The following is a 288,358-nucleotide window of genomic DNA, read 5'->3' as shown; positions in this document are numbered from 1 at the left end:
AACACAGTTGTTAAGTGAACCTGGCTTCCCATTGGCTTTGCTTGTGTCAAGTTCACAAAAGTCAATCACGTGACCCCAGGACACTGCAACCATCATAAATATGAGTCAGTTGCCAAGTGTCTGAATTTTGATCATATGACCATGGGGATGCTGCAATTTTCGTACGTGTGAAAAATGGTTATGTCACTTTTTTTTAGTGCCATTACAGTTTTGAATGGTCACTAAGTGAAGTGTTGTATGTTGAGGACTACCTGTACTCCTTCCTCCTCCTCATTTCTCCACAAAAATAACTCTATGGGGTGGATTGGCCTGAGAGAGACTGAAGATTATCCTTCCACCTTTCATGCCTAAGGCAATACTAGAACTCACAGCCTCTTAGTTTCTAGCCTAAACCAAACTGACTCTTGGTGATACTGATAGAATGTGCTGTAAAGCTATCACTTTTCCTGAAAATTTGGGACTGTAGGTTGATTTTTTTTGGTCAAAATTTATATTTGTGTCAAAGAACTCTTCTCTAAGAAACTGAATTAAAACATTCCAGAAAATAAAACCTCCTTATAACTTTTAAATCACTGAAAAAGAATGCTTTCCATGATTTCCGCCCCAGAGGCAATCTTAATTAAACAAAAACAGTACTGGAATGTAATACTGGAAATAGCAAGGAGAAGCTTCTCATTTGTTCTTCAAAGGACAAATTCTCAAATGCAAAATTTATCTGCTTTGCATTACAGATTTGATGATTGGCAAATCATCTTTCTTCCTATTTTAATTATTTTTTATACAAACTTCTTGTAATTAGCTGAATCATTTTATTCCTATTTACTTATCACCAAAAATTTCACTTCTGGAATTTGTGAAGAATTTACTGATTGTTTCATAGGGAATGTGAAATCACCAACCCCTTTTCTTATTTTAGTGTCTTTTCAAAAGGAACAAAATTTGTTTATTTTTCTGGCTTAAAATAGCTGGTCCCATATTATCTTCCAACAGGCTCTGAAATTTTGGTTTTAAGATTTTGTGGCTTTTGGACAGTGAAGTAGCATTTACAGTTTCTGTTCAAGCAACATATATAAATAATCTAAGAAAATATATCTACATATTTTCAATGTTCTGTGATTCAGATCCCCACAACAATGTAATATATTCCCAATATACTGATTTTCCTTCCCTGATTCCACTGACTCTGTTACTTGCTTTTCAAGCCCATGCTCAGAAAAGATCGAACTGCCCTTTTAAAATTAAGACAATTTTGACATTTTTCTTAACAATATAATTCTTCACAGGATTGTTGGGATTTTTCTTTTGTTTCATTTTGCTATTCTTATAATTGGCTTATAAAGAGGTAGGAGAGAAAATTAGTAAATTCACATTTTAAGGCAAAATGAGCATTTATATTTACTAATCTATAGACAGATTAATGCCCAGTAATTGAGACCCACAATTTTCCCATTTTTAAAATTCAGTTCCTAACTGAAAAGATGCATGTGAAAATGTCATTGAATGGGAAAAAATGTGAATAAAAATGTAAGCATTTTAGACAAATACACTGTAACGTTTTTTTTATTATTCTACATATTTATATTATAAATGAAGCTTCATAAAGTCACATATTATTGCACAATAGTATTAAACAAGTGAGATAATAAAATTATAACCAAAGCAAAATATAACCTGATCAATTCCTCTGTTTCCAAAATATTGTGATAGTGGAATAACTGATAACAGCTTGCTATTTGGCTGGAAGTCACTGGAGCTATTGGCAGCAAAGGCTGGCTGGATAATATTGCCCTGTAAAAAAAATGAAATAGAAAGGGGTAAACAACTGCAATTCAGTAAAAAGAACATGAAATGCAGGGGACTTTTAAAAGGAATAAGAAAAAACACCATGAAAACTTTAACTATTTGCACTATTTCAAAGGTCTCGCAACTATGTGCATTTGAAAGCACATATATACATAAACACAGTATCATTACAATATTTTCTTGGGAGCAGGCAAGAATTACAAGCCATAATGTTTAAGGAATGATGTAAAAAGAAGAAAAGTAAATACGTTTAAATTTAGTTTATACCAATACCACTCATTGTACCTCTCTATACCTTTCAGTCCTTGCAAATCTTTCTTGTTTCTATCATGTCCATATGCCACTTCATATTTTGCTTTTGATTCTTTAAACTTCTCAACTCTCTTTTCTTCAAATATTCCATCAGTTCCATCAAGGTTCCTTGTATTCTCTTCCCCTCGAACCTATTCACTTTGTTCATTTTCTCTATAAGATAGAAGTATCCTCTTTCTGTGATGATGACTGACTTCAGTATATTCAGTCCACATTAATTCAGCATCCATTTATTCTTTAGCTTATTTCTGGTTCTACCTCACACACTTGTGGTAGAAGAGGGAATCATACAATTTTCAGATTCTTTTCAAATACATTCTGGATATCTCCTTTAATATAAATATATAAATCATACTGAGGGTTGATATTAAATTCTCCACTATTTTTATTTCTAGCCTTTTCATGTCTCTCTTCCTGTTTTTGCCTGTCTTTGGCTTTTTTTCATAGTTAACTATTTTGATGTTTGCTAATGTTTAATAAAAAAACATCATTTTTGCCAGTTGAACTGAGATGTGTGCTTACTCAAACTTTAATACAGGAATTTACTGGGAGTTGAAAATTGAACTTGAAGTTACCCACAGTAATTTTCCATCATTCTTGACATACTGAATGCTCACTTCCATGTAACAGAATGAGAAAAAGTTCACTCTTGCACAAAACAATTTTTGCTTTTTTTCAACAAAGATTAATTCTCAAGATTCTATATTGCTTTTGTTTACAGATTTTTAAGTCTTAAAAATTCTCCATCTGTTTTTCACATTTAATCAAAGTACACAAATACATTTTTTGCCAATCATTAATTCCAATATTCTTGTCAAACCTAAGGTTTTTAGTTTTTGATCCATTAATTTTAAGATCCATATTTTAGATACTTGTTGCATCAAATAGCCTCAGTAAGCCATGCTGTAAATTATTTCAACTTTTGGTTAATAGGATGGCATCACCCATATACATAATGATACACCCCTTCACAATCCCAGCACCACGAATGTTTCTTAGGAATAACTGAATGATTGATCATGTGCACTCAAGTTGTTTTTGACTAATGGTGACAAAATATATTTTCTCCATGATAATCTATCCCTAACCAGTTTTCTTGAGTCTCCCAATGGTGCATTCAACACCACTGTTACTCAGCCTTATGGATAAATGTATTCATAACAACATTTATCCATGTATATCCTGGACAATCAAGGGAACATAACAAAACTTTGTTTTGTCCTCTATTGTTGAACCATTACTAAACATAGCTTTTATTTATATATACATTTCACTTCTCTTCACTCTTATCACATTTGGTGATCAACCTTAAACCTTAGATATTACATAATTCCATAATTGTTCTGGATAGCAAGATGGGCAGCATATAAATTTAATTAATAAATAATTCCACAATTCCATAACATTCCATAATGCACGGCTATTCATCCTATAATATACCTTCTGTAAATCAAGAACAGAATGATAAATGTAGCCCTTGACTTATGATGCAGCTGGGGCCAGAACAAACATTGTAATTATTATTTTTTCCTTCCTAAGATTGACATCTTTTCCTGAGATGACTGGTGTATTCCAAAGGTTGCTACTCTTAGGCTGGGAGTTGCAACTCTGTGACCTTTGTTTTCTCCAAAGAGACAAAAAGGTAAATGTGAGGCCACATAGAAGCACCACTTAGTCTTGTTGGAGTGACAGAAAAGCTTAGATGAAAAACAGATGTCACAAATCCTGTCTTTTGATCTCTTTTAATGAGGAAAGTATCAGTATGGTTATCAATGGTTAATTGATTTGGTAGCAATAAACACTCTGAACTTTTGCAGCACTGAATTGTAACTTTCCTAATTTCTGGCCAAGAACTATGCTGATTGAGGCCCATGGGACTTGTAGCCCCAAACAATGGTAACGAGTTCTTAACCCTGGACATGAGTTATTTTTCCACAGGCTGATCTCAGGCACTGCAGCATCCATAGGCAATGAGTAAAATGTCCTACACTCAGTTGATGGAAACAGCAAGAACTACAGACACCTTTGGTTATAACCCTTGTGATTGTAACGTAGCCATTTAAGTAGATACCAATTGTTATTATCCAAAAAACAGGGTGTTTAATAAACTTCAATTAATAGAGTGGAAATATTGCATGAAAACAAAATAATGTATAAAGACTTATAAAAAAAATGATTGAAAAGAAAGAAAATAAAAAGTCTTGTTATGATTGCTGTAAATCGAGCATTAGCCTTGGCTACTGTGCATTTCCTAGAGGATCTCATCAGAAGGAAAGGGTTTAAAGAACTAAACCCAACACTGTAGGTTCAGTTCATACAGTAGAGGAAGGAGGTATATCATTAAGATGAATATATTTTCCACAGCAGTATTTGAACCAGTTTCTTCTTTCACTGGACTTTAACAGCCTAGAAGCTCCTTTTATCCTTTGCTCCGTTGCTTAAAGTGTCCTCTGGAAAATGAACAATATCAGCAAACTATAAAGTAATTTGCATGGCCACTGTCCCAAACTGATTTTTAGTGTAATATGTACATTCATCCTATAGAATTAGCTCTTTTCTTTCAGCTCAAGCTTTATCATGATCTAAAGTGGCAATATAATAGAAGGATTAGTACTGTGATGGCATGTGTGCCGGAAGTGGCATGCAGAGCCACTTCTGCCAGCACACAAGAGGTCGCCCGGAAGAGCTCCACTGCGCATGTGCATGTGCTGCCCACCCAACAGCTGATTGTCAGGTATCTGGTGTGCATGCGCAGGGGGGTGGGGGACCCGCACACATTGCCTTCTGGGTGCTGGCATGTGAGCATGTGCGCACAAGCGCGCACACAATTTTTTGGCATGGGAGCTGAAAAAGGTTAGCCACCACTGGATTAGTATAAGGAGGAAAAAGAACTTTCTCTCCCAATTCATTTCTTCCATTTTATTGCAGCCTCTAATTAACCCAAACATGCACCAGGAATGGCTGTGGGGGATTTAATGCTATGTTGCTGGTCTTTACAATTATTTTCTCATTCCCTTTTAGAAGCTAAGTCGAAAATGGCTGTATTTCCAGACAGGATTTGGCAATGGAATAAGGCAGCTGTTCAGAAACTTCCCAAACCACAGCAAATGGAACTGATGGAGTTAAAGTGTTTAGCCTTATGGTTGTGAGTCATGCTGAGCCACAACAAGCTTAAGGGAAACTACCTACAATTTTAGAAGAATTTAGCTCACTGTGAGAGGTTTACTGTTAGGATGATAACAGTGTTGATAATATGTTGCCCATAAATTTGATCTATCAGCTTTGTGAATCTCAATTTGCAGGAAATTTTTTTGAGAACATCTTCTTCCTGCCTGTGAGAGTACAACAATCAGAAATTCAAATAGAAGCAGCTGCTGGAGTACTTGAAATAACAGGAGGGCCATTCATATCTTTCTTGAGATAGTCATGTCAATACAAGTTGAATGTTTTGAAAATGACTTTTTAGCATGTGGCTTATAAATGGAAAGATGACAATTCTCCCTGGTAAGTGAAGTTCAAAAAAGGTGAGCTTACTTAGTTTTAAATTCATAATCAATGGAGACATTTAGCTGAAAATAAAAGGGATTTCAGAGTTGAAGGCAAGGGCAGTGCAGATTTAAATGTCTTCCTTTCCCACAGGCTCACTTAAATGCCGGTTCTTCTTGTTCTTTTGACCAATTACAGTAGAGATTATCTGATTTTTTTTTTTGTGTGACTTTTTGGATTTAGTTGTTGGTAGTCTTTTGCCCTAATACTTTTTAAAAAAAAAAGATCACTGTGATTTAATAATTTAAAGATTTGTGGTAATTTCTAATTAATTCTGATGAAAGGAGATACATTTTCTACTAAAGTTTGATTAGATTATTTTTCATCTCTCTTTTAGTATCCAAGGCATATCTTTTCTAGCTGCTACCTACATATCTGCCAGATTATAAATCCGTGTGGCTGGAATTTCTCTCTCCCCCGCTCTTAGCAGCTATAGCATTAAAAAAGGCATTTTGTTTCTTATAGAATTCTGTAGGTTAAAATTATTATTTATTTGATTGATTTAATTTTGCATCTTGCCACAATCAGGAAAACTCTAAAAAAATGCGAAGTAGTTGTTCTGGCTTCTTAGAAACTGTTTGAAATTGTTTTTTCTGTGTCTCTTGTTCCAGGTATTTAAGAACATTTTCCGGTAAAATGCCTGATTTTAATATAATTAACATATCAATTTATTGGGAACAAACTCATTGGAAACTCTGGATCTTTCATTCTGGGTAGACATCCATAGAACTGGAGTAAATATGAATAACATATTTAAATGTTATGTTTAAAATGAAACACTATTTAAAATTAAATGTGCATATTTATGTAAATCCCACTCAAATCATTTTTATTCACTACTATGATATTTTTAAGAAAAAATACTTTTTTATGTTCAGGATAATGATGTGATGTTGATAATGATTTAGCCAGATTCCAATAAAACCAAAGTGCCTGTATCTAAGCAATGTTATCAGAATGGATGTGTCTGCTGAAATTATTCTTGATTAACTTGGGTAAAAAAAAATCCACTGAAAATGACATGAAACATTTTTTCCAAATAAACATATTTATTATTAGAGACAATTTCAGCCCAAAACAATTGCTCAGTTTAAGATTGTAGATTGTTTAGTCTTACAATACAAACACATGTGACATCTATAAGCAGGCTCTTTTATTTAGCAAATTAAGTAGAACATTAAGAAACTTTTTTATAATAACAAAAAACAGAATTGATCAACTGTTAATCATTTGATTTTTTTTTCTAGACAAATCATGAAAGCAGTCATGGTTAAAAGCAAGCCAAAACACAACTGGCTGAAGGTGGAATTGCGTATGCAGGATTTGTTCTTGGCCTCTGTTGTTGATAACTTATATTATTGTCTATATTTTTATGGTTATAACATATTATTTAAACACTTTATGCCAATTCAATTGCACTTTTGAAATTGGCTCCAGGGGCTTCAAGACATAATTGGGAAGGCATCAGGGCCTCAATATTGCTCAATTAACATTTCACAAGTAGAGCCCAGTTCCATAAATGCCTAAGTAGAATTTTCTTCTTTTTAAATTCTATCATCAACAATCTTAAGTAATAACTACATTATTCAGTTTTATTATAGTGATGACTAATGACTTGTTGCATTCCAACTTCTATGCAATTTTGCAAGAGATGCCAATGAATATAATTCATAAAGTGGCCTAGGCTGCCCTTTCCAGGTTAATGTGCAGATTAGAACATGAGTATTTTTCCTACATCATTTATCTCTAAATAACCTCCTCAACCTAAAATTAACTTTAAAAGATCTGAATAGCAGGATGAAAAGTTATAGACTGCAGATTTGGGGAAAACTAGGTCCAAAAGCAAAGTAAAATAAAATTGTTTATTAAAGTGGAAGTTGTAATGCATCTTTTTAATTGCAAGAAAATGTGGAAATATGAGAAAACAAATGTTTGACTGCATGTGAAACCAGTGTAGGCTAGTCTTTGCCCCTTGGATAATACAAAGAATTTTGCACTAAACTTGTGCAAGTTGGCCCTGTTTTGTCTTGCTTTTGCACCATAGCAACAATAGTTCTTCCCAGTAATATGCTTCACCTCACTTTGAGCCTCTTCTCTGACTGATAAGCAAGAGACTTCAACTGACCTGAAGTATATCAGATTTGCTTTGAAAGCAAGGAGCTGAGTTGCTTCATAAAGCAATTTCAAAAGAGTCTGCATTCATAATTGAGAATCCTTCTAAATTTTATCTACTGGTTATTCCTCAAAGAACCTACTTAACAATATAAACAGGAGAACCACTAGATGTCAGTATAGAGAAAAATGTTATTTGAGAATGGAAACTTATATACAATTGTTACAAAAGTGAAGACATGAACAGAATAGATTTTTTATCCAGTGAGAACACAAGAACATTAGCGCTACCATCCTTAATGCAGATCCTTTCAGTTGATCTGTCTTCTTCTGGTTGTTTTCAGCCAATTAAGATAGGATTAAATGTTCTTGGCTAAATGGAATTTTATTTTGAATTCTATTTTGCAACTGAATATTGTAAAATGAAGTCTAACTAATATTTACTAAAAAAAAAGACTACACTAACAAATAAAGAAGCTCCTTGGATGCAATCCTCAGTATACAATGAACTACATTTGGGAACAAATAAAGAAGTAATTCATTGATTTACACCTTAAGATCCTAGCCAGATTTTAGCATATTCAGTGCAGATTGATACTGGTTGCTACTATCCCACTACTTACTGCAGATAAGCAAAGGACAGATGGTAGATAGCAAGTTTTCACAATACATCATCAATGTATGTTTAGTGCAATTATCCATATTGGGTTGAATTGAGTTTCTGCTTACCCCAAGCCTGCTTTGGCAGATACCTGGTAAGAAGGCAATAATGACTTCAATCTTCATTTTCATTTGTTGCACGGATGAAAAGACTCCATCCTTCCTGTCTCTTTCCCATCCTCTCAACTCTGCCACAGATACAGATGGTTATGATATGAAAGAGAGCTCATAATGCAGTTCAGTATACTGGAGTTAATCCCCATCAATTATTTTACATTTGAATGGAAACAATATGTGTAATGAATGCTTAATATATTACCTTCTTAAAATTGTTTTGCATTTCCTTGTTGATAGTTTTAGCTGCCAAACTATCTCTTCCATTGCTATTATATCTGCTTGGTTTCTGTTCTATGTTTAGGCATATGTGTTTCAAGCCTGGGAACTCTGCAAAATTGTGTTTGCAATACAAGTGTGAGGCACAAATGCAATTGGAGAGTGATCACTTGTGTGGTAGAAAAATGCACAGCTGATCATGAAAAACTTCCAAAATGCAATATTTGGAAATATCTTAAGTTTTCTTCTGTGTGATGGGTTAAGAAATGCTGTGAAAGCTAATCAGCAAGAAAAGGAAATGAACTGACAACAGCATGTCCATGGTTATATACAGTATAATTATGAGATAAGCAAATAAGAAGATGGAGCATCAGAATTTGTTCTCTGGAAGCATATAATGATCAGTCAGATCAGCAGTATGAGCTCAGCCCTTCTTTAATAAATGAGCTGCTCAGATTGCCATGCCAGCCACATTATACACCTAAATACTGAAAATGCTCTGGAATTTCTATACTCTGTGATCTTCACTGAATTGGTTGGCAATTGTAGCATTGAATGATAAAGAAGTTTTCATCAAGCAAAAGAAACAAATATTAGCAGAGGGAATACTCTGCTAAAAATAAATCTATAATACATGCTGCCAAATCACAGAAATATTCTATTCTGCCATAACACAGAGACCAAGACCTGAAGAGTGCAGGTATCTGGAATACTGAAGTAGCTGAAGATCATAGTAGTTTCCTTTGAGTTCAGTGAAGCTTTTTAATGAGTAATATGTGTAGAGTTACAGCATTGTTGCTTTATGGAAACCTCAAACACATTTACACAGGAAAAAAGAGAGAAAGTGGAAAAACATAATTTGAACTGTGGGCCATCGATGCTTCATTTTAGAATCTTTCTCCAATGTCATAACTTAAGGCAGAATGGAGCACCCATTGGATGGCTAAGATCATACTTAATTCTTTTTGCAGGTTAAGGAACATAACCTAGATTAGAGCTATAATGTAAGGTGGGATTGAGTTCTTGGAAGAAGTTTGTGAGTTTTTTTAACTTGCTATGTAACTTAAAAGTACAACAAGACATACTGTATGTAGCAGCAAAATCATTAGCTAAATCTCATTGTCACAAGGCACATCTAAAGGTCCAAAGTGATAATTAAAACACACTCCAATTTTTAATCCTTTCTTTATCCAAACTACCTATAAAATAGTACAAGCTGTTGCATTTCTTCAGTTTTAACCTTGGCCAGTACAGTTACACCAGCTAATGCATCCTGCTCTATGTATCAACTGGAAAAGCATTTCTCATTCCCTTCAGGTAAGGCAATACGTTAAAAGTTCATATATGAATATTGTTTTTTCTCCAATTTTCAGTTCCAGTCAATAGGTATGAATATGTGTGCCAAGCTACCCTAATTATATTCCTATCTATTGCAGGAGGAGAACTGTTAGTCCAAGGTAGCAAAAAGATCCTTAACATGGCAACATCTTCATGGCTGACCTGGAATAATAATATTTGAGATTGATGGAAGTGAATTCATCAAATTCTATCATAATGTCAACAACTTCCACCCTATTATTAACATCAGCCTTGTTCTATCTATTGAACAAGTCCACATTCTTGATGTCACAGTAAAGCTGCACAGGGGCACATAAAGACCACATCATACAGGAAACCTACAGATTGCCATGCATACCTACCTGTTTTCAACTTCCCCCAGAACAACCACACAATCTATCTTCTATCATAAAGTTCTACACTACAGTTGCAAGTGTTCTGATCCTCTTGGCAGAGATGCTCAACTGATGTAATTAAGCTCAAGGCAATCCCAGTGTAGTACTCAAGCTAAAGTGTGGGATGCTCCAAATAAAAGAAAGGGCATGGAGACTATCAATGGCATACTGATAATCTGAAGTTGAAGATTCAGATTCCGACCCCCCCCTACAGGATTAGTAACATTAGTCTTATTTAACACTTATCTCTTACAAAGGCATTAGAGCAGAAACTAAGTACATCTGAAGTGCTTGTAGATTTCTATTACCTTTGGACTATGTTCGGGTCAAAAAGCTTATGTTACAAACATTGAACAACATCAAACACCAGTTGGAAGTCAGTTTTTTCCTTAGAACTGCAGAAGTGCATGCCACATGCAGCCTCCTGGAACCTGCTGGAATCCTTTCTGGATTTCTGGAACCCTTTCTTCCTCTAGATTCCTTTCCTCTAGATTCTCTAGAGAGCTAGGTAGAACACCCTCTATCTTTACTATAATTTAGCAAATATACCAGTGTTCTGCTATCTCAGTGCATTTGTCCCTGTGACTGTGGGGAAATTGAAAATATCCCATAGCTAGCTCCTAATCACATCTTCCTTTCTCTTTCCCCCGCTTTCTTTTCCAGAAATCTTCTCTGTTGTTTCTTAACTCCAATGTGGTATTTGATACTAATTATCAGCACATGTACAGCTTTCCTTCATCCCACGAGAATCAAAACTAATCTGCAATCTCAGTTCTTTATCAGCAAAGCAAATACAAACTTTTGGGAGAGTGACTGAAGAGCCAGTGATAATAAGCTATGATTGAAGTCAGGCTGCTCAGACTCAGCCACAAATTCCTAAATGGACTTATTCATCTTTGCTACAAAATCTTCAAGTGCATTGTGAAATTAAATATTGCCCAATTTTACTATTTAAGACAATATCTAATGTCATTCTTAATGTTAAGAATGTTAAGGTAAACCATGTTCAGACTTAAGACACTGTATGACTACCAATTAATATGTAGATTTGTGAAATGGTTTGAACATCTGAAGCCTTCTCTAACCTTGTTCACTGTATTAACCAGGGACTCAAGTTCCAAAACCTCTGAAGGCATGAAATTCCTATATGGAAAAAGCAAACTAACAAGAATTAGAAGAACTACTCCCTTACAAATAACCAGAAAATACTTCTCAAGTTTATCAAACGAGACACTACACTAAAAACTTTTCAAAGAAAAACAAGGGCTTTGGGTTTTTTTTTAAACAAAAAACAAAATTGTCACCTACAAGCATTATACGTCTTTGCCACCGTTTTGTTTGTCCTAGTTAAAGATGATATGCATTGATATTACAGTAGCTTAACTTTTATATTCATGCCCACATTGGCTACTAGCCAATACAATATGTTGCATCTGAAATTAACTATATTCTTAGATTCTTAGTCACCACACTTCTTTGGTCAGGAATGTCAGATAAATACTATCATATCTGTAGAGCTGCTAAGAGGACAGCTGTAATATCTGCTTAGATATCTCATTCTATCCACCCACCCACAGGAGCCCTCATCTGTATAAGCCACAAGTTAATATGCAGCAAGAAGTCATGGCAGCTTGGCTTTTTTTTTTATTCACCAGGAAAAACAAGCTCTATTGGCAGCTGAAAAGAACGTTTCCCAGGGGACCAATTATTCTATTTTTCACTGAACAAACTGCAGCAGTTGGCTGCCAACTCTCTTGGGAGCAACTCCATTGGGCTTCAGTAACAGGGGCCAGCCTAATACTCAAGACACAAGTTGTTCTTCATGTCAAAACTGCTGTTAATGACACAATTAACTAACTGGGGACTCACAGTGAAGCTCTTAATTAGGTAAACATTGCTCTGTGAGAAATGATTGCCTGCCTTTAAGCATCCTGGAACATGTCAAGTTTGTTACAAGGTGACACCTTGGTGTGGAAATAAAATTTGTTCTCTTTAAGGTCAAATTGAGAAGCTAAAACTGCAAGCCATTCTAGACAATTTTTAAGTGAAAACAAATAAAAGATCAGAGACAGTATTTTCTATCATGAGTTATGTTAGGAAGAAGAAAGGGGGATGGAGGGAGAATTGCTGAGGTAATTTCTAACTTTTATTAAGCTTGAGGAAAGAAATATATTAGCTAACAATTTCATGGATAGGGCCAACCTAGATGGAGACAGTATACTACATGTAAGGCATTCATTCATACCACATTACCTCACTTCCTTCTGGTGAACTTCTGGTTCTCTCTGCTTACATTGCATTTATTTTATGTTGTCTGCAGCTCATTTCCTCCCACATCTGCCCACTATTACTTTTCATGAAGCCAAGTCCAACTAAGCACGTGTTTATACAGAAGCGAGATCCCCCATGCACATTTCTGGGCTCTGAGAAACTATACCAAGAAACAGGCAAAGCTTCTAAGATTTTCACCTGATCCATCTTCAGAGACTGAACATGAATCTTATCAGACAGTTTCCATAGAACCCATCAGTTGTTTCCTGGAGAGGGTTAAGGGATTTACTTCTCCTTGTCTCCAACATTTAAAGTCTCATTACCAGAATGGTGACCCAACCCAGATTGCTCAGAGCAGCTATACTACATTTCTTAGGATTATAAAGGGAGACAAGATAGAATTGCCTATTAGCATTATTTGTATTTATATTGTATTTGTAATTCTAGGATGAGGGGCGCAGTGGTGCAGTGGCTCAGTGGCTAAGAAGCTGAGCTTCTCAGAAAGATCGGCAGTTTGGCAGTTCGAATCCCTAGCACAGCGTAATGGAGTAGGCTCCTGTTACTTGTCCCAGCTTCTGCCAACCTATCAGTTCAAAAGCATGTAAAAATGCAAGTGGAAAAACAGGGACCACTTTGGTGGGAAGGTAACAGTGTTCTGTGTGCCTTCTGTGTTTAGTCATGCCGGCCACATGACCACGGAGACATCTTCGGACATGGAGATGAGCACCATCCCTAGAGCCAAAAATAACTAACACGTATGTGTGAGGGGAACCTTTACCTTTAATTCTAGGATACAATTTTTCCCTCGTTACAACTTTGTTAAGTGACTAAGAGAGACTTGGCCAAACGTTTCATGACTAGATGGGGATTTCTACCTGCCTTTGCCATGTCCATTCCAACATCCATCTAATTAAACCAACTTCACCAGTATATCATACACTTATCAATAGGTCACAGCTCCTTGAGTAATTAGGCTACACTAAGCCATGTGATTGGTTTAAAATGTATAAGTCTAATCACGGTAGTTTGTAACCAAGATTTTGACAAAGCATGTTGCAGAAACTGCAACTGTAATTTATAGCTTAGTATGATGTGTGAAGCCAATCTGTACAACTCCATTTAGCAACAGGCTTGGGCAATAAATGAAGCCATTCCTTTGTAGGTTTTTCCCCCAATTGGGCTGACAGTAACTCAGACTTTATCTCAAGAATGACTTAGTAGTTACATTTAGTGCAAAATGAAGCAGCCCAGCTGTTAGTGGGATAATAATTGTTATAGCAGCATTTTCCCCCCGAAAGGGTTTTTGCCACACCAAATACTGTACTTTCTTTTAAACTGAAGAAGGGATAAATTCAGAGGTGGTATTCATCAGTTTCTGACCAGTTCTGGAAAATTGGTAGCTGAAATTTTGAGTAGTTTGGAGAACCGGCAAATACCATTTCTTACTGGAAATTTTACAGTATCCTTTCCCTGCCACGCCCACAGAACTGGTAGTAAAAAAAAAATTGAATCCCACCATTGGATAAATTTCATAAATAATCAGTCAAAAGTGGTGCAAAATAATGTGATATCTTTCATTAGACCATATTTCTTTGATGATGGAACATGGAAGAATTCTAAAAGAAGAATTTCAAAACTTGCTCAATAACTGTCAGAGCAATTTAAATAATTTAAATAAATATTTCCTTTAAGAAATTAGTTGCTTTCTACAACAGAATCAGCCAATATTCCAAAGGTGCTCTATAAACAGCCGCTATGTAATGACTATGTTAAATGCAGTCATATCAGAAGCAATTTAGTGATAACAGTTATGTAAATGAATGGGCCCCTCAAAAATTATTTAGAAGGTATGTTTCAAAACTGAAAACTATTGCAAAAACTGAAAGCAATGGACTAATTCAGCCATTTCTTTTCTTCTGTTTAATCTTGTCCAATTTTTGGAAACTACCCAGACAAGTGCCTACAGTTTCCTTAGCAAGATTAGCATAACCTTAGCATAATTTTTCATGTTGTCTTTCATAGGCCTGAAAGAGTGTGACTGGTCCAAGGACACCCAGTGATTTTGTGCCTAAGGCAGGACTAGAACTCATGGTGTTCTGGTTTTTAGCCTGAAACCTAAACCTTTACACCAAACTGGCTTTCAGATCAGCCATATTATAAAGCCAAAAGAAGATAAGGAACTTTCAAATATATGGTAGCTGTGAAAATATATCTTTTTCTAGGAATAGGCTAAAAGATATTGGATATGGGGAAAATATTAAATTCTTCTTCCACACCATGATCTGATCTAAATCACCCTCACTACCAAGGCTGATTTCTGAGAGTAAAAGAGGTATCAGGAAGAGGACACGGCTAGTCTAGAGCAAAGAAAGACTAGGGGTGACATGATAGCAGTATTCCAATATTTGAGGGGCTGCCACAAAGAAGAGGGAGTCAACCTATTTTCCAAAGCACCAGAAGGCAAGACAAGAAGAAATGGATGGAAGCAGAGGTGGTATTCAGCAGTTCCTGACCAGTTCTGGAGAACAGGTAGCGGAAATTTTGAGTAGTTCAGAGAACTGTCAAATGCCATCTCTGACTGGAGATTTTACAGTATTCTTGCCCTGTCATGCCCACCAAGCCATGCCCACAGACCCGGTAGTAAAACAATTTGAATCCCACTACTGGGTGGAAGCTAATCCAGGGGTGGGATTCAAATTTTGTAACAATCGGTTCTGTGGGCATGGCTTCATTTGTGGGCATGGCTTGATGGTCATGTGACCGGGTGGGCATGGCTTGGTGGCCATGTTACTGGGTGGGTGTGGTCAGGTGACCATGTGACTGGCAAACCAAGTGGTCCTCGCTTAATGGCTGGTTGCTTAGCAAGTGTTCTAATTTATGACTGATCTCCCCAGAGCGACTTGACCTGTTTTTGGAGTTTTGACAGTCATGCACACACACAGACACAGACACAGACACAGACACACACACACACACAGACACAGACATAGACACATAGACACATAGACACAGACACAGACACACATACACACACTCCCTTCTAACCCTACTATTCCTTGATTCTGTAAGGATCTCCTGCTGGAGCAGGGTGTTGGACTAGATGACCTCCAAGATCCTTTGCAGGCTAGCCCTAGATTGCTGTGCTGCTTCAAAGAGTCTTCTTAAGCCAGGGTTTGTGCCCTTCCTTCCTCTCCTTTTTTTTCTCTCCCTCCCTCCTTCCTTCCATGTATTTATCTATCCATTCATATATCTCATTCACTTTCTCCTCTCTCCCTCTCTCCCTTTCTTTTTCTTTCTTTCTTTCTTTCTTTCTTTCTTTCTTTCTTTCTTTCTTTCTTTCTTTCTTTCTTTCTTTCTTTCTTTCTTTCTTCTTCTTCTTCTTCTTCTTCTTCTTCTTCTTCTTCTTCTTCTTCTTCTTCTTCTTCTTCTTCTTTTCTCTCTCTCTCTCTCTCTCTCTCTCTCTCTCTCACACACACACACACACACACACACACACACACACACCTGGTCTGGGATGAACCAAATGATCCTGCAAGCTCCAGATAGCAGCAGGTGACAGAAAAAGGAAGAAGGGGAGAGGCATGTGGTGGTAGCGGGGCCATGGAGCCCCCCCAAACCCTCTCAAAGTATGATACCTCTGTGGGGGGGGGGTGGCAGCAAAATGAAAGGAAGCGGGCAGAGGCAGCAGAGGTGCTGTGGCAATGGCGCTTCTTACGGGAGGCCACCACATGGTAGGGAGAGCTGGGAGAACACCATGTGGCAGCCTAGCCAGCCCGCCGAGCCCAGGGATGAGGGGGCACATAGACAGGCTGGGCGAGGCCCGGGAAGCCCCAAAGGTGGCCGCAGGAGGCCTGAGGAGCCCCAGAGGTGGCTGTGGGAGGCCCGGGGGCAGTGGGGGATGGGCTAGCATGACTTCCAGGTTACCTGTGAGCAGACAGGATCTGTTTCCCGAAGGGAGGGACCAGAGACTTGCAACCTTTTCGCTCTGCCTCAGCAAAAGACAGGCAGCAATGGCTGGCCTGGTGGGCAGGCAAAAACAGTCTGCAGGCATGTCGTGCATGCGCATGATGGGGACTAATTGGGCAGGGAGCGGAGAAGCAGTCAGAGGGGGCGGGGCCAGCCAGAGTTCCGATTTACCGGTTCTCTGAACTACTGGGAACCATAACAACCAGTTTATAGAACTGGGCCGAACCAGTAGAATCCCACCCCTGAACTAATCAAAGAGAGAAGCAACCTAGAATTAAGGAGACTAACTATGAGAACAATTAACTTGTGGAAAGGATTGCATTCAGAACTTGTAGATCAATAAATCAGTATAGAGCTGGAAGGGATCTTGGAGGTTTTCTAGTCCAACCTTTTATCAAGCAGGAGACTCTATACCATTTCAGACAGATGGCTGTCCATTTTTTCTTGCGAGATGATTCTACCTTGACTTTATTTGTATCTTGCTCATTTCCCTAACTTTTAATCTTATGGCTAATATTTATTATTCTAATATTTTATTGTTCTATTTCAGGGGTATCAAATTCAGTCCTGTCGTGGGCCATGTCGATATTTTGTTTGCTCTTGGGGGGTGGGGTAGGCATGGCCTGGTTATTGTGGCCAAATAGGTGGGTGTGGCTGAGGCCGGAGCTGGAGCAGCGAGGGCCGGTCTCTCACTGTCTCTAGGATGGCCCGCGGACCAACTCCATGGCATATCACAGGCCTGTGGTATGACCACATGTTTGACACCCCTGTTCTATACTGTTGCTTTTACTCTTTTGTAAGCCACCTACAGTCCCTTTTGGGAGAGATGGGCAGCATATAAATTTAATAAATAATAAAATATGGTAGAAGAAATAAGATCACAACATGGAGAATACTATGCTGGTGAAACTGTAGAAAAGAGACCGTCTGCCTGCACAGTTTTTAAATCTCTTCCTCTGAAAGCTTTGTGAGCATAAATGAACACGCTGGGAAGAAATACTGGTGCTATCCCAAATTTTCCCTCCTGAGGTGATATTACCTTCCCACTTCCCAATAATTATATAAAGCACATGAACAATATATCAGTACAATAGGATGCTCTGCCAAATAACTGCCTTCCTCTAACAATCAACCTCTAACACCTGCTTTTTATTACCTGATGAAATTGGCATAGTATTTATATTCTTTTTGATATCTCCTTCCCTTATAAAGATCATTGGAAGAATATCCCATTGTCTTATCAGTTTAGGGAATAAGACTGTCTACAACAATCAGAAAAAAAAGAGGTAAAAATGTGTGAATTCTGTTCCGAGGTCAGTCTTCAGGGGAATTACTGGACATTATTTTCCTCAGAAGCATACATATATGTTATACAATATACAATAAACCTTCCTGTAAAATCCATTATGAAGGCTAGGCAAAGAAAATTGCATAGGGGCATCATAATGAAAATTAAGCACTCTATGTCTGACCTTTTTTGTTTTTTCCACTCTTTCTTGCCGTCCTGAATACAATGTAAGATCAAAATCTGCTGAAAAAAGAACTTTAGGAGACATGATTCAGCTACCCACTGCAAATCAAAACAACAAGACTGACTTGGTTCTAAAAACATTATCCTCTGCTTCAACAGGTTCTTCTGCTTTTTTCTGCTTCCTGCTTTCATCTGTATTTCCAGAAGCGTGTAAAATTTCTCTAGAGTCATCCAGAAGCAATAAGATTGCTTTTCATCATTCAGTATCCTTGGCTCAGTAAGAGGGCACACATTTTCTGAACGAAAAGTCCCAAGTTCAAGAGGCTTCTGAAATTCTGGAGAATTAATGTTGATAATAATGATAATTTCTATTATCCCAAAGGTGCTTTTTCAAGAGGAAAATGAACTTTGTTTTTCTTTGAAGACATTTTGCTTGCCATCCAATAAGCTTCTTCAGCTCTGATTGGATGGTAGGAAATGGAAGGATTTATATTTATTGCAGATAGCTGGTCGTTTGCATATTTTTAGAGAGTTGTTGTGGCCATTTGGAGGTTTATCTGTGTCATCAGGGTCACCTGAGTAGTGAAAATGGGTGTAGAGCCTTCTTGGAACTGCTCTTACCCTTACTTTTCCTCTATGTACTGTGGACATTTATTTAGACGCTGGTTAAAAAATACATCCAAAATATCAGTAGTGCTCAGAAAAAGTTCAAATGACACCTTTCAACTTATAACTCAGGCATGTTGAAAGGTAGCAAGGCCCTCCATTCCTGACACCACTCACACACTTTGCCAAAAGTCTGTCCCATCAGACCTTACTTAAGTGATTGTTGGTAGTTTTCCCTGCTGGTGAGTAACTCTGAAAGGGAGGGGAAATGACGCCAGAGAAATTCACTAACTGCTACAATTAAACTGTCCCAAAGGAACATTCTTAAACCTTGTTAGAGAAGCAAATTAGAGCCTGACTGTTGGGGAGTATAAATTATGCTGGCATATTTTTCTTCCGATTCAAAGAATGGAAAAATGCACATTAGTATGACTGTGAATAAGATTGTTCATATATACGTGCACAACACAATAAATGGCATGGAAATATATCCCTTAAGGATGCATATTCCTTACTACTCTTTGTAGGGAATGTCGTTAACATGGGTTAGTAGTGCTTTGTAAGGTAGCAGGAGAAGAGGCAAGATTAATTTCTTTCCCTTCAAACAGCTCCTGAAGATCATTGGAGGAAGAGGCAAATGCATCCCAACAGGTCACCAGATTCATTTGTTAATGCAGAAAGGCTCACACCCCGACCTTCCTGGTATATAATGACTTAGTATGCACCCACCTTCTGAAACTTTCACCAACTTTTAGCCTGGGCATTCTAAGAAAATGTGGATTCAATTTACTGATAACATATTAATACTGTTAAATATGGACTAAGAAAAGCAGTTGAGAGAAAATTATAGAATTGAAGACAGCTGAAGTACCTCATGTATTTCACACTTGTTGGAGGTACGACTCAAATGGACCCATTCTTTAGCACCTCATGATATACTGACCATAAGGAGCCAGTGGTGTGATTAGAGTGTTAACATCTGTACAAAGTATGGACTAAATCCTCTCAAATCTAGATGGGAGATTCCACAGAGGGTTGTAGAAAACAAGAGTGCTAAGTCCTGTGAGACTTCCAGATCCAGACAGATAGGCAGGTATTGTCAGTCATTGTAATAGTAGACAAAGACCACATGACAGCAGTAGCAACAGATGTAACAGTCTTAAGGGACAGCAACTTCAAGAAAGAATATGAGAAGCTGGAGAAGTACCAAGACCTGAAAGAGGAACTAGAAAGTATATGGACAGTAAAGGCCGAAATGGTGTCAGTGGTAGAAGCATTCAGGGCTGTGACTCCTAAGCTGGGAAAGTGGCTCCCAGGAACATTATCAGAGCTCTTTGTCTAGAAGAGTGTGGTGATGATGCAGATGAACTTTCTTTCTCATTCAAGAAGTTCCCCAGTCTTTCTTGTAGCGGGAAAATACCCTAATGCAGACTAAATGCCAACAACAAGCTTTTAGATATATTGGCTGAACATTTAAATAATGAAATATGTGTTTCTATGAATAACTCCCTTGAGAAAGTCCACATCAGCATGAATTTCCATCTTTCACAGGAGTTCAGCTTCAAGCCTAATAATTTCTCACACCCACGTCAGCTTTGTGGGAAATCACTACTTCTGATATGATTTTAGTGAAAATGATGGGAACTCCATCTCCCTGAACTTGCCAGTGCTTGTGACTAATGCCTGACTCCTGTCTGGTCTCTTGCCTTTTAGATATTAAATCACACACACATTCTAGAAAACAGTATCTGCTATTAATAAGAACCAGGAAGTTCTTTTACCAAGAATAGAGGTGGAAGATGTACTTGCTCTATAAAGCCTGCCTGAAACACCCACTCAACCCAGATGCAGCCTATCTAAAGCTAACATCACAGCAGTGGCTATTTGCCCAGAAAGAACATCAACAGCTTCAGAGTGGAAGGAAGCTGGAAGACATCTACAGATATCTTGCCAAAGTGCCTTGGAGGTACTGTCCAGTATTGTCATCATTATTCACTACATATATATATATATAGTATGTATGTATGTATGTATGTATGTATGTATATATATTTAATATATATATAGTATATATATATATTTAAAAAATTGTTAAAAATTGTTAAAGCCCTTATAGATGATAGACATCTACCTATCTGAAAAAAATGTCCTGAAATACTTATCTTACTTTGAAAAAAAGTTTGTTCCACCTCCTGTAGTCCAAATGGGTTGCTAACAGCTCTAATTAAAACCCAGCTCTTCCAGCACATGCAATGCAACACATGGATTAAATTAAATACAGGAAGAAGAATTCTTCCTTGCCATTAATTCAATGCCAAAAACAGTACATTAAATTTGAATGGTTTCGATTTTGTTACTTTAAACTTGTTCCAGTAAGTTAAGCTCAGTATACGGATTTGGTACAGGAATGTAAAAGGATAACTGAACCTTAAAAGAGAGAGAACTTCTGGCACTCAGCTGAATCAAAAGAAAGAATTTGCTGACCTCTACCCACACCAAAATCTGCTGCATTTAGTTTCATATTATATTTTCTGCAACCCATTCTAGAATTTTGAATATAATTACATTTATTTAAAACAAATACATTATATGTGCCTTCATCTGTTCATTTGAAGGCCTATGAAATCAGAAAAAAATCCTCAAAATAGGTTTACACTGGAAAAATATGTTTGTGAAAATAGATAGAAATCTTGAGGTAAATAACGTATTTGAGAATTGTGACATATTTAAAAGGGCATTTAGATGCTAAGCAGATTAGCTAGATAAAAAAATGCCTAGAATTAAAATGCCTCCCTCAAAAAATCTCCTTGAACTCCTGTGACTATGAATCAATTTCATTTAAACCTAATTTGTTCATATTGAGAACTTCAAAGCAGAAGACAGCTGAAGACAATTGATTTGTCATGTTATCTTGAAATGATTAAAATAGTCTGAAGCACTGATATTTTGAAAACTTCATGTTTGCAGAACAAGATCAAAAGGACATAACTTGCATTAGGCCAAGAGTTCTGTCTCGGACAAAACAAATTTAAGAATATCCCATAAATTAAGACCTATATCAACCTAAGAACAGAATTTAAAAAATGAGAGGAAAGAAAACAAAATTCTTATCTTCAAGGGATTTTACACATAGACTAATTAAACAAAAGTCAAGCAGATCTATCACAATTGTTTTGCATTGCTTAAAAGGTTGATCTTTTAAAACCAACAGACTGAAAAGACCACATTTGGATCATGCATGCTATATGAAGGACCATAAAGCAGGAATGGGCAAGGCAGAGAAATAAATGGGGGAGAGAAAAAAAGACATTTGATTTAATTTAATTTGGTCTTAGCCTGGCATTGTACTGTGTACAATGGTATGGTGATTTTGGACCTTTTCCCCCAATCCCATTACATGTCATGTATGGAAAGAGACAAGAATGCTTTTAAGCCAAGTTGGAATATACAGCAGCTTATTTGAACACTAGTTGTGGTGGTGTTCTGTGCATTCCCTTATTTTTAGCTACTGATGTGAACTAAGATGGCCACTAACAATGGGGTAATTTTGTTCTGGTTCTTTATAAGCCTATCTTAAGCATTTGTTTACAATATTTCATTTAAAACTTTTATATCAGACATTCCCTTAAATGGGATTGTCCAAGAAAGAATTAAAAACTGAGTATCCTTCAGTTGTGAGTAAACCATGTTGTGGTGTCATTCTGTAATAATAGGTTATACTCATAACTAAAACTGCAGTTTCCACAAAATCTTTAAAAATGCAGCCAAATCAGGACAAGTACCAGCACTGAATCATAAATGGCCTGAGACAGAAAAAAATGATCACAGCTGAATCCAATCAAATTTGAACCAAAACACTAGCTGGTTGATGATTTTCAAGCATAATTTAATCATCATTATTTCTTTGAGATCCGGACATTTTATGGCACACATAAACTCATAAGACTATAGCTTCTGCAACAAATCATGCTAAAGGGATATTACTTTCAATAGTTAGAGAGGCAAAATATCTGTAAGACAGCTGAGCATGAACATCTCAAATGCAGTCATTACATTGGAAGGCTAAATAAGCATGTTAACTGAGGAAAAGTAAAAATGCCTTTAATTCAGTAAAACCTATTTCCTAATAAACATACTTAGGATTATTGCCTAAATGTGTATTTCTGGGTTGATCAACTACTATACATTCCTAACCAGAAAGGTGATACAAGAAATATAAAATGATGATATCCAATATGATATAGTGATCAAGATTAAGGAGGCTCATCAGATGGTTCTCTGAGACAATTCTGTTGATCCAACATCTAAATGAATATATATTCCGAAGAGGAAAATGCTTTATATGCTATCTTGAGGTGATGAAGAAAATGCATAAAGATATAAATGGACGAATATAAAGGGAATCTGCCACAAATTCTCTTTGGAACAAGCCTGTCAGTTTTTCCCTGAAGGAATCCTATAAAGTTTAATACAATTATCAAATGAAGAACATGTTCCATGAGCATTCCTGGATGCACCAGAGAAAGAAAGGAAAGCCCTTATGGAAAGTGCTAGAACTCTTGCAAGTGCAAAAATTAACCAGAATAAATCCTCCAATAAATTCATACTAAAAATGCAAACGTAATATACCCTATTTAATATGAAAAGTTCAACTTCAGATTTTGGTGAAATTTAAAATATTTATGAATAATGAGAAAATATTTTCCCTTCCCCCCCAAGTCTATACTTTTCTTGAGGTAGGCATGTTCCTTTATTGTTTTTAATTTCACTGGTTGAAAATATGTGGGATGTATTTTGATGTTGATACTAGTTTTTAAAGTAATTTAAAATAAGGGCTTATTTAAACATCATATACAAAGTAGAAAATACCTCAATATTCTTCCTGTTCCATAGGGAAATACATTATGTGGTTTGGAGAAAAACACCTAACAGTCTCTTTTCTGTTGTTTGTAAGATAAACAAATCAGTCTTTTCAGTTGATATTGCTGTCACATGTATTCAGTTATAAGTCAGTTTTATCCAATTTCAAATCCAAAGATTTTTCTAACTGAACTGCATTAATTTTGTACACAATTTTCTCCATAAAATGCACACATAGGCAGATTTTTTTGCACAATATATTCTAATTAAACCTTCCACAATGTATACATATTTTTACTCATATTTAGGTAAGATATTTGAGCTAAAATTGCACTGGAGCTGTCCTTTAAGAATTATAAATCAAATAGCAATCAAACTAAAATATCTCCCCTTGTTCGTTGTTTGCTTTTGATGTGCTTCATTTTCAACTGATTCTTACCACTGAACTTTAGCTGATCTTTAAATAGGTAAATCAAACTATACAACAGCTAGAGTAATGGTGAGGGCAGTTGCAATCCTTACTGTATGTTAACAGGAATTCTTCAGGCATAAATATGAAAGACAGAGCACGAACTGAGATGAATACGAGTAGGCTGGAACTGATTAGCATAACTAAATGCAGAGTGCAAGATGTCTTTTGCCAGTTGAAGAGAATAGGAAAAGCAAAGTCTTCTGGCATGGAATACTGTAGAAAAACATCAAACAAGAGTAACTGAATACTGTGTCAGCCCCAAGCCTTAATAGAGAAAGTGAGAGATTTATAATACCATGAGGTCTCCCCCCACCTCTCTCTTTCTCTCCCCTCCCCTCTGGTCCCCTTCTTCAGTCTGTTCCTTGAACTCAAAAAACAAACAAGCAAAGCATATTGTAAAATGCAACACATTTGCAGGGTAATCTTAGTTTTACTGAAAAAGATTGTTTCCAAATATGAGCTTTATATTTTTCTAGGCAATAGGCTTGACTGAGTTAAAGATGTCAATATTGAAATCATAGTCCTGAGCAAAGTTAACTTTGGCATAAGTTCCATCAGACTCATCAATGGGAATTAAACACTCCATCAAACTATGTATGGATTTATTAAACAAGCATAGGAATCTGGGACAAACCTCAGTGATGTAAAAATATGTGCCTTAATATCAGAACACAAATCTTGGCCTTTCATATTTGTCTTTCAATATTAGATACCTATGAGAAGTGTAAGAACCAAACCTACCTATTGTATTGCACAATAGATGGAATCACTTACTGGCACTCACTTCTAAGTCAAATTAGACATAGTGAATCCAATTGCATCTTCCCAAACCAAGCTTCGCGTAAACCTCAATTGAGTTATATGGGCTAAAATACAAAATCCAAGATAAGATGTTCATAGAAAATTATACTAAATATTATTTTCAGTCAGGCTTTATTAGATTAGAAATCTCTTCTTATATTAAATATTTACACGGTCTCATTACATTTAACTATATGACCCAATTATCTATCCCCTTGTTCTATTGAAATATATGTAGTGAATTCATTATTGAGGACTATGAATATATATTCATAGTTATTCTCTTCTCAGATATATATTTCCTTCCCTTTTGTCTTTATCAGTAATATCTACACAAAGAACCTTCTAATAAATCTTTTCTTCCTAAGAAACCCTAGGAATGTTCATAACTGCAGAAGTTCTGTTGCATTGTGTCCGCTAACACAAGTTTCTTCAGAATAGCACTGTTAAGCTGTAGAAGAAACATGTAAAAGAAAGAGCAGAAATGATACAGATCTTAGCTGTTAAATACAATTAAATAAAAATAAAAATCACCATTGACTCCAAACTAACATTCCATAGAGGCTGCAACTTTACTTGGCCAACTAGAGTCTTAGAAAATAGTTGTAAATTTAGTGGACTGTCAGGTTGACATCTAAACAAATAATTCACAGAATTATAGAAGTATGAGATTAATTAAGCAGACATGGAAAACTTTACGATTTCTCATTGTACTTGAAATGTGTTTTGGATTTCTTTACACTTCCTGATGTGTGTCTTTCATGTGTCAAAAATATTTTTGCTTGAAATTTTAACAAAATGTAGCTTTTGATTTTTAATGTAGAATGAAGTTGAACTTCTATGTTGTTTCTCTATCACTAAACATTCAAAATAGATTCCTAGATTATGCAAAATCAATAGGAAATTATTATAGTAAATAGTAATTTAACGGGCCGTTCTGTTAAACAAAGATTGATTCCAATGGATAGATTGGAAGAAAAGTCTTGAAAAGTTCCCTACATTTTAAATTACTTTCCATGCAGAAAATACGATTTCAAGGGTCGATGTATGGTGTATATATGATATCACTATAGTGCCAGCTTGATAAATAATTATTATACTGTTGTATATACCTTCCTGGTTCTTATCAGAAGTTTCTGACCATTAGTGCTATTTCAGTCAACTATTATTTTGCCAGAAAAACCAAGGTGTGATGATTCTTTGCTATTACATATTGTCATTACATTATTACGTTGATGTACAGGTATATTTTTGAATACATTCAGTATACAAATATGTATTTATTCCATCCATGGATCCTATATGTTACTATAACAATCTCATTTTCATTTATTATTGAAAAGTAAACAATTGATTTTTATCAATTATCATTGATAAGTAGAATAGTTGTTGTCTACCTGAGTATGTTTGTTTATAGGCAGAGCTGATTGCCAAATCACAGCACTAACTTGGCACTATGCAGATTATTTTGTAAAAAACTGTGACATTTTTATATGTTACTGTTATAACATTCTGCCAGTATTGCTACTAATGTTATTGGTGGCACTTATTGAGCAAAGCTTAATTTAATAGCCTTTTCTCTGTCCTTTACCCACTGTTTTTTCCTGGTAGACTAAAGCTCAGTCTCAGCACCTTCCTGACAGATTAACTAATTGTAGGATTGATTGAAAAGTTGTCCCTTCAATGTTATATGCCACTAATAAATATAGTACTGACATATCAGAATCTCTGATGTGCTTAGCGTCTGAGTTTCACTTAGCTGGCTAAAGTTACTATGAGAAAAGATTGCTATTGTTGTTATAGTTTGTGAAATGGAAGCCTGCAATGAATACTCTTCAATGCATGTTAAACAATGTGCCATGACTGAATTGTTAATTCCAAAGGAGTCTGTCCAATTGAAATTCATCAAAATTAAGCAGACTTTTGAAGTGAAAAAAGGAACATTTGTTACAATATGATGACACTAGGCCTAATATGAGCCACACAAAAGGCAAGTTGGATATTGCTGTCTTATTCCATCTGCCACATAGTCCAGACTTGACACCATGAAATTTTCATTTTTTTTCCCCAAAATCAGGAAATATTTTGCTGAGTATCTCCAGTGAACACAGTGGAAAAGGACCTAATGGAAAAGTGAGAATTCTTTCATGAGACTTAGAAAAAATTGTACATCATTGAGACAACTTGTAGATAATAGTGATGAATGTAGGAGGTAAAACCCTGTGATAAAACTAATTCCAATAATAATATTTCTGTTTCATTTATTAAAATATCTACATATGAACTTAAGTTATGGGAGTGGGGACATGGCTTTTCTTTTAAAGCTCCTACTTATGAGGCAAGTGTGGATTTAGATTCAGAAAATAGACTATGTCCTTTATCTTTCTGTATTAAAGTGATTCTTGTAGTTGCCTGATATAATTTTTCAAAAATTCTGAATAATAGGGCATTAAAAGTGTACACAGAAAGACATCCTTTATCAGCAACTTAAAGCCTAAACATATCCACTGTGCACAAGTGAATTCAGATTGTACAGTTAACTATTTGGAGGAAAGAAAAGTGTCCATAAAGGCTTCCTGGCCTGGCAAGATATGTGGTGAGAATTTACTATCTGTAGGAAAAGTAAGGAGTACAAAATGACAGTGCAAAGTTTGTGACTTACTGTGCATATTTGTGAATGATTATCTGGATAAAAGTACAAACTTAAGGGGTTTGCATTGTGATATTATATGAGACAACTGCAGATGGTTAGGGACACATTTTTTCTCAAAGTGATGCGAAAGACTCAGGATTATTGGAGTGAATGCCAGTACATCTGGAAGACATAGAACTGAAAAGTCTAAAGTGAAGGCTGCAGCCACATTGTCATTTGTCAGTAATAACTATTTGTCAGAAGTTTTACTAGCCTTTTGCAGCCAATCACAAATGGGGTTAAATACAGATTATATGCTTCAAACATACAGCACTCCACTTGTTTGCCTTTCTCATGATTGTAATTGCCTTATAATTTTAAAGCAATCATTCATTGGCAGAACGACAGAATATTTTAAAAATAAAGGATACAAATCTGAATAAGCTGTTAATGAAGATCCAATTTGTGATGGCATAACAGTGAGATAGTAGGGTTCTTTCCCTGCAATCCATGTTCATGGGCTACTTGTTTGTTATAGCATTAGGTTACTAATTGTGTCAATAGCATGTTATGTCCACACATAAATCCACACCCCAAAAAAGCTTTTGATCAGATCTAAAATTTCTTTTATCAGAAGCCTGAAGGAAGAACCATGCCAAGGCAAAGTAGAAAGTTTTATCCTGGGGAATGTTGATGAAAACTGTCAAAAACCGAAGTTGAAAAAAATATTGGCAAATTGGCCATATATTTATTTAGTATATGGCATATCATACAGATTAATATAACACGATAAAATATAAATGTTTTAAAAATCTACATTCAAATATCAACGTTTAAGCCATTTAACCGTTGAAGCACAGCATTGTTTATATGAAAAAAATCATATACTGAACGGGTATATGGCCTCAGCTTATAGCCAATCATGATGTGATCTATAGTTCGATGTGAATCCCCACAGTAACACTGAAGGGAGGATACTATACCCCATTTATGTAGTGAGTCCCAGCCAACACTGTGTGAGGTGCAGTGAGGTCCAGTGTTGTTGCCTTTTTTGTGAGGTCATTTATGTTTTCCTATGTCTAGAGGTTCAGCAACCCGTTTGGCTTTCCATTAGGAATTGATGTTAAAATTGTTGAGCAGATGTTGTGCAAGTGCCAGTGGGGCCTTCCTGGATTTGAGTCTTCTGGCTAATAAATGAGGAAGGTCAGCATGCACCAGTAGGAGTGAATTGTTCATAATTTTTCTGTATTCTTTCACGAATGTATCTTATCTTTGTAAAGCTGGTGCTGCTATATGGCTCAGAACAGGAAAGCAAGTCAGAGTGGATTTAATACATCCTCTTATAATCCTCATGGTATTGGGCACAATTGCTTATAATTCAGGGTTTGGATTTAATGGCAATCATTCAACAATGACAAAGGATACTATTTAGAAACATCTTTCCAAGCCTTCCCAAAGGAATTCTGAATTCAGAATCACAGAATGTGAGCAGTGGTAGGTTTCAAAAAGTTTTCCTACCGGTTTGGTGTGAGCGTATGATTTGCATTGCCATGTCTATTCAAACAGTTCCCATGGGCTGACCTGTTACCATGTCTATTCCAGCTCATAATTACTTATATACTGACAATCCTCCCTTTATGACTGGAATAGACAGAAAACTGAATAACTCAATGTTCTTCTTCAATGGCTTGGTCTGCCAGATTGTCTTCTGAAGAACAGGGAAGTGAGATAATTAATTTACATTTGATGGCTTTCCTGACATTACAATATTTAATGTCCACATACTTGCTTCTATTCTTTACTTTGTTAATTGTTACCATTTTAATGTGAACAGCATTATCCTCATACACTGTTACTGTATCATTTACCTTTATGCTTAAATCCTGTAACAGCTGTACATACCAAGTTACTTCTGAACAAAGTTCAGATAGAGCTACATATTCTGCCTCTGCAGTAGAAATGGCTACAGTCATTTGTTTTCTGGACTTCCAACCAATTAAAGCCCCTCCAAATATCACAATACCAGAATTAGACTTTCTGGTTTTTAAATCATTGGCATAATCACTGTCAACTTAACATTTCAGTTTCAATTCTTCAGATACCTATATTTGAAGACCCAAGTTCACAGTTCCCTTCAAATACCTGGGAATCCTTTTTATACACATCCAATGCAATTTCATTGGTGCAGCAGTAAAGCAATTTAGGATGCTTACTGCACAAGCTATGTCTGATCTGGACCACTGTGACAGATATAACAAACTCCTTATTGCTGACTGATATATCTCTTGATCACAGACTTCACTTTTGTCCTCACCCAAACTATTATAAAAATCTGTGTCATAGATGTTGGAGCATAATTATAATATTTCATGTTGTATCTTTCCAACAGTTGTTCAATTTTCATTCTTTGACTGAGAACATAACCACCTTTCTCAGTTTTTTGTATATCTACACCAAGATAATTTTGTATTTCACCTAAGTTTTTTATTTCAATTTGTTTCTCTAATTGGTTAGTAAACCCCTTTTTCTGTGACACATCTTTTGCGATAAAACAAAGATCATCCACAAATGCTAACAGTTGACAATCCTCACCTTGTAATTTTCCAGTATATATGCAACCATCAGCTTTGCAACTTTTGAACCCAAGACCCTTCAATGCAGTATCTAGACAGACATTCCAATTCTTGACTGAATGCTTAGCCCATAAATGGCCTTGTTCAATTTATATACAGTGTTAGACTTTTCACTTTCATACCCTGGTGCTTGAACCATGTAAATTTCTTCCTCTAACTCTGCATTGAGGAATGCTGTGGTTATATCAAAATGCCAAATTTTATGGCCACATGCCACTGTCAATGCCAGTGCTAACCTTATATTTTCACTCTTCACCATTGGCACGAATACCTCATCATAGTGCATGCTTTTCTTCTGTGAAAAACCTTGTGCTACTACTCTTGCCTTGTATTGTACCAGTGGTGGGATTCAAATTTTTTTACTACTGGTTCTGTGGGTGTGGCTTGGTGGGCATGGTAGGGGAAGGATACTGTAAAATCTCCAGTCAGAAGTGGTATTTGCCGGTTCTCCGAACTACTCAAAATTTCCGCTACCGGTTCTCCAGAACTGGCCAGAATCTGCTGAATACCACCTCTGTATTGTACCTCATTACTGGGTAGTACTTTCTTTTTGTACACCCACTTACATCCTACAACTTTGCAACCCTGTGGCAAAGTCCATAGATGTGAACATTTTATATTCACCCATGGATTTCAATTCTTTGTCCATGGCTTCTTTCCACTTTACTTGTTCAATTCTGGGTAATACCAGTACTTCTTTATAGTTTCTTGGCTCATACTACATTGCACACCTTAACTTTACTAGCAGAATACCTGTCAGGTGGAATCCCCTTGTTCTGACCTGCATGGCATTGTCTGCTCTTCTGTGTCAACCCTTTCTTGCTTCATACCTGAGTCATCTTCTGACTCCTTTATTTGTGCTTTTTTAGTTTCTCCTCCCTGAATGCTGACACCATCAATAAGTGAGTTACTGTCACTAAGTGGATCACTGTCACTAGTGGATCGTTCCAAAAATCAGTTCTGTTCCAATTTTGCTCTGCAAAGCTTGCAGACCTTGAAATCACTCTTGCTTCCATCGCTAAAGCAATAGCTCTTTGAGCCAGGCTCATAGCCTGTAAACCTGAGCTTTCTAACCTTTGGTTGTCTCTTCTAATTGCCTTTGGAATATGCACCCATGCATTGCTTCCAAACACCTTTAAATGTGCCAGAGATTTTCTCCCATATAGCACTGTATATTGAATTATCATTAGTTGAGAAACTCCACAGGCTATTGATTAAATAATTAGCAGTCAACATAGCTTCACCCCAATAATACCTGCTCAGACCAGAATCCTCCAACAGTGAGTCCTTCATTTGTAAAACACCATTCCACCTCTCAGCTACACCATTCTTGGCTGCTGTGTACGGATTTGTGCATCTGTATTTTTTTTCTAACTGTCCCAACCACTGTTGAAAACTTGCTGACATGAATTCTGAATCTCTGTCAATTTTCAACTGACATACCTGTTGTTTATATATCTTTTCCATGAAGCTTACCCATTGCTTAAATTTCTACTTTACTCTTCAGTAAATAACAGAACCCAAATGACCAATGCATATATCAGCTCTAGAGCTCTTGTTGTCTGCCTTGTGTTACTTTTGCTTACTGGGAATGCCTTGGACTTTGATTATTTACATACTTCACAGTACAAGTATGCCTTGCACCCCTTTAAGTTTCTACTTCTGCATCTTTTGCAAAACTCTGAAGCTGGCATGGCTACGCTTTCTATGCAAGAGATGAATACATGAATCATGTTGTGCCACATTTCCAAATGTTTGGGCACATTGAACCTCTTGTCCCTGCAACACATAAAGATTATCCTGCTTTATGGCCTGTGCACATATATTCACATTTCTCTTTATGATACATTTTCCATTTACAAATGTGGTCTCAAACCCTTTTTTGTCTAAACTAGAGACACGCAATAAATTATGCTCCATTTCAGGCACACACAATATATTGCTAAACTTTTTTTTTAATTTTTATTTGAGTTTTCACAAAGAGAAAAAAATACAAATAAAACATCTTTTTTGGAAGTAGGGTAATCCCGGGTTACATTTCTTCGTACGAACACAAATTCAGGTTCATGCTCATTTTTATATTCTATTCCATATCTTATTACTATTTTACATTTTCTGCATAGCTTCTCCCCTCTTTTAATTTTCTCAATTTTATTTTAATTATCTCATTTCAATTCAAATCATCGTATTTATATTTTTTGTCTGTCCTGTTTCAATTATCTATTATCTTTTCTCATTAAACAAAATTTCTCCTGCAGTTACTGATTGGAGTATGACGCCTTTATATCTTTTAAGTTTATCCATTTAACTCTTATTTAGGCTTCAATATATACCCTAAAGTTATAACATTCAATATAATACATAACTTCCATTCGGATTCTGCTTGGTATTCTTAAAATACACACTGTATTCTTAAAAAAAGAAAAAATTATAAATGTATATAATTAAAACAACATTCAATTCCAATTCAATTCTATCATTAATATTAATATTCATTAAAGCCTTAACATCTTTAACATTACTTTTCAATTAAATATCATACTTCTATGGGAACAATTATAAGATTTCCATAGTTAATCCCACTCTTCACATATATTTTATAAAACATTAACTAATTAAAATGTTCCCGTTCCTTCCTAATTCAATTTTCTCATTTATTTTATTTCACTTATTTTATTCACAAACATTTCACTAAATTACACTAACTATTTTATCCCTCATTTTAATCATATGTTGTTTCCAATTTTCTAAAGTTATTTCTATTACTAATATAACAATACAATCTTATGTACCTTTACAGAATCCCTTTTTCAGTTAGATTTTCACCCATTATCTCTAAATAGGTCCTGTTTCTCTATATCTTGCTCCGGTCCTTTGTAACTTCTTTTCCTTTCCTTCTTCCCTCTCTTCTTCTCTCTCCCTTTTTACCCCCTTGTCTCTCTACCTCTATTTCTCTCTTCTGTATTCCCCTTTTCTGTTGCTTTCCAGTATTATACTTATTTTTCGAATTAATTTTCTTTTCTTTGGTTGTTTTTTTTAAGTCTTAAATTCTCCATTCTCTTTCTCCCCTTTCCTTTTTCTTCCACACATAAAATTGCTTGTTCATTAAAGATAGGTTCTTCTTTGTCCCAGTCTTCTTGTTTTGCAGTCTTTTCTTATTGTTTCTCATAGTTCCAAATCTCCATTTCTAAGAATTGAAAAATGAAGCCAAAAGAACCCTTCCCTTCTTGTGCATCTTCTTTGTACTATTTAAGTTCCATTTTCAATTCATTCAGAAGTGGTGCCATTGTATAAATTTTTAAACAACTGCCCAATTGATTTTAGTCATTCAAATATAATAACCAAGAATCCAAAGATCAGCAAATAATCCAAACACATGCAAGCTGTTTCTTTTTTGCTCTTTTTTTTCACTTTCTCTTCCTGGGGTTACTATTTAGTTGCAAAGTTTCAGTTAAAATGTATCTTTTAGAAGTCTTGTTGAAGTTTTACTGTAGATTCTTTTTAATTCCAGGCAGTCTCCTCCCTCTTCCAGATCCTGCCCTTATTCTTTTTCTCTCCCTTCCTGCTTATGAAAAAGAAAAATTTTAATGTCCAGAAATCTTTATTATCCCTTTGGCATTTTGTTTTATTTTCAGCTTAATTGCCTATTGATGTCAAAGTGGATTTTTCCGATTTCTTATTTAAGTCTCTTAGTTGTCAGTATAGGGAAGGAGAGAGAAGGGAAAAAAGCCAAACCTTTCCCTTTTCACTTTCCTTCACTGCTTCCGACTCTTCTTTGGGAGCGATATTATTTTTTGTAAGTTTAAATTCCAGGGTACCTTAGTTGTTGCTTTTACAATTTAACCTGGTGAGCCAAAACTTTCACTTCTTATCTTCCTCCTGCACATTCTTTTCCAGTCGAGTTCTCCTTTGTGATGGCCATTTCTGACCACCGCTGCAACCGCCTTCGGGAAAGGGAGTAATGGCCAGCTGAGGAGGAGAGATGTCCTCAACCCTGCTGGCGGTCTCCCCTCTCTTCAACACCTCTACGGGTTGGCTTAGCCCTGAAACCAGCTGGCTTGGGGCGCTCCAGCAGTGACTCCAGACAGAAACCATGCATGATCGCGGATTTCTGTCTGTCGCCAAAGCCCTTCAAACCGGAAATCCAATATATTGCTAAACTTTTTGTTCAGACATGGAATCACCACACTGCCCTTTCCAGTGACTTTAGCCTCCTGGCCATTTGCCAAGGCCACTGCATCATCTCCAGGTGGATCCATTATGAAAAACAATTTAGAATTATTAACAACTAGCCCCACTCTCTATTAACCATTTGTCCCTGCTATTAGAATAGCAAACTTTTGCAACAGCAGCCTGTCCATGTGTTGTCCTTTTTCTTTGCAAACAGTCTTTCTTCAAATGAGTCTTATCACCACAGATGAAACACTGCTGTTCTGTTGCTTTCTTTGTAGAAAAACTTTGCTGGGCTGTTATCTGATCTCTGCAGACATCTTGTCTGTTGCTTTTCTTTCTCTGCTCCTTGGGCCCCCACTTCAGGAATTTCTCCTAGTAGCTTTTTTCTAAAATGGGGTTTGTTTTCTTCTGAAAACAAACAGGTTTTAACAGCTTCTATTCTTAAGTCTGCATGTGCAACAAATGCTGCTCCACACTCACTTGTGGCTGCAGCCTGGCTCTATACAACTGTTTTGATAATTGCACAATATTGCATGCTGATGCACTCACATGCACACTTCTCAATTTCAGCCAAACCTCATTTGAAGTCTTCAAGTCAGCTACATTCAAAAATTGTTCATCTTCTAAACTTAAGATGATGTAGGCCAGTGCCTTACCATGCTGCCTCTGATCAGCTGCTACTAATGGTAACAGATAACAGATAATTAGAGTTGGGCGGGACCTTGTAGGTCATCTAGTCCAACCCCCCACCCAAGCAGGAGACCCTACATCACTTCTGACAAACGGCAGTCCAATCTCTTCTTGAAAGTCTCGAGTGATGACGCTCCCACAACTTCTGAGGGCAAGCTGTTCCATTGGTTGATTGTTCTTACTGTCAGAAAGTTTCTCCTTATTTCAAGTTAAATCTCTCCTTGTTCAGTTTCCATCCATTATTCCTTGTCTGGCCTACAAGCACTTTAGAAAATAGCTTGACCCTTCCTCTCCGTGGCAGCCCTGGGGTGGATTAACAACAATAGCCCAGAGCTCCTTAGCCTTCAGGAAACATTCCAATTTTGCAGCCCAAATAATATAATTCTTCTGTCCCAAACGAAGCAGAGAGCTGTCTTTGAATTCAACAGCCATCCTGCAATCTTTCTCTGTCTTGTTCTCTTTTATTATAACATAGGCAGTCCTTCATCTTAATTACAGTTCAGTCTTACTGTGTGCTCTGGACCCATAATCTGTCAGAATTTGCAGCACATCTGACCAGCACACAAGTAAATAATTCTGCAGGATTCATCCAGATAAGAAACTTCTTTATATACAGTACCATGCAGCAGAAGCCAGCATACAAAATCAGGAACACAGAACCAATATTCATAGAAGCAAGTCGTTACAGAGTAGAGAGATACAAAGACGAGAAATATAGAGGCAAAAGTTACAGAGGCAAGAGTTACAGAGGGCAAAATTACAGAGGACAAACCAACTCTTTTATACAGTCCAGCAAGTCTAAGCCATACCAAGACTCCAAACTGTCTCTTATGGCTCCATACAAATACCATGTTTCAATTTCCAATGGCTGATCTGTTACCATGTCTATTCAAACAGTTCCCATTGGCTGACCTGTTACCATGTTTATTCCAGCTCTTAATTACTTATATACTGACATTATTCATGACAGATTTAATATACCTTATCTTTTTGGAGTAATTTTTGTCTTTTATACATTTTCTGATGGTTTGTTGCAATGTTTTCATTCATGTTTTTAAATATGATTCAATTCCAAGTCTTTTCTAACTAAGAAATAAAATATTCATCTCTAATTAACATGATCCCAAACATTATTTTCATGCATGTAAGTTGTAAATATAATTACCCCGGTTTATTTTAATTTTTTTATTACCTTTCTATAGTATTAGTTATCTGGGAGTACAAAATGGCAGATATTTGGTGATATTTATTTTATCTTCAGAACATCAACTTTATGAGGCATATTGAATTAAGAGATAGTGATTAATCCTAAATCATTTAATAATCCTGTGTGTACACCACACTTAATAGGTGTGATGGTTTGACATTTCATGTTAGCAGGGAAAATAGATTCATTTAATACTCCTAATTCTGATTGTGCCATCACTGATTTATATTTTGTTTTCAGCAGAATAACTTTTTTTTTTTTTTAAATGGAAGAAGATGTTAGATGTTACAAATAAAAAAGATGGCTAAGGGACAGCTAACTTATTTATCCTGATTTGCAGAGGGAAATTAGATCAGCTATATCATGTTTCTCCAAATGATCAAAAGTTGGAATCAATTTGAAGGGAACTTACTTGATATTTAGAGATGAAATTTCAATTAAAAATTTGTTTTGACTGAATCACCTTCAAATCAGATTTCTAAATCAAATATTCACATAGTCATTCATGATTTGAAGTCAGCGCAAGAGTATCTCATATAATTTCTATAAAAGGATAATTCATAATAAGTAATATGCATGTCTATGGACATTCTCAGTAACCCAGATCATGTTTGTCCCAAAGGTGCTTTCCCCCCCCCCCAGAACTGAAGAAGCTTCTTGGATGAGAAGCAAAATGTCTTCAAACAAAAACAAAGTCCAATTGTCATTTGAAAAAGCACCTTTTGGACAAGTAATATGCACAAAACAAATCCATTCTTTGTTTTTCTTGCCTATTCTCTCTTCTCTCTCTTAACACAAACCCATTTTCTCCTTACTGTCAAATGTTAGATTGTGAACTCCTTGTGGCAGGACCCTATCTTTTTCCTTATGTTTCAAAGTGTCATAGTCATCTCCAAACAAAGAAAGGGTACCACTTTTAAATCAAAGTTTAAAGTTCAGCTCATTAATTTGGCTTGTTTCCCATTTCTCATTATGGATTAATCAACTCCAGAAACACTAATACTTAATTTAATGAAGTAAGTCTAGCACAAGGCTGCTGTCATTTTGATGCTGTTAAATGATCTGGCTATATATGAGATTAGTATTCTAGGATAAGTTAACATTCCTTTAAAGTAATCCTGCATGCAATAAAGAAAGTTACTGATATGTAAGTATGGCTTAGATATTTGTGTACTGTGATATTAATGCAGCTCTCTTATTTAATGCATGCAGTGTCCTTATACATGCCACAGTTTGGGTTTTCATAGGTTTAAACCAATCCTATTTCTTAGGGCCAGCAGGATGGAAATTTATTTATTAAATATTTATTTATATTAAAAGACTTTTATGGCTTCTCATCTTACATAGGTTAACTCTAGGTGGCTCCCAACTACAACAATAAAAGGAAATGAAAGGCAAAATATAAAGAAATCACTTCTGATCTTCTTTACAGTAATTATAGCAGTCAAATTTTAGCTTCTCTAAATTTACATAATAGCTCCCTTTTTCCATAACCTACCCTTTCTAATTATCAAACCCATAAATCACAAATTTTCAACTAAAAGTTCATAAAAAGTTCCCAGTTTCTAACAAATGTAGTTATTGTCTTTTCTCTAATTAAACAGTCAGTTTTGCCATTTTGGTAAAAATTGTCAACTTCATCAACCATCCCTCCAACTGTATATATTTGAGAGTCTTTTCATCTTTGTGCATATAATTATCTTGTTGTGGTTATCAAGTCAAAAAAAGTCATCTATAAGTCTTTTCTATCTCTTTGTCCATCAGTGCCATTAAGTAAAGCTCTGGTTTCAGCTGAATAAATTCCTTTTAAATTCCTTGTATTACTGTATGTATTTGAACCCTAAAATTTGCAGACTTTTTTTCCAAGTAAATAAGCTCCAATAAAAAGATATTTCTTTAATAATCATCCATCCTGTTTCCTGATTTTTAGAAGGAAATTGAATGTTGAATGTTTACACATATATATGGGATTACACCTAAGCACATTTAGTGTGACTTACATCAAAATCAACATGGATAGGAGTGTTAATTGTCATTCTATTTTGCATTGTACTTTAGACCTCTGCTTGAACTATTGCTATTTAAAACTATGATTTGGTTTAAACAAAATGCACTCTTCTCTTGTTTTCTGCTGTCATTATTGTCTGCAATATGAATGAATGAATGAATGATACTTTGAAATTCAGAAGATTGCACTACCAACATAAACAGAAAAATAATAGGTTGCAGAGCACTTTGTCTCACAAGTTATAGGCAGCAATACAAAACTACATGGAAACTTTCTTCCCAAGGATGTCTTTATTTAAGCTGAGATACATGATACAGCCAATCCTAAAACTTCAAAGAATTGATAAGAATATACTATAAATTATGTAAATCTATTCCAAAGTGCCAAAACATCCTGTGTTAATACTAGACCATTATGTTTACAACCAGAGAAAGTGTTGATTAAAGCAACTTTTCCTAATATTGTGATCTCTGTATGAACACCTAGGACAAAGGCCATGCAAATGAAGGATTCTGGTAGTTTCAGCATTACTGGATGATTGAGGAAGCTACAGGTAGGTAATGGCCCCCTTCACCCTATTGCTTATCACTAAAGCTAGTTCTAAGCAGAGGTAGGATTCACACTTTTTTTATCACTGGTTCTATGGGCCTGGCTTGGTGGGTGCCCTTTGTGTGTAAATGCATGTTTTGCATGCAGGTGCGCAAAACACGTGCTTTGTGCGCATGCAGAGGGTTTGCTCCTGACCTTCTCCTGCAATCCTGCACTCTCCCTGTGTCTTCAACAGCTGATGTGTGGCAATCCACTGTGCTGCACAAAGCAGTTGAGCTTCAAAACCAGGAAATAAAGGTCAGTATAGAGCCAGGGTGGGTGGGCTGGTCCAGCAGCTGATAGTTGGAGCAAACCGGTTTGCTCACAGATGATCTTTGGAGCTACCGGTTCAGCCAAGAATTGGTGACTCTCAACCCAAGTCTTCAAGCATCCAGACAACTTTGCAGCCACTCTATCCATAGTTCAACAGCATGATTTCTTTCCATAGTAATGAAAAGTATAAAGTAAATCTAAAATAATTTCAAAAATACTTTTTTTTGAAACCAAACATTTTGATTAAAAGATCCAAAAAATTCCATCTCCACCTTTGTATACACTACGGTCCCATCCACTTTTCTCAAAAACTTTAATTCATACTCCACCTGAAGGTTATGGTCCAAGGAAGGAATAAAGGACTGTTGAGAGGAATCATTTGCAACAAAATTATGTTTACTTGGTCTTCAATTGCTTTTGATGACAGATGCACTTAACAAAGACTGGGAAGAATATTAAGTGGCTACAAGGCTCTGTTTGAAATCTACAGTGAAAGAAATAAACTACTCAGTGAAGTAAAGTTATCCTATTTCACTGTTTGACAGTTCTTGCTGTCAAGAAAGTCTTCCTATTGCCTAATCTGTATCTACATCCTTTTAATTTCATCTCATTAGTTCTAGTCCAGGGGTTGGCAACCTTAAACACTCAAAGAGCCATTGGAATCCATTTCCCACAGAAAAGAAAACATCGGGAGCCACAAAACCCTTCATGTGCCTGATTATTTCCTGAGCAGCCACATAACTAGTATATGTAGTTGAATTATATGCTCTGTTTTCTTCTCAACATTTTCATTTCTTGGATTTACCCATGGTTGGTCTACCAGGAGTCAAAAAGCTCAATAAATCATGTGCCAGCAGGTGTCACACACATTGGCAGTTGTAATGCATATTTTGAGTGGCAGGGAGCTGCAGCAGAGGGATGAGAGAGCACATGCAGCTCCAGAGCTGTTCTAGTCTTAAACTCTGAAAGAATAGCATTAGCACTTAGACATATATACCACTTCACAGTGCTTTACAACCCTCTCAAAGCGGTTTACAGAGTCAGCATATTGCCCTCAAGAAGGATGGAAGGTTGAGCCAACCTTGAGCCAAACAGGATCGAACTGTTGGCAGTCAGCAGAGTTAGTCTGCAATACTGCATTCTAACTATTGCTTCATAATGGCTCACAAGTGAGAATCATTGTGAAACCCCAATGTGACAGCCTTTCAAAAATTTGAAAGGCTCTCTCAACCTTTTCTTCTGCAAATTAAAGATACTTAAGATTCCTTTAACTGTTCCTCATAGGATTTGACTTCGAGTCACCATCCCAACCTCTCCAGACTGGTTCCACTTTTTTGATGTCTTCTTCTACTGGAATGTGTGGACCCGAACACAATACTTCAAGTGAGACCTGGACAAGGCAGAATACAGCATGATAATTACTTAATTAGATCTCTTCCAAATGTTTCTATATACATTTCCCAAGGGTGTTTTCTTGAGTATTAGTTAAAAAATGGCAAGAATCTAGAATGATTCACCTATTTATTTTCAAGATTTGATTTCAGCAAATGATTCACACAACAGTTTTGTGCAGCACATTGTCCTCTCCTTTAAGTTTTAGCACGACCTTGTGTCATTTTCCAATAAAACCAATGTTGTTAGTGCCTAGTATTGGATGCCTAAATTTCTTTTGAAATACCAAGTAGTTCATTAAAATTAACTGATAAGAATCCCCCAAGACTCTCCTATCCCCACTCTGAACAATGAAAGTTTCAAAATTACTTCAGCCTGTGAAGTGCAATACTGTAATTTCCCAAAGGCATACTATCCTGAACTCTTCACTGTTTCCATCTTTTAATACAAAGATATGCAGTTAGTCATGCTAGAGTAAATCTTATACAAATGTACAAATGTACAAATGATACATACTGCCAGTTGACTTTTTACACTGGGGTGATCCCAGTGGGCTTAATGGACATACAGTTTACAGCCTTCTGCTAAAATTAGTTTTGTATTAGCTGCTTGTATCTAAGTTCAGGAAAAGGAGGCACTACGCCACTATGGTGCAGGGATTAAACTATCAGGTGAATTAAGAAACCCCAGGTTCAAGTCCTTATGCAACCCTGGAACTCACTGAGTGATTTGGAAAAGTGAACATCTCTCAGTCCAGTATATACTATGGTTGTGGTCTGAGGAAAAAAATAGGATAAAACACCCATATAAGGTAAGAATTAAATATAATAAGGAAATAAATAACTGACTAATGAAACCCACTGGAAGATCCTGTGATGTGCTCTGAAGACTCATAACCTGAAGACTGAGCCACTGACGTACATATAATATGATAAGCAAGGAATTTATTATTTTATTATTTTTATTGCATTGACAATTATTTTGATTAGCAGAAAAATCAGGCGCTGCTGACAAATTTAGTTGCCAGAGGCTCCAAATTAGAATTGCATGAAGAGATGAGTGTTGATTTTTCTTTTTCTGCTGCACCCATTTCCATTTCTTCTCCATACCTTGAATTGAGCATCTGCTATGCAGGCTGAGTTGATTTTGTCAATTCTCCAAAGAGTTCAGAATCCTGGAAAGTTGTTGTAGAAGTTATCCACTTCCACGAGTGTCTTCATCAAATGAAGCAAGGAGCATTGCAGCTCCATGTTACATTATACAAGCTTGCCCTTTTCATATGTGTGCACATTGACACAATATGTGTAAAACAGGATGGTACTAGTGTCACAAAATTGCAATGCTGCTTCATTTTGCCTTGAATGAAACTTGCAGATGCCTTTGTGCCCTTTTAATTTGTGAAAGTTGTGGAGAGAGAGAGTAGGTGAAAATAAGATAGATAGAAAAGGAGGAAGCTACTGAGTGGAGTGCTATGTATCTACTTCATCTTGACTATAAAGGCATCAGCTTTCTTGTTATAAAGTTGCAAAGCCTTTGGATACCTTGAAGTGGACTCCATGGCTATAAGTAAGAAACAAGCTTTGAAAACTAAGGTGTCCTGTGTTGAGGTAATTCCCCGTTAGGAGAATGAGCGCATACAGGGAGACGTATTTGAGAGTAGTGTTTGAATAATACACACACAGCACACAGATACACTGTACAGTAAATGTATGTTTTTACTTCCAGAAACTTTTAAGCAAAGTTCAAACACAGTCCAAAGTCATTCACAGGTAAGGCAGTCAATTTTCAGTCCAGGGATAATCCAATAACAAAGTCCAGTGTCAAAAACGTCCAGTGTCAAAAGTTCAGTAACAGACTTACATCAAATCCATGAATAACAGTCAATTAGGAGGAACAACAATACTCTCCAACAGAAGGAAAAACAGAGACTCACTGAGACTAAGACTAAGACTAAACAACCCAGGTTTCTGGCTCCATTTTATGGTCGTTTGAGAAACCACATCCAATTACAGTTTTTTACATTTTCTTAAAGAGACAGTATTAAAATGTTTATCCTGGTTTATATATTTCCAACCCAAATAGCTGTTAGGTGACTTATATTCCTAACATCCTGACTAAAGGTTCTCCTGAAACAATTTTGGCTTTCTCTGCCTCTAGGGATAGAACAAATACATGCTGTACAGCTGGATATTCATTGCTTAATGAAATGAATTTGGTGCTTACTTTTCATCTTGAGCTAATCATGGGTACCTGGCTTAGCTGTGGCAAATGCACAAATTTTAGTATTTCATTTTTAGTTTCCTGACAAATTATAAGTCTAGGGTCTATCATCAACATTTTCTATCTAGAATTGGAGGCTATCACAGTTGGTTTCTTCTTAATTTGTTCTGGCAAAGGCCAATATGCCTGTAGGCCAGTCTGAATATGTTTCCTTCTGATAAACCTTATATAGCATTGTTGTCTCCAGCAAAATTGAACAGCTACCAGCTCATTTTCTGACACTTATAAATTACTTTCTCTTTCAGAAGAACTTTCATGTCATTTTGTGGCCTGTTCACTGCAATCCTGGAAGTCATGTCACACTACTATAAACATATCTTTGTGCTTAATATAAACAATAGAAACATCATATTCATGTAGTTGTAAGAACATAATTTGAAATCAGGCAGAAGAAAATGTTCAGGGATAATACAAGGAGGGAATAGTTTTGGGTATTAGAGACTCTAAAACAGCTATTTAAAATTGTCCATCCACTCGCCATATAAGAATAAACCATGAAATTCAGTGGCTTACAAAACAACAAATGATTGATTTTTGTAAAGTGTAGCACTTGTCACTTGTTTAGCCTAGTGATGATCTGAACACAAATGATTCTCCATCTCGGAAACTTTTAGATTTAGATGGCTCCTAGATTAGTTTTCAAATTTTTCTAGCTCATAGGAAACTGTTTATCAGCTATTATGAAAATCATGCTCATCCAACCATAGGTCAGAAAATGTTCTCCCCCATTACAGTGCAGTACTGGTATTACAGTATAACTCATGCTTTTCTTTCTTTATGTACTAATCATATAGAAAAATGCAGCTGTTTATCTGTAGACATACAATTGTTTAGGGATCACAAAGTTGGAATGCCTGCACATAGTGTGTTCATAGATATTATCCACAGGGAAAGATTGCAAGAATTGAACTTTTGTCTCATTGTGTTCTAAAACTCTGCCCAGCTGTGGCCAACAAGGGCACCTAATTTTTAACAAGATGACCATTAATAATTATTAACAAGCAATCTCATTTGTGAAAGAATGGTCTCATCATGTAATAGTTCTAATTTAGAGTTCTGTTGCTACTGTTTCAGAAACCAAAACAACAAAAATGCTGGATAGCAATGGGTTGTTTCAAACTAGATTAATTTTAAGGTAGAATCTGTCAATATATATAATCCTGCTGAATTATTTACTTGTGTGATGGTTGGATTGCTGCAAACTCTGACACAATCATTAGTATAGAAAGTTAGTTTAAAAGACTTCTCTATGAGTGACTAAGATTGGTCTATCTCATTATATTGTCTCAGTCTGAAAACAAGCCTTTAGCACAGGGGTGTCAAACACAAGGCCCATGGGCTGGATTCGGCCTTCAATGTGGTCAGATCCAGCCCATGGGGCCATCTTGGAAAATGTAAGGGGTCGGCCACGTGCTTCAGCCCAGTATACTCAATGTGAAGAGGAAACATTGGGCCAGCATGGCTTCGGCCCAGTCTACCAATGTGAAGAGGAAACATGCCAGCAGTTTTGGGGAGTGGCATCAAGCTGGCTATGCCCACCCAGTTGGGCACACCTAGTCGGCCACACCCACCCAGCCCCCCAAGGTCAATCATAGCTCTGATGCACGCGGCCCTCAATGAAATTGAGTGTGACATTGCTGCTTTAGCACTTGCCAAAAATACAGAGTGTTCCTCTAAGGCTTATCATACATTCGAATCAATGTATAAAAATTTACAGTTGTTCCAGTGTGCTTCATTTTTTCACTGGTGAATTGATTCCACCAAAACCCAACAGGCAATCAACTTTTATTATGAATGTTGGAATTCATATTTGTAACAATATTGATTATAGCACACAAGGGTGACTGTACAGGAACCAGTTAGGCTGGATCATTCCTGAGCCAGTCTGCAATCAGTCAAGGTGAATTTAATACAACATGCTTGTGATCCTGCAGTTAAGCTAAATTTTCCACAATTCATACAAATGGATATAATCTGAATGTTCATACAGGAAATATTTTGGGACAGGTGATCAAAAAACATTGCTGATCAGGTCTGGTTCCATCCAAAATGTTTGTGGGCTATTAACTCACTAATTAACTATGAGCAGAGCAAAAAGGGTCTCAATCATAGTTATAGAAAAAAAAAATAACAAGGAGAAGGAAAAATTATCATATTCTGTTGTATTTAATCAAAATAATGGATAACGAGTTTCTTTCAGGGCGGGGAATCAGACATTATTCCCCCACATATATAGGGAACTGGTCAAAAAACTATTGTACATGAAACATAGTCCCAATAATCTAAAATGTATCGAGACTACGGATTACATTTTCAATCAGCACGACCAATTTCCTAGCTGAGAATTGTAGGAGTTTGTTGACTAGATATGAAAAGTATCTAGACAAGATGTGAAATGATGCATGGACATTGGAAATGTGGTATTACTTTAAATAAATGAGTAATAACTTGTTTGCTATGTAGAATATATAAATAAGCAGAGACATAATATAGCTTTTTGATTATTTGCATATGTATATAGAATGATTAGTAGCTAATATTTAACTAACAGTACAATTTAGAATCATTTCAAAATTAACTTAAATCCTAGGTTGCAGTCCTAGGTTGCATTAACAGAGGGATAGAATCAAAGTCATATGAAATGCTAATATCACTTTATAATGCCTCAGTAAGATAAACCTCCCAAGTGCTTCAATGATCCTCAAAAAGATGCAAATAATAATGTCTGCAAGGAATATAAATTGTTTCATTCCCCACCATTGAGTCAGAGCTGAAGAAGCTTCTTGGATGAGAAAGTAAAACGTGTTCAAAGAAAAAACAAGAAAATTCAGTTGCCTCCTGAAGAAACACCTTTGAGACAATCATGACCTGCATGACTGAGAATCTCTACAGCCTTCCAATAAATCATTTTACCAAGGGGTGGGCTTCAACAATAGCACCTGGTTCTCTACCCAATTGCTGGGTGGGTGTTGCCATGGTGGGTGTGGCCTAGTCAGCCTCCTGCACCATGGTGGGGGGGCATTTTCACTCTCCCCAGGCTCTGGAGGCTTTCCTTGAGCCTTTGAGAGGGCGAAAATGGCCTCCCGCAGGCTCCAGAGGCCCTCTGGAGGCTGGAAATGGGCCCATTTCCAGCCTTCCAGAGCCTCAGGGAGGCCCGGTTTTCACCCTCCCCGGCCCTCTGGATGGGCCCTGCACTTACCTGGCATCCAAACGGGCCATGTGGGGACTCCTAGGAGCAGCAGACTGGGTGGGTGGGGCCAGCCAGGGGTGGGATTTGCTGGTTCACCAAACCAGCCATAAAACAACTACAGGTTCGCCCAAAACGGGGAGAACCGGTAGCAGCCCAATCCTGATTTTACCCAATTGAACTGCCTGGTTCCTGATTTCCCTGACACTTGATGGGAGATTCATTTTCAAGAAAGAAATCCGTTCCTTGTAGTACAATATTTTTCAATCAAATTAATGAAAATGAAACAACTTTTCTAAAAGAAAGCTGAGGTTAAGGCTAGAAACCATGAGTCCATGAGTCCAGCACAAAGCTAGCTGAGTGACATTGGGCCAGTCACTTTCTCTCTCTACCCTAGGAAGGACAAAATGGCAAACCACTTCTAAAAAACTTGTCAAGAAAACTGCAGGGACTTCTCCAGGCGATCTCTGAGAACTGGATATGATTAAACAAAAGAAAAAAAATCTTTAGCATTATGGGATAAATACAGAGTTGGTAGTTTGTATAGCGTCTAAGTTTAACTTTTTAAAAATCAAATGAACAATTTCTCAAGCAAAAATTGGTTAGTTTTGTTATGCAAATTCTTCTGGATAGCAGTGTTTAATGACTTATCCCTTCTTGTTGAAATCAAAATATGATTAAATTAATTTAGTCATTAATTTCTGTAAAGAAAAAGTGAGGATGTCAAATAGTGCACGATTAAAAGCTACCCACACCTTCTCTAAACTGTTATTATTCCAGAGAAGCCCTTGAATTGGTTCAAAAAATGTCCATAACTAATCTGTTAAATCCTGATGTAGGCAGAATAATCTTAACCATTTGCCCCTACCTGCTTAGCCCCATTTTTTTTTCTTCTTAAAAATTGGCGAGAGAGCGAGAAAGAAGCCCCGGAGGTTTGGGCACTGTTATTTTTTCTTAGTCCAGCTTTATATTGAATAAACCCATCCAAATCTTTTTGCAGGGAAGAGCATAGTAACTAAGGGAATTTGCAGGATCAGTGAGAGAAAAGTGTGCTCTAGTTAAGATATTTTAATGAAGTACCATATAAATCCTTTATTTGATAATAAATATATCCATCTCAGTAATATCCCTCAGAGGGATCCTTTTTTCTTTTTTTACAAAGGTTGCATATATGGGTCTGTGATTTAAGAAAAGCTACCTATATTCTCCACATTAATAATATGCTGCCTCTGACTTCTTCATTTGTTCTGACAGATTAAAATCTTTGGCAGTAGGCTCCCATTCTGGTTTAACGAGGGACTTCATTAATAAGATTCAGTCATGTAATTGAGAAGGAGAGTGAAATATTTCGAAAAATCTCCAAGCTGCTTTAATGTAGGTTTTTTATTTCTTCTGTGTTACTAGAAATTGAGAGAAGCTAGATTCCAAAGTCTATAAATTATTAGCATCCTAAACTTTAATATCCTTCTATTATTCTTCGGGGTTTTATTCTCGGAGAATTTTAAAGAAAAAAGTGAAGAAAGAAACATATTTTTAGTAAAACACTGTGGGAAGTTTAAATGGTTTTTCTGTCTAGTAAAAACAGGATTTAGATGTAATGATGCTTAGACTAGATCCAGGGATCAATGAAATAATCCTGGAATGCTGAGAAAATCTTGCACAATGGGAAAGTCACTCCAGGTGATTTTAGATGCCTGCAAAAAATTCCTCTAATCAGAGTCCTAATCAAACTCCTGCAATCCTGGACAAATATAATATCCCCTCACAGTGGCATGGTGGAAAGTGGGGTTGGTGTAAAAAAGGGACAATGGCAATTGCAGCAATACAGTCAGAGCCCTACCGCTTTTGTGTGTATTTTGCAGGTATCTTGTAGAACACATTTTTTATTTACCACATTATTATTTTTGTCCATTATGTTGATATGCATATAGTGGATGTTGTAACTGCTGTGTATTGCATACCTTGGGAGCTATCAAGACTCATTTGATCACTTTAGGTTCAATAAGTAAAAAAATGGCTAAGTCTTTGATTGCATTGCCATGAGCACCATGTGGACATTTTAAACCTCTCCCCCTAGACATTAGTGTTTCTTCATCCCACTCCCCACAGAAAAGAACTATTGCTGCCTTTCCCACCCACCATTCATCCCCTTTACCCTTCAAGCAATATTTTTAATATATATGTATTACGTTTTATCAACAGGAATAAATGCAAAAAAGAGAAAACAGAAAAACATAGCAATATTCTATGTTTACTTTATTTATATTTGTCAGTCATTTGGAGTAAAAAAAAAAAGACCATTTATAACTGTGTGAAGCTGCCAGGCTATTAAAACCATCATTCCACTTGAAAGTTAAGGAAGTGGAATAATTTCATGCCAACAAGAGATTTTTGCAATATTTTAAACCAGTGTTACCTGATACTGGTATGCATGTGTTACACAAAATGTAAACAAGTTGCAGAACCTAAAATTATTGGAAGAATATTTTCACACCACCATCTTTGTCCGTTAAATCTTTGTCTAGATTTACCAAATTCAGTTCCTTAAAAAGCAGCCTATTGCTTTGTAATCCAGTAGAAGAGACAGAAGTAAGACAACTTTTGCCTATTTCACACTTGCTAAAACTTAAGCAGGTTTAGATAGACATAAAATGTATTTAAATGCGTATTTCAGATCATATGGATGAACTAAATCTGTAAGCCACTGCACATAAATACTGGACTTATCTGTAAAAACAGCTGTCATTTATAAGTTGAACAACACAAGAAACATTACTAAAACTATTACAACTTCTTAAAATAGTATTTTATTTGGATTTATTTTAGTAACTATGCCCTTAATTATTTTTAGACCCCATTATACTGGTACTTATTATTTTTCTCTTATAAAGATATACATATAGACAGATGTAATGCTTCTTTTATTCAATATCTTATTTGTATCTGATCTTAGGGCTATAATAAAGAGTTTTGAATTTGAAAAATGGAATTAAACTGAATTAAACTGAAAGTCATCTTTTTTAGCATTTTAGAGTGAAAAAAGCTATAGATAATTTTTAAATTCTTAAGCGTTTCCAAATAATACTATTTTCCAGATTGCTCATAATGTCCTAATATATGAAATAGGACAATACCCCACTTATTCAGTTTTTTCTTTTCAGTTCAGAAATCAATGATCTCTTTTACAATGTATAGTTATAGACATTTTATTTAAAAACCAAGAGTCCAAAATAAATAAGCAGGGTTTTTTATATTGTTTTTTTGCTCAAGTCTCTGAAAATATATACAATAAAGTAGCTATACTGGCAGAAAATAGTGAGAAAAATACAATTACATGGACATGCACTTAATTATGATAGTAATAAATTTACAGCACTGAACAGATATAAATAAAAAGAAAGAAAATGGATTGTATATCTCAAACTTTACTGTTTAAAGTCAATTGAAGGAGGAAATGAACCACTCCATTGATGCCACAGGATGTAAATGCACAGATTAAAGAAGCTGCTTGTTGTTTTTCATGTAGAGATTTATGAAGTTTAATATATGTTACAGTTTTAAAAGAATTGCCATTAGTGTTAGATCGGGTACAAAAGAGACATGAGACCAGTGCACTTCAAGCTCTTTATTTTATGTTAAGACCTGTACAAGATCTTGGAGCCACGGCAGCCCTTCATATAGGGATTGCTCGCGGCTTGTTGGCCAATGACAGGACTTTGAATCTCCCGCAATCGGCTCGGCCAATCGCGGTTGATTCTTAGGAAGCCAATCACGGACGTTCAGTAGACCAATCGGGATGCGGTCCGTGTGGACCAATCAGATTTCAGCTTTTGGAGTATGTTAACATAGAACAATTATCATACCAGAGGCAAGTCCCTATTTCACATGTTGCTGAGGAAATGGAGGAAGCCAAAGGATAATCACTTAGTCAAGAGCCCTAAGGAAAAGACATATTTTGTATTTCCAGCAGAGTTACCATTTTGTTGCTGGAGAAATTATCCACAACCTGGTCCTTCAGATCTTCTTATCAAATACCTATTGCCACTGTAATTGAGTTTATCTACCTCACTGCTGCTCATGCTTCTTCTCTTTCCTTGCAGCTTAATAGACTTCTGCAGAGAGCTATTTCTTCACACAATGTGTCCTAAGTGTAATAATTTGACTCAACTAAGAACTTCAATAGAACATCACAGGGTAAACCACATGATTTTGATTTTGAGTTAAGTTATGGAAATTGTTTAGGTTCACCTGGCTGTTTGGGGTCATATCATTCTGACACTGCAAAGCAAAAGCAAGCTGTGAAATCATAAGCACAGGTGCGGTCATATGATTTTTTCCATTTTCACTTAACAACTGATTTCTTGGCTCCAATTTTGGTTGCTAAAGGAGGATTAACTCTATGAAGTTGTCAACGCAGTTGATTTTAACACATTACAGTTGTTATTTGGCAAGGTACTTTAACCTGTCTCACTCTAGTCTCCATCTGCATAAGAATTTGGTTCTTTCCCAAATCTTCCACTCTATTCCTCATCCCAGTTAAAATCCTATGTAGATTTAGCCATTCTGTTTTAACTCATGATGTGAGTTGTAACTCATGAATGGTTATGCCTTTTAATAAACCTTATTAGTCTGTATCATGCCCCTGGTGGAGACGGATTCTGAGGAAGAAGAGGATCAGCCAACAGGGAGTGGAAGTGTGGCTCCAGAGGTGGTGGAGGAGGCTGGGGAAGAGCAGTCAGAGGAGGACCCAGGTCCATCCCTATCCATCCTAGGGAGGAGAGGATCAGGGTAAAATGTGGTCTACTTCAGAGGAGAGGGCCATGATCCTCTTCATGGGTTGCAGGTGTAAGATTTGCATAAGAGTTTGGACCTGCATACTAACAGACGCTGGAGACAAATTAGTGTTTTATTCCTAAAGAAGGTTTATCTTGGTTGGTGTTCTTCCAACGGACTGTACCTGGTTGTCTTCCTGAAGTTGGCAATTATCTATCCTGGTCTGTCATGGAACTTTATTCAGCGCAGTTTGCTTTTGTTTTTTGCTTCGTTATCGGCTCTTTGAATTTGAACTATGTTTCTTTCCTTTGAAATGTTATTTTGAAAATAGTTTACTCCTCTATTGTGAACAATTAAACAGTGAAGCCAAATTGAAGGCATTAAAGGACTTTTAGTTACGTTTTGGGTCTTGTTACATTTCTGATATACTCTGGGTCATCACAGCCTGGAAACATACTACCAAGCAGATGCCCTCTGGCTTCTGCTATTTGGCTATTATAGACTAACACAACTCTCCTCTTGCAGCATTTGCTTAAAGATGGGAAGCACATCTTTTAAAATATGAGTTATTCTGATTGGAATATTATAACTGGTTTAGTGAAGTATTGAATGTTCCTCCAGTTTTTCTGAACTACAGTTTTCATTCTCTCTTACCATAGGCCATTCTGCCCTGGAATTATTTAAGCAATATCTGGTCTACAGAACTGTACTAGAGAGAGGGAGAGAATTCTGCCTCATCACCAATTCCAAACATGTTTCAGTTTGAGTGCAGTTACTTTTTGAAAGGCAGAAGACCACAATTTTTTCCTTTACTTGTAGGCAGTAAACCATTGCAGTATGCCCAGCAACATTGTGAGAAATAACTATTCAAATTATAATAAAATTACTTATTTTCATTCCTATAGAAAACCTACCTTCCCCAACATTCAAAGTTTATTCTGTTAGTTTATACAAATCAGTAATTTCTTGTGATGGAAATATTTCCATATAGATGTAGCAAAACAAAAAAAACAAAAAAAAACAGAAGACCAAACACATCACCAACTATCCTGTTCTTTAGTTCTAAACAAGCTGTCTATAATCAGGAAGGTTGACCCAGAATGCCGGGGCAAGACATAAAAGCATTATATTTTCACTGGCAAATGTTCTTTGTGGCTGAATTCCCATTTAGCCTAAACAAAGTCACGCACAAGATGCTACAGAACATTCAGACTAAAGACAGTTTCTTTTTAAAAAAATATATAGTGATCTTCATCCTCAATGGGAAAAAGCCATCGGCAATCTTGGGAATAATTATTAGCAGAGCCAGTCATTCATTTTCAAAGGCTGCCCTTCTGCCAACTACAGCTGTTGGCTAACTCAGTGGCTGAGACAGAGAAAGCAGAGTACGTCTACCCCCAGTGGTTTGTTTTTATTTTATTGTTTTTATTTCCACTGATTCAGACGCTGTTTATTTTTATTGCTTGTGGGCCAGATAGTTTATTCAATTTTCACTGTCTCAGGTCAGACATGACAACTAAGTTTTTAACATTTGGTTTTGTGGATTGAATACAAAGACTATGTAGACACATTTTCCCTTTCCCTTTATCTTAATGCAGCGGTTCTCTTTTTAAAATTTGTAAGCAGTGGTTTAAACTCAGAATGCAATCTGGTTTATACATCAGGATAATCATTTAACACTTCATTTAAGTGCATGAGAAGTAAAATGCAGAAGAAATAAATATTAGGCCATAAATAAATCCTTAAATTTCTGGGACATCAGAAAAGTTAGACATGAACTCCTACACTTTGGAATTGCATGTAGCTGTTGTCCAAATGATGTAACAAGATTTGATAATAAAGTCTCTCCTTTGATTCTTCTATGCTATTACCACTTCTTGCAGATGGTAATAGCATAGAAGTAATAGCATAGAAGTAATAGAAGAAGTATTACCATCTTGCAGATGGTAATAGCATAGATGAGTACAAAATAATCTTAGGTACTTCAGAGGTGAGACAGAACATAATCTTCCAAAATATAACTCCTAATAATTGTGTTAAAGAAAAATTAAGGGTGAGAGTGAGAAAATTTTATGATTATTCAATATTTAATATAAGAAGTAAAAACTCTGAGGAGTTTTTTTAAAAAAGATATGAAAAATATCCATGCACACTGACAGTCTAAAACAAGGTAAATTTATTTTATAAAAGATTGTGGATAATGAGCATTTATTGAAAAGGGGTTTTCTGAGAAACTCAAATACAGAATGGAAGTTTTAATTTAGCATGCTCTTTTTAATCATTGGAATTATTATATTAAGCATTGTTACATTAGAATATTTAAAACATATGCCACTTTTTGTGGTATAAAAAATGATAGGGACCAGGAAAATATGAATTGGCATGGAAATGTAATTAGTAGTTCAGGGGCTCTCATTCTTTACCCATCAAATTCAAGATGTGCTGATGTGATAATATTTGCATTAGAGTGAGATATGCAAATATTAGCAAATTTAATACTCTTTATCTTCCATACATAGAAATAATTAACATGGAATTTATTTATTTAAGTCTCTAAAAACCTTTCACAACCTGATGTTCTCAGAAAACATTCGATTATGACCCTCCATTCTATTTAGATGGTAATCGCAAAACATATAGTTCAATAGGTACACTGGATATCTAGCTGGAAAAGAGTGTCTTCAAGAAGATAATCTAATCCAATGAACCTATCATTGAAAAGAAGAACTATACTAATTTTGATTATTCAGTATAGAATACCTGAGAAACTTCCTTTCCTTTCCTCCTTGCCTTGCGTCTTTCGCCTTTTCCTTTCCTTCCCTTTCCTTCCTTTGGCCTACTCTGTTTTTTTCTTTTCACTTTTTTCACTTACTTAGACTGACATAACTTTTGAACTTAAGATACTTCTTAGAATACAAAGAATTATTATATGAAAGTAAACTATTACATTTTTAAACCAAATGGTCTTACATTTAATGTTATCAAGACATAATTAATGAAGTTCATTTCCAGCTAATGAACCCAGTTTTAAAAAATTCATTATTTCTAGAATAATAGTGGTAAAATGATTCTTCAGAATCAATAGATTTCTGAATAAATGCATTAACAACCAGAGAAAGAAGGAAAATATAACATAACCACAATTCACATTATTCAGTTTGGCTTTAGGCTTCAATTATATATACACGCTTATATAGAATTATGTCTCCTGAAGTCAGCAGCATATTTCTGTAAATACTTATTTACTTATTTATTTAACTAAATTATTTATAGATTGTGCATCTCTCTACGGTGATTCTGGGGGCCATAAAAGTTATAAAGAACAATTTAAAAATGACTGTACTTTATTTAATCTTTAAAAAAAAGCTATTATAATGTTGGTCCTTGAAGATTAACCCTGTGCAAAGCTGTCAGTGGCATTTCATTCTGATAAACATTTTGAATAAATCATCACTAATACGTTGCTTCATGATCTCTGTTTTTGATTTGCCTGTTCAGATTGCCTTCTCCAGCAGCTCCAATAGTTGAGTTTGTATGCCTTTGCTGCCTGTTTTTAAAGAAGCCTGTGCTACAGCTTCCAATAAATGACTAGATACTGTAAATGGATATTTCTGTATCTTTGTAATGCATATTCTTAACTTGTCTAGTTAATGGAGGTGTGGAAGAGCCTTTGAGGCAATATAGAGCAATTCAAATGAGGAGAATTACATCTCACGGCATTGATTAAAGATATCTTGATGTTATAAAGCACCTTGCTGGGGCTAAAGCTCAGATGCCCTGAACTAATGATAACAATATAGCAAGAAGGATTTTCCTTTTATTGTGGTGCATTTCACATTGCTTTGGAAATTATCTTAACATTCTCAGCTATAGCCATATTAATATGGAATGTGGGGCCAAAGACATTTTGAAACAAAGGAACAGATTCAGTGCCATGTGCAGGAAGACAGTAAAACTAGCTTGAAGAAAAGGGAGGTATGCAATTTCCTCTCTTATGATAGGAAAAGGACCAACAGATTGCCTCCTTGAAGCAGATGCCTTGATCAGCCTTATGGTAAGGTGGTCTAAATGAATTCATATCAGATAAGACTATTAATAAATATTCATTTTGATTACTTTCGATGTTGGAGGTTATATTCTTCTGAAACCTAATTGCTCTGGAGCACCGAGGTGGTGGTTAGTTGCTATGATTTTGTCCTACTTGCAGTCTTTCTCTAGATGGAAATTTAATACTGGATTATCCCAAATAGGCTTTTTTCTAAAGGCAATTGGACTTTTTTTGTCTTGAAGATGTTTCGCTTCTCATCCAAGAAGCTTCTTCAGTTCTGACTGAATTGAGTACTGAAGAACTGAGAATTGCCAGAAGCTTCTTGGCTGAGAAGCAAAACATCTTCAAAGAAAGATAAAGAAAATCCAGTTGTTTTTTGAAAAAAGCACCTTTGGGACAACCATAACCGGGATGACTGAGAATCTCCATAGACATTAATGCTAGACTAGATAAATCTGGATCTTCTCCAGCAAACTTTATATATATATATATGTGAAAGTATTATATTATAATCTTGAGACTTTGTTTTAAAAAACTCTTTAAGGTTTTTTCATTATTTATGCACAATAGCAGCCAAGGACTTGACAGATTATGGGAAAAATTGCATGAGACATGTCAAAAAAATTCAAGAATGGCTTGCATCATCTCCACGAGTATGGAGAAAAAAGCAGCCCAACTGTTGCTCTGCACGTAGTATAGTTACACTTTGGCATATGACTAAGTTGAAAAGTATTACAGTAGAAATGTCTCCAATTCAACATATATTCAGTTATTTTTATCTAGATCCAAAACTGGTAGGATTGGAAAGGATCCTGCTGCATGTTATTTCATTTATTTGATCATTGATTCTCCTTAGTTTTTTGATAACTTTAACCTTCATATTACTAATATATTTCTTTATAAAGTTGGTAGGTTACTTGATGCATTTTAAGACAACCAAAATTTTTATAGCTACCCATCTCACAAAACATATGGCTCTGGCTGGCATGCAACAAAATTAAAACAAATTAAGAAATACCTAAGAGAATTATGATTATTATTTAAAAAAAACTATAAAAACTATAAAAACAAAGCTAATAGATGAAGCAATAGATGAAGGGATGTTAATAATGGTAATGGAGCCACCATGATAGTTTGTCATTCCCCAATAGTCCCCAGACCTGCTGGCATAATCAAGTCCTGAAGGACTTTCAGAAGTAATAGATAGGGAAGATCCCTCAGCTGTAACAGACAGAAGCAAAAAAATAAATAAATCACCCTTTTGGAGTACTTGTATCTGATAACAAGGTGGATTTCATTTCATGATGCTGCAATACACATTTGACAATTTGTTCTCCTGATGGTGCCCTTACCTATGGTGTTCTGGATATTCCCAAACTGAAGTATTTAAGGCTTTTGGTTTTTAAAACAATATACAGAGAGTCAATTACAGTGACGCAATTCTGAAGATATATGCCATGCACTGCCACTGTCATGTTCTTTCATGTATGTGGCATTAATGTGAATGTCACACCCACACATTCATATCACATTGTACCAACTAAAATATGACTTTTGTTGTTTTAGATTTAACATTTTAGGTAAGTTCATCCAATTATGGTTTGTCCAATCAACCATGATTCAAAAACCATGATGCATGAACTACATTGGCTTGCAGTAGGCTTGTGGGTACAATTCAAAATGCTAGCTGTTACCCTTAAAGTCTTACATGGCATGGGGTGATGTTACTTTTGACCAATAGTTTTTGCTGGTCCTACCAGATCTGATTAAGTGGTTTTGTTCCACCTCCTTTCTGTGAGGCAATGTCACCTGATAAGGTCTAGTAAGCAGACTTTTTAGGTCATGGTACATCTACCATAAAGATCTAGTTCTTCCCCAATATATTATAAGGACTTACTTTTTCCTCAGATTTTGAGGCCAGGCTGTTAATTTGGGAAATTAAATTATCTTTAAATGAGAAGGTCAACCTGAATTTGTGTTGTTAATGTTTTTTTTTATTTTACAAAAATAAAGATGTATTTATTTTATGTTCATTACTACATTGGATAAATGAACAGCCTTATAAATTTGAAGGATCATCATCATCATCTGGATACTTCCAAGCCATGAATAAGATTGGAGTTGGATTCTGATATTCAATAATATTTAAAAAAAAACAGTCCTTGGGGTGTGCCAAAGACCAAGTATATTTAAAGCAGCTTTTGGCATTCTGTCTAATGTATGAGAAATGACAGGAACGTTTTGAATGATAAATATTCAGAATAATAGTTTGGGGAGGAATAAATCAATCCCTCATTCCATTTATTCTGCTCACTAGGTCTCTGTAATAGTATATTGGTAGCAGCTGCTTCTACTGTTGACTCATAATGGGGAAAAAACCAACGAACAAACCTGTTTCTTCAAAGTTGAAGTTGTCAAATAAGTGCAATAATTGGGTACTTTTTTAGTGAAATAAGGTCTGTGGTGGTATAAACACTTTTTAAGACATATGAACACAAAATCTTGAAATTATTTGGTCTGAGATTTCAGTTATTTGTACAGCCTAAACTTTAAATAATTGAAAACAGAGATGGCCCCTAGGGACATATGAAAGATTGTCATATTAGCTACTTTTGAACTATGGCTTAGGTTTATAATTGGAGAAAAAAGGAACAAAATGAGATGTTGAACTGGAAATGCACATCTGTGAAAGTGCAGGAAAAAGATATGTTTCATAACTTCAAACTAGAAATGTTTTCTATAATATTCTCATTTAGAATTGTCTCTTCCAACAAAAATATGGTGGAGTCATGGTCAGGCAATTCAGATTTTGTCAGAGGTTGTAACTCCTTCCTTCCTTTTCTCCCTGGCTAATAGAATATTATTGAGGAAATAGGGCAGGCATTTGCAGTAACGTTTGCTAAAAGTAATTCTGGGAAGCTATTTTGAGTATTTGCTTGTGAACAACTCACAACAACAAAATTCTATATGCTTCCATGGAAGTTCAGTTTTAGCAGTGGAAACCACAAAATGTGGGAGGTGGGAAACAGTATGCAGCACATGGGACAGAAGTTGGCCTCTCCTGCCAATAATAGAAATTAGCAAAAGTTTCTCTGCCATTAACAATGAGATAGATTTGCAAGTTAATTCTTCAAAATTATATTGACAAAGTATGATATTGCTAAAATAATAGGTACAGTCTTGAGTAGGTGTTGCTGTTTTATTAAAGTTGAGCTTCATTTATTGTTTCTGCTTCAGTACTACTTATTTAAAAATATACCATCCGGATCTGACTCCTCATTAATGAATATTCAGTGATTCTAGTATGACTGAGACAGGCACCTAAAAATCTATCGCTAATATTTACTATTAATGAGCTGGGCTCATGGCAGAGTTAAATTTGCAGAAGCCACAAAAATTCACTTCTAAAAAAAAGAAAATAGCTGCAACTCTTTGAAACAGAATGAATTCCTAACTGCAATACTTTGTAGACATAACATCAGGAAAATCTCCAAGAGATTACTATCAAGCAAATACTGAGATCTATAGTATATAGAAACCATACTCTGATTTAGATCCAAAATACCCTTAATTATACTGATCTGTTCATAGGGAACTTAATTTGTGTTTTTACATACACACACCACATGCCCATTTTCTCTTTCCTTGAACGGAAAAGGAAAATAATTATTATAACCTGCATCATATGCTGAGCCACCTAAAATAATACAGGTACTTGATTGTTATAGAGACTATGAAATCCTTGGCCAATCAGGTGAGGAACTTTCAGTACTGATATTGTATTTCCTTGAAACAACAACCAATCCATGGTTTTCAAGCAGCAGCAGCAGCAGCTCAAACAAAGAGAATATTAAGCAGAACAAAAGATGAGGTGGAAATATAATTATCTGTTGTGAGCTCAGTACTAGGTAAAGGCATTCAGTGCTGGAAGACCAATACATAAAAGTGAAATAGCCTTGAGAAACATTTCAATGACTGCATCGTTTTGATCAGCTGATGTCTTTTTTGGAGACACAATCAGAAAGTCCCATAAGAAAAATTATAGGGCTACCACATCTGGTTGGAAAAAAAAAGGGTGATTGCTAGATGGCAGCAAAGAAAGATGGATTTATTTTTATTTATTTATTTAATCAACTCATATGGATGCCAAACATGCAAAATGTGACTCCAGTGGATAACTCAATTTTTGCAGCCCAGATATGGTAGCCCTAGATTAACAATCCCCTTTCTTTTAAACCAGAGGCAGCATGCTCATCTGGAACTAAATCTCAAATGAGCAATATTTTGACATTCACAGATTGTGACTATATTTGGCAAATGTTTAATGGGCTAAAATATTCACAAGAGTAAGGGAAATCTTTTAGATTTCATACTGAATTAGTGAAAGGGCATATGGAATAATGATTAAATAAGTTAAAAGATGGCATGACAATCACTTCTTTGTTTATTAATGGTGCCTTTTCTTCTTTACTATTTGTAATTGGTGTTCAAACCACAGAGAGTGGCATAAACTACCACAAGAAAGATTTGTATTAGAAAACCAAATTCTTTGATCGGTATCTTCTTCTGAATAAGATGAAAATAAATTCTGCCAGGTTATAGAGGATTCCCTTCATATTTGATCTGGCCCAATAAAAAGCACAGTGTAGTGAGATTGATTATAATAAATAACATATTTATTTGGCACTTAAGCATCCAAAGATACGTGTGCATACATGATTGCAGTACTGCTTACAAATTAACATTTCAAGGCTATGCCAGTCTTTGATTTATCAAGATTCATTTGTTTTTAAACTCTTTTTATAAAGGTGCACTTGAACAATCTACTTTATCTTCTTTTGATTTTGCACTGCGGAGAGGAAAAAAACTGTTCCTCACCTGCTTAGCTTTTTCGAAAAGTGATCCTCAAGTTAGAGGATGCCCTAAACATCCTCTTTCAGCAAAAGACTAATAGCAAGGCTTAAATTACTATTGAATAAGCAGCAATAAAATATCTATGAAAATAACTAGTAGTTCCAGAAACCACAAGCAACAAGGCAGAGTTGTCCTTAATCAGCAAAGAACATTTGTGGAGCTAGCGCTGTGAGTCAGGCACAGTCTCTTTCTGTCTCCTCTGAATCTAAGGGAGGGCAGGTGGTGTGGGAAGTGTGTGGCTCAGAATATTGTTAGGTTGACATCATTGAAACCATGTGATTTTCAAAGACCAATTGCAGCAGGCTCTGGAAAGGGGAACAGTTAAATTTCTAATATTGGTTGTGTGAAACACTTCTTTGGGCCTCATAAACAACCACAGAACCACAAGTTGGGTACAGAGGCAGTCACACAACAGTGGGTCCGGGATATTGGTCAGCAGGCAGGGCGAATCATTTTGACTGCAAACCACAAGAGTTTCATAGAGTGGTAAGCATCATGAAACCACAAGTGATCTGCTATTTCTTTCTCCCTTTCTTTCTCTGACTCTTTTTTTTCCTTACAAAACAGTTTCAGGGTTTGTGTGAAAGAAACTGAATTTATGTGCTTTGCAGACAAAAAGATGCAAAGTGCATTGACAGACAAGAAGTTGCTTATAATGGCCATTCTTGATTTTTTACTTCCTAAGGTGAAGGAAATAATATACCAGTCTCTTATAAAAGAGAGAATAAGTTTTTAAAGAGGAAACCATGGCTTCAAACAGCATATTTGAGTCATTTCCTTCTTACCAACAGTGCTTCGTGCGAGGTAAGTGTCACTCAAACTTTTAAATATATTTTTGACTCATACATCTTTAAGAAAATGCATGTTTGCACTTTTCAGAAGCTCTTAGTAGTGCATTTTCTCATGATTATCTTTTTCGATTTTAACACAATCTGAAATTGTAAATGGTTTAATATCTTTTCTGCTCCTATTGAGCAACTTTATTGGAGGATTTGTTTCAGTTCAAGTTACCAGCACAAAGTAATCACTGTCCTGTTTTGTAAATGTGGCTTTTATAAATCATAGAAACTGCATGCAACAGCAGAAGCACAAAAGCAGGAGAGGAGTGTTTAGCAGTTCTGGCAGAGACTGGGTTTGGAACAGCTGCCATTAAAATTGCCAAAATAGATTTATTTTAAGCATAGTTGATAAACACTAATATAACCCTGAGTAAAGAGTAAAACTGAGTGTCAAGCTGGTTGCGTATACTGTTTTTTCTATTTAATGCATCGGTCCAAACTGGAAGAAGCTTACAAATAACCATTACTGTATGAGTGACCTAGAATTAAATTCCCAGACTTACTTTTGAATTAATGTAATATATCATCAGGCTAATCAGCTGTTCTCTTTTAGAAAGACGTTTCCAGGAATGCATAACCCAAGGAAATACTTTATGGTAGTTCAGATCCCTAAACAGGAGATGTAGACAAGCATAGAGAAAGGTGTAGGAGGACTTAACTGAGATAACTTATTTAGAAGATCTTCCCTAAATATGTTGGACTGCAATGCCCAAACTCTCAGGCAACACTACTGCTGCTATCTTTGATAGGCGGAATTGCTCAATACATCTGGATGATTACAGATTGGAGAAAATTGACTTAAAGTCTGAAGCAGAAATGCTCTGGAAATATTCTTGTAGGAAACTTGAGATTTTCCTCAGGAGTATATGATCAGGATTTAACTTGTCCTCCAAGGCATGTAATGGATAAGGAATAAAACAAGACCTTTCTTAATTAATACATGCTTGCTATGTTCATAAGGTGTTGGATGGAAGGGAAAATATTCCAGACTCTTCTATTTGTATGAGTGTCTATATCAGCAACTTATTGGTATTAATTATCATTTTAACGAGGAAGGAAAAATCACACTTTTCTCAAAACAAGCCACCGTACTGCTGTTTCATGAATAGATTGAAAACCAGAATGAATATTTAAGCACATATAATTAAGCACATATAATTGTGCTCAATTATAAAAGTTTCAAGCAAAGTTTTATTGGCATTAGCAGAGAGTTTAGTTGACTTGAATCACTATGAATCATATGAGTCACATATTTTGAGGCAGTAGGGAATGTCTCTTAGTAAGAACAAGACAGAAATGGAGTGAGAAATCCCTAAATCTTCCCCAACTCACATCCCCTGAATTGCTAACTCGGAAAGGAAGCAATATTAGTAGAATAACAAGCATCTTCCTGTATACAGTTGGTTTTAGTTTTGGGGTTGGTTTTTTTTTGACCATCCAAATGTTTGTTTTATTTTTATCTACAGAAAGGGAATGGCTTATTGAGAAAATTTTATTTTTATAGAATGTAATAAAGATGGAAACGGTACTTCTTTAGTTGACATGGCAATATAGAGTCTCCAGAGATCTAACAGCGAGGCCCATAAATGAGGAAATGTATGGAAAGGGATTTTGGAAGAATATGATTAGAACTATAACTCTGCATTAGGATATATTTTTTTCTCAAAAACTTAAGCCTTCTCTGCATTTTTATTATAATAAACCTAAGTATATCTCTAGTTTCTTAGTCACAGCTTTCCTAGTTTTCACTTGCCAAGCAATTTAAGAGGATAAATTGGGGACATAGGCACAATGTGAAAAATGAAGGACATTAGATTTGGGTTAAAAAATCAATTTCATTTTAATTACAAGGATTAACTCATCCTGCCCTCAAATGAAGAAGCCACTTCAATGGGGACTGAGCAGATCTTAATTCCAGAACCACAGCTATAAATTTTATCCTATTTAGCATATGTATCAAGGGGAAAATTTAACTGAAGTGACATTTTCAGTAGATAATGTTCTGTAAATACCGTTTTTTCCTATTAATACAGAGCTTAATTATAGGAGACCTGAAAACCTTTAAAAGGTTTCTCTTTCTGTGAGTCTGCTTCCTTCTTTCACTGAGCTTAGGACGATTCTAAATGAGTTGACCTGACAAGTACCTAGGTTACAATGCAAGAAAAATAATCATTCCCTTGGTCAAATTGTTCTCACCCCCATTTCTCAGTAGTGTTTATACAGGCTGGTCATTAGAAATGTCCAAAATAGTTTGGTTATTTTTCCCGCCAAAATTTATTACACTTTCTTTCTTAAGTGAAATTATAGCCTAATGGGTGGGAAAAAAACAAGTTATTTTCTGTTGTAGATTTTACTTTATCAGACCATGCAGTCCTCTTGGACGGAAATCCATTATTCTTTTGTAGTGTAATACCCTCTGAAAATTTGAAAAAAAAAAGAGTGGGAAAACAAACATTGGTTCCACCCTCAGTGAGAACTGACAGGATCACAAAGCTTGCCATATTAATTGAATGTGGTACACCACAAAGGATATGACCCGTTTTCTATCACACCACACCAGGTTCTCCCTTACTCTACTAGGTAATTAACAGATTCTGCTGAACCTTTTTTGCTCTTTTTTGGAAGCCTAGACTAGTCAGATCTTTGCGTATATATGTATGCATGTACTCACATATAATTATGCATTTAGCAATTCTGTTTCATATACTAATTCAAAGCTATAAATTTCTAGAAATCTAAGGCATAATATATAACTTTCATTTAAAGTAAACTTCCACTGTAAATAAAGAAGCTTACATACAGCCTATTCAGTACAGATTGCAGTTTTAAAGCTTGATTACTTCTCCCTTTCTTATTAATGCCACTATTAGGAACTTTTTAGTTCTTTTTAGAACTAAATATTTAGAACTTTTTAGAAAAATACATTGTCATAACTAGGGGGTCTTATTATGTAGTTCTTTCTCATTAATAGAATGTGCAAGTGTTAAGGTTTGCTAAATTATGAGCAGATTATTTATGATAGATAGGCCATAAACTTTGATTTTGTCTATGAACTATTCAGTAGATGACCTGGAAGTACATGATGTAGCAGTTGTTAAGATCAAGATACTGTTTTATGTTCACAATGCAAAAATGTATGGGGAACTCCATATTTGGAACCCTGAATTCAATGGAAGCGAAATTACACAACTATTTACAGCTATACTACATAATGACAAAGTTAGGTGGAAGAACAAAAACAGAAAACAGATAGAAGTTAATTGCTGTAATTTCCTGCAAAAAAGAAGAAGCTTTTTCCCCAGCAGAAACAGTATTGAAATACTATAAATACACCACTGAAACTAAAAGTAACAGAACTAATATCTTAGCAACAAACCATAGTAACAACAGTTAATAAAACAACATCCTATTAAAGTTTCACTATGTCCTAGTTACTGTCCAACAGTTATTTTTTTAAGAATCAGTAACATTTTGACTTTTATCTATTATAAGTATAGATTGAAGAGCATTTGTGGGTCAGAATACTACTTTCCTCTAATGAAAATGTTATGGCTATGTTATATCCATGTTAAATTATAGGATTCCTGTGATAATTGGAACTGCCAGAATGTTTGCTAATTCTGATTAGATTTATGACAAAATATCCACAAATATTTTTGTGGAAAGGAGGTAGGAGGGGTGATACAATTGCATCACATTATATTCCTATGGTCAACTCTATCAAAAAATGATGAGTTTGTTTTTGACAAACTCAGATGGGCTCCTGTCATGTAATGTATTCTTTCTAAATATTCGGAAAATGACTTCTTAATAACCTGTTCCAGAACTTTTCCAGTATCAATGTTCAGTTGATTGGTCTATAGTTACAGGGATGGGAACAGCTCTTGCCCTTTCATTTGTTGGCAGGTGACAGGAGAAGAATATAGCACAGATATAAGCTTCTTGTTAATTTAAATTTCTAAAAAAGCATAAAATTGATATAAAATAAAGCAAGGTGCCAATCTCTAATATCTTTATTTCCAAGAATTCTTACAGGACATATAGAGCCATCATAGACACTCCTAGAAAATAAAAATTATAGTGGCTGAAATCTACTGCTATATCTGGAAGACAAAAATCACACTGAATTTAGTGATCATTTTGAAGACTTAAAAGAGATGGCAGGGAATCTTCTCAGCTGTTATTTTCTTAGTACATGAGTCTTCCATAAGTCCCATTTAATGAATATAAAAAGTCATCATGGCAGCCATTTTGTGAGAATACCTACAACATACTCTTAACATTTCAAAGATGGCCACTGCTCCTTGATTTAAGAATTCTGTGAGAACAAATGAAATCATTTGACGTTAAAGATATTTTTTTTTCTTACACTTCCATCTTGCATGTTTGTTCAAAAGGTTTCATAGAATATACCTCAACAAAGCAATAACATTATCATGTTCTAAAAGTTAAGATAAATTAAAATATAATGGTACCTTTTCTTGTTACACATACTGAAATCCATCCTAGAAATTCATTCCTATAAATGTGAGTCACTCAGTGAGTTTTCTAAGTATGCAATGTCCAGATCACTCATAGCAACATTTGTCTACAGAATATTTAGTCAGTAATGGTGTTCAATGTCCTCCAAAATCCCCACAGCACACATTATAAAGACCTTCCCAATTCTATTGTTACCAGAGGTGACTCATGTGTAATTCACCACATAGAATTCTATCTTAATACAACTTTCTCAATTATCTTGAAAATCCTAGAAATATAAAGCTGAAGATTTAGCCATATCCTTTTTCCTTAATCTGTTATGTTACCATTCTACTCTTCCTATAATTAGAATACTTCTTCAGCCTAAAACTTTCTCTGAGTGCTATGATAGAAAGATAGAATCATAAATAAGAAAAGTACCATATTTATTTATTTTGCTGAAAATTACAATGCTTACAAATAGATAACCTGGTACTATCAAATGAAATATATTGTAGAACTGTTATGTTTTTCAGCTTGACCAATTTGGTTCAGTGTTATTTTGCGGTAACAAAGATATAGAATAAATAAAGAGAAAATACAAATGGGAAGATAACTCCTCAAACCTATATAAAATCTTATGAATGTAGCCGGGACGACCTTTTATTTGAACAAAAACTAATGCTTTCTTAGATATCCCTAATTTATTAATTATCATACTTTCAGTCTGGTTATATATTTAAAGATTTTTAATATAAACACAAAAGAGAATTGCAAAAAATGAATTATATTTACCACAATATTTGCCATATTAACCCTCTCTGTATAATCTCATATTATTATTTGTGAGTACTTTGATATGCTACAATTTGGTTTGTAAACATTGAGGACTAAATCATTCCTGGTATTTTACCAATTTGACCAATACTCTAGATTATTCCTGAATATTGCTGAATTATTACTGGCTAACTTTACAAACAATATTTCTTCAAGGAATGCTTCTTTACTGTTTAAGTTAATGTAATCATCAATAACTGGCATCAGTCAATGGAAGAGGCAGTTAAATTCCCCCAAAGCCTGGCTCTATGGATCATATCAAGGGCTGCCTTAGGTCAATAAATTAGATGTGGATTAATGTATTTTTCACCTAAATTGGGAAGGATAAAACAGCGATCAAAGGCCAAATGTCCCTCCTTGCAGTTTATTTCTCTGCCAAGATTATGTCTTGCATTGTATGTAATCTGTGTGTTGTAGAGCGGCGGAATAACCTGAGGCAAACATGGAGTGAACTTCAGCTTTTACTTTATTGAAACAACAAAGGGTTGTTGTGGCTGCTGCGCTACCAAGGCAGCCAGCTGGCGGACAACAGCTGATGCTGTTTGACAGCTCCCTTTTATAGCCAGCTGTCAATCGGCATCAGCCAATAGGAGCGGTCCGTGTTCCCGCTGGAAACACGGACCGGAGTGAAGACTTTGGCTTAGTCTTTTCCGAACGCCACACTGTGTTTTTCCCATACAAGTGCCTACCATACACTTGCTAACTTCACTCAACAAACTTGTGGGATGCAAGTTAGCTGGATCTTTCCTGCATCTTCTTTGATGCATTGAAATAGTGATAGATCTATTCCAGTTTATCAGACTCTGTAATGTGGAGTCTGTGTTCGTGAACAAGGGAGGCCAGACTGGGACCCACAATTCCATGTTTGTCTTAGCATCGTCTAAGATCAAATTGCCTCCAACTGCCTTACTTTTCTTCAGATGTGGAATTAGCTTGGTTACCTGAAATACTGATTGAAATTTGTAACCCTTTAGTCTCCATAATCCTGCAAGACAATTTTATATCTCATAGTTGTCTGGCATCCACACAGATTTCTAGTAATATTAGCAAACTTCCAGAATGCTGAATCCTGATACAGCCTGGTACAAATGGAAGCTAGGGCCTTTGACACTGAGCCACAAAGAAAAGTAAAACCCCACCAGTGTTCAGAGAAGATCTGATTGGGAAGCCATTGTCCTACTTGAAGTGGTTGGCAAACATTTTCTGCCCATCTTACAGGTTTACTCTTGACTGTTAAAAAGTAGATTTAACATTCCTGATGGAATAAAAAACAGTATCTTGTCTGCCTTCATGCTATCATTTATATAATTTGGTGAGTTGACTTCCTAACTCTTCTCCTGTTTTCATGCCATTTGCAAGGAAAAAACTGTTCTCCTGTTCTTAGCTTACAGGTGTACAGATAGTTCTAGAAAAGTTTCTAGATTTACTGCAATGACTAGCATTGTTGAATACTTTAACTGTATAGCAGGAATTTTATGTATGCAGCTTTGTAAATGTCTTGGCATATATAATTTTATTATTGTCTGAAATGTTTGTTTGATCTGGTCTTTGTAAATTTCTGTTCCTAATTTATATAAAATCTGAAAATTCAGGAATGCTGTTGAACTCACTTTAGAAACACCAGAATGAATATTAGGAAATAAATGGCACATCACAGACCATTCTGGAAGCCTGTGTAAGAGAGTAAGTACTTTATCAAATCTCTCAGACAAAAAAGCCACTATAAGATAATAAACATCAAAAATGAAATAACAGACCTTTTCAGGAAAACAGTAGCGGAATATTAGAGAAAGTAAATCTACAAGAGAACCTCATGAAAGGCCTAGCATATTTGAAAATGAGTGATTAGTTAAAGCAGCCAAATCCAGGAAAAGAGTTACTGAAACTGGATGAAAAACCAAAATTAAACAATGAGTTCATTTGATCATTCAAGCAGAAAATCTTCTTTCTTAAGCCTTAATGCCTCTGAGGGCATCAATTTCCAAAATAAAACTTTATAATTTTATTTGCTAAAAATCCCATAATGGTAAAATGAATTTTCTTGAGATTTTGCATAGAAATGTTATGAGATATTATGAAAATATCACAAGATGTTGACAGTCTTACATATAATTTAATACAATTTCCACAAGTTTTTATAAAAGTTGGTTACATCCGCTGAAATGCTGGACTTCTTATATTCCAGAAAGGGAAATGAATTTTTCACTTAGGCTGGTCCTCAGAGTCCAAAAAATGTTGCTAATCCCTGATCTACTACTGTTAATATTCTAAAAATAAAAAGAAAGGGTTTTTTTTCCCTTAAGAGATAAAATCACCTTTAGGAAAAGCCTGCATTTGCTGAGATGATATATGGGTCTATCATTTTATTGCTTTTAAGTACAGGTCATTTTCTATTACTTAAGATAGATATAAGCAACCTGATGTCCTGTGACTCATTTAGATCTAAATTGTACAATCCCGACTATGGTGCCAGGGATTCAGGAGAGCTGAATGTTGTCCACACCTGCCTTTCAATTTTTATATAGCTTCAATAATGGGCTCCATTAACCAAACGGCACTGCAAAATTGATTTAGGTAAGAATTTATGTACAGTAGGCAATTAATGTCATTTCCAATCTTAGGTCCGAATCCAGATAACTTGGATACTCTGCACCCTGCTTTTCTTCAGTTTTGTCTGACTTTTGGTTTCCTCAGGATCTGTGATCCTCCAGAGCCATTGTTTTTCTTTACTGCTTATCTATTTCTGTGTTTCTATTGCAAATATACACAGATTGAGTGTTGTATTGGATGTTGAAGAGCATATTGAAACTGTACTCTGAAACAGTCTGGACTGCTTTGTTTCTCATTTTGCTTGACACAGTATATATCTTCAAAAAATGACTGAGTTATTTGTCATCACTACGTAGATAGAATCCATACATGGGAAGTAGGACAGCATATTGCAGGCCATGGAACACACCCAACCAACGGTGTCATATGAAGCTCCTAAGCTGCATATTTAAACGCCTGTGGTTGATGGCATTCGGTTGTCTTTGAATGGCCATCTACCACAAATGTATTGTTTTCATTCTGCTTTGCTTGAAATCATTAGTAAGACACTTATAAGTACTTCTGACCTGCTTTGTTAAGGGATTTATAGTTGGAGTTGAAAATGACATTAAACTGTGATGTGCAAATACAAATTTGTCCAATTGAATTCTCCTTCCATCCTATCACCAGGCAGGTTTTAAAGAAGCAACTAGATCTTTTTACTCATGGGAACTGAACAATATTATACAAAGGAAATTAAGTTTAAAATAATATCTGCATGATATAGAATGTCTGCTAAGGCAGAAAATCACCTGCAAATATTGAATATACTGAGGATACTGCATATATTGAGAATGTATCCATTGTTCAGCTTGTAGTGACTATTACACGTCATGAAAGGGAGTTTATCTGAAACATAACTACATGTTTCATAGAAACTGGAGAGACAATTTTTTTAAAATCCCACTGGTCTCAAACAAAGAATAATACTGATTTATCTTTGAATTTCCCGCTTAAGTTCTAACACTTTCTTGGTAATTTTAAGTATAGGTATATTGGTCCTAAAATGCCTATAGGACAAAGTTCAATAGCTCTAGCTAATACTTTCATAATTTTAGTTGTCTTTACTTGTAAAACATAAGCCAGTTTTTCTTTTGGTCTTTTGATCATAGCAGAAAGTAAAAACATATAGCCACATGAGCCTTTCCATATTTGTCTTTACATTTTTTAAAAAGAGAATTGCCCACTTGTTGCAGCATATTTTAAAGCTGGAAGTGTAAATCCTGCAAGGTGCAAAAAATGCAACTTTTATCCATAATGAAAATATATTGCTGTTCTAAAACATGGCCATCATATGTCTTGATCACACTTTAGATCTATTTATAATTTACATCTTCATTCATGCAAACAGGACTGGCATTGTGATATGTTCCATTAACAGTACTTTCCTTTCAATAAAATATGGTGATGATTCTAACTGTTCAAAACTTTATTTATAGTGTAATTGTCTCTCCAATTACTTGGATAGTGAGTGTTGCTCAGAGTGGATATTTAAAATCATATGAAGGTACCAGTCTGTCTGAAAGAACTCTTGGGTTTGTAATGATATGCAGTGCTCACTCATTAAAAAAAAGCTGTGCAGGTGTTAACTTTTTACCCTCAGAGATTCAAATGAGGGCCACTCACTGGCTACTGATGCTAAATGATGATTAGGAAAAGACAAGGATGATGAGTAAATACTTTGCTTAAGTTATTTACATCAGAAGTAGGCAGGTTGATGGAGTCCAGGTTTTTTGTATTAAAGCTCCAACCATCCCTTAGCTGGGGATGATAGAAGTGGATGTTTGAAAGAAATGGGTTTCCTCCTTCCTTTTACAGCATCCTTGTAAAGGAAATAAATGACGTTGATGATGGAACTCTACACCAGAGGTGTTAAACTCAAGGCCCAGGGTGTAGATCTGGCTTGCGGGTGCTTAGATCTGGCCCGGAGGACTGCCCTGCAGTGGTGGGATTCACATTTTTTTTATTACCAGTTCTGTCGAAGTGGTTTGGTGGGCACGGCAAGGGAAGGATACTGTAAAATCTCCAGTCAGAGGTGGTATTTGCCGGTTTTCCGAACTCCTCAAAATTTCCACTACCGGTTCTCCAGAACTGGTCAGAACCTGCTGAATACCACCTCTGCTGCCCTGGAAATAGTGAAGGACTGCCCCATGGTGCTTCTGCCAGTGAAAACAGCTCAATTTTTGCTGGCAGAGGGTTGCAGGAAGCCATCGCAGCCGAAAACGGGAGCCCATTTTCGCTGGCAGAGCACTTGGCTGCCACAGGCACTCCCAAACATGCTGGCCACTCCCACCCTGGCCACTCCCACTCCAGCCATGTCAAATACAATCCTGATGCGGTCCTCAATGAAATCGAGTTTAAGAAGAATTTTTTTTTATTTGTTTATTTAACAAATTCCTAGAGCCACCCATCTATCCAAGAAACTCTGGATGGGACCCCCCAAAAAACACAATCTAACTTTACTTTGTTGGAAAGTAAACATATACTACAACATGCAATGATAGACATTTTGCATAAGGCCTACCTGTTCTCAGTTGAAAAAAATCTGGATGATGACTAGATAACAGCAAAGTAATACTGAACATTCCAACATTGCATTTCTTCAGTGTTTCCCATCAATTCCATATTTATTTCATATATTTATTTCATTCAGGTTATCCAAGTAATGTTGGTAATCAATAAAGAATTGTCTTTGCAAAACTCTATTAACTGTATTACTAGGTTTTATTAGGTCCAAGCCAAATTTTCTGATTTCATGTTCCTCCATTTTCCCAATGATTCGCTCATTCTGATGATTCATTTGTAGTATTATATCTTTTCTAGATGTCACATTTAGCACATGTTGCAATTTGCTATAGAATTTCTGTGTCTCTTATAATACTGCATTTGTAATTGATGCATTCATTTGCACAACACTGAGGCACATTGGATGTATCGATTGTTTACATTTATTGAGCTAGAGCTTATTTAGAAGTTATTTAGGAATACCTGTTTTACTGTCATTACGCTCTATTCCTTTATACGGCCTGAGTAGTTTATCATATCTGTACTCTAATAGCCCATTGTGATGCACATTAAGTTCATTTATCCCTAATACTTACAGTACATTTCTGCTTTCATTTCAAATTTTCTTTACTGATTATCACACATCATATTCTAAATGTAACACAGAAAATTCTTTCAATACAATACTGTTAGTGAATAGACTTTCTTGCAGCTTGATCTCCTCGTGTCTTTTTTTTTCCAGATTCATGCTTAAATACTCAGTGCTGTTTTTCAATAGCTAGAAGACTGTCTATGACCTGGTGATCTCATAAACTAAAACACCTTGATTTTTCATGGTGGAAGGATTAAGGTGCTGACCTAAAAATCAAGAAATTTGAGTTCTAGTCCCATCTTAAGCATGAAATTCAGTGGGGTGACTTTGGGTCACTCACTCTCTTTCAACCCAACTCAACTCACAGAGGCTATTCTTCCTTTTTTTAGAGGAGGAAGGAGTATTAGGTATGTTCACTGCCTCAAGTTATTTATACAGTAATAAAGGCAGGATAAAAATCAAATAAATCATAATGGTTCAAACAAAGAAAACCAAACTGAACTAAACCATAATATGACTAGGTTTAATGTATGAACACAGCAATTGAGAAGTCAGACAGAAATTTGTATGGAGGCAAACCAGAGGAAAATTTTGGATAAAGTACGCAGTGATCCATCCACTGCATGAAATAACATGCCCGTCTGAAACATAAATTTACACCTATCTCTCCATTAATCTTGGGGACAATAATTCTATTAGAATCAGGTGTCACTCAGTGTTTTGCCATTCCAAGTATTGCAATCATACAGTTATTAAATGGTGGATCATATTTCCAGTTGCTTCTTTCAATGAAGAAATCATATATATGATACAGCTTATGTTCTGCATGCAAAGAATCTGCATTTCAGGCTCTGATTTTTTTGGAGATTCGGAACAGTTTCTGGCAGCCATAGCTGATAAAGGCAGAACAATCTGATGTTCTCTGTTGACTTATAACTTCCATCAGAGGCTGGTAGCAAGGTAGTAAGGCCAATGACAAGGGCCATGGAAGCTGAAGTTAAAACGCTGGTCAGAGCTTGTGTAGATATTATGGGTATTCATACAAGTCACATGAATAAAATACATAAACCAATAAATATATTTGAAAGGCAGCATTTCCTACCTCTCGCATACATACCCTCCCATTTGTGACTGTATGACTGTAACATTGTTGCTTGTATCCTTACAATTTATATTGACTGTTTCCTAGTATTATTTATTTGCTTATTGTACCCTGTGACTATCATTAAGTGTTGTACCTTATGATTCTTGACTCTTGACGAATGTATCTTTTCTTTTATGTACACTGAGAGCATTTGTACCAAGACAAATTCCTTCTGTGTCCAATCACACTTGGCCAATAAAGAATTCTATTTTATTCTATACAGTAAATGGGAACTGGTAGCTTCCTATAATCTGTGGTCATATCTCAGCTACTGTTAAAGGCTTGCTTGCTTATTTCTAAAACCTGAACAAGTTGGGTTGCCTGACTGTTTTTGTTTTATTGCTGTACATTAAAAAGAGAAAATCCACCTTAAAGATTTTGGTAAAAATTGTCTATCTCTGATTTGGCCTTTTGTGACTACTTATGATTGAGCAACCACTTAACAGGCCACTTTAACTAGTACTCTCTTATGTATATTAATAATACTGTACCTATTTCTGTGGTCTCTGAATGGTCCCTAAGGGAGGACATGATACAGAGCAGGCTAGAAAAAAAAATGTTGATTTCAAAGGCTTTTTTGTTTATTCTTCTAAAAGGCACAAAGCTTATGGCTGTTTTACTTCACACACCTGCATGAGGTTGAAAAGAGGAACATAAACACTCTACATTACCTAATTGCCTTTGTTAATAAAATTTACCACCCTTTCCCCCTTAATCTTGTGTTGGTTTCCTTCCACCCCTTTTTGGCACAAGCTATTAAATTCAAATTCCCTTGTATAAACTGCTGATCATGTTCCTGTCAGCCTGCTGACTTGAAGTCTTTTTATAACACCCTTATTATATTTGTCTTCATTCTTTCTTTCACTGAATCCCTCTGTTTCCTTCTTACCAATAAAACCATCTTCTGTCATAGGACTTTTCTCATCTGTGTCCAACAGCTTCTGAACGCATATTTCCAGGGGCTACCCTAATCTGAGATCAGTTTAAAAGAAGGTATTCTGTGCTTTTCTTATCTTCAGACACTTTCACCTTGCTATTTCAGCATCAGAAAACCATCAACCATTTATCCTGGTGAAATTAGGAAATGCAATAGATTCATGCTTCAAATGGTTTGTGTGCAAAGAATACAATTTTAAAACCAGAGAACAGCTGCTACTGGGGTTTTCCTCTTTCTGTTGTGAAAAAAAAAAGCATTAATCTGATCATCTGGTGTCTGTTCTTGTTTTTGGTGTATGCTATGTTGATTACTGATCATTGTTACAGTGTTCTGGAGATTTACATGTGGTTTTGGAATGTTCAGTGTTACTAGGGATGTGGTTAGAAGCAAGTACATTTAAAGGATTGTTCATTTATTAGAATTATTTCCTACCTTTCATTCAAGAGCTCAAGGTAGCACACATGGCAAATGGTGATGGGATTCAAAAAAATTTTATTACCGATTCTGTGGGCGTGGCAGGGGAAGGATACTGCAAAATCTCCAGTCAAAGGTGGTATTTACCGGTTCTCTGAACTACTCAAAATTTCTACTACCGGTTCTCCAGAACTGGTCAGAACCTGCTGGATACCACCTTTACATGGAATTCATATTATGCATTTTATTGTGCCTTATGAGAGTACAATATGAATGTATGATTTCCGCCCCCCTCCCCCCCCCCCGCTTCTGAACATGGTTTCTTACTGATTTGACAATGATTAGAATGCAAATGATTAGAATTCAAAGCTTTTCTTTAGGGCTACATAATTTAGAAAATCTCTACATTTCCAGTTAGCACATACCACATATAACAAGATGCAAAAATAACAAATAAGATTGATTTGAAATTAAGAACATTCTTGATCACTGGATAGAGCTGGGCTCTTAGGGGATTTTTGTCATATTCTCTGCCTATCATAGTATTTTTTATTCATTATCTCATATTTTTCTTATCAATACTGCACTGTATATTTGATAATATATTTGTCTAAAACTGCACTTCTTCAAATGAAAGACACCATCTGCTTTTGGAAGCGATTCTTCTGAAAATGAGTATGTTCATTAACATGCAGCAAAAGCATGTCTTCCTCCTATTCCGCTCACAATCTCATAGACTGTGTTCAAACACTTGTTTGCTTCTCTGACTTAAGTTTTTCATTCAAAAATGTGCCAACTTAATTTCTGGCAATTTTGTGCATGGTAAGAGATGTGTATTGTTTTATGTATACCGGCTATGGTCACTTTCTATACACTGAATTAAACCTGAATCAGTTTGGCTTTAATCACAACTATTTGAAAGATGTGGTATTAATTGCATAATTGATTTACTTAGGGTAAGATTACCATAAATATAAATGCAAAAGTGAAGCTTTCATGGGCTTTAGCTTGACTGGATCTTTAGTCTATTTTTTTTTTAATTAGTAACTTGCTTTGCAGTTTGTTGGACATGCAAAAACCAGCCTCTGCTGTTTTGTCAAGAAAATTACCAGAGCCAGATGAATAAGACCAAGAAACAGAATCCTATACAAGCTTGAGTCTTGATGTCTGGGTTCATATTTTGTTTTCAGTGCTCAGATGTTTAAAGAGGAGCCCTTTTAGTCATACATAAATGTTTATTTGTACATTGGAAAATAGATTGCTGAATTTGAGAGTATCATTACTCTGACTATCTAAACTGGATCTCATTCTGACAGTGCAAACCCAGATTCTTCCTAATAAAATCCTACATGGAGTCAGTTCAGGATGGCTGCATGACTGGGGATGTCTGTTTCTGTGCAGAAAAACCAAGGAGACGCAATTATGTTTTTCTAATTTAGGCTAATGGTAATTTTTGACCATTCTTTTTAAAAGAGCACTGCAAACAAGTTTTTTTCTCCTCTACTCTTAATAGATAGGTGAATGGGCTATTTCATTGCATTTTAAATTTGTTTGCTGCTTAGCATTTTTTTTTGCAATCAAGAATCAATTGAGTGTGAGGTGGAGCTGCACTGCCTTTTTCTTGGGGTGGGGGGGTGGAGGGCAAAGTTTTAGGGAAGCAGACACCTTAAGTCAAGCATCCTGTTCAGTGAAAAACAAGTGTCAGTTAGAGCAAGCTTGTAAGAGTGAGAAAACCGCAGCCTTCTGAGCTGAGCTGATAACAGACCTCGGCAGCTTTTGCAGAAGTTCCGTCCCTACAAATACTGATGAAAATGTGCTTCATTGTCACTGGTTCTTTCCTGTTTCATGTTTTTAGCCTGCTATTTCATGCTGTTAAGTTCTGCAATGCTTTTTTCAGTTATGCTCTCATCCATCATGTTCATAACCTACATTTTGACTCATCTATCAGTTGCTCTTCACATGCCATTTCAAAAAGACCAGCATTTCTTCAGACCTAGTTTTGCTTTCCATTCTTCTAAAATAAAATGCATATTGATCAATAATGCTATAATGTTTTTTAGATTCCCATTCTCTTGTTGCCTTCACCATCTGAAACCTGTCAGTGTTGTTATTATAGAAACAGAATTCCTTTTTTAGAGGCTCTGTTTTCTGTTGGGATTGGGAGGGGATGCCATAAAGATCTATAGCAGTTGATATGATTACTTAAGAAAATTAGTGTGTACTTTGAATGGTGCTTCTGCAAAACATAGAAAAGTTTTGCATTAATTTGGTTTCTTTCATCTGAATATGAAGAATAATTTGATTCCTCTAGTAAACCTTTCGATTTTAAAAACATCTTTAAAAAGTTATATTTATCCAGCTTTCCTTTTCATGCACAACTATCTTTTTTATATGCACAAGCACCCTTCCTTTAGTTTCACTGCACGGGAAGCTCAAATCACATGGACAGGAAGATCATAATAATATTACCTACACCTCTTTGGCCAGGATCAAATCAGAAGGATTTACACCAGTGGCTCACCCATATGGTTTCAGCTTCCAATCCTGACTGCAGCACAAACAGAAGGAAAAAGGTATCTCAGTATTGTAACTCCTCAAAAGAGTTTATAATGACCATGGAACAGGCACCACCATCCAAAAGGTTCTCCCTTTGGAACATCTTTCTAAGTAGGAGTGATTGGGACCAAATTTATCTTTTCAGCAAAGATCTTTTTTATTTGCTCAAATTTTTTAGTATATTTTTACTGCTGTTTTAATAAATGACTTTAAAATCTTGGCTGACTCTGCTTTTAATAATTGCTTTTACTGTTCTTTTTTAAAGTATATTTAGAATATGTTCAGATACATGATTATTTTTGTTTAGCATGTCTTAACCTTCTGCTTAAAGAGAACTGGATTTGAAAACTAGTATATAAATCAATGATAAAAAAGTAAAATAGAACTAATTTATGATTCCATTAAACTGTGTATGTTTTAACCATGGGTTATTGAATAAATTATAGTTGCTATTTCTGGACAATACAGGAAACCATAAACCATGGTATAAATTCCAATAGCCACAATCTGACACTAGGCTAAGCCAAAACCATACAAATGACAATATGGTTTTTCCTATATGTGAGCCCATCTGCATGTTATCTGCAGTATTACAGTAATACGCTGGTAGTCAACTGCTTCAAAACTCGGTCGAACTTTTTACTTGATGCATTTTGATGCAAAGATTTATAACTGCAAAATTAATTCATTCTATATATATGTGTGTGCCTCTTAAATGAGACATGTAATGAAGAGAAGGGGTTTGTCCCTTCAGTGGTGTGCCAATAGACGCAAAATTTAAACAACACAATAAGTTACAAACATACTTTTTCTTCTCATTTTGGAAAGGCAAGATTTAGAAGACACTATTTGGCTGTAGAAGATCCAACCTGTTAATGATGCAACAGAATCTATATCAGCCCCAGAATTCAATTATAGCATAGTGAGGAAGATAATGAAATACAGAATCATTAAAAAAAACCTATATCAGAAAGTTGATTGGGCTAGTTTCTTTGCTGGCAGACATAATCAGAGTTTATATTACATACAGGTAGTACTCAGTTTATGGCAACTGGGACCATGGTGCTTAGTGACAGCAATCCTGACAGTTCCTGTTGCCATTGTTAACCAAGGACCTCACATGACTGTGACTTCTGACTTCCTGCTGGCTTTTCCATTGACTTTGCTTGTAGAAATCAGGGGACATTAGAAAACATGCTCATATGACTGCAACTTATTATGATGTCATAATTGTAAGCTGAGCACTGAGCACTTGGATCACAATTGCAAGACTGCAGAGACATTGTAAAGGCCTGAAATATGACAGTTTGTCATAAGTACCATTTTTTCAATGTCATCATAACTTTGAATGTTCATTGAATGAATGGTTGTAACTCGAGGACTAGCTGTAACTTAACCAGGAATATCAGAAATGAAGGAATAAAAAAAAACAGTTTTATGATCTTTTTTTGAAATAACTTGACCATTGTCCTACTTGGGCCAGTGAGCTACAATACAAAAAGACAACAGAAAGGCTATCAGTATTATTAATGTATCTAACATTTTATATCCTTACCTCACATCCCCTAATTTTGACACAGATATTTACTAGTGATACTTCATATAACTGTGCTGTTGCCTTCTTCCCAGTTCATGGTTCAGGTAACTTAAAAATCAACAGCATACGAATTTTAAACATTTTGTTTTCCTTCTCCCAACACAATTGTTGCTTTGAATATAATCTAGAGTGCTTCTAGGTGTGCCATTTCAATGGGACAGGAATATTCCCATCTCCTATTAGCCACCTTAGGCTACTAAGAGATTTCTGTTCCCCTCCAGTTACAAGGCACTGCTACCAGTGCTATTTCTGGAGATATGGCCTTTGCTGGTCTATCATTTCCATATAGCTTGTTAGGTGTTCTGCAGATTACTTTGATATGCAGGTTTAGTACTCTGTTGAAAGAGCCCAGACCTGTGTTTCTTTAAAAAGTACCAGCCTGCTAGTACTTGTACTGCAAAAAAGAGAGATGCTCCCGCTATACATTTTAAAACTGACTGAATTAAAATAAAACCTTCAACATTTTTTTTGAGATCTTGGTTTCTTCTAATTCTCCCTTTATGTGTGCTGAAAAGGAAGTGATACCTTCAGGTAGAGAAACAGAAACATGGTTGTTCTGTAATAGTTCTGACAGTGGCAATTGTATGCATGGATTCGTTCATTCATTCTCATTTCACTTTTTCCTGTATGATCTGATGGCAGAGAGTTTCTTCATATTGGGCATTTGATAAGATGCAGAAAACAGAAATATCCAAACTCCAGAGCAGGGAATTGAATGAGAATGAAGAAAATTTTTGCCTTGAGTAAGGGAATGACTGGGCATCACCATCTTTCTATTCTCAGGAGAATGTCTTCTGTCAGTTTCCTCATAGATTGTCAACCTTGGAATAAAGGATTATATCTTCTTTTGCTTTTTGTCCAAACTGAGAGAGAGATTGCAGATGAAGGGAAGGAAAATGGTAACTAAGGATAAAGGAAACAGCAATTGGCAAGCAGCTATGGAGAAGGGTTCTAAATTGATTCTTATCCAAGTTGTCCCCGCGGTCGCTAGAAAACTCACGCTGGCTGCCCCATGGTTGGAATTCCCTTTCAGGCCAAGCATTGTGCATTTCTAACCATTGTTTATTCTTCATAATCTTCTAGTCCTCTTTTTCTCTCTCTCTTGCTTCACCATCTAAACTATTCTAATGATTCTGGCCATCTCCTCCTCAACAATGGAGAAAGCACCAAGGAAAAACCGAGCAAGCAACTGGAGAGATTCCTCTTGCAGGACTCTGTACCCCCTCCTTCATTCTTATGATTAGGAAGCTGGTCTGGTTTTGTACAAAGCTTTCAAAATAGGGTTAGATTTATATTCACAAATATCTAGAATAACTGGATGACCATTTGGTTAAATAGTACAAATGATGCCAGTCTTTAGAAATTTTTAGACATTTTTGGCTATGAAATAAAAATGCTGCTGATTTGTGTGTTTGGTGATTTATAAATACAGTGGGTCATACTTCTAACAGACTGATCAAAAATATGTTTTTATTTTTATTTTCCAAAAATATTTATTTCATGTCTCATTAGTTATTGGCTGCCATCAGATTTGTAACATCTTTATTTGAGTTCTTCATCCAAGAACTCACATTCTTACAGCTTATTTTAATAGAAGGGAAAATTAGACTTTTTTCCCTGCACAGATATTTACTTAAGCATTACTTAGCTTATTAATTAGAACACTACTCTAAAATGGAATAAATTACTGCCAGTTTTACAATGCTTTTCAGCAGGAAAAAAGACACTGTACATCCGTGCAACTTCTAAAAATGAGAGGGGATGTTTAAGAAAAATTTCCAACAGTTACTTTCGAACTGAATAAGTTCCTTGATGTCTGACATTGGTTGGTATCACAGTTTGTTTTTTTTGAGGGGAGGGCTGCTGGAAGCAATTTAGATAACACAGATAAGTAATGTGCTTTTTGTAAGATGGCATGCTCTAGAACAGTTTTTGTTGAGTCCCCTGATTATTTTCAAATTGTAGATCCTATCAACCAAACTAGCATGACCAATGCCTACCATTCCAAAATTTCTATAATTTCCACTCAATAATTGAAGGAGTCAAAAAAACACAAAAATGTATTTTATTATATATTTTGGATATATGGATGTATACTGGGTACCTAAAACAGAGAATGGCTACAAGAAGAATATGGGTGCTTTTTTCCCTCATGGTAAAGATTGACATGTTTAAGTGGATCCACAGTTATGACTACTACAATACATCCTTATCAACAATCTAAACATTAAATGGGGATATTTTTTCAAATGTATGTTAGAGCAGTTTTTTATCAGTTTAAATAGAGTCTGAAAGTGAACATTCTCAGCAGTTACCAGAATTTCAATGCTGGAAAATTGTTTTCTGAGCAGTCATGCCCAGATGTACTTAAAGGTAAAAGCTTTCTTCTTCAACAGATATGAAGTAGGGAGGAATGCATGTATGGGTTTCTTTGAAGTATTTCTTGAAAAAAAGATAAGCAGCAGCTACAAAACTAGACTGAAAATGTTTGCATATCTCACAGCTTGGTTAACTGAACTGCTAAGTGTGTCAACCTAACACCATGACAACAGGTGTGCAAGGATCAGAATATATATCATTATAGGTTTTGTCCTAGCTCTCCATCACCTAATTTGACACAGTTTACTGGATGGGCTTCTCTTATTTGTATTAAGCCCTGGTGGAATTTATCTGGTTTTGGCATAGCATCTCAAAGATATGTACTTTGTAAATCATCATGTGAAAACTAGACATAGCACTTATCTTCTATTTCAGAGAAGAACTCTTGCCTTATAATAGAGAAAATCCCAAGATGATATGAGGGGCATGTGGATAAAAACTTACCTGACTCGAATTCTCAATTCAATTTGATTTAAACCTTCAAGCTAATGTGGAAACTTAAGCAAATCTGATTCAGATACTGGAACAGATTCGAGAGATAAACATGTGCATAGACAAAAACTTGTCACATTCCTGACTTAATTCAGAATTGTCCACTTTGATAATGGTTTACACTCTTTTAGAGACTCAGTTTAGAAATTTGAATTGAATTAATACATCTGAATTTCCCCATTTCTTGGGGATAAGTTCAGGTATTTAGACTGTGAGAAGATTTAAGCTAAAATTCTATAGCTAATTGTAAGTGTAGAATTTAGTAGTATTTATTTCTGAATATGAATATCTTTGTTTTTGGCACCTAGACCCTGATATCCAGTTTTCTGTCTAAAAATTACTTTGTCTAAAACTGTAAGAAAAAAAATCCATTCTATGACAATATTTTAAAATGTTAAAACCCCTGACTATATTTTAAAATGAAAACATTTGGATCCATTTCTGAAATATATTTAGTAGCATTTGTAGCAATGTATACTAATCTATATATTAATCCAATCTTATGGGTACTCAAGAAGCAAATATATTTGAATTTCTATACATTGTATGCTGTTCATCTAAAATATTCCTAAGAGACCACTGGCTTACAGCACAATTTTGCAAATAAGCATAAGTAGGAAATAAACCATTGCTTTTAAATCTCATATTAAATCGGAGGAATTAAGCCTACAGATCATTTTCATTCTAGCTGTGCACACAAAAACCTCCAATTCAAATTTTGGACTTTATCAATGACCACCTTAATCCATCAGCACCTGCCAGAGGACACCCAATAACCTGCTCTTTAACTGGTAGAATATATAAAAGCAAGGTTGTAATATTTCTCATATTACAAGCCAGCTGCTAGCAAACATCCATTCTGTTTCAGAAATAATTGGTTCTGATCTCTTTTGTGACTAGTTATATGTACTTCAAGCTAATATTACCTTTAATGGACTTGCTAGTTTGTTAACATACTGAGAACAAGTCTAAATTTTGGTTCCAAATATATATTTTTATAAAAACAGTAAGTGAAAATCTTACTTAAATTATGCATAGGATTTCATCTCTGCTCATTTTTTTCTTTTTTACTTAATAATGACAATTATTATGTGATTTGGTATTTTGCAGAAGGTAGCAAGTTTTCGCTATTTCTACTTATGACAATTGAGCCCAAAATTTATGTTGCTAAACAAGACAGCTAATTTTACCCCAGTTTATGACCTTTCTTGCCATAATTATTGTGAATCAGTGAAGTTAAGTTAGTAATATGGTTGTTAAGTGAATCGTTGATTTTGTTTGTCAAATGGTGATCACATGACCTCAGGATATCGCAACTGTCATACATACATGTCAGTTGCCGGTGTCTGAATTTTGATCATGTGATCATGAAGATGCTGCAATGGTTGTAAGTATGAAAAACGGTCATAAGTCACTTTTTTCACTGCCTTTTTTCAGTAACTTTGAATGAATGATTGTAAGTCGAGGACTAGTGCAAAAATTCCCTCTTTAATAATACTATAACACTAGCTTCCTCTGTGCACTGAAGGCAAATATCCCATGCTCACTAGAACTGGGAATCTTGTTCTCTGTGAGACTTTCACAGTCAAATCTCCTGTTAAAACTAGAGCAGTGAGAACCCTAGATTAAGTTCCACAAAGCTGTTATGGGGCATAAAAGCAAAGCCTGCCTATGATGTTTTGCTTCAGAAACAAGATGGCATGGCTCCCATTCTGAATACCAAAGTTGAATTTGCTGGCAGTCAAGTCTTTCTTCCACAATTGCAAGGGGATATCATCCTCCACAAAATCTGAAAGCAGCAGTCTGGCTTAAATCATGCCGGAAAGGCCCCATGACTCTTTTCATGCATTTCTGTTGCATGAAGTAACTATCTTCTTCCACCTAATTTGTAGAATTAGCTCTGGGAAAGGAAACCCTTGAAATAAGCATAGATTCTTTCCCCCTGATTGTCCACATAATAATTGCAGTGTTTGCATTTATTTTAATGGACCAGGGCCACAGAGTATAAGGATCTAAGTAAATTCTTTTGATCTAGTTTTTGTTATTAATGCTTGTGTTAGCCAATAGAAATGTGTTTCTTTGCTGGACTAGTGCAGAAACAAATTCCAACAGAAATCTAGGATAAGTTTTTAATTCAAAAGATGTTTTTTTAATTCAGTTTATTGAAGTCTGCATGAACCGTTTTCATTATAGCTACAAAATGCACAAAGCAGACACTGTTGTCATAATAATCTTGAACACTTCTAACAGTTCTCTGATATGCTGATTGTTGAATAAACCCTTGTTCCAGATAAGTTCATATCTTCTTGAACATTTTCATTTTAATATATTTATTTTTCAAATAAGAACCTTCATGAAACCAAATTAGATCTCATTCATGCAATTTCATATAATTAAAAATATTCATATCACATTTCCATTTGATGCTCTTTAAATTCTTCAGGGAAAACATTAAAACCACAGAAAATTGCCTGTCACCAAAATCCACATGGTTGCTTTCTTAGCAGAAGCTATACATCTGCTCCTCAATTATAATCTCATTGATCAATGGTCTTTTTTATTATTCTTGTTCATGTTTGATGTCCTTACATACTGAAATTTTATCTTGCTGTCCAAGCCTACTCCGATCAACACCATCAATTATCAAGGAATAATCTCTGTGGTCAAATCCACACTACAGTAGGACTTTTCAGACTAAACTTCCTGGCCATGTGTAATGTAACTTAATGATACCATTAGTGCTTGTTAACCAAAGTAACCAAGGTGCAGTGTTTATCGCTTACTATTCTTGATGTAGTAACAAGCAGTACTTCGGATGCAAGTTCTAGAGAAGTAACCAATTTCTTCTTGGAATTGGTAAATAGGTTACCTGGCTATGTAAAGACAGTAGTAGGCCGCAAAGGCTTTAGGAATGAGGAAATCACCCAATAAATTTTGGTAACATATGAGGGATCTGACTGATTTCTGTTTCATGATAGAACCCTTGGCTACTCAGGTATACTTTTGCTTCATTTGCCTTAACCTGTGAATGGACAAAAGCTGCATGCAGTTCCACTAGGCCTTCTGCTGGAACTCCCAAGACCCTGAAAGGTTTTGCCAAAGTAACACACGTTTAATATATTATTATTACTACATTAAACTAAATATCTTACTTTAATATACAAAAATTAAAGTATGAAATAATATACAATCAATGATATGTTAAACATCTGATTGTATTATTTTAGAGCTGATATTATGCTCTGCCAAGCCAATTCACATTATACTTGTGCAGTGCATCCCTTGGCTGCCAAAATCTCCTGAAATACAATTCCCAGGTACTTAAAAATTGCTTAAAATTGCTATTCCACAGATTCATATATAAAGAAATTACTTGACGAACTGATCAGCCAAACCACAGTAATTCATGATTGAAATGATAAATCACTTTTAGTTTATCCAATTATGTGACTACAAATATTCTATTTAGAGATTGTTTGTGTTGTATCAGTCGATCGATCACAAAGAGACGCGAGGCAGTGACTAGTTTAAAGCTCTTTTTATTTCAAGTTGAATCTGGCCGCCAGCTGAGTATGCGGCGGCTTATATTGAACTGGTGCCGGGCGCCGCAGCCGATGACAGCTGTTCGAATCACCCGCGATCGGCTCGGCCAATCGCGGTTGCTCCGTAATGGCCAATCAGTGCCGCGCACTCAACCAATCCGGTTGCTGTGCGTTTAGCCAATCAGAAGTGCAGGTTTCCAAGAATGCAAATGTACATACAGAACAGTTTGGTTTCCATTTTTTCTGGAGAGTATGAGGTTGACACTCTCTTGCAAATGGTGGTAGCTCTGTGCTCCTGATGCGAATTCTTTCACCAAGGTTCTCCCATATGGGAGAGAGTTTATAAGCAGTCTGACATGATGGGCACCCTGCTGTCAATACAGATGGCAGCTTCATAATGACCAGGAGAAACTTTATGGAGATTCGCGCAGTGGTTAGAGTGCAGTATTGCAGTTTACTTCTGCTGACTGCCGGCTACCGGCGATTTGGCCATTCAAATCTCACCAGGCTCAAGGTTGACTCAGCCTTCCATTCTTCTGAGATGGGTAAAATGAGGACCCAAAATTGTTGGGGGCCATATGCTGACTCTCTAAGCCACTTAGAGAGGGCTGTAAACCACATAAAACAATATATAAGTCTAAGTGCTAAGTGTTAAGTTTTGCTGCAGCATACAATAAATGTATTCTGAGGAAGTCAAAGAAATACCAATAAAATGGAAATAAAATATCATAATTCCCATTTTACATATGGGAAAGAAATACAGTGAATTTGAACAGCTTGCATAAATTAAGTTTGTATCAAAGCAGAGACTGTAATTTGGAAAAGATTGATGCAACTGATTTGATGACAGAGCAGTCCCAAAATGTATGTTTTTCTTAGTTTGTAGATTAAAGCAAAGGAGGAAAGACCTAGATGTTTTCTCTGGGTGGCTTTTTGCCAAAATTCTCAGGGACTATTTTTTCCAAAAATCTGGAAGTCTAGTATTTTCATCTCCTCATATTTTCATAGTCTTGTGGAAATTCAGTATAAAAATTACATGTAGTCATCCAAGCTTTTTCTGCCAAGCAGGATAGTTTCCTACTGTGTGTTCTCAATTGTGTTATCCTGTCTAGTTTTAAATGAGTCAGCCACTGGGGCTTCCCACCATCTCCCGGTGGAGATTGCTCTATAGCCTAAGTAGATTGCTGGGTTAGCAAATATTCTTAAAATTCATCTAAATGTTCCTTTGCTTCTGTCTCATCCATATTTCCTGTTCCAAACAGACAACATTTGTGTGCTGGGGATGAAGCAGCTGGAAAAGCTGGTAAAAAAACATAAAAAAAATAAAGAACTGTATGATTTCCCTACTGTTTCCTAATTGTGATCTATCTGGCAGCTGGGGAAGTTACAGTGAGACTTATTTCCATTTGTTTTTCACTTAAACCAGTGTGGCCTTCAGGGAAAGCATCAGCTCTGTTAGTAGTAGCTGGAAATGGTACTCACAGCCTTAATACTTTGATCAAATAATTTAGCAGTTCTAACAGGTAAAGACATTATTTCTTTTTAGCTCTTTAATTCTGTGGAACTAGTGTTGTTGCAATGAACTGTCTTGGATGCAAAGCACCACTTTGCAATGAAAACATGCAAACCCTCTTTGCACTCCCCACCCCCACCCCCATTTAGTGTCTAGGCCTGGGAACACTTCAACATTTACAATGCCCTATCACTGATAGACTAGCAAGAAGGAAGTGAGGACAGAGAGAGATATTTGTATCTTCTCCATCTCCTTTCTGGCTGAGTTGACTGTTTTTTCTATTGTTGAAATGAGAAGGAATAAATTCTCAACTCATTCAAGTTGAAAATAAGAAGGCTGCATTTAGAGTTGTCAAATTCTCCTAATTCACTCCATGTGCACAATACATTTCTTTTTAAGACTTTCCAGTTTTAGGGTTCCTTGGCATTTGTAAGATTCATGCCTAGACATTGGTGGGTAATTTCTGTAGTTATTCCCTCACCACCATCTAGTCCAGGGGAGTGAAATTCAATTTCATTGAGGGCTGCTTCAGGCTTGTGGTTTACCTTGGGGGCTGGGTAGGTATGGCTGGGGTTGGCAGGGTCAGCTCGACATCACTCATGGCCAGGGGCCCTTGTGGTGGCAGGTTGGGGCTGGGGGGATCCATTATCTTCAGCAGGGCAAGCCCCAAACCCTTGTCCACCAGAGGAGCCATCCCTCTCAGGACATGTGGAGGACCCCCAGATGATGGTGCAGGCTTCCCAGAGCCCTGAGCAGTGGACAGCAAGTGCCCAGCCATGCCCAGCCTTCTCCAATGGGCCACCAATCTGTGCTTACCTCAGCAAGCGTGCGAGGGCTGGCCTCTTGTGTGAAAGGAAGTGCTCAGAACACAGTCCCCAGGGATGCCGGGCCCCATGCACACTCACTGCTTCCTGTGAGCATGCCCAGGGGGCGGGTTCGAGGCAGTGCTACAGATCTAAGGCTGGCTGTGGTCCTGCCCGGATGGACACCACCAAGTTGCAGATCAGCACCCAGTCGGCCTTCACTGTTTCCAGGAATGGTCCTGCGGGCTGGACTAACCACCTCGTGGGTCAGATGTGGCCCGCTGGCCTTGAATTTGATACTCCTGATCTAGTCTGAATTCTTCCTTCATCTTCAAAGAGAGAAATATAATTATATTTGGGGTGCATGAGGTTATACATTAATTGTTACAATGTTTTGACATACAACTTTTCTTTGACCTGATTCCAGATGGGAAATTATTTTGTTTAAGCATCAGTGTTCACTTTCAAGTTAAAAAGTAGAATAAATTAATAAACAAATACCAATGCTTAATTCTATGGGTTTCTTCCTTTTACATTTGATAAGCGCATAGGCATTTATGTGTATAAACAAATACAGGGCTAAATGAGGATTTATACATGACAGAATCTTGTATTAGCTCACATAATCTCTCAAAAGATGAATTCTCAAGAAAACTTCAAATGAACTATTTTATACTTAGATATTGAAGTGCTTCTTATTTTTTAAATAATTCAGTCGAATATGAAAGCCACGTTGAGTTTTCAGATGCAAGGCAGATCTGCTCTTTCTTTTTGGCCCATCACCAGTGAGGGCCAATCACTATTTCCTGAATACATGAATGGATGATGGATGTTCTCCACCCACTCCCAGACCATTGCAAATGCATCATACACCCTTGTTTTCCAACTTAAATTCAAAATTTCTATCTTCTGAGCTAAGCCTTCCGGTCTTCCAATTAATACAAGAGCCCAAGAAGTCACTGAACTATCCTTAACCATAGAAACTCGTACTTCTTCAAAGGGTCTCCCAGGGGACACTCTTTCAGTGTCTGCCCAGATTGGGTGAAACAAGTTCCCTTTAATTTTCCACTCCCCTTGAAAAACTTCCTTCCCGTTTCGTTCTGTTTTTTAAACATCTTTATCTGTCAATATAAGAACATTGCTATTTTGTTTCTATGAACCTGAATTCTTGCTTGCTGCAGTGACTTATCCTACAGAAGAACAAAAGAACAACCTGTTCTCTATTGATTTGGTTATATATATCATCATGGTACAAAAGACCTATTTAGAGGAAGGAGAAGTGAAGGAATCATTGTAGGCATACATCTCGGCAAGAAAAGGAAAGGCACAAGACTAGTGATAAGGCAACAACCCTTGAAAGGAAAAGGCAGATATTGATAGACTAGTCCACAGTGGCCAGCCTGCAAAGCGTACCTTCCTTGTATGGACAAGAAGGTGAAAACAGAGGAATGACCAATCAAGCTTTGTGGTGGCTAAAGCACCAGCCTAACCCCATTGCCAGTCCACTGCAATCTGGACTGGAATTTCTGAAGTTGGCTAAGAAACAGAAGGGAAGAGCACAGGAGACAAACAGCTTAACCAAGCAGTGCAGAATTGCCCACCATCTTTTTTTTCCAAACCTTCACAGACGTTCTATTCCAAAACCAAATGAAGAAAGGATTGGAACTTCCTTCTTCATTTTTATTTGTTGCTTCTTAGCAGGTAGCAGCAATACTTTGCTCATTATCTGAGTACAGAAACCAACAGGATCATGCTTGGTTAGTAATGGGATAAGAGTTGGCTGAAGACTAAAGCAGATAATGGCAAACCATTTCCATATAGTTTATACCATTGCCAGGATAGCTGCTTGGGCAAGTTGCTACAAACTGAGTTTGACTTTATTTTATTGTTTATTTTTTGTGATCTTTATTTTTTTTATGATTTTCAGTCTGTTTTTATTATTGTTCTATTAGGCAGAATGATGAAATATAAAGATTTAAATCTGTTTGACTAAACCTTAATGCAGCTCATACCGTGAGATAACAGTACAGAAGGAACTTCACGTTCCTGCTTTTTTTCCCTCCCTTTATACCTTCTAAAAGTTCATTGAGTAACATGAAAGATAAGCAGAAAGGTGGAAAGAAATTGGAAATCTCCAAATATGTCGGCCTTCCTTCTCTTCCATTCAAAGAGAACATCTCTTTGGTCCAAGGACCAAGCCCGTAGGCAAATCTGGCTCCAGCATTGGTATGTAACTTAACTATTTGTAAATACTTCTAAAACATGTTTTCCTATTCGTAATAAAAATGAACGTTAAAAAAGCCTGACCACCTATATTTTGTAGGCTTGATTTCATTTCATTTCTCTTGTAAAATATCTTTCATTTGGCTTTAAACATTTAATTCTACCCCTATTTTAACAACAGATTTATTTATTTTTCAAAGTATGTTGTCATTTGTGGTTTTACAAGTATTAGCTGCCTTAGCATTTGGATAGAAAAGTAGGATATAAATTGAATAAATAGCAAATAGACATTATTTATATAGGCCTTATGTATATAAATAAGTCATCCCTATCCTATATCCTATCTTTAAATTCTTCCATGCTAAGATCCAGCAAATGCATGTAAGCACATTCAACATATTCAGTTTTCTCTCTTTTCCCCCTTTGCTGTATGTGGTATAATAGAAATTATGCAAAATATCCTCTCAAATCAATCCTCCCAGGAAGTGTTTGCCAGTAACAAAAAAGCATATTACATTATTCTGGTGTAGCTTGTGAAAGCAAATAGTGTTGTGGCCCCCTGGCAGCTAGTGGAGCTGGCAGCAGAGTCGGACAGTGAATAGGTTGGGGAGGAACATGGGCGAGTCATGGAGTCTGAGAAAAGCTCGGACGAGGGCTCTGCGCCAGAGGCAGAGGTGGGGCCAGGGCAGTCTGACAGTTATCAGCTGCCTTCAGAGTTGGACAACAGTGAGGTGTGAGAGCAGCTGGAGCTGGTTCCCAGCCTGCACATCTGCAGAGCTGCCAAACAAAAAGAACAATTACAAACTAAGGGTCGACGTGAGAGTAAAGCCACAGGTGGACGGTGAATGGCCCCTCCCATAGGGTTTAAAAGAGGAGAGGGGGCTTTTGCAGGAAACAATTCATTTGTAGCAGCAGTGTGAAGATCTGTCTGTGCATCTCAGAGACTCTGTGCTGAGTCCTTCCTTGTCAGCACTGTGTTTGAAAATATTTACTTGGCAGCTCTCCAAGCTAGATAAGGTCTGTGCTCCTAATTACACCCTTGATAGACTGTTTGCCAGGCTTTGGCTGAATGTGAATGCAAGAAATTCACCTTCATTTAATAAAAGGAGTTTTGCCAGGACAAAGAGTCTGCTTAGTGTTTTGGGGGGAAGCCTAGGTCAGAATAAATACATACTGGGTGTTTAAATGTAGTAGAGATGGCCTAATAATTCTTCTGAAGGGCAGAAGCTAGTTTGCTTGGATTTTTTCTTTGACCGAGGGATAGAACCAAAAATGTGCTTTGAAGAATAAAATGGTCAGTTGTTTTGAGTCATAAACTGAGTCACACAGACCCCTAATGGCATTTCCAGGACTACTGACAAGCTGCTGCTCTTAAAAGACCGTTAAAATCTTTCTGAAGAAATAATTTCTGAAAGAATTCCAAAGAGTTGAATAATGTTTGGCGCAAAATGCTGCCAAAATACACACATCATCTCCTGAGGGAGGATTTTTGCAAGCCTTTGTGTTTATCTGCCACATGATGGTGGTAACAGTGAGCTGTCATCACGGTGAGAATCCCAAGTTATCAAAGGCAAGAGAAAGAGGGAAGATATCAGCAAGAGTGCTTCAGAATACACCACAAAAAGTATACCAGGTATCAGGAGTGACGTTCCTATCGTATTCAGTTATCCACAGGAATGCAAGCAAAAAACCATGAATCCTTTAACATTCTCTGGGAATTGCCTTTCACACATTACAGGGATTTTTTTTTTAATAACAAGGGAAATGCACTTAACAGCCTTCATGGGTAAAAAGTAGACATTCATACACTGCTACATAGATGCTTAATGAGAATTTTCTTCCAGTTATTTGTTTCCAATATCTAGAATAATAATAAAATACATGCATATAATCGATGTTTACATTGTGTGTGCCAAATTTCACTTAATGTGGTACCCTCTAGATATGCCAGACTCCAAATTCCATAATGATGTGAGGGAGAGTTTACTGCTAAATTCTCTGTTGCTGTGTAATGGGAATGTCATGCATTGAATAATAGTAATAATAATAATAATAATAATAATAATAATTATTATTATTATTATTATTATTATTATTATTATTATTATTCACAAAAAATGAAAGTGTACACAGCAAACAAGATAACTATGCTGGGTTTCATATCACAAATCACTAGTTGAACACATGATGATGATGATGATGATGATGATGATTGGTCGCAGGGTCAGCCAGATGTTTAGACTGGATTTGGCATTTTTATCTACCTATTGAGTTCTTCCCAAGAACCTGGATGTTGTTGTTTGACGGTGTTGGAGGTATTATGGCAGGGTGTAAGCTGTTCCAAGTAAAGCTGCCTTTTGCAATGAAATGATGGTGATTTTGTATTGAATTCCCATTTCACTCAAATTGAGCAGAATCTTTACATATACATTTTTTAAAAATATATCAGTGCCATACAGTATACTCTCCACCTTTTCTTCCCCTTCTGGTTAATCGTGACTGATTTTTGGAGACTGCCTGGACAAGTCCCTAATGTTTCCTTGGTAAGCTTTTTCAGAAGTAGTTTTCCACTGCCTCTTTCCTAGGTATGAGAGAAAGTGACTAGTCCAAGATCACACAGCTGGTTTTGTTCCGAAAGTGGGACTAGAATTCATAGTCTCCTGGTTTCTAGCCTCGTGTCTTAACCACTACACCCAACTGGCTCTCATATGCTCCTTACTAAACCTGTACAATTCACCAACGTCTTCAAATTCATTGTTCAAAGATGGCAGAATTTAATTGGAATCTGAGATTCAAGAATTCAAGGCAATAAGATTTGAAACAAAGTAATTCAAATGTTAGTTCAGTAAAAGATTCAGCTACAAAGAATAAGATACTTGCAGCTAGAATGCACAGAGATCCCTACCCATCATGGGGGAATGCTGGTGAAATTGACAGTTTTTGCCGAGATGGCTGTGCTAATTTCTTTTACTAGAAAAAAAAATCTACTGGATGTCAGCGTTCCAAAGAAACTCCTCATATCCATTCAACACTCAGTGACAAAGTCCATCCAAGTAAGAATTTATTAAAGTCATGTTGGCACATCTGGGAAAACCCAAATCTGAAACTTCCAGTTTTCCCATCCTCAAGTGAAACACAAAGATCCATCCCCTGCACCCATCAGTTCATCACATGGCCCAATCAAACTTCGTTCAAACAGAAACCACTTCTTCATTCAACCCCCTCCAGGTGCAGGATGACCCATCCTTGACATTTGATAAGAATGTTGTTTAGTCTAAATTATTACTCACCAAGAATTCCTCCCTCCCAAATTCCCAGGCACTAACTGTGGCAGACTTGAAGCTGCTACAAAACTTTTATGGCTAATAACATATGGCTTCCATAGCTGATACTGGAAACCTCTTATCGATTATTTAGTAAAAAAGAAAAAAATGAATTTGTAATTTATGGCTTTGATGATTAGACAGAATAGATTATAGAAAGAATATATGTAATTAAAGTCTTATGAGGCAATTTTAGAGAATGGGGACAATGTAATTGTACTTATAACTTATGAAGAATATTGGAAGCCACTTCTTTGTATCTTTTTTCTTTCTTTTCTATTTTCTATATTTTTCTTTTCTTGCATTTTTTGCTTTCCTTCTTTTTCTTTTTACTTGCTTACTTTATACTAGACTGTATTATTTTTAAAAGTTTCTTATTTTTAAAAAAAGTTTCAATAAGAATCATACACAAAGACAAACATCTTTCCTTCCTTCTTTATAGATGAAAATCAGATAAATAATAAACATAAATAGCCTAATATTGTTTATACAGAATACAATGCACTGTAGCAAAATATAGCCTATGTGATATTCAATAATCTAACAGCAAAATCATTAACTAAGGACTACTCAAAAAATAAATCTTCATTTTTTTCACTTGTGTTCCAAAATAAGATGTATATCAAATTCTAGAAGAAGAGTTAAAGATCCCCAATGGAAAATACTTAAAGAGGTGATAAATTTCATTGAGCAACTACTCAAATTGGCATCAACAAACCGACCACGCCTTCCAATAGCATCTATATAAATAAGGGAAACTAGCACGGCTGGAAACATCCATGTGGGGGGGGGGAGAATGGTCAAGGAGGAGCACATTATGAAACCAGTGTTGTGCCACACATGTACAAAAGGGGAAACTTATGTCACTATGCCATGGTTATCATTTTAATCAAGGCCTTAGTCTGTGCAGATGCGCCTACCCATTAACAATAGCAGTAGCGCTTAGACTTATATACTGCTTCACAATTCTTTACAGCCCTCTCTAAGAGGTTTACAAAGTCAGTATGTTGCCCCCAACAATCTGGGTCCTCGTTTTACCACCTCAGAAGGATGGAAAGCTGAGTCAGCCTTGAGCCAATGGCACTTAAACTCCTGGAGTGAGCAGAGAGAGCAGTGAGTTAGCCCTGCAGTACTGCATTCTAACCACTGTTTCACCATGGCTCTTGTTAGTTAGTTAGTTAGTTAGCTAATATCCCATCTTTATTATATTTATAAATAAGGTGGCAAACACACTTATAATCCTTCCTTCTCCTCTTTCCCCTACAACAACAGCCCCCTGAGATGGGTTGAGCTAAGAGAGAATGACTGGCCCAAAGTCACCGAGCTGTTTTTATGCCTAAGGCAGGACTAAAACTCACAGTCTCCCGTTTTGGGCATTGCTAAGTGTATGTGTGTAAATCTTGTTTTTGGTGTGTTTTCATAGGTTTAAAGAATTATGAATTCAAAAATAAATCATGAATTGCTTATTTTCAACTAAAGCAGTTTACATTTTTGTTACCTACCTCTTTAAAAAAAAATCTAAAATGGAATCTGTTCTTACATTTTGGATGAAAATGCAGCATATAAATTTATTGATATAACTAAAAGTATGTACAGATTTGCAGCCTAATTATACATTTTAAAAATATTAAAAAGAAGATATTTAAAAATCTATGACTTAGTATAAAACTGAAATAATGGTTCAAAAGACATGAACTAGAAATAGAAGAATCAATCCACATCTATTCTTTGCATCATCCTTGTTAGGGAGGGAGGGAGTTAGAGAGCAGTTGTAGACTATTGTAAACATACTAAAACCAGTATTGGATTTCTTCAGGACCCAACACAAGGGACATCTGAGGAAGACAAGAATTTGCTGTATTATTCTTAGCAATAGCTGTCTACTTATTTTGGCACAGGATTGTATCAAAGAAGAATAAACCACACACACTGAGACAGACTGTTATAAAATTCATTAGTTCCCTGAGAGATTACATTTTCAGAAGTGATCATATTACAAGTCTGCCTGACAAGCATGAACCCATGTAGAAATAAAAGAAACACAACTTTTAGGCTGTAAATATGCGTAATAACCGCCTAGAATAATCAAGACATTGCTTGTTCTTTTTGGAAGGTGAGTTAGACACTCAGGTGTGCTTCAGCAAAGAAATGACCTTAACAGATGCAGAGACAATCTTATGGGCTGTTACATGCAGAGTATCCATGAGAGAGCCTCATTTTTGTCCCAAAACATACAGGAGAACTAGACTCCTCTGTCCATTATTTGAGAGTCAGACCCAGTGACAACAATGAGCTTTAGAGTACAAGAGGATAGACAATTTTATAAAATTTGAGATCTATTCTATCAATGGTTAGACAATAAAATATAGTAATGAAATATGTAGATTCTTAGAAAATAATAAATATATAAAGATGTATTCTTTTCTTATATCTACAAAATGATTTTAGGATAGATTTGGGATGATAATATGAACCGTTATAAAACAAATTAAGTAAAATATGATTATTTTGTAAAACATGAATGAATAAAAGTATAGTCAAATGATTGATTAATAATTATATTAATGTATTTAATATTTGATTGAAAATATGAGAATATATACAATGTAATTGTAATTGAAGACTATGAAATGGAAGCACAAAACAATTTGTAAACCAACTGGCACACTGTATGTATATATATGGAAGATGGATTGATGTTTTTATGTTTTGTTTGTTCATGTTTGTTTTAAAAACCAATAAAAATTTAAAACAACAACAACAATGAGCTGTACCAGTGAAGCCACAGATAATTTCACTGTATACACTCCAAACTAAATAGGCAAGAAGCTAATCTCTAAACGACTGGGACCTTTCTTAAAACTAAAATGGTAACTCAAGCATATGAAAGTAGGAGGTGCGGGGGGAGGTGAGACCCCAAGACTGCAGATGGCTAAATCCTGCCCCCTGGTGCACAAGAGAAGATAGGCACAGAAGAAAGACAGCTCTGTTTCTGGCTAATTTTGCCAGGCAAGCATGCTTCTTGGCTGGAAGATCCTTCCAATTCCTGAAAGAATAAAAAAATGTACCTCTGATTTGTTGAAAAGGACACCAAATTCACTGTTGGTTAAGCAAAAAGACAGAAATGGTGAAGAATAGGAGAATGACAAATAGAAGACACTCTTGACTGGTTCGTTATAAAATTCTGCGCAAGAGAGGGAAATGGTGCCATCGGTAACTTGTCTAGAATCACCATATTGTCATCCGTCTTTCAGTAAGTGAAAAGTTAGGGCCACCATATATGTTTGCAAAGATCAGGATGATCAGTGTAGAGTAGGAAAGAGAGTTTTCTTTAACATTTTGGTAGCTTTATGAAAGAGGCACACTTTCTTGACCGTTCTGTTATGGGTTTAGATTGATGCTGAGGGAATCTTTTGAATTAGGCCTGATTATATGTACAGCAAAGCCACTGCTTCTTAATCAAAGTATTTGTACTTATGCATAAATCAATGACACCATATATTGTCACTGCTTCACAACTTAAAAAGAGAGAGATGAATAATTTGTTCAGAGAATGAGTAGTTCTTCTCCTTCATATTTTCACATGATGAAAATGCAAATCACAACTGAGTTATGTGAAAGTATAATATCATGTTGGCAGAACAGTGCAAAAATGAGCTAAGATTCTCAATAATGATAGCTTCTTATTATCTCACTCTCTGCCTCATTCTGACTCATTATCTACTGATGATTTCACTACAAACTGTCTGGCAGCTCCAAGATTCAGACATTTGCTCTCTATATACATATGCACATTTAAATTTTGGAGATTTGTGTTAATGTATATTAATTTGGACCTCAGTTAGACAACCCAGGGCTACATTAGTCAATATACTTTTATTGCAGAACTCTCCTGGAACTCTCTCAGACCTCATCACTGTGCTATGTTAAAATGCAGGCCCTTAAAATAATCTTTAGGCTTAATACTTTAAAAATAATCAAAAAATAAAGGACATCTCCCAAGGACCATCAAAAATCTAGATGAAAACAGAAAAGTGTCTGTAAGGAAGGAAATACTGGTAGCTCCTACGCATTTGTATCATTACACCACACATGGATCTTTCCTATCCCAGTATGTATAAATCTAGATCTTTCTCAGGTACAGAAGTGATCTCTTATTTCAAGTTTAATAATTTTAGCATGTGAAACAAGAGTTTATTTTATGATAGTTTAATATCAAACATCCTCTAAATCAAGGGTCTTCAAACTTGGCAAGTTTAAGACTTGTGGACTTCAACTCCCAGAATTCCTGAGCTAACATGACTGGAGGAGGAATTCTGGGAGTTGAAGTCCACAAGTCTTAAAACTGTCAAGTTTAAAGAGCCCCTGCTCTAAATCTTTAAAGGACATGAAAGATAAAAGATAATTCAATGTAGAGAAAAGTAAAGTCCTACACTTAGGCAAGAAAAACCAAAAGTACACATATAGACTGGGTGAAACCAGGCTCAATAGCAGTAGCTGTGAGAGGGATCTTGGAGTCAATATGAGCCAGCAGTGTGCAGCAGCAGCCAAATAAGCTCATGTAATCCTAAATTGTATTAACAGAGGGATACAATCAAGATCAAGGGAAGTACTAATACCACTCTATAAAGCCTTAGTAAGACCACATCTAGAGTACTGCATCCAGTTTTGTTCACCCCATTATAAAAAAGATGTTGATACTCCAGAAAAAGCACAGAGAAGAGCAACCAGGATGATTAGAGGACTGGAGGCTAAAACATACAATGAACAGTTGCAGGAACTGGGCTTGGCTAGTCTAGTAAAGAGAAGGACCAGGGGAGACATGATAGAGGTCTTCCAATATTTGAGGGGCTGCCACAGGGAGGAAGGGGTCAAGCTATTTTCTAAAGTGCCTATAGGCCAGACAAGGAATAATGGATGGAAACTGAACAAGGAGAGATTTAACCTGGAAATAAGGATAAACTTTCTGACAGTGAGAACAATCAACCAATGGAACAGCTTGCCCTCGGAAGTTGTGGGGGCGCCATCACTTGAGACTTTCAAGAAGAGATTGGACTGCCATTTGTCAGAAATGGTGTAGAGTCTCCCACTTGGGTGGGGGGTTGGACTAGATAACCTACAAGGTTCCTTCCAACTCTGATTATCTGTTGTTTGTTATCTGTTAATTGTCTTGTCTGTTCTCTGACATGATTTCTCCATATGAACTAGCTTTTGATATCTTTGCTTTAGAGTTCCTATTCAATAAGATGGAAGGTAATTTTCTTGAGGGGATGTATATATGAGTCTGTATATCTAAAAGTATACGCATTTTGCAAGATAATTAATGGCAAAATAATTGACCATGTTGAGTTTGATAATTGACTAAACTGACCATGTTAGGTAGTTTTTAAAGAAACATAAGCCATTTTTATTTATTGATCTATCCATAAATGGTCATCTTCATGTCTATAAAAAGGATCTAATCAGAGGCAATTTGTTATAAACAACAGATTTTATATTACAATACATGGTAATGCAATGAAGACACTTGAAGACAAGTGTTCCAACTGAAATTCTCAAAAATGGTTGTTTTGAGGCTATCAAGTTATATATTTTGAGAATGAGCCAAAAGAATGTAAAATTCCAAAGAAGCTTTTACAAGTTTCACTTCTAAAAATCTTTTAAAAGCGTGTTTCCTTAACAATTGGTTTGGATATAATGAAATTTATAGTACTGGTAGCCTTTGCAATAGGGAAATTTGTATCAAATTTCCAACATCTAGATTGAAGACAGTATAATGAAGGCACTGATGCAATAAGAAAAGATTGTACAATATTGTACAATAGAAAATATTGTGAATTGCGAGGAATTGAGGTAACTAACTAGCTACTGTACTATACTATTATTCATCACTCAAATACACTAACATATTTCCAACAGAAGAGAATATACAAAACTCAGGGTTGGACTGTGGAGCCTTTGCTACTCTCTAAACATGGTTGTTTGCAGATGTTTCATTAGCCAACTACGTAACATCATCAATATGGGACTTGTTCCCTATTTATATGCAGTAGCTTGCCTGTCAGTTTTTGTGGGGGTATAAGATTTTGTCCTTGGTAGTTCCTTGGTAGGAACTACCAATAGACTTGGTAGGGTACTGTTTTCTGCTTGATTGTTTGCCTGATGTTCACACCTATTGATCTGAGTGTTGGCTGCTGGAAAGGATGTGTTCTTGCTTCCTTCTTAGCTTTTTTATTGTCTCTTTTAAATGGTAAATATGATTTATTTCTATGTGTTTATTGCCGGCTGATTAGTGAAATTTTCAGGAACCTCTTAGAATTTTTGGATTAAGCTTGGTCCAGAATACTCAGTTTCCCAGTTGAAAGCATGCTTGTCCAGGTGTTGTAAGAGTAAGGAGTTTTCATTGTGTCTTCTGACCACTACCGTAGCTGATATTCATGGATGTGCTCTGCTAGTCTTCTGCTGGTCTATCCTATATAGTGGCTGTTAAAGACCTTATACTGTAGTAGATGAGTTCTGTTTTTTTCTTTTTAAGCTGTTGGGTCTCTAAATTTACTTAAGATATTTTGGAGGGTTTTAATTGGTTTGGGAGTTAGGATAATGAGTGTGGCTACAATCATCTGCTGATTGTTTCTGAGATATTTCTGATATACAGTATCGTATATCATTGCTTATATTGTTGTGCTATAGTAGTTAAGTGCTCCGGTACTTTTTGATAAAGATGTTGTATAGGTGATCTGTTTCCTTTTTCTGGTGTTCTGGTTTGCTGCAGTGTATTTGTACTCATCTAACACAGCTACTCCTATGGTAGGTTAGGTGTTACTTTGATAATAAAGCTCTTGGTTAGTACAGTATATAGGTTGTTTTCTATAGATTTGCATTTCTAATTTGTGGTTGTTTCTCTGTTGATAGGGATATGCAACAAGGATAGTATGTATGTTTTCTTCTTCCCTTTTGAATTTTATTTCTTTGAGGATGTTATTAATTATTTCACGTGTCTCCTCTTGTACTTTTTTATATGAAGTTCTCAGCTACATACTGGAGCCATACTTTTGGTTGCATTTGTGAAGTGCTATGGTTTCTAGGTGCAGCATTATGGTCTCCTTTAAATCCTAAGAGTGGTGATCCCATGGGTGTTTCTATGATTGGTTGGTATATTTTTCCATCAGACTGAAAGTAGGTAGTGAGGCAGAAAATAATGAGGATCATGATCTTGGGTATTTTGATCTTAATGTATTCGGCTAAGCCAGGTGTGTTGTGTAGTACTGCTATCATGAATTCTTTCATTAGTTCTGGATCTATGAATGTAAAAGAATATTGTGACATCAAATGAAATCATAAATTCATACAATAGTATTCTTTTATGCAGCATACTGGAATTTCAAAGAAGCATCAGAACTTATAGCAGCCTATAATTTGTTTGGAACAAATTCAGATCTTTTCTTCTACCATGAATAAACAAAAATATGTTCTGAATTGCTCCATTTCGCTTCACAATCTGGTTTCAGCCCGAATGTTGCATATATCTAAAATAAATGTATTAAAGAATGAATTGATAAAATTCGCTAGTTTAGATCACTTAAGAAGAAATTTAAGTTGATTTTTTATGCATGTATCTGCCCATAAATGGTCATCTCGCTGGCTACAGAGAATGCCCCAATCAGAAGCAGAATATTTTTTTTAGAATACAGAATAACAGAGGACCTTGGAAGGGTTTTCTAGTCCAACCCTCTCCCAAAAAATGAGATCCTATACCTTTATGGACAAGTGGCTGTCCTTAAAAACCTCTAGTGATGGAGCATCCGCAGTTTCTGGAGATAAGCCATTCCACTGATTAATTGTTCTCGCTGTCAGGAAATTTCTCCTTAATTCTAAGTTAGTTTCACACAGCAGTTGCTGCATAGTAACAGTGGTTGAAGAACAGTATTTTCAACTCTTTCCGTTCCTGAAACATTTAAGTAGAGATTGTTGTAAAATTGTACTGGATTAGATCTTTGGTGTGATTGTGTTATATTCTTCTTATTTTGTTTTTGAGGTGCTACTTTCTGTTGAAGATGTCAGTTACAGAGTTTGTGGGTTGTGTCATCTATGCTGTTATTCAAAGGCTAGAACAGCAACTGGCCATATGTGTGACTAAAATAATGTACGGCACTTGAAACTTTAGGGCACTGGCTCCTCACCCATGATGGGATGTGCCAATGCAGTGCAGTGACACTAAAAAACCATCCTATTATCATCCTTATGATGAGACAAATGGACTTGGTCTAAGTAGCAAAGTTTTAGTGCCTGAAGCAAAGGATGGGATCAAAACCTATTCTTTATATGTAATACTAAATAAGTTGGCATTTGTAATTTGCTTCAGTGTTAACAGTGAGATGGAATCATCTATTGTGCCAAGAGCAGCCAGATAAGTATAAAGACCTCAAATCAGACTGAGTGCAACTCTGTCTCCCAGTCAAAGATTTTAGGACTAAAGACTAAAAGCACTCCCACCTGAGGTATTTTACTTGATATCAGCCCTTATTGGCCGAATACTGGCCTTCCATTTTATGCCTGTCGTGTGATTTAGTGATTAGGGCACTGGGCAAGCAGCAAAGACGTGCAGCTTTAAATCCACATACCAAATTCATTTGTATTTTGTATGGTTTGAACAAATATATAGTATGAATCCTCAATTGCCTCTATTGGAGAATACAGTACCAGCTGTTAGACTATGAGACACAGTTTGGATGCTAAAATTGTGTAGACATGGATTATGTTGCTCCTGTGTTTAAGATTAATAGAAAAACATCTTTTTTTCATAGACAGTTCTAAAACACCAGACTGCTATTCCCACACCCAACTTTTAAAGCAGCTGTCTTTAAATAAAAGCATCTCTGAAAGTGATATATTAACTTACGAGCATATTCAAAATTTTCATTGATATATTGCATATCTAGGCTCCGTTGAGCCAACAGGATATGAAGACTGGATTGTATGTTTTTATAAGACAATTTTCCATGATCCTTCTCCCTCCTTCCAACTTTTTGCTGAATCTTGATGTGGGAGATCCCTTGATTTCAGAGAGATCATTTTAAATTCTGGTTAAATTCTCCAGGCCTGCATATACTACAGAAAGAAAACGAATATACTAAGTAATAATTTTATACAATCACCCAAGTAAATGGTACAGTCTGCCCAAAACACTGATCCTATGCTAGCTAGCATCCTCTCCAGTGCTACCTCATCTATAAAAGAAAAGTTGGATAGAGGTGAAAATCTAAAGGTGACCATATGAAAACAGCTTCTTCAAGAGAGTGCACAACTACATCCTTCAAGGCAGGGAACATCACATCCTTCCTCAAAAAAGCATTCAGCTCCGAGTGTTCCACATACACCCACACATACACACTGGGGCCCCAAGAGCCAGGAAGTGTATGAATCTAGTCTGCAGGTGGTGGAATTGTATTCATCAGCTTATTTCACATATTCAAAAGAAGTTCACATTGAAATACAAGATACCTCAGTCAGGTTTCTGTTCTTTGCCCAATTGGTAACCAACTGGTTTTATTTCATCCACCAAAAGCTCTGCAAATTCCTGTGGTGTTTTACCTCACCCTTTATTTCCCTAAAAGATTCCAGGCCAATATGAAGAGAGCTGAAGGGCAGGAAGACACGAACACAATAAGCAAAGAGAATTGATGCTTTGCCTCTCTTAGCACTACTGAGTGCAATCCTTCTTTATTGCATGAGTAAATAAGTAAATGAAATCTCAGCCTTAAATACCAGTAAATCTCAATGGATTTGCTCCAACTATAGAAAAAGAACATATGTAAAAAAAGCGTGCTTATTTATTAAGGGCACAACCTAGTCCCACTGGACTTTCATTACCTCTGTTTTCTCTGTTTCTTCCTATGAGAAAATTCCAGCATTATGGCCATTACAGGAAATGGGAGGTCTGCTTAGATTTTAAAGATTCTGATCCACTCCTCTTTCTCAATCTGCATGAAGCAAGTTACTCCTGATTGAACAGGAACATGGGGCTTCATACACAGTCCATTCATTACCTGGCTGTAAATAGGGGTAGAAAACTCTGCAGGTTGCTCCATTACTACTTTTCCTAAAGAACACTTCATTATGGTCTGTTTTTGCATTTGTTTCTAAATTTAAGGAAAAAGGAACATAGTCCATGAGAATATTAATATGCATTTTAGTGCTCATTTCTTCTAATATCCTCAATTTTGTATGCAAACTTTTTAAAATGGGATTTTCCAAAATATAATACATTTTTGTGCATGCTTCTCTATAAAAATGTATTTTTCCCTTTTTTGAGATGCTAACCAAATTGCAAAACTCTGACAAGAGTGTTGCCCTTTCCCTTCTGCTTCTCCTATTCCTGAACCAACCATAATTCCTATTACTTTAACATACTGTACGGTGAAGGTCACAGGTTCTTCAGTTTTGCCTCAGAGAACATAAATACTTCCCCACAGAAACAAAAAATGGCTGCGTGGCTGGGAAATATTATAACAGGAGAGGGTTTTTTAAAATTGCAGATTGATACTATATTCACACTTCCCAAATTATCGTAGGCATAAATGTATTTATATTTATGAATATTTCTGCAATGTAAGCTATATATGTCTTCTATATTATTGATATGTTGGGAATCGCGGACAATGAATAGAATAGATGTCTACAAGATAAATGCCAGATGCCAGCCAAGATCTCCAGTGGTCCTATTATTAAAAGCAGTTTTGATTCTAAAGTGTTTCCTGTGGTCCCACTGGTGCACACATTTCCATTTTATTCACAGAAGTTAACTCAGTGCTTCCATGAAAGTAGCTTTTGGCCCTAAACCAAAGGTTTACTCTCTGAATTTTCCTCAGCTGATTTACCAAGGATTGGATTTTTCCTCCCTCTTTTCTTCTACATGCCTCTTTGGGGCAGGGTGTCAGGAAACAGCAGCTGTCTTTGGAACTAAGAATCAGAATGCATGCTGACTTCATTAGCTACACACTTCAGAGAGGCCGAATTTCTACATTCCCCTCCCTGGTCAGCACAATACACTTTCCATGTCATTGTCCAGGTCTTCCTTGGTAACTTGTTAAACACTCATGTTCCCACAAAGGCACACATTTCTATTCTAAAGTAGACTAAACTGAAATCTATTTTTAAAAAAATAGGGAGTGATTCACTGAAAAGGGATCTGGCTGTGTCTGACCTGGACTTTTCACAGCCATATGTAGCTGTGGTAGGACACTGGAGACATTGGAGGAGCAGAGACCTGGTCAAATGTGCTAGTTCTTCACAGCTGTAGTTCAAAGGCAAAACTAGATGTAGGGTAAAGATGATATACAGTAGATTGTGATCTTTTTGGTGCTATTGCTTTTATGAGTATTTGGCTGTTTTGTCTTTTTTTCTGCTTTGGAGATGACTTTTGTAAGAAAGTAAATGAGTTTTATTTATACCTCAGGCTGTGAAGTCAAGTTATTATTTGCTGTATATATTCAACATATACTCCAAAAGATTTAAATCTGCTTTGACTCAGACTATCTAGTCAGGTTTGGGTTAATATTATCATATTAATGTAATAGAAGCATGAACATTTTGATTATTTTTATATTCTAGTTAAAATAATTTAAACTGTATTGTACAGTTATACAACACTCAAAACTGATCTGGAAAAGTGTTTAAGGAATCCACAATTTAAAATTAATGCAACTTTTCAAGCACCTTTTTCTAAAAAATATTTTAAGAGCACGTGCAGCCTTCCAGAACAGTGTAGTATAGTAGCAATTCTTTAATAGGTTTATCCTACCCTGAAACAGATGCTATGCCCTGTGCCTAAGACACCAGAGGTATCATTGTCTCTTCTGTTTTGAAGAGTACAATTTAAGGCACTATTATACAATTGATCAAAAGAAGAACATCATTTAATAGCTGCTTTGATATACGTAGATCATAGCTATTCTGGAAACTCAAGCATCGGCTTTTTTTATAAAAAAAAGTGTAAAGAAATGAATGAGAGAAGGAAACAGAATAGAAAAAAGAGCAGGAAAAGAAAAAGAAAAAAAACAGTCAAGATGAAATAAGTTAAAAGAGAAAGGATGTACATTGTGAAATAAGGAGGTCTATTGTGCTGATAATTCCAAATTTTACATTTTTTTTTTTAGTTTGACTTTCAATCTAAACTTTTATTAGAATGTAAAACTAAGAGAGTTCTATTCATTTGTCTGTTCTCTGGCATGAAATAATCTCATCCTATATCTTTACTTGCTTTTTTGCTGTTTGTTTGCTAAAAGGGAAATCCTTGCTATAGGGGAGCCTAGATTTCTGCCAGTCAAGGGGAAAATATTCCCGTTGGAACACTGGTGTGTTGGCTGAGATGAGAACATCTGACTGAAACAAAATGCTATTTTGGATAGCAGCCTCCTTCTTGATCATTTAGTAGTTATGCTTTCCAGAATAGATATACAAATGTTCTTTATATTTTCTTGGTGACTCACAGTTAGGAGCTTGACAACTGTAACATCCATGACATCCATGCATCTAAGACAGTAGGGCTATCATTTTTATCATCTTATGGCTCAAAAGCATTGGCCAATTTTATAATTGTACTTCAAAATCTATTTTAAAATACTGTTTCCTTAGCCTGAGACCATTCATCAAAACAATTGATAACCGATGAATAGATTACTGCCTCTAGACTTCACTTAACAGGAAAAAAATAGCTATAGAGAAGCTGAAAGCATTCTACCAAAACCAAATCATTGCCAAAGCTGTTGAGAATGATGCAGACAGACAAGTGAAATTGTGCTATGCCGTGGATTGAAGACCAACGCTGGAGTCTATTCTGAATTCCATCCATGATGCGAGTCTTTTTCTTACCCCCTTTTAAGGGATGGATTGTTTTTTTGTTTTAATCCAGTCTTATTATAGTAATACCTTTTCCTTGGATTCAGAAGTATAAGAAAAAGAACTGAGGTAGCTGCCCCTGAAACAATATGTATTGAATTTAATAATACTCTAAATTAATACATTTAGGAATATTAAACCAAAGCAGAATGATAATGGGACAATCCCATATTATATGGGATTGTCCCATTATCATTCTGTTTTGGTTTAATATTCCTAATTGTATTAATATTATATGATGCCTTCCATTGTTTTACATGTTACATTTGTGGGATAAGTTGACAGCCAACCTGTTAAATAATTGTTTGAAATGTTCAGTAAGCATGAAAAAATCTTGATGAATCAATCTTAAGATCATAAGAAACAGGCTTCATAATGCTTAACCATTGATTTTTTTTATATAGTGTATTCCAACTTTTCATTCAATTATTTTGCAAGTTATTGATATCCATATTAACCTATGAATTACAATAATCCCCTAGAAATGTAAGTGAATTTTTCACACTGGGATAATTCCAAAGTGAAAATTTATCATGTGAAGTTATTTATCATAGGTATAAAGATTAAAAAATGTACTTTTGGTCCAAACATTATTTACCATTGGAAATACAATCAAATCTTGACTGAAAAAGAAAAAGCTTCTGCTATAGTTTCTAATTATTCCTGTAACAATTTTTGGATTCGTTCACTTGAATTATATAAAGAAATGGAAGTCAGAATGTATGCCCAACAATAAAGCTAAAAATTAGAAAAGCTAAACCCTAATATTATATAGCAATTATAATTAGGCAAAATCAAATCTAGGTCATACATCTCTTTACAAACCTATCAATCTGTTTAAACAGGGGGTCCTTTTAAGTACATATATGAATGTATTTTAATATATGTGCTTGCAGAGAGGCTACAGCCACTGATAATCTAGAGAGAGAAGGGGCTGAGAGGCAAGTTTTTTCTTTCCTGTACGCTTCAGGCTTTCCAGATCTCTTGATATCCAGAAAATCTGACCATTGAAAATTCTGGTTTTCCAGTGGGAATTTAGGAACAGAAATGTGAGCAGCTAGAGGTATTTGGGACATGTGATTATTTGTTGCGATGTTATATGATGCTATACTTTGTGTCTATAAAGTGGTACTGTTGAAATTATTTCATGATATATATTTATGGCTTTGGTTGATTTTGTAGCTATGGTACTTTTGATACAGTGCTTTCTATTTTTATGCTTGTAACCTTCTTAGGAGTTGAAATGATTATGATGATATCAAAACATTTGCATTTATTTATTGCATCTTTCTATTGCCATCCACTACAATCCATATAGTAATAAAAACATTGCATCAGTATAATACAAAAATAACTCATTATAAAATCAGAGGTTCATATTGAAATAAGAAAGATCCTCCATAATCCCAAATTATGATTATAACTAAATTATAATTTATTTGCCAAATTTTTACTAAATATTTTGTAGCAAAATCAATGAAATGCAAGCTATACAGTCTGGTATTGTTAGCTGTCTTTCAGTTCTTCATGTTTTTTTTATTTATGATTTCTGTTCAGCTGAGAACTCAGACAAAAACGTCATTGTAGGCAGAACATTAACACTAACCTTTTGAATTGCCTTTATTTGTATTTTATCTGAAAAGTTATGACAAATATTTCTTTATGTTTTCCTTTTCTCAATTTGCTTTAATTGATAATTGTACCATAAATCCTGACTCTCTTCCATGAAAATTGCCACTGATGAGTTTTCCCTCTCTTTCCCTTCCTCCTTTTCTTCCCTTCCCCCTTCTCTTCAGTTAACAAATTACACCATATGTAATGTAAAACATACTAAGTTAGAAGCATGGCTCCTTCTTCTGAATCCTGGCATTCAGGAGAGTCACTGAAAGATATCATATGGTCTCCTGGCAAAAGTACAAAGTGGTTCTTGCTGTTTGATCTCCTGTCTTAAGTTTAAATGCAAAATCTGATAATTGAGTCAGGCAGGAGAAGAAACTGACTAATAAAGCTCTTTTCATTTCCTTTTCCTATATGTCCTTGTTTCATGTTTTTCTTTTTCTTTTTTATCTTTTCCTGCTTGGATGATCTTGATGAGCAGTAGTAAGTTCATAGTTAAAAGTTGAAAGTTTAACCTTGCTTTAAAAGCACTGTCTCTTTCTAAAATTCCTACTTTGCTCCTTTCATATGAGTGTTTTGGAGGGCTTCCATTCTATTATCATCATATTCTATTTTGTTTTTCTGAGTGGAAATAGAGTTTGGAAAAGCTTGTATTTAAATATTGGTTGAATCCTAATAATTCCCAGAGACACAAAACAATCATCCTTGAAACAGTAGAAAAGCAAAGCATTTTTTTACACAAAGGAAATAGCATTGTGGTTAGTGTGAGTAGTACATATTGACATTATTTATTTAGTGTCTGTTCAAGATGAAAATGGAAATGTGCTATCCCTAACCCAGAACTTTTGACTTCATTGGTGGCTAATATAATTTAGTAATGAAAAGGTGTTAGACTAATACTAATACCAAGAGTCAGGACTTAAATTTTTATTTACCCATAAAGCTTAGTAAATACTTTTGGACCAGAACAAACTATTACAGAGCAATAATTTGAAGTGGTGAACATATAAAGAACCAATTGGAGGTAAAACAAGTTACAATTAAACCAATTATAAATACTTAATTTTGCAACCATATTGTCCCAAAAAAAATTCAGCAAAATCCTAGAGTGATTGCTGTTCTTGTCACACATTTTCAACCTAATTTCCCCATCCATAAAATAAATGTGGTCTGCCTTGTGTGTATGTGGATGAAATGAATGAAAATATAAAATATCTAATTCACATATTAGTATGATAAAATATGGGGTCTGATGTAACAAAATCAAATTTACAAAGGTAATATGGAATTTGAACAAGAAATGCTTGTTTAGGCTTTCCTTTGATAACTCCAGAAATATGCTGTATTTTCATCAGACAAGCTCAACTGTAAACAATTAAATAAATACAAAAGATAGAACTTCAAAAGGCATATGAGATAAACGAAAAACTGAATTATCCTTTTCAGACAAGGCAGATTCTTAACAGACCACAATTTTATACATATTGACTCAGAAGAATATCCTGTTAAGCTCATCAAGCTTGCTTCCATGGAAGCATATATAGTTAGACTTAGCTCCACTGATAGCGAGCAATGACTTTTAACAATAATCCATGTATTGTTCCTGTGCTGGACCAAAAAAAGAAAAGAAAAAGAAAAAAATGACTATATGACCTTTTTCATCATCAACTTCATGATTTAAATGAGGTAATTCATAAATGTCCTAAAATATTGACAGACTTTTTCCCCTTGAGCTGTTATATTCAAATGTTTAATCAGAATACAATTTTCAAATATTCAGAAAAAGCATGAGTTAACTAAGAAAATGGAAGTGTGTGCCCCGGCTGATTGACAATACTATATACTCCATCTCTCATTTATTTAGTCTAAAACAGCTCTTTAAAAATCTTGGCTGTGGTACTGATGTATATAATTCTGGGTGGCAACTGAAGGAGACACATCATTTCTAGCGTGATTGTATGCTAAATAACATAGAAAAAGTCAACAAAGCAGCTTATTGTTGGGCAGAAGTAACTCAATGGTAGAAATAGAATTAATCATTAAAGTCCTTGATGTGGTATACCGACATACAAGGAAATGTATTGTGATTCCTGACTTGTAAGAACAATCTGTTTTATTCCATTTTAAGTGCTTTATTATTGCTTAGTTAACAGCACTCTTGAATATTAGTTGTACTTTTAGAAGCTCTAGAACCAAGAACAATAAACTATTAATACTGTAAAAAAGATACAAGTGACAAGGGAAGATGTTCTCTAACCACCTATTTTCTATCTCTGATGGCTATTTTCCAGACAACTTGAAACAATATATGGTTAACACCATATTGTAAAGGGTGAACTGTCAATAAACGTTTAATGTCCCTTCATATAAATCAGAGCTGAGGCCAAATTTAGCCTTAGTCATCCCCACATCAGTTTAATTATAGCTGCAATTTATTTTGGAACTTCCACACATGTAACATTTTAGGCATTAAAATTAGGAAATAGCTAATGGCTTGCAGGCCATTGGAATTGGGCAGCCAGTAAAAGTAAATAAATGAATTACATTCCTCTCAAAGGTAAATCATACATTTATTATGTCTTATGGTAAAGGGAAATTAATTTAATTTCATGTGAAAATTGATTAATAAAATATTTGAAAAAAAGAGCAAAAATTGCCAGGTCTGCCTCTCCTGTGTATATAATGTACACTAATATAAAAGCATATTAAATATTAGGATTGTGTATACTTCAAAAATATGATGGAAGAAACCATATAAAACTCATACACGGAGTCTTTTCCTCTGATTCATTAAGAAAATTTTACTTTTTGTATGAGCCTGAATAAAACATACCATTACTTTAAGAACTGCAATGATTTTAATTAGTAAATTGTTTAAATTCAAAAAGTATTTCTTTTCAGTAGTCAAATATAAAATCATGCTCTCACTTATTATAACCATAAAACTATAGAGTTTATTTATTTGATTGTGATATTGCTTGACTCAAGCCAGCATTATTATTCTGATATTTAAGTTTTGGAGTATATGGTCACCATTTCACCATGTTACCCAGTTTCATATCCCAATTAAAAATACATATATATGAACTTAAGGATAGAAATGTATCCTTCTATATGCTTTATCGGAAAATGGGAGGACTGGACTAGCATTGCAATATCTGGAAGTAAAAAAACCCAAACAAACAGGACAACATTATATGACAATAAAGAGTTAGCATTTTCTTTACTTTAGATACAGTATTCTTAATGCCAAGATTATGTACCCAGATACTGTAGTCCTAAAAAAAAGTCTGAAACCTGAAATCCAGGGTAGCTGTCATTGTCAATCAGAGTTGTACAGTCTAGGGGATTTTCAGATGAGTTGGAGCACAAATGCTGTAACTTCCAGAAAAAACAGCCAGTCTGCGTATTGCCAGTGAATTATGGTACTTGCAGGTAACATAACTAAAAGTCCTGGTACAGATAATGTGAAGCTAGATTCTGAATAGATACATTAAAAATGTAGAAGTTATTTAGTCCATTTAATCAACAATGTTACTTTATTCTGGCCCTATCTATTTTAAATCCTATAACAAATAACTCAAGTTCTTTGACAACTGTATTTACTTTGGCTGAATATGGTAAAATTCACTCATAGCATCTTAGATTCAACCTGATGCTCATTATAATAAGTCTGGCCATAATTCAAGTTGACTGTGGTGGTCAGAAGGAGGTTTTTCAGTCATCAACCAATTGAGAAAGTGACCAGCACGCTGTATTATATGAGTAAAATGGCCTAATAGGGCAATAAAATTAAAGTTTCATCACTTGGAAACTGAGGAACTCAAAATAGGAAAGTAACTTCTTTAAAGTTACATTACCTTTAGTTTTCTTCTTATGCAGTGATTTGGGTCAGTTGTTCTCCTTTAACCCAACCCACCTTACAGCGTGGTTGTTGTAGAGAAAACAGGAGAGTGAGGGAATATTATATATTAGCAAATACATCTAATAAAATAGGAGAGGGAAGCAAATTGAAGGCAAGGACTGGATAGAACATAAAAATCCTGACTACACAAAAAGTGGAAGAAACTGCCTACAACTATAGTTTTAATCTCAGAACACATTATTTTAGTTTGGTTGAGTTAGTCACCATTCTGCTGACATTTCAAAAAAAGAAAATGCCCTGTAACTTTTCACTGAAATATGTTTTTATGTTGTGTAGCATATTAGCAGCGGAGAAAGGCAGCAGAAGAAAAGTATGTTTCTTCAGTGCCAACTATATGTGAACAAAAATGATTTTGACAGTTTGCAAAATTGAAATACTCTTGACTTCTCAGTTATTAAAGAAAAACAACCAAATGTTCCCAGTAGTTCCTTAACGCAATTACTTGATTAGAAAAAAGCATTTCATTTCCTAACCGCTACAGCAATAAGCAATATAACTGTCAATAACTCTGCAGTTGAGCTTTGGATCTGGTGGCCAGCATCTGACCACATCTTTACATAGTCATTAATGCACTTCTATCTGCACTTAAAAATGCATCCAGAAAAGCCTTCAGAACCTTAAGGGATTTTGCTGGTGCACCACTGACCTTTTCTTTCATTGGCTTCCAGAGTGTTTATCTCTTTTCCTGAACATGCAGTATATCATAACATTTTCTTTCAAGCCTATATCAAGGCTGATTTTTCTCCAAATTTTATTTAATATCCAATGGCTGACAATGGCCCATGAAATAAATTCTCTTCATAAGACCCAACCCAAAATTTAGCAATAGTTTGATTCATGGGACTAATTGGTGTCATACAGAAAAAGGCACAATCCATAGCCTCAGATACAGGAGATGAAACATAGATTTTTGCTGAACATTAAGATGCATTTCTGAACAATTCAACAGTGGGACCACCTGTCTAGACAAACCATTAGAGCTTCACTTCACTAGATGTATTTGCTTAAGTTGAACAAATCTATATTAGGGTATATAGAAGATTTGGAATCTTGAATTGAGCATGGATTGGATTCAGTCTCCTAAATGGCTTTTTCAAAAATAACACACAAAGATCTATGATCACTATGTTTTTTTAAAAAAATTGGAATTTTCTCCATATGCTCTGAGACTATTTCTAAAACTAGAAAAGAATAGTGCAATCAAAATTCAGAAAGCCATTTTATATGAAATACATTCACAACATTCACACTAACAGTGGATGTGCTAAATTAATAAAAAAAAATAGAATTTATTCTATAGAATATATTGAGGTGATTTTTAATTTATTGAAGTTGACAATATAATGAAGATGGGATAATAATGTACTTTTATTCCCCATAAGACCTTATGAAAAGAGGATTGGGATTTTATCTGCCAACTATATTACTTTTATTATTATTTTTATTATTAACACTACTATTACTGTTAATCTTCTCACCACTCCTTATCACCCATCCCCTCCCACTTGACTGTTTCCTAGTATGATTTGATTGTTGATTGTACCCTATGACTATCATTAAGTGCTGTATGTTATGATTCTTGATCCTTAACAAATGTACCTTTTCTTTATGTACACTGAGAGTATTTACACCAAGACAAATTCCTTGTGTATCCAATCACACTTGGCCAATAAAGTATTCTATTCTATTCTATTCTATTCTATTCTATTCTCCATTCAAAATTCTGTTTATACAAAAACCTAAGGACAATCCCATGAAAAGCAAAGATACACAATTATTGAGATTCCTTTCTTTATGGGTGGTATATTTAGGACCACATTTTAATAAACTAGTGTAGTCAAGGCAAACAATCAAAATGAACATAATTGAAATTTAGTTTTTTTAATGCATAATAAGATTATATCTGTGGCTTAGACTTGTGGGTAGTGCACTTTTGATTGCTTTGTTTCATAAAATAATATGTTTGTTACAGTCCATTAAAAGGAGCCATAAAGCTGAGAGCTAAACTTCTTATAATAACTGGTTAGTCACTAACTGGAAAAAATGGGCAGCACAGATCATCTAAATGCATGGAGCCTTAGTATATGGAAGATGAAGATGTATCTATTAAATATCTAAACATTTGCAAAAGAGTAATATAAATGATAATAAGGTACTGGTTAAATCCAAACTAATATTTGAATTAGAAAATTAATATTCATCGAAGTAACTCAAAAATAGTGGAAAAAAGCTTCAGAGAACTTAAACAGGAATTAAGGGAGGGAGGGAGGGAGGGAGTCCAGTGCACTAAATTGAGATTTCAAGAAGTTAACCATGCATTAGGAACCAAAGCTGCATAACTGGATCACACCAAAGTTAATCCAGACGTCTCCCCATAGATGACTGGTTTGCAGGCTACATGCACCCTGCTGAATTCCACATTTGCCAATACTGAATGCCTTGAATATGAGTAGGATCAGGAAGCCTTTGACAGGTAAATTGATCCTGTTTCCACTCTTCACCAGGCTCCTGCAACTAACCCCTTCCACCCCGACAATCCAGCTTGAAACCACATGATTCCAGTTTAGCTATTTAGCTACCAACTTTTGTTTATATAATTTTGGGTTCCTTTGAGGAAGATGGTTAGGGTTAAAAAAATGCTATTTTTGCCCAGATGCTCCTGCTTCTATTTCCACCCTTAAAAATAATAAAAGCCACTTTCCTTTCTAACAAAGGCACCGTGTCAGCAGAAATCCTGCTATGCCCTCTGAAAAACCACTGATAAATACTATTAATTTTGTGTTTTCTTGATGTGTTGCAATTATAATTCCCATGATTTCCAACTAACTGTCAATAGATAACCCAACTCTACTGCATGTTGTCAATGGTGGCTTAGCAAATTTCATCTATCAAACTGATTTCCATATATTAACTCTGTATATCTGCCTTCCTAATTTGGTGCCCTTCATATATGTTAGCCATATTGTCTGGAGTTTATGGGAATTGAATCTAAACCATCAGAAGAGGATTAGATTACTAAAGGCTGATTTACACAATTTCATTGTACACATCATCCAGCTTTTCATACATTCTATTCTGCTACAATACACATAGGCCAAAAAATGGGAATATTTTTTTCTAATGACCTGTAAAATAATGAATTTGAATATTTTGTTAGTCCTTTGACAATTCAAGTTTTTCTTTGAACAAAGATGTCAGTCACAAAGTTTGATTGTAGTCTTTTTCTCAGCAGACAATGCTCTTGTGAAGTCTGCAGCAATAAATAAAAAAGCAGATATAATGATGCAATTTATTATAATAAAAGTTAAACATTTAAGATTACTCTCAAGACTATATTGAATGAATGAATAAATGATATAAATTTAATAAGCCATTTCATGAGTACTATAATCCACCACTTACAAAGCATTAAAACAAATAGACTTTCAAACTATTATAAATAGAACATTCCCTAAAAATTTATAGTTCTGGGGAAAATACTTCTGGGGAAGGATCTGATTACCAATTGAATTGATTTAGTACATGTCAGCGATTACGGCCTCCACAATTATTTTAAAGCATAGGCAGATATACATGAGTGAAATTAGATATAAATAAATATATTTTAAAACTTAGTAAGTAGGACAAACTGAATTTTAAAGAAATGAGAAACAGAATAAATAGTATAGTTCCCCATTTCTTTTTTCTAGTCACACATGTCTGTTTAGGGAATGAGGGGGGGTGGGAAAGGCTTCTAGCCTTAGGAAAATGTAGTAAAGTTCAAAAAATAATAGAGAAAAACTGGATTCCATTTGTGAACCGTTTCAACCTTTCCTTTGGCTATCTCATTGCCCCAGCTCAGTCATAGCAGTGCAATTTTCAATTACATTCAAGTTTGAGATGATGTATGAATTCAAGAGGCAACAGCACTGAGTGAATATTCACCCTTGCAATATACTCAAGCTCAAATATTTTAACAAAACATATTTGCATGTGTATTTATTCCCTTAAAGTAACTATACATTGTACATATCTCATTTAGCTTTTAAAGGCCAGCCTTTCACTACTTTTAGCTTACTATTTTTCTACCTTGGGGGAAGAGAAAATTAGTGCTGACAGGTGCAGTAAAGAGAGGGGCTAACCATGGCATTATTTCCTCTTAGACATTAACAGCATCTGGTCTATGGATTTGCTTGAATAGTATGCAGAAAGCTTTGAAGTGCCCTTATATGTGATGCCACAGCTTTAAATTTTGGATTAGAGATACAATAAGCGTATGCGTGAAGCACCTACCTTTTTATCATGTACACAGACACAAGCGGAGAGAGAGAGATCATCTAACACATGGCAACGACCTACCACAGATTTAATGAGCCATTCCAGAAGTGAAATAAAACTTGTTTGTTTACTGCTACAAAGCATCTATTAGATGGATTAATGAAACCAGTATTGCTTCTGGAAGCCCAGCTGGCAATCTTCAACATAATTCCTGAAAGGACTAGATCAGTGAGCATGCATGTGCATGCCTGGACTGGTAACTTCAGCAGCCATTGGATCAAAATGATGATCTACCCCTTCTATTTTCATAGACAATCACATTTAAGTTACTGTTTTAATAAATCAATAAGGCAAATGGAAATCTGAAATACCTAGGCTTTACATTAAATTTTCTTACCATATCAATGTATTAATGTCATCCATTAGTGACTATGCACTTGTTATATTTAACATGTTACTTTTATTAGGATGTAAGGCATGTGTGCAAATATTTTCTGCATTTTTCTCTTCACTTACACTTAATAAAAGTTCTCTTAAAACTACTTAGAGGGGCAATCAATGTACATTAAATATTGGTAAATAAGCTCTTAAGATAATAGGGGGAAATCACCCCCATACTAATTTCTTTGTACAAGTGAATGTCTAATGAGAACTAGGTAGCTTGGTGTTTATTTCAACAGATTCTATAATTCTGGTTCTGGCAGAAAGAGTAATTGATTTAACTTTTTACTTCAAAAAAATATACTGCTCTGAGATTGTTCTACTTTGTCTTGTGTGGAGCTGAGCTACAAAAGAGGGAAAAACATCTGTCTAAAACTGGTCCATCTATGTAATTGGAAGGGCACTACATTAGGAAGAAAACATATTCCCTTTAATAACCCAGTATTTAATTAGGTTAAATAAAAGGAACAAAGAAGAAAAATAAATAAACTGGAAATTTTACATTAAAAAATCTAACTGAATATCTGAACCAGCCTTTGAAGTTAGTGAAAGGGGATTAAATGTCCACATAAAGAATTGGCTTGGTAGTCTGTACTTTTTCCTCTCATTTTCACTGCACGTTGACAATTGGTTTTCAAACATTCAAAACATCCATTTTCTAAACAGAAGTTTTTAAAGAAATACTTCAAAGAGGACAATATTTCAGTGCAAAATCTGAAGCTATCTACGGGGTTCAAATTTCTGTGTGTTTCGCAATGACAAAATATTAGTTTGTGTAAACCTGAATGGCTACTATATTTTTTTCTTCTCTATAAAAGTGTATATTGACAACGAGTTTCCCCATATCACTGTCCTAAAACAGCAGGCCACAAACAGTTCACTTCCTAACAACGTTTTTTAAGTTCCTGGAAGAAGTTAACTAACCAACAGTCCTGAAATGGAATAGAAATTTCTTATGAAATATTTGCTTTTATTTATATATCTCTGTCTATTTGTCACATCCTCCATAAGGAAGTTCCTTGGAGAGAGGAAATAATAATGCTTACTAATTTTATAGTACTTCTTTTGTTGTTGTTGAAATGAAGTCCAAAAATGAAAGTGTATGTAAGAGTATAAATCCAATTAGTTGAATAGTTCTAGTAAAACACAATTTAAGTGTAAAGTCAAGGGTTTCTTTAAAATTGCTATCTAAAGCATCATCTCAATAGTTCAGATAGTATTGGGAGTGAAAAGGGAAAGAATAGCAGCTCAGTGATAAAAAAAAAAAAGTTTGGATCCCAAAGGCTATGTCCATGGCACTTTTCAACTCAGAAAGAACTTGAGAATCAGGATTAAAAAGAGAAGCCTATTTGAGGACTAAAAGAGCTGCAGTAACTGAGGAAGACAGAAGACAGTTAGATTTGCCAGTGACCCAAACCCAACTCATGATAATAAATATACCTATAAAAGTGGGAGGATAGTGTTCTGCTTATAGATCTTGGTTAGAAAAATGAAAAATACTTTGTGTTTTGGAACAATTACAGTATTTCTATGTAACTCCAGACCCTTTTGTTTATTTCTTTGTTTTAGACCATGCCTATATTGCCTAATAAGTTATGGCACTTCTATCAGAATGGTAAAAAGATAAAATTGTACATTGTCCTTGGAATTTGATTTTTGTATGCAGTGTGTTGTGAACTATTTTATGAGATGTTGACTGAGCAGACTTTGGAGAAGAGAACTTACTTGGCTGGGTCTTCCCCAGCCTGCAAATTGTGGTTGTTTGAAGACACATTGTTACTCATCTGTTCTGTTTTCTTGTTGATAAAGGTATCAAAAAACAGAGCATGTGTTACATATGTTGCTTTGAATTCCTAAATGAAATCATATACAAATCTAACAAATAAATATACTAGGCAGGTAGCCTTTCCTTGACTCTTCAATTCCAATTTGATTGATTGATTGTTTGTTTATTAAATTTATATGCCACTCATCTCACCTAGAGGCAATTTAGTCTGTTTACAGCAAAGTAAAAAACAAGATAAACATTAAAATATTAATAAATTTTAACATCAAAATTAACAGAGATGACAAGGAAGGGGGCCAGGGTGGAGGTAGAATCTTCTCTCATACTTCCATCGGAGACCCAGGTTTTAAGACCCTACAAAAGGCCAAGAGGATGGGTACATAATTCATCTCAAGCAGTTTGATGTTACAGAGGGCAGGAACTATGGCAGGAAAGGATTTTTCTCCTGGGCCCCACCTGATGGAATTCTTTTGTTGGCATAGATTATTATTGAAGCTCATTTTTAAGATTAGTTAAAGGTTTAAGATGGCAGGGAACTTATCAGTAGGAGCTTCATGAATTTTAACATGTTTTTGCCCGACTCCTAAGCTATTCAAAATCCTCCAAGAAAAAGAGTTATACCTTACATTTTGAGAATCTCCATGTTAGAACATTCCTTAAAGGACTTTACAGAACCTTGTTTAAACTAAAATTGCCAGATAAATTGAAATCCAAAACTCATTTACAATTAAAACATATCAATAAAATAATTGTATTTGTTACTTCAGTGGATTAAGGCTTTTTCCATGCTTTCTACTGTTTCAGTTGTCAAGATGCATTGCAAGATGCAGACAATAATTTTAAACAAGAGCATCTATTTACATTTCACATATAAAGATAAAAATCTAGTCATTCGGTAATTGAATCAAAGTAAAAGTTTGTGTCAATCTAATAAATTTAAATAAGGCTTGATGTTTCTGTTTCAAGTATTGCAAAATGCTGCTGTGATGTAGGCTGAGTGTGACATCTGTTTGGTTTTTGATTGGCTGCATGTGGTAGATTTTTCTCTCTATAAGAAACTGTAGAACATCATGTGACTGGCAATATGATTCATGAACACCCACATAGAACATTTAGGTGGCCTCCTGTTATATTTTAAAGTTTTCCATTTTGTTGGTATTGCAAGAAATAACTTTGTGAAATATGATAAGATTTTGTACAGTGTCTGGATTGTGAATCAGTATTATGTTTTACATATCAATGAGAACATGTGATTTGCATTACTGCATTGCAACAATACTCAGACTGAAACCTAATTTTTAGACAGAAGTCCAATAAATTAGGTGTTTTACATTTAGGTCATAATGAATATGTATGGTTCACCTGAACTGCGGGATGTGATTATAAACAACCCAAAGCCCTCCCTCCATTTAGCAGTTTTCTGCATCTTCTTTTTATGAGAAAATTACCACTGCTATTCAATTAAGCATAGAATGTGACTTGCTTGCTTCAACAATGTATTCTATGCCCCTATATTCAGAATGAAATCACTATCACTGATAATAAAGGAGGTAAGAAATATTTAACCTGATATCCACATGTTATTTAAGAAAGGCTAATTTCAAATCAGTGTCAGTGTAATAATCAATCAAACAGTTAGGAAGATTGCCTAAAGACTGCAGAAAACTTCAAAATACCCTCTGAAAACAAGTGCATCTATCAGGTACATTGGGGCAGGCCAATCAAAAGGGCCCTTGCTCCCCATGGAGGTAGATTCCAACATTAACATAGCTGTGATCCAGCATTGGCCAGAAGATGCTTCCCAACAACTTCAGGATTGTTTTGAGAAGACAAATTGGGATATTTTTTACGACCCTGACCAGTGGTGGGATTCAAATTTTTTTACTACCGGTTCTGTGGGTGTGGCATGGGAAGGATACTGTAAAATCTCCAGTCAGATGTGGTATTTGCCGGTTCTCCAAACTACTCAAAATTTCCACTACCGGTTCCCCAGAACTGGTCAGAATCTGCTGAATACCACCTCTGACCCTGACTTAGAGGAGCACACTGCAGCTGTTCTGTGCTATATCAAATACTACACAGTTACTATCACTGTGGATAAACCTATTAGAATCTATCCCAGCCAGAAGCCTGGATGACCAAGGAAGTCCAGTGCTTCTTGCGTGACAGGACCAAGGCCTTTAAGTCCAGTGATGGGGCAAGAATCAGATGATATCACCAAAGTTCACAATATCATAAGCAACTCAAATGCTGTACAACAAACATCTCTCCTGAAGATATAATTGAAATAACCAGAGATGGCCCTGAGTTCAAATACAGTGACGGCTTGGTGGCCTCAAGGTTTTGTAGAGTTGTTTGCAAAAATGAGTCCAGCAAACATGTATTCATTCATACAATAAACACCATTGCAAAAACCAATCCCAACCATAATAAACTTCGCTCAAGACCAGACTTATCCATACTGCAAAGAATCCGCTCCTGTGAACTCTGCACAGAACTCAAAAAATATCTAGACAATGGAGAGAAGGACCTGTGCATTGTACCAGGACCTGCTAATTGTACCAAGAGTAAGTCACACAACCCACAACTCCGCATCCAACCCTACCTCATCCAATCCACCACCACTCAAAACTAGGCACGCACGCCCCTAACTACCTCTATTCCAACTATAACTGGCCTTAAATGCAAGCTACTCAATGCAAGAAGCCTTGTAAATAAAATACCTAAAGTTCTCCTCTTACTAAATTCGACATCATATTTGTCTGTGAAACATGGCTCAAAACATCTCTCCCTGACTCCATTACCACAGTAAGAGACTATCATGTTTACCGATCAAATCCGCAGAGGAGGTGGTGTTGCTATCTTCTATAAATCTGTAGAGGAGGTGGTGTTGCTATCTTCTATAAAAAGTCCTGACATCTAAAAAACATCCAAGTTACCCAGGAGCTTGCTCTTCCTGAGACCATCGTTTGTGAACTGTCCTTAAATATCACATTTCGGTTCTTACTATGTTACAGAGCCCCTGATTATGACATACAACATGTAAACAAGTTAAATTCACTACTAACATGGGCAGCATCCTACCCACATGCTTTTATCTTTCTTGGTGACTTCAATCTACCTCATATTAACTGGACCCTAAATGAATGTAAAACTGGACCCATACATGCAACCTTCTACAATGCTGTAACAAACCTGGGACTGGGACAACTAGTAACCAACAATACTAGACTTAACAACTGCCTCGATCTCATCTTCTGCAATAGTTTGAATTAAATTTATGGAATACAAATTAAAGAACCTTTTTCCAACAGTGACCACAACATGACTGACTTTTGTCTCAACATATGTCCACACAAAAATCATCATAATGATGGGATCCCCAATTATAACTTCAAAAAAGGCAACTATGATCTTATAGACAACGATCTCTCATCCCTTGATTGGCAATTTCTATTCACTGGATGCAATATTGTTGAAGACCATTACAACATATTTTTACTTGAAGTCAAAAGAGTCATCAAACTATATGTACCAATAACAACTCCCAAAATCAGAAAAAACAAATTATCCATAACAATAAGGAAACTTCAATTCAAACAGAAATCACTTTGGTAGAAAAACAAATCTGGTCACGTTGCCACTTCAAAAGCTGATATAAAAATTTATGCCACCAGATAAAGACTGAATGCACCAATTATCACATTAAACAAGAGGAAAACCTTCTACGCACCAATTCCACCTGCGCTTTCTACAATTTTGTAAACAACAAACTAAAAGACTCAAGGTCCATCTCACCCCTGAAAGGATCTAATGGTAAAGACTGCAATGATGACGCCATTAAAGCCAACATCTTTAACACATTCTTCGGCTCAGTATTTGTAAACAGCAGTGGATCATGTCCAGTATTTCCTAGTCGAACCACAGACAACTACAATGATCTAATACATATCAATTTTACAGAACACAATGTTGAAAAAGCACTACACAATCTAAAACCATCTCTATCTATTGGACCAGATGGAATATGTGCCTACGTCTTAAAAAAGCTACCCACTGCCATAGCCGAACCTCTAAGCATAATCTTTGAAAAATCTTTCAGGATCAGCTCCTTGCCAAACCTATGGTCACAAGCCACAGTCATCCCCATCTTCAAAAAGGGAGACCCTAGCCTAGTTGAAAATTACAGACCAATCTCTTTATGCTGCGTCACCTGTAAAATCATGGAATCAATTATTAACCAATCCATTATCCTCCACTTAGAGACAAACAACCTACTCTCTAATAAATAATTTGGTTTCAGAAAAAAACTATCCTGTAATCTGCAACTCTTACACTGCAAAAACATATGGACTACTACACAACTCGATCAGGGCAAAGCAATAGATGCAATTTACATAGACTTCTGTAAAGCCTTTGATTGAGTGGTACACAACAAACTACTCCTAAAACTAAAACCTTATGGTATCTCTGGACACCTACATAACTGGATAGAAACATTCCTATTAAACAGACAACAAATGGTCAAAATTGGGAGTGTCCTATCAGATTCTGTACCTGTCAACAGTGGTGTCCCCCAAGGCAGTGTTCTGGGACCAACTCTCTTCATACTCTACATGAATGACCTCTGTGATCATATTAAGAGCAATTGTGTTCTCTTCGCTGCTGATGTAAAGCTATTCAATACCACTGACAATACTGCTATCCTTCAAAAAGGCCTCAACTATGTATCAGAATGGTCAAACAAATAGCAACTTCAAATCTCAACAAATAAATGCTTTGTCTTACATATTGGCAAAAAAAAATCAGAAAATAAAATACAAGCTGAATAGTCAAGACCTTGTTTATGATCCAAACTCTGTCAAGGATCTTGGAGTACTCATCTCTAATGATCTAAGTGCTAGAGCCCACTGTAACTACATAGCCAAAAAGGCATTAAGAATTGTTAACCTAATTCTGTGTTGCTTTTTCTCTGGTAATATCACACTAATAACTAGAGCATACAAAACTTTTGCTAGAGCAATACTTGAATACAGCTTATCAGTCTGGAACCCACATTATGTATCTGATATTAATACAGTTGAGAAAGTCCAGAAATATTTCACAAGAAGAGTTCTCCATTCCTCTACTCATTGCAGAATACCTTATGCCACAAGACTTGAAATTCTAGACCTAGAAAACCTAGAACTACGCTGCCTTCAGTCCGATCTAAGTATAAGACATAAAATTATATATTGCAATGTCTTACCTGTCAATGAATACTTCAGCTTCAGTCATAACAACACAAGAGCACACAATAGATACAAACTCAAGGTAAACCACACCAAACTTGATTGCAGGAAATATGACTTCAGCAACAGAGTGGTCAATGTCTGGAATACTCTACCTGACTGTGGTTTCTTCCCCAAAGCCCAAAAACTTTAACGTTAGACTGTCTACTATTGCCCTCACCCCTTTCCTAAGAGGTCTGTAGAGGGTGTGCATAAGTACACCAATGTGCCTACCGTCTCTGTCCTATTGTTTCTTTTATTTTTCTTATACTGTATGTATCCATTTCATGTATTCATAACTATGTTTATACTTATTATCTTATAATCGCTTGACAATTTAAAAAAAGATAATGTTGCCAGAGCTAGTCTGAAGAAAGGTATTCGGAAGGCCAAGACTGATTATAAGAGGAAGATTGAGGATATTTTTTATAGTAATAACTTAAGACAGATGTGGTGGGGGATTCAACAAATTACCAACCATCAACCGACCAATGTCATTCCTGCTGAGAGGAATGCTTAATTGGCAGAGGAGCTGAATCAGTTCTTTGCTCACTTTGAGACAGCTAAAATATAGCCACCATCCCTTTGTAGCCCCCACCTCATTGTGGAGGAACAGGAGGTGAGAAGCATTTTGAGGGCTGCGAACCCTAGAAAGGCTACAGGTCCTGGTGGTATCTCTGGCTGAGTGCTTAAAGACTGTGCTGATCAGTTGGCTGGAGTCTTTATCCCAGTCCACTATTCCATCTTGTTTGAAGGCTTCCACCATTGTTCCACTACCAAAGAAGTTCCCTATCAATAACCTCAATGATTACAAACCAATGGCACTCACTTCTATCATCATGAGGTGTTTTGAGAAATTGGTCTGTTGGCACATCATTTCTGGTCTTTCTCATACATTTGATAAACACCAGTTTGCATACAGAACAAATAGATCTACAGAGGATGCTATAGCTATCACTCTTCACACTGCTCTGGCTCATTTGGAACAGCGAGCGGGGGGGAGGGAGAGTATGTGAGAATTTTGTATATTTTAGCTTTGCATTTAACACAATTCTTCCACATAGACTAGTGTCTAAACGTATGGATCTTGGGTTTTCTTATTCAATCTGCCTTTAGATTATGGATTTCCTGTCTGGCTGCTCTCAGAGGGTCAGATTAGGTAATCATATCTCTTCAGCCCTTATTCTTAACACTGGTATACCACAGGGTTGTGTGTTGAGTCCCTTACTTTATGTGCATGACTGCATTCCCAGTCACGCTAGCAATACTATAACTAAATTTGCAGATGATACAATAGTGGTGGGACTCATCTCCGGGGGGTGGGGGGGTGAGGTGGACTGGTTGCTTTCATGGTGTGGAGACAATAACTTGGTCCTTAACACCAATAAGACCAAGGAGTTAATAGTGGACTATAGAAGCAATAGATCAGACATCCAGCCCTTGCTTATCAGTGGGGAGCAAGTGGCCAGTTTTAAGTTTCTGAGTGTTATCGTAAACTTGACCGGGGGCACTCACATTGCAGCACTGGTCAAAAGGGCCCATTAGAGATTATACTACCTGAGACTTCTCAAGAAACAACAACTGAATGAAAAACTGCTGGTGACCTACTGCTGCATCATAGAGAGCATTTTAACTGACTGCACCTCTGTATGGTTTGCCAATTGCACAGTGGCAGATAGGAAAGCACTTCAGAGGGTTAACATCATTGCCCAGAGGATCATTGGTTGCCTTCTCCCCTCTTTGAAGAGCTTTATAGTTCCCGCTGTCTGAAGAAAGTTCAAAACATTCTTAAAGATCCATCTCATCCTGGGCACCCTTTTTAAAAATTATTACCATCTGGCAGATGGTACAGGACAATAAAAACAAGGACAAATAGGCTGAAAAACAGCTTTTATCCCAGGGCAATAGCTGTACTGAATTCTACTGTATAGTGCAATATTAATGCAATATTGGGTTTTCAGTTCATTTGTGAATAAAATGTGAAGGATGTATGTTTGTGTTTTATTTTTATAGTTAAAAATAATGTACAATGAAGGTGGCATTTAATTTAGTTGTATGAGGTGCAATGACAATAAAGAAAACTAAACTAAACATTGGGGAAGGGATAAAGCTGTGCAGCCGGGAGGATATATAACACTGAGAGAGCAAGCCATGAAGCTCAGCCTCATTAATAAGGGGTCACATCTGGTTAACTGTGGCAGTATTTCTGGTCATCGGCAGATAATGGTCTCCCATACCATGAACCTTCAGCTGATGCAACTACCAAAATCCAGATGGAATACTCATGGTCACCCATTAGGTCATGGTGGTACAGATAAACTCTGTCTTCTCATCAGAATCAAATTTTGAATAAGAGTAGATTTATTACAGGATGACTGGCATCAGCTGGAGGCTATGGCTCCATTTGTGGATGATTTTATTAGGAAGTATTAATAATGATACCAATATTTCCTGTGCAGACATTGAGGGCAGAATCTGGCATTGACTTCCTTCAATATTTCTTCTAGGGACACATTATTACTGACAAATAACTGTTTTTAAATTGGATGATGTAACATCTATGACTGAGAAGTGTTATTATCCAAGAGACTTATATATTTGGGTGGTCTTACATCAGTATTGATCTATTATTTTCTAGACTGGCATCAGTCTGTCTTGTTTATTTGAGTGGTACTGTGAGGGTTCTTTTTTCCCCCAAGGACTGAGTGCCCACAACATAGCAAATCTATAGACAATAATTTATTGCAGCACACATTTTCCCCAACAATAGACAACTACAAGTCCATGTCTTTAATATTCAGTTGTTTATACTTGGTCTGTTAACACACAATTCAAACCAAAGTTTTAAAGTCGATAAAGTACAGGTCCTCCTCGACTTACAACACAATTGAGCCCAAAATTTGTTGTTAAGGGAGATGTTTGTTAAGTGAGTGTTGGCTCATTTTATGATCTTTCTTGACACAATTGTTAAGTAAATCACTGCAGTTGTTAAGTTAACAACATGGTTGTTAAGCGAATCTGGCTTCCCCATTGACTTTGCTTGTCAAAATATGCAAAATATGATTGTGTAACCTTGGGACACAGCAATGGTCATAAGTATGAACAATTGCCAAGCACCTGAATTTTGATCACATGATGCTGTAGAGATTGTAACTGTGAAAAATACTCATAAGTCACTTTTTTCAATGTTGTAACTTTGAATAAATGATAATAACGATAATAATAAATGATAATAAATGAACTAAATGAACTGGTGTAAATCAAGGACTACCTGTAGCATACAACCTTTGCCTTTTCCCAAAAGTTCCTGCATTAGCTGGGGTGAGATGCTGTTTCAGTGTGATTTTTCAGTGTTTCAGTGAGATGCTCCTTTTCAGGTTACTACCGAGTTGCCAGAAAAATACCAAGGTTCAGGCAGGACTCCCATCATGCTGCTCACCATTAAAACCATCCATATCTTGTTGCTATCCCCTTTCTTCCTGTATTACTGCCACTCTGCCTTACCATTTGTAACCTAAGAGCCCAAGTGGGATGACACCGTCTCTGGATGTCAGCATGTCCTTGAAAACTCAAGGGTGTGGCTCATTTGTCACAGGCAGCTGAAACCCTGGCTTGGATGCTTGTGAGAAAAGTTGTGAGTTAATGAATGAATGTATGTATGAGGGGAATACAGTGAGAGGCATTTCTACCTTGCTGCAACTACTATTCCCAACCTCACTCCCTCACAGGTACTGCAGTCGAAAAAGCATTGTAGATTTTTGTTGTACAAGTCAATCTGGCATATCTAAATAGATACTACCTTATCCATAATAAGGTTTAGCTGTAATGGGCTCTGGTGTAGTTCAGTTTCTTTCCTGGTGATGAATGGAATGGCTGTGCATCCCTAACTCCATTTATTCTCTTAGCAAATTATCTTGGCACTATTAGATTACTAGAGACTATATTCTGCAAATAAAGCTAGATTATGCACAAGAATGTTGTGCCAAATGTAGATGAAGGTTTCTTACAAAGTCTACCATAGGTCTTTTAAGAAAATACAAGACAATTTTCACTTTCTTATTCCTCACCTCAAGCCTTATCACATTTTAATATGACCTGCTCTTTCCTGGGAAATAAGGAAGGAAGTCATGCCCACTTTATAGCCCTGACATTCAAATTCCAGTTGCATCAAAAACTATGACATATAGAGGACTTGTTTCCCCAGCATACTCTTCTGAATCTCATTAATTGTTCATCTGTGCATCATATTCTGAAGTCCACCTCCCAATTTGAACATACTCACTTGATTGTCTTTAACAAGGACAATTATTTTCTCCCCCCATATCCCAGCAATTTCCATATGCAAACTGGTTTGCATTTTGTCACATGGTGTCAAAATGAGGGAAATTATTTCAAGGATACACAATACACACACATGACCACAGATTTGGGGATAGATGAAGCTTTTTATACAGAAGTTGCTGAACCTTTTCTACAACAGAATAATCTATAAATAATTCTTTTGTGTTTTTTCAGAATGATATTCCTAAGGTTTGTGATACTTAAAACAGAGTTGTTTGAGACAAGCAAGCAGGGTTTGGGGCCAGTACATCATTCTGATATTAAATCTGTCTTTAAGCACTGCTGCATTAGTCCAGATTCTATTTCCATTTACAATCATGAACATCTGTGCCACAGGAGACAAGTTTGCTACCATGCACTACTGTTAGATTTTGTGCCAGCAATTTCCATTGCTTCATGTGGTTTGCATTTTGTTCTTTAAACAGTTAGCCATGTTTTTGGTTTCTCTTCCAGAAAAGTTTAAATTTAGCAAAGATAAGCGTTAATAGAGAACATATTAAGGAAATGGGAGAACTCCTTCTTAGAAAGTATGCTAGGTAAATATCATATATTTATAAATAAACAAGCAGAGCCTCTCTCTCTCTCTCTCTCTTTCTCTCCCTCTCTCTCTCTCTCTGCATGTGTGTGTGTGTGTGTGTACACACATTTATTCTGACTGAAGATGAACCAAGACTAAATATTACATAAATCAAAGAGGCAAACCCTTTTAAGCATATCCGCATTTCAATAGCACTGCCTGGCTTCCATTAAAGTAATTCAAAATCTTTCCATAGATAGGATATACAGATAAAGTAACAAATGTAGAATTAATATAAGCTTTCATAACTTAAGCCATACTGTAACCAGCCAGTCATAATTCTGTTTCCTATTCTAATGGACAAGAGCTTCATATTTCTGGATACAGTCCAATTTCTCTCAAAACTCTGCTAATTCTGCCATTGATTTCAGTTAAAGATGACCTGCATATTTCTTTTCTTCATTTCTCTGAACAACCAGTGTATTGCTATTGCTATGTATCACTCTCATGATTGTCATGGTTAAAAAAAGAGTGTCACATTCATGTCATCAGGGCGGCATCACGTGACTTATTGGGCCTTTTTTCCCCTACACTAAACCAGGCATGGGTGCATCCAGCCCATGGGCCGGGAGTTTGACAATACTGGTTTAGAAAAATATGAAAAAATATAGATTTATTTGTATCAGAATAGCAAGCCAGCATCTTAAGCTTTATCCCACCTTTTATGAGCATACAACACAATTAACTGAAAAATACTACATCCTGGAAACACATAGAATGTAAGATTTGAAAGACACTTTGGCAACCATCTACTCCAATCTCTGCCCAGAACAAGAAGTGACCACTATAAACATTGTGCATTAGACATCAGTTCTAATACTTTGTTTTTTAAAAAAAATGGCTTCTCTTTGTTTTTTGTTGCTATTAATGCTTGATTTTTAAAATACCTAATTCAAAACAAATCATCTTCAGATTCACCTTTGAATCTTGAATATGATCTTACGAAGACATGCCTTTACACCAAAATTTGAACCTTATGAGCCTCAGATGTTGATAAGGAAGACAAGAGACATTCCAGAAATATATTGTAATATTAACTTGTAATCCATTAAATCAAAAGTTTCATGTAGTGGCTCCCTCCAATAACACACCTGCCTGTTTTGGACTAAAAAGATATGTTAAACATCTTAGAAGAAATACTATTTTACTTGTTTAATTGCACAGATCTCAGTTAAAGTCAGAGAATCAAAAAATTAAATAACAAAAAACTAATTCTGCATTCTTGAGAAGAGAGGCCTGAAACAATATTGTAATGAAGAAAAACTGAGTTTAAGAGGTAGAGGAAAATCCAAAATTGGGAAACAACCATAAACTAAAAGCAGGCTGAAAATAGCTAGTTGAAAGGTTGGTATCTAATTAGAGGCTAAAATGTTTGGTGTGTCAAAATGTATAAACCAAAACTAAGATGGAAACACCTCTTTATTCTTTGCCCAATGTGCCACCCCAAAAAATCTTTACCTAAAATAACTTCTAGCAGTTATTTAAAATGTTGATGAAAAATACAAATATAAAAACAACACAAGGTACATACTATATGTTCTACTTTTGTTGTTGTTTTGTTGTACTCCTGTTGTTTTTCCCTTTTAAAATACAGTAATAATTTATAAACTACAGTAGAACCTCTGGTCATGACCACAATTCATTCCATAACTTTGGTTACAACCCGAACCTAATTTTGGAAATTTTGCGCTTACAAAAAATGGCAGGGAAGGGGAAATCAGCCATGGGGGAAAAATGTGATTTTTTTTTTTTTTTTATGGGAACCTGATTTGATCATGGTCAGAAGCGTTCATGACCAGAGGTTCTACTGTATATTCCAAAAATGCTTTGAGTACAGCAAAATCAGTTTATATTTCATATCAGGTAGTTTTCTTAATTTTCATGCAAGAACTAGACAACTAGACTTTAATGATAATTCTTTCAACTATTGCAGTATAGCTCAGGAAAGATGGATTTACATTTGCCTAAGTTTCATGACACTATAGATACCTATTATAAAATTTTGAGATTTGCATAGGTGTATGGAGTACATATGTTTCTTTGCAAATAACAAGATCCACATATGTGTGTATGGAATTGTAATAACCATTTGCTATTATTATATGAATCTACAAACACTGGAGTGCTTTGTTTTACTAAAAAACAGAAGTTAAGCGGTTACCCGTAACTGACAGTATTTCATAGAATAGCTTCATTGGATTTGTTGTTTGAAAATCAACTCTGTTTGGAAACACTTGTTCCTGTGTTTAGATGCAAGTTGAACTTAAGAAAGAAAGGAGTGGATACAAATGGAATAGATATAAATCAGACAACATATAAATCAGAAAGGCATATCTATCTCATTCAAATCAGTGAACCCTTTTCACTTCAATAGGTGGTGGGAGCAAATTTTTCCACTTGACAGAAATAGTAATTATTGAACTATAGTGAATAGGCTCACATAAAACATTCTTTCTTCCTTTCCTTCTCATGCATGTATGCATCAATTGAACATCAGAAACAACTCTGCCACACAGTCCTTTCAGTGTGCCGTTTCCTAGTTGTACAGAATTTTTTTGTTATTTGAGAATAAAATTCATATAAGAACAATTCAAGAACAGACCATAGACAGGACTGAGCATATGTTGCAGGTCACATGCAGATTCGAGGTACCTGCTTTAGAAATTTGTTTTTAAAAAGAAACATTAACATGGGAATGGTAGGATATATTCATGCATTCATTCAACTTCAGTAATAGCAAATGTATTAAATGTTTTTTTTTTAAATCCCTGGTAAAAAAAATAATGAAACACGATTTTAAAATACTTTTTACATGGCAATAAATTGGTGACAGTTATAATTTTTTTCCTAAGCTAAACATCTTTGAGGATAGCAAACTTTTCTTATAAAAACATATTATTCCGATGGCATTTTATAAGACTTCTTCTCTTCTTCTTCTTCATTATCATCAAAGTGAGGCTTAAGTAATAATGTATAATGATTGATACATTATTCTAAGTGATGCTAGGATAGAAAAAATATGACCATAACTTATGCCTTCAAAATTAGGGATATAAATTACTGGTGCTATTTATATTTAATGTTTTGACTAATTTATTCCATAAATTTTAATTTTAAAACTTATTACATCTTAGAGGAAACATGATAAAAAGTAATAATATAATTCAATGGTGCTAAAAGTATTTTTATCAATGAATTCTGACAATTCACTTGTAACTTAACTTTAAATTTGTCCTTGGAAACAATTTGACACTCATTATGCCTATTATTTCTGTGAAAAATATATTGTATATGTTGCATAATAATTGCAATGAATAATACTAGAATACACATTTGCTGAAAGCCACCGCACAATTCTTTGAGGTTTACCTTACACAAAAAAGCGTTTTGTCAGAAGCTGATCTGGTTACTTGCAGCACTAGTGTTGTTTTTATTACAATTTCTTCAATAGACCTTAACTTTTCTTTTAAAGATAAAAATAAAAGTATATACTCATCTAATGAGAGTTATCAATATCTATCCCTCCATCAATAATCTATATTACCCTATTTTCTAAGTATTTTTAATTGCAAATATATTCTTGTTACCCCTTGTCACCCTTGCAGAATCCCCCTTTTAATTCGTCAACCATTATCTCTGAAAAAACAATTTCTTTTCATCATTTTACTATTTCTGTGTTTCTTCATTTCCTGCACCTGTTTCTTACTGCCTCTCCTCCCCCTCTTTTTCCGATATCTTTTCTCATTCCAGTTTATATCCCTCTCTTTCTTGATATCTTCCTTTCCCCTTTTCTGCCGTGCCTTTCTAATTTCACAGGTATTCCCCTTTTTAATTATCTTCTTATATCTCAACTTTTTAGCCTTCCTTCTTTCCCCTTGTCTTTGTAGTGTTCCTTGTGTTAATTGTCTATTTAAAATGGTTTCTCCTTGAGTCGACTCCTACTCCTCTGAAGTTCTTTCTTCTTGTTCTTCAATCGCCCTTTCCATTTCTTCTAACACAGAGCAAAGTAATTTGCCTCTTTCCTGTAGTAATTCTCTCATATTTTTAAGTTCCATTCTTAATTCCCAAAGAGATATCATCATTACACACTCTTATATTTTATAATCGTTGAAGTCCACAAAAACACTTTTACTTTCTTTCTTTCTTCTTCAAGTTTTCTAAAGACTCTCAATTGTTCCAACCCAGGGTCTATACCAAAAACATCAATCAATCCCACAGGCAGTCTTTCCTTGCTTCTTTCTTTATTCTAGTTCAGCTTTCACTTTCTAAAATTCTTACTTTGTTTCAATATTTCTTTAACATTATATCAACATAAGTTCATACAGAAACAGGATGATCCTTTTGTTTGAGTTTAAGTTATTTATCAGAAGATGGCACTCTCCGTTATACAAAGTCTTCACCTTTTTCCCCTATTTTATTATTTAGGGTTTTTCGAACCTCAATATTCCAGCACAATCCAGTCTCCAATTTATAAATTCCATTATTATTATTTTTTGACAATCTTAAGTCCAGCTTTATTTTATGCCTTTTTATTGCCAAGATACTTTAGTCCAATTTAATTAAGTCTTTAGTTCCAGCTTCTTCCTATCCCGGTTCGAAGCCTCGCTTAGCTGTCAAAATTATTTTCTTATTTTTTCCTGTCCCTTTGTATTTCCGCTGCTCATTTTTCTTTTCTTAAAAGCTCAATGTTGCCTTAATCCTGGGGTACTTTTGTTTAGTTGTTTCGCCCAATTGTCCCAGCTCAGATGTTATCCACCTCTTTCTTCACTCCTGCACAAATTTTAGTCCAGCTGAGTCCTCCTCTTCGGGGTGACCATTTTGGACCACCGCTTCAGTCATCTTCGGGGGAAAAAAGACCAAGCCCAGGAGGGGAGATGCGGCTCCCCTAAACCTGGCTTGTGGCTTTCCCTTACTCCACCATCCCTCCAAGGCAGCTTCAGCCCCTAATCGCAATGATCGGGGAGCATAGATAAAAGAGCATGGACCATAGCCGCGGACAATCGCAATCTACGTTCCATCAGCAAGGAAGGCTCAACCTGGAAGTCCACAGCACTAGTGTTGTAAGCAGTAAGTCACTGACAAGATGGAGGGAAAACAATGTAACAGAAAATGAAAATTGGGTGGAGTAATAATTTTCAGTATAGGTGTTTTGATCTAGAGGAGGGGTATCAAACTGGCGGCTGCAGGCCAGATGAGTCACATGCAGGCCATGCCCACCCCCGCTCCATGAAGGGAGGGAAATCACAAAACATCACATGACCGCAATATGATGCTGCAAGTTTGAAACAGAATTGTTCTATTCAGTTCCATTCTGTTCCATACGATCTTAAATGGAGTCCAAGCATTCTTCAAAAGAGAAAAGAAGGTATTTTTGTGGCATTGCTATTGCGTACCTGTGTAAACACACAAACAAATACACATAAACACACAGAGGGTAATGAGATGGCTTTTGATCCTGACAGCTGCCTGTCAAATTGGTTTATGTTTGCTTCCACAGTGCTTCCAGTTGTAGCCAATGTAAGAGAAACTGTGTTAGTAACTAAACTGAAAAATCCCATTTAACGATGGATCATATATCTGACACCGCACTCCAAGCATGGGCCTCCTGCCTCTTTTCAATAGTTGTGTCAGAAAATCAATCAGTGACCAGCAAAATCTTGAGATTTTTCTCTCATCTGCAACTGGCATGAATAATTCATTGCTGCTCTTCTTTTTTCAGGATATCTCCTATTTTTAACCTAAATACTTCACAAAATATACAGTTACTGAAGTTGTTAGGAGTCTCTGGTTACACTTCTGCTAACGCTTAAATATGGCAAGATAACATATCTTGGAATGTAACGCTTTGTAACAGCCCAAGCTTAAAAGGAGGACAAGTGAATAATCTTGATTTATTATGTATTTTATATTCAACCTACTTCTTTCTTGCTCTGTTTGCCTCTAATATAGTTTAAGAAAGCTAGAGATAAATTATTACGATTGTTATTAAGACCAGAATTTCTGGTAGGAAAAAGTAGTTCAAAGGCACAGGGAAAAAAACCAAATAAGTAATTATGCCAGAAATGCCTCTGAGTTTAATAAGTTTTTATTTCCTGACAAATATCTTAAACATGTAGACTTTTGCAATGGCTTAGATTGGCTTATCAGCAACTCATGCAAATTACTAGGTGCTTTCTTTCTCTCTCATCCCCCACTTCCCTTTCTCTGGAAAAAGTCCTAGTGTGTCTAAGAACCAGTTGTCATATTTAGAATATATCCGATACCTGAATTTTGGATTAGATTTATGTCTTCAATGGCGTAAATTGTAAGATTTTAAATTATCCCCATGTGTGAGAATGAGAGTAGCATTTTAGTGACAGAATATCTCTCAGATAGCTAAGAACATATAGTGATAGCTAGCTACAAGTATATGTTGTTATGATCGACATGTCATCATTTCCGATAAGCAAATACAGACACCTAGACAGAGTCAACTCTGTCCCATGCATGTTGCTTTATTTATTAGTCAATTTCAGATGCTTTTATGCTGCTTCAATCAATAAAGGAAGTTTACAAATGCCAGGATATAAAATAAAATAATAACAGCAATAACAACAATATAAGTGACCATCATTATGCTGTTTATTTAATAAAGTGCAGTCATATATTATACTACACCATAACTTGTGCTTTAAAATCTATAATTAATAGAGGAACTAGATAACTGAACATGTTAAGTGCAAAGCAAACAAGACATAATTTAGTGCAATTAATGAACTCAGTTTATGATTTACTACCCTTATGTTAGCTAAAGTGTTCTCCAGATTTTGAAAGATAGTTGTCAGTAAATTAAAATTTCAACATGAAACCCACTTTTTCCAAAGTGTATAAGCTATAACTGAAAGCCTATATTCATTGTTTCATTGTGAAGAGAAAGAGCAAGAATCTCCAGACAGAAGTGCAATGGTAAGAGGGCTAGCAAATTGGTCAGTGTGCAGCAGCCATTCACTACTCAAATGAAAGTTTCCTCAATTGCCAGTGACAATTAAATGAACCAATCAGATGCTGCCTTTGATAATATTAACAAAGTACCACATAGTTCAAGGAATAAAATATTCCACAAATATAGGTCTATCTTCCAAAGATCCTAGATATGCACCTCCATCCCAGACAGATGCAATGTAATACTTAAGTTCCATGTTACCTCTGGGGAACTCTTAATAGTCTGCTACTCTAAGCTTCACAGAATTAGAGACTCTGAACAAGATCTTGGTTCTCAATGTTATCTTTTTTTAATTCAAAGCTTTCCATACTATCATTAAGTGTTCCATATTGATAAGATCCCATGGGAATTTACCAGAGAGAGGAGAGAGAGAAAAATTAGTCTTTCTCAATAGTAGCTTGTGTCTTGTGTTTGTTGAAAAATTAATACTGTCCTGAATATTTGTTATACTGAATGTGAATATTTACAACACACAATAAATAGCAGTGTAGTCTAATAAAAACAAATGCTGTCAAGGAGGTTGGACAATTTTGGGTAACAATAGGTGGAGCAGCCTACCTTCACAGGTGAGTGCCATGAATTGCTGGTTTGAATAGTGAGGTGCTCAGCAGTCAGTGAGAGAAGACTGACCGAGCAGTGAGCAAATGTAATCAGAAATTGAAAAGGATTCTTGATTGTCCATTGGTGCCGAGTGCTAGACAGAAGCACCATGGTCAGCAGGGCTTCCTCATTTGAACTATATGTGTGAAGTGAGGGGCCACAGGCTCAAAACATGGATTGCTATGGCTAGGTGAGTGGAGGAGGGCTGTGAAGGGATGAAGCAGGCAATAAAGTCATGGTAATGACAGGTAAAGAAAAATATGATAGGAGATGGGCTGTTCATGGGTAATGAACCACAGATATCTTGTTTCTGTGGCATGTTCCGTTCTCAACCCCAGGCCCCAAATGTCAGGCTTTCAAGGTCCTGGGCTGTCAGCTGTTGCTGAAAACACTAGATCAGTAATAAAGTCACCTTGATCCAAGACTTAATTGTCAAAGAAAAGGCTGTTCTGGTTTCCAGGTCTGACACAAGCCAAAACCCAGGGAAGGAGGGGTTGGGATAGCAGTGATAATCTGAGATATTTGAGAGGTATCCCGAGGCCTTACTCCACAGATTGCTGGTTGCAAGATGTTGTTTCTTAAGTTGGCCCCCAGGAAGGAGCAGCGCTTCCTGTCTTATTAAAGCTGTGCAGGAGGTGGTTCAGGATTTGGTCTGGATGGTAGTTCATTTCTCAGAGGGAGTAGTCCCACCGCTCTTAAAGAGTTGTTTGTACTCTCCCTCCTCAAAGGACTGTCACTTGAACTAAGCTGACAGCCAACCAAGAGAAGGTCTGTAGGTATTTGGACCTTCTGGAGATAAGGTTCTTTCATTTGTAGTGTGGATGAGGTGCCACTACCCCTGACAGATCTGATGTGCAATGTGGGGTTCCTCCTAGATTCACAGCTCACAGCTCCTGTTTGTGGCAGCTGTGGCTGGGAGAGCCTTTGCACTCCTCCAAGTAGCGTGCCGGTTTGTTCTCATTCCTGCATTGGGAGGCCAATGCCCTTGTAATCTTCCACTTAGATTACTGTAATGTCTTCTACATGAAGCTATCCTTGAAGACCAACTTCAACTGGTGCCAAATATAGCTCTGTGGGTAATAAATTGTGCCAGTTACACATCACATATAACACCACTACTGTGTCAACTACACTAGTTGCTGGTATGTTTTCAGGTGTCATTGAAGGTTGTCTGTCACTTTTAAAGCCCTACATAGCTTGGGACCAGGTTACCCGAGGGAACATCATTTTCCAAGAGTTTCTACCCATCCTATCCAACAGATAGAGCATCCTGCAGATCCCATCAGCCAAAGAGTGTTGACTGGTGGGAACTAGAACATAGAATCTTTCTGCTGTAGTCCCTGCCTTATAATATTCATCTCTCAGAAAGTAGAATGGTTTTAACCCTGTTGACTTCTTGCAAAACTTTAAAAACCTGACTGTGTGTTTGGGCCTGGGGCTCAGAATCTGTTAAGGCCTCTGTTACTTGGCTTTACTATTAGTTGATTAATCATCACATAGTTCGTGTCTATTTAGTTTGTGGGTGTTTTTGTTATTTTATTGTTTTTATATTGTTTTAATTGTTTTATGATTTTAGAATTGTAAGCTTTCTTGAATCATTTGGTTGAATTGGGCAGCTATAGAAATTGAGCACATAAACAAACAAACAAACATCTTTAACATTTCCTTCCTTTGAGAGGTGAATATTTTTAGAGTTGTTAATATTCAACTCCTGAACTGAGTGTGAAACATTCTGTCGATGGCCAAATCACAACTTCATGTCAGTGCAATACATTTTTAACTGATATGTCAGAAAATCAATTAATTACTTTTAAGTAGCAGTTAAGAGTATCTACACAATACAAGCACCTGAATTATTAAAGAAGGGAAGGTCGAGTTTTCTCCCTAACTGAAACCTTGCCCTGGAAGAGAGTGCAAAATATTGGTTCTGCCCTGGAGCCTATTCAACATTACTGGACAGGCTACAGGGGTAGGAAAAGAAGCAAAGGGGACTGCACTGAACTGAAGGCATGTGGCACGGAGGAGACAAAGACATGACTTGCATTCAAATCTCTCACAAAGTTTAGAGGGAAAACTTTTCTCTGCCAAAAATCAAATACATAAATAGTCAACAAACCTGTCATTCAGGAGGGTTATCAGGAGTGATAATACTTTTCACTCAGAACTTTCCAGTTAAATCGTGGGATCTTAATCCATAAACAGCTAAATGCATTATATCAAAAATTAAGTATTCTTTTCCCCAGGGCTTGGTCTGCAAAGTGTTCTATTACAATGAGAAAGTAAGGCTGCAGTACAAGAAAAAGAAAATGTTCACTACAGGGATTCCGTGCTCAAGTCTTTTCAGTCATGCCTGCGTTCTCTGGCAGAACAATCCCCCTAATGCCAGAGGATCCTCAATCCTAGTGAAATGATCAGTGAAATTTCTATGCAGTTAACCCAACACCCTTAAATTTATGGACCATAAATCTTCCTAACCTCAAGAAATGAGGAAAACATTAAGAATTTCAATCTAAATTTAATCCCATTGTTTTAAAATTATTATGAGATTTCTCCTAGAGGTTTGTCAATATTTGTCATAAAAGATTTTCGGCTCCAAATTACTCATATTTTGCATGAAAACAATGAATGGAAAGCAGCACTGACACCAGGGACTTCTGGTGCAGAGATTGGGGATTTATAACACCACCAGTGCTGTGCTGATATACCAGCAATGCAGGCAAGCTTTATATTGTCAGAGCAATGGTGTTGATTCTGTCTTACCCATCTGGCACTTAGGAGGAATAAGACCTGTTCATGTAGCAACTGCCTCAGTCAGGAACTGTTTGCAGTTATAATAACAGTGATGAAAAAGTGACTTTGCTGCTAATCCTGGCCTTTACAACTTCACTGTCAATGAGCAAAGAAAAACTGAAGAAAGATCATAAGCACAGTCACAGTTTCTCTTTGCAAAATGCTTTGCTTAATGACTGAGCTGCCAGTCCCAATTGTAGTCACTGACTAAATGTAGCTCCATGGTGGCATTTGATTGATAAATTATCCATCCTACATATCCCTAGTCAATTGCTTTTGTGATCACGGAGTCCTCCAAGACCAATAGACATTCAGTGAAAAAAATTGCTGATAATAATCAGAAAAATATTTTCTTTAAAGAAAATTTAAATGTCCCTAAACTAGTGTTAGCTGTCATTGAGATAGGCTCAAACCTTGGTAACTGGGTGCCCATTTAAGCACAGTGTATTTTTAATGCATCAATTCTGAACAAATTTTTCACTTTTTTGTGCAATTATTTTATTTGTTTTGTTGTTTTTAAATATTTTCTTTTGGGGTTTTTTGTGTTTTTTCCTAAAACTGTTTAAAATAAATAAATTTTATATGAAATAAAGTATGTACAATTAAAACCAATTCTGAAGAAAACCAAACTCCAACATTCATATTTTTGAAAAATTCTTTAATTTTTTTTACACTGCTATGACTTCTGCCATGTCTGTAGCTGTTGAAGGCCACCTGTATTTATAAAAGATACTACTTTTGAATGAAAGAAAAGTTGTTTTGCCTTGTTATGAAATTGCATATGTTGAGAAGAACATGCTTTCATTTATATTTGGTACCTGATGAAGTTAGCTGCAATGATAAAAAAATTGGGGCATCATACCTGCTTGTTTGGAAAGTTAACAAAACAAGGGATAACATGAACCCATAACATTTGCAGCTATCTTTTTGATTATACAATCTAATAGTTTTCAAACTTTGATGCTTTAATTTTTTTTGTTAGGTAAATCTTCTATTGATGTATCCTTTCTATAGTCCTTACCAATGGTGGAAATATTTAACTTTTGCTTTTAACAACTTGAATCAAATCCATCTTGACTGAACATGAAATATGTAGAAGAAAATTGTGTCCTGTGTCCAAACAAAATTAGCATTCTCTTTTCTGCCAGTTCTGATAAAGCAGAGGTTGTTTGTTCATTATTTAAATTCTAGCTCATTCTCTATCACTATAAGCAGCAATACACTATAAATTTCTTATCTGTTTATAACTATTCCTTAAAATGAGCAACATTGGCAAGATTCTCACAAAGTATTCAGAGATCATTCTATCAGTGGGATTGCTGTATTCTTACTAGAAGCTTCCTTTATGAAAAGAAAATATAGATTGGATAATCATGACCAGTGCTATCTAGTTAATCACAAATATTCCCAAAACTTTTTTATAGGAAAGAAAAAAACAATTTTAATGGATAAAACAAAGAAAAAGCATGAAGTCTTATAAAAAAAAAAATCTAAATTCCAAGTTCCAAATTCAAGAACATGGCCTGCCAAGACATCAAAAAGATAAGACTATTCTCCTGAGGAAGGCTTTATCTAGCCTTTACCAGATGGGTTATTACAGTACCTTCACTGAAACAGTGTCTGAAAAGCCCAGGAAACATCTTGTTGTGTAGTTGCAAAAGCTTTTGCCTAAAGCCTCGATAACTCTTTTGGTTACAGTTAATAACATTGCAACAGAGCATTAGGCAATATTTCTCAAGATAGTGAAGAACGTGTGATACAATGCATGCCAACTTCTTCCCCTTTATCTTCTCTGGGAATCTGAATAGTATTTCTTTCAAATTAGTCTAAAATAATAATAAAAAAGATATTTTAAAAAAAAACAAATATAAACTTCAAGAAGGTAAAATACAGTTTCTTTATCAGATAATGTAACAACCGATAAACAGAAATTGGTCTCCCTTTTTCTATAACATTTGATAGTTTTTTTAAAAAATGTTGAGGCAAAATGTAATCACCCTTGCTATCCCACCCAAAAAAGCAAAATAAAATATTCTGAAATACATTATTATCTTTGAATCATTGCCATTATTATTATTTTTTTCAGAAAAAAATAACTAATATAATGTAGAATTTTTGTTAATAAGGAGAGTATTTAATACTGCAATAGATGATAATTTAACATTTAAGGGACATAGTTAATATTAATGTTCAAATGACTGAACAGTTGTATACCTTGAAACATATATATGATTTACTTTCTGCATGTTGTTCTAGCGTAGAAGTACTTATAGTTAAACAAATTATACATATGTGTGCATGTATATGTACATGTTTGTAAAACCAGAGCTTTCATAATCCCTCAAAACTGATTTGTATAAATTACACTTTAAGGTACGGTATTGTCTCAATTTATCCATAGCACTAATGAAGGATCAGAATCCACAAGTTTTTCAAAACAAAACAGAGCCACTATGAAATATTTTTATCTTAAATTAAATTAGTTTAAAATGTTTACTGTTAATTATCTTCTGTTTAACTGAAATGTGCAATTGAGATATGCCCTCAGTCATGATAACCTGGTTTATATGATTGCAAATCTATTACTAAAGGAAACACAGTCCTACTTTCTGTAAGATGTTACTTATTCAAAGAGAGTTCTCAGATAAAAGTAGGTAAACTATATTTTTCCCTTTTTTTTTCCACCTGCCAAAGTGGACATTCTCTCCATCAACTCTTTAACTTTAATTGGCTGGTTAAAAAAAATCATTTAAGTAACTAAATAAAAATAGCTAGTCTAAATGCCTGAGGCAAAAGAAGAAGAAGCGAAGTCTCTTGTGAGTTTGGTCAATGAAAAGCAACACAGTAAGCATGAGTGCTTGTCATTTTTCAATTTGCTTGGGCTAAATAAGAATCTCTTGGGTAGAACAAAAGTGAAGAGGAACAGAAGGAGACCTATGCTCTTTATTTAGTTTCTCCTGGTCGTTTGCTGTTCCTGGATGCTCTCTTGGTTTTTCTCCCATTGATTCTGACCATGAACCAGGGACAGATGGTCATGTCATCACCCTTATCCTGGGCCATGTACCTGATGAGGAGAAACAGAGCAATGGCTGGCATATTGGGTAAAGGCTCATTTCTTTTCTTAGTCAAAGAGATGGGTTTGACTGTAGAACTGTCTGTTCTGCTATTTAGTACAGGGAATGGGAATAGTTTGGTCTAGGGACAGCTCATTAAGAAAATTACTAAAGAAAATATAGTTCGTATTTATTAGCAATTGGAATGTTAAAAAAAAGATTCAGGAGTCATTCATTTCTATTTGCATTTAAATAAACTTCTAAACAGTGCTTCTGAAGGTTTTTTTTTTAATATATTGTTCCCATTCCAATTACTGATTTGACTTGTTTTTCTGTGACTGAATCTGGCACTGCCATCCTAATATGTTTGCTATTAAAATCATCCATCAATCACATATTAATACATATTATGCTATGCTAAAAATTAGATTGGTGCTTTTGAAGCCAAAGAGTGGTATTAGATGTCACTGAAGTAATGGAATAGATTTTTTAAAAATCCAGTTTGCTTTATAGAGCTGTTTCTGCACATAATGTAATGTTACTGCATATACATTAATAGTTATTTAAATATATATTGAGTTATATATTCAATATATTCAAAATCAATAAATGCTAATAATATTCTAAAAGTGAAGCTTTAATTTTGAATAGCTTTTTTTTTAATTACATAGATTTCTTGTGGATCAAAACGTAAGAATTCTAGACCGCAAAAGGTCCATTTGACACATTCCAGACAAAACTGAAATTGTGATGAATGATTGTTTAATGTATAAAACCACTGAGGACTGAGGGTGATTTTTTTTTTTTGCTTTGTTGATCTCTTTGTGATTCCAAGTTTTGTTTTTCAGACTATATTCTGAAACCCCTTTCATTCACATTTTAAACCATGTAAACAAAATGAATTTCACCTAGAAAAAAACCCTAACCTCTTAAAATGTAAGTGGCTCCATTGTACACTCACAGACTATAGCAGTGGAGAAAAAGAGACACTTTCAAAACACAAGTATGGTCACTGTTTTGTTACCATATTTATTGCATTCTGTAGTGAACTACAGAATGTAAAAAACTATGCCATGTATATAATCAATTCACATTCCTATTTATTTTAAAGGCTGTTTGAATGTTTACGTTTTCAATTTGGTAACTATTATGTGTTGCTCAGTATAGAATTCAAGTAAGTTTAAAATGCAGCTAAAATTATAAACAATATTCATGGCATGATATCTGCAACATAATAAACTAAATGAATTTGGACTGTTTGTAATTTATCTCTCTTAGGTAAACATACAGCAATAGGATCAAAATAACTTATTTATAATGTTTTCATTTTCAGCCATTTTCATTTTGCTAGTAATGAATGGTGTTTACCAATGACAGCAAGTAAATCCCAATATAGTGAATCATTTGTGAATTTGAACTCTCCATATGAATGACATTCAGAGCACATCCCAGATCAAATTCATACAACCATTTCTTTTTCTTTTGATTGAGGTGTGTGTGTGTGTGTGTGTGTTTGTGTGTGTGTAAAGTCTATAGAATGAATCTAAAATCAGATGCCCTCGTGTTTGTACTGCAAGATGGTTCTCACATAGTTACTTTAAGGAAGCATTTTACTTCTTCATAATTGTAGTGCAACTTCTGAGGAAGTTCACTAAACAGCAGAAAGAATGACAGATGGAATTCGGATATTTGGATGAATTTTATGCTTGAGTTTCCTGAACTTTCCTGAAGTACCGTACTTTCATGAACTTGCATGGCACTTAGTGCTCCAAATTTGTTTTATATTAAAACAAATGTTTTAATATGATGTGATTGAAGATGGTTTATTCAAAGTAGCAAATATCTGGACCATTCAAGGCAAAATTCTGAATTGTCCCCCTCAGGGAGCAATCACTTGATTGAGTCTGTTTTGCTATTTTGTAAAATTTTAACTGAGCCAATTAAACCATGGATATGCTACTTGTTTAAGGACAAAAGAAACACATAGCTTTTATAATTAAAAACAGTTAATATCACTCTTCTTAGTAATTTTCCTTTTGTGATACATTCATTATTCAATAGCAACTTTGCAAGATCTTTAGAAACCACTCTTAAAGCTTAGTCAGGTGTTCTTTAGTTTCCAAATAATAAAGGTAATAATGCTCTGATGCTTTTTTGTTGGTGTTAGTTTGCTTGTTGGGAGATTTGGTAGTGTTTTTTAGGTATGTGTTGTGTGGTAAATAATGTCTGTAGATGTATATGCAGAAAAGAAGTATTACATAAAATTATGTTGACCCTTCATCTGGCAACAGAAAATATCTATCAATTTTGGGAAGTAAATGTACCAAATGATAAGAAGATACAAAGGCTCATCTAAACCTCCTTCAAAGTCTTTCACTTCCTTCTAGAAATGGTGATGCGATATCTCATTCATAGGAGACTCTCTATCTCTTCCTTCACACTCATGCAGACAGATTGTAGTTTTGACAGATGGGGGAAGAAGATTAGATATAAATATTGCAATTCCAGCTCTATCAAAGTCAGGAAAGAATTGATATGGATTTAAGTGAAACCAGGTTGAAAACAGAATTCGCATCACTGATATAGATTTGGATTCAAGCCACGCTAGTTCCATTCATTTCAAGTTAATATGAAAGTAAATCCTTCTGATTTAATTGATTTATAATTCTGATGGCCAGTGCTGAATATTAAAAACTCTTGTGGAGAATCTAAATAACTTAGAGATTCCAAAAAGCTGTTCTGGTAGATATCTGACAATAAGGAATTCAGTATTGTGCATATTTACAGTCTTTAAGGTCTCTAAGATTGCTATAACAAAATCAAACATTTGGATAAATGAACTGTACACTAAACTTATGAGACATTGAACTACAAAATAATTTTCCTATCCTGAATTTAAAAACAACTTTTCAAAAGTTAACTGTAGTGTTCTTGTAACATATAAAGTTTTGAAATTAAATTTTACACAATGCACATATTATCTGAAGATAGTACTTCCTCCTCCATCACTAAGACATTTGTGTTTGACATTGATTGACTGACTGAGTGATTATGTGCCATTAAGTTGGAGTTGACTCTTAGAGATCACGTTGATAAATTGTCTCCATGATTATCTGTCCCTAACTTTGTCTTTTGGGTCTTCCAACAGTGCACTGATCACCATTGTAATTTAGCTCATCCAATTGTGTTTAACATACTGTGTGTTTGTGTGTGTATTTGTGTTTGTGTGCATCCCCGCACACATTTCTGAGTCAGTTTTTGACTTCTGGTGACTGCTTGGACTAGTCCCTGCAGTTTTCTTGGCAAGATTTTTCAGACATGGTCTGCTATTGCTTCCTTTCTAGGGCTCAGAGAGAGGGATTGGCCTAAGGTCACCCAGCTAAGTTAATATCATAGTCAGGAGTAGAATAGGATCTTCTGGTTTCTAGTCTAATGCTTTAAACTTTACACAAAACTGACTATCCTTAATATACCTAGCATATATTCATTTTTCATGGATGATTTTATGTGCGAAGTAAGATTAGTCAAATCACTCACTAAGGAATCTCATGTTACATAACTATAATTCAATTGCATTAATTCAATACAATTCATTTATTTGTAACTTTATCAAACAAAATCAGTATTGGTATAGTTCAGCCAAACAATTGTAGCACCTACTGAAAATTCAAGTTTATAAAACAAAATGAAGTTATTCCTCATCACTATTTTCTAATATTTTCAATTCTCAACATCACCATCTTGATAAATTGCACATTCTGTTCTTCTTCTGCATCTTGTTGTAGGAAAAGTTCTGTTGCCAAAGAGGTGATGTTGAACAACAGAGCTGAATGCCTATTAAAAAAACCCAACAAGAATTCCAAAGGGATTGCATTCTTTGCTGCAAGTAGATAGTAGTGGAAAATAAAATAATAAGATTCACTTGCAACTCTAACCTTTAACTCTTGCTGTGAAAAGTGATTATTGGTGTTGATTCATAGTTAATAGGTAATTGTATTTCAGAAATTCTTAGCCAATATTTTAGTAAACATCTTGCAGAGGGCTTTTAGGCCTCATATAGGCAAAATATTGCTCAGTCTGAACATCTTTGGAAAATTTTATGTCTCTTTATGGCATTGTTTTTTTAAAAAATATAACAAATCATATTACATATATAGAAGTCCAAAATGCAAAAGATGCCTTTGTCTCTTTTTAACAAGGTACAAGCAAGGTACATGTAAATCCATGCAGAACTGATGCATAATCAGCAGTGTGGTGGCTGTTAGCATTCCGCAACAAAACTATTAATCTGGATCAGTCTGCAGGTGAAGAAAACTCCTATCACCTCTCTACCACAAAACCACCTGTGGTTCACTTTCTGAACATGACTCTTTTTCAAAACCATGTGACATTTTAGGTTGTACAAATAGAACTCTGTTTCAACTAGAGCAATCACATTCACTGCTCATTCAATTCCATTGATCAGGAATGTGTCACAAGTAAAGGGATGGTTCTGTATTACGAGAAAATATGCCCTCAACATATAATAGGTGGCTTAGTGGCCATTCAAAGTTTTAACAGCACTGAAAAAAGTGACTAATGACCATTTTTCACACTTAAGACCATTACAGCACCCCCATGGTTGCGTGATCAAAATTTGGCCACTTGGCAACTTACTTATATTTATGATGCTTGCGGTGTCCCAGGGTCATATGATCCCCTTTTGCAAACTTCTGACAAGAAAAGTCAATGGGGAAGCCAGATTCACTTCACTTAACTTAGTTACTAACTGTAATGATTCACTTAACAACAGTGGCAGAAAAGGTCGTAAAAAGGGGCAAAACATATGTAACAAATGTCTCACTTAACACCAGAAATATTGGACTCAATATTGGTTGTAAATTGAGGACTAACTGTAATCTATAACAAATCAATTTATTTAAAAGTAAAAAAAGGATGATTTGAAACAGAGGAATATGATGGAAGAGAGAATACTATTAACTGTTTTGGCTAATTTTTATTAAAACAATTCCTTTCTTTTATATTTAATCTTGCACTTTTCTGAAACTGTTTGGTTTGCTTAGTTAAGTTATGCATGTAACATGTAATCTGCATATATCACATCTAATTTGTATTTACATGAGAGAACAGCTTCTTTTGAAAGCGTTGTGTTTTACAGCAGGTGAACATACAATCTGTTCATATTCTGTATGGGAAATGTATCACAAATGTACAGTCTCACTGGATGTGCATTGATCATATTAGGCCAATTTTTTTTATTATTTAAGAAGGAACTGTGAGCATTGCAATGAACCAATGCAACGAATATCTGAAATTGAATTTGGAGTATGTTGTTAACTGAAGATGTGTTTTTGCTCTCTGCTTCCATTTTTTTGCAGTATGAGGACTTCACTGTCATGTTCCAATCATAATATAATTCCATAGTTATGTTGTATGTTATATAGTTCCTTGGACAATGTTGCGCAATTGCAGTGAAGCTGCAGGATCAAAAAGGAGAAAAAGATTTTGAAAGTAGCCATAAAAGATGAACAGCTCATTGATCCAAATGGTGTAATCTTTTAAGATTGTAGTTTTCAGTCTACATGCTGACTTTCTCTGTCTTTTGCGGACATCATTCTGAGTCGTATTTTAGAATAAATATGACACAGTTGGAATGGGAAATCATGTGAGTTCATATACAGTAGTAATGCTGGGGGAGAAAAATACTTTCATCCTTATTGCATTTCTCACTGAAATCCTAGCCCGTTTGAGGGAGCAATTGTTTTTGGTATTCAGAAAACAAGGTCTTCTTCCTCCTAGTGAACATGATTGACAAAATAAAGCTATAGATGGATATTATCCATTAGCATTCCCCAGACTGGTAACAAGACTGGACTGAAGTTCCCATAATTCCCAGACAATCCTATTGTCCCACAGTGGCTGGAAATGAGAGCTGCAATCTGAATGGAGCAGGTTGGGGAGGGGGCAGATAGATGCACAGATGTTAGTATCTCCACAGCCATGGCTGGAGATGTATTGGTTTATTGCTTTTACCAAAATAAGCAAAAATAAAAATAAATCCCAAACTATTCAATACCACATGCCTTCTAATGGCATCCAAGCACACACCGTACAGTACTGGCATGCCATAACAGAGGCTTCTGTTACATCCATGTCTTAATTCCCCCTACCCCTTTGCAATATGTCCTGGTTTAAAAGTCATTTGTTGATTTCTCAAATTTCCTAAGGTTTTGCTTAACAACATTACCTAAAAGCTAGATGCTTTGCATCCCAGTAATCTTCTGTGACAGAAACATGCTGTAAATAGCAAAGAGATTTTAACTGAGAAAGAAAGAAAGAAAGAAAGAAAGAAAGAAAGAAAGAAAGAAAGTCATCATAATACGCTTGTTTAAATTAACTGGAATTTGATTTTGCCTTTTAAAAAAAACAAAGAAAAAGGGAAAGTGCTAGAGAACTCACAGATGAAAGTAGCAATTCTTTCACGAAAAGAATTTGGTTGGTTTTGCTTCTAAAACTGTTTGCATGGCTTGCCCGTCAATCATCAGCTTTATTTTGTCAATCATTTTTGCTTTGGAAAGTGTACCAATTCCATTGTGTGTTTGGAATAAGTTTTTTGTTTAATCATTTCCTGCGTCCTCACCCCGCACTCATTTTACCTCTCGCATTTTTATCCTTGGGAGGAGGGTTTGTACAGGTGGAGGTCGGGGGTGTCCTTCCCGTTGCTTCTGCTTGAAATGCTAGGTGGGATTAATTAAAAATGAGATAAATATCTAACATCCTCCATAGAATTGCTATAGATCTTTCGGTTGTTTTTTTTTTCCTTCACGGCTTCGTTTCCATGCGTCGCCGCAAACGGCACCATATCTCTGCGTATGGAGAACCTGGTAAACGGGGATAACCGTCCCCTGCGAAATCCCGGAAGGTCCGACGCCTTGCTGGCCGCTGCAGTTGCAAGGGGAGTCCGGCCGCCGGCCTCCTATTTGTAAGCTCCCCAGTGCGTTTCTGAGCGCAACTGCATTCCTTGAAAAACTCGGCACGTGGCTCGAAGTTTCAGTGGGGCTTGCCTCCAAATAAAACGCTCAGCGGGCAAGTCGAAGCCGTCGCCTTTGCCCTTAAAGACAGCTGTCCATGTCATGCCAATGCGACGGAAAGGACAAGCGTAGACATCAAGTTTCGCAACTCCAGAGTTTCCCCCGCTTTTCTTTTTGGGGCGCTTGTTGGTGGATGTGGTGGGAAGGCGCTCGCCTGTGGAATCAGCCAGGGGTTTATGACGTCACTTTCCCCTTCGCCTAAGGTGATATTGTCTTTCCAAAAAAAAAAAAGACTATAGTATAGAGGATTTTCTCCGTCTAGGCAATCAAATGAATTTCGATTCACCCAGATCTCCGTGAGGGGAAGAGAGACCACGCAGAATCGGAAGGGAGAATGTGGGGTCGTTTAGTTTAACATGGAACGGAAGTTGCCCTCGGAAGTTGTGGGGGCGCCATCAGTTGAGACCTTCAAGAAGAGATTGGACTGCCATTTGTCAGAAATGGTGTGGGGCACAGGTCTCAACCTTGGCAACTTTAAGACTTGTGGACTTCAACTCCCAGAGTTCCTCAGCCAGCTGGCTGAGGAACTCTGGGAGTTGAAGTCCACAAGTCTTAAAGTTGCAAGGTTGAGACCCTGGTGTAGGGTCTCCCGCTGGGGGGTGGTCTAGATGACCTACAAGGTCCCTTCCAACTCTGATTATCTGTTATCTGTTCACCCCCTCTTCAGGGCAGGGTTAGTCAACACCAAGATTTTGTGGTCCCTTTTATACTTCTGGATGAAGTTCATGGCCTGTAAGATGTGATGTACAATGTGCCGCGCCTCAATAACGTGGCCTTCCTGGTGTCGCAAAGCGCTGCTTTGCGAAGTGATTTCTTGGCCGCGTCGCGCTAACTTCTCAGCCTTGGAGAGCCGGAGGTTTGAAGGCGCCTCTTGAAAAAACCCCTGGAGTTGCGCCTGAGTAAACAACTCCGGATCGCGCCCCTTCCATTTCCTCTCGGCACTTTCCACGGCGTCGGCCCCAAAAGCGTGGCCTCCCATTTCTCGGGCACCCGTCGGAAACCTAAGTTGGGTGATTCGACGGGCGGCTGCCAACGAGGGTGGGATTTTGATTTGACTTTGGAACCCAGGAAGGAACAAAAAAAAAAAAGGTCAAAACAGAAGAACAACAGAGAAACGTTGACTAACTGTCGGCGGCTTTAGGATTAGAAGAGAGGAACGATTTGTTAGGCTTTTGACCGACTTTTATTTTATATGAATTTCAAGGGATTGAGGGTTGCTTTAAATTTAAACTATACGTCGCCGTTTAGGTTTGCAAGCGGGTTAAACGCCGCGGTTTAGGGAGAAGGGGGTCCTTCCCGAGAGAGACTCCCTTCTACATAAAAATGCCTGCCACCGAGGCTGGAGGGAAAGCCGAATAACGTCGAAACGCCAAAGACCGAGGCGCGGTTCTCTGAAAAGAGAAAAATGTAGGCGCGCTTTACTACAAAGTAGTGTTGCCGCGCTAAACACCCGGGGAATGGGGGACCATTCAGTTGGAAGCGGGAATATAAGCACCCCTGGAACCTGAGATCATAAAGGTCTAGGGTTCTGCCTTCCCCCCGCCCCCAAAAAACCCTATCAGAATCTTTTCCTTTTCCTTCTAAAGCCGTCTGCCGACCTTCAAGGTTAAAAGCGAAAAGCTCCAAAACTATAGAGGTCGTTTCGGGGATGGGGTGAAATTTGCCCCCTTCGCTATCCCCTTCCCGTCCCTCCCGCGCATCCCTCCTTCAGTGAGGCGCTTCCAGCCAGGATAACTTCTCAGGGGTGGGGCAAATGATGTGTGTTAAATTTGGATGCGGAAACTCCTCGATCAACCAGAAGTGAATTACACCGAAATATGTACACTGCAGCAATTTGCGGCTCAGTGACCAAGCGAAAGTAATTTTGAAGGCTACCAATTTCAGGGATTTCGGGGTTCACAGAGCCCCTCGCGGGAAAGCCCCATTTTGCGCTCCGACGGCTTGGCGGCCTGAATTGTTGAGCTGCCGAATTTCCTGGTGGAATCATTTGAGTCTCAACCGGCCTCTCTTTGATTTTAGGCAACTTAGGCCCCTAGAAGCCCACATATCCATCCCTGGGCGCTGAGAACCAAGCGCACCTTCGGAGCCCGAGCTGCTTTCGCGGGCTTGTCAGCTTCCTGATCCTTCAACGTGGCCCGTTGCATTAGGGACTCTCGGCTCTTCTCTCTTTGTCAGACCGCCGAAGAACGACACAGTCTAAAAGTCCTACCTGGCCAAAAAAATACACTTCAAAGGGAACCATTGCCGAATCTGAAATCGAATTTTACGAAGATGGGCCGATCTTAAGTAGGTTTTTTTTTTTTTAATGTTCATCTGTTATCGTCCGGGGGTGCCATTCATGAACTTGCTAGGGATCTTGCTCCCCACTCTTCCTCCCCACCCCGCAACTTAACGGAGATAATCTGTTTCACCTCCTCATCTCCCAGGACTCTGAAGAAGGGCTTGGGTCTTAGTAAGAGTTGGCTTAGGAGTCGCGACTGAAATGCAACTGACTTTTCCAAGGCCTGTGCATAGAATAAACCAAGTTGCTCTTCAAATGCGTTAGACTACACAGCCTCTACCAAGTGGGAGGAGGAGGATGGGAATTGTAGCCAAACGCATCCGGAGTGTAACAGCTGGAGAAAAGTGGATTATGTGAAAAAACAAAAAAACACCCACATTGGGATTGACAGGTTCTGCTTTGCGGTGTGAACCATTGTGGTTTATAAATTGTGATTCATGGTTTAGCACGATAGGGGTTTGGTAAACATGGTTTGTGGCTTTGTACAACCTTATGCAAGTTGTAACAACTGTGGTTTATTCAGCGAAGCAGAACTGGGGGCATCGCGGCTTTGTATCGCCTGATTCTCTGGGATTCCCGCGGATTCTCTTGAGAAGCCAGACCGAAGCGCTCCCGGGGCCCGCCCAGCCTTGCCCTCTGGCCCTGACGCGCGCTTGGGATGTGAGGACGCCTCGTGGCTTCTTTTGAATGCCCCACAGGGCAGGGCGACACCGGCCTTTGCACCAATCCCAGCCGCTCTCCGAGGACAGGGACGATTTCTTTGAAGTGCTTAATGGCTTCAATCAGTCGGCTGAGCAAGACGAGCCGTTCGGCTCTGAGCTAAAGTCACCAGCGAAGCGACTTCCATGCTCGCCCAAAGGAAAACCGTTAACCCTCCACCGCCTCCGTCCGAGCGTCACAGGCCCCGCTCGGCTGCCGTGCGCACTTTCAGCCCCACGCTCGTTTTTTAGAGAGTACCCGGGCCCGGGGCTGCGCTCTTCTTTTCCCCTTGTGCTCAGGGAGAAAGTCGGGTCCATCCCGCTTGAGACCTTGGTCCCGCCCTAAGGCTGACGGCCTGATTCCATCGGGTGACCGCTTTTTTTTTTCAGGCGCCGTTCCTTTAAGAGCTCCTCTTCTTTGCAACGTTTGTCAACACAAAAAGGGAATGAAAAATTGAGTCTCTCCAGATTCGATCCCGCCGTTAATCTCTCGGATTAGTTTGTGCTGCCAAGGGGGTTCTGCCGGGTGAATCAGCCAGCATTGTTGTGCTCTGCTTGTTTTAACTGCTGCAGAGGTGGATGTAAAGAGTTTACGCGGAGGCGGGAGAGTTGCTTTTGCTAGAGAGCGCGCCCTGGAAATCCCAGAATAAAATCAGGGCCAGGCCGTGCAGTCTCTCTCTGCTGAGATTAGCGCCTCTTTGTACCCATTAAATCCACGCCGATGCAGGCAAGGATCTCCAGGGGATCCCAAACAGGTGGGATGGTCCCCTTCTCCCAGACCACCCCACAATTGTTTTTAAGGGCCCATCCCGCTTCGTCTCCGCCAGGGAAGGTCAAAGGCTTCGAGCCCCCTCTGGCGTCCACTCCGGGTGCCTGCAGAACGAGAGGCTCTCCGAGTCCGAGGCATTCAAAGCCGCCTTTGGCTTGAGGTTTCCGGACCCATTGCTCAACCCAACTGTGGGCAGCTACAGAAACCAAGAAATAACAAGCTTGGGGGGGTGGGGGGGAGGCGCTTCCTCTTTGAGATTGCACCAGACTATCTCCCTCCTCCCTGCCCCCACACCAGACTTCTGTGGTTTCTTCCATGTTGCAGATTTATGCAACGGGTTTTTGCTAAACTAACGTTCCTTCTTTATTCTCTTGGGAAACAGTTTCCCGTCTTCCATGCACGCCTTTCCTCCATGGTCCCCCAGGAATTAAAAGAAAGAAGGGCTTTTGCAAGCTTTCCTTTCTTCGGTTAGCCATTGCACACCTACCCACCCCAAAGGGTCTGTTTATATCTTCAGTCCTGCCTTTCATAAAATGAACAGAAAAAGTCTTATTATTTCTCATTGCCAATATGTCATTATCTTGTAGAGTATGAAATGTCAGTATAACAATACTCTAAAAGGAGGGGGCGGGGTTATTCTAAATAAATTGTATAACTTTTGCAATGGGCTGAAATTGCCTTCAACCACTTTTACTTAATTACTTACTCACTCTTCTCTGGATCTGGCACATTAGGCACTGCCTTGCCTTGCTTCAGAAAGGTAGTCAAATGAGAAAGGAGGGGTGACATTTTGAGTGTCCAAATTAGTGGTGGTTTCCCAAAAAAGTTAATTTGTTGCAGTATAAATAGAGCCACAGGATCAGAGTAAAATGTACAGTACGTTATAGTATAAGCCTTAGTAGCGTCAGCCAATAGAGTTGGGCAGCCAATAAATTTAAATTAATAATAAAAATAGCTGTTGCAGTACTTTGTAGACTGATATAAAGTGGCAAGAAATCGGTTTCAACAGAACATCTCCCCCAGACTCCATCAACTTTTGCAGGATTGTGTTTCCCTTGTTCCCTTTCCTTGTTAATCGTCTGTAAAAATGATTATGCTATTATTCATTGAATGACTTCATTCATTTATGAAATAAAATAGTTTCTGTTTTATGTAAATGCTGCCCCCATTGAGCGTCACATTACTGGTTAGTGATTGCTTACCTTGGATACACCATGAGTCATTTGGAGAGTATGTCAAATCTAGCAGAATTTGCCATAAAAGAAGTAAGAGGAACAAAAGTAATTGTGCTGTCTTTACCAACTCAATGCCTTCCACATGTGGGCTACAACTCTGATCATCCATTTATACAGCAGCAGATTTTAAAACATAATGTTGATTGATGAGGGCTGTAGTAGGCTCTAATCCATGTATTTTTGCAAAAAAAAAAAAAGGAAGTGCTAACCTGCCTACTTTTGTAATTTGCCCTTAGCATCCCTTATTTTAATGAAAAATGTCCTCAATCAAATTTCTAGCATTTACACAAGCGATTAGCAGCTATGTGCATATATGTACTTTTAGATGAGACATAGTGGTGGTGCAGTGGTTAGAATGCAGTACTGCAGGCTAATTCTACTGACTGCCAACTGCTAGCAGTTCAGCAGTTCAATTCTCACCAGCTCCAGGTTGACTCAGCCTTCCATCCTTCCAAGGTGGGTAAAATGAGGACCCAAATTGTTGGGGGCAATATGCTGACTCTGTAAACCCATTTAGAGAGGGCTGTAAAGCACTGTGAAGTGGTATATAAGTCTAAGTGTTATTGCTATTTGTTTGGAACTATGTATTAACATACATAGGCCTTATAGTACTATTCATTAGTCCTATAAACAAAAGAAGTAGAGTGATATTGTATATCTTTACAACATTAATAATTCTAATAATACTTTAGACAGTTAACATACTGTAATTCCAGATCCTTCTAATTTAGGATTCCAGAATTGATTCAAAATATTATTGAATATATAATATCCACACATCATTTGTGCAATTATTTGTATGGAAAATCATTTTCTTACTCTTTTCGTTTAGAGAGTTTTGTGCTATATGTGTGTCTGTGAGTTTTGTATTGTCATCCTTGCAACAACCTGGCACATTTTCATATAGTACAGTGAGATAAAATGTTAAATTAATTAATACATGCCATGTTTAGCTCCTGCATACCAGGTTTTGAAGGATCATTTTATATGAAGTCAAAATAGACATCTTCTTGAATCCCCTTAGCCTAGCCCTAGATTATGTAACCAACATCAACTAAAGTACATTCACCCAAGACAACAGACATTTTGAATTCACATAATGTTAAGAGCCTCCTGTGTTCATGGCATGGGGAGAGTAGCAGAAAAATGATACCATGAACACTTTTATTGTTGAAGATTTTTCCCTTTAATATGTTGTGAGAACCACATTCTTGTGAAATGGAGGTTAGACTGAAGGATGGTGGTGAATTTGATCAGTGAGGAAATCAGAATATTAGTAGAATATAAGCTCTACCTGGATGTGCTTTTAAAAAGATGATAGATAGATAGATAGATAGATAGATAGATAGATAGATAGATAGATAGATAGATAGATAGATAGATAGATAGATAGATTGATTTGATCCTGTGTTCAATTGGCTATAAACTCTCCCTGTTGTATGATATCAGGACATAAGACAAATAGAAATCCAAGGATTCGGTAATGTACCCTCTAGCATACTACAGAAATAAACCAACCCGCCTCTAAAAGACTAGGACACTCATTTGGTTGAACCAAAAAGTTGGTTATTGCAATATGTCTGTCATTCTTGCCATCTGGAAGTCCCCACTCTAATTATTATCTGTCAAGAAAAACCTTAAATAGATGTAAACTCGTAAAACTATAGAATCAAACAATGTGAAACTGCTAGGCTACAGGACAAATAAAATAAATAAGACAAATTTTGAAGGAATGTAATCCTGCTTATTGGGAAACCTGGATTCACATTCTGAGCTATTTTTGGAAATATCCTGCATTTCTCAGCTCCACAAGTTGCTGTGTACATTGTTATCCTTCATCTTTCACTCACAGCTAGAAACTAGTGTGGTAGCCTTATGTACTTTAAGGTACAGAAGAGAGGAATATCCTAGGAAACCAGATATTTCTTTTCCTAAAACTAAGCTCAATTCAGGAGCTCTTATTGTATATTTTGGTTCTCAATGTTCTAAAAAGGGAGAACTGGAAACCATATGACTTTCTGTTCTGGGCCAAAAGTTTTTGGAATGAGGCCTGACTTTCTGAAGAACCAAGAACCATGATCTTTATAACTGAGCCAGGACATGTCTCAGTGATTACAGACTCTGATCAAATTTTTGCAAGATACTTTGTATGCGTCCAAAAGAACACAGAATGGAGTGAGTGACCTACCATTTGAACAAATGGAACAGCCAGACAGTTGCATTAAAATACTGTCCTTGAGCATTGAGAAAAGTATGTTGGTGTGAAATTTGCTGCATGGCTTTGCCGTGTTCTACTCCCAGGCAAATCAAGGAAAGCAACTGGTAAATTTTCATGAGTTTATTTTTCCATCTACCATACATCATCTGAAGCAATAAAACAACCACCCATCATTCTGCCTTTCCTTGGGTTGGGTAAGTATAAGAGAAGGCCTAGCCACTGGTCACAGATCATAGAAGATGCGCTCTGGGGCTACTTCTGAACATGGCTTTAATGCTCTTCTAAAACACTGAAGCCATTCTCCAAAGTAGCCAGGATGACAAAATTTGGACGACATAGGATGAAATGTGAAGGTTCAATCCATAGTGAGCAAGGGAATGGCATTGCCGGCAGCAAATCCAGATCAGCCCCAAAGACCAAGAATCCAAAATAGAATGGTCACAATAAGTATTTTCCTTTCCAAGCAGAGTAATAAAAATAGTAAAAAAGCAGAACTAGATCCTTTGTTGCAGGAACAGCAGGAAACTTGTACCAATGGTGACAGAATCAACAACACAGTTGGTAAAACTGAGCTCTTTTTTATTAGAATCAACCAATGCAGCACACAGGACAAGCAATCTTCAAGAAAGCTTTGCTTTGCTTCTTTTAATAAAGAGCTAGTACTTTTTCAAAAGAGATATAAACTCTTGTTTGTAAAAAGTCCATGTAAGATCTGAAAAAGGCACTGGAAAGTACCAATCAAGCATTAAATGGGCAGATGTCTCTGAGAAAACCAGTTCCCTAGTATATCTCCTACATCCCAAGCTAAAATCATCACTGGGAGCAGATTTCTGTCAACAGGAATTCTGTAGATCTTAGTATGATTTCATCAGCAGTAAGATTGTTGATGAAATATACTATATTATATCTGTGTCAAAAATGTGCCAGGAGAAGAGGAAAAGCATTAACTTTAACATTGGATCAGCTATGTGCAACTTTAAGATGTGTCAACTGTGGTCAGGAGATGAGATATATGTCACCAAGACATGACATTCTTTTAAAAGTAGTAGGACACATTCATATTATAGTCAGGAAAATTTGAGGATGAGCCTGTAATCTACAGAGATGTGAGGCTTTGATTTAAAAAAAGATGCAAAATGGGAATTTGCATCTTTAATAGGATCTGAAATGAGAAGAAATGCAGGTACATTTTTTAGCTCTCATGTACATAGGAAGACTGAGGTTCCCCCATCTTAAAAATCTTGCTATTACTTGTAGGAACTGCATAGCAGGAAGAAATACAGTCGGTGAATATCTCTTCCACAAACATCATACACTCTACCTTTATGCTGTGCAGTGTCACACATAAATTTCCTTGGTTTTTATATAGGTGATGAAACCAAAATAAAATGGCTTGGGAAGATGGGAAGAGAAAAGTCACCCTCTTCATGGAGCGGGCTTTCTCTTCACTTTTTGCCATCTGATGCTCCTGTGTATGGAGAAAAGGGCTTGCAAGCTTTCTTAACACATATCTATGGCATAAATACAACAGCTGTCCATTTGCTGGCAGCCAGGCACACACTTCCTTCTGACTCTTAGCTCTGGCAATTATGGGGAACGAAGCAGCTTAGTCGCGGGTGGACCTGGCCTGTAGCTCCACTTAGAGAGCCTCTGAGGAGATTCTTCACGACCGTCGACTCTGAGGGGATCTGCCTTGGGCGGTGCGCGCTTGTTCGTCAAATCGTTCAAATGACTCGGGCTCCTTAAGTGCTACTTTCGCGACCTTTTACTGATCCCTGGAGGACCCGTGCACTGGGGGCGCGGGGGAAGGGAGGAATGCGCGCGCCCTTCTCCACCCCACCTCTGCCGCTCGCCCGCCTTTCACCGCAGCCCCGACACAAGCACAGCCGCCACCACACACGCTTTTTGGTCTAAGCCTCCCGGTTGGCCGCGGCGTCCCATTGAGACGCGGGGCCTGTTTGGGGCTTTTACAGTAGCTTTCGCGGCGGCGCATGAGCCAATTCCAGGAGCCCCGCGGCTTGGAGCCGCGCCCTGATTAATACCGGAAAGCGTTCTGATTGGGTGGCGCCCTCCCCTATGCAAAAGAGCTGAGGGAATGACATTCCTCTGGACTCTCTTACTGTAACAGCAACTTCATTTCCAGTCATCTCCATTCATAGGGCCAGAAGGCGCGAGGGAGAGAGAGGGGGAGGAGGGGGAGCCAGGCTTTCTTCAGATCAGCATGAGCAAACAAACAGTGCCTCGCAGAAGGTCACACACAGCTGGCAGAGAGGCTGGCCTGTACGGGAAGCAGACCTCGGGAAAGCTTGCCGTTGGAGTTTGGTGAACGCGCGAACCCCTTTTCTGCGTTGGGAGCGCGACTTCTGCCGGGAGGAAGCTCCGGTGTTTGGCCAATTCGTACTTCGGGGAGACTTGTTTTGCTTTTTTGCGGGGGTGGGACGGCGTCTTGTTTTGTCTGGCCACCGCGCGTGCTGCTAGCCCTGCTTGAGAGAAGGAACAGACCTGGACCGCTCAGCCTGGAGTTCACGTCCAATTGAAGTGAAGTGAAAGGAGAGCGCGCGAAGGGAGGACTGAGACATGAGGGGAAAACCAACGGCGGTCCCGAAAGCAGAGCTCCACCTGCTTGTGGTTAAACCATAGCCGAGAAGCCGGCCCCTGTGGGTGAATTGGAGGAATATTACTTCAGATATTTTCCTCCACAGTTGGCAGTGACTCACGCAGCGGCCACAGAGTGTTGGGTGACTTCTAAAATTGCTGCGAACATTAACCACAGAAAGAACCCACAAGCCAACCAGCGACTCCAACCAAAAGGGTTTCTTTCTCTCTCTCTCTCTCTCTCTCTCTTCCTCCCCTCCGGGCGCGTTTCAGATTGTTGGCACACTGACATCTCAGGACTTGTACAAGTCTCTTTTGAATTGAGACAGCCTAAGTAATTTAGTCAAAGCGTTGCGAAACCGGGACAGGAAGACTTCAGAGCAACGCGAGGCAAACTACTCACACGGGGGTTCAAGGCTGCTTTGGCTGGTGGGGAAAGGACGTTGCTGGAGAACATTAATGGCGTTCTGTTGTGTTTAAATTCTCCATAGAGTCAGCTGTAAATATTTGATGAAGTACACTATATAATGCTGTGATAGCCGGTTGACCTTTGAAAACCTCAGCTCGCGTCCTCTGCAGCCTGTTTCCCCAGTTTCTTTTAAACCGCTTTTCTCCCCCATCCACGTGTGCGACAAGAGACTTGATGCGTTGATCGGAATTCTTAGACAGCCTTTAGGAGCAGCGGGAGGGGAAGACTATGAACTTCGAAAAATAATAGGAAATTAACTACTGAAAAGTCTAGGTCCTTCCCTCCTTTTGTGTGTGTGTGTGTGTGTGTGTGTGTGTGTGCGTGCGTGGTGGGGGTTGTTTCAGACATTTCCTCCGCTCAAAACGTTTCTCAGTGTGTGGGATTTCAGAAGAACCTTTGATTTTAATAACACTGGTAATTCCCCGAGGGGGTGGAAAGCAGAGAAACTTGTCCAAATCTATAAGGCCGTTTTTCATTTTTAAAGAGCACACATAGACTTCCAGAGAAGAGCAACCTAAAACTGGATGCTTGGGTTAATTCTGGCAGGACCAGGAGCCCGGGCGTTCCCCTGCTCTGTCCAACTAGTCCAAATTCGCTCCTGGAGTGGCTTCGCTTCGTTTGCCCCTTCTGCACCGGGACCCTAAGCCTCTTTCTTTTTATGTTGGTCTCCCGAGAACCGCCGGCTGAAGAGTTGCGCTCGTATCGCTTTATCCGAAACTCTCTGAGGACCTTTTTCACTCAAAAGGCTTGTTGTGATGCGTATCCCCGTAGATACCAGCACCAGCCGCCGCTTCACGCCGCCCTCCACCACTCTGAGCCCGGGCAAGATGAGCGACGCGCTGCCGCTGGTCGGCCAAGAGAACGGCAACAGCGCCCTGGTGGGGAAACTGAGAAACGCAGATCGCAGCATGGTGGATGTCTTAGCCGATCATCCGGGAGAACTGGTCCGCACCGACAGCCCCAACTTCCTCTGCTCTGTCCTGCCGACCCATTGGAGGTGCAACAAGACTCTGCCGATCGCTTTCAAGGTAGGAAGGTGGGGGACAAGGACCTGGGGAGGGGGGAGAGACACTACGCAAGTATAACTGCGGAATCATATTGGGGGAAACGATTTTTCTGTCACCCTTTGCAGCGGACAGCCAATCTCCCAATTCATTCGGGAAGATATAATACTGAAGGAGGATTCCAAATAAATCCTCAATAACTTCAGGGCTGCAGCCATGCCATTGTTGAGTACTTAATCACAAGTAAGATCTACTGATAACAATGGCACTTATTCGTACAGCTGTCATTAGTTTTGCAAGCTAAAAGTGCAAGTTGCTGTTCTGAGTTTCACCACTGATTTCTAGTCATTTGTGCTCTATGCCAAACATTTGTAATTTGGACTAGGATTTGAGAGGGTAAGAAATGGCAGAAAAAAGAATTAGTCAACTCTTCTGATTTCTTTCAATAGGTCTTATTTTCAAGGAATCAGTTCCTTTTCATGTATGTAGAAAAGTGTTCTGGAAATTGATGGGATTTACCAACAAATGTGTAAGCATTCTCATCCAGAAAAACAATTCCAAGAATATTTTGTGAAATAAATTCTACTTCTTCCTATGGGAAATAAACTTTGCAATTTTACAGCACAACCTTATGCATTTTTCAGAATAATCCCCAGTTTTGACTGTACTTTAAGGTACATGAGGTTCAAACTATATTGAGAATATGCTGCCAACACAACAGGGCCACTTCCATGCACAGGCTTGTATTACAATTTCATACAGTGCCATTATAATCTGCATCAACACTAGATTTTATTTTACCGCTTTGAAATATATACTAGACTGATCCAGTGTATTGTAAAGCATTTTTTTTAATTACATAAGGCAGCAGCGTATACTCTGAACTTTAACTCTTCATAGTCAACACCATCTTTGTAGCCTTATGAAGATGCACTTTTGCCCAAGTACACAAGTGCCAGGAGGGATGCTAGGAAAGACCATTTAGTTTTGTATTAAGATCAAGCATCCCAACAATCAGCATGCCTTCAAGAGACCATGGCAATTGGCCAGTGGAGGATTACAGTTTTCTTTTTACCTAACCTTGATTGATTCAATCCAAACAACCTGATCTTGAGACCATAACTATTGTATCCAAAGCAGACAATATTTAAAGCAATCACTGGATGCAGTGGGGTTTCTTGCTATATCAGTACTCTCAGGGATAACAATCAGCCACCAGCTCAACAAGAGAGATCAAAAGATTTCATGCCAAGATATTCTTGAAAAGCAGGTGATGGCATACATCTTGGGAAATATTTCAAAGGAAGGTGGATCAGATCAAAAGATTTCATGCCAGGTCAAAAGGTTTCCCTACCCCTTCTCCAGCTGACAGTGACAACAAAATGAATTACAACCAGTATCTCCAACTCCAAGACTGTTAAACAGAAGAACTGGGATCTATAACTGATTGTCATATCTCTTTCATCTTAATATCTATGACATATGTGCAAATGGAGTAGTAACTGCAACAGAGTTGCCACATGCCCTTTGTGTATCTCAATTCCAGATAGACTTGTGGGATCTAAAAGCAGATTAGATTTCCTGTGATCAATGTAAAGACTATTGAATGAATTAAAATTTCTGAGTCTTAATTAGAAGTTCCTTACAAAGTAATTTTCAAAAGCTAAATGAAATGGGTTTTCTAAATGTGTTAACAATTTTTGAATTATGGTAAGCAGTATTAACTCCTTTTATTTCATTTATCAAAACGTTAATCTCCATGTTCAAAAAATCAGAGTAAGAGAGAAAAGTTCACTTTAAAAGTACTGTGCCTCTATAGTTGCACTTCATTAACAACTCAGCCTACGACTTTAGCTACATCAACTTGGATAAAGCAAAATATTCATAATGACACTAATTAAAAAATTAGTGCTTGAACTGCAAAATTATAGGCTTTTGATTGATATTAGGATCCAATTCCACCAAAGGGACAAGTCTAGATTTTTTTCTGCATCTTGAATTTGTAACGAACAAACAAAACAATTAACGCCCACCCCTTCCAATTACTCATCTAAAAAAAATATCTGAGAATTTTATCCCAAAGCTGGGGAGTGTCTAGTATTTGCAATTTGGCTAAAACTAAGATTTCTCGTAGCGGAAGCCGCACTTCCCTAAAGCAATTAATAATTCCGCGGTGCAGGGACCTTGCTTTGTTCCTTTTCCTTCGACGAGTAGGGCGTGATCTAAACTTTAAATTGAGGCGACCCAGAAGGCACGTTCTAGGATTCAGAAATAAATGCTCGTCTATATTGACAAACGAGCTTCTAGGTGAAGGAACGAAAAGGGAAATACTGTATGAGTTACAATTCAAAAAGAGTTACCCATAGCGTTTTAATTCTGAAACCTGCAAGTCCACTTGGATCTCACATAAGCTCTCACCGATCTCCCAGCGGCTACTAGTACACGTGTCTAATCAGTGACCCACCAAGGCGATAAACAGAACCTTGTCAGGCGAGTTAAGGCTGTTAATAAATCCAACGTGCCTGGACAAATCCTGCGAAGGGGCATCTCAAAAGAAAAAATGTATCAGAAAAGCGCCCTAGCTTTCTCCTAAAATAACCTTCGCAGTCGCTCGGTATTCTTCATTTCTGGAGGGTTGCTCTGGGGCTATGATTTCTCGGCCTCCTCCTGAAAAGCGGAAGTGCGAGTCTAACAACGAGAAACGTGCCCAGATCCGGTATACTTTGACTTAAAAACCTCCCGCCAATCATTTCATGGACTCGCACCTGTTGATAAGTAACAACTTTCACTCGCACGAGTCTTTCCCCATCCCTGTCCTTTAGTAAAGGAAGACCCCGGCTTCTTGCTTTTTGGTTTAATCTTTGATTTTTGTTTTTCTCAATTACTTGGCACCGGGCGCACCCCGTAATCAAGGCCTGCGCCTTGTTTGCCTCTTCTCCTATTCCCACTTGTGCCCTCACACATTTCTAGAGCGTGAACTTTTCCTGCCACCGTGCTTGTACTCGTACTGAATTGCACTTGGAAAAGAACAAGCGCTACTGCAGCCCGTTAATTGGCCGGGAAGCGTCTTCTTCCACCTTCCCCGCTGTTATTTTTCTTTTGAAATGTCTTGGGTGGATTAATTATTTCAGTTGTCTAAAAAAAGTCTTCCCCACTGTTCCGCGTCGGTTGTTCGTGCAGTTATTCCTTCGCCTTTTGAGCGGGAACCGTTTAAGGATCGCGGGCTAGCGTACAAGATAGAATGGGGTCCGAATAATTGCAACATGTGCAAACTATGCCCCCAAATCTTGCTAGGACGGATTTAACCGCAGGGCTAAGGGCAGAATGCTGGGCGGTCTTTTTTCTGGCAGTCCCACACGCGATCTCTTTAAATTCTTGCTCTGCACCTAGAGGGTAGCAAGTCCTGCTTATCTTAGACCGAAGCGTCTTGATTTGTCTTCATTAAGAAATGCAAGTCACTGTCTCCGAAAACTGCTTGTTTTCCCTTTTTACCACCAGTGCAATCTTAGCGGCGATTAAAAGTGCAGCCGTGAAGAAGCTACTTGGTTGGAAGGCCGCGGTGTAGTTGTCAGATGGTTCACAAAATATTTCCATTCCGAGAGGCTCTTAACAGGCAAGGATCACTCCCCCACCCATCACCTTTGGCTATGCTTCAATTTTTTCACTTCCCTACCGGCTGACAGCCGCCAGAATATGCTTCCTCTTTTATCTTCAAATTTGAGCACAGCTCTTAAATAATCACCATATTTTGGCTGGAATGCCTGCCTGATTTTTTTTTTTAAGCAGTAGCTAAGGTGAGAAACAAGGAAATGTTCAATTCCATTTCTTCAGGATTTTTGTACTCGGATCAGCTGTCCTGTAAGATTCAGCATCAAATCATTTTGATTATTGTTTCTCACTGCACCTGTTATTATCTTTAACAGTAACTCCTTCATAGACTCGTAACCAAATCCCTTAGCAAAATTGAGTCGACGGGGAATTATTAGAAATATTTGAATAATATAGGGAAGAAGTTAGTGATGTGAAATTATTAATTCAAAAGCTTGGATCTATAAGAGTTTGCTTTTTGCCAGTGTTTTGTAAAACATTTCACAATCTAAAATAAATTCACAATCTATTATTTGTAGAAATTTTCTTTCAAAATCAAATGTTCATTTAGTACTGCTTTTATTAGAATTAATGACTAATGATAAATGTTTTCTGGTATTATTTACTTGATTTGATAACCATGAAGTATCTCACAAAATTACTTTGCCTTAAATATCTTAAAAGGAGAACTTACTATTCCAATTAGTAGGTTTTAATAGTAAAGTTGCTTTAAACATCTGATATTCCATCCAGTTTGCATAAAAACCATTTTTGTAAACTCAGCAATTCAATCTCCAGTCAGCAAGTTCTAGCTTATCTGTTTAGACTGTTTTATAATGTAAATGTTTGTGTTCTTTGACTCTTTTACAAGCTTTAATTACCAGTCACATTCTCCTGGGCCTACAGATTTTTTTCTATTGTTTTTGCTAGGGCCTTACTAGAATTTTTTCACCATGGAATAAACATGGTGAATTTAACAAATATGCTCAGTACTTTAAAGGCAGAAATATTTTTGAGGTTTTTTAGAACTACAACATGAATATTAAGAAACATGCACAGAATTAATATTTTCTAGAATATTTCCATTTATTGTAAGTATTGTGTTGAATTTTCTTAGTTTAACTGTTTTTCATCACTGAAAATATAAAATACTGTATCTTGAGGAATACTCCTGAAAAACCCAGTGTCGAGTTGTCTAATATACCTTGAATTCTTTATGCTAGAAATATCTAAAAGCTTCAGCGAGAAAAGCTCCAAATCTAATAATAGCTACAATAATTTATTAAATATTGCAGGCCCTATTTGCAAAAGAAAGCCCAGGGCCATACAGGTTGGCAACATGTGGAAGAGGCCATCATCCTGCAGTGGATAGGCAATGGCTAAAATGATGATGATGAATTTATTAAATATATATGCTGCCTGACTCCCAGCCACTCTGTGCAACTTACAGATATTTTTGCATACTTGGATCACTCAGAAGATTTTGAATATTTAATATTTATTATATGAGCATGATGATGGAAAGAAACTTTAGATAATGAATTAAGTTGTAGGTAGCATGATTTTTTTTCATTTCTGTACATTTAACCTTAGAATGACTGAGTTTACACACTTGATTCAGGCACAGTTGACAAAAATTATAATATCCTTAGATAACCTTTAATCCTAAATAGTACTTTTCATTTATTCCAACAAAAATGGTCATTTTTATTACTATACAGATTCTATCATTTTGGAATTTGTCTTGGAATTTGTCCGACATTATTTCCCCCTTAAAACATTTGTCTGCTTTTTGAATTTTACATGAATATTTTATTATTCCGAATATGTTAAAAAGAAAGACAAAAGGGTAGTAGCGGGTGAATGTGAAAAAATAAATTGTGGTTTCAGTTGATGCAGGAAGAGAAAATATTTCTAAAACTGTTCTGAATCTGTAGGAGTCATCTACAATTAATAAATTATGGTTGTCCCATAGTCAACTAGATGTTTAGACTCCATTTGGCATTTTTGTCCACCTATTGATTCCTTCCCAAGAACCCAGAATAGGCAGGTGTTGTTGTTCAATAATATTAAAGGTATTGTCCCAGGATGTAAGCTATTCCATTGATTAGTAGTGATTTTGTCAATACTAATGGTGTTCAAGTAGTGCTTTAGGTGTTTTCGGATTGCCACCCAAGGCGCCTATTACTACTGAAGCTATCTTTGGTTTCTTTTGCCACTTCTGTTTGAAGGTCTTTGTGTTTTGTGATTTCCAATGTCTTGGTTCTAATTATTTATGTTGTACTAAATTACACTGATTTTGAATGAACTTCAGTTCAGTGCAATTGGTCCTAATCCAGGAGAAATATAAATGGGGAAAAAGTGAATAAACCAAACTATTACCGGTAGCACTTAGTGCTCATGTACAACTGTAATAAAGTTAAGCTCTCAGAAGTAACAGTGGGATAATAGAACACTCTGAAAGAAAAAAAAACAGTGACAAAAGTAAAAACTAAAGTTCAGCATAATGGCAGGATACCATAGGATAAATTACAAAAGAACTGGCTATGTAAGTTTAATAATAAGATGGTCATTGTTATAGCAAGTTATGCATATGACTATTTATAATCAAACATAAATGAAAATGCAAACTTTCTCTAACCCATATAGAGGAAATATAGAGTGAAGCCATCAGAGCTACAATTTGATTAAAAAAATTTCATTAATATATTATGTAAGCTAGCATTTTATGTAAGCAATCTCCTTATGACAACTCACTACAGTTTTGATGTGATATATGTACTGCATTGTTAATAGTAAAATAGTAAATAGTATTTAATAGTTAATAGTAAAAATCTTTAAGGTTGTTATTGCTCTTGCCTTATAGAACAGGGTAATATGCTTTTCAAGATTCTCATAAAATCGGATTAGGATTTTTAAACCATGGATAGGTGGATATGTCTTAGAGTATGACTCATTCCCAACAATAAACCATGATGGTTGGAATTATATATCATGCTTAGGGAAAAGCAAACAAAACGTTAAATGATAGTATTGTGTGAGCACCTAGCTTTTATTCAGTTTGGAAATGGATCAGAATGATTTGCAGAATTGTTTCAGAAGATCCACATATAGTGATAAAACATGTATGGGGAATAAAATGAATGTCTGAATGTGGTGAAGTGGCAGTTCTGATTTTAATTTATGATCCTGCCTGGAAACATTTGGAAGTTCCTTTGATTATTAGTCAGGAAACAAAAGGAAAAATACAGTAGTGTTATCTTCTTTGCATCTGTCAATGTTCAAAGCCAATTTCATTTATATGAATGTGGGCTTCATCTTGCTTAGAAGAAATTAATTGAAAATCTGGGATTTTATTCTATATGTACTTCAGATGTGATTCCAACTCAGTAATTACATAGTAAGGATACTTATTTATTTGAAACAATTTGTTTAAATTAATTTATATAAATGGAGACTACACAATAAGGATGCTTCCTTTCTTGAGCTATATCCAGTATGCAGTACTATCTGCTGAATCTTTAAACAATAATATATAACAATAATAATAACATTGGTTGTAGCTCCAAATCCTTTCAGGATGGAGCTTTGAGTAATTTGAATGGTTTTCTTTCTTACTGGTTTTATACATTGTCCAACCATTTATGTGCAGCATTTGTACATAACTTGTTAGTGTATATTTTTTTGTTGGTCTCATTGAAATCAGTGTATGTATGAGATCCCTTTTATCATTGCAGAATCGTAACATTGGGATTACTGTACTTTTTCCATTCTGCTAAATTAGCATATGCATTTGCTGTTTATTTTTAATAAACAACATTTATTTCTGTAGTAGAATGAATTACGTTTTAGTCTAGAGTGCCATGGAAATCTGTGGCTGGGCTCCCACGCTATACTAAGCAGTTACGTTATTTGTTGGTTTTTGACTTTGCGATGTACAGACCCACCAATTATGACTTAAGTATGAAATGAGCTATTTGACTGATTCAACGAACTGGTATAAAAATTAACTCATTGTGAATATAATCATGAAGTGTTAGCCATAATTTAAATCACATTTCACTTGGCCCTAAATCGACTTTGCTTAGTTGAATTCTCCTGCATCTCTATATATTTATTTTGTACAAAGTAGTTCTAATCCCAATTCATTTTCATTTTTTAACAGTTTATATACTCAAATTATTCAAAAGTATTTTTTTTTCATTTACTTGTTTAGGTGGTCGCATTAGGAGATGTCCCTGATGGGACTTTGGTTACAGTTATGGCTGGAAATGATGAAAACTACTCTGCAGAACTCAGAAATGCTACTGCTGCCATGAAGAATCAAGTAGCAAGATTCAACGATTTAAGATTTGTCGGAAGAAGTGGAAGAGGTATGAAGTTTTTTTATAGTTTTAAAATAAAATATTAGCTTTGAAAAATATTTAGACCCTCTATTCATAGAGCCCTTTGTTGCAGGTGTCAAGTCGCTTGATTTTTTTTTTTTTATCATTTCTCTTCAGTACAATTTTATTTGAGGATTTCAGCATGTATGAGGCTGATAGAATTATTGCAGATTAATGTAGCATATTCCTCATTTCCACATTTAAAAAATATATACAGTATCTATGCAACAAAGGTGATTAGCCAGAATACATAATAAAAGTTTGGTAGTTAAAATATGATGATAAATAAAAATATCATATCTGAATAGTTGAATTGAGTTGGTCAGTGCTTCTGACCTCCATAAGTGTTTTAGAACATCTAACACGGATCATAGCAAGCACCTGGTCTTGGGAAAACATAAAAGTTGCTTTAAAATGTTGCAGGTGAGGGCTATATACACATTTACACATTGCTGCATATTCTGGAACAAGTTCTGGAGTTCAAATTTATTCAAAAATCTGACAACATATTTGTTAACACAAAATTGTATATATTAATATTATTTACCTTTAAATAGAGAACATCTTGTAATCAGTTTGTTTACATTAATTATTTTGAAGGTCTCAACAATAATTTAGTATGCTTTTGAAGGATCATCTCATCCCACTGGGATTGCCCCCCCCCCCCATGCCGTCAGAGGAAGCATGCTGCAGATTCATTGGCTGCGGGATCTAGCAGAGGAGCCTTCTCTTTCATCCCTTTGGAACATCTTGCCCCTCCAGAGGGAGGTTGCCTGAGCTTCGGCAAGAGCTTAAAGACCTGGCTCTGCCAGTTGGCTTGTGCCTCTAATGGAGGGGTTTCACATGGGTGGTTGAGATACATTAATAACCGATCCCAGTTCCCCCTTTCTCAATTTACTCTCTTACTCCCCATTTTTTAATTGGGGCTCAGTAATTGGAATTTTATTTTATTGATGTCTTTTAGATTTTGTATATTTTTATGTTTTCAGATTTTAAGATGTCCAGAGTTACCCTCTGGTAAGCTGGGCAGCTAATAAATTTTACAAATAAATGAATACATTTTATTTTATTATTATAGATGCATCTGAGTCATTCCAAAGTTATAGGGATGAAAGTGTATATAATGGCAGACTTATCTAACTTATCTAGCATATGTTGACTTAGATATGTTTTCGTTGATTTCCGTGGATCCTGTTTCCAAGTACACATACAAGATTAATGCACAATCTTGGGCCTGGATTCAGATTTAGAAAAAAATAATTGAACAAATGGAGCTTGCTTTAGTAATCATTAACTTGTTTCAGTCAATCTCGCCTAGCTAAAACAATGCCCAGTTATTACCCTTTTATTTTATATAATTTATATTTATTTATATTATTTTGTGTCTGTGTATGTATGTACAAAAGGAATAAATTAACAATGTAGGTTTCCTCTGTGATAAATCATTGGGCTGCTATATTTTTTGAAAAAAGTGACATTTGAGTAGCTTACAAAGTAGTTTTTAAGTTATTCTTGTTTATTGTATATTTGGAATTAATACGTTGATTGAAATTGGTTTGATTCATTTTAAATATAATCTAGCTTTCTGTGGCTATTTTATTTTTTAATGCCTTTTTCCCTATGTACAATGTTTTTATTACTATAAATTATGTCCATAGTTGAATTGGGACAGTCTGAATGTGTTTAATAAATGAATCAGTTAGGCAATCAAGACAGCTCCCCTTCTCAATGTGCAAATCCAAGTAAAGTATGTGTGACAGATGTCTATCTAGGTTCTACTTGAACACATTCAATGAGGTCCGCCACTTTTTGAGGTAATTGGTTCCAATATCGAAACTTTGTTACAAGGTTACACCCAACATTCAGTAGAGTTTTTTCTTATAACCACTACACATTCTCTTGGACAAGTTTACACATACAACTAACTATAGTAACAATTCTTATATTCAATCTGGAGCAGAGGTAGTATTCAACTGATCCACTTGTCCCGGTCGCTCTCCTAGCTTTCCCTACCACATGGTGGCCGTGGCGCAGCTCAGGCGGCGGTCTCAAGGCTGCTGCACATGCGCACTGCGTGTGCAGCTGCTACACATGCAGTGCGCATTTGCAGCAGCCCCAGGACATCCGTCTGTCTGCCCGCTCTCATTTTCTTCCTTCACCCAGTGGACGCACCTCTTCCAGCCTGGCCTGGCCTGGCCCAGCCAGCCAGCAGTTGGGTGGCGGATGTCCTGGGGCTTCTCGTCCCCCCCCCTTGTTGCAAAATGCCTGCAGCTGCTGCATGCTTTTTTCGGTGCAGCTGCAGTCTAGCAACCACACCAAAAAAAGCACACCCTGTTCTATGCACCAGCTGCTCAAAATTGCTGGGCCAGGCACATAGAACAGGGAGTATTTTTTTCAGTGCGGCTGCTGGACTTCAGGTGGAGGGGTGGAATGGGTGGGGGTGGGCGACCAGGGAGCATGACTCTTTGCCTCCCTCATTGCCCCTTTGCCTGCTACCCCTTCCCTCTCCTGCCCACAGCCCCTTCGTTGGACCTGGAACAATTGCCTCTAGTTAGTCCTGCCATGCCCGCCTGGTCGCACCCGTGTCGGCAACAGGCATCGTCATTTTGAAGTTGAGGGAGAAGTTGGGGAAGCAGGTGGAGGGTCCTGCAGTGGTCGGCACAGGAGCGCTGCTGAGAAGTGGGGAAGTGGCCTTCTAGTGGTCCAACCCGGTGTTCAGGCTGGTGGGCCATGGGAAGTCAGAGCACCGACCAAGGGAAAGGGGGATTGCCGGGGGGAGCCACTTTCTCCATGCCGAATTGGGACCATTTGGGGTAGTCCTAGGAATTGGGTGAGTCGAGCCACAGCTCTTTGCCTTCTTAGCTCAGGGAATGGCTGTTTTCTTCAGGAGGAGGATTGCAGAGGGGGGAGGTCTACCTGAGCGACTCTTCTGGTATCTTTGTTGGGTTATTTGGACACTTACAAGCGACCGCAACTAATGGCACTACCGTCGCACGTCAGCCCAGGCCTCACCCTGTGGCTCCGTAAAGCCAGCAGGTGAACCCTGAGTGCAATGCTTACTCGGATCTTGGCCACTCCAGGCCATCAAAACCCCTCAGGCTGACCTCAAAGCCCCTTGGGCCAGCTAAGCCGGGATCTGCTGTTACCAGGCTTCTACTCGCCCATGCTTGGTCATCACCTCTTCACCTTGCCTGAAGTGGCTGGTCCTGCCCCTCACCCTCCCCTCCCTCGCCTGGCCTGAGAAGATAAGGATGATGGTGGGGGATAGTGAAGGGGCCAGGTCCCTATCTTCCCCTCTCTCTCCCCTTCTCTCTCTCTCTCTTTCTCTGTGTCTGTGTGTGTGTCTCAAGGCTGTGGCTGGGCCAAGCCAGCAAGCTTTCCTTAGTGCTCTTCACTACTTCTTTCATTTCTTCTTTTTGGAATCCAGACAGGCTGAACAACGATTGCCAGCCATGGTGGAAGTGTCCCTTCAGATGGCCCTTCTCCTCCTCTTCCTCCTCCTCTGACTGGCAGCTGTGGTGGGACGGGGGGGTGCACACGTGAAGGGAGACACTCCTCAAGCAAGGACCAAAGCACAGCAAAACCAGGTGTGGGGCAGGCGCCGCTCATTTGAGGAGCGAGTGTCTCCCCGCGCGAGTGCACCTTCCCGAACCCGCCATGACCAGCAGTCGCGAGAGGAGGAGGAGGAGGAGGAGAAAGGTCGTCCAAAGGGATGCTTCCACCACGGCTGGCAATCATTATTCAGCCAGTCTGGATTCCAAAAAGAAGAAATGAAAGAAGTAGTGAAGAGCTCCAAGGAAAGCTTGCTGGCTTGGCCCAGCCACGGCTTTGAGACACACACACACACAGAGAGAGAGAGAGACAGAGAGACAGAGAGTGGGGGAGAGAGCGGGGAAGATAGGGAAGGGACAGAGAGAGAGACAGAGAGAGATACGGGGGGGGGGGTAGAGCCATAGAGAGAGACATACAGAAAGGGGAGGGAAAGAGAGAGAAAAAGAGAGGGAAAGAGAGAAAAAGAGGGAATGAGAGAGGAAGAGAGAAAGAAAGAGACAAGAAAGAAAAGAAAGACAAAAGAGAAAGGAAGAAAAGAGAAAGGAAGCAAAAGGAAGAAAAGGGATAGACAAAGAAAGGGAGGGAGGAAAGAAAGGAAGGGACAAAGAAAGAAAAAGAAAGAGAGGGAGGGAGGGAGGAGAAAGTGAATGAGATATATGGATGGATAGATAAATACATGGAGGGAGGGAGAGGGGAAAAAAGGAGAGGAAGGAAGGAAGGAAACCCTGGCTTCAGAAGACTCTTTGAAGCAACACAGCAATCTAGGGCTGGAAGGGATCTTGGAGGTCATCTTCTAGTCCAAACCCTGCTCCTGCAGGCGATCCTTACAGAAACATAGAATAGCAGGGTTAGAAGGGAGGGAGTCTGTGTGTGTGTGTGTGTGTGTGTGTGTGTGTGTGTCAGGTGGGTCTCCTAGCTTTAGAAGGAGGAAGGGAAAGGGACAGAAAGAAAGAAAGAGAGGGAGGGAGGGAGGGAGAGAAAGAGGGAGGGGGGGAAGGAGCAAGAAAGAAAAAGGGAGAGAAAGAAAGAAAGAGGAAGGGAGGGAAAGAAAAAAGAGAGAAAGAAAGAAAGAAAGAGAGGGAGAGAGGAGAAAGTAAATGAGATATATGAATGGATAGATAAATACATGGAAGGGGAGGGAGGGAGGGAGAAAAAAGAGAGAGGAAGGAAGGACACAAACCGTGGCTTCAGAAGACTCTTTGAAGCAACACAGCAATCTAGGGATGGCCTGCAAGGGATCTTGGAGGTCATCTAGTCCAACCCCCTCCTCCAGCAGGAGATACTTACAGAATCATAGAATAGCAGGGTTAGAAGTGTATATGTGTGTGTGTGTGTTTGTATGGCTGTGAAAACTCCAAAAATAGGTCAAGTAGCTCTGGGGAGATCAGTCATAAATTAGAACACTTGCTAAGCAACTGGCCATTAAGTGAGGACCACTTGTATTTGGTTTTACAGTCACATGGCCACCAAGCCACGCCCACCCAGTCACATGACCACCAAGCCATGCCCACCAAACGAGCCACGCCCACAGAACCAATAGTAAAAAAATTTGAATCCCACCACTGATCTGGAGGATATGCAAACCCAGACATTATCACATAATGTTATATATCAACTTTGGTTCCGTGTAGTGGAAAAGCAAGTATACAGCCCACCCAATGTATAGTAATATAAAATCAGTTTTGACAGCCTATCCCATATTAAGAACAAATTTCTCATAAAATCAGTGACAAAATCAAGTCACTGATATTCAAGTAACAAATATTTTATGTTCAATATGTACAGTAATGGTAGAAACCCAGTTTGATATAGTAGTCCGTGTGTGGGATTTAGGCCAGCATATTCTCAGGAAGCGGCAAACCAATTCTGAAAATGTTGCCAAGAAACTGCATGGGTGTATTTGTATAGTTACCAGGTTTTATAGTCGACTTGTAGATACAGGTAGTCCCTGACATATGACCACAATTGAAACCAAAATGTGTTAAATGAGTTTTGTCCCATTTTATGACCTTTCTTGCCACAGTTGTTAAATGAATCTTTGCAGTTGTTAAATTAGTTACATGGTTGTTAAGTGAATCTGGCTTCCCCATTGACTTTGTTTGTCAGAAGGTCGCAAATGGTGATCATATGACCCTGGGACACTGAAGCCATCATAAATATGAACAAGTTACCAAGCATCTGAATTTTATTATATCACCATGGGGATGTTCCAATGGTTGTAACTGTGAAAAATGGTTATATGTCACTAAATGAACTGTTGTAAGTTGAGGACTACCTGTACTGCTTCTGTCTCAATTGACAAACATTTTGTGGTTGAATGCATCACTTTTATCTCAGACTAGATAAACCAGAACTGCATACATGACCAAAAGGAAAAAAAGGAAAAATATAGCTAACAAATATAAGTTTCGAGACTAGATAGCTAGATTATTCATGCTTCTTGCTAATGAAGCTCATTCTATCACATTGAGATTAGCCCTCTGAGTTTCTACAGCTGAGTTTTTCAAGAGGTTTCATTTTGTATACATTTTCTCAATTTTTTTTTTCAAAAATGCACTAGTTGCTTTTTACCTTGATATGCAGAAGCAGAGGGCTTTTAAATCTGGCTGCTTTCGTGAGATAATTGCTGGGGGAAAATTTCTGCAATTGCTACTGTAGTACTGTACTGTAATAATAATAGGGTAAAGCAGACAAAATTGTATCCATTTACTGAAAACACGAGTGATGCTGTAATGCATAAAAGGATCAGTCATTAAACATATTTAGTTGTTATATGAAAGGCTGCACTTTGTCAGTAAATGGAATTCTTATTATGTTTCAGAGTATTTAGAAAACATTTTGAAGATTTAAATGTAGAGCTGGCTAAGTGTTTGAGAAGCTAATAAAAGTAGACTTGTGCCTTGATAGTTGATTCTGCATGTTAAACTAGAAACCATAGACTGTACTGTTGCTAACTTCAGAATGCCAACCAATAGCACCTGCTCAGATGAAAATAAAAAAAATATTTTCCTAATTCATTTCAATAACTCTTATACTGATTGCTTAAGTACAAAAGCATGCATTCAAATAAAGATTGACTGTACTTATCAACAGAAGTTTAAAGAAAGGATAATCTTGGGGAACAGTTCATTATTACTATTCAGTTTAAAAGTCTAATTTCCATGGACGTTACCAATTTTGACTGAGTAATATATACTTTTGTTTATTCATACAGTTCTGAACTGTTTCCCAAAGGTGTGGTTGTTTGCATTAGACTGCATGGTTTCTGGTATTCTTTTATTGCATTGGCTTAAAGTGTCAAAACCAGGTAGCTGCAACAAAGGTCACAAAACTTGAAAATTAACTCCTGGTAGAAACGTATGATGCTTCTTTAAACATAAAGCTAATACTTAAAAAGTGGTAATATGAATAAATCGTATTAAGTACATGATCCAAAATGTGACCAAGAACAATTATGCTTGATTTGTAATAGAAAATGACTAGTTTGGTGCTGTGGTATTATTTTTATATTAGATATTCTCTGTTATTGTTTTTCCAATGTCTGCTTTAAAGGCAATAATTTTCATGCAGTAGACCTGTCACCTGAATTTTTCTTAGAGATTGTGAATATTCCCTTTTTTATGTATCAACATGGAATGGAGTTATTCAATTTGTTTTAAATTGCTTTCTACATAAAATTCCATACATAGAGGTGCTGCTGGCATGCAAGCTGTCCTTGTGTATGTGTGTGTGTATGTATATATGTATGTATGTATGAAATATTTTAGCTGTGCCAAAGTACACTGAATCAGTATTATAAACATTTTTTTTTTACTTTGCTAGTGGCATCTTCCTTCATATGGTGCCCCCCGGGGGTGTACAATTTACACAAAGGGTTGCGACAGTCCTGCTGTTCATTAGTATGTGTCTCATTAGCAATTTCATGAAAGCTTAAACGTATGTTATTTCCTTCTCAGAGGTATATACATACAGAATATATATACAGGTATATACATACATACATACAGAATAATGTAGCTATATGTTGCATCCAATTGGATTGCTAACGTATGTTTGTTTCAAATTAGGATTTGAAGCAAATGTGTTATTGTGTCACACTCACAGTGTCAGTCTCTCTTTTTTCCAAAGGAAGAATTGTCTATAACTTGTTATAGCAAAGTACAGAAGAAAAACCTGTAACATTTTAAAGGCTAATGCATTTATTATCATGTTCTTGTGTATCCCTCTCTACTTATCTTTTGCCCTAACTTTACTTACCAGATGCAAGGTTTCATTTAACATTATTTATTCCACTAAAGCAACAGTGGACATAAAACAAAGGGCATCTGCAGTTCTACAATCCATTGCAGCTACTGGCCTAATTTCAAAGCCCTGCGCAAAATATCAGTCCATAAATGACCTCTCTCTCATCAGTGAAAAAGACAATAGAGAGGCCTTTATTTGGGGTTCAGCTCCTGTCCACATGTAGCCTCCAACAGGATTACCTCAGGGGATGTAACAAAAGAAGTTCCCTATGTTTAAAGTTCTTCGATGTAAGTATAATTGGTTGTAGGATTACAGATATAATGTTTTGGATGGCCACCCTGTAATCTGGAAATCTGGCTCTTGTTTCATTCTATTTATCCTTTCATATTTTAGAAGTACTTCTATTCTCTATTAAATTTAAGAGATGAAAATAGACCCCTGGAATGAGATGCTATAAGTGACAATCTTGTCTTGGATTCTAGAACAACACAGCTCTTCATAGAAACTGACAGGAGCAGTTCTCATCTTTTCAGCCCAGTAGTAATGAAACCTGCCTTTCTAACTCATATTGTAGTTATTGTTCCTAAGACCCTAAATATTAACTGCTAAGTCAATACTGTTGATTTCAACTGAAGTTACCTTTAGATAGAGGTGCTTTCAATTTTAGTTGTCATGTTCTTTGAAAAGCTTGAAAGTCTAAATACCTCTGTTGGATTAGCTTTGAAAACTAAAAGTATCTTTTATAACTCAACATAGAAATATCTAGAAATAATTTTAGGTGAATGGAGTAGAGTGCTGAATACCTGTGAATAAGGCGGCAGCTTTAACAGTATAGAAGATTTTCAAGAGTAAGAAAAGGAAAATTATAGATATATCTAGTTTACACCAAAACCATTCAGTGCCTTTTTCCATGCTTTTTTATTCTTACAAGCACGCTTGTTTTGATCATATCCATATATGGCTTTTTTACACTTCTCACTTCAATCTTTTTTATCAACTTCATCCAAAACACCTTGGTGTTCTCGTTCTTCTCAACCACACACTCCCTTGAACAATTTGTTCTGTAATTTAATGTTCATTCAACATTTTATGTCACTAAATCATTTTAATTCACAGTACGTCTTTAGTGCTGGTCACTTGGGTTTACATTCAATTTGCTTTCATTCAGTATCCATTCATTCTTTACTCTGTCTTATCTTGTTTTATCTCATACATTACTTGAATATCCCAGTCCACCCATATCTAGCTTGCTTTTGTTTTTCTAAGTATACAGGTGAAACTCAAAAAATTAGAATATCGTGCAAAAGTTCATTTATTTCAGTAATGCAACTTAAAAGGTGAACCTAATATATGAGATAGACTCATTACATGCAAAGCAAGATAGTTCAAGCTGTGATTTGTCATAATTGAGATGATTATGGCTTACAGATCATGAAAACCCCAAATCCACAATCTCAGAAAATTAGCATATTGTGAAAATGTTCAATATTCTAGGCTCAAAGTGTCCCACTTTAATCAGATAATTAAGCCATAACACCTGCAAAGGGTTCCTGACCCTTTAAATGGTCTCTCAGTCTGGTTCAGTAGGAAGCACAATCATGGGAAAGACTGCTGACCTGACAGTTGTGCAGAAAACTATCATTGACACCCTCCATAAGGAGGGAAAGCCTCAAAAGGCAAAAGAAGTTGGATGTTCCCAAAGTGCCGTGTCAAAGCACATTAATAGAAAGTTATGTGGAAGGGAAAAGTGCGGAAGAAAAAGGTGCACAAGCAACAGGGATGACTGCAGCCTGGAGAGGATTGTCAGAAAAAGGCCATTCAAAAGTGTTGGGGACTTTCACAAGGAGTGGACTGAGGCTGGAGTCAGTGCATCAAGAGCCACCACACACAGACGGATCCTGGACATGGGCTTCAAATGTCGTATTCCTCTTGTCAAGCCACTCCTGAACAACAAACAAGGTCAGAAGTGTCTTACCTGGGCTAAAGAAAAACAGACCTGGTCTGTTGCTCAGTGGTCCAAAGTCCTCTTTTCTGATGAGAGCAACTTTTGCATCTCATTTGGAAACCAAGGACCCAGAGTCTGGAGGAAGAATGGAGAGGCACACACTGCAAGATGCTTGAAGTCCAATGTGAAGTTTCCACAGTCTGTGTTGATTTGGGGAGCCATGTCATCTGCTGGTGTTGGTCCACTGTGCTTCATTAAGTCCAGGGTCAACACAGCCGTCTATCAGAAGATTTTGGAGCACTTCATGTTTCCTTCCGCAGACGAGCTTTATGGGGATGCTGACTTCATTTTCCAGCAGGATTTGGCACCTGCCCACACTGCCAAAAGCACCAAAACCTGGTTCAATGACCGTGGGATTACTGTGCTTGATTGGCCAGCAAACTCGCCGGACCTGAACCCGATAGAGAATCTATGGGGCATTGCCAAGAGAAAGATGAGAGACATGAGACCGAACAATGCAGAAGAGCTGAAGGCCGCTATTGAAGCATCCTGGTCTTTCATAACACCTCAGCAGTGCCACAGGCTGATAGCTTCCATGCCATGTCGCATTGAGGCAGTAGTTGCTGCAAAAGGGGCCCAAACCAAGTACTGAGTACATATGCCTGCTTACACTTTTCAAAGGTCCGATATTGTTCTATGTACAATCCTTGTTTTATTGATTGCATGTAATATTCTAATTTTCTGAGATTGTGGATTTGGGGTTTTCATGATCTGTAAGCCATAATCATCTCAATTATGACAAATCACAGCTTGAACTATCTTGCTTTGCATGTAATGAGTCATCTCATATATTAGGTTCATCTTTTAAGTTGCATTACTGAAATAAATGAACTTTTGCACGGTATTCTAATTTTTCGAGTTTCACCTGTATAACAAAGTGGGCGGAAACACAGTTAAAGTACAGCCATTTTCACTCCTACCCACAAAAACATTGAGTATTCTTGCAGAAACATACCAATCATCACTTTTGTTCCAGCATTTGAACTTTTTAAAAATCTCTTCATATATTTTCCCATCTTTAGTAACTTTTCAGTAATTATCTCCTTGTTCTAATTTTTTTATGCTATTTTTGTAGGAATATGTTGCAATTCAGATCCAAAGTGGAAAATATTCTGTGGAGGGCACAGGCACCCCTGTTTCGCCTCTTAGTACATATTTAAAGAAATTAGACCCTTTCCTGGCTCACATGAAAGGGAGTCATTGTATGCTATTGTTAATTCCTTAACTCAAACTGTATTTTTCTGGGAGCATCCAACTATTCTGTTAAACTAGAAAAAGACATGGTTTCTTTAAGGAGATACCAACAATTACAGGAAGTATATCTTCTCTAAAGCCTAACCCTCACAAAGCATCCTTTTTTTAGTAATCTGAATTGCTGTGCTCTTTACATTTACTGTATGTATACCCTCCAATTATTTACTTGATTTTCATTGTCAAAATAGTTACCTTGACCATCAATACTTTCTATTTCTATTTTATTTTATTTTATTATTTTATTTATTAAATGTATAGGCTATCCATTTTACCTGAAGGTAACTCAGGGCAGAGTTACTTATTGTTGCGTTGTACAGTCTGCTTTACATTTACTGTTAACAACTTAGCATGTCTACACACACACACACACACACACACACACACACATACACACACATACACATTCATATCCCCAGTAATCATGCCTTTAAAATTATTGCAAGCATCTATAAGTGAAATTAAAATGAAACGTAATCTCTATATTATCTAATTACCTGTGTATTATACCCTGATTATTATGATTAGTAACTCCAGTCTAAAGGAAAGTTGTAGAATGTGAACTAAATGCCTGTTTGGAATAGAAAACATTTTATTTTATTTCCTTGTAGCATAATTCAAAGATGTGATATGCCTGGCTTTAGGTAATTAATATTGTGGATTTTAGCTTTTGAAGCTTGTGAGTTCATGTTAAGAGAAAGGGAATAAATGTTCATATTCCCACTATAATTTTGGGAGAAAGGGTCAATCACTAGAGATTAATATGGAACTCTTCATAGATATTCTTCAATTGTAACATATCACATTATACATTTATGGTTTCTCTCGTAAAGAAGGAATTTGTAAATGTGTATATGTTTTACTGTAGTATCTTTAATATATTTTCAGTAACCTTATGGAAAGTGAAATATATTGAACCCACTGTTCAACTAACCCCTATGTTAGTTACATAGGAGATAAGGTACTCATCCTGTCCTCTGATAGTATGTTGGACAAGAATAGTGAGTAAAGTAAATGTGATGAGAAATATGAACTTAGGGAATATGTTTTATTGCTATATTAAAATGAATGATTATACTCAGAAGCTGCTATGAAGGAAAAAAAATTCACATCCCATACATGTATATTACATGAACATGCTTGAATAAAACATGCTGAATTTTATTCTAGAATGGTGTATCACCAGAGGAATGACTGTGCTCAGTATATGACTGAATTTGACCGTTTAATTATCTTTTATATGTTTATAGCAAAAAGGTATTGGAACATTTCCAGAATTGATTTCTTTTCTTGTTACATGGTTTTAAAACTTTACATGCAATATGCATCATCATTGTTTGATAGCACAGTAATGTATATTTAAGACATTGAAAAAATTAAATCCAGTTCTATGATCTGATGTATGATGTGATCTCACAATCGTATTATGCCAGTTCTTTGTCATCTTCTTCAATCTATTTCCAGAACCAATTAAAATAACTGGTATTGACCTTTCAAGTCCTAAAAATATTAAAAGTTTAAAGACAAGTCTACCTCAATGCACCCTCTATTATATTTACATATATAGATCAGGAGGTTGTGTTCTGAAGCTTATTTCATGTCCCTCCTGTATTTCATAGTTTTAATATTTAGTTGTCAAACATTCCAAGAAATTTGGGTGATACAGTTGTACAGTTTAAAAAGTAGTCCACATCTATAGTAGATAATGCTTCTTATAGTAAAATAGGTCAGACATTAGAAATCTCTTTTATGCAAGATGTGCAATTGTGTTGACCCAAACAATTAAAATTATGCCATTGCAACACAGTCAGCCTGCCTGTTCATTTAGAAGTTCTGTCCATCAATTTTCTCCATACTTTGAGTGTGCACAGACAATTTAGAACGTTTCAAAACTTAATCTTGTTTACTTACTATATATTCCTTAATAAGTCCTGCTGTGCTTCTTCTGCTAGGGAAAAATAGAAGCTGCAGAAGTACCATTAGCTGTTCATTGCCACGTATGAATCAGGTTGCTGTCCCTCCATAAGGCGAAATTAAATTCCTTAGATTATACTTGCCATCCAAAGTTTTTTATTTGTTTTGGAGAGAAAAGGCAGGAATTCCAATTTAAAGTAAAAAAAAGAATTAGAAAATACTTCCATTGTGTTTGTTAATTATTTCCATTGGCAGCAAAAACCTAATGAGATTGTTTAAGTGCATGCAGCAGTATACTGGCTGTTCATGCTAAATCAAAATTTTGATTTAACATAATAGAGAAATGCAACCTGTATTCAGGTCCTGCCCTTGTTATATGTGTTTGTCAATCAGTAGAAGTCAATGGTAATGAGACATAATTCCTAATAAAACTATATGGTATTTCTCATGCAAACATTTCATCCTTCCTGGGTAATCGGCGTTTGTTAAGTTGACTTTCTACAAAAATCATGATATTAGTGACTGTCTTCATAGAGAGACAACAAGAATTTGTCTGGTATAAAATAATCAACTGGGAACTGTGGAGCAGCTAGTTTACTACCTGATCGATTTTTTTAAAGAGGCCGATGAGCAATTATCTCTTTCCTTTTTAATAAATGCATAATAATTCAATGAAAAATAAGCACAGCTTCAGCCATCTATTTTTTGTTGTTTCAAGTTGATTAACTTTTGGTATGACAGGAAAAAACCTCTGAATCAAACTCTACTCCTACTGAATTTATCAGTAAATTATAATACTTTCATCTGGTCCAGATTAGGAGAACTATTAAAAGGATAGATGTGTTCAAGTTATAAGCTTTGAAGTGCAATGTTGTACTCAAATAGGAAGGAAACTTAATATTTGTAATTACAAAGGTGTGCATATTTTCTTATAAGGCTGCTGTGCCAGTTGTATGATGTCAGAAATATTTTATGTATTATTCATTACATTTGTATACTGCTTGCTACCATTTATGGTCAAAAAGTAGAAAACCATACACTATTTATTATAAATCAATATTTTTATTAAACATAGTTATATAGTCATCTCATCATACAATTCAGGACAGTGTACATAAATAAAAAATACATAACCACAAAGAAACCATTAAAAGTCAAGAAACCATTAAAAATAAAATCTTAGTCCCAATGCAATTTCATAAAAGCTAAAAGCAATAAATATAGAATTTCCCAAAACAGCATCTTAAGAGCCTTCTGAAAAGCAGGTAGGGTTGGAGCCATCTGGATTTCAGGAATGGTGTTCCAGAGAACAGGTGCAATGATAGAGAAGGTGCATCTCTTGCCAGATGACATTGCTTTAATGACAAGACTGGAGCATGCCCACTCTGTCAGAACTTATTGGGTGGGTGAAGTAATCATAGAGAGGCAGTGTTGCAAATAACCCAGGTCCTGTAACATGAAGTGATTTATAGGCAACAACTAATACTTTAAATTGCATCCAGAAGCATGTTGGCAACTAGTGCAGTTCATGGAACAGCAGTATTATATGTATGCACTGAGGTATGCCATGATTACTCTACAATACCAACAACAACTGGTTGCACAAGTCCAAGACTTAAGAACAACTGTATACAAAGCCAGAATTTAGAAGACAGCAAAGAAGCTGAAGAAATGGGATCACTTAGTTGTTGCAAGAAGATCACATAGACTGACTACAAACTACGACATGACAAAATGGCAACAAGATCTATAAGAAATATTTCTCTGCAAGCAACAAATGGTGGGACCACAAAATAGACAAGGTAATAGAAAACAAACAAACTATAAAGTACTCTGGGAATTTAAGCAGACAAGCACTTGGAGAAAGAAGAATTGAAGAAAAAAGCCTGGAGAAGATAACAAAGTACAAAAGTACAGCTTTACTTGGAACAGCTTATATCTTGCAGCGATATCCTTTTTTTTTTTTTTTTTGTAAATTTTATTTGAGTTTTCACAAAGAGAAAAAAAAATACAAATAAAACATCTTTTTTTGAAAGCAGCATAATCCCGGGTTACATTTCTTCATACAGACACAATTCAGGTTCATGCTCATTTTTATATTCTATTCCATATCTTATTACTATTTTACATTTTCTGCATAGCTTCTCCCCTCTTCTAATTTTCTCAATTTTATTTTAATTATCTCATCTCAATTCAAATCATTGTATTTATATTTTTTGTCTGTCCTGTTTCAATTTTCTCATTAAACAAAATTTCTCCTGTAGTTACTGATTGGAGTATGACGCCTTTATATCTTTTCCCTAAAGTTGTAACATTCAATATAATATATAACTTCCATTCAGATTCTGCTTGGTACATTCTTAAAATACACACTGTATTCTTAAAAAAAAGAAAAAAATTATAAATGTATATAATTAAAACAACATTCCATTCCAAGTCAATTCTATCATTAATATTAATATTCCCTTCCTAATTCAATTTTCTCATTTATTTTATTTCACTTATTTTATTCACAAACATTTCACTAAATTACACTAACTATTTTATCCCTCATTTTAATCATACATTGTTTCCAATTTTCTAAAGTTATTTCTATTACTAATGTAACAATACAACCTTATGTACCTTTATATAATCCCTTTTTCAGTTAGATTTTAACCAATTATCTCTAAATAGGTCCTGTTTCTCTATATCTTGCTCCGGTCCTTCGTAACTTCTTTTCCTTTCCTTCTTCCCTCTCTTCTTCTCTCTCTCCTTTTTACCCCCTTGTCTCTCTACCCCTATTTCTCTCTTCTGTATTCCCCTTTTCTGTTGCTTTCCAGTATTATACTTATTTTTTGAATTATTTTTCTTTTCTTTGGTTGTTTTTTTAAGTCTTAAATTCTCCATTCTCTTTCCCCCCTTTCCTTTTTCTTCCCCACATAAAATTACTTGTTCATTAAAGATGGCTTCTTCTTTGTCCCAGTCTTCTTGTTTTGCAGTCTTTTCTTGTTGTTTCTCATAGTTCCAAATCTCCATTTCTAAGAATTGAAAAACGAAGCCAAAAGAACCCTTCCCTTCTTGTGCATCTTCTTTGTACTTTTTAAGTTCCATTTTCAATTCATCCAGAAGTGCTGCCATTGTATAAATTTTTAAACAACCACCCGATTGATTTTAGTCATTCAAATATAATAACCAAAAATCCAAAGATAACCAAATAATCCAAATACACGCAAGCTGTTTCTTTTTTGCTCTTTTTTTTCACTTTCTCTTCCTGGGGTTACTATTTAGTTGCAAAGTTTCAGTTAAAATGTATCTTTTAGAAGTCTTGTTGAAGTTTTACTGTAGATTCTTTTTAATTCCAGGCAGTCTCCTCCTCTTCCAGATCCTGCCCTTATTCTTTTTCTCTCCTTCCTGCTTATGAAAAAGAAAGTTTTTAATGTCCAGAAATCTTTATTATCCCTTTGGCATTTTGTTTTATTTTCAGCTTAATTGCCTATTGATGTCAAAGCGGATTTTTCCGATTTCTTATTTAAGTCTCTTAGTTGTCAGTATAGAAAAGGAGAGAGAAGAGGGAAAAAAAGCCAAACCTTTCCCTTTTCACTTTCCTTCCCTGCTTCCGACTCTTCTTTGGGAGCAATGTTATTTTTTGTAGTTTAAATTCCAGGGTACCTTGGTTGTTGCTTTTACAATTTAACCCGGTCAGCCAAAACTTTCACTTCTTATCTTCCTCCTGCACATTCTTTTCCGGTCAAGTTCTCCTTTGTGGTGGCCATTTCTGTCCACCGCTGCAACCGCCTTCAGGAAAGGGAGTAATGGCCAGCTGAGGAGGAGAGATGCGTCTCTCCTCGACCCTGCTGGCGGTCTCCCCCCTCTTCACCACCTCTACAGGGTGGCTTAGTCCCAAAACCAGCCGGTTCGGGGAGCTCCAGCGGCGAGCCCAGACAGAAACCATGCACAATTGTGGATTTCTGTCTGTCACCGAAGCCCTTCAAACCAGAAGTCATCTTGCAGCGATATCTTGTAACATCATCTGCCTGTCTCAGGTCCTGGTCCAGAATTTTATAGTGGATAAAACTGTCATATCCACTCTAAACATTTGGCTGCTTCTTCAACCAGTCATCATCATCAACATCATCATCATATTTCTGATAAGTGTTTAATGGCATCAGTTTCTAGACCAGCTGTAGCTTCTGAGTGGTCTGTAGTGTAGTTTAGTGTAGTGTAGATTAATGTAGTTTAGTGTAGCATTGTAATAAATCAGACAAGTGGGTGACTAAAGTAAGAGTGATTGTGATTAAAGGCCTCCTACCAGTAGAATAGGAATAGATAAAGTTGGAGATGGAACTGTGAAAAGGCTCTCCAAGCCACAGCTGCCATGTGCTCTTCAAGTAGCAGTCATGAATATAGGAGGATCCTCAAATTGCATATTAGGTCTAACTAGAATAGTAACAGCTCATTCAAAATCAAAGATGGAAATTCAGTGGACCTCAATAGTCCCCAAATCTGTAGCCAATCAATCTTGAGTCTATTATCTAGCATCCTGATCCTCCAGGCATCAACACAGTGTTTCAACAGCACTGCTATGATGGCCAAAAGTTGTGAAGTATAACTGAATATCACTGGCATACCAGTATACAATGGCTAACCTGTGTTGACCAGTGACTTCACTCAGTGACTTCATGTAATCAGGAAGAAGAAGGCATTTAAATCTTGAAGTATTATATGATTAGTACAGAGTGGGAAGAAAAGGGCTTTAGGATAGCATTTGAAGGAACTGAACATCAAGATATAAATATAAAAAAGAGGAATATAATGCTGTTGATTTTTATCATGGTTAAAATGAATATGTCACCTGTGGTAACCCATAATGGATTGGTACTAGCCACAACTGAACAATGAGATTTTAAAGATTTGTTTATACATAAGGAATGAGATAATGGGAGAAAGAGATCATCATCTGTAAAAGAAGAAAAGAAGATGATAAGTTACTAAAATTGTTTACATTTGTTGTTATAAAGGGGGAAATAATATCTTTATATAGTTTTCTGTTTCTCATTTATATTAGTTTTTATTTTCTACTTTTTCTTTTTTCTTCTACTTTTCTTTTTTCTGTATTTTCTGCACTTTTGTTTTTCCTTTTTTCCTTTTTATTTGTATTAGTTTTTATTATGCTTATTAAACATTTTAATACATTTATTTATTTTTATAAAACGAATTGGAAATAATCTTGGAGGGAGGGAGGAAACTGCTCCAACATCATGCTTCTTCTGGGCTGGTCCAAAAGTATATATAATTGAGAATATTGAAAACCACCATTATCTCAAGGAGAGCCAGACTAGAAATACCTTGCTCATTCCAGAACTGCCTTGGTCATCAAAAGAAAAGGAGTGATCCGTGCCATTTTGGTATTGTTCCAAGGAATGAAACCTGACTGAAAGAGGGATCCCAATAATTCATTTCCTTCAGAACTCTTTCAAACTGCTGAATAAGCCCCTTTTCAATAACTTTCCTCAAAAAATACTCAAGATAATTCTTACCTCCCAAATAAAAGTATAAACAAAAATATATTCTCCTTTACCATTTTATTGGCAAATTTACCCTCTAAGTTTTATGTCAAATTGTTTAGGAAAAATGTCCTTTGTCTCTTTTTCAAGTAAATGTAGTATGTAACAGTTATATGAGGAATATTTTGTCTCTTTAATGCCTCCCTGTCATCCCTTTTTTTCTGTGCATTTATAAAATTGAGACAATTCATTTGAATAAGCTTTGAGGAAATTTTTTTTCTTCTGTCCATGCTTTCATTTATCATTTTTTCAATTTAAAAACCTTTATCATTTGTTTACTTACCATTTGAGTATAAGCATTATTTCTATAAAATCTTCTATCCCCCCCAAAAAAACAAAATCCAGAAACATAACTTAGAGTTAGAAGTAACAGATGGTGACTGACCATTATTTCTATAAAATCTTCTATCCCCCCCAAAAAAACAAAATCCAGAAACATAACTTAGAGTTAGAAGTAACAGATGGTGACTGACCCTAAATCATTCAGTGAGCTTCCCTAGCCAAGAATGGATAAAAACCTGGGTCTTTCCAATTCTAGGCCATTGTTTTTACTACTGTAAGGCAGTCTCCTGAATAGTGTAGAATTGAAGATTCTGTACTAAAATGTTTTAGATTTTCTTTAGTTCTAATGAAGGATATCTGTTTAAAGTGGGACAAACATAACTGTCTGGAAAGACAAGTATAACAGAATGCCAAAATTTTAGTAAAAATTGTTGATACATCTAAATGATGTACTGTACCTCAATTAGGCTATTTGAACTGAAAATATAGTGCGCTATATATGAAATCTGCCGCTGTGGAAATATTTCATTATTTAAATTTGATCCAGAAAGATAGCCCCATTTCCAAGAAACATCAACAAGAGAAAAACAATAATAGATTGATTTTAAGACATTTTTGTGATAACAATTTATACATGAATCAGATCATATCAAACAGATATAAGCATGGGCTATGACACTAATTCCTCTTTTAGAGGACTAAAAGTTGTTTAAATTGATGTTTATTTTCTATGTTTCTACAACAGTAATCATATCTCCATCCTGTTGTCTATTGCCTAGAGTACTCTTGGAGCTGTAGAGTCATAATGCATCCAATAAATAAATATTGATAATTAACTTTTTTGTTCTTATCATAAAGTTTCTTGGTTTCCCTCTTTTCCCCATCTACAAATTTCATACCAAATGCTTAGCTATTGCCCAGTTATAGTAAATCTACCTGTGCTTGCAGATTTGTGTTACCTGCAATTTACAAGAGTGAACTGGCATACTGCTTTTTCAACTCTTTTCTTATTTTGTACTGTCATGAAAACTGCACAACTTAGCAGTTTTCAACAGCTGAAGTTACCTTGCTGAATTAAAATATAGTTTGCTTAAGCCGTCGGCTTCTTTTGGTCTACTTTTGATCTACGCTTTGTGTGTCTTCTGATCTATGTTTTGTGTGTCTTCTCGATGAAATCATTTTGTAAAGCTGATCTGCTGGGAAGAGTACAATTCTACTAGAATCTGCTGTCTTTCTGAAGTTATAATAGAACTGTTCTGATAAAATAATTAGTATTTTGGCTGCAGTGGTGTCTGAATGATTCCTGCAATATGATGGGTACATCACTTCATTTTACTTATTTGTGCTTCTTAGTCAATTGTAGCAGTGGTGGGTTTCAGAGTGGTTTACCACCGGCTTGGTGGGCGTGGCTGGGTGGGTGCGCTTTGTGCACGTGCATGCACCAAGAGTGCATCTTGCGCACACGCAGAGTTTCCTACTCACCTCCTGCAATCCTGCACTCTCCCTGTGTTTTCAAAAGCTGACATGCGGCAATCTGCTGTGCCGTGCAAAGCAGCTGCGCTTCAAATACAGGAAATAAAGGTCATTTATGGGAGCCCAGGTGAGTGGGTGGGCCCAACAGCAAATCATCTGAGAGAACCGGTTCAGTCTCAGCTGATCTTCGGAGCTACTGGCTCAGCAGAACTGGGCCAAATGGGTAGCATCCCACCTCTGAATTGCAGATACACACACACATAGCTAAAAACACAATGTGACAACCTAATTCTGGTAAACTAACAACCAGTAAAGCTATTTTGTTTAATTCCTGATAATGCCATCAATGTTTATTTAAGAAATCAAAAATATTTTACTCACTATATCTTTCATAGGAGATGAAAAAATGCTTTCAAAAGTTTGATATGAAAGGGGCTAAATATGTATAATTTCAACATAAAACAATGCATGTTAAATAATTAAAATAATTTGCAGAGTATATAATTCCACCAATATGCCAAAATGCACCCAGGTAGAGTAGGGACAGTTGAATAGTTCAAATAGATTATTGCATTACTAAAAAGGACACATACACTGACATAAATTGTTTGTGGAATTTATAATATTTCTTATTACAGAGATAACAGAGTTGGAAGGGACCTTGTAGGTCATCTAGTCCAACCCCCCGCCCAAGCGGGAGACCCTACACAATTTCTGACAAATGGCAGTCCAATTTCTTCTTGAAAGTCTCAAGTGATGGTGCTCCCACAACTTCCGAGGGCAAGCTGTTCCATTGGTTGATTGTTCTCACTGTCAGAAAGTTTCTCCTTATTTCTAGGTTAAATCTCTCCTTGTTCAGTTTCCATCCATTATTCCTTGTCTGGCCTACAGGCGCTTTAGAAAATAGCTTGACCCCTTCCTCTCTGTGGCAGCCCCTCAAATATTGGAAGACTGCTATCATGTCTTATTATGTTGAAATACATACCTCTCCAAATTTGAGAAAGACTAAACAGATATAACTCCAGGGGCTAGATATGGACAGGCTGTCTGAAGAACAGTTAGTTTATTCAGAACCTTCTTTCAAAGATAAGTTGCCTGGACTTTTCAGCCTAAAAGATCCTGCAGCCCTATACTCATCCAGGATCTTTGGGGTTCTTGTGTGACCTTACGGGGGATGTACAATTTTAAAAGAATCCCTCAGGTGAGGAATACAGCTTTTGGTGTGACACTGCTTTGTTATTCTGACGAAAAGCAATAGGAACTTGTGAATGCCTCTGAAAGTACACTTCGACTACTCAGAGATTAAGATCCAGCAACTACTTTTTGTGGTCAGGATTGTGTAAATAAGGAAGAAAATAAACATCTTCAACTAGTCCATCAACCCAAGCTACAGCAGTGTTTCTCAACCTATTTGCTGCATCAAACAAAACAAAAATCCCTGTGACCTATAATCATTCTCAGCAAAAACTTGTTCCAACATCTCTAAAGCAGAATGGGACAACTCGTGGCTGACTTGGCCATGACAATTGAACTCAAGATAATCCAAGACAGGGACAAGCAGAATTGCAGTTCACCCCAGCTTTTAGGTCTTCTAACTTGAGAAGGTTCAAATATAAAGCAAGACAAGAACTGAACGCAATTCCCTTGTCTCTCTCTTGAGTTATCCTGCTTTGAATTGCTCCATGGTGAATTGGCAGTGGTAAATCAGCTGTAGCTATTTGGCCATGGTAAGTTGTCCTAGACCTCTCTAGATGGTGTCAGATTGGGGAACACTATATAGGCAAAAAAAAGAAGCAATCAGGATACGTACGCTTGAATCATATCTGTACCTTCCACTTTTCAGTAACATTTTCATAATAGGCATTTTATAGTAATAATGCTGCATAATCCTTTTGTGTTGCTGTATTGCTCTTTACATATACATTACCCAACAGAATTGCATTATTTCTCTAGTGTGATTAGCCATCTTTTTTTAAAAAAAATATTATATTAAAGAAGCAGCTTCACTTAGTTGAAGACTGTTTTCTTCATACCACTAAGAGCCAATCTTATTTAAAAGAATCAGCTAAGTTCTAAAAGCGTGAGGCTTTTCGCCAAAGAAGCTATTATGGTATTTAAAATTGGTTTTGTACAGCTTGCTGTATGATATACTGAAGTTAACAGTCTTTCTCTATTCCACCAGGTTTTTTTAGGCATAGTGCACATTGTCTTTCATGTTCACCATGTTCAGGTTTTAACATGGTGTAGTTTTAAGCACACACATGCCACATACACATACACAGAGAGAGTGTTATTATATAAAGGCACACATTTATTTTCAGCCTAATGATCGTAAATGACATAGAACCATAAAATCTATGCCAGATGAAAGAGAACTTGAATGCCTTTCTAGACTTCGTTAGATTTAAAGGATTATAGTGGGCTTTGTCAATGAACCCTAGTCAGCTTAATTACCAGTGTCTGGTTTTAATCATTTATATTTCCTTTAATGATGTAAATTGCAAAAAAAATAATACTCCATGGCACTGTGAGAAAATAAAATGGAGGTTAGAAAGAATTAAACAGGACAGATGAAGCATCAGTTATGGGTCCCCTAGGAGGCCGTTTAGCTATCAGAGAGTGCAAGGTGTGGTTCTGATACCTTTGTCATCACATTCAAGTCATTGATAAGTGTAGCAGTTGCTTCTGATAATATTTTCTATCTGAGGGACCAGAATTAATGATGGGAGAATTCAGCTTGACTTTGGAATTTTGGCCATTTTCTCTGCCCAGCCATTTGGACTTAAAAAGCTCTGAACTGCTACAATTTACTGTGCAAGCTTAGCCAGTGTTCCTTAAATTCTAGGTCGTTCTCCAGCATCTGAGCTTCAGGAAATAAGCAAGCTGTGTCATAGGCATTAAGTAACTGAAATTATATATGGGCTAAGGACTTTCATTTCTGTAAAAGAAACTTGGTATCAAAAGTACAGCGCATGTGCATTTCTATACTGACGTGCAGTATATTAATTTTTCAACATATCAGGTCTGATATTTCCTATTGTACTATTTTGCTTATTATTTATTAGAATGTGACAGAAGAGAAGTAAATATAAATAAATAGTCCACATATTCTACATGTATAAAACTTCTATAGGGGTATGGCAGTGGCCTTATAGCTGAATGTCCATTTCAGCTATTCAGGTAATTGCAGGGTTGGTATTCTCCCACTGTAACAATTGGTTCACTAATTGGGTGCTTCACACACACGCTGCACACACCTGCATAACTATTGCAATTACCTTCAATGTTACTTCAGGGAAGTAACACAGCTGAGGCACGGCAATCTGCTCTGCCATGCAAATCAGCTGAGCAGATATAGATGAGTACAGCGCAGTGGCAGGCGGACAGGCCCACATGATCATCGGATCAAACCGGTTTGGAGCCAGCTGATCATCGCAGCTAGGGGTTCGCCTGAACCAGTCTGAACCGGAAGAATCCCATCCCTGGGTGATTGCCTCCGGCATTGCTTCATGCAGATCTTTTAGGGAACCAGAGAGTGCACATGGGCAATCTTGCACAATATGTTTAACAGTTGGCATATCAGACTACAATCATAACAAGAAGAATCTTTCCATCCCCACTTGTAGAGGGCAGAGGCACTTCTTCCAATATCACACCTAATTCTGTTCAATTTCAACCAAACAGAACGAGGCAAGTCCAAAACCAGGTGGTTTGATAGAGGGTTCACTAATGGTCAGGCCACAAGAAGGCACCTTAAATCATTCCTCTCTCCAGACATTGTCAGGTTAAACTGGATGAAAAGTGAATAGTTGTTTTCCATGCTGGCCTATGGGATTTCAATCTTTTGATTGACTGTGCATTGTCCTGGTGATTAAGGAGGGTGTTGTTGTTCAGCATCCTCAACCTTAGCCTAATGAGAGAGTGTTATCTTCTAATGTATAAATACTGGTAACCAGTGCACAAGAGAGTGATGCAATGTCCTAGAGATGATATGCATTGTCTGGAGGAGTTGGACATCAACCATTAGGATGTGGACATTGTTAAGACACACAGTGGCGCAATATTCAGCTGCAGAATCAACCCAAACCAAGGCTGTTGTTCTTAGGGTGTTAGCATCAGCACCCCAGGATATTCTAGCCAGGCTGTTCAATAAATTGATGCAGCTTTTCAATTTTGCAGCTATTGTTTTCAAGTAAAAGGTGTTGTCGGAAGGTTAGTGAGTGTCACCTCAAGTATTTGGGTGATTATTAATCAGACATTACATATATATACTGTATGAAATTATTTCCCTTTAGTTGACATATCCATTTTAATTGTGCCTTGTCATTTTTACCCAAGGTTGATATAAAATAAGGGTTTGCTAACTGGTTATCATCATATCTCCCTTGGATTCAGTCTGTATTTCTGCAAGGGAGGTACACCTCATACTTTGGGGGTGGGGGGAACCTTGATACAAAAGAAAGAACTGGGCAATTCTAGAAATAGGAGAACAATGCTTCAAAGTGAAGAATTTGCTTAAATGAGCTGAGTAGCTCTCCTATAGGTGCTATTGTTATCCTTATTTTTCTAATGGAGACGATAGCAGCAACATTTATAAAGCAGCTAGCCAGATAATAGAAACAATTGTGGCTGACGAAAACAGGATCTTTCATGAGACCGATCAAGGAGGATAGAGTCATTCCCCTAACAGGGTGATATTGAGAAGTGAAATGGCCTCAGTGTGGAAATGAAACTATACATGAAAATTACTTTCAGCACAGAAAGTAATTAGCTTCATGCTTGAGATATATCATTCAGTCTCCTGACTTAAAGCTTTTTAAAAATTATTTTACTCTTAGATGCTTCCTTAGTTTTTCTAATACAGATAGTCCTTGACTAACAACAGTTCGTTTAATGATATTTTGAAGTTGCAAAAGCATTGAAAGGGTGACATGATGTTTTTTCACCTTTTTTACCGGTACAGCATCCCCATAGTCATGTGACCAAAATTCATATACTGGAAACTGACTCATATTTATAATGAATGGTTGTAGGTCCCGGGGTCATGTTATTGCCTTTTGTGACTTTCTGACAAGCAAAGTCAATGGGAAAGGCAGATTCACATAACAACCATATTGCTGTCTTAACAACTGCAGTTATCCACTTAATTGTGGCAAGAAAGGCCATAAAATAGGGCAAAACAAGGCAAAACTCACCTAACAAATATCTCACTTAACCACAGAAATTTTGGGCTCAACTGTGGTTGTTAGTCAAGGACTACCTGTTTGGGGGTTAGAAATATTTATCTAGACAATATAAAAACTAAATCTCCATTTTTTTCTTGCATTCTGCCCAGCATTTTCATGTTTTATTTAAAAAAATACTTTAATTAGTGCTGCTTAGAAAGAGAGTAGTAGAAGGGCCCAACTTATGATTTTTGGTGGCAACAAAAGGGAATAGTGTTTAGGTCAAAAATACACGACATGATTTACTGTAGGATGTCCTAATTTCAAACTCAGTTTTTTTTGCCAAGGATGGATGAATAAATTTTGAAACTGCAATTTTTTTGGTAATGTATTCATTTAACTTAAACCAAATTTATGTTATTGATTTAAATTGTTTTATTGTTTTTTTATTTTAGAATTGTCAGCTATCCAGAGTCTCTTGGTTGAGTTGGGTGGCTATAGAAATAGCATAAATAAAGTTGGCCTAAATAGATTAATGATGTAATGCAGATTCTTATGTTATGATACTGTATTCTTCAAGGGCTATTTAAAATCTTGGACTTTTCCTTTTTTGTTCCTGGGTTAATTAACCTTTGAAAAAAAGAGCCCTTGACAGCTACAACAAAGCCCAGGTGTGTTTATTTTTTCATCAAAGAAGCATACTTGAATCTTTCTTTCTAAGCCTGCTTTTAAAAGGTAACTCTTAGCTTAGTCCTAAACACTTTTCCTTGGAACTCTTTTTTTGCAAATGCAACTTTTTATTTTAAAAAAGTTAATTAGCCTAAAACAAAATTAAATATACGTATATTGAGATAAAATATATCAATAAATACATGACTTTAGATTAAAATATATTCAGAAATAAAGTGTATAATTAATGTGTTAGCATATATTATATATGTGTTAGCATATATGTGTTAGCATATATTTTCATTGTTAATGTATATCCTGCCTGTATTGTTTTTTATAAATACCTAATACTCCTTCCTCCTCCTATTTTCCCTACAACCACAGCAGAGATGGTATTCAGCCAGTTCTCACAGGTTCTGGAGAACCAGTAGCAGAAATTTTGAGTAGTTCGGAGAACTGGTAAATACCACCTCTGGTTGTCCCTACCCCCATCTATTCATTGCCTCCCGAGTCCCAGCTGATTGTCTGGGTCTTCTTTTGTTGCCCAGCACAGGAGAACAGAGCTGGAAAGCAGGTTAGTGGGGTGAGGAGGAAATGGGGATTTTGCAGTATATCCTTCCCCTGCCACGCCCACCAAGCCATGCCTACCAAGCCATGCCACACCAAGCCCATCAAGCCATGCCTACAGAACTGGTAGTAAAAAAAATAAGTTGGAATACACTTATGACTGAGCGCATGAAATACAGGATGTTATTTCCTGGACCATCCATCTTTATTTGGAAGCAAATTATTGGAACAACTGGATTTTTTCAGTATATAAGTACCAGCTGTACTGTGAAGCCAGTGGCTGCATTCTCATATTGCACATGAAATAATTGGGGTAAACACATTCTCCTAAAATACATACATACATTCCTACATGTGACTAGTGTAAGAGATGACCTAATAACTACAGTAGAATGGCACTGTCTGCAAGCTACCCATTCTCACTCCTGTAATTCCGTAGCAGATGGAATCAGGCCTCTTCTACTAGCATGAGTGAGGCAGGCTAGTCCCGTTGGAAAGAGAGAATTCCTCAAATATCCTGGACCCATTCCATGTAGAGCTTTAAATGTAGCAACCAACACCTTAATTGGATCTGGAAGCAAACTGGTAACTAATGCAGCTCACACATTAATGTTATATATGCAGCCTTAAGGACACACAGGGCTGTGTGTAGCTTGCAAATACTCTTCAAGGGTAGTCCCATGTAGAGCATGTTGCAGTAATCCAGACGAGAGGAGTAGGGTGCATGGATTCACAATCCAAGTAAGGGCACAAGTGCTGCCCAACACCATTGACCTGGGTTACAGAATTTTGAAAGACTAACAATATTGCTTCTTTCTTCTTAGATCAAAGAGCATCAAAGCACAATCATTTTTTATTTCTTTCTAACATCTTCCTTCTTCTCTGGGCTTAATTCGTGTTTTGTTAACTGCCTTCATTGCATTCTTTCTCCAAGATCATTTCTGTGGTTCTCTAGACGTGGATCTAAATCAATGCCCTTAGATTTTTTTATAGACTCCCAAAACACTGCATAAACTTGTCTGAATTTTTAAAGCAATTCACAAAAGTTCCTCCATTGGTATCACCAGCCCTGCCTTTAGGCAGAATGAGATAGTTCTCTCAGGTAATAGACACTGGAAATCAGGAAATTTAATTAAGTGATAGAGGGCAGAGACATTTGTGCCACACAGTTAATTCTGTAGCCAGAAACTAGTCTGATCTGTTTTTATGCATATATAGCGGTCTGTTAAATTTGAGAGTTCTGGTAATTTTATATGGATTTTAAAAGAAATTCTGTTTTTATGTTACATGTTTTTCTATTAACAAATGGTAGAATGTATGAAACATGTCTAGTTTGTAGCATTTGCCACAATTAAAATATTAAAATAAATCATTTTAGTGATCTAATCTTTTTAAGTTGAAACAGAATTCCCAAATAATAGTAGGGATCTTCAGCAGCTTTTAAATAAGTCACCCTAGTTAATGTGTGTGTGTGTGGGGGGGGTATTCATTGGCTCAATGTTGTAAAACCTATCTTGGGTGGAACTCTATTAAAACAAAATGTGTAATTATTAGGCATAGTTAAAAATGGTCTTAGACTCTGACATAAAAAAATAAAAAATCAAACTGACATGTAAATTTAAAGTTTTGTGGTCTTGTGATTTATCCAGCATGTGGTTACTGAGTAGTCTTTGGTAATCATGCATAAAAAAACTATGCACCTTTGGTTTTGCTGTCTTAAGTTATTACCACTAATAGGCACCATCCACATGTCTTGATATCTACTTTCTATGGTATTTATATTTACAGTATTATTGTTTAACTTACATTCTCTCCTTTATTTTTGCAAGCAACGACCTGTTTCACTGAAGGAAATTATAGAGAAAGCAGAATAGTAGGAACTGAGAATCTGCTTTTCAGTTGCCAGGGGTATGGGAACAATATTTTATTTGCATAAATGTTTTAAGACATGGTTTGGGGGATGTTGCATACTTTTTGAAGTTTCAGTGACTAATAAATAATACTCATGCAAATAAGGATTGAATTTTGGATCCAAACTGATAAATTTCATTGGTGTATTTCATTATACAAAATAAGAATATATGCGAGACTTCTGGAGGGGCCAAGGATGCTAGACATAATTTTTCCAGCAAGTTAATATCATTAATTAATGTTGTTGGGCATATTGGGAGTTAAAATATATCATCTTCTTTAAAAAGCAGCCTTTCCTCAATCTCTAGCATTGGAACATATATGATATTTTCAGACTACTTAGGATCCATTTTCAGTGAATAACAAATATGAGCAAATGCAGAAATGGACCTCTTTTATTGTTAGGGCATGATTCAGAAAAAGATAGTCTTGTTTAAGCTAAAGCATAGACCTGAAGGATAATGGTGATGTTAATTTTCAAATAAAATAGCAGGCATTAAAGTATTATCATCAATACTACGGAACTGCAGAGCAAGTTTTCAGCCTTAAAACTTTAAACTTTACCTTCCTAGCCAAGTTTGTATACATAGCAATGTAATGCATTAGCGTTGGGGAAAAATCATTATGAACATTCACTTTAATTTTTTCAAGATATCACCCTGAACCTGCAATAACTGCTAAGGTAGCAGTCTACTTTATTTAACTTTGATAATGATTAAATTAAATAATGAATAAATTAATTGCCTCCATCTTCCATATTTCATGTTGGGACTTCAAACCCACAACAAAACCCCAAAAGGTAGCTTATAGGTATGGTATATTTGTGTGCGTTATCAGAAGAAAGCCAAATATATGTGGAAACACAGTCCTTTATTTAAAGGCGTTACAATTAAAGATGGACAACTTCCGGTAGCCTTTCCTTCAAGGACGGACCGAAGACCGCAATCCTGCATTGCTTCAATCCATGTTGTTCCTGTTAGAGGGCTCCAAACGGGTCTAGAACCACCTTGGAGGGATGGGAAAGAAGAAGAAAACCGTCTGTTGAATCGAGGGGAGCCTCCTTGGCTAGGCAAACTCCCCGAAGACGGGCTGCAACAGTGGCAAAATAAAGCCACCCTGAAGAAGGAGAGCTATCCAGGACAAAGATCGTGCAGGAGCAGTGAAGAAACGGACAGTGTGGAGACCAGGAAAATCAAGCGCAATATTTGAACACAAGGTATCCTGGATTTAAAACTTTAAAAAGACTTTAAAAAAAGGATTGGAAAAGCGGCAACCAGAGGGAGTGGGGAAAAAATTAGGACATAAGTGAAAGTGGCTTTGAACTGTAAAAAGAATTAAATTGAAAGAGGAATCTAGAAGAAGATATCCGTGTTAATTGGATTATATTAAATTATATAATTGGCATTAAATAGGCATACTAAAAGCTGAACTTGTATGTGCCCAAAAGAAAAAATATACAATATTTGGATTTATTGGTTTTTTAAAACTTAAAAGCCCTAAAAGGGAAAGGAAAGTGAAAAGAAAAGGTGGAACTTGGACATAACAGAGAGTGTTTTATCACCTAATGATAAAATACATTTTTCTGTGACTTTTTAAAAAGTGTTTGGTTCCTTAAAAATTGGAACTTGATACAAAGTAAGAGGAACCTTGAAAACAATAAGATAGAAACCCTGAAAAGTGAAACTAGAATACTATAAAGGAAGAAGAAAGAAGCCTGAACCCTGGGAATACTATGTGACTGAGAAAAATTTAAACTTAACAGAAGGAACTTAACAATAAAAATATATGAACATTGGACTATTTTGACCCTGGAAAATTGAAAGAATAACAGAAGTGGATGGTTAGAAGCTGATTTACTGGATAACTGGACTGAACTTAAATACTAAAGAAAAGGGTAAAGAAAAGAACAGAAAAAAGTAAAAGAGGTGCACAAAAATGGCAGAATACTGTTTGGAAATAAAATCGAACTTAAGAAGTATAAGGGAAATGATATGGAGAAAAGTGAAATTGTCCAGCATTGCTATACGAATGCTAGAAATGGCATCATTGGAGAACAAAGATGAACAAGGAGAACCAGAAGTGGAGGATTTGATTAAAGAAGAGGCCAGCCTCAATGAACAAACGACACAACGAACATTGAAGCAGGGGGGGGAAGCATGGAAATTAAAATCTGGAGGTTTGTGGGGACAATTAAAGAGGTAATTGTTTGGAAAGTCAAACAAAGAAAAAGGAAACAGCATAAAAGCGAATTACAGGAGAAAGTTCAAAAGAGAGAGGGGGATAAAAACTGGAGTCAGAAATGGAGGGGAAAAATAAAGGAAAAGAGGAATAAGGGAAAGGACCAGAAAAAAAGGGGATTTAGAAAACCAAAAAAATGAAAAGAAGATTTATGGGTAGAAGACCAAGAGATGATGGGTAGTCAGAGAATATGAAAGGAGATTCTACAAGTTAATGCATAAAGTGGTGTAAAAATATAGATTGTAAAAAAAACAGAATGATTGGGACTGATGTTTTTTTTTCTATTTGATTATTTTCTAAGAATTATTGTTAAATTAACTGGAATACATGTAGAGATGGGACTATTATAAGAATGTTAATTACATTAAATTAAATTAAAATTTAATTAAAATGAACTATGAGAATTTTATTAAAAAGACAAATATCAGTTTCTACAATTAGCTGAAAAGATCAATGTATTAGAAACAATAGCTGTCTTAGAATAAAGAAAAGAATACCATGTGGAATCTAACCTAAAATGTACATGAGATATGTACTGCCTAGGTGATCACTAAAAATGATTACATGATGGTAATTTTTAATAAGAGTTAAAGGGGAGTAAACTGTATGATGTATAAGATAAAAGGGTGGTGCACTCAAATGAGCAATTAAGGGGGAAATGTTTGGAATTATTAAAATTAATATGGAATTTACTAATAATGAAATAAGAATATGTGATGAAATTGCAAATATGACAAATAAAAGTATAAAAGTATAATGAAAATAGATCAAGAAATAAGAATTTTAAGATATTATATAAAGGAGATAAGAGTATAATTAAAGAAAAACAATAAGATATGAATTAAAAATGGATAAAATAAATGTGGAAAACATAAGAATACTTGTGAAAATTTATAGAAAATGGAAAGTGTACTGATATGATAAGAAAACGAATATGTAAGATAGATATGTAATTATGGTCATGTTTGTATGGAAATGCAAAAACCTGGAATTGTACTATTCACCAAAAGAGATGTTTGTAAAAGATAAAAATAAAAGGTTGGAAAAAAAATTAAAGATGGACAAAATTAGTTGTTGCAATGCTGTTTCAATCTGAAAGAGTTATTTCAACTTTTAAAAAACTTCATTAGAATAGTCATCTCAATTTCAAGCCAGCTATTCTGAATTAAGAATATTTTGTGCAAGTGCTTATTAAGAGTGCAGAATGCTTTATTATAATCAGATATGATAGAAACTTTCCTTTCCTGTTTCAGGGAAGAGCTTCACATTGACTATCACAGTCTTCACAAATCCTCCACAAGTAGCCACGTACCACAGAGCTATCAAGATAACAGTGGATGGACCTCGAGAACCAAGAAGTAAGTATTCAGAAAATACTGGTGCTCTCTTCAATTATTCAAGCTTTATACAGTGAAGGAAAGATAGAGATGATCCTGTTGATCCTGTCCCTCTATTTTTGCCCATTAGCAGCTTTTTTCCTCTCAATATTTGAAAGAGAATATGTACATCAAGGAGGGGTCTGTAGTTATTTGTCTGTCCATGCAATCTATTTATATACTGTTAAAACTCTCGTCATGATAATTAACTGAGAAAAACAGTGCATCATAGGTTGACAGTTTTTGAATCAAAGTACCTTAAATGGGAAAACTTAGAGAATGTGTCCAAAATCCAGGACCCATGACTCCCAAGAGAATTAAATCTGAGGAAGTTGTGACTGCTTCAGTTCTACTAGCTGCTGTTGCACTGCTGGGCTGCTGCTGCAGTAACACAATCTTCATTTTCAATGTTCTGTGACAATTTCCCAGCTAGTCTTGCAATCCCTCACTCCCTCTCCCACCCAGCAGCAGCCATTTACCTGCCGGAAGAGAAGGGAAGGGAAAAAAATCCAATGTTCTACAATGAAACTCAATGGGGAAGCCAGCAGGAAATCAGAAGACACGCCTGCTCCCACTGGTTTTTTTTGCCCACCCTTGATCATAAGTAAATTGCTCTGAAACAATGAGCTATTAGGACATGGAATGTCTAGTTCAGAAATAAAGTTTAGATCTCTAAAAATAATAAGAGCTTATATGATTTGAGAAAGCTCCATACTAAATACACACATGCCGCATACCTACTATGGACAAAGAGTTCTGACGAATGAGGGAAGTAAAGTCAGGACATGCACTTAGTTCTCAGTCTCATGATGAATTGTGTGAAGAGGGAACATAGGATGAAGATTTTGGTCACAGAATTCTGTACCGTACAATATTGTGTTCTGTCAGAAAATTCGGCTTAGTAAATGCTATACACAATTACCTGGTAGAAAGGCTCTGTGAATGTAATGGATCATATTCCTGAATAGAGATATGTGTGTTGTTAATTGAGCTATTAATCTACATAGAGAGTCAAATTATTTTCCTTGTAAGGTTTTTTTTACTCAGTTGTGTACATAAGAATTGGAAAGCCAGCCATTTATATGCTAAGAACTGCAGCTGATGTTTTCAATTCTATGCCTGGAGGGATATGCCCAAAAGCCATGTATCTAGGGAAAAAACTAAAGTTGATGTAAGTTATTAAAACAGGTAATAGGGATACTGTTCATGTACTTCATAGTCTTCTTTGACATATAATATTGCATTTTTTAGCAATTTTGTGTAGGTCTCCAAGGACAGTCACCAATGACTGGGGCCGGAAGGGTGTTGCATTCTTGTCACAAGGTCCTAAATGTGTCACAGTTATGGAGAAGGATATAAGGGGAGCTTATATTGGGATGGGAATGGGGGGGATCTGATAAACTTTTTACTATAAACCCTGTACTGCATGCAAAAAAATGAACTTCCAGGATAAAAGAAACTATGCACATTTTTCAGCATTTCCTGCTCACTTTGCTTTCAGCTTTGCATAGGAAATTTAATTTTACAAACAAAATAGCCCCGTTTGTCCTCCCCTTAAAGCTGGCAAATAGAACTGAGCTGAAGGAAGAGGAGCCAGACAACATGCAGTTGCTTTTATTTGCAGTTTATTGTCTCTCAAGCAAGTTAAGAAAACAGTAATTGTTGAGGGCAGGCAGCACTTCAAGGAGACAGATGGAATTTATTCCGCTGAAGCACAGATTTTCTCAGTCATGCCTGCCAAATTAAGAATGAGTAAATAATAAATAATATCTCAAGGGATGCATCCAGCAAATACATAAGCACAGTGTTAGAATACCCCTTCCCCCCACCCCCAGTCAATACACTGCTGAGCCTGTGCAATGTTCCCTTGTTATTACCCAAGACAATAATTAACCTCAGTGTAGAATGTTCATATTTGAATCAAAATATCTTCTTGTAAGCTGAGGTTTGTGGTTTTCTTTGCTTACGCCTCCCTCACATTTGGCAGAGGTTGCGACTGTAGCTTAAGAGAAGTCAAAATGAGGAGAGTAAAGAAGTGATTGCTCATGGAAATGACATTACAGTTAAGAACAGAAGAGCCAGTGGGTGTAATGGTTAAAATATTGCACTTTGACTGAGGAGACCATGTGCAGGTCCTTGCTTGACCATTTTGCTCACTGATGATTTTAAACCACTGATTCTTCCTTAGGCCAACTTACCTCACTGCTTTGTTGCAGTACAAAAAGAAAAACCTTATTAGAGAACCATCAATCAAATCTACACAGAAATTGAATTTTTATTCACTAAAATTGATGCATGTGATTTCACCGCTTTAAGTAGAGAGATGATTCATACTGTATTATCTCTTACTGTATTTTAATAGTTTTAAATCAACCTGATTTATTTTCATACACAGCATGAGTTTCTATGCATATATGCACTTGGGTTTGGAAACATACACTATTATGTGATATCAAGCTCCTATTTTTAAAACTTTCAGCATCAATACATTTTCTCCAATCCTATCCATAATTTCTATACAAATATAGAAGTTTACATATGCAGGAATATCTTGCACTGTGTGCACTTCTTGGCTTCCCACTTTCCTTTCTTTCATTATATATGCAGCTCATTTTGGGAGCACCTTCTTCCTATTTACAGAATACTGTTCCTGCATTCAATTGTTATTGAGACAGTACGAGTACATTGATTGCCTCCTTGAACATTGCAGAGCATTCTTTTTCCATTTCAGAAAATTATATATCTAACTAGATAGCATTAACTAAAGAAACATGTACTTACTTGTCTGGTAATTCTCATGCCCACAGTCTTCTTTTGTTATAAATTATCTAGTATCATTTGAAAAAATTATCTTCAAATATAATAGATCTTAGGAATGAAATTGATAATTTGAAGTTAGTGCAGGATTTCAAAGCGCAGCTTTTTCTTAAAAAGTAGCTTGGAGATAATAAACATAATAATGAAATTATACTGATTATGTAAAATAAGAACTTTTCTACATCTGTATTAGTTCTGCGGGAAGAAGTAATGCCTGTATCACAATAGAGGCATAGCTTTGCTGGGCCCAATTTGTACCAGCAATTTCTTCTTATATAAACAATCTTAAAAATAGTAAGTCTTTATAAAGTAGATGTATTTGTCTTCTTCCTTCACAAATTGAAGTGTGTTTCAAAATGTAATTTAAGTAGTAGAAAAAAACAGTGTTTATGTAAAATTACTGTATTAAAAGCTCTCCCATGGAATTCTTTTTCCTTAATTAAAGTGCATTTTGAAAACAGCTGAAACTTATATTCAGTCAAACAGATGAATGAGAAATTGTCAGAATGATGTTATTTTCCATGGTAGTAAAATTATGCAGTTACTTTTCTCTCAATAGAGGAGAACTTTTCTATGATTAATATTTTGAAGAAAATGACTTTCTAAATCAAGAAATCTAGCCAATGTGTAATTATTCATTTGGCTATTTCACCCACTGATTCCAGTTGCAGCATTTCTCAATTACTAAAATATATTTTGTTTATATTTAATCAACACAATTCTAAACCTCTTGATCATAATCCATTATACTGGACTAGAGTGCACAAACCATCATGAGGAAAGTATCTGGCATGTAGCATATGAGTGAGTATATATGCAGAGTCTAAACAATGTTAATTTTATTGATGTCCTTTGAGAGATAAAAATAACTTGGATTTGGATCTCAAGCTGATCATACACTGGGGAAAATGTTGTTTGTTTTTATTTATAGACCACCCTATACCGGGGACAGAATTTAGTAAAATTCACAATATTTTCATGTGTAGATTAATTTTGTACTCTTTCAGAGGACATCCTACCTTGTTCTTTATCTAAAAGCTAAAGCCCTTATTTCAACTTGTTCTCATCACTTATACTCTACCTTTCCAAACTATCTTTGGTAATTAAAATAACAGAACAAGCGTAACAGAAAGGAGGAGAGTGAGATTTATATTTATATTTATACATATACATATACATACCATATATACATACATATAGGAAAGTGGAGTTTTAAAAATGGAAGGCAACATTGACCCATGCTTTTCTTTTCTTCATGCAAGCTGTCAGCTTTGTATTATTAAAAAGGATTTAGTTATGTTTCCTCATTTGAGTATCCTCTTCCTTATCACAAGTACCTGATAAATTTTTCAAGGTGACACTAACTGAAAATACTAAATAAAGTGTCTAGAAACTCCAGCTGACAAATACAGACAGTTGCACAGATATTTTCCTTTCCCTGGGCTATTTGCAGAGTGACAGTGTCAATGAACTAAAATGAAATGAAGGGGAAAAAAATGAAAAATAATGACTGGCATGGATGTAAGTATAAATGAATTTATGAGTTAAATTCAGAAAGTTTGTTTTCCTGCTTTATATCAGTTCTGCAGTTTAGCAATACAATATTTCTGCCTTTGTTGTTTCCACCTACTGCAGTTAAAATAGAGAGCAATTTTTTTCTGCAATGTCACATACATATATCATACTGTGCATTAGCCTAATACTTTCTAAGTCCTTTCCTGAGACTACACCACCCATTTTGAGTAAGTTACTTTATCACTACAGAACAATAACAACAAGAAGTCTTTTGTTGTTTCTAGAGTTCTTTGGCTGGCAGCCAGTGAATCAAAAGCCAATATTTATAGGTGAGGATGCTAAGAATTGGAGACAAAGAAACATTGTGGTAGTAAACGGGTAAGAGTTTCAATGGGTAGGGAAGATTAGAAAGATGTAAGATTATGAAGCCTCTACAGCTCTCATTGTAAGTTTTCTTCTGTCAGGTTCTAACTTTTTTTAGCCTTTGGGAGAGTAAATAGATTCTTCTGACAGATTTTCAAATTAAATAATTATAAAATCCTCTTTTATTGATTGAATAATTTAGTTTAGTTTACTTTATTGTCATTGCATCTCATACAACGAAATTAAGTGCCATCTTCAGTGTACATTGTAACTATAAAAATAAATGTCTTTTCAATCTTGCTACTAACAGTTTGGGATGACCACACCACCTCACTATTGAAAATTAATACTAGTTGAACGTGGTAGTCTTCTTTGACATACATTTCTGTCAATACATTTTGCATTTAGAAAGATAAAGAAGTTATGTACAATTATATATATTTATATACATATATACATTTAAACTAAGTTAATTTAATTTTTAAACCTTTCTCATTATTCCTCAAATATAAGGTCCCTCACCTTTTCCCTATTTCACCTTAAATTCTTGTTTCAATTTTATGAACTCCCTTTCATGTCTCTCCAGTTATAAAATTTATTCCATATTTTATGGTATTCTGATTCATCTTGATCCTTCAATTCTAGTGTCAGCTTATCCATGTTTTTAATGTTTATATTCAATAAAATTAAAAAAAGAAAAAGAAAATTTATACTAATTGACTCCTTCTGTGCTGTTCATCTGAAGCCAAAAAAAATAAGGGGAAGAATAACCTGCCTGTATGCTGTTTAGAAACTCCTCTAACTCTGCTTTAAAAACTCTACATAGTAGCTTACTATATCTCCTTGCAGCTATAAAGAAAAAGGCAGGGAAAGGTTTTGCTTAAGATTAAACAGCCATTAAAGACATGGGGAAAATGAATAAAATTGAAGTCTTGCTTGTCTCTAATGAAGTGTTTGAACAGTGAAAATTCTTTTTCTTAAATAACCCACTTTAGACTTTAAATGTAAATACATTTATTTCAAAGAAATGAAAGGTCACTAGTTTTATCACTAGGTTATTTTGGTTCATGTTGTAAGGGTAAACATTCAAGCAAAAGAAAAATCTACTTTTCTTCCCACCATCCCATTTGTTAAGCAAAGTTTTGATGACTCAGGGCATGCATGAGCAACAGAATAGAGGATCTTTTCATTAGTAGAGTGCCTATTGATTTAACACAGTTTGGTCAGTAACTGGTTTTAACTCCTCAAAGGCAGGTTGGAAATAAAGTACTTCTGTTACGTTATTAGGGGTAGCTGTAGACATACATCTACCACAATGATTGACATCAGTGGTTCTAATGTAAAAAGACAGGGAATATATCAAATAAATAAATAAATGATGAGGAATAGCTGTTTGTCAGCAATTTGCTGAAGGATTTCACATCAGGGAAATTGGCCTGCCTCCATAAAATTCTGTATGCTGGAATTTATTTCATGTGTTCACCTGTGCACACAGATTACATAAGGTTTTGTGTTTTCTGTATTAACTCAATCTTTGTTGATGTTAGCACTACTGTTATGACTGCTGTTTTGGACATTATTTCTACGTGGAAATTCTTTCCTAGTTGGAGAGCAGCTTCTGCTCCAAGACCTGCAGAGATGGAGAAATGAACTGCTTTGTACTGACACTGTTGTAAAGGAAGTCTTTGCCTCCTCTTTGTATTATTTTGTATTGTTTTACAATGCTGTGGCTCTGTGGAGAGAAATCTTGCTGCACCTTTCCTTATAACTCCTGAGCTTGAGTTCCTGTAAAGTCTGATGGCTCAAGAACACCAACTCAATTCACCCAAAATGGTGGGTAGCTCTGGTGTGGGTTTTTTTTGAGTGGAAAAAAATGTAAGGGGATTTTTAGTGCTACAGAACCGATAGCTGTTTTAGTGGAATTTGACTCCTTGTTCTCTGCAGTTCAAGTTAGCATCAATAACAAACAGCTTTTTTAAGTTTGGGGAAAGAAAATGGTGGTATGGAAATTTTTACTGGCAATAAACCGGTAATGTTATGGATGATATAATACTTTGCTGATATAAAATATGTAGCATTTTGGCTAATAGTCTGCAGGGAGAAGTCCAGAATGGATTATCAGAGTTTGGATGGAGAACAAAGCTTGTAGGTCTGCCTAGAATTTTATTTCTCCGGATGGTTTCTAAGAGAAGGAGGAAAATGCACTTAGACAGATCTGCTCCCCGCACTTTTTATTTAATGTGTGTAGTACTGAGTTTGGGAGCTCTCCAAAAAAAGAGGATGACCACACTCTGAACACTGCAAACGGAATAGATAACAGCTGAAAAGGAAACAATTTTCTTCAGACAGAAGTTTAGTGTTGTCTTAACAGATTGCTTTTTATAGTCTTATTTTATTTTTGTAGCTGTACAGTTAGTGAGTAGAATAAGGTGATACAACATATACTTACATTTGACTGGCTTTAATATTTGCTTTAGGTAAAATCTTTTACGTATATGAAGAGAGAGAGAGAACATTTTGGAAATTAGTTTAACTATCAAGTGAATACATGTTTTTTAGACATTTCCAAGGCCTACTAACACAACTTTGACTTAACTGAATACACAACTTTTATTTTAGTGAATTAGTTCTTATTAATAGCTATTTGTTTTTTAATGTTACAACCCATCTTTTCTCCAAGACTTCAGGGCAGCTTACATGGGCTTCTCTTTCCATTTAATCCCTATAACAGCAATCCTTGAAATAGGCCAAGCTGAGAAAAAAGTGGCACTCAAGTACCTCAACCACTATATGACATGAGGCATTCATTTCAGATTTCATAAGCATTTTATTTTATTTTTCAGAATACCTAATTTGGAGGAGAACAGATTAGGATAGAGGCAGTGGTGGTATTCAAACATTTTTACTACTGATTCTGTGGGCGTGGTTTGGTGGTCATGTGACTGGGTGGGCATGGCCAACTTGACGTCACTCATGTCAAGGGGCGCCTTGCCTGGCCTCTCCTTGCCTCAAAGGCCTCAATGAGATACAAGTTCCCTATCTGTTTATTTACTACTACTGAACATTCAAAATACACTATTTAATCATATATATATGTGTGTGTGTGTGTGTGTGTGCCATATGTATACATGCATATTAAATCGTATAGAGAGTGTATAGGCACACAAAAAGATACATTAACTACTATATATATACTGTATGTGTATGTACACACACATACACACACACCTCTTCTAAAACTATACACATTCAACCTCACTTACTGCATTTGGAAAAACATACCCAGAGTCCACTTTCTGCCACACATTTAGCTATAACTTCTGTAAATTAGAACATTACACATACCTTCAGATGTTCTTCCCTAGCCTGCACATGACTGCTAGAGCCAGGAGATGTCATGGACTGAGTAAAATGTGGTGAAACTCACTTAACAACGCTCTTGCCTAGCAAGCAAAATTTTGGGCTCAATTGTGGTCATAAGTCAAGGACTATCTCTGCCTTCCTCTGTATGGCAGCAGCCTTGTCCTAGTAAACTCCTTTTCCTTTCTGGCAATTTTCCTCTCTGTTAGAGGCACCAAAATAATCCAGACAATACAAGGTTTCCTGCTGGAGCAGGAGGTTGGACTAGATGGCCTTCAAGGTCCCTTCTGTTATATCTGGGAGGACGGTTCAAGAAGGGAGGCAAGACTCAGATAGTAACTAAAGCTCTTTATTTGTGACTTCAGATCTGAGCAACTAACCCCAGCCGCAGCAGCCCTTTATATAGGGCTGGCTGCGGCTAGGCAGCCAATGAAGGCGATTTGAGTTTGCCACTCTTGGCAGGGCCAATCGCGGCAGCCCGTTTACTGGCCAATCGCATCAGTCTATGGCGACCAATCACGATTGGCTTTCAGCGGGCCAATCAGATTTGCAGGCTACGAGCCTGCTAGTCCGGAACATCCCTCCCCTCTCGGTTCCATTTAAGGGGTGGAATAATATAGTCTCGCAGGTAAGCAGGTCTTCGCACCTGTCTGCCTGACTTACACAGTTCCGCTTGACCCTGTTCAAACCCGGGTTCAGATGGACTGCTTGCTGGATCAAACAGGAATGGTGAACCGATGTCATGGTTAGGGCTCTCCTCTGGTGCCCCCGGGGTGATGAAATCCTCAGCCTCGCTGTTACCATCATGGCTCCCGGGGCTCGCTGAACCTGCCTGGTTGCTGCTTCCTGGTGAAGCGTTCGACTGTCCAGTCTCAGTTGCAGCTGGTGAGTGTTGCCAACCATGGTGCGGTGATCTTGGTGATAGCTTGGAATAAACAGGTGTTGGTTCTAATTCTGAGTTCACTGCTTCCCCTCCCCCCCTAGTGTCAAAGTTAGGGTCAGGGTTGGAAGATGTGGTTAGTCTGGAGCGCAGTTGGTTAATATGGCGTTTCCATGGTCTGCCATCAGTGGTGAGTAGACGGTAGGAGTGGGGGCCCGTAACTTGAGTTACCTGGGCAGGAATCCAAAGGGGATCCCTAGAAATTTTTTTTGCGAAAACAAGGTCTCCTACCTTGAAAACACGGTGCTTGCTGCTGGAACCCAGGGGCTTTTCCGGGGTGTAGGCAGGGTGCAAACGATCTAGAGGCGATCTGAGTTTCCTGGCCATCAGGAGTTCAGCTGGGCACTTGTTGGTCGTGCTGTTTGGTGTGATGTGTTGTAGGAGCAGCGTTCTAGTGACTTTGTCGTGGATGTTGCCTTGATCCATTTTCTGTAGGGGTTTTTTGGTAAACTGAACCATTCGTTCAGCCCGGCCATTCGCCGCAGGATGGGCCGGCGATGTGAGTGCGTGTCGGATGCCCCATTCCGCTAAATAGTGTTCAAAGGCTAAGGCAGTAAATTGGGGCCCATTGTCAGAGACCAGGACATCTGGTAACCCGTGTGTGGTGAAGAGTCTGTTCAGTTTTTTAATGACCGCCTCAGTAGTGGTTGCTTTCATTTTATTGACCTCAAGCCAGTTTGAGTAGGCATCAACAGTTATTAAGAAGGTGTGGCCTCTCGTAGGTCCCGCAAAGTCAATATGAATACGAGACCAAGGACCCCTGGGTGTTTCCCATTCTGTTGGTGGGGCTTTAGGTGGAGCTGAGTGGTTTTCCTGGCATTTGTTACAAGAGGCGTCCCAGGTTTCGATTTGTTTGTCTATACCTGGCCACCAGGCGTAACTTCTTGCAAGTGCTTTCATACGCACGATGCCTGGGTGTCCATCGTGTAGCATTTGCAAGACCCTTTTTTGTAACTTAGTTGGTACAACAACTCGGTCTCCCCACAAAACGCACCCTTTTTGTGAAGAAAGTTCTGTTTGTCTGTTTTTAAACGGCTTAAATGTTTCCTTAGTGTCGTAATCTGGCCATCCCCTCTCCACCCAGCCAAGAACTCGTGCCAAACAAGAGTCTCTTTTGGTTTCAAGAGCGATGTCTTGAGCCGTTAGTGGAGGCGATGTCATTGTCTCTATTTGCAGTACCGGGAGTGTGGAAGCTGGGTCTTCCTGTGGCTCGGGTAGCGGTGAGCGGCTCAAGGCATCTGCGTGGGGAATAGATTTCCCCGGGCGGTACTTTAATTGATAGTAGTAGGCAGCGAGAAATTCTGACCATTGCATCATTCTGGGGGAGAGAATGTGTGGAGTAGGTTTGTCACCCGCCAGGATCCCAAGTAGTGGCTTATGATCCGTTATAATAGAAAACGGTCTCCCATAAACATATTCATGAAATCGTTTTATTGCAGAGACAATAGCAAGGGCTTCCTTATCTAATTGGCTATAGTTTCTTTCTGTTTTTGATAGAGTTCGTGAAAAAAATGCAATTGGTGCTTCTGAGCCGTTTGGTAGGACGTGGCTCAGGATGGCCCCTACCCCAAATGGTGAGGCATCACACGTGACAATCAAAGGTAGTGTCTCGTTATAGTGAATTAGTACTGCCTTTGAGGTAAGGAGGTCTTTAACTTGCTGGAAGGCGTGTTCCTCCCGACATCCCCAAATCCAGGATGCCCTTTTATCGAGTAGTCTATGAAGGGGCTCAGCAACAGTCGCCTTCTGGGGTAGGAAGATGTTATAAAAGTTAATAAGTCCCAGGAAGGCTTGGAGGTCGGTTTTGTTTTTGGGTCTTGGGGCATTTTTGATAGCTGCCAAATTTTTTTTCTGTGGGGTGGATTCCTTGCTTGTCAAGGAGGTAGCCAAGAAACTCCACCCTTTCTGTGCAAAGCTGGCACTTTTCCTTCTTAACCTTGAGGCCAGCGTTTTTGAACCTCTGTAGGACTGTTCTGAGACGATTTTCTAATTGGTTTTTTGTGGGTGCTGCTATTAATACGTCATCAAAATAGGGCACGACCCCTTTTATCCCTTGTAATAGTCTCTCCATCAGGCTTTGAAAGATGCCTGGGGCTACGCTTACACCAAACTGGAGCCTGTTGCATTTGAATGCACCACGATGTGTGACTATAGTTTGGGCTTCTGCAGTCTCAGGATCAACTGGTAGCTGTTGATATGCTTGGGCCAAATCTAATTTTGCGAATATTTTGCCACCCCCAAGTGAATGCAGGAGATGTTGAACAACTGGCACTGGGTAGGCGCTCTGCTGTAGCGCGTGATTGAGGGTGGCCTTGTAGTCACCGCAGATTCTTATGGACCCGTCAGGTTTTATGGGGGTGACGATTGGTGTCTCCCATCGGGCGTGGTCAATAAGTTCTAACAAGCCTTGCGCAATTAATTTGTCCAGTTGCTCGTCAATTTTGGATTTAAGAGCAAAGGGAACTCGGCGTGGCTTTAGACGAATGGGTGCTATGTCAGGGCGAAGATTAAATGAAATAGGGGACCCCTTGTACTTACCTAGGCTTTCGTTGAACACTTCTCGGAAGTCGTGGACGAGAGCCGCCTCCCAGTCATTGTCTTCAGTATGATGGATGCCAGCCATTCTGATTCCTAATGGCGTGAACCACTGAAGACCCAATAGACTTGGCCGGTCTCGGTCTACAACGGTGAGTGGTAGAATTGCCTTATGTCCCTTGAACGAGACCTGCACATGGCGGGTACCTGCGACTGGAATCCGGTTGCCTTGATAGTCTTTCAGTATGAGTCTCTGACTGCTGAGGTCTTGGCGTCGGATGTTGGGGATTAGCTGCTTGAGTGTTCTCCAGGATACCATGGATAGTGATGACCCAGAGTCGACTTCCATGTTGCACGGTTTGTTTTCGATCGTGACCTCTACTCGGATCTTTTTAGCGTCAAGTGATGAAGCGTGGCCGATGGTGATGGTTTGATGAGCCTCCTCTCGTCTGGGGGCGTCGTTAAACCTTCGGGGTCTGCTGTACCGATTCCACTGGTTGCTAGGGCGGTCCCTCTGTGTGGTGGCGTTGCCATCGTTTCTCTTTGGGCTGCTCCCTCTCCGTCTGGGGCTGGAATTTCTCTTGTTTCTGCATACCTTCGCGATGTGTCCCCATTTCTCGCAAAAACGGCATATGGCATCTAAGAATCTGCATTCGTATCGGGGATGGTTTCCCCCGCATCCGGCGCATTGGTAGTTGGCTTTGCAACCCCGCTGGTCCTGTTGCTCACGTTCTGACCAGAGCCTGTGGACTTCTTCTTCCTCGCTGTCTGAGGATGACTCGACGTCTTCGTGATGGGTGGTTGATGTGTACTTGTCTGAAGGTTTCCCAGCATCGTTGGTGGGTTGGCGGTTGGTCCCACTGGTTCGACGCATTTGTGCTGCCGATTTACGAGTGGCTTCGGCTGCTGTGGCATCTGCTATGGCATCTGCAAGCAAGATGTCTCCCTTGGCCATGATCTTGCTCTGGACAGTTGGGTCTCTGAGGCCAAGGATGATGCGATCTCTCATGGCTTCTTCGAGGTTGGCGAAGCCACACAACCCACCCAGGTTCCTCAGGTCTGCCACAAAATCCCCAACGCTCTCACCTTCATGTTGGTCCCTCTGGTAGAACTCATGCCTGCGAATGAGAGTTGGCACGGCTGGGGCGTAATGGTTGCGCAGGATGGGAGCAAGGGTGTCCCAATCCATGGTTTTAACTTCAGCTGGCTTGGCTAAGGCTTTAGCCATCTTAAAAATGGCTGGTCCACAATGGGTTAGAAAAACAGCTCGTTTCTTGCTGGGCGTGGCATCTTTGAGGTTGTTGGACTCCAGGAACATTTGAAATCTGTCCATGAATGAGTCCCAATCTTCGCTAGCTGGATCGAATGGTGCGAGTGGTATAGCGCTGCTGGCCATGTCGCCGTCATTGCGCTCTGTCAGCCACGTGCTCCTTCGGCTAGCTCAGTTCAAAAGCTTCTGTTGCCTCCGCATCCCATCCTCGTCGCCAGTGTTATATCTGGGAGGACGGTTCAAGAATGGAGGCAAGACTCAGATAGCAACTAAAGCTCTTTATTTGTGACTTCAGATCTGAGCAACTAACCCCAGCCGCAGCAGCCCCTTATATAGGGCTGGCTGCGGCTAGGCAGCCAATGAAGGCGATTTGAGTTTGCCGCTCTTGGCAGGGCCAATCGCGGCAGCCCGTTTACTGGCCAATCGCATCAGTTTATGGCGACCAATCACGATCGGCTTTCAGCGGGCCAATCAGATTTGCAGGCTACGAGCCTGCTAGTCCAGAACACGTTCTAACCCTGCTATTCTATGATTCTGTAAGGATCGCCTGCTGGAGAAGGGGGTTGGACTAGATGACCTCCAAGATCCCTTCCAGCCCTAGATTGTTGTGCTGTTTCAAAGCGTCTTCTGAAGCCATGTCTAGTGCTAGGGTTTGTGGTCCTTCCTTCCTTTCCTTTTTTTTCTCTCCATCTGTCCGTTCCTTCCTCCCTCCCTCCTTCCTTTCTTTCTTTCTTTCTTTCTTTCTTTCTTTCTTTCTTTCTTTCTTTCTTTCTTTCTTTCTTTCTTTCTTTCTCTTTCTTTCTTTCCTCTCCCTTCTCTCTCTCTTTCTCTCTCTCTTTCTTTTCTTTTTTCTCTCTCTCTCACTCTCTTTTTCTTTCCCTTCCCTTCCTCCTTCCCTCTCTCCTTCAAAGGCTATGAGAGTGAGACCCACCTAAAACAAAAAATCCTTTGGATGAAACCGCCATTGCCATCCAGCTTATTCAACCCAATGCATGTGTGTGCGCACATACGCGCGCGTACACGCACACACACACACACACCATTTAAGCAAATTCCCTTGTTTTGGAGACTTTAGAATCAGAAGGTAACTTGGAGGTCTTATAGTTCAACTTTCTGCTCAAGGCACAAAACCACATACATACGCAAGTTTGCAGACATCCCGGGATTCCCAGCTTTGGCTGCAAGAACTGCAGGCAGCATTCCAGTGGTGGGATTCAAAAAAATTTACTACCGGTTCTGTGGGCGTGGCTTGGTGGGCGTGGTGTGGCTTGGTGGGTGTGGTGTGTGGCTTCGTGGGCATGGCAGGGGAAGGTTACTGCAAAATCCCATTCTTTCCCACCCCGCTAACCTGCTTTCCAGCTCCCTTCTCCTGTGCAGGGCAACGAAAGAAGACCCAGCTGATCAGCTGGGACTCAGGAGGAAGAGAATAGATGGGGGCAGAGCCAGTCAGAGGTGGTATTTGCCAGTTCTCCAAACTACTCAAAATTTCCACTACCGGTTCTCCAGAACTGGTCAGAACCTGTTGAATACCACCTCTGCAGCATTCCCCACCACATACTTCCTCCTCCCACCACCCCATGCAAGGCAGGAGGCCCAAGAGAAAGCACCTGGCCCAGACACGCAGCCCTCCATGATGGAGCCCTTCCCAGGGAGCAAAACAAGGACTTACTGATCCATCCCGAAGGTGAGGTCCAGAGTGGCAGTGGCGGTGCTCCAGGAGGGCAGCCCTCAGGGCCCTGGGAAAGCATCTTGTGCAGCACAGCAAAATTTACTTTAGCAACCGGGAGTTGCTGCTTTGGGTCCTGCAAGTCCCACTCCTATTAGGAAAGGGTTGCAGGCAGCAGAGAGAAACAGGATTCAACCTGGCTGCTTCTCTCTGCCACCAGTAGCCCTTTCCCAATGGGAGTGGGACTTGCAGGACTCAAAGCTAAATTTCACTGTGCTGCACAAGATGCTTTGCTTTCCCAGCAGTGAAAACAGGTCACCAGAGAACACGTGGAGCAGCTCCATGTGCTCTCCAGGTCAGCGGCTACTTGTCTGTGCTGCAGCGCTCTACGGATGGGACAGTAAGGTAAGAACAGTACCTCAGACAGCGGGAAGGCCGTGGGGAAGGCAGGGAAGCCAGCTGGGCTTGGGGACAGTGGGGAAGGCAGCGGGGAAGGCAGGCAAGTGCACTGGGCCTCAGGGACCCTGGGGTAACATAGGAGGCAGCTAGGCCAGGATTCAGGCCTTGCTGCTAGCAATCAATCACCCAGGCAGATAAGGGCAGCTTAGGTGGGGTGCATGGAGAGCGTCTCTGGCCCACAGAGACCATGTGGTGGAGGCAAGCCAGGGATCCAGACGGAGAGCAGCAGCACCTATGCAGGGTGAGCGGACGAGATGAGGAGTAACTGGGTGGGGCGGGGCCAGCCAGAATTTTTACCACCAGTTTACCTGAACTGCTGAATCCCACCACTGGATAGAGGTGTTTTATATAGGCGCTGTAAGAAAGCTTATTTAGAATGCAGAATATTTCATTATCACAATTGACTTAAATTGCATTCATGTTATTTTTACCACAGATGACACTAGACAACTTCTTGGAACCAGGCTATGGCAAACTAGCTGCAAAAAGAAAATGTGGAGATGTTATTGTCTATGTAGCCATTAGAAACTGAGTTCAAAGGATACTTCATTGCTTTATATGATTTTTTTAAAAAAACAGTATTGGTCTATATCTAGATTACTATTAAAAAGAGAATATTTTACCCTTGCAAACTGAATAAAAATTAGTAAGCACTGAAAGGATAGTCTAGGTAAGAAGGTGCTATAACACCTTTGTGAGAGGTCCATCAACTCCCAAATTAATACATTATTATTAAATGGCTGAACTATCACTGAAATATCACAGTTTGTATTACATGGGATTGTTCAATTTTTTGCATTAAATTATCAATACCTATATATCACATCTATACAAAAGGGAAGAGAGTATGTACAGACTAGAAAATAAAAACCAAACAATATCAGGTTATGGGTGCCTGTCAAAAGTTAGCACTGGTAATAATCTCTGTATTATTTTATTATTTTATTTTTATTACCTTATTTTTTATTTTTAACTATGAGTATATGTACACAGGTTGTACATTAATAAAGATATTTGCATTCAAATAAATATATGAAGAATCCAAATATTGAGTTCAAATTCCGATTTGGTTTCTGGATATGCTGTACATAAGAAGATGGTTTCCATTTGAACTATAAAATTACGAAAAGAAAAGATTGTCTCTGAGCTGTTGTTTTTACAAGAGCAGTAGGGAAGTTGTATAAATTAATGGATGCAATATTAAATTCATTTCTAGTTCTAGATATGTCCTGCTTTTCTTTCATTCCAGAGATAATTGATAGCTCATTATAATGCTATCTTTGGCAGACTGTGCCAAAGAGTCTGGCAGAACAAAGAAGAGATACGTTGCTCAAATTTGGAACTTTAACACAAGTTGTAAAATTTAATTTCAGTTACTAGACTTTGCTTTTAAGTGTACATTTTTCTCAATTTTGCTAACTTCTTACCTTCATGAAAATTCATTTTGGGTGTGTGTGTGAAAGAATAGCTCTACTGGGTTAAAAAAAATATGTAACCCTAATGAAGGTTTCGATGTTTGCAACCCAGACTTGCAGAATATGCTTACCTTTTACAGATAATTGTTTGCAGCCTATTGTATACAGTCTTAAATTTGAATTAAAACTCTAATGGGCAAAAGAATAAAATACAATGAACTTATTTCACATAAGAACCACCAAGCTTCATGATGTTTTCTTGAGCTTTACAAAAAAACCTGTCTGCGACTTATCTTTTGGAGTACAGACCTAGTCTTCCCCAGCTACCCTGATGAAGATTAAGAAGCTGTTACAAATAAATTTAAAACTGAATGGTATGGAGTAAAAAATAGTGACAGATAGGAATCTCATGAAGTATATTACTTTGTTTCTTTAATCTTTAGCAAAGAATAAATAAATTAATAGAGAGGATAAGAGATGAAAGTGTCATATTTCAGGTGACAACTTACAACCTTTTTAATCACAAAATGCCTGTTATCACCTGATAAGTACAATAGGCATAGGCATGTGTAGTGCTTGTCAGACGTTATTATAATGTACAGTGTGAACTAGTAGAGTTATGTATGCATTTCTCTGTGGGATCAAGGTTTCTACTCCAATCCAGCTGAAATTAGTCTTACTTCCATTGAAATGTAGGGTTTTAGTTAGACTGTTTGATATCATGCTTAAGTAATATGGAACAGAGCATTGGTTTTCTGAGTGCTGTAGTGGATAATTACCATACAGCCTCAGATTGTGTGTGTCAATAAGACAATTTCTCATTTTCTCTCTCCACCCACAATGTTTCCACAATAGGACATCGTCAGAAACTAGATGAGCAGACAAAGACTGGAAGTTTGTCCTTTTCAGAGCGCCTGAGTGAACTGGAACAGTTGCGTCGCACAGCTATAAGGGTTAGCCCACATCATCCAGCCCCGGCACCTAACCCAAGAGCTTCCTTGAACCACACAGCTGCTTTTAATCCTCAGCCTCAGAGTCAGATTCAGGGTAAGCATCTGGATTTTTCCCCCACTCCATTCCTATCATGTAAAAGGTTGCTTGTTGCCTGTTGAAGTCATTTTACACAATTGGTTATATAGGATGACTTTTCAGAATGATTATCCTTTCTGTTGGTTTTATATGGTACACATATGTTGATCATAAGGACACATATTAATAGGCTAGAGCTGACCAAAGATATATTTAGTTCCATAAGTCTGTAAAAGAAAAAGTATTGTACAGAAGCTGATTTATCAACAGTTTGGATCTTATATTAACATTACAGTAACATTTACCAAAACAGTCAGTTAAATCAGAAATTAAGAAATGTCAGTGAGATGGATACAGAATGTCCAGGATGTTTAAAAGGCAAAGCAAGTCTGCTGTTGCTACTGCTGCTTCCTCCTACAACTCCTGCTGCACAAAAAGATTACTTCTTTAGATTTGTCATCCCTGGGACCAAAATATTATTAAGAGCTACTCCCACCACCACCATTTCTAAATTTCTGTATTATCCTGAAGGACATCCCATTTTATTGCTATCTTACATCGTCGTAAAACTTACACAAAGTAATGTGTAAGTGGGGGACGACAGGCTACTGCTTTTGCTAGAGAAAAGTCCTTTCAGTCTTAAGGAGCATCAAGTAGGGAAAACACTGATTTTATCAAGTCTTATCACTTTCCAAATTCCAATTCCAATCACCGGTTCCAAATTCTCTTTAGAAGGCTGTTTCACTTTAGAAACATCAGGAGTGACCAAATATTTGTTTCAGGCATTTGTATATAAAAGGAAGTAAAAAATTTTTACTTTTAATATAGTAGCTCAATAGTGTTATTTTTAATTCAATATTTTAAGAATTATTTTTATAAAAACAAGATTATCAGATTTTTAAATAAAAAGGTTAGTGTTCATATCATACATTGCATTGTGTTAAGAGTAGTCAGTAACAGAAAAAAATGATATTCACATGTTGTTTTACGTATATTTTACCATGAACCCATTCTCTCATGGTCACCCTCACGATTCAATAGTGAATTATTTTAGATCAGGGTTGTGGATTTTTATCTTCCCATGTACAAATAATGGAGGCAACAGTCTCCATAGATTTGCATTGAGGGGAAGTTCGCAGAGACTGTGAAATATATGTCTTGAGTGTTTCTCTAAACTTCAGGAGAGGTCTTTAGAGCATAATTTGTTTGTAAACGGGGATTCATCTGAGGATTCACATCTAAACTTCCTCACTGCTATTCTCTTTGGTTTGCAACCTGCTTTATTTCAGAATGCTTCAGAAAAACTGTGAATTCCTTCAAAGCATTTTTTGTTTGTTTTGAAAGAGTTCATCCTTAACGGATACATGCGGGAGTGGGATTCAAAAATCCCAACAACCGCTTCTCTGCCTGATTGCTGGGTGGGCGTGCCCTACCAGAACTTCTGGGAGGGCCATTTTTCACCTTTTCCAGAGTCTGGAGGCTTCCCTTGGGCCTCTGGGAGGGTGAAAACAGCTTCCCCTAGGCTTCGGAGGCCTTCCGGAAGTCAGAAACAGGCCTGTTTCTGGACTTCTAGAATTTCTGGGAGGGCCGTTTTTCACCCTTGCAGAGCCTCCGCACAGACCCTGCCCTTACCTACATCCAAAACGGGCTGCATGGAGACTCCTGGAAGGGGAGAGGCAGGGTGGGCAGGGCCAGGTGGTCGGTTCAACTACCGGTTCAGTGAATCAGATGTAAATCTGATATCCAGTTCGCCTGGACTGGCCCAAATTGGCTGAATCCCATTCCTGGATACATGCCAATGAATATTTTATTTTTGTTCAGTTAGAATATATATTTAAGGGTATTCCATTTTTTTTTGTAAAAAGTTTTTTCTTTTTTCACATTTCAAAAATATCTTTTTTAGTGAACAGCATGATTCCAGGTTTTCACATTTCCATACAAACATGACCTTGGTTACATATTCATCTTTGACATTTGATTTCATATCATATCGTTCCATTACATATTTTCTATAAATTTTCTCAAATATTTTTCTCAAACTTATTTTATATATTTTCTATTCATTTCTGAACTTATTTCTTTTTACTTTAAATAATTCTCATATCTTCATATTCATTATACTTTATATTTTTATCTGTCACATTTGCAATTTCATCGCATAATCTTATTTCATTATTCCAAAAATTCCATCCTAATTGAAATCATTCAAAAAATTTCCCCTGTAATTACTAACTTGAATGTACCATCCCTATATCTTATACATCATTTAAATAACTCCTCTTTAATTCCTCATAATAATTTATCACTTTTTAATTATCACCTTAAAAATTCATAACAATAATCTCCTAACAACTACGTAACATGTATGGATTTTAGGCCAGATTCCGCATGGTATTTTCCCATTCAGTTACATTAAATCATTTATAATTTCAAATAAATTAATCTATTCAATTGATCATAAAAACTGGTGTTAATCTTTTTATAGCAATCCTTGTAATTCATTTTAGCTTTATTCTTGAATTTATTAAACTTAGTTAATATACTTATCATAGTTTCTTTTTTTCACATTTATTCCATTTATCTCTGTGTATAATTTAACAAAAAAACAAGTATTCTAATAACAAGAAAACATCAGTTGCAATCTTTTCATTTTAAAAATCTATATTTTCCTATCTTCTAAGTAATTTATTACTTCAAATACAGAAATAAATTTGAACTTATAAAGAACAGATCATTTGCACTTACTGCACACAAAAATTCAAAACATTTGAGTTCGCTTCAAAAGAATATACATTTTTTGGCTATTAAGTGTGTTTCTGGATTGCAAATTGATTTGTTTGCAGTAATATGCAAGCATAATATGTAAAGGTAATAAGCAGTAAAAGCAAAAATGTTTGATCAAAGAACCTGTGGTGCTCCAGTTGTTGCTAACTACCATTCTTATCAATCTTATTCAGCATAGTGAATGATGAGGGATACTTGGAATTATAGTTCAAAATATAAGGAGGACCAGATTTTTTTTTACTGTTGATCTAAACAATCACTTTGTTGCTGTACTATGGCATCAGCTTAATTTCAGTTGTATTTATCTGACAGTTAAGATCCACTGATGTTATTGAAATTTACTTCTCTATAGAATAATATGACGAAAATCTGCAATGCTTTAATAGCAAAACTCATTTTCTAGCTTATATTTTATGTTCTATATCTAACAATATATTCATATATTATCTAGATATTATCTTTGCAATTGCAATTTTCTCTGGAGCTATAGTAATATGTAAAAATTAAAATGTTCATGCCCCGAATAGCAAGTGTAAATAGATGAACGAATACGTTAAATAGACTAATATCTAATTTGTAGTCTGCAGTTATTAAATATGATTAACAATATGATTAACAATAATTAATAATTAAATTAATAATTAAATGTGATTAACAAATTTGTAATAAGGATAGCATATTTTTTTACAAAAATGGAAGAAACAAGATTCATCCTTTGCTACAGAAAAAGTTATATTGCTTTAGTTTTGTACCAGTTCATAGATAGGTGGAGAATATTGAACTGAAGTATGGAGAAGAACACACCAAAAAACAGAATGGCCTCCTTTCTGGGGACTAGGAACCTCTGACATTAGAGAAAAATCAGCATTGGGACATTTGCTGTATTGCACAGTATAGAATACTGATAGAACTCCTTCACTCTTCTGAGTGTCACATGCCTGCAAGAAAGAACCCATCCACCAAACACGCTGCTGTGACCTGCAGTCATTATGGTAAATGGCTATACTGATAAATGGTAAGTGGCTATACTATAATGGCTATAGGTGCAGCCATTTGTCAGAATTTGCATCCTCCCTTCCTGTCTGCTCAAAAAGTGATGAGTTCACAGAACAAAACCAAGTTAAATTACTAGCTGAGTAATCACAGGTTTAACTATAGCAGAATTCACTCCACCTTTGCCTATGTGGACTGAGGGGAAGATACAACAGCTTTCTCAATGATCTTTTGATCTTTGCACATCAAAGACCTAGCAAGCAAGAGCCAATTGTCCTGTTCAACTAAAACTCTGCCACCTGACTGGGCTGGAAGAGGAAACAAGTGAAAGCAGTATGTTTCCTTTCCAACAGGTCCCTGGTCTCATGGATCAGCTGATCCTTGGCATCAGAGATGACATTTTGAAACAGATGTTCTCTTTTGTCACTTGCCTTCTGTGCACCTATACATGAAAGAAGTTGTCATACAAATAAGATTGATGTTCACCGTAATGATATAATGAGAATAATAACCGGAACCCTTAAGTCCACATTGCTCTCATGGCACCATGTTCTTTCTAACATTGCCCCTCCTGATCTAAGGTGACAACAACAGACAGTCCGAGACTGGTATAAGATAAACAAGCCATCAACTTCTAAAGATCTTCCAGTACATAAAATAGGTATAAAAATATGTACTGTCTACTTCTCACCAGGCTTAAGTCTAGGAGACCCACTTGGAATAACATACCAGTGTCTTAAGATCTAGATGAAGAATGCCAATTAAGATGGACAACTTTTAATAATCATAACCAAACAGATCACACAGATCCAACAAAACCACTTCCAGGAGGGCAGTTTCCCCCAAAAATATGGAGCCACATGAATCGAATCAGGATAGGACAGAACAGAACTAAGGCAAAGCTCATTAAGTGGAGAATGGCCAAGAGCCGGCAAATGTGACTGTGCTGCTCTGGAACAACTGTAACACACACATTTCAAGAATGTCTCATCAGAAAATTTCAAGGCACCTAGGATGATTTCATGACAGCCATACTGGAAACAGTTAGATGTTGAGCTTCTTTAGATATTGAATTATAACATCCATCCCATTGCAGTGCTATGGTTCCATATTCTGATGATTTTATTATAGTTTCATCTTAATTTAATATTTTATCCATTATATTGTATCATCCACATATCTATATCTCTCTGTTGATGCTTTATTTAAACTAAATTTGTGTATCGGTGATTGCATGACCTCTATGGATGCCATACACTAAATAAATAAATAACTTACCTTCCCAGCTATTAAGCCTCTCAGCTAATGAGGGCAGGTGAGGTTGCATAGCATAGAGCAGGGGTGTTAAACTTGATTTTTCCACTGGCTAGATCAGCGTTCTATTTGTCCTCCTTAAGCCAGTGGGGGAGAGAAGTTTGGGCACATGTGCATGCAGGAGTTGAAAGGTGCATGCGCATTCAAAAGTTGGTGGGCGCATGCACACACAGGAGTTAGTGGGCGTATGCGCATGCAGGCCCCACCTCTGTCATCCTGGCTGCATTCTGTGCACCTGCGCACCTGCTGGGATGGCATGTGCTATCCTGTGCACATGTGCAGCCGCTGACTCCTGCTCGACTGGGCCAGGCTGGAGCTTCCTGGAGGACCAACTGTGGAGCCCCTGCTGCGAAATACTTCCCTCCTGGTGCACACACATACCTGAAAGGCCCCACAGCCTTGGGGTTTCCCAAAGGTAGCTCCCTTGCTGTCCCCACCTCACCAGCCCTTCAACTGGATAACCAGCTGGAAGGTCCACTCTCCAGCTGCTGCACCATGATTTTCAGGCTCTCCAGCCTGCTCTATGCTCAGCAGTGGAGGCTGCTCCCTCGTCGCCACCTGCTCTGCACCAACCCTTCACCTAGATGGCTGGACAAAAGTTCCATTCTCCATCCGCTGCCCCGCGATTCTCATGCTCCTCAGCCTGCTCTGTGCCTGGAAGTGGCAGCAGCCCCTGCTCATGGAGAGGGTGAGGTGGGACACACTGAAGTCACCGGGGAGCCCCGAGGCTGCAGCTGAAGCAGTCTCTGCTGCCAGGCACAGAGCAGGCTGTGGAGTGCAAGAATCACAGGGCAGTAGCTGGAGACGGGGAGCAGGCTGCTGATGACAGTGGCGGCTGTGTCCCGTCACCCACAAGGAAGAGGAGGAGGAGGAGGTGGCGGCCGATGGGTGAGATATGGACAAGGCAATGCTGGCCTGCTGCCTCCTGTGCTCATGCATGCATGCTGTGATAGGGTGGGCCTGTGTGCATGTGTGCCTGCTGCCTCCTGCATGCACTCATACCCACCAGGATAGTATGGGCCTGGCAAAAGTGACATGGGCTCCCCCTTTACAATTTCCATGGCTTTATGTGGCTGCGCGGGCCATATTCAGCCACGTCATGGGCCAGATGCAGCCATTCAGTTTGACACTCCTGGCATAGAGGGAGGGAGAAACTGCTGACTTCCTCATAATCCTACCATGAGTTCAGTATTCTCCTCCTCCTCCTCCTCTGATTAGTCCATACCCCCATTACTGGTTAGCTAGCTGGACTGATTTCAAAACCAGACTGGTTATTCTTCCACTTCCCAGCCTGACTGGTCCTGGAGGACAGGTCTAGGGACTATAGGAAGACATGTTTCATCTAGCCTAAAGTGCTCAATGGACCAGGAATTTCCTGATTGCAAGCTGACAGAATGGTTAGTTAAATATGTCAATGTGTATTGATGGCAAAAACTATATCAGAATAAGGAGAAAATGCTTCTTTAACACTTAACCAGCTAACATCTGGAAGAGACTGGGAATAACATGCAGGGACTTTGTAAGATATAGTGGAACAAAGAGGCGTATTTGTGCCATGGTTGGTTATAAATGTAGAAAGATCTTATGAGAGCACATTACTTGCTTTTTACTTACTTTTCTGACTGGTCTTTCACAAGCAGGGAAACTAACACCACAAAATGTAAAAAAGATGAAAAGTTAAAATGAAATTTGGATTTCTAACAGGTTTAGTAGTTTTCTTATAAAAATAGCTCATGCAGCTTAATAATCAGATATTGCTGACTTCCACAAACACTGTTCATTTTCTATATAAAAAAGAACATGTTTCTCTGTGTTTAGAAATTTAAAGCCTATACCTTCACAGAGAAAGGAAATTAATATTCTTGCATCTGAAATAGATTTTTACATTTACTAGTTTACAAACAACTACTCAGATCAGGTAAAATAGGAATTTGTCTTGTTAAGAAAGTGCTATGAAGGTATTAATGTAAAACTAGATTACTTATTTATTCTGGGATAATAACAATAATATTTCATGAATGTTCTAACTATTTTATATTTGTTATGTTTATGTATGTTATCTTTGTATATGGAATAGTCAGCAAGTTTAACTGAATGACAGTGATACAGAATCCAGTCTACGGTTTACTCTATTAAAAAAAATTGAATTAGTTATATGCTTTGTTTTTATTTCAGATATAAATATTACTCTGATATTAGAGAGAAAGAATTAGGGTATAAGCTCCAAATATTTTTTTAATAATTCCATTATTCCTTTTTAAATAAATGTTTGTCATTTTTTTACATGAAGAAAATGAACTGAAATTATATCCAACTAACAACCTACTGACTGACTTTAAGAATAAGTACATTAAACAACTCCTCCCTACCTTCCTTTATGTTAAATAAATTTTAATCCCTCGTTCTTTTTATTGTAAAGGAATGTAAAGGGATAAACTGAACCTTTTGTAAGGTGTGTTGACTCAATAAAATGCTTGCCAGAACTACCACAAGAAGAACTAAAATGACATTTTACTAAAAGAATAAGGCAGATTATTTGTTGATTAGTTCATTAAAAAATGAAAGTTTATGCTTATATTTTTCTTGTCTCCTTCCCGGTGCAAAAAGCTTTGTTTAAGAAATGTTTTCAAGGTCTGTGCTATCATAATTTTTTGTTGAAAACATTTATCATAGCTCCCATGAACTGAAGGAACATGCTGGCATAATACACAAGAAAAATTTAAAAGTATTGTTACCATAGTCTGATAGACTTTTATATTTTAACTTTGAAATCTGTCTGGATCTGATAGAAATGGTTTTAATGCTAATGTTTTAAGGGCATAATGACATTTAGTCTAGACTTGTCATAACTAATCTTTTCAACGTAAAATATTGTGGTGACAGAGTTTAACCAATGTTGGCTCATCTCCGAAAGCTAAGGAGAGTTGGATTTAGTTAGTACTTAGTATTTAATCCAAGATGAGGGACCAATAGGAAATCCCACAGGGCAAGCTAGACTAGAGTGTTGATAAGCAACCCAGAAGAAGGTAATGGCAAATCACATTCATACTGTTGCCGGGAAAGCTACATTGGTGTGTCCATAAAGTCACTTCAATTCAAAAAGTATTAACTTAAATAAATTGTAAGTTAATTCCTCTCATTGGTAACCACTCCCCCCACCCTTTTTAACTTGTTTGTTGCTAGGGTTTCATATTTCTCTTATGTCTTATGGATGGTTATGAGCCACTGCTATTAGTGGATTTACTTACTTAAAAGTATTTATAGCTTTCCTTTTATCCAAAGGATCTTACTGAAGATTACAATTCATGTTAAAATTGTGTATTAAAATAGTACTTCCTTAGAAGTCTTATGAATCTGGATGCCTTCCAGATGGTGTTTGAGAATTTTCCTAGCAATCTGGTAGACTTTACTCACTAAGTGCCTGTTGACCTCTAGAATTACAAAACCACCCAGATATTTTCCATGTTGCTCTGAAGCAGCTTTTGTCAGAAGATCTTGGGAAATTCCTTGATTTACTAAGGACCCCCCAGAGATGAAGCAATAGAAGTAATATGTGGACTGCCAATGGAGATAGAATCTGACTCAGCTCAAAGTAATAAGGGCATTTTAGTACTTCTCCGCCTTTATTGCATCATCAAATTATTGTACAGCAACATTCTTCAGTATGGTCTGCTTCCTGTTGGGAGTGATTGGGAAAACTGACCATCAGGCCATGGGAACTTTTCCCAGAAAAATTTGAAAATTAAGTTGTTCACGTTTCCTGAATCATTAACTTTTTATGTATTGTAATATTATCTGAAATTTCTTTCAGCATGTAGATACTTTCCTTTCAGTTATGAACTTCGATACCTATGACTTGAATCCATGCACATCCCAGCTCCTTCAGTTGTCTGGGGTAATATAAATGCCTGTATTCAGGAAATCATTAAGGAGCAAAGTGATGCTGATCATGTTGAAGGAAGAGTGAGCATTCCTTCCTCAAGAGGCCTTCCCTGGACTTGACTTTGGCCATATTAAACAACTATTGCTGCATTGCCATCCCTCTTGGCAATGTTTGATATCTTCAGTTATGTTAATTTCTAGGTCAGTGTTTCTCAACCTTGGCAAGCTTAAGATGTGTGGACACTGAAGTAAATAACTTGGCTGGTTGGGGAATTCTGGGAGTTAAAGTCCACAGGTCTTAAAGTTGCTAAAGCTGAGAAACATTGCTCTATGCTATTTGACAAAGTTGGGAAATGGAGTTTGTTTTTTGTTTTTTGCAATGGTCTTGCTTCCTCCTCAGCAGGACATTCCAGTCAATGAAGGAGGAGACATTAGTTTAATGCTCTCTTGTGGAGTGCCCTAACATTCATTCCTTTTTTTCCTATTTTTTAAATATTTGTATAAAACTACTGTGTAAGGCAGGGGTGTAAAACTCAAGGTCTGCGGCTGGATCCGGCCCAGGGGATGCTTAGATCTGGCCCATGGTGCTGGCCTGGAAATATCAAAGGACATGCCCACGGTGCCTCTGCCAGCCACAATGGGGGTGGGGGCTGTGTGTGGTTCCTCTGTGGCCCGTTTTCGGTCTCCATGGCCTCCTGCAGCACTCTGCCAGCCATGGGGGGCCATGTGCAATCCCCCCTGCAGCCCATTTTTTGCTGGCAGAGTGCTGCAGGAGGCATCCATCCTGTCTCCCTCCCCACCCACCCCACTGGCCCGCAGAGAACTACAATGCTGATCCAGCCCTCAAAGAAATCCAGTTTGACTCCCCTGGTATAAGATTACCTCTTCCCTACATGTATCCCTGTATCTTCCCCACACTGAAGATTATCTCTCATTGAGCCAGAGATAATGTGGAGATCTTGATGGTTGGAGGCTGTTTTGTGAACTATATGGACAAAATAAGTTGATCAGACAGCACTACTAGATGTTCAGAACAACAATTAGTCAACAATGGTTTTAAATTTGTACCGCATTGGACCTCTCCTGAAGGAACGTGCTTATTTCTTGTGGATCTCCCTAACCCAGGGATCCCCAACCCCCGGCCCATGGACATTACTGGTCTGCGGCCCATTGGGAATCAGGCCATGCAAAGCAGCGGGTGTATTACGTATTATCAAATATGGCCATAGAGTGGAGTCGGCTAACAGACTCCACTCATTGGCCCAGTCACTGGCGGAAGAAATAAAGCCCTGTCAGTGGCTCAAACTTTGGACAGCTCTGGCTTCAAAAGCTGGTGCCAACCGCAGCTGAGCAGCTTTTTTCTTAGTTGAAGACAATAGAGTTTTACATGTTCCTGCCATGTCCTGCCTCTTATTCCCGCGGATCCATCTAACACTAGTGATGAGGATGGGATACTGAGCTGCAGAGAGAACAAAGGATATCTCTTGGGCTTTTGGACGCCATTCTACCAGCCATTGCAACGATCGCGACCCCACTGACCACATGGCTCAATGCTCAAACAGCCTAGCACACTGCCCAATGTCGATCCCTTCCGATCCAGCAAAGGAGAAATGGTCCTCATACATGGGCTGATTTGATCTGCACCTGGAAGTCAACGAACTCCAAGCAGACCCCGATGCACAGAAAAAAGCATTGTTCCTGACCTACTGTGACACCGAAATTTACAAACTGGCAGATGCCCTAGTAGCAGATGATCTGATGAGTGTGTCCTGGGACGAATTACAACAGGCACTCAAGGGGCATTACACCCCTTCTCCCTCCTACCTGGCAAGCCGGGATGACTTTTACACACGGAGCCAGAGAGAGGGGGAGACAATAAACGCATTCGTAGCTGACTTGTGGAAGATAGCAAAAAACTGCAGGTTCCCAGACACAGAAGGAATGATCCAAGACCGAATCATCTTGGGAACGAGGGACTCAGCACTGCAAAAGAAACTCTTGGCCCAGGAGGATGTCTCATTCAAAGAGGCCATCTATGAGGCATGAGCTGCAGAGTCCTCTGATAACTCAGCAGTGCGGATCAGAGGGACAGGGAGGATCCATGCAACCAAGACCGATCGCCACCCCAACCAAAGTGAATCTGCCTCCGAAGCAAGCAAGGATGAAGAACAAGAAGTGCACAAGGTGAAGTCCAGTAAGCCAGATGGAAAAATAGGAGATAAACAGTGCAGGGGGTTGCGGAGGATATCACCACCCCGTGGCATGCTGTTTTAAAGACACTATCTGCCGAAGATGTGAGAGCAGAGGCCACATCACGGAGGTATGCCGGGCCATTCAACTGACCAACAAGCAAGGCAGGCAGGCATCATCACCACCGAGGCAAAATGGCCACCAAGGCGGAGGGCAGAAAGGTCCTGGCAGGAAATTCAAAAGGAGAGATGATGCCAAGGAAGAAGACGCTTCACCTTTGTTGGCTACGCACAAACCCAGGTAAGACACACCAATGCCTTAGAGGCCAACAAGGTGATGGCCACTGTATCCATTGAGGGCAAGCCCTGCTGTATTGAAGTAGACTTGGGGACCTATATATCCATGGTCTCATGGGACACCCTCAAAAGACTCCAACCCAAACTGTGGCATGACCAATTGGAACTGCAAACTATTATATTAAGGGACTACCAGGGCTGCCTCATACCTGTACTGGGCCAGAAAGCAATCCACATAAATACGGACACTTCCAAAGACCCCTGCTGCTCACCATAGTAGACTGGAACTTGCCAAGCCTACTAGGAAGAGAATGGTTCCAGCCACTCCAGATCAACATCACCGGCGTTCATGCAGCAGAGACCACCACCCTGCGCCCAGCTGCAGACATCACAGAACTGAATGGGAATTCAGTAATATCTTCGACGACAAGCTGGGTGAGTACAAGTGGGCTCCTATATCGTTTAATCTAGACCCCAACGTTGCCCCGGTCCGCCTTAAGCCATGGTGAGTCCCATTTGCTCTCCAGCCCAAGGTCGAGGAGCAACTAGATAAATTAATTGCCCAAGGGGTCCTCGAACTGGTGGACCACACCAAATGGGAGACCCCAATCATCATCCCAATGAAACCAGGTGGGTCAGTCAGGATTTGTGCTGACTACAAGACAACCCTGAATAAGGCCCTCCAGCAAAGCACCTATCCCGTGCCTGTAGTACAGCACCTCCTGCACTCCCTGGGCCGAGGGATTATATTCTCCAAATTAGACCTGGCCCAGGCCTGTCAGCAACTGCCCATTGACGAGGCAACCACTAAAGCACAAACCATCGTCACCCACCGGGGCGTGTTCAAACGTAAGCGGCTACAGTTCGATGTAAGCATAGCCCCCAGCTTGTTCCAGAGCATTATGGAAAGGCTGCTACACAATATTCTGGGGGTAATACCCTATTTAGATGGCGTGATCATCTCGGCCAGTAGCAGAGAACAACTAATGGAGCACTTAAGGGCAGTTCTGGGAAGATTCCAAGAGGTGGGACTGAAATTAAAGAGGAATAAATGCCATCTGGCCATCCACCAAGTGGAATTTTTGGGCTTCCTGATAGATGCAGCAGGCATCTGACCCACAAACAGGAAATTGAAAGCAATACAGGAAGCCCACACCCCACAAAACAAAGTGGAACTGCAAGCCTTCTTAGGATTGCTCAATTTTTATAATGTCTTTCTACCACAGAAAGCAACTATCGCAGAACTGCTCCACAGACTGCTCGATAAGATGACCAGCTGGACCTGGGGACAATGCGAGGCCAATGCATTTAAAAGAATAAAAAACATCCTGACATCCAGCAGTGTTCTCATGCAATACAGCGAGACACTGCCATTGACACTCACATGCAACGCCTCCTCCTATAGAATAGGAGCAGTCCTCAGCCACAAACTAGCCAACGGGACAGAAACTCCCATCGCACATTTCTCTAAAACACTATCCAAAACACAAAGGAACTATAGCCAAATTGACAAGGAAGCACTTGCCGCGGTAGCAGGGGTCAAGCGTTTCCATTAATACCTGTACAGAAGACAATTCGACTTAATTACTGACTACAAACCACTGCTGGGCATCCTTGCCAGAGATAGACCTATACCAAACATCCTATCACCCAGGATGTTAAGATGGACTGTTCCTGGCTGCATATAGCTACCGTCTGATTCACCGGCCAGGAAAAGACATTTCAAACGCTGACACATTAAGTTGATGCCCCCTCCCAGATCTCATCGAAGACCTAGCACCCTTCACCACAGTACTCCTAGTAGAAGAACTATAGCCCGGACTGATGATGTCTGCAGAAATTGCCAGACTCATGGCATGCGATAAAACAGTGGTGCGGATTTTGAACTGGGTGTGGAGGGGATGGCCAGGATCCATAGAAGGGGAGAAATTCAAATCATATAAAACAGACAGGCTGAGCTATCAGTACTCAAGGGCTGTATACTATGGGGAGAGAGAGTGGTCGGCCCCCCAACTAAGAAACAAAGTACTAACAATGCTACATGAGGGCCACCCGGGGATAGTCCACATGAAAGCCCTAGCCAGAAGCTATGGGTGGTGGCCGGGACTGGACAAAGAAATAGATACCTGGGTCATCACCTGTATACCCTGTCAAGAAACCCGACCAGACCTCCAGCAGCCAGCCCTAGGAAGTGGGAAACACCTACAGCCCCATGGGCCCGATTACACATTGACTTCGCTGGGCCCTCAAGGGCAAACATTCCTCATAGTGGTCAATGCTTACTCTAAATGGTTCGAGGTGATCTGGATGAAATCCACCACCACCGAAGCTACCATAAGAGCCCTTCAGAAACTGTTCTCTACCCACAGACTACTGGACATCCTCGTTTCCGATAATGGGCCCCAGTTCACCTCACAACCATTCAAAAATTTCCTAGCCAGACTAGGGATCAGGCACACACTATTGGCGCCTGCACATCCGAGCATGAATGGGCAGGCGGAGAGAATGATCCGAACAACAAAGGAAACCTCAGGAGAATGGGCAAAGGGGACTGGCAGGAAAGGATCGACAGAATGCTGTTGGCCCAACACATCATGCCCCATGCGATAACATACCGCAGCCCAGCCAAACTATTGATGGGTTGGAAGCTCCGATCAATGCTAGACAGGATCCACCCGAACTACAGTCCCGAAATTCCCACAGACTCCACCGGGAAGTGTAGGAACTTTTCCATAGGGGACCCGATCTACGCACACAGGAGGACCCATTTGGGCACCCACCAAAATCACTGCAGTCACTGGACCCAGATCTGAGCAGCAGCTGAGCAGCTTTTTTCTTAGTTGCAGACAATAAAGAGTTTTACATGTTCCTGCTGTATCCTGCCTCTTATTCCCGCAGACCCATCTAACAGGGTGAGTACGTCAAGCTCCATTTGCACAAGCAGCAGGTGCAGTTGTGAAACCATTTCCTTCCCTCTCCACCACTGCAGCTGCTTGTCCATAGAACTGGAAAGATGGGGACTGCTGCCCTAGCCTTAAAACTACTGCTGGATAGGCAAGAGGAAGCCATGGCACCTTGCTTAGCTGATGCCCCAGTTGCCCTATCTGGAGCAGGAGGTTTTTGGCAATACTTATTCATACCCAAATAATCAGGGGTGGGATACGACAGGGTTAACTACCGGTTCGGGATTTACAAGCTTCCCTGCAGGCTGCGAGCTGTGCGCCTGTAAATTGTCATCAGCAGCTGCCTGCAGAGAAGCAGCCTTCGAAACAGCCCCCTTTTCTTGCTTTTCTAACTGCAGCTCTGCCTCATTCGGCAGCTGAAGTTGAAAAATCAGGAAATAAAGATCAGGTAAGAGCACGGGTGGGTGGGTGGGCAAAAACATCAGCAGACATAGAACTGGTTCTATGTCTGCTGCTCTTCAGAGCTACCAGTTCTACAGAGGTGGACAGAACCAGTAGAAACCCACCCCTGCAAATAATCCCATATTTAGACTATTAATGCAGTGTAATTGAGGCTGTCTGTAAGGACCATTCAAAAATGCAGTTGCAAATGCAGTCATATGTTTATTATTGATTAAAAATTTCCATCATGTTGTTTTTCATCTATACAACTTTCTGTAATTTGGCTTATAGGTGTCTTCAGGACTATCACCTCCAAATAGAATTGATCTATCCAGTAAGTTGTTTGTGGGAGAAGATTGTAGCAGTTATCCATTTGTAAAAGGCTAGGGGAGCAGAATCGGTGCTTTTCCGTGATAGTCCAAACTAGCAGCTTACTAAAATTGAACTCTCCAGAGAAAATTTATGGAACAGTATATTGTTTCTATCTGTGTTTTGGTGGTGATTGGTTGAAATATTCTAATATTTTTATGATTTTTATGTTCATGTAGGTAACATCTCTTATGATGTCAACTCATAAATATGAAAATAAAACAAATGAAGTAAAATAATAAAACCACGTGAAAAATGGCTGGCACGCCTTCATGTGGGATGGAAAATCTAAACAACATTCATATTTCCAAAGGCATCATGTAAGAAATGTGTTGTTCAATATCTGGGGAAAGATTAAAAAAAACCACTACCCAAAGGTTCCATTGTGACTATCTACATTGGAAGCAGTCATACATCCAAATGTATTGGATTATGAAAATATTGTCAGGTATAAAGATTTATTATATGACACTGGAGAGCTTCAAAATAGGAACCAAATACAAATTCAAGGAAAGGAGATAACATGGTGGCCCTTTGCACAAATACAAACCCATTATAAAAAAGAGAACTATTTGGCTTTAATATGACCACACAAGAATTAGATAAAATATGGCTAGGAGAGGAAAAGAAAACAATTAGTAAAACATATAAATATCTTTTGGACTACACATTAAAAGAAGAAACAGTCACAGAATCTATGATAATTTGGGCTAAAAATGTGGATCATAGTATTGAATTAGATAAGTGGGAACACATTTGGCAAACAAATTACAAATTAACCATGTCAGTCTCGTATAAAGGAAACTTATATAAAATGGTTCATCACTGGCACCTACCTCCTGCGAGACTGGCTAAGATGTTCCCCAACCTACCACCCAATTGTTGGAAATGTAACTACCCACAAGGAACATATTTTCACATGTGGTAGGCTTGCCCATGTGCTCAGAAATTTTGGAGAAATATTAGAAATTGAATTTTAAATCTAACAAAACAAAATTTAAAACTTGAACCCGAAATCTTTCTGCTAAGTATGATAGATTTAAACATAGAGAAAAAATATCAATATTTAATTTTGCACATAACTGCAGCCAGAATAACCTACACACAAAACTGGAAACTGTCTTCCATTCCTTCAGAGGATATGGTAATTAAAAAAAAAACATGAATGTGCTGAGATGGATAGCCTAACCAAATTGTTAAAAAATAAACATGATAGTGACTATTATGAAATATGGAACATTTGGTATGAGTGGTTAAAGAAAAGGTAATATTTGATATTTGGATAAGTTATGGAAATGACAGAAGACGTGCATTTAATCATAAACTATATAGAGAAATTAAAACATTATAAAAGAACGAAAGAGTTATTGTAACAAGGCAGATAATGTCAATGATAAAGATAAAGAAAAAAAATTTAACTATTGCTCAATATATGCTGTAAAACGTATATATGTATAGATAGGTAGGTAGGTAGGTAGATAGATAGATAGTTAGATGGATGGATAGATAGATAGATAGATAGATAGATAGATAGATAGATAGATAGATAGATAGATAGATAGATATGTTGATTTGTCTGTTTTAAATGTATGTCAAATAAAAAAAATTCTAGAATAAAAATTTATTAAAAATAAAAAAAAGAAAATAAATTTAAATACACATTATTCTGTTAGATGTGTACGACAGATTAAAATGGATTTCATCCTTGCAATTCTTCCCTCAACTTCCATTTGTTGCTTTTAGAAATTAGGGCACAGCCAGGATCAAAGTGGAATTGTCATATCTATGCTTCATGCTCCTGATACTTGTGGAAAATCATGCTTCTTGGAAACCACCCAAGTCTTTCCACTGATACAACCATTTCCCTCATTGGAACAAGACAGGAAAAATCTTTCCCAGTCCTAAATGTCTTCAAAATTTGTTCTGGGAGATTAAAACTGCTAACTCATAGGAAGAGAAATTTGTAGATGGGAAAGAGAAAGGGAGAAAACACTGTGATCTGAACAGACCGCCATTCATGCAACATTGGATTTTGTCCAGTGACTTCCATTCAGAATGTTGCAGAGGTTGTTTATTATTTGTTAATAAACAATACAATCCTCAAAAAAGGATTCCTTCCAGCTGTTTTCTGTCACTGCAAACATTGTGCAGACTTTTTAACTAGCAAATAGTAATAATAACTTTCAAAGTATTTGTGGTAAGATAAAGAACAATTTTTGTACATGTTTACAAGCTATTAAACTATGGGGGAGGGGGATAAACCAGCATGTCTCTTGTTGCAGTTAGAACACTTTATCTGAAGAAACGTATTCAGGAAAATTGAATTAGAAAAAAACTCCTTACTCATGCACTTTTGTTCTTAGATTTTCTGATATGGTGTGATGTTCACAGGGAACTCTGCTTTCTTCTTAGGCAATTATACTGTATCAGCTAGAGAGAATTATAATACTTTATTGGCATCAGGGTAAAAATATTTTTTCCATCACAGAGTTATCATTTTGCAGGTCAAATATGAGTATCTCAGAGAGTACAATGTCTTAAAAAGTATCTTAGCAATACTAAGTAAAATAAAACCAGTTCGTTATATCAATTTCTTTACCAAACACACCAATATAACACTTCTAAACTTTATGACCTTATTTTGAATCAGTCTCTCCCTCTTGCCCCTCCCCAATCTCTCTCTCTCACACACACACACTTAAATAATTGTGTAAAGTAAAAACCATTAAACAACCATCCTAACTCTATATGTGACCAGAAGAGTGTTCCTTGACAATAGAATTGCCTTTAGAAATAAGAGGAAAGGGATATATTTCTTAATTTCATTAGATGTCTACTCATATCAATTTATAATTTGATGTTTTACCTTGTGTTTGCTGTTCCTGTTATCTGACATTTGCTGGTCATTTCAGTGGGAGACAATTAGGCTCAACCCTGGATTTCAGATCTAATGGTACCATTACTCAATCAGTTTCTCTGTTATTGTATGATCTATGTGTTTTGCCCAAACCCACATTCATTTGTTCATTAGTTTGTTCATTCATTCATTAGCTCATTCATTCATTCAATTTAGTGGCTGCCAAACTCCAAATTACTCTAAGCAGTTTACAACATAAACAAGGAAAACAATAAAAACAATTTAGCTAATTGTTTTCTGTCATAGTATGATAAAGGAAACTATCAAAAAAAAAACTACAATGGGTGAGTTTGTGTATAGTAATAAAGCAAACATAAATAAACCACATGACACCTTATTAGGGTGGGAGACAACTCTAGAGAACAGTTTTGCTAATTTTCTTTGGATGTGGAATAATTTATTGCATGGAAGAGAAAACTTGTGCATACTTCCATGTGGATGGAAATAATCATAAAAGACAAAGTCTTCCATTTAGACCCCATCAGGTAATCAGAGTGTCTGAAAATAATGCTTATTTGCCACCTATCAGGACATTTCAAGGTTAGTAAAACTGGACAAATAAAATTAGCCCCACCACTGAGTGAATGAGATGTTTACCATACATTAAGTGAAATGAGATTACTTTTAATACTTTTTATCCCCAAATCATCCTGAAGGCTTGGGAAAGGAAACAGGCAGCTCTGCAAAGCTAGCCAAATATGACATGATCAGCATAATGGTGAATTAAGTACTCAAAGCATTTGATATATGTGTTATCTTAGTAATCCTTACAACAGCATTATGGAATAGAATTTGTGAGTGTAAAATACAGTATTGGAATGGGAATTTAGTTAAGAGAGGTAGGCTTGTTTAAGACCTCCTAGATAGATTGTTTCTTTTAAAAATTTAAATGCATGTAATTTATTTTCTTAACCAATGTGTTATCTATAATAACCATTCCAGATTAAAAACTACACATACAGTGTACCAGATATAACAAAGAAAGTTAATTTTCACCATCACTCCCTTTACTTGCTTGCTTGCTGACTTGTTCAATTGGACATAACTTTTTCTTGAAGAAATTGCTAGAATGCAGCCTTGGAAAAAGTGAAAGTAGGATACAAAACAAGCAGGGGTAGGATTCAAATTTCTTAAAAACTGGTGCTGTGGGCATGGCCTACTGACTGGGGCATGGCTGACTAATTTGTGGGTGTGGTTTGGTTATGTGACTGGGTGGGCGTGGCTTACTGACTGGGCGTGGCTTGGTAATAACAGTAGTGTAACAAAAAAAATCACTTATGTATTTATGTTTTTAGTATCTATTCTGTTTTTATGATTAATAAAAACAAAACCTATACGAAAAAAAATATTAAAAATTATTTATCCATTAGGAAAAAGCAAAGGAAAAACATAAGTGTCAACATGTAGCAATAACAGTAAGAAAAAAATTATCTGTGTATTTATGTTTTTAGTATCTGTTGTTTTTATGATTAATAAAAACAAAACAGATACTAAATAAATAAATACATAAAGAAATAAAGAAATAAAAAAGCAACTTACCAAAAATGGCAACTGGGCAAGGCAGGTAGCTAGGGCAGCTGGGCGGCCCAGGAGTTGGCACTCAACTGGGGCTGGCAGCGGCAGGAGGAGGTAGTCGACCGGCAGGACTAGCTGCTTGCTTCCTCACTCACCAATCGGTGGTGGAAGGCTGGACAGCAACAGTGCAGTGGGTCACGGGGGGAAGATGGCAGCCAGGCGAGGCAAGCAGCGTCAGCGAGGGCACCTTGGCAGTCTGAGAGCGTCGGGACTCAACCAGGGCTTGCAGTGGCAGCAGGTAAGCAACCAGGGCTTGCTTGGAGGTCTCACCAATCCGCGTCTTCAGCAATGGCGGCCAGGGGAGGCAGGCAGTCTGGGCGAGGCAGGCAGACCTGGGGAGGCAGGCAGGCCTGGGGAGGGAGGAAGGCTGGGTGAGGCTGGGTGGGTAAGGCCAGGCGGGCGAGGGCAGCTGGCAGTGGTGGTGACTGGGGCTTGCAGAGCCCTCACTCACCCAGATCAGACAGGGCAGCGGAAGGTAGACAGTGATTGCTGGCTGGCTGACTCTGCTGCTGCTTCTGTTGCTGCAAGCCAGCAATGGCGGCGGGTGGGAAAAGGCGGGAAGCAATATGCTAAAAGGAGTGACTGGGCGGGGCGGGCGGTGGTAGAATGCCATCAGCGATTGTCGCGCATGTGTGTGATGTGCTTGCGAGAAAAGGACTGACTGGGCAGGGAACGGAGCAGGAGGCAGAGAGGGGTGGGGCCAGCCAGAGGCCCATTTTGCCTGTTCTCCAAACTACCAGGAATCATAACAACCAGTTCTACCGAACCAGTGCAAACCGGTAGAATCCCACCCCTGAAAACAGGTATTTCTCTGCTCCTTTCAAACCCAGAGTTTGTCAAAATTAAGAGTAGAGTAGAGTAGAACAGAACAGAATGGGACAAGTCCTTGGAGGTCTTTACTCCAGCACCCTGGTCAAGCAGGAAAGATTTACCCCTGTTTACTCCAACGGGAATCATCTGCCTTGTTTTGTTCACTCTTTTCAACTCCCACCCCAGTCAAGACAAAGGTGGCTATAGTCTCTACTTATCACAACACTTCAGGGTTGATTAGAAATATGGTCTAATGAACACCCTTGAAACACATTGCAAACATCTGCACTCCTGCAGGAAACTCATAAGGTTACCTTGGCCCACTTGTTAACCTACAGCACATGATTGAGGTAAGGTAAAAAAAATAGTGACTATTATCGTAGACGTGGTGGTAGAGAACTTGTTGGAGGAAGGAAGCAGGGAGGAATAAATAGAATATATTATTCAGTGCAGAGGTGCTTCAGTGTAAGCTAGAAAAAGCATGTGAAGTTTCCTTGCAGTATAAAGATAACCTGAAATGTGGTATTTCTGATGCAGGACTGCAGACAAACTCAAAGGGGTTTGGACACATCGGAACTGAGATCTTGTGCCAGCATTATTAATCTTTTTCATTGGCTTTTGAAGCATCACTGACTATGAATAAGTCAGTTGTTATGAAGATTAAAGGTGCAGGTTGCAAAACTCTGGTAAATAAAATATCTCATCATTTTTACTGACAAATCCAGTTTCTCCCTATAGTTTTTTTTTTAATCACTATAATCCCCTTCTTGGCAGAACAATTCATTGTTTGATAACAGAGCTCATATTACCTCCCATGGTAAATACAACAAAAATAACTAAATAAAAATGCCTTACCTTAAAAGCAAACACTAGCTTGATACACATTCAATGGCATGCATATCTTTAGTTATATGGGATATAGTCCAAAAAAAACCCCATCTTATGAGCTCTGTGGCCTCTGTAGTGCCTTAGACTTGTTTAGTTTCTAAAAGCAACCACTTCATGGTGATCGCCAGGACACTTTGTAAACCATTGGAAGTGCTGTTCAAGGAAAACATTAAAAAGCCAAATTTTCTTATTGTTTCTTTTAAGAGGATGTTTCCAAAGGATCTGTCTGGATTGAAGCCAATCGATTGAATAAACACAGTCTTTACAGTATTCCATTCCATTATAGCTCCTAATATTCCCAACTAATAATATGAGAATTATAGGCCAATGTATTTGGAGAGTATAAGGACAGGGAAGATGGATTCTGGTGGATAGATTTCATTTTTTCCCCCAGAAATGTAGGCAAAGAAATTTTATATTACTTATCCAAAAATAATTCTCATTGATTCAATACCACTGAGTAGCATGTTAAATGTAGACTTGCAAAAAATATCTTTAGCCCCAATTTGCATTTTTTTTTTCTTAGCATTTTTCCCACAGTTGCAGTGTTTGGATTGTTTTTTTGGGCGGGAGATAAAGGCTGATCCATTGATTGCAATAAGAATAAACCAACCAACTTGCCATCTGAGTCTGACATTGTGGACTTAGAGAATGACTGGGCCAAAGTTATGCAGCAGGCTTTCATGTCTAAAGAGCGATTAAAACTCTGTTTCCTGGTTTCTAGTAATGTAGCTATGAATGCTGGTTCACAATTGAAGATTATTAAAATGGATGACTAAAAATATTTACAGAATATGCAGTCAGTTACGATTTGTATATTAAATATGTGACATCCTTTTAACTTAGTAGGTATTTTGGTTTAGTAAAGGTATTTTTCAATTTCTAATTTCATCTTATTTGAGATTTATATAACTATTTCAGAACAGTTAAAGTCATAAATGATTTATATCAGTCCACTCTTACTCTCTAATCTTTGTTGCTTAAAAAACAACAACGTGACCCAGGGTTTGTAGCAGCCCATGTGCCCTGGTAGGTATTTGCATAGGGAAAAGAGGAAGAGGCAAGTGACAAAATGTATGAGGCAAACCCTTCCCCTTCCTGGTACATATTTGCAAAATACAGTTAATGGTGTTTGCTCCTTGATGTCATGATGAACATTTTGGCATTTTGGCATCATTACATGATGTATATGTGTATGTATTTATGATAGAGAGCCTTTTGTATAAGTTCTGAACAGAGGATAAAAGACAAATTGGAGCAGAACCGCACACAAAACATCAGGTATGAAGAAAATACAGATCAATCTGATATGATTTTTTGTACATGAAAGGGGTTGGAAAGGTATTTCTATATAATTTTTTAAAAAAAACAATGATATACAGAGTGCTACAAGCATTGTGAAGCCCTTCCAGCTGTCATTGGGAATAGTGATTATTTCCAGATGGAACATTTTGACACGAAAGTCGAATGAAGTTCAAAATAGGTGGATGCAAAGCCAAAGCCAGAGTGATTTTGGTAGCACATATTTTTGTTCAAGTGGATCTCTGTCTGCATTAGGAAGAAGCAAGGCAACAAGTCAACTGGTAGTTTACCATCTGCTGATGTATAATTGATGCCTGTCTCCAAAACTGTTAGAGCCAGACTGGGGCTGGCACTACCCTTCAGGCCTCAAAAACAAAGCTGATCTGTGACTTAAATTGCAAATTAATCATAAGATCTGTTGTAAAATACCTTTTTTAAAAACTTGAAAATACTTTTAAAACAGCTGACTACAGTAAAAGAAAGTTCTAATGGAATTATAATGAAACTATGTAGCTGAGTTCCTATAATGGAAAAAAGGAGAATGTGTCTATGTATACAACAGAGCTATAGAAAGCATTCGAAGAACCACTCCACTTCACAAAGCATGTTGGTGTAAGCATAGTGCTCTCCTTGAAGGGCGAAGGCAGCTGCAGCTCATGCAGTGCTCAGTGCGGCTGCTTCAAAGCTTTTGCCTGGTTATGTTGCATATGCAAGTGCTTGCAGAGTCAATACTTCTAGGGCTGCCAACTAAGCAGCTGAATGGTGCAGACAAGTAGAGATGACCTTCTGGAGAACATGGGTGCTTCATAGTGCCTCAGTGTCTTCAAGAGGACTGCTTTATTCATGCTAATCTTTTGGAATGCTTCACATTGTTCTGGTATGTCATCTAAATATATTTGTTTGATTTTTATCATTAGGTCTAATATATTTAGGTATACTGTATAGTCCAAATATATTTGCTTTGGCTTGTAAATTCTAGAAGATTAGAAAGATGATAGAGAGATGGAGAGATGGAGAGATTATAGACAGACAGACCAACCATACATATTCACACATACACCCACAACCATACTTCTTTGTATATCTCCTTTCACCTTTCATCAATTGCAATTTCCTTACATGCTTCCATATGTATATGACACTTTCTTGTTACTTCCATTCTTGAATCTCATGTCATCAAACCACACAGCAGTGGCCATGTTGTACTGCTATTGGGAAAGATATGAATCACCTCTTTCACTAGAGAAAGTGACAACAAATGACATGTTAAGTTAAAGAACTAATAACAACAACAAATGCAATAGTAACAAAATGTCAGGATTTGAAAACTGAAACTGAAAGACTTTGAAAGAAAAGTCAGTTGTATATGAATATTAATTGGAGCTCTTGAAGCCACAATTTACCAGACTTGACACTACTACCTTTTCAGAAAACCATCTTGCCTAGAACATCCTACAAACTACAGCAATATACTTCCATGATTCCTCTAAGCTCTTGGGGCGCTCACATTGCAGCCCTGGTCAAAAGGGCCTAGCAGAGATTATACTACCTGAGACTTCTCAGGAAACAACAACTGAATGAAAAACTGCTGATGACTTTCTACCTCTGCACAATAGAGAGTATCTTAATTTACTGCACCTGGATATGGTTTGCCAATTACACAGTGGCAGATAGGACAGTGCTCCAGAGGGTTAACATCATTGCCTAGAGGATTATTGGTTGCCCTTTCCCTTCTTTGGAAGCTCCTGCTGCCTTAAAATGTTCAAAACGTTTTTAAAGATCTGCCTCATTATGGGCACCCTTTTTTTAACTATTTTTAACTATTTTGAACTACATGATAATAAAAACAAGGACAAATAGGCTTCTATCCCAGATTAATAACTATATTGAATTCTACTGTATTAGTGCAATATCAGGAGTTTTCAATTCAATTGTATAGAATGCAAAGGATGTGTGTTTGTGTTTTATTTTTATAATTATAATGTACACTGAAGATGGCATTTAATTTCATTGTACGAGGTGCAATGACAATAAAGTTAAAAGTAAACTAAACTAAAGAATATGAATTATCAGAAAAAGCTCAGTCTAAGTATTGAATTCATTGATAATGAACAAGATTATTTTTTCAGAATTTATGAAGACCAATCTTTCAAACTTTGAGTCAAAGAAAAAAAAACAATTTTTGGGAGGTTAACATGCATGTTTAATTATTTCCATGTTTGAACAAACTCTAGCTCTCATTGCTTTTTCTCTCTGTTCTGAAGAAACAAAGTTAGGCTCACTATATAAAAAGGCAAAGAAAGAACAATTTTGAAAAGAAAGAACGATTTTGAATCCCAGTACTTAGATTACTAGTCCCTGTGAATGATATGCTTAATTTCATTTTCATTTTCAAGAGATTATCTTCTGACAAGAGCTATCTTCCCTGCAACCTATTGCTTGGAAGTAATAAGAAAGGGCGTTAGAAAAAAATGGGGTGAGGATTCATGTGAGAATGAGTGTCCATATGTACTTTTGAATCTGGTCATATTTTCTGTTAGCTTCAACTGCATTCATATAAAGTATCATGCACTCCCACTTCCAACAATATTTCCTGAGCAACATAATAACTTTTATTTTTGTGGTATTATCTTCAAGAAAGAACTTAGTTGCAAACAATGCTTCATAATACAGATACAGATATATAACAATAAAAAAACTGTCTGACTATCCTCCAATGGGTATCCTGTTATTGAATAGAATACTATTATAGAATAGAACACTTGATTTGGCTAGGTGTGGTTAGACACACAAGGAATTTGTGCAACCAGTAGAAGGGGGAAATAAGAGATAATAAAAAGATAAATAATACTGGAGTCATGCTCTATGGGTTAATAGACACACACATTAGACAGTACGTAGTAGTCACTTGTTTTGTCAACTGCAAGAATTAGCTGTTCAGCAGAGTGATGGCACGAGGGAAAAACTGTCCCTGTGTCCAATTTTCTTGCACTCCCTTGCACCAACCTGAAGGAAAAGGGGTGTCAGCCTCAGGATCCACCTTGATTCAGATTCTGCATGAGCACTTATACAAGGGAGTTCTAGTTTATTTTGATGATATCTCCAGTGAGCATCTCCAGTGAGACAATGGAGGAACATGTCAAACTAGTGCAACAAGTATTGAAAAAACTCCTAGGTGCTAAGCTTTATGCCAAGCTGTCAAAGTGTGAGTTCCACAAGATCTCCCTAGACTACCTGGGCTACTGAGTGTCAAATGAGGGAACTGAAATGGACCCGGGTAAAGTTAAAGCCATAGTGGATTGGCAGCCTCCTCACACCCAGAAACAACTTCAAAACTTCCTGGGGTTTGCAAACTTTTACCGGCAGTTCATTCCCACGTTTGCTGAGATAGCCCTGCCACTTACAGAACTATTAAAAACAAGGGGGACCAACACCAAGCCCAAACCCAACCAACCTCTGAACTGGACACTTGAATGTCAATGAGCTTTTGAAGAGTTAAAAGGACAGTTTTCCAAAGAACCAATCCACCCTGACCCTGAATGGCCATTTGTAGTGCAAGCTGATGCCAGTGATATCACCATTGCCGCAGTGCTTCCATAGGAAAACTGAAAACTGAAACCCTGTGCTTATGTGTCCAAAAGGCTCACCAATGCTGAGAGGGGATAGCCCATATGGGAGAAAGAGGCTTTTGCAGTCAGATGGGCCCTCCTCTCCGAAGTCCCCTAAGCAAGTCTGCTGGGTGCACTTTAAACGTTTCAACTTTGAGCTGAAGCAGGAGAGAAAAACAAATTGGCTGATGCTCTGTTGAGAAAACCTCAGTTCAACCGCTGATGGGAGGAAGCAGTCATACCCCAATCTCAGCAAGCAGCTCAAGTCACCACCCAAAGCCTAACCAGGAGTCAGGATGACCGCACGGGAGACCTGATCACTGCAGAAATGAAGACTGCGCTCCCTGCTGACCCATGGCTACAGGACAGCTCCAACATCCTAACACTATGAGATTGGTTAGCTTGGAAAGGAACTGTATGTACATCCCTGCCAGCCTGAGATTGAAAGTATTGCAATGCAGTCATGACTCCCAATTGGCTGGTCACTTTAGATTTCTAAAGAGCCTTCACTTAGCAAGGAGGCAGTTTTGGTAGCTAAAAATGAAAGAAGACATGGAGGACTTTGTAAAAAGCTGCTCCATGTGTGCTGCCATGAAAACATGACCAGGGAAGCCATCTGGTCTGTTCCAATCTGTAACTGATTCCAGCCAACCATGGGAAGAAATTGCCAAGGATTTTATAGTTGAACTTCCAGAGAGCGGCGGAAACACTGTCATTTGGAGAGTGATTGACTTATTCTCTAAGCAAGCGCATTTCACTGCTTGCACTGGGTTACCATCAGCTAAAAAACTAGCAAAAAATGTTCATCAAGCAGATTTATGTGCTGCATTGGAGTACCCCGCCGGATTATTTCCAATGGTAGAGTCCAGTTTATCATGAAGTTCTGGAAGGAGCTCCTATGGTTCATTGGGTCTTCTGCTTTTCATCCAAGTATGAACAGGGCTGGGTAAGAAAAGAATGCCATGGTGGAACAGTAACTGAAATGTTATGTAGACTACCAGCAAGATAATTGGACCAATCTGCTACCTTTCACAGAAGTAGCCTACAACAAACACAGTTCACAGTAACACCGGGCTAACTACTTTCCAAGTCACCAGTGGGATGGACTTTGTGCCTATGTCTGAGTTACCTAGAGAGCCTCCAACCTCAAAGTTGTGATATATCACGTGATGTGATTGAGTTTGACACCCATGACCTAGAGGGTGACCAGTTACCTAGCAGTTTACTTAGACTGTACTAGACAATGTTTAGAATGTAGAATTGTCCTTTCGAAGTGATCTAAGTTTTGTTGCTATTATATGTGTCATTACTGTATAGCTTTTTATGTATATGTGCTTTTGAGTTAGTGTTGACACCTGGCAACTGCCCTGCAGATTTCTTGGGAATATTTTTGGAGGAGCTTTGCCACTGCCTCCTTCCTAGAGTGAGTCACCCCAAGTCACCAGTTGGCTTCATGCCTAAGGGGGATTAGAATTCAAAGGCTCCCAGTTTCTAGTCTGTATCAAACTGACTCTTTAGCTTAATAAAGTGGGGGAGGGGGGATTAATTTGTTTATTTAATTAGATCTTGTTGGGCCTAAGCCCCAAATTTGAATATAGGCCTGAATGATTGTTACTTTAACAGACCTTAAACTCTTTCTGCCATACTTGTATATGAAAGAGAGTCATAAAAGATTGAATGAGACAAGATAGGACCAACAGAAATGTGTCTGAACTAGTTTTTCACCTCGTCTCTCATATTCAAAATGAGGAAAAGTGCTACCATTAACCCAAACAGGCAGGGTGTAATCTTTGTAAGTCTGTATGTATCTCCTGAAGATGTCAATGGTTGACTGGCATCTCATCATCTGGTGGTGGTGGTGGTGGCAGTGTGTATATCTATATGTTAAGCCTTAAATTGTTGGATCTGTGACTGGCTGCATTGGTATTTCTAGATAGCTGATGCATGTTTTTAACTTAAAAGCTGGCTCTGATACCAGATTGTTGGCTGTGAATCAGTTTCACACCTGTCTGAAACAATGAAGGCCTTGTTAGTTGCATTTCCAGAACAAAAGAAGAAGAAGACAAACCTGTCATATATTAAAGGAGTGGGGAGGAAAGCTTATGAAGAAGAAAATGGAGGAAATGCTTACTTTACAGCATTCTCTTATTTGAAGAATAGATAGTGTTGAGAGGTGACTATTGGGTTAGTTAAAATATATGTTTTTAGAACATGTATATCTATATCTAACATCTATATCTGAGGTTTACTGTTAACAAAGACTGTGGATAATAACTATTTGGTAACTGTCTGCAAATGGCTTGAAACCAACCTTCTGTTGGAAAATGAAAAACTCACCCCACATCCCTAAACTAACATGGTGAAGGATTTACATATTACTTATCTTTAATATAATACAATAAAGGTTTGAGGCAGGGGTGGGATTCTACCAGTTCGCACCTATTTGCTAGAACCGGTTGTTAACATTCTAAGAGTTCGGAGAACCAGTTGTTAGAAGAAAGTACTGGCCTAATTCTCTAAGGAAGGCAGGAAGGAAACGTTCTGGTGTTGCTTACAGAAACTGCCTCTCCATTAACCCTTATTACATTCTTGGCAGGACTAGACTTCCTGTCTCAGGAACTTCTCTGGAGTTTTTTCCCTCTCCTTTGCTGGTAGTTTGCTTGTGTGGAGTGACCATTCAAAGTTATAATGGCACTGAAAAAAGTGACTTATGACCATTTTTCACACTTACAACTGTTGCAGCATCCCCACAGTCATGAGAGGCCAGGCGAGGAAATGCGTGCCTCACCATGTGAGTAATATTGAGTTGGACACACCCAGCCAATAACATGACCATCAAGCCATGCCCACCCAGTCACATGACTACCAAGCCATGCCCACCAACTAAGCCACGCCCACAGAACTAGTTGTTAAAAATTTTGAATCCCATCCCTGGTTTGAAGTTAACATGAATCCAAATATTGTTTTATAAGAATGGTTTAAAAATTAGGTTTATGAATAAACCCGCCCATTTATGGCTTATTCATTTAATTATGAGAAAGGCTAACTTAAGATATACCTGTAGGTTTATTTATTTGCTTGTTACTGCTTCCATTCCTTGATCCATGGAGAATACAATTGCCTAGCATCTGGCCAGGTAGGCCTCTCCACTGACCATTTTAAGTGTTTCTATCAGTGGTGGGATTCAAATTTTTTTACTACCAGTTCTGTGGGTGTGGCTTGGTGTGCGTGGCAGGGGAAGAATGCTACAAAATCTCCAGTCAGAGGTGGTATTTGCCAGATCTCCAAACTATTCAAAATTTCCGCTACCGGTTCTATAGAACTGGTCAGAACCTGTTGAATACCACCTCTGGTTTCTATATATACTTTTAAAAAAACTATAAGCATCAGTGACATTGTCTGGGAATGGAGGGAGTCCCTCAAAAATAATTCATCAGAATTATTTCATAAGATTCATAAGAATAAATAATTATGAATCTATTAGCAATTATGAATTTTATTATTCCAATGATAACTCTATGAGAGATGCATTTCAGCAACCAATCTAGATGCTTAGCAATTACAAAATGGCATTGTTGAACTAATTCCACTGTCATTAAATTAACATCTAATACAGTATATTTTGTTAGAATGGCCAGGAACACACAGGTAATGATGACAGCAACAAAATAGAGAGTAAATACTGCAATAGGTAAATATTTTAAACATTGTAATAATATTTCTCTGTTGAAACTTGCATTTTCTTGTTTTAAAGCACAGCAAACAGCTTTGAGTAATAAAATAAAGATAGGAGTTTGATGTTATCTCATACCTATAAACCTTTCTCGGAGTCCACTGGTGGCCAGTATCCAGAATATTTGTGTTCAAACATAATTGGTTGTATTAAGCATAAGGGGCATATTCATTCTTCAGTAAACAGTATTTTGCTTGAAGGCCCAAATCTTTTAAATGCTTGCAAAGTATGGTAATTGTCTAAGTCTGCCTTCAAGTATCTCAGCAAGTATTACCTAAGACTCACAGATTCAGGCACATCAACAGTTTGAAAGGAAGGAGGGGGAAGCCTACCCGTTTGGATTTAATCTGATGGGAAGCTTTTTAGTTAGCTCGCATTTTTAACATGGAAATAGGAAAAAAGCAGTTGTTATGTGGTTAAAAGTTTAAAATTATTTAAATGCAAGAACTGTAGTATTCTATATGAAGTGATAACTATTTCTGGATTTGCTATTATCAAACATAATATAAAAATCTCTCCAATAACAAAACTAAGTATATGTCAGTTATGGATTATCTGCAATCCACAGATCAGTAAGCCCCCTACCCAGTGGTGGGTTTCAACCTTTTTTACTACTGGTTCTATGACTCTCAGTGCTATGAGTGCTTTGTGTACATGCGCAGAATTCAAAAACTATTGATTTTAAGCTTCAAACATTACCTCCATTCAGCGCTGGTGTGTAAAACAGCTGAGGCACAGCAATCCGCTCTGCTGCATGAATCAGCTGAGCAAAAAACAAAGGAAAAAGGACAGGAAAGGGCGGGTGTGGATGGGCAGGGCCAACTGCTCACCGGAGCTATTGGTTCACTAGAACTGGTACGAACCGGCAGCACCCCACCACTGCTCCTACCCCATGAAGTCTGGATGGGCTCTTGGAGGGCTCTCTTTTAATTTATAGTGTAAATAGTAAGTAAGCAAGCTCTCAAAAAAAATGTGTGTACTTTATTTCCTTTGATGAGTCCTTTCCAGTGTTCTGCTCATTTGCTGTACAGTATTCTCAAGCTACTGATAATGAAAGACAGAAGCAAAAAAATCTGCAGAAAATCCAGGTGCTGATTAGATTAGACTGAGCAGGAGGCAAAACTTGAGTGACTTTGTGTAACTGCAGTCAGACCTAGTTAATACTTGAATAGAAGATGGGAATATCCAAAGCAGTAGACTAAATAGGGAAGTTGAAATAACATTAGAAAGAAAGCAGAAGTAAACTACTTCTATACTGTTGCCGAGATAATTATATAATAGAGTTATGCACAAAATGAAAGATGTGTTTTGTTTTCAGCCCAAAACAAACAGCAGATTTGGAATTTCTATTGTACTATCTTAGGTCCAAAACCTTCTATATTTTGATCCACTGCTAGGAGATCATAGAAATCAAACGGAGGGAATCTTGTTTTATCTTTTACTTTTTTAGGAGTCTACAGCAGATCCTCTTTTCACATTTTCTTTCATGCAGCTAGAGTATACGCTGTAATTCCTATCTGTAAATCTACTTTTGATGCAGTATCAGTGGTGGGATTCTTTTTTTTTTACTACCGGTTCTGTGGGTGTGGCTTGGTGGGTGTAGCAGGGGAAGGATACTGTAAAATCTCCAGCCACCTCGGTTCTCTGAACTACTCAAAATTTCCACTACCAGTTCTCCAGAACTGGTCAGAACCTGCTGAATACCAGCACTGTGCAATATATACTAAAATATCCAGTGTACCTTTTTTTTTCTCCCTAGCATTTTCCTGCAAATTCAGGGTCCACTTTTTTTTCTTCAGATCAATCATGTGTTGATCCATTGGCTGCAACAGGATTAGCTGACCAACTTATTGCCTGAGCCTGACATTGTGAGCTGAATGACTGATTCAATCCTCCTCTTTCCTATGTAAACACATAATACATTATATTTAACTCGTGGCTTTTCCCTTTACCATTCAAACTTAGATGTCTTTTTGCCATTGTTTAAAAGGTGCGTCAGTAGTCAAAATAGCATTGTCTGACATCATTCTAGGCGGAATATTCATTTTTATCACAGAAATTCTCCCCAGCAATGACAATTGTAGTTTCTCACATCTTAGCATGTCTTCTTAAATTTCATTCCATGTCTTAACATAAATATTTTGAAATAACATACTATTCCTATTTGTCATTATTTGTCAACATCCTTAAGTAAGGATTCTTTTTTGTTAGGAACTATCAAACTAGCCTTATTTAATTGTTTATGATTTTAATATTGTAATATTTTAGTCTAAAACTGGCTTTGAATTTTTGGGATGCAATAGAATCTGGTTTTGAGGAAATAGTTGAATAAAACAATATAAGTTTTATAATTAAAATGCTTGCATTAAGTATTTCCAAATACTGCAGAGTTTTCAGTATTATGACAAAAATAGCAGCCTACCACTTACAGTTTGCTTGCTGTTTAGGTCCGGAGGCCTGCAATCTGAGATATAATTTAAAATGGACTAATCTCAGCTTCCTGTGAAAGTCATTTCAAAGCCCCAAGCTTCTGCAGAACTTCTTAAATGGTTTTAATGCCTCAGTAAAACCACAAAAGCTCTAAATTAAAAGCAAACATTAGGGCATTGCTTAAAGGTACTTGTGTCTTTTTAAAGAACCTAAGTAACTTTGACAATGATATTGAAACTTTACGTGCATTATAACTGTGTACTTTTTAGTTATACGAGAAAATGCAGTTAAAAGGGCTGTTTGTCCAAAATTGATCTGGCTCCCCCTCAAGGATCTACAACATGAGATGTTCTTCAGCACACAGCAACTGGTAACCATGGCCAGAGCAGCCTTTGCCCAGCTTTGTATGGTGTATTAGATGCATTTTATTTGAAGCGATGGTCCTTCGTGCCCTTCTTACTTTAGACCAGTGTTTTACAACTTTGGCAACTTTAAGATTATTTAAGACTAGCTCGATACCCATGCTTCACTACGAAACTATGTGCTTGGGCTTAGTTTTTGGGAGGAAAATGGTGGTGGTGGGGGGAATTCTGCCTTTGGCAATAGCATCCATCAGTATTCATCTGGCTAGCATCCTGTCAGTATGTGAGAGAGTTGTAGGCTGTTTGGAAAATGAAAAAGTATTTGTTATGTGAGCAAGGAGACAGCAAGGAGCCTGGGCATGGCTTAGCTCAACTGTTCTGTCCTAAAGCTGGTTGCTGCTTTGAAACTGAAACTGAAACTCCTCCCCTCTGCTTGTGTTTTGCGTTTGCAACAGATTTCTTTTCAGGTGGGGAGAGGGGTAGAACTCCTTAGCATCAGAGCATGTTAATAATAATATACGAAATACTAATGCTCTGATGGCAATTTCGAAAAATCCTTTCTTAGTGAGCACCTAGAATGAAGCCAAGAGTTTGTAGGCTTTACGGTTCTGGAGATTTTGTGATGATGCATGAGTGGTATTTCACTTTTATATAGAGATATTTAATTAATGCTGTTCTAGACTATTTTCTAATGACTTTACATAGAATGGCTTTTAAATATGATTTGGAAACTACAGCTGATACAAAATGCAACAGGCTGCTTGTTGCTAAGTGACATCCTTTAACACCAGTTTTGCAGCTGCTGTATTAGTTAACTTAATTTCTGGGTTTAGAAGAGCAACCGTAGGATTCCTTGCACTTAAAATATTAGGTACCATAATTTTACATCTTTGATGCTCCCTCTTTTGTATACATGTTAGGTTTTCCTCCTATCTGAACATCACAGATTATTTTCCCTATTGTATGTTTTATGTACATGCTAGGATTGTATGTTACATTGCAAATTCAGTCTTTTATAAATAAGATGCAATAAGGTGTTATTTAAGTTTCAATCAATTATTTGCCAAAACTTTGGGGGGCGGGGGGGCAAAAGCACCAGTAGCATGCTTTCTGTTAACAACTGGTAGAAATTGGATGCAACAAAGAAGATAGAATGGAAACAATTATTCTTGCAGAGGTCCTTACAATACTGTATAAAGACTTGATATTACAACACATCAATTTTTAAAAGTAGATATATCCAATATTTTATATTTCCTCCTTTTTTGTGTATTGTGCTTTGTCTTATTCCCCCTCCCCCCCCACACACACACACCAGTGGTGAGATTCATTTTTTTTACTACCAGTTCTGTGGGCGTGGCTTGGTGGGCGTCGCAGGACAGGGGTGGGATTCTACCAGTTCACACCTATTCACTAGAACCAGTTGTTAACATTCTAAGCAGTTTGGAGAACCGGTTGTTAGAAGAAATTACTGGCCTAACCCTGTAAGGAAGGCAGGAAGGAAACATTCTGGTGTTCCTTACAGAAACTGCCTCTCCATTAACCCTTATTACATTCTTGGCAGGACTAGACTTCCTGTCTCAGGAACTTCTCAGGAGTTTTTTTTCCCCTCCTTTGCTGGTACATTGCTTGTGTGGAGTCACCATTCAAAGTCACAATGGCACTGAAAAGAGTGACTTATGACCATTTTTCACACTTACGACTGTTGCAGCATCCCCACAGTCATGAGAGGCCAGGCGAGGAGATGTGTGCCTAGATGTGAGTGATATTGAGTTGGCCACACCCAGGCAATGACATGACAACTAAGCCATGTCCACCCAGTCACATGACCATCAAGCCATGCCCACCACCTAAGCCACACCCACAGAACCAGTTGTTAAAAAATTTGAATCCCACCTCTATGGCAGGGGAAGGATACTGTAAAATCTCCAGTCAGAGGTGGTATTTGCCAGTTCTCTGAACTAGTGAAAATTTCTGCTACCTGTTCTCCAGAACTGTTCAGAACCTGCTGAACACCACCTCTGACACACACACTGATCTTCAAATCTTGGAAACACCCTAGAGTCACGGATGATACATGAATCCATTCTGCCTACAGTATCCATCATGCTAGCAAAGAGAAACGGGTGGGGGGGATGAATGCTTGCTAGGATTTCCCAGTAGAGGGGGAACACTCATATCTGCCATTAATCCCACGATGTAATGGATTGTGGGAATGAATTTGGGGAATGGGGGAAGAGACGCTGCCTAGAAAACAATTATACAAGAAGAAGGCACCCCCAATGGCTATGGTTGGAGCAAGAAACTTAGAAAGGACCCACTATAGTGGATCAAGTAGTTAAAAGGGCAGCAGGAGATATGTGCCTTCAGACTTGAAAATTATGCTACTTGTAGCCTTACAATAAAATAGGTTTAATCATCTAGGCATGTTTCCTGCCTGGTTTATATAGCAGGGCTGACATCAATCTGGCTATCACAAACTGCTCATGTACATGATCTAAATAAAACAGAGGGAGGGAGGGAGGGAGAGAGAGGGGGGGTGGCAACACTTTCCATGATATGATTTTGAGCATTTATTCAGCATTTTCAAGAGGAAATATCCGGAATCTCTTTGAAGTCCTGCACCTGAATGGCAGGGAACCAGAGGAATTGTGAAATGAAATCAAAAGATTTGTAAAGGATGAATATGAAAAGCGACTGCAAAAAACCAAAAGGAGGCAAAATCTGTCCATAGGAGAAGCCAAAGTGAAAAGAGAGAGAAAGATCTCAGGGAGGAAATGGTTAAGGAATTTTAAAAGAACTATTAGAAGAGACAGGGTGCAGTATTTATAATAACATCTGTAAAGATATTAATGATGGCAACAGATTTGGAGCAACAAAGGAAGTTTTTGAAAAGTACTCCAGATTCAGAAGATTCTGACAGCAAATCAGACTATTAAAGATGAATATATACAGCTGTTGTAAAGAAATCAAACAAATATAGTAGAACAATATTAAAATTCTGTACAGTAGGGATGTTAACATCCAAGATTCCTTGGAAGATATCCCCTATTGACAAGAAGAATTATTAGAAGATGAAGTTAGACTTTTACAAAATCAGAAGGCTAGCGAATGTGATTGAATATTTACAGAAATATGGGAAACAACAGGTTTTCCAAGGAAGAAATGATGAACTGAAGATGGCTGTGCAAAAGCCATCTTGTTCAAACCAAGTCAGCACCTTCAAAAGAACACTGAGTTCACATAATCCCTTTTCTAATACATTTGGAAATCGTTAACTGCTTTTCAGCTATTAGGAATTGTTGAAGTCTGAAAACACCAGGTGACTTTCATTCATTTTTTCCATTATCCCAAGGAAAAGTTTCGTATAATTATTTGCAAAATCTTACTTCAAATCCACCTGGAACTATTGCTAAAATTATGTGTTATACTTTTTTTCTTTTTCCATCATTGCATTTTTCATTTAAAAATAAATAAATATTTTTAAATAAAAGAAAAAAATAAAATGCAAACACTTGAACTACCCTTCAGAGCAGACCTTTCCCTTATTAGCTGCTTTGAGTAAAAGTAATTTCACAATGATAGAACTGTACAATTTCCTCTGTAATTTTCCAGCTTCTCATGTTGATGTTCTCAAAGAAAAGTCAATATTTATGTTATATGCCTGCTATTCATAGTGGTGAAGTTGTCTTTTGGTAAACTCCTCCTTTTTCAATGTCCTAAGTAATCAAGCTACCAGGAAATGATACTGTCATTAAAAGGCAGCATTAGGCAAGGATCAGTCACACTTTGCTAATTGTATGGAAGGAAAATATGAAGGTAAGAAAGAAAAATCAGCCAGCTGGAGTTGATGGAAGACCTTTTAAAATCATACCTTCAAAGGCTAAGTTCTGGCTGGGTAGGCCAATTAAAATGTATTATTTGAAGCATTTAGTTGACCTAGCCCTATATTAGGACACAGAGCTACACTTAAGATAACTGATTTGCTATGAGTGCATGCTGTGTCCACAAATACTTGCAAGAGCGTGTTACTGTACAAACCTGTCTACCAATGGATTTTAGATATTGAGGAAACAGCCTAAGTAGATAGAATGTTAAAGAGAAGATTAAAAATTAAATCAATCAAACCGACAAGAGCACAAGATAATAAAGTTAAGCATTTAATAAGTTTTGTTGGTGTGATAATATGTAAACATTTGGAAAAATAAGATACCGACAGAGCTGTACCTGCAAGATCAAACTGACAAACACACAACATAATGCACACTGCTTTTATGACACGCATACAAAATGTGTGGAGAAGATAAGGATACTGTATGTCTTTTGCCATGCCTTGTATGCATTCTTTCCCATTTTTAAAAATAACGTAAAGCTATTGAAACAAATAATATTGTTAATATTTTATAAATGTCTCATATAAAATGAATCCAGAGCTCCTAGATTTATTTTAAGACTATTCCTAAATTCTTGGGAATGGATTCTTCAAGCCTGGAATTCCTTGTGGTATAGATTTTTTATATACGTATTCCAACAACTTGTTAAGAATGAAAATGAAGTGTGTAGTCAAAATCATTACTGAGCCTCAGTAGGGGGTTGGACCAGAAGACCTCCAGGGTCCCTTCCAAAGTCTGTTATTCTGTTATTCTAGATTATCTTGTTGAATTATCAGATTGGTACATATTACCTCTCCAGTAGTAATGTATAACAAACATTTAGCTATTCATTTTGGATGAAGGTTATTAAAAAAAAATTGAAAAAAATTAGTGAATAGCCTTTCACATAACATGCTGTATACTTTTTTCTTTCCTTTTTATTTACTAATGGTAGTTAAGAGTATTAGCCTTGGCTCAAAAATAAGCAGCAAAAGTTCCAGAAAAAACATTTATGTAGACACTTTTATTCAGAATTGGTCTTCACCAACTTAATTCCTCATAGATCACTCACTGCCACAAAACTCAATTTGTGCTTATTTATCTTTTAGATAGTTTTTTAAAATTCATATGTTATTTGCAATGCTTATTTCACAAAGATAAGAAATTGTGTTCCTTGCTGGGTTGTATTTGTCAGGTCATAGTTATTGGTTTAAAATGACAAAAGCAGATTTGCAATGAGTGGTTCATACTAATCAGAAGACTAATTAATATCTGACAAATTAATTTGTGGATACTTGTATTGTCTCTTCCTATAATGCCTTTAGTTGTAAATTCATATATTTTTTTCTTTTAAAAAGGCATTCAAGAAAACTAAGAAAAAAAGTAAAATTAGTTACTACTCTTTGTAGGGATGTGGATTTCTGTATTATAACAAAAATGTATTTGTTATCTTGGCAGTTACTGACATCCTGCTCAGAAATGATTCCAGCAACATGTTGTATCACTGTAATATCCAACCTCTTTAAATGCTGCCAAGCTGAAAAGAATAGCAATGTCTGGCCTCTGGTGAACTCTGGATTGGCTTGTGCAATTATGACAATCTTCCAATGGTAGCCTTGTGTTTCCAAAGGATAGCAAGCTGCCATTCTGAGAGTTCACTGACTATTTCTCTTTGCAAGGGCAGTAGTTTCAGGTTGTAAAGGCTGTAGGTTGGAATATAGAAATAACATCTCCAAATTTCATCTATTTTTCAAGCTAGATTTGCCCCTCCCCCCCGCTCCTCTGTTAAAGGCAAAAATATCACTATCAAATCTTCCAGATATGATCAGAACCAACCACAGTTCCTAATAGGAACAGTGTGTAAGCTCATGCACATTTCTTAGTTTTCTTTTAATACATTTTCCTTCCAAAATGTATTATTGTTTATGAATAAATGTTCAAACAAAGTGACATGGACAAAAACTTAGATTTTGTAGTTAAAAATATTCTTTTCCACAGTTGCTGAATAATTGAAAAGACTTTCCTTGTTCTATGTGCTATGGATTGAATTACAGCTGTTCTAGACTAGCGGTCGCCAACCAGTGGGCCACAGCCCACTGGTGGGCCATGAGAAAATTTTGGTGGGCCATAGAAAAATTTCACCCCCAGTGCTCCCCCCAAAGCAATTAATCCAGGCTGTGCAGAAACACAAGGCTGCGCCACCCACATGGCCCGCGGGAACCCTCCCCGCCCACTCACTTCTTATAGCAAACTTGCCTGCTAAATTGCTATTTTTCCTTTTCTGACCATCAGCTGTTCTGCTGTGCTGGGAGATTTAAATTAGCTAGGACACAGGAAATTTCTTGCTTTCTAGCTAGTCTTTAGATCAGTGGTTCCCAAACTTTTTCAGTCCGCCACCCCCTTAGTGCTATAAACGCATCCTCGGTGCCCCCTACCCAGGGGTTGGATTCAAATTTCTGTGGGTGTGGCCTAATTTGAGGATGTGTCTTGCTGGTCACGTGATTGGGTGGGCGTGGCTTGCTGGTCACGTGACTGGCTGGTGTGGCTTGCTGGCTGGGCATGGCTTGCTGGTCACATGATGGGGTAGGTGTGATTTGGTGGTCATGTGACTGGGTGGGCATGGCCAGGTGACTGGCAAACCAAAAACAATGGTCCTCACTTAATGGCCGGTTGTTTAGCAAGTGTTCTAATTTATGACTGGCCTCCCCAGAGATACTTGACCCATTTTTGGAGTTTTGACAGCCATGTACACACATACACACACACTCCCTTCTAACCCTGCTGGAGCAGGTCATTGCACTAGAATCGGCAAAGTATCTGTGATTAGATTCTAGCAGTGAATAAAATCTAAGCAGAGATACTTTGCCGATTCTTGTTGATTTGTTTTATTTGTATCTCATTATTTTATGTTGCTGAATTGCATTGACATGTGTGTCTCGTCTTGTGCACAACTCAGAAGCTTTTGTGATTCTTTGCAGCAAAAATTACCAACCTCTGGCTTTGTTCTACTTTTCAAATATGCTGACACTGCCGCATTCTAGGTGCCAGCCCCACAGGTCCACCCCATTGAGCCCACTGCATTGGAGGGACCTGCCCCAGCAAGTCAAGTCAATAGGACGAGCCTGAGAGAGGGAAAGAGAGAGAAAGAAAAGAAAAAAAGCGAGAGTGAGAGAGAGAGAAGGAAGAAAAGAAAAAGAAAGGGGAAAGGGAAAGAAAGAAAAAGGGACAAATAAAGAGGGGTGGTGGTGGAAGGAAGGGACAGAAAGAAAAAGAAATAAACAAGGAGGGAGGGAGGGAGGAGAAAGATAATGAGATATCTATTCTAGTCCAATCACCTGCTCCAGCAGGGTTAGAAGGGAGAGTGTGTGTGTGTGTGTGTGCGTGTGTTCTCCTTGTAATTTACCAGTACATTTTGGTTTTGCCTTCTTCAGAATTGGCACTGTAATACATTGGGAAAAAGTAATTTTTAGGGTGGAGATCTGGTCCAATGGATCCTGTTTAAAGCCTCAACAAAATGTGGGAGTTTCCTGATAGTCTTGACCATGTTTTGTCCACAAAACCTTTAATAGAAGCCAAAGGTGTTTCAATGTGGAAAAGGGCCTCAGACTAAATTAGGCCTCATTTCAATCAGATGCATCAGGTCTCTCTCTCTCTCTCCCCCTCCCTCCATCCCTCCCTCCCAGACTGGCTTTGCTCTACTTTCCCAATGTGCCTGCAGGGCTGGCGCTTCAAACATGGATAGATGGATGGATGGATAGAGAGAGAGAGACAGAGAGAGACAAGTAGGTAGGTAGGTAGGTGGATTGGTAGATAGGTAGATAGGCAGGCAGACAGACAGTTTGGATGGATGGATGGATGGATGGATGGATAGATAGATAGATAGATAGATAGATAGATAGATAGATAGATAGATAGATAGATAGATAGATAGATAGATAGATAGATAGATAGATAGATAGATAGATATTGGTAGATAGATAAATAGGTAGGTAGGTAGGTAGGTAGGTAGGTAGGTAGGTAGACAGAAGGGCAGGCAGACAGACAAGCAGACCTTTTGGATGGATGGATGGATGGATGGATGGATGGATGGATGGATGGATGGATGGATAGGTAGGTAGATAGATAGATAGATAGATAGATAGATAGATAGATAGATAGATAGATAGATAGATAGATCTATATTGGTAGATAGATAAATAGATAGATAGGTAGGTAGGTAGGTAGGTAGGTAGACAGAAAGGCAGGCAGACCTTTTGGATGGATGGATGAATGGATGAATGGATGGATGGATGGATGGATGGATGGACGGACAGACAGAAAGAAAGAAAGAAAGAAAGAAAGAAAGAAAGAAAGAAAGAAAGAAAGAAAGAAAGAAAGAATGCGACAGCGGTGGCACTTTGAGAAAGTAGAGCAAAGCCAGAGTGGGAATTGAAGTCCACACAAGTTGCCAAGGTTGAGAAACACGGGCTGAATATATCAACCCAGCCATTCTGGTTTAGAGTTTAGCATGCTGTTTGATTCCGGCTTAGTCAGTGAATAAACCATGGCTAAAACCATCTTCCTGCTCCTTAATGCAGCTGCCCCTCTGCCCCTTCTCCAGCCCCCTCCAGCTGCCCCTCTGTCTCTTCTCCAGCCCCCTTTGGCATCCAATTTAGCAATGCCAACCTCCCCAAGACAGCGATGCAGCCGACCTCACCATCTTTGCTTCAACCCAAGGTCCACTTTCATTGGGCCAAGCAAGGGGAGGTACTCTGCACACGCTCAGAGACTCCCAACTTCAGTGAAGCGTTCCACCCATCTTTATGCTCCGTCTGGGAGGAGGAAGGCATGCAGAAGCCGCCCAAACCAGCAGAGGCAGAGGGAACAATCACTTGGAAACTAAGCAATCAAGCAAGCTCAGGGCTCAGTCAGAAGAACCGGGCTGCAGAGGGAGGCTAGGTTCTAGGTCCAGGACAGCCACGTAGAGCCGAACCAAATGGAGCCACGCGCCTTGGAGAGCCACAGCTGCATCCACCCGCATCCTGTGCACAAGCCCAGCTGGCTGGAGAGGCGGAGGACGGGTGGGCGCTGTGTGCTCCCTTGTTCTCCGGGGAAGGGGGCCCTAACGCTGGACCACCCACCCCTTTCACTGCGCACCTTGGGAGGGTTTTGCTTTCGGGCCTTCTGGCGCGCCTCCGCCACTTCCACCGGAGAGGGCAGCCTGCAAGCTTAAGGCACCCTCTTTCCACCACCTCCCACCTCTGCCCCCCAGGCTTGGCAAGGCTCACTGCGCGCAGGTTCCACATTCGAGGCGCCGGCTACGAAGAGATGAAACAGTCAATGGTCTGTGTGGCTGGCAGTCAGTGAGCCTGCGGGGCCGGCACCTCAAATGCCCCCCTGCCATGTCTTAGCATCCCCCTGCTGGCCCCCTTGCTTCTTACTGCCCCCCTAAGGCATCCCATCGCCCCCCAGGGGGCGGTACCGCCCACTTTGGGAACCACTGCTTTAGATCTTCGGCTCTGCTTTTAGGCACAGCCGAACCTCCCTTAGGACTGAAGGTTCTATTATTCAATGCAAATTCACAGCAAGCAAATTTTATGTGACAGACTGAGCTAGCCGATGGCAGATAGATAGTTCACTGAATGATTCTGTGAGCAACTCAATCTGCCTGCCTGCTTTGCCTGATTTTGGGTAAAAGTTGCTCTTTTTTATAAAAAATTCAATATTTATATAAATATTTATAATATTTACATACAAGCCATGCCCAGTCAGTCACATGACCACCAAGCCACACCCACAAATTAGGCCATGCCCACCAAACTGGTTAATGATCCCTGGGATTTAAAATTATTAGTTTGGTGGTCCCTGAGGTCCAGAAGGTTGGCGACCCCTGTTCTAGACAATATCATAGTCTCATTTTCTACAGATTTCTCAGATTCTACAGATATTTTAACTTATATTAACTGAGAGTTAAATAATCTTTGATGTGATTTACTACAATGCATTATTACAAAATCTAAATCTATTCACAGCCACCTATACACTAAACCGGGGGTGTCAAACTCAAGGCCCAGATCCGGACTGGGGTGTGTTTAGATCTGATCCAAAGGCCCACCTTGTAAATAGCAAAGGACCAGCCCGCAGTGCCTCTGCCAGCAAAAATGGAGTTTGGTAGGGCCACATACGGCCCTCCCAAGATCCATTTTCACTGGTAGATGATTACAGGAGGCTGTCACAGCTGAAAATGGACCCTGGGAGCCTATTTTTGCTGGCAGAGGGCTCGGGCCCCCACAGGGGCTCCCAACACGTGTGATGTCGAGCTGACCATGCCCATCCTGGCCCTCCGAGGTCAAACACAACCCTGATGCAGCCCTCAATAAAATCACGTTTGACACCTCTGCACTAAGTATTCTGCATCCTTAGAATGGTGGACTCTTGTGTTACAGATGAGTCTGGTATGGCACATTATGTATTCTTGAAACTAAGATATCAAATTGTAGAATAAATTAAGATAATCTATGGCAGTATGGAGTTGCCCCAGAACTTAATCATACTAATTATCTGAGGAATCAAACTGAGCATTACACAGTGATTAAAAGACTGTGCAAGAAGCTCTCTGTTGCCACCCAATGGTCAGTATATAAAAAAATATCTTTTGGGGAAGATACACTTCCATCAATTATAAGGTCCATATTGCTGCATATACCGATGTCTTTTTAAAAATCCCTATATTTCTAAGAAGCGACAAATAGTAGATATTCTTTTTTTTAATCATATGCACTTAATTCACCCATTTTAATACATATATTTTCTCTTACAGATATGAATATATTATCAAAGCTTATTGTATGAAAGTACTAAATATTATGCAATGTACATCCTGTTTAATTATGGTTGTTGGGTTGTTATTATTTAAGAAACCAAACACAAAATTTCTGTAAATAGTACAGTGCTTTGTATCTAATAGCTAGCTTAACAGGAAGCTGGACACATGCAACATGAATACACAAGTCTAACTAAGCACATTGTGAATTATTGTAGTTTAGTTCCCACCCTGAAGTGTTTAGTTGCAATAATTGTTTACATATACTTTTGCACATTGCAAAATGCAGAAATGAATAGTTGCTATAGTAAAAGGCACTATACGAAGGCTACAAATGATCTAAACTGATAATAGAATAATCAAGATGATCTTTTTTATTTTGCTCCTTTTAGCTCTGTTTAAAAAATACTGAAACCTCATTTTGCTATTGGAACCTATATAAATCTTTATTTCAGATTATAACTGCATAATTCAGTAAAGTAGCTTCCTTAACCCAGTAGTTTTCACATGTATTATAACTAAAACTCCTAAATTCCCTATTATTATAGCTGTGCTGGATGAAGTTTGGGGAAGAACACCAAAGTTGTGGGAGAAACATGCCCTACATTTATTGAAGTCAGCAGAATAGTGAAATCGCTGATGTTGGAATTAGAGTCAATAATTTTGTCTCTGAAGCTCCTGTCTCTCTCCCTCTCTCTCTCCCCCCTCCCCCCTCTCTCCACACTCACACATACAGATACATACATAGAGATCATGCACACAAACACATAACACACACAGATACACAGGGGCACATCAGTCCCAATACCTCTGAAGATTGCCAGGCTGAAGAAGGCTGATGTCTCCTCATCTGTTGCTATAAAGCTGCTTAGCAATTGTTGGCATAATTGCTTGTCTATTACTCAGGACTTGGATAATCAGAAAAAAATGTGGCACAGATTGGCTAATTGCTCTGTTTCTGGAAAGATAAGGGGCATGGTTTGAAAAAAAAATATCAGGGGAAAACAAAATAAGTAGGGGCAAGTAAATTTTTGGGAGAAAAATAAGCTAGGTTAAAAGGAAAATAAAGCAATCTAAGAGAAAAAAGAAAATTAAAAAGTATCAAGACTTTCATGATGGGAAGGTGAATTTGAGGAGTACTTAAATAATTCAAACTTTGTCAATTCTGTTACAGAAGGATCTGATCTGCACTTTCTGATGCAATTTGCATATTAACACTTATCTGACTAAGTTTGCACCCTTCAAATATTCTAATAGAATTCTCTACTCCAAACTTTCAAAATAAGTTGTATAGTATATAAATTTATAAAGATTATGTGTGTATCATTACAGATTAATGGTAAAGTGCAATGGAAGAAACGTATAGGTGAGCACATGTGAGAGCAATTAAGAATAGAATCTTCTCTGAAACTTCACATATTGATTTGGGATCATCAACCAAGTCTTCAGCATCTAGTGATTTTTAGTAAGGTTCATAAAGACAAAACTGATATAGCATCTCATTTTCATATGGTGCCATTCACAGTTGTTCTAACTTCTCATATTCTGATCTTCACTTGATATTTTTAGAAGTTATGAACTTCACCTCCTCACAAAGGACTTTAGATAAAAAGATTAGTTAAATCTTTATGTCTTTGCAGACCCATTTTTTTTGTGGAGTTGCAATTGCATGCAACAGGCTAAGTACAAAGCCAAGTCAGGGCCCTTTGATTTGGTTTTCTCAAAAGGCGGTCATTGTCTCATCTCTTCAAGTGGTACAGAAGTGCTAACAAATGGAAACACAAAGTAGTGTCTCAGCTGTCACTCCAATTTTATGTTCTGCAAGCCAGACTTCTAGAGACAGTCCAGTGTTTGATAACTGTCCAAATAGGTTCTGTTTCCACTTATGTGATTTGCAAAGATCGTTCCCAGCTTTCTGGATTCATAGGATTGAATACTTTTCTAAATATATAAAGTGCAGGTCATTGGTGACTGCATGACACACAATCTTGGGTAAAGACCGATTTTTAATAGGGCTAAAAACAGTGGTGATTTGAACCGGGCTTCACTCTGTTTTGGTCTCAGAAATTGAAAATAGTTGGGTTCTTGTATTACCTTTACTCATTTACTGCTTTAAAGCCCTTACTATTTAACTAAACTAATAATTTGAGGTTTGACATTGCCAGCATCACCCCTCTGCCAGCCGGCCTCCCCTGCCCACCCACGGGCCCAGGAGCATGTGTCTGTGCCCCCGGCATCACCCCTCCACCAGCTGGCCCTCCCCCGCCCATCCGCCAGCCCACACCCTTCACCCTTACCTTGCAGGCAGCCACAGTGCAGTGAACAGAAGTGCAGTTGAAATGAGCAGAAATGCAGCTGGAAGACAAAGCCAATGGCTGGAGGAGGGGCGTTGCAGGCAGTCAGCAAGGCACTTCCTCCCCGGGCCCCTGTCAGCTGGGAAAAGCCAGCCACGCGAGGAGTGGCTGGGAAGAGAGGGGTGAGGGGCGGGATGAAGGGTGGCACTGAATCCCACTACTGTGCGGGCTGGATGCATTGTGTCAGTGGGCCATATCCAGCCCATGGGCTGTAGTTTGAGGACCCCTGCCTTAATCTTTCCCTACCCCTTACCCCCATGGACATCTCTCCTTGAAGGGGTCTTTACTGCTGATACAAGCCATTAGGCAGGTTTATATAATCCTGAGGCCCTAAGCCTTATTCTGACAAAGAGAACAAATGCTATTATGTTCCATTCAGCCAATATGATTTTAGTGTTTTGTGATCTATTACTCATGGAATTTAAAGTATTTATACTATACTAAGTGACATTTATAAAAGAAGTGCCTTGTTGTATTATAAAGTAACACAACATCCATTGGATATACACGTGCTGTCCAGACAGTTTAGAATTAATGGGATTTGGGATAGTTAATTAGGACTTGTGAGCTGTCCCCTTAAGGGAATGCATCATGGTAAATGTCGTTAAGGTATCCTGGGAAATGTAGTCCATGTCATGTGGTCACATCTGTAATCCAGATTGGTCACTAAATTGACCCTTGGTGAGTCGGGGGAGGTCTCCCACACTCTTCCATGAAGCCATTATCATGCGGCTGCTTCAATCATCATGGGGTTGAGACCTTATTATCTTCCTACACCACAATTCAGATATACAAAGGATTGGACATTAAGAAGAACCTTGTCATAAATGTGAGTTGACAGGATGCCTGATGAACCAATAAAAAAGACTTTGTATGGATGCTTTGTGCAGTTTATCTATCTGCCTTTGTACAGTATTTGTACAGGACAGGCAGAATAATACATTTTGCAGCCATCCTTGCAAGCACCATGAATTAATCCAAGCACCATGAATTGATGCTCTATGGTTAATGTTAGATTAAGAAATGTATTTCACTATTCTTCACATCTATTTTTCCCATTTCAGATACAAGGCAACTTCAGCCATCTCCTCCCTGGCCTTATGACCCATCTTATCAATACCTGGGATCAATTGCAACTTCTTCTGTTCATCCAGCCACACCAATTTCACCTGGAAGGGCTAGTGGGATGACCTCCCTTTCTGCAGAGCTTTCAAGCCGGCTAACAAGTAAGTGGCTTGGAGAATTTTGTCCCTCGAACAAGTAAAATACTGAAGCTTTTTGCATAAATTATGCTGTAATATAATTCAAGAAATTTGGTTCTACTTTGTTGGATTTCCTGTTCCCCCATAACAATTCTTCTGATAGTTTTCAGAATAAAAGTATGTTGTGTTTTGATTGGGATAAATACATAATAAAGAAATTAAAGTGTAGAAAAGAATTCAGACCCAAGACATTAGTGTAGCCAGTCAGAGATATGATATTAGCAGAATAATACTTTAGTCCCATTCTTAAAACAGTAAGTTAGGGAGCCTGCATGTTTACGGCATTGCACTGCTACATGGTGGGGGTAGTGGTGGGGATTATAATCAACTCTCGAGAACAGAAGTTGATTGGATAACTTTGGGCCAATCACTTTCTCTTAGCTCAACTTATGTCAAAAAAGGATTGTTGTGGGGAAAGAATGGTATGCATGCTGCCTTGAATTCCTGAAAAGTGGAATATATAGTAATGCTTAAATGTTTGTGAACTCTTACAATTTTTCAATATTTTGAAAAAAAATGACCTAAAACTTTATCTGTTTTCTCCCAAATCCTAAAATTAGATGCTAGCTTGGAGCACTTTTACTGGCTTCAGCTTGAATAAATCACACCTGGATAGGGGGTTGCTAATTACTGTTGTTGCATGATATAAGGATAAGCTTGCCGATGACATTTGTTTGCATCATTTCATCAGCATGATGGGAAAGTTCTCCTGCTGATGTATCCTAGTCATGGGCACTATTTTCCCACGACCCTGTACCCTACAGCCAATTCTCTTTTGGCTTGTTATACAGCTCAGCTCAAATTGCAAAGTTCCATTTCGTGATTTCGTGACGCAGCAGTTCTATGTGGCTTGGAGGCCACACCTTGCCCACGGCTACCTAAATTTGAAGGCTTGGTTTATTTTATCGATTTCATCCATACCAACGGACTCCATTGTAATCTTTCAATCCACTTAGCAGTCCCTAAAAATACACACCATTTCCCCCTGCTCTTATGAATAAAATACCTGAAATTCTGCCTTCCCCATTTTCTATCCTCTGGGCTCAAGCAAACTATTGTCCTCTCCCCTTTCCCGTCAACAAGGCAACCTACAGCCACAGTTGCAATTGTTGAGAGGCGCATCGGGATGCAAAGCAATGGCATTCCTGGCATCATAGCTCCATTTATAGATGTGTGCGGCAATCAGATATTTAGCACATGACATTTCTATTACTATACTTCCCTGCTGGATTACAGCCTCACCAGTTGAATATCTGCCTTTCACAGCTACTACAAGAAGCCCAGGAAACCTTCCCAGGGAAAAAGTGGCAGTCCTCTTTCCAACTGGCATTTAGACTTGAAACCCGATCTACGAGGGAGGCATTTCCAGGTGTTCAGTAGCATTGTTTAGAAGAAAGGCAGACGGTGATTATATATGGCACATCCAAAATTACGACGATAGGCTGTCACAGAAACCTTCTGAGAAACTTGTTGAAGGATATCAAAGAAGTTTGGTTAGCCGGCTGACAAGCTTTCAGAATCTGACACAACGCTATATTTGCAGCACCCTTTTAATCCAGTCGCAGGGCAGGCTTTCTCCCACCTTCCTGATTCCTTCCCTTCCGTATGCGCACACACTCCTTTTAGGCAGACTCCACACTGTGTCTGAGGAGGGCTTGCCACGAAGAAAGGTTGCTTTATTGTTATTTTAATGCCTTGTAATAGCTGGCAAGGAAGGGGAGCCAAAGTCTCTGTTAACTGGAGCCTGTCTCCTAGCTCTCTTTTAAGAGGCCATTATCTTTCATCTGGGGGGCCTTGAAGGGGAAGTGAGAGTTCCTCAATCAGCAGAGGAAGGGAGTGAGGTTCATTATTTCAAATGGGGAACAAGCTATTCGAAAGGCTTTTAGTTCCTAAATTTATAAACTTTGTGAATTTCTGTTGACCAAGCAACCAGGCCTCTGTCTAGTCCAGATGAAAGGAGTAAAGAAGAGAGGAACGAAGTTCACAAATTCTTTCATAGTATATGTCTGTGTGTGTGCGTGTGCATGTGCGTGTGGCTGGTGGGGGGGGGAGTATTTGACTCCTGACAACCACCTGGACTAGTCTGCAGTTTTTGTGGCAAGATTTCAGAAGTGGTTCATCATTGCCTGATGTGAGGGAGAGGGGGAGAGAGAGAGAGAGGGAGAGAGACCTCTCTCTCTCCCTCACTCCCCGCTTTTTTTCTCTCTTTCTCTCTCCCACACATATACATATAGCTAACAGCCTTTAAATGGGGGGGGGGCAACCTTAGCAACTTTAAGACTTGTGGACTTCAATTCCCAGAATTCCTCAGCCAGCTGGCTGAGGAATTCTGGGAGTTGAAGTCCACAAGTCTTAAAGTTGCCAAGGTTGGACACCCCTGCTTTAAATGATCCCTGCAAAATGAACAGAAGTGTCTGCTTGCTTGGGACTAGCTTACCAATTACAATCGTTGAAAGATGGATGTGTGGAAAGGTTCAGCTTCATTTGTTTCTCAGTGTGACCAGCACTCAGATGAACCTGATTTATCTCCTACTAATGAAATATTACCACACTTCCCATTAATTGCCTGATTTACAAAATGCATCAGGTTGGAAGCTATACTAAAGGAAAAGAAATCAAGAAATGGTAGTTCCGAGCAGCTAAGTTTTTTGTGGGCCAAAAGGCTGATATTACAGCATTGAAAAGATAACCATATGGCCCCTTTCACTAGATTGGAGACCTGACAGCATTTGCCACCTGTGAGCAGATAGCTTCTAGACCAGGGGTCTCCAACCTTGGCAGCTTTAAGACTTTAAGGCTTTGCCAAAGCTGGCTGAGGAATTCTGGGAGCTGAAGTCCACAAGTCTTAAAGCTGCCAAGGTTGGAGACCCCTGTTCTAGACATAGGGTTTGTGTGGACAAATATAATGAAATCAGGAACTAATTTTAGAAATTACAGAAGGTAAAAAAAACCATACTATATTAGATGTATTATATTAGAAAATATATATATTTGAATAATTACTGTAGACAACTTATACACTGCTAAAATAAATACTTTTTTCTTTCCATTTTTAATTTTTTCACCATTATTTTTACAATGTGTATGTGTATGTGTATATATATATGTGTTTGTTTTGTTTTGTTTCTTTTTCCTTTTTTATCATTATTTTAAAAGCAAAAATCAGATAAATTCTTGTTGATGGTTTTGGAGCAGGGGGCATGGCAAAGTATTTCAAACTATATCTTCCCAATAACACTATTCTTGCTTGGAATACTGAAGGAAATGAATAGTCAGCACTTTCCTAAATAACTGCCCAAGCATCATACTCATCTGTTCAGGATAAAACTATTCTTTGTTTTCACAAAGCAAATTTGACCTGCAAACCTGAACACTGAAATCTTTTTCATGGTTGCTTCTTTCTTATTGAACATATGACTATCACAGTGCTCTATGGCTTGCCGCTATCAGTTGCACATATGAAAAACTGCAGGTAATCAGGCTACAAGTCATGAGGGGTCACCTGCGTACCAATCTGAGTGATTTCTCTTAAATGAAATAAAGTCATGTATTTTTCTTACAGTTTATATCTGTTTATGTTTATATCCTTTCTCCCAAACCAGGTGCTTCTGACCTAACGGCGTTCAGTGATCCAAGAGTAGGAATTGATCGTCCATTTTCTGCCATTCCTTCCATTTCTGATCCTCGTATGCACTATCCTGGAGCCTTCACCTATACTCCAACCCCAGTCAGCTCAGGAATAGGAATTGGCATGTCTGCCATGACCACCGCCACCAGATATCACACATACCTACCACCTCCCTATCCAGGTTCTTCTCAGGCTCAAGGTAGCCCATTTCAGACCAGCTCTCCTTCATATCATCTCTACTATGGAACATCAGCAGGATCTTACCAATTCTCCATGATGTCTGGTGGTGATCGGTCTCCCCCACGTATTCTGCCTCCTTGCACTAATGCTTCCACCGGATCTACTTTACTCAATCCCAACCTTCCAAACCAAAATGATGTTGTGGACACTGAAGGCAGTCACAGCAACTCCCCCACCAACATGGGGACCACGGCAAGATTAGAAGAAGCAGTGTGGCGACCATATTGAATTATTATTACAAGTGTCTATTCTGGTAATATCCATGCTTTTATATGTCAGATGAGAGCACTGCCATGTTTATCTTTCACACAGAATAACAATCAGTTCTGAAGTCAGTATTTCTGGAAATATTGCTATGATGTTCTCTGATTTTGCTCAGTGAAGTGATTACATTCCCATAGACTTTTTCCAAGTCTGAACTTCAGAAAATAATAACATTTTAAGATGGTAGTTCTGTTCACTCATGTTGGCTATAAATCTGGAGAAGGATAGATACTCAGTCCAGAGTTTCAGACTTTGAAATTTGAAGTATTTTGTTTGACATCTGGTGCTGAGGCATTCAGTCTTACACAATCTTAAATAATTTAATCAATCATTTTGATTTGTAAGTTAAAAGGAAGTATACAACGATTCTCAGAGAGAAACTGTGAATGCTTCTAATTTAGCAATGCTGTGAATAAGAGTTTTTATATCCTGGAAATAATTTTTTAATCAAGTTGTATATCCCAAAGAATACAGGAATTGTTTTTATTTTTATTATGTTTTTCAGCTGCAACTCATCCTTCTTTGTGTATCATCTTCCTTTATTGGCACCTTAAAATCTGCAGAAAGATTTAATCCTTTTTTTTATAATGTGCTCACTTTTCTTGTACTTTGTCAGCTAAGTACATCTATAAAAGCCTCTTTTCTAGAAAAGTAATTTAATTTTTTTAATATAAAGGAGTGACAACCTACAGTCCTTCTCAACTACTGAAAAAGTACATGATGAGATGTTCAATATTTATGCTCTGCATTGAACTTTTGTGTGTGATACTTTTATTTAAATAATGCTTCAAAAATAAGCACATACATTTTGTAGCAACCAAAGTTTAAAATTATTACATATAAAATGGCTGGAATAATTATGGATAATGTGATTTTTAATTATTTAGAAATATTGTTTACATTTAACTCCATTTCATTCTCATCAATAATTTAAACAAAGTCACTTTTGTCCAATTGAGAAGCCAGGTTTCTTTGAAAATGTTATGATGATATAATGTCTTTTAATAAGAAGTTTAGGTTGTATTTGCCGCATTTGGATGATGACTTGGGCACTGGAAGCAAAGCTTTGTCTCAGAGTATATATTTCAGAATTTCTAGTACAGTATGATATTTATATTCCATCAACTTTCTTAAAGACAACATAAATGAAAAAAAAAACCAACACACTAAATATTAGCAGTCTAAATGACTATTAAGTTCCACGTGATGGTCAGAATACAGTACATCCCAGCTTTTTCCCTTGCCCTAGAAGGAGATTCAAAAATTCATTTAAGGCTGTATCCTAATCACAGTTTTGAAGACCCAAATTCATTGCAGTCCCTCCCCCCATATGACACACAATCCAAAGGATTTCTAGCAATCTTACATAATTGAAGTTCAAACAAATAATAACAAATGTGGGATTCTTCATTCCAGGCCTATATACACTCATTCACCTTCAGCTCCTCTGCACCCTTATAGAAGAGAGGGCTGGGCAACGTGGGTCCTACTGAATCTGGTTTTGGTCACCTGAGAGGAAAATTAATTTAAAAATATGCTATATTTAAAGTGCATTGGGAAAGGGGTGGGGGGAGCAATCCAAATGGGTAAAATAAGATCAAGAAACCTCATCTACCACTCCAGAGAGGTGATTTCACCACTCCCTGGAAACTAAAGTGTAATTTATGGACACACAAATGTCTGTTCATAACATGTAAAGAAAAATGCAGATACTTTTTCTCTCTCTAGGAAAAGCACCCCACTCTTCCACTTTCAATAAGTAGATAGAGGCATAGCATATACCATAAAGTCCTAAGCAGCCCTACCCTGACATCTTTCCAATATTCAAACTTTCAGCCTTCCGAGGATGCATATGGTCCAGAAATAAACCCTTGAAGAATAACTGGTTCATATGGAATGTGGGCCTCCCATCTGTATGTGTGTTTATGTTTGCATAACCCACCCTGTAACTTGGTGTGCTCCTTTGTTTTATAAAATAACTCAACTTGGTAGTTGTTTCAATAGGCCATTGTTTTCTAATACATTTCAAACATACAAGATGCCACTTTAAATGAAGCAGCACTAGTTTATGTGGGATCTGAATGCAGTCCTACTCCTTAAGACCATCCAAGGCTCTCAATTTCTATCAGAAGAATTCATATCTAGGCACATCCATGAATAATGAATAGCACACTTCTCTTCCAATTTATGCAGAAATAAGTACCCTCTATACTTACTTGAGAATAAGCCCCAATAAACACAATTCACTAGCTTCTTCCAGAAACATACTGGATTAAATCCATTTTAGCACTCTACGTTCTGAGAATGTAACAATAAAAAGCATTGAGCTTTAGTTGGGTAAGATTTTGGAGAAGCCAATAAGCTTTAAGTGCTTGGTTGGCATATGCAATGGTATAGATGTCAGCCAGGTTCAGATGAAAAGTTGCAAAAGGCCATGTGTAAGCACTTTGCATGTATTCAGAATGCACTAAACTTACAAGAATCGGGGAAGCTGCCTTATACCAGATCGGGCTACTTGTTCTCATAGCCCAGTATTACCTACTTCAGAATCAGCCAATATTTCTGGCATTGAGCACCATTGGCAAAATCTTTTGCAATCTCCTATGATGTTGGTATAATTTCACAGGGTTCTCGTGAAGTTTTCAGCAATTGTAATTATTGCTTTAATTTGAACAAAAGTTACTTTGTGAGGATCTAGAAGATACTATGCTATTTATAGACACCTTGTTGCTAATGACTGATGTGCTATCAATAACAATTTTCCACGGTCAGATGCTTTTCACAATAGTTGCTAACCGTCCTTTCAGTTGGCAATGTCAGCGATTTAAACCAAGGTCCTTCTGTATGCAAAGCATGTGCTTCACCAGTGAGCTATGACTCAGTTTTTGCAGGTGTGCCGGTTTCCTCTTACATGCGTTCCATTCTATCCTTTCTTGTAGAATATATCATAAACATTCAGAAAACAGTGCAGTGATGTAGGAAAGTCTTAAGTTGAGAGCACTACATCTAATGTTTCAACTATTACCTTTTCATACCTTTCAATATCTTCCTGGAAGTAAACTCATATAGCACTCCCTAGATTAAAATGAAACAGTACTAACAATTACTTAGTTCTTACTTTATTTTATTAATCCTTTGTTATCCCAGGTGAGCTCTTTACCTAATATTTAAGATGTCCTAATTAATTGCCTTCCTCCCCCTCCTCCCGTAAACTAACCAGATTTGCTTTTCCAAACTATCTTTCTCATGACATTGTCAGTATTAGAATTTTATTGGCAGTTAGCCAGTTTAAAAGTGTATATTCAAGATTTCAAGTATGGACTTGATCATAAGGCACAGAGAATCTGCATTTTTTAAACTTGATATCTTCCAGATGTGTTGGATTTCATCTATCATCACTTTGGATAACTGTAATGGTTTCATAAACATTTTCAGTAATGGGGGAGGGAGTACTTCATTGGACTTTTATAAGATGTTGATCACTTTTGATTTTATCCTGCAAATTATTGCTGTGTAATTAGAAATGCTAAAACAAAGATAGAACTTTTCAAATATACAGACATCACATGATAATAAATTTGTTGAGTTTCTGTTGGATCTCATTCAGAAGGAACAATTGCAAGGCGATGTGTTTATAATCCCGTGTTTTTGCCTGCCTTTAAATAGTATGCAACCTCTATGGTGCTTCCACTTTTGGAGCATTGGTTCCTATGACTGCATTCTGTGAAAAAATAGGGGAACACTCTCTGGTAAATAATCTTCCCTAAGGTTATATGGCAGCCATTCCTAACCTGGCATTTGGGAAGATTAAATGCAATAGTTGAAAGACACCGGATTACACTAAATCTCTCCAAGTGGCCACCTCAGAGGAAAATTCCTATTTTAATGAAACATAGTTGGGTAGTCTTAATTTAGGACTCATTAGCCCCATGCTTGAAATGCTTTGTTTTCCTAAAACATAGAATCAAACTCCGTAAAGCTGGTTACATATTAAAGTAAAACTCATCTGAAGCCCTGTGAAAGGTATATTCTAACGCTGCCTTTCTCAAGCAGGTGTTTTGAAGATGTGCTTGATTTCAATACTGATCAGAAATGCTAGGCATCGAAGTCAAAAAACATTTGGAGAGCATCAGCTGTTCTATACAAATGAATTACACATTGGAGTTCCTTTTGATCCTGAAAAAAAGTATTCCTTTTACAGTAATTTTCTTTATTTTTCTATCTGACAATTTTTTTCCTCCAATTCAACAATATTACCAACTTGTAAAACAGATCATGAAGTACCTGGCTTAATAGCAAATAGTGATTGCTTTATTGAAATGAATTTGATTTTAGTTGAGCTGAACTGATTTGAAAAAAGATAACCTGCTGGGCTATCAGGTTCCATAACTGAGATTATAAACATACTTATCTGTAAAAAGAAAAAGTAAGAGTTATTTCAAATGGCTATATGTTTGGGGTTAAAAAACCTCTGATACTGCTGTTGAAATAACATTTTTCCTATGTCATAGTTCAGTGGAACAAATGGTTCTTATTTATTTCTGCATATTAAGATTTCTATTAAAAGGCCAAGCTGATTTCTTACAGATGACACATAATTATAAATAAATTAGTCATTACTGTCCCCAAAATATTTTGTTACAATTGCTTTTTTAAAAAAAAAATCCAACCTTTCTTTCCAACATTTTGTCATTCTATCAACCTTTTGTTGATTTCCCTTGGACAATACTATCCACTAATTATTTTGTTGTACTTGTCATAAAAAGATTGTCATGAGATATAATTGTATTTATGTATGTAAATAAGTTTTAAAAGCTTCATAAAACATATTGGTAAGGCTTGTAAGTATCTGACATTTTCCTCCTTCACAACACCTTTTCTAAATTCACTTTTCTTAAATACTGTAAAGAACTTCCTTCCAGCTTAATTATTTTAGGTTTTGAAATGAACTGTTTTAGTTACTTTGTAAACAGTTAAAGCATGGTTTTATGTGACACATTGAAATATCTTTGTTTTTGTTGTAGGAGAATGTGCAAGCAACTGTGGGTTATTTGTGGTATTTGAAAAGTAGCAGACTCAAGTTATAAAAATGAAATGTTTCAGGAGATATGAAGTGGTAAATATGATGAGTGAACAACATAAATAGCAAATTGGGCTGCTTTTGAGAATTATGTTAGAACACATTAATTCAACTTTTCCTGGGTGTATTTATGATCAGCTTATACTGTGTACAAGAATTGGCACACCTTTACCTGATCTGGTTATATAGGTCACTTTTAGAAGGGGTTCTCCCCAAACAATAGTGTTTTCTTCCATGGGGGAGAACAGTCCATTTTTACCCACTCTACTACGTCTCTAGTTGCATAGGGCCTTCCACATAACAAGGTCAATGTATCCAGAAGAATTTATTGTGAGTAGCATGCAGAGCAGCTGGACTGTTGCATTACTTCTACTGAAAACTTGCTTTCTTTGTACCATAACTCTTCTGTACATTCAATATTACAGTTAGTATCAATGACAAATAAACTGTTTGAGAAGTATATAAGCATCGGATTGCTTCATTATTTCACTGAACTTTGTGAACGCTAGATTGGTGTTTTGATTGCAGTGCAAACTTGGGTGTCGTATATGGGGTCTAGCCTCTGCTGGAACACAGACAATGAAGGAAGTTCAGTAGCTTTCTGGGGAATTTATTTCACTGGTAAACCAATTTCTGCTAATTGTTTTGGCACTTTCAAGAGCCCCAGAAGAACAGAGAAAATCAATCTCTTATTCATCATAAGTTTGGAAACTCCCAGAAAAATGGAAATCTTGCTGTTCAGAGAACGTTTAAATTTCCATTTGATGAGAAAAAAAAGCTCAAATGTCCCCTTCCTATAGTTTGTTGTATTTTTTTTTCCAGGATGTGCTCTTAGTAATCAGATTCATATCAGTCAAGGATTTGCTTATAGCTCCTAAGATTTTGACACCTGAGACAGAAAAATCCACAAGTATCTTTCTATGGGGATACATATCCATTAATAAATTTTCTTGACTTCACAGTACCTCAACTCAGCTTTGGACATCTGCTACATTCTACCAAATAGCGGAGCTGCCCTTGTATCCTCAAGTGATGAGTTATGCTCTGCCTTTCCAAGCCCTGTGAGACTTGGTTGTGAGTTTGCTTCCGTGTGAAATTTAAGGTCTTGACATTATAAAGTCTTGCATGGCATTGGGCTTGGTTACTTGAGGGATTGCTTGTCTCCCCTAGTATCTGCTATCAAGGCACACTTTAGGAAGCTTTGATTTACCAATGCATTGGGACACTGGAAGCACACCTTCTCTGTAACAGCACTTGGTATGCTGTTTGGTATGAGGTTTCCCCACAAGATCGAGGTGGCCCCCATTCAATTTATGTTTTGGAGGGCCTTGGAGACTTGGTTCTTACTCCAGGCCTTTGGTGAAAGTGACTGAATCTCCCTTTAGATTGTGTGAGTTGTTTTTCTTTGTTCCATTCAGGGTTGTCAATTTGCCATCTTTACTCTTCATTTTTGTCTTTTGTGCTATTTTTTATTTTTAATGTTTTAACTTGTTATTTGTAACATAATTTGTAAACTATCCATAGTTCCTGGGTGTCAGGCAGTATATTCGTATTATTTTGGTTGCTCACACAGTCAACCACATGTTTAGACTGGATTGTTTATTATTATTATTATTATTATTATTATTATTATTATTATTATTATTATTATTATTATTATTATTCACACAGAAAACCCTGGAAAAGAGACATCTTACTTTACGGTGAGCAATTTCTGCAACAATTTTACATCCCAATTTATCTTCAGAACAAGCTAGTGAGGTAGTTTAGGCAAAAAATTAATGACTGTCCATGTTACCTAGTCAGTTTTGTGGCTGATTGAGGATTATATATTGGAATCTTTTAAGCATTCCTCCATCTAAGTACTTTATTACATTTCTCACTTTGGTGCCCTTAACTCTCATTGAAATCAGTGAACAGAAAAATGCTTACTTGCATTTGAAGCATTTGCCATATTTAAATAAGCAGTTTAGCTTTGGAAATGTTTTATTCATGACCTCACAAGTTTTCTCTCTTCTTTAAAACTGCAGAGACCAAGAGTTTCTCAGACTACTATTAATCAGTTCGAGTCATTGTCTGGGAATGGCAAAAATTGTACCAAAAAAAGGTAAAACGAAGGGATAAAACACAGACTTTAAAACAAAGGTTTTTTTTTAATCTGACAAAAAATGTTTGGTCTCCAACTTTTAGAATCATGGTATCATTCATTTAACATGCAATAAAACTCATTTCTTTCCAGCATGTCAGCATTTTCCCTTCTGAATGCCAGTTTTTTCAGGATAAATTTAATTTCAGTCTCTCAGGAAAGCTTTTCCTTAATTTTTATATTGACAAAATGCCATATTAATAGAATTGATGGTCGTTGTCTTAGAATCTGAATAGCATTTCATGATTGGTAGATAAGGCACTTAGGAGTTAAACAAAGTTCATTCTTAGTTGAGAACCTTGGCCCAGTTCAGACTTATGTAGATAGTAGAGGAGAGGTTTAATGCATGGAGTGGTAATGTCCCATTTTTCCTCTCGTTTAACATTTGAACTCCACCATAAAAGGTACTTATTTCGTGGAAAACCTGAGTCAGAAGCACCTGTTTCTCCACCCTGAGAATGTAACTATCAGCACTATGTTGGGCTTTTGAATTAGTGAGGGTCAGCACCTAAACCCAAATGCCAGATTTATCTGCAGTAATCTAATCTTGTCCACAAAAATATATGAATGATATGAATGCAGGCCTAATATGCATCAATAAAGCCTGGATGGATGAGAAATTAGAATTATCCCTCAGTGAGATTTGTCTGACTAAATTTTGGGCATTACGTTGGTAACAACCCCAAGGCAGGGAAGGTAGAGCAATAATTGTGTATTGAGAAAACCTGGCAGCTATGAGAAGTGCTATTCTATCTGGGTGTGAGAACAAACTGTGGATATGGCTATTATATCCATCTTTCCAGCTGCATACTATCATCCCCTCCTGAGCTAATCAGCCTCACTGTAAGCATGATATATACAATATATATACAAGTTGAGTTGTCTGAGTTGGAAGTAGCTTGAGAATTCATGGTCCTCAAGACAACTCTGGTAGGTCACCTACATCCAGGATGTAGGTCATCTGACTCACAAAGCTGGCCAAATATTGGATTTAGCCTTTATCTTGAGAATTTTCTTAGACATCTGGAAAGGAATTCTGTTGAATACTGGTGAAATCTCACCTATTCCCTGGTGATAAGAATGAAGAAATTGGGTTATTTTGCCATTACTGCCATTACTACGGGATTATCAAGATAATTATCAAGATAGCAGACAAACATTTAATGGGTAAAATTGATACTTGTTATAAGTGGAAAGAGAATGGACAGAATAAGAAGAGGTGACAGAGGTAATCTTGTAAGGCTACCTGAGAAATTTTTGACCATGTAAGGAAGTGAGGTAAGATTTGCCTCACATGAACATGGATTCCTGACCCTGAACAAGGACAGCCAGAGTGGGAATGGGAAATTAGATTCAGGCATAGTCAGTGCCTCTCTGAGGGAGGAAACAATTCCAATCAATCAGCTTTGAAATACTCGGGGGCCCTGCCATCTGCTCAGCTGGTATATTAGTTAGGTCAGAGGCCTTATCTGGAACAAGATGCAGTGAGAATCATGGTTCATATCTTTATGTTTCAGAAGGTCTTGGGAGGTTAATTGTATAGGACTTCAGCAGCAGAACAATTGGTTTTACAGTTATATTATCTCTATCTCTATCTCTGCCTACCTATCTACCTACATACCTATCTATCAATCATCTGTCTCTATACTGTTATTACATTTTACATTATATATCAAGTGCTGTCACTTTCAACTGAACTGGTCAATAAATCTTATAAATAAATAAAATATAAAAAATAGCCTGCCATTTGCAACACCCATTGAAGCTGATAAATGCGCAGGATTGCATTTATATTTGGCACAACTATGAAAAGTCTGGATGGCTGTATGCCAAACTGTCTTCTTTCACTATCAGAGAACTAAATTAAAAGATTTTTGTTTTTATATGAAATCAATGCAAAGAATGGATTCAGTTAACTACAAATAAGTTAAAAAATTAAGGTATAACCTTCATATTACTGCTTCAGATTAACATTTAAAGGAGACTCACTTCTGCAGTGCTATTGTTCTATAATAATACAGATTATTTGTATGTAGATTCGCATACATTATCTGTCATTGTTACATCATCCTAAAGAAGTCATTAATCATAAATTAATATTATGCTGGGAATGGTAAGGTACTGAGGTTGAAAGCTATTTAAAATTATCTACTGAACCTAGTGTTTGAGATTAGAACCCAAAATCCAAAACCCTCTCATTACATTATCTGTTACCTATTACATATTAATTAGCTCTTCCTATAAAACTATGGTTGACAGTGAAAACTGAAGTCTAACATCTTTCACATTTCTCAGACTATGTGTTATGATGCTACCTTGTATTCACAAGACAGACAGCTGTACCCTTGAAAGGAAATATATGAACTTCTTTCTTTCTCAGTCTCAAGGAGGATTTTCCTGAATTATGGATTGAAGCATGCAATTCAAGGATGTTCCTCATCTCCCCTTCCATAGAAGAAAAGATTTTATCTTTTATAAACCATGCCAAAACCTGGGTCCCAGGAGAAGAAAAGGAATTGAGATAGCACTGCTTCTATACTTTTGAATTTATAAGTTCAAAAAGATCTTGACTATGTATCAGAATGGTCAAACAAATGGCAACTTCAAATCTCAACAAATAAATGCTCTGTCTTACATATTGGCAAAAAAATAATAATCAGAAAATAAAATACAAGCTGAATAGTCAAGATCTTGTTGATGATCCAAGCTCTGTAAAGGACCTTGGAGTACTCATCTCTTATGATCTAAGTGCTAGAGCCCACTGTAACTACATAGCCAAAAAGGCATTAAGAGTTGTTAACCTAATTGTACGTAGCTTTTTCTCTGGTAATATTACACTACTAACTAGAGCATACAAAACATTTGCTAGACCAATACTCGAATACAGCTCATCAGTCTGGAACTCACATTTCGTATCTGATATTAGCACAGTTGAGAAAGTCCAGAAATATTTCACAAGAAGAGTTCTCCACTCCTATACTCATTGTAGAATACCTTATGCCACCAGACTTGAAATTCTAGACCTAGAAAACCTTGAATTACACCGTCTTCGGTCTGATCTAAGTATAGTATATAAAATCATACATTGCAATGACTTGCCTGTCAATGAATATTTCAGCTTCAACCATAACAACACAAGAGCACACAATAGATACAAACTCAAGGTTAACCGCACCAAACTTGATTGCAGGAATACGACTTCAGCAACAGAGTGGTCAATGTCTGCAATACTCTACCTGACTCTGTGGTTTCTTCCCCAAACCCCAAAAACTTTAACCTTAGACTGTCTACTATTGACCTCACCCCTTTCCTAAGAGGTCTGTAGGGGGCGTGCATAAGCGCACCAATGTGCCTACCATCCCTGTCCTATTGTTTCTTTTATTTTTCTTATATGTACCCATTTCATGTATTCATAACTATGTATATACTTATACCTATTATCTTGTAATCGATTGACAAATCAAAATAAATAAAAATAATTAAATGAATCCTGCATGGTTGAAGTTTCCTGTGGACACATGGCCACGACTTACCAGCTTCCCATTGACTTTGCTTGTCAGCAGCTGGTAGTAAGGGTCACAAATGGCAATCAGATGACTTCAGGATGCTTCAGTGTTGTAATAGTAAGCCAGTTGCAGGTGCCCATATCATGATCATTTGACCATAATTTGATCATCGCTGTGATTGATGCAGCTATGAGGGCTGGTGGTAAGTATCATATTTGAGTGCTATCATAACTTTGAACAGTTGCTGAACAGTCATTCCATAAAACTACCTATAGTAGGGACTCCATGGATCTTGTCATATAATTATAGCAAGTTCTTGCCTTGGCTTCTGATTGCTGCCAACTTATTTTAAAGAGGTAGTAACAACAACTATGAATAGACAAGACTAAATAGAAGTATGCAAAACAAATTGTAGGAAGTTGCTACAATGTTTCATGTAAATTTTTAAAAAGTATAGGGACGCAGTGGCTTGGTGTTTAAGACGCTAAGCTTGTTGATCAGAAGGTTGGCAATTCAGCTGTTCGAATCCCTAGCACCGCGTAATAGAGTGAGCTTCCGTTACTTGGCCCAGCTTCTGCCAACCTAGCAGTTCGAAAGCACATAAAAAACGCAAGTAGAAAAATAGGGATCACTTTGGTGGGAAGGTAACAGTGCTCTGTGTGCCTTTGGCATTTAGTCATGTTGGCCACATGACCATGGAGACATCTTCGGACTGCACTGGGTCTTTGGCTTAGAAACAGAGATGAGCACTGTCCCCTAGAGCCAGAAACAACTAGCATGCATGTGCGGGGGAATCTTTATCCTAATGATATATCCCTATTCCGTTTCTTGGTTTAATTTTATTCTTTCAACTTACTATCAGCTTACTTTTTGATAATTTGTGTTCTCTTCGATTTGGTCCACTCTTGTAAATATAGAAGTAAGAATCCATTTTGGAAAGCTTCTGTGCTCCTTTACAGTCCTTTTGATGTTTGATAAATGCATACAATTAAAGATAAAGGACTGGACATAGCACCCACAAACAGAAAACACACAAACACACACACCATTAGCATTTTGAAAGCAATCATCTTTGCTTGCCCAGGGAGAGCCTTTGGAAATAATCTACCATACTTGCAAGCCATGATTTCTTTGTATCTGAAATGCATATGACTTTGCTGCCTCTAAAAAACAAGAGGTGGAGCGTGGGTTGACTTTGAAGTCCTATTTTACTCATTCCAAGTTCCTGTTTTGCGGGGGGGGGGGGGATCATTCATTATTAGGAGTACTGTAAGTAGTTTGCTGCTTTACCTCTAGAGGGAAGTCTTGGACAAAGACTGGAACACAAATCAAGCTAAACACAATGCCTGTAGAAAACTGAGGAAAACAAGTGCCATAAAGCTATTTTAATGTTAGATGCAGCATTCATGGAAAGTTAAGAGTGATGTACTGATACTTTAGCCCTTGTGCTAAACAGGATATTATTAAATAACTAAATACAAAATTATAGGAATGCTACAGTGCTTTACTGCCTTCAGCAGTAAATCAACATTAAATCAACATTAAACATTAAAAAATATATTAATATTAACTGGGAGACATGAGTTCTAGCCTTACTCTGGGTATGGAGTCAGCTGAGCAATCTTGGACCAGTCATTTTTCTCTTAGCCCCAGGAAGAAGGGCAAACCAATTAATGGTAAACCATTTCTGAAAAGGAAAACTGCAGGGACTTGTCCATTTTTTTCTGTTTTTACTCTCTGACATTGTTATAGCCAAAATATGGCTTGTTGTCAGTGAGCATGTTGTCTGAATCTAGTTTAGATATAGCCAACTTCAGACACTCCATGTGACACTCCATCAGATTAAGAAATAGAGAGTGTATAGATCTAAAGCTGCTTTTATGAAAACAGCTATAATAACAATATTGCAAGTGTGACTGTGCTTCTTTTCCTTTCTCTTTTATCTTCCTGTGAAGTGTGAGGCACTGTCAGACATATTTTTGAAAATCATCATTTCATTTTCACCTGAGGAAATCATCTAGGATTCTAGGCCTATACCATTTCAGACAAATGGTTGTCCAATCTCTTCTTAAAAACCTCCAGTGTTGAAACACCCACAACTTCTGGAGGTAAGTCATTCCACTCAGAGCTGGTATTCAGCAGGTTCTGACCAGTTCTGGAGACCCGGTAATGGAAATTTTGAGTAGTTCAGAGAACCGGCAAATACCACCTCTGACTGGAGATTTTACAGTGTCCTTCCCCTGCCACGCCCACCAAGCCATGCCCACAGAACCAGTAGTAAATTTTTTTGAATCCCACCACTGATCCCACTGGTAAATTATTCTGTCAAGAAATTTCTCCTTAGTTCTAGGTTGCTTCTCTCCTTGATTAGTTTCCATTCATTGCTTGTTGTCCTGCCCTCAGGTGCTTTGGAGAATAGTTTGACTCCCTCTTCTTTCTGGCAGCCCTTGAGATATTGGAACACTGCCATCATGTCACCCCTAGTCCTTCTTGTCATTAAACTAGACATACCCTATTCCTGCAACTGTTGTATGTTTTATCCTCCAGTTCCCTAATCAGTTTTGTTGCTCTTCTCTGCACTCTTTCTAGAGCAGGGGTGTCAAAGTTGATTTCATTGAGGGCCTCATCAGGGTTGTGTTCAACCTCAGAGGCAGGGGTGGGTGTGGCCAGGGTAGGTGTGGCCAGCTCATCACTTGTGTCAGGGCTGTCTGTGGCGGCCCAAGCACTCTGGCAGCAAAAACAGGCTCCCGAGCTCCGTGTTTGGCTGCAACAGCCTCCTGCAACCCGCTGCCAGTGTAAACGAAGCTCAAGAGGGTCTCACACATGGCCCTCCCAAGCTCCATTTTTGGCTGCAATAGCCTCTTGCAACACACTGCCAGAGAAAATGGAACTCGGGAGGATCTTGAACGTGTGCCTCCCAAGCTCCATTTTTGCCAGCGGAGGTACTGCAGGCTGGTCCTTCGCTGTTTCCAGGGCAACCCTGTGGGCCAGATCTAAGCACCCTGTGAGCCGGATCTGGCCTACGAACCTTGAGTTTCACACCCCTGTTCTACAGTCTCAACATCTTTTTTTATATCATGACGACCAAAACTAGATTTTTTTTACTTCAGGTTGAGTGGCTAGAGTAGTGCTATCAAAGAATTTTGCAATTCCCCAGAAAATGTAAAGTAATATTTTGATTTTGAATTTGCCCAAGAAAACAGTGATTCTGTAGTTAACATTTCTCCCTGAAGTTCAAGACCCTGATTTTCTCATATACTAAAATATGTGACGAACAGATTTCAGAATGCATCTGAGGGAAAAATTCCACAAATCAAACTATATCAAAGAGGAATGTTTTGTTGCTCACAACTTTTCACATATAAACATTTCAGTTAGAAAATATTTTCAAGCAAATGAGATCTCTTTGCTCTATACTCAAATGATTTTAAGCAGATTTGAATAAAGAGAGCAGGTAGCAGTATCCCAATATTTTTTAGATTTTTAAAAGTCAGTCAAAAGCCACTTGAGAATGAAAGGGAATAGGGAACCAACATAGGTTGGTGTAATAGAAATCCTAATCATTTGCCACAAGAATCTTAAGCCTAGAAGAATGCACATATGTCCTAAGGTTCTACAATTAATATTCATTAGTAAGAGAGACAAAACAGAGTAAATTGAGATGTTTTATAATATAAACAAAATGAAATATTAATTTTTGAGCTTAATGTTTCCACTATATTATTTGTAATTGATAAAAATAGAAGAAAAGGGAAAAAAGAGAAAAAGACATCTTATTAAACTTTTTTCTCCAGGCTCCGCCACATCTTTTGAGATGCTATCTTTCAGTCCAAAACATGTTACATACAAGATACATACATACACACACACATACACTTTAACCTTAGTATAGAGCCAATCAATCCATATAGAGCAGGGGTGTCAAGCTCATGTCGTCATGGCAGCATCATGTGATGTATCAGGACTTTTTCCCCCTTCGCTAACACCTGGTGTGGCTTGGCCAGCACATGACACATCTGGCCCATGGGCCAGGAGTTTGACAGCCCTGATATAGAGTGTCAAAATGAGAGTTGTTTTATCCTTGTAAATTGATAGCCTTTGCACACATATTGTACTTTCAAAATAGAAATTAGGGCATTTTTGCTCAATAACACTTGTATAGTTTCATTAACTGCTTGAGAAGATCAGTTGCTCTGAACTGTTTTGGTAATATTGTTACACACTCAGTTTTTTTTTAGATTAGATGACCTTCCAGCCAATGAAAGTTTCTGAACTATGAGAAAGGAAATCTTTCTACTATTCAGAAATTTGATTTGTCCTTGCAAGCTATTTATGAGATTGATCATACTTTTCACAAGTCTTTCTCGGATGATTTGTTCATTCTAATTTCATCTAGTCCCTTGCACTGGTCTCCCCATGAGACCAGTGCAAGGGACTTCTGTTACTTGCTTGCTCCTGAGATGTTTGCTAAGTTACCCAATGGCGTCATCAGTCTGTTTGAAAATGTTGCTCTATATGAGCATCCTCATTCAAAGTCAAAAGGGAACATTGTACACTCTAAGGTTCTTTCCTACATCTGTGTTATCTGACCTTTTCCCTTACTTCTTTAGCCCAAAGTTTGTGTATGCATTTTAGAAGTTCTCCTATTCAAGCAATGATAACGTAAGGTTAAAGTGTTTGCTTAACCAGAGAAAAGAGCTCTGACGTAGAGAATATCAGTAGAAAGGCACAAAGCAAATCTCAGAAACAGAAAGACACATATTGGCAAATGTCAAAATGCAGGGGCGGAAAATAGCATTTGAATAGAGATTTATTTCCTGAATCACAAAAGAGGCAAGGGCTTATAAGTCCATGCCAAGGGCAGAATACTTAAACAGAGAGATAACTTGAATGAAGAGAGTCCTCAAAAACCTTAGAAAAGGCCATCACAGTACAGATTTGGGAAACCCAATATTTCTGTTTTCTTGCCATGGAACTTCATCTCTTGTTAGTTAGTCTCATGGTCATCGTAACAATTTCTTCAGCCATTCAAACCATTGTTCCACTAACGATACCTGTCAATCATGAAGGTAAGCTGAAGCTTTATTCCCAAAATACCAATTTAGCATCTTGACTGGCTTTGTTTCCTGCTTTGAAAAAATGAATGTTTTTGTATCATTAAAAGTTTGAATGCTGCCTTGTAGCAAAGAGCAACATCAGACTGAATCTATAGAACCACATTGATTTAATATGGATGATCATTGTATTAAAAGGTTTATTTCCATACAAGTATAGAAGTGATTGCAATATTTTTCATTGATTAATGAAAAGTTGGCCGTTCCTTACATATCAGAAGAGTATGGGGTATTTTCCTTTATTTTAGGGGTTTTTTTCAGATTAGAACCAAAAAGATGAGAAAAAAGTTTCACTAATCAACAAAAATCTATCTTGAATTTTTATCAGCTTTTGATGAAGTACAGAAAACTACCAGCCATAAGTTAATTAACAAAGCTTCAATGTTTCAAGATTGCTAAACAAGTAAATAGAATTCCATTATACATGAAGTCATATTATTGATTACAACAGATTACATTATGTGTACTTAATTTATTGTAATCATTACAAATTGGTTAGATTCTTTTTAGGCATTTGATAAATTGGTAATCAGTTCTAGAAATCATGGGCACTCTATCACTGGAGGTTTTTAAGAAGAGGCTAGATAGTCACTTATCTGAAATAGTGTAGTAGGTTCTCCTGCTTGAGCAAGGGGTTGGACTAGAAGACCTCCAAGGTCCCTTCCAGCTCTATTCTATTCCATTCTAATGATTCTTTGAACAAAAATGTATTGACTTGGATAATTCCATTATGTTTTTCCATTCTAAGATGTGTTTACAAAGACAACATCATTATTATTTGATCAGATACTGAGACTTTGGAGAAAATATTAATGATCTCCTCTGCATTTTACAATTTCCCTAATATTAAGATTTGAATTTATGCAGTAAGTCACAAACTGTGTCCATCAGAATTTATTTCAATAGGAGTATTTCTGTAATGAATTAAAATGACAGTCTAATATGAGTTTGAGAAACAATATTTGCCTTTTTAGTATAAATGAGATTAGAAACATCATCATCATCATCATCTAATTTGGTCTCAATTGTCTTACATGTTTAAGTAGCATTTGAGTGCAAAAAGGCAAGAAATAAATCCAGCACATAAACAACTTGTCCTCGGGTACAAATTAGTTTGATCTTTAATTAATTCATATATATCAGATAGTAGAGTGCACCATATTTTTCAAAATTAGGAGACAGACAATACTAAAATTAAAATTAATTTTAAAATCTATTGTAACTTTAAAATGAAAGGCTGAATTGACAATTTGAATATATTTTAGAAAACAAAAGAGAGAGAAATATATTAGTGCTTTGAGCTCAAAATACTATCATTTCTTTTTATTTATTATTTTTATTTTAAGGGCCTCAGTGGCACAGTGCTTATAGTGCAGTACTGCAGGCTACTTCTGCTGACTGCCAGCTGACTGCAATTTGGCAGTTCAAATCCCACCAGGCTCAAAGTTGACTCAGCCTTCCATCCTTCCAAGGACAGTAAAATGAGGACCCAAATTGTTGGGGGCAATATGTTGGCTCTGTAAACCGCTTAGATAGGGCTGTAAAGCACTGTGAAGCTGTTTATAAGTCTAAGTGCTATTGCTATTGTAAAGAACTATACCTATGCATTTGAAATGTAAATATGCATTTACATTATTATGTAAATAAGCTGCACTAAGAACACAAAGGAAATCTGAGTTAAGCATTTATGTATGTCTTAACAATGATCATACTATATAAAAATATAAAGGAAGTCCGTATTTATTTAACAGTAAAGCAGAAACTGTATAATCACAGTGCTGACTTCTCTGAAGAACTGAAGGTAACCATATTACTAACAAACTGGAGGCCTTTAGAAGAAGAATGTAACTCCTCATTATTGTTTGATATCCCACCAAAGGTTAGGATTTGAGAGGAATTCAAGGCAAGTAGGCTAGGCAGATAAATATTTTTAGCTTAGTTAAATTAGATAAAAAGACATTCTGAGCACTATAACATTTCAAGGGACCAATACCTGTGATTAGAATGATATAATGATTTTCAAATTTTCTTCTATAATGAAATTCAAACTGACTCAAATCTTCCCCCAGTAAAACCTACAAGACATTCATAATAAACACTTGTGCTATGTCACATCTCTTCAGTTGAGAAATGTTTAGGGAATGGCAGAGGTTGCTGTGAAATTAAAATTTTCTAAGAGGATTTCATGCAATTCAGATAGATGGTAGGTAGGTTGGTTGGTAAGTAGAGGGGGATGGATGAATAGATGATAGGTGATAGATAGATAGATAGATAGATAGATAGATAGATAGATAGATAGATAGATAGATACGATAGATGGAGGGGGGGAGGGAGGAACGGGGGGAGGGAGTAATAAAGGTGGAATAAATAAAAATGTAAATGATAAAAGGCCTAAAACATGAAGAATGGCTGCAGGATTTGGGTTTAGCTAGTGTAAAAAGAAGAAGAATTAGGGGTGACGTGATAGCAGTATTTCAGTATCTGAGCGGCTGCCAACAAGAATAGGGGGTCAAATTATTCTCCAAAGCACCAGAGGGCAGGACGAGAAACAATGGTTGGAAACTAATCAAAGACAGAAGCAACCTACAATTAAGGAGAAACTTCCTAACAGTGAGGACAATTAACCAGTGGAACAACTTGCCTCCAGAAGTCATGGATGCTCCATCACTGGATGTTTTTAAGAAGATTCTAGACAGTCATTTATCTGAAATAATATAGGTGCTCCTGCTTAAGCAGGGGACTGGACTAGAAAACTGTCACGGTCTTTCCAGATCATTCCTTCTAAATGAATGTATGTAACACCAACTACCAATAAGAAGACATGATGAACATCCCTAATTTCATTATACAAGGACAGACTCAGCTATAATTTTACCTGGGAAACGGTCAGCATCTTAGGCCAAGTCTGAAAATTGAGTCGTGGCAACTGGACATCTTTTCTTTTTTGGTTTGAAATGTTTCATTGCTTACCCAAGTAGCCTTTTCAATTTGAAAAAGCTATTTAGATTAGTAGCTGAATCTTTCAAACAAAAAAGAAAGAAAGAAAGAAAGAAAGAAAGAAAGAAAGAAAGAAAGAAAGAAAGAAAGAAAGAAAGAAAGAAAGAAAGAAAGAAGAAGAGAAGAGAAGAGAAGAGAAGAGAAGAGAAGAGAAGAGAAGAGAAGAGAAGAGAAGAGAAGAGAAAAGAAGTCCATTTGCTGATTCACCTTCAAGACCACTGTAACTGGATGTTTGAGCAACTTCACTGACATCCTAGCCAGGCTAAATCCAAAACTGCCAAAGAATTCCTGGAAGCTTGGTATTCAGAAAGTCAGCCATTATGCACCATTAAAGAGACTATAAAAAGCTAAAAAGGAAAGAAAAAGAACAGCAATCTTGCCAGCAATCAAGCAGTGAATAATACTCAATCAGAGCACTACCAACTCAGGCAAACAATCAAGCAGTAAACCACCTAATCAATGAACTACCAAAGAGAAAACAACACACACACACACACACACATCCCAACACTGACAGGGTAAGCCATTAGCATATAAACAGAGGCAAACTCCACTCCGTCCTAGCACTGAAGTTGTTACTAGTTGGGTAAGGAAACATTTGCAAGCAAACAGCCAACTCTAAGAGCACCAAGTATTTTAAGCAAAATAATGCCCTAGTGGAGAACTAGAAATAGGATTATGGTACAGAATAAAAATTATTCTAGTCTGAATGGTTCTGCACTGCATATGAAGTAACAGCTGCGCTGTGCCATAGATGCTGATCTGTAATGAAAATAATATTTTTTTACTTTAACTCATTTTCCCTTTTGCCTTTCAGTTCATGCAAAAAATTTTGGAAAGACAATCAAAAGGGTAAGGAACTGCCACCATTCTAAAAGGAAAAAAGCAATTTCCCCTCTTCATTCTAACATTGCCAAAAAAAAAAAAAAATAGAGGCCATTTTTCCTAGGGATATCATTACAAATTAGTTTATCAAAATAGATCTTTCCGTGAGGACCTTTACACAATAAGCATGCAGTTCTGAGAAATGCATTTTAACTTGAAACAAGCAACCAATTAACAAAGAATGTGTATATGGGACTAACATTCCTCCCAATGCTGCTAAACAATCTGCAGCTCCAGACATGGCTCATGGCTGAATATACAGATTTTAAATCTAAACCAAATGGTATCGCCTCCATTAATGAGGGAATAGCAAATACACATTCTCAAAATTCCTGTTTCATGAATAGCTTTATAAATTCTTTTGGGGTTAACCTATCTGATAAGTTCTTTTTTTACATTCTGCGTAGGATGCGTTGACTAAAGGGCAGACTACTCCCCACTTTTCTCAACATGATGGCATTGTGGAATCAAACAAGGATTTCCTGAAAA

The 288,358-nt window shown here is 37.4% G+C and overlaps 1 protein-coding gene across 1 annotated transcript; it reads left to right on the top strand.

The window, feature by feature from the left end:
• The first annotated feature begins 60,078 nt into the window (after window positions 1–60,078).
• On the top strand, window positions 60,079–273,689 carry RUNX1 (RUNX family transcription factor 1). Its single transcript, XM_087937589.1, has 8 exons — window positions 60,079–60,230; window positions 60,430–60,548; window positions 159,154–159,410; window positions 167,191–167,347; window positions 199,431–199,535; window positions 216,749–216,940; window positions 263,812–263,973; window positions 267,612–273,689. Exons 2-8 carry the CDS (start codon window positions 60,491–60,493, stop codon window positions 268,103–268,105), a joined length of 1,425 nt encoding a protein of 474 aa, XP_087793715.1. The 5' UTR covers window positions 60,079–60,230; window positions 60,430–60,490; the 3' UTR covers window positions 268,106–273,689.
• Window positions 273,690–288,358: the final 14,669 nt, after the last annotated feature.

The sequence above is a fragment of the Pseudonaja textilis genome, chromosome 7 (genome assembly GCF_049901715.1).
Source record: "Pseudonaja textilis isolate UNSWEBS1 chromosome 7, rPseTex1.2, whole genome shotgun sequence".
Lineage (NCBI taxonomy): Eukaryota > Metazoa > Chordata > Lepidosauria > Squamata > Elapidae > Pseudonaja > Pseudonaja textilis.
The sequence above is the reverse complement of the archived record's forward strand: the minus strand, read 5'-3'. Positions and strand labels throughout refer to the sequence as shown.

What these genes read in the sequence shown, in the direction of transcription:
- RUNX1 (XM_087937589.1), top strand. Translation starts at nt 60,491, where the DNA reads ATGGCTTCAAACAGCATATTTGAGTCATTTCCTTCTTACCAACAGTGC. An exon ending in CTCTGCCGATCGCTTTCAAG is followed by an intron (nt 159,411 to 167,190) that starts GTAGGAAGGTGG and finishes TTACTTGTTTAG; the next exon opens with GTGGTCGCATTAGGAGATGT. An exon ending in TGTCGGAAGAAGTGGAAGAG is followed by an intron (nt 167,348 to 199,430) that starts GTATGAAGTTTT and finishes TTCCTGTTTCAG; the next exon opens with GGAAGAGCTTCACATTGACT.